We start from the raw sequence: 249654 nt of genomic DNA, 5'->3' as shown, positions 1-249654 counted from the left end.
CGAAGACATTTGTAATATTAGGTGACATGGTCACTATCAGTAGAAAAATGTCTCTATTGAATCTGAATAAATTTTATGAGTTGTGCCGCTTCAATAATTCATATCGTTCTCGGTGGAATATATCATGAGGAAACTTGCGTGACATGACATGAATAAACGTGTGTATGTAGTAGAGGGAGTTCTTTGCCCAACAATGAGTCTTTCGCGAGTTTTTAGTTTCCGATTTATCTTAGTCCTTATGGATCTGCTCTATGGTAACAAAAATAATTTCAGTCTAGATATTTGTCCTTAGTCGATTAGTGATTAATTTAAATATGATCAAAATATACACAAATTTTAGAAACAAATTTAAATATGGAATACGAATAAAGTGGCGAAACTATAACACAAAGCCACAATAGATAACTCAAAATCAGTAATAGATATATATTTTTATATATTTACTAAATAAGACGTCAACGTATGTATCTATTTATAAAGATTCACTATGTTTGTCACCAAATTATTACTGTGCACGTGCAACTGTTTCATTGCAAACGTTTTCCATTTACCATCAGTTAACTAACTTCAGTAAGAGTTGCGTATATCTTCTTAAATCATATTATGATCAAGTCAAGAGTGAACGGGTATCTTCTGGAATAAAATCGAATGTTTAAAAATGGAACGAGTTCTATATGTATCTAAAATAGATGAACTCGTTCCATTTTTAAACATCATCAGTACCACCAACAGATTAAAAATATTGTTTAAAAAAAAACCGCTTCGCTCGAGCAGTTGAAACGACATTTCCCGAACATAGTGTCTATAGTAAATGAATTGTGATTGATATATAGTACTACTATATAATATTAAATTATTTAATAATACTACCTCGTTTTTTTTGTTTTAGAAGACGTTTAACGTTTTTAATTTATAAATTGTTACTTTAATCTTCACAATCAGTTTAGCTACATTTCGCCCACAAAATATTTATAAATAGAAAATTAAAATCTCTGAAAATATATAAGAGATGTATATAAATGTATGTTGGTACTATGTACAGTTACTGTTGATTAAGTATATTATGTTTTATTTTTCGATGTGTTTTATTTACCCGTTTTATTTGAACAGTATTATGTTCTATCGCCAGCAGTAATACTTTGTATTTTTGTGTTCAAGATTGAAGAGTCAGTGTAACTTTAAGCGCAAATGACATAACAAGATTGACTATGTACTGCTGATATTTCTTATTGGCACTTGGCAGAGCTTTGTGTCCGTCTGAGTAGGTACAACCCACTCATCAGATATTACCACCATTAATCTATACCAATAGTTTTATTGTCTTCTGGCTTGAAGGGTGAGTGAACAAATACAATAACTCGAGGCACATTGGACATAACATCTTAGGTTGTGTGTTCGTACATTGGTAATGTATGGAATGGTTATTATTTCTTAGAGCGTCAATGTCTGGGTGGTGGTGACTACTTAATATCACGTGGCCTACTTACTGTTCCACCAACCAAGAGCATAAAAAATATTATTTTATGAAACGCTTTGCTATATGCAATTTTCTTTACTCAAGCGTTGCTAATATAGACTTGATATTTATTATGATATTGTTCGTGGGCACGATATTATAATACAGATATCGGACGTAAGTATATGCTTGTTTAAGGTCATAGCTCATTAGAGCGACCCGGCACCCGACCCTCACCGCCTAAACTAGTGCGGTTGATATTGTTTGTATGGATTTCTATGGGTATACGCTCATTACATCAACTCCGGATCGCCTCGCTCGCAAGTCGCACTCGGTGACAACTCGCAACTCGCATGCTTGCCGCACGTAGACCGCGCGCTGCCTGCGAGTGATTCAAGTGAAGCACACGTGTAGACGTAGTGCCAATTGTTAACAGACTAAGCGAAAATTCGTGGACTAACCGGTCTCCAGTAGGAGACCACGCGGGGTCCACCAGCGGCCAGCGCGGGGTCCACTGGGTGACGATGCGAGGTCCAATGGTTGACCGCGCGACGTTTATTGGTGATAACACGGTGTCCACCCATGGACCACCTGTCGACAACGAGTGGACGCCGTGCGCCGAGGCGGTGCGGAGTGGGTGCCGGGTGACTCTAATGACCTATGACCTTTACTTGTGGAGGTACAGGTTCTAAATTGCTATATTTGTATTAAAAAGTAAAAATTTAGTCTGAAGTTTTTGAATTTAGTATGAAAGCAACGTATTTAATTAAATTTTGCATCATTTGCAAACCTACGAATGAAAAGCTCACTTTATCACCTACTCTGTGTTGCAAGCCTTTAATATTTTTCTTAATCGAATTACCATTCACCAAATTATAAAAAAATTGACATAAATTTTTAAAATAAAAAATATGTTTATGCTCGCATTTCTTTTTTTAAAGGAAAAAATAAGCAAAAAGTATATATAACACTATCATGGTATCGATTACGACTCGGTTGCCATGGTAACAGTCCACAACAAATCGTAGAAATATTTATAACAATTTTGAGATCTTCTATTTTCTTTTAGAAAATGGATTTATTTTTTTAATATAAATAATGTCAGTGTTGAGTCTCGTGCCGGAAGAAAAACGTAGGGACCAAAGGTTTGTACACTGATATTTAAAAAAAAATTACTTACTAAATAGTAAATGTGATTTATAATTTCACGTACCATTTCAGATAATATAAATATTGATAAGCCTTATGTTGTTCATATAGTTGTGTCTTTCATTACATTATATAAGTAGGTACAAGTCAAGTTATGCCTCAAAAACAAACTTTTTTGCGAATTACCTAAGTATATTTTTTGCAATCACATTAATAATTTATAAGTCTTTAATGGTCATTTGGTTCTGTGATAAGTCAGAAATAAGCTGTATATTATACTAAAAATACTATATGTATCTACTAAATACTAGAAATAAAAAACATAACCATTGGATTATGACGATATGATTTTATTTTTATTCGAAACAATTATTTTTTCTTATCGTCGTACTACCGGGTCTAATTAAGCAGTTGCATTGAAATGGGTATTGGTAGAGTCCGTGATAATAAAGATACTCCTTGCGCTACCTAAAAATTTCTTACACTTTAAATTGTGGTGAGGTTAAGCTAAGGTCACTAAACTCATATCTACTTTACTACGACTATGAATTACGATACGAATACAAGTATAATATCTCTAATAACTATTATTAGGTGAGAATATGTATTGTAGACGAAACTACATAGACGATAAATAAATTTATACACTAACACTCCAGGCCTGTACGATTTTTATTGGCCTATTTGCCGTGACCTAAAAATGAGTTATCGAACGATAACAAAATATTTTTAATTACAGAAATTCCCTAGAGAGCGTATACAGCAGCAACTCTCGACTCAATTTGCTTAACAAACGCAAGCGTTTGAACCCAATACTGGATATGTCGAATCAATCTCTTAACAAGGGAGATAAATATGTTACCCAACGTGTTTTATCTGCAAAGACCCACAGAGTCAAACAATTACAAAACCAGCTCGCTGACGCCCATTATCACTTACAAGTAAGGATTTGTTAATATTAATAGGTATAAGGTAACGTATTATAATTTACTAGCTACCCGCCTCGGCTTTGCACAGGTGCAATACTGCGACTTTGTTTTGTACTATGTAATGATATTTTTGTACTTAGTAAGATTTTTTTTAATTGTATGTTATATTTTATTAAAAAAGAAAAGATATACACAGCTTTATTTTAAAAGACGCGTATTTTTCAATGAATAAATGTTTATCGAGCACTCATGCTTAAGCCTCAGGACTTAAGATGCTTGTGTTCTGGAAATTATACTACCACACTCACTATCTAAACACGGCCGATGTACATATGTTTATATATTTTGTTTCACAATAACATATTTAGCTAGAATATGTTATAATTTTGATTAAATTAACACTAAACGGATTAATTAATGCAAATAGTCTAAATTACTTTGTGGTTTTATTGTGAATTATGATAATTATTTTCAATAAAACAATAATTCAGGACGGATTTTTTTTCGAAGATAATTAACGAAAATACACTAGTTTATAATTGATTACGTTTAGTAGTAAGTATTATATACTATTAAAGTTTCATAATCCTCTAAGATTTTCCATGTCAGTGGTAATCGAATAATGTGTTACATTTGTTGTTATTACTATGTTACATTATGTTACTACTTCAACAAATAATACAATAGTAATTAATTAATAAATTAATGTTTTGTTACAGGAGCTAAGTAATGAGAACAAAGTGCTTCGAGCTTTACAAAAGAAACAAGACATAGCCTTACAGAGGTATTATTGTTTACCTTTCAGATAAGTTATTTGTAGTTGCCATATGTAATATAATATATTTTGTAAATGAACGTTTTGGATGAGAAAGTAGAACGGTATTCGCAAGTTGGAATTTTTGTTAATTAGCATGAGAAAATTAAACAACATTTACAGACTCGAATTTTTAAAGAAGCAACGATGTTTCTTTTGTATATTCTCGGGATAACGCTCTTAAACAACTTCTTGCATTCCATTCGAACCTCATTAGGGGCAAGCTGAGGTAAAAATACCAGATTTCAAAAATATTACCTTCATTTTGAACATTAATTAGAACTAAATCGAATCATCTTATTTATCTAAAGGGAAATTAACAATGCTTTTATAAAACAAGTACATTATGATATTAATCGTTGTTTCATGAACATTACCATTCAATTGTTTTGCAGATTGTACTATTTTGTAAAAAATGAATGCCTATTGAATCAAAATGAATCGTTTCCTTGATATAACTCTCCGTTTTATATAACAATTCGTAAAGCTGAATAAGAATAAGCCAACACAAAAAAGTATTAATAAATGTAGCGTTCCATTTTGACTGTAATACAACGCTACATTTAAAACTTCTGCAAACCATAACATAGTAACAATTTTTCTTTCAATTTAGATACTTAAGATGTAAACTTTATCAGATACGAAAACTCCAACGCAGAACTGCCTCAGGTGCTAAACTCTCACAATGAAGAGATGAGAATTCAGCAAAGCAGATATAAGCAGCTGAAGCAGCAGTTCAAGGAGGCGACTATGAAGTTAAAAGAGAAAGACATACAGCTGCAACAGCTGAGAGATGAACATCAGCATCTATTAGATTTGAGTAAGGACAGGTAAGGATGAATATATTATGAGTTACTATAATGACTGTATTGTATTTTTGGGAATGCAAGTTGTAATAAATGTACTATATCGATAGATTTATTAGTAAATGAAGTAAAAGCAGCTTAGTGAAAATATTCAGAACTTTTTACAACTACAATAACAGCTTGTAAATTTCCCACTACTGGTCTCCTCTCCCTTCGAGGTTTGGCACCACGCTGTTCCAATGCGGGTTGGTGGAATACACATGTGGCAGAATTTCTACGAAATTAGACACATGCAGGTTTCTTCACGATGTTTTCCTTCAACGCCAAGCACGAGATGAATTATAAACACAAATTAAGCACATGAATGCTCAGTGGTGTTTGTCTGAGTTGGAAACCGTAGTCATGGGTTAAGATGCACGCGTTCTATCCGCTGGGCTATCACGGCTCTTGAATTTTATACCACTGCAAAATCGGCACAGCAATGTGCCATATCGTATTATAATAAGGGATATTAGCAGTGGAAGCGATCGATGTGTGCAAATAAATGGATAGAAACAACAGCAATTTGAATGGGTTATTTTATCAGCATTAGTAGTGACCATAATAGTGCCTTAGCGTTATTGATAGGCAATAAAATAGTATAGGCAATAATAGTTAATTTAACATCGCTCTAATATCATTGGTTAATTAATGCGAAAAATCTTTTTTTTTCTAGAAATCTTCTCGATCGTGAAAAACTTCAAAGTCAAGTAGCAGATTTAACAGCGAAAGTTCAACAACAGAACGAAACTATAAGCATGCTGCAAAGAAGAATTGCGTTAGAGGCTAAGAACTTCAAACATCAGTTACAAGCCGAGATAAACAAACATAAAGACACGAGACATGATTTAGACCTAGCTATCACCAACGCTGATAAATTGTCCACTATTATAGAGGTAGGGAGCCGATAATGTAACGTTAATCTACCTAATATACGATGAAAGTACTTCAGATTATTAATTATATACAGATATATAAATAGGAGGATGTAAGTTTTAATGAAAACTATCAAGCATTTTAAAATTACGTGAAACGGCTACATATGGATAACATATTTGATCTTAGACTTAAAATCTATTGTTAATTCTTCTCTTTAAACCTAAATTTATATAAGGTGTATATAGAATACATTTTTAAATTAGGTTTTGGCAAAAATGATAATATGTTTTCAGATGAAAGAAAAAATGCTCAGCACTGCCGCCAGCCGAGGCGGTAAATCACCTACTAAAGTACCGTCTGTTATGAACTTGGCTCGACCCGTTAGTAAGACAGGAAAAGAAGCGACAAATAGAAATGATGAAAGAGCTAATGTATGATTCTTTTAAATTTGTGTTTTTGCAATTTTATTATTTTGCGAAGGTGGTCACCCCTGTTTTACAAAATGATGTAGGCAAAAAGGCAAAGCAAGGCGAGTAAGCCTGAATGTACTAATGTCCGCTTTGCAGTGATCGCGATTTAAGCGCTTTAAGTATTTTTTACTTTTGAATAAATATCGACGAACATATAATCCATTATTTACCTAGCTTAAAGTTTAATAAATTTAAATTTTGCTTATTACTTTTCAGATTATTCAAACGGAACAAAATATACTTGCAAAGTTATGTGAAAATTCACGTAACGTCAGTAGTTCGTTGTCTCACGAGGAAGATACTAGCTCTTCAACTGAACCACGCTCAAGATACATTTCTAGTCGATCTTCAACAAGTACTCGCACCACACCCAATCCAGCGAGAAAAGGTTCTAAAGGTTCAGATGGAATTATTGAACTTGCAAAAACTGTACAAGACGGCATGGCAGATTTAACAATCATTGACGATACGTTAAAAAATTCTACACCAGAAGATATGCAAAAAAGAATGGAAGCTATGAAGCTTGAACTTATGAATAAAATAAAGAATAACGAGGAACCATGTTCAAGAAAATCAAGCGCTTTAAGGAGAATGTCAACTGAGGAATCGAGTGAGGAACAAATCGTTGAAGAACTTCCAACAGAGAGACCAAAATCTAGAGGAAGAAGGAATTCTACGGTTTCCTTCTATGATAATTCATATTCAGACACAGGGAACAATTATAGTACTGGCGATGAAGGCGATAAAATACACTTAAAACGTGAGATAAGTATCGTCGATAAGAAGACAGTCTCAAAACCTATCGAAAAATATTGCAAAGATATTATACAAGACATTGAGAAAAGCAGCAAAGTTATTGATGTTCATATGAAGCAATTTAGTCAGTCTAAATACGCAGGCGACAAAATAGTTGAACAGCTTCAAGCTGTGGACAAACTGAATCAGATCGTAAACGGAAGCGGAGACATACCAACAGAAACATTGACAGAGTTGAATAATAGTTTTAAAATGTTATCCGAACAAGTTTTTACTGAAAGTGTGCCAGTAGCTAGAAAACGTTCTCTGTCCAGTAGGAAAAATTCTCGTATTGAATCCAAAACAAACTTGCTTGGAGACGCTAATATGAGCAATCAAGATTTACTAGACGATTTGTTGGGAAAGAAATGATATACGGCACTACCCTGAGGGATTAAATGCCGTTATCATAGACTATTATATATTATACCATTAGGATTAGAACATAGAATTTATTACTGTTAATTCAAACCGCATGGCAATAATTCCGAATTTTTATAGATATTTTTATACAAGGATAAATCAGAGTCAAAGTTCGTTGCCCATTCGATAATTTATCACTCGAGTTCTTAAACAAAGAAATCGTTGAAGTAATTTATATGCAAATAAATATTAGTCTTATATCCATGAACGATTACGATTTTAACGTGAGAATGTTTTATGGGGACTTTAATTACGTTCGTTGCTATTATTGTATTGTTTTAAATAGCGCCGCGATACTCTTCGGATTTGCTTCATCATCAATACTGATGTTAAAACATTTAAAAGTATCTCTAACATCATATATTCTCTAAAAAGTTTTCTTCGCTCCTATTATTATTGACACACTTTATAAATATATCTTTAAACGTCTTTCTCGCATTTCTTAAATACACGAGTATGTAATTTAATTCAAGTATGTAATTAACTGGATTATTACCAATCAACCAACAAAAAAGAACAAAATTATCAGAAAATATTTACCTTTTCATCATTCTCTTCATTGAATTCTCTAAATTTTTTTCAGGGACTAATTCGCATGTGTCTGTATTTAATATATAAACTTGAGTTTATACTATTTACTATTTAGTCAAAAGTATAAATAATAAAACGTAACGAGCTATAAAGCGCCGATTACACATCGTTTCAAGTGGATGAGTTTTCGGCACGAGTTATTTTCGTTTTAATTGTTTTTCCTTGACTGAACGATTTTTCACTCATTTATTTACTTTACTCTACTAATTATTTGTCGATTTAAACTATTTGTGTTCGGTATTTGTTCGTATTTCGAGTGATTTGTATCGAATTACTTTATATTTATTATTTATTAATGTTTTCATTGTTGGGATCGATAATAATTAAAATATATTTTGGCTTTTTCTTCTATCGCTTTGGTACGCTGATTTTTATATAACTTAGCTTTAGTAATTAAATACGAAAGTAGATAGTGCAAAAATATATTATATATTTTGGGAAAGTGTTTTTATTTTAAACATTTAACCATAGACCATACTTATAGGGTATGATAACATATTTTTTCCTGTAAATTTAAAAAAATATGTTGTGCTAACCGTGATATGACTAACTCACATAATTATTCTTGTTATTACTTCAATAACTGTCTTTAGATAAATCAGTTCACTTTTGGAAACCTTCAATAGTAATGACGCAAAATATTTTGCATCTCTTTTAAGAAATTGGATTTTAGACCTCGTCATTTGTTTCGTAGTATCAATTTTAATTAAATTATAGGTTAAAATAGGTAACAGATCCACTAGTTGCATGGGCTTTTTTTATAGATTTATTGAGGCGGGCGGTCAAATGGGTCGCCTGAAAGTAAGTAGTTGTGACCACCCCATAGATGTCGGAGCTGTAAGAAATATTAACGAGTAACTTTGAGGGATAAGATATGTCACATGTGCCTGAACAGATAGGCTTCCACAAAGAGCTACCACTAAGTAAACTGACACCGGATTATTGCATCTAGAGGTTAGATATAACAAGTCTGTAAAATATAAGTGGGGCCTTTCCTTGCTACGATACTTTAAAAATGTTTTTAGAATCAATAAAAGTTGTTTTATGTCCTTAACTAAACTATAGAACAAATCGTATATATGAGCCAAAATGAGTCATGGTCATGCTGAGTGGGTCAGTATGGTTGGAGGGCATTCTATATTCCCGATTTCCCCTCATGCTGTTTCTTAATCATCTGCTGTGTGCCAGCTATTACAATAACTTGTTTTCCTTCCTAAATAGCTCTCCTGATTTAATTCTTAAACCATTATCGAAAGAGCATCCCCGTAGCAGGCGTAGCTACATATGTTGAATTTGTCAATAGTATTTCGTTTTAGGTTTGAAGGGAGTCTGAACGCGTTAGAATGAATTAAATAAAAATAAAAACTACTAACCATGTTATAAATAAATCAACACAATTAAAAGTCTTACGATACGTTACGAAAGAAAAATTTATTTGTTCTTTACGTCGGATTGATTCATTAAATTGGTACGTTGAAAGTACTACTGCTTCGACCAAAATATATACATACATTCGTGTGTAATTTACGACTGTATATTAAATCTACGCCATTTAAAACGGTTATCTTGTGTTTCATAAGGCATTATACCTACTAATATAACAAAATATAGTATTTATATGTAAAAGAAAAATATTTAAAAAATTTCCTTTATATATTTATATTTCAAAAATATTGGATTATACAAACGGCTTAAATCCGAGCAAGAATATCTGAATATTCATGATTAGTGATTATATATACATATAATAAAATTGGTGTGTCTGTTTGTAATATTAGAAGGACCCTTATTTTATTTATTTATTTATTTATGTACCAACAGAGTATACAGAGAATTATGTAAATGAAAAATGTGTACATAGGGATAACTTATCTCTAACAAGAGATCTCTTCCAGAAACCCTGAATTATTAATTTAATTAGAAACCCTGATTTTACTCAGTGAATATGTATTTATACACGAAACATAATACCAAAATAACATTTTTTGTCGGTCTGTCTGTTTGTCTTTTTGTTCCGGCTAATCAATTGACGGCATTTTCACTGCCAGATATTTGATATAATAGGGAGTAACTTAGGCTACAATTTTTTTTTTGTTAAATTCAAACGCATGCAATGTCTCGGGCACAGCTAGAAAGTGTTTATAATTGATCTCGTACTTGTCAAAGAAGGAACTCCTTAGACCTGCGTGATAAAAATAACCTAGTAATGTTTGGTTTTAGTTTAAAGAACGCGTAAGCCAGTGTGCATGTTACAGGCACAAGGTTTTTTTATGGTATAGGTTGGCGGACGAACATATGGGCCACCTGATGGTAAGTGGTCACCATCAACCATAGACAATGACGCTGTAAGAAATAGTAACTATTCCTTACATCGTCATTGTGCCACCAACCCTGGGAACTAAAATGTTATATCCCTTGTGCCTGTAGTTACACTGGCTCTCTCACCCTTCAAACCGGAACACAACAATACTGAGTACTGTTATTTGGTGGTAGAATAAATGATGAGCGGGTAGTATCTACCCAGACGCCCTACCACCAAGTGGTGAAATATAAATTATGAAAGTTGATAAAACTTAAAGATTATATAGAAATATACTTAAAAATTCTGATTTTGAGTCATTATTACTTTATTATACTGAATGAAAAAGTCGTAATTTTTAATCCACATGTGACTACGTGACTTAAAACACGAGTCGCCATGATGTGACGTAAGTGCGGCAAATACGGTCAGTTTAGCGGTAAATTATTAACAGATAATCTATATTTATCAAATTTAACTTCGTAGATTTACTTTAACATTAAATTAAAAAAAAAAGTGAATTTTATTTGTACGTATTAATTTATTAAAATGCAAATCGGATTTGTTAAAGGAGAACGCCGGTCGTATTTATGAATATGGACTGTTATTTATATACATAGTTGTGATGACACCAAAAAGAGTGGCAGCGTTTTTTTGCGGTAAAAAGGTTTAAATTTTAATTTTCAGGCAATAAAAGGTGTTTATTTTGCCAAAATATATTTTTTGGTGCTTTTTATGAGGATATAAAACATTCTGAAGAAATATTTTAAACACCGTAGAATACCCTTTGTTTTTGTAAGGAATTTATGACACTGGTTACAATCAGGTGGCTTATTTTTCCGTCTATCTACTACATATCAAATCAAAAAAATATAAAACATAAAGTGAACTCGTTTCGTATCGCATATTTTTTTCTGAGATACAACTAGTAATCAGGCCTTAACCCTTCCTAATGGTAGAATAGGAGAATGGTGGAAAAAGAGGTAAGACTTCTCTCCTAAATCGTAATACATATTTTTTTCTGAGATAGTAATCTGGCTGTAACCTTTCCTAATCGCAGTCGAAATTGGAGCGTTATGGAAAAAGCGCCGAAACTTTTCAAAAACCTTTGGCCCAGTCTGGGACATTTACAATCAGTTTTTTTTTAATTTATATAATATATTTAACTTTAAAACATTAAGCAATTATTGTTTAAAATATATTTGCTTTCAATGCTCGATATCAGCCATAAAATATCTCGTTAAAATAGGACAGCTTCGTTAATAAAAAGAGCATTTTACGAGGGCCTTGCCCGAATAATTCGGTACATTTTTAAAGGCGTTGTGCAGAGACTTGGAATGGAATCAAATCATCTGCAATTTGATTTATTGAAATTACGTATCAGCTGAATCTTCTTGCTGTCCCTTTGTGAATAAAATCCTTGCTGCTTATAAATAAGAGTTTTACAAACGTAACAATTTTTTTTAAATATAATAAGCGATGTATACGACAATTATTATTATTTAGGGCTGTCGTTGTCGCTGTCGGGGAGCTGAGATGGCCCAGTGGTTAGAACGCGTGCATCATAACCGATGAATGTGGGTTCAAACCAAGGCAAGCACCACTATATATATGTGCTTAATTTGTGTTTATAATTCATTTCGTGCTCAGCGCGAGGAAACCTGCATGTGTCTAATTTCATCGAAATTCTGCCACATGTGCATTTCACCAACCCGCATTGGAACAGCGTGGTGGAATATTTTCCAAGCCCTCTCCTTAATGGAAGCGGAGGCCTTATCTCAGCAGTGGGAAATGTACAGGCTGTTACTTTACTTTACTAGGGCTGCCGTTGAAGATGCAGAATGAAACCGAACTAATGTAACTTATACGTTTAATTAAGTAATGGAATGTAACAATTAATTATTCCTAATTTCTAATACGTGACAGTCTGTTCGATGTCAGAACAGAATGTGAAGATCTTTAGCAAAAATTACAACTGAATTAAATTGAACGGTATAACGCAATCGGCGAATCACTGGGTGGTCTCCAGGGTAATTCTTGGTAGCGCTAGATGTCTTGCGAAACAATGCCGAGACAGTTGCAACAGATGGTAGCTACAAATCATGCATGGTGATATTATTTACGAGATTATCATTTTATAAACGATGTAAGAAAAATTAACTATGCCTTTCATGAGATAACAACGTTGGGGGCTAACTGGCTTATCTGTCACTAATATGAAGTATTGTTGTTTGGTGGAAAAACCGGAGATGGAGTAATGGCGAATACTTACGTGGTGCTACTCAATGGCCACGCACACCGCTTTACTATTAGTTAAATTTCGTTTTATTTATTAATTGGAGTATCAAATTACACGCGAAAGAGTCTGTTTTGTAATAAATGTCATCTATAAGTCTTTTTTTACTTATTTCATGAAATCACTACATATATATTTTTTTTCCTTTAAAACGGTGAGTATTGATTTGATACAAGTATTATTTTCGAATTTTACTCAGACAAAATAATATATGAACGATATTTAATTTATTTCTGATCATATTTTTTAAGAATCTTTCCGTTACAGGAAGAAAATTGATAGAAAATTTGACAGGAAAAAATAATATAAAAGGCATAATTACCTCTCGTAAAGATTTCTTCGAGCACAACCAGGAAGGAATGAATTCCTGGTTGAATACGATTTCCTGGTTGAATTATAAAAATGAGGTAGGCATGTAAAACACGATAATTGTACAACATTTCGTATAATAATAATATAGATTGAAAAATATTATCTTTTTTATGTGATAGATGACAAACAAGCAGGAGGCTCACCTGTTGGAAAGTGGCTACCACCGTTAGACATCTGCACCACCAGGGGGCTTGCAGGTAGGTTGCCGGCATTTAAGGAAGGTGTGAGCTTTTTTCTTGAAAGTTCTGAAGTCGTATCGGTTCAATCTTTTATTGGATTTTCGATAAGTATATAAGGAATTATTTATATTCCTATTTACTCGTCTATTTAAGATTAAAGTTTGTGCGAGGAATAACACAAGTGATCAGGATCTGGAACATCAGAATCGAAGCTGTGACTTTATTCGCTAACTTTATGCTATTGACGCTTGGATCAAAAGTAATTATAGTTTTGATTGAAAATGGATTTGATTTTCGAACGATGATTAATTTAAATTTGTTCAATTCATTGTCATTAAGTTTATTTTAAATGCACGTCTGTAGCCTAATATGCGTGACGTGATAATTAAATCCTGTCTTCTATCATTTCACGTGCAAAACACATTTTCCCTCGAAAATACGACATTGAAATCTATCATCAGAGCAACAAATTACACACACAGACATTTTATCTCATCAGTCTAATGAATGTACAAATTGAGCAAAGAAAGCAGCAATTAGTTCCTTAAATTATATTTGAAATGTTATTTTAAATAGCCATTGAGTTCTTATCTGTTTGGATGTCATTTTCATTCAAAGTTTTCTACAAGCAATAGGTCGAAGGTAAAAAGTCTCAAAATTAATAAATTTGGTTGTGATAATTTAAATATATTTACTATTGCAGCACTATATTAAGAATTATATTTTTTTGACTTTGATAGGAAACGATTTTAAATAACATAGTATAATATAATGTAGTTCACATTCTTTGTATCTAATGTGACAATTATAAATAACTCATAAAATTATGCATTGTTTAGATTTCCACTCAATGGAGAAATTATTTAGAATTTAACATTCCGGTAGCAGTCTAAAATTTATTTACTTATTAATTTAGTGGATGTTAATAATAAAATATAAACGATATTTTTTTCATTAAATATTAAAAACGTTTCTGAATCACGCTTACAAAGTTTTCACATTGGGTTCTATAAATACAACCCTTTGTAGATTGAAATTGGGTGGACCGTTTCTACATAGTAAGCCGGTTTGAGTTTGAGCCGGTTTTATACGATTTATCTGTAATGCCCTTAGTTGATTTTCAAGAAAAAAGTGAAATATAAATATTGTCGAACTCCTATAACTACATCTATGTTACATGTGTGAAACTGAACAGATTATATAAATATACGCAGAAAATACACAGAATAAATAAATTAGAACTGGGATTATTGAATCACTTAATAAGCAATATAGATACTAATGTAGAAAATTTGCCTTCCTCTTTTATAGTATAGTGTTAGTAAAATTAAATTTATGATGGTATTAAATCCTATGATGTCCTGCCAAATATAATATACATGGAATTGATGTAATTTTGACGGTATTGCGAAAAATATAACAATTACAAATGTTTACCGCGAAAAAGTAATTAATGCATTTAATTTCCCAAGCCGCAGTAATTTATTAAGAAAGCTTAGTCAATTTTAATCTTCAGCCTGGAATGTAAATGGGTTTCTTTTTAACAAGTTACAATGGTAAATTGTTGTCAGCCGTTTTCTAAAAGAGATTTCCCATGAAATATTCTTTGTTTTGAACAAAATAGCATTATATAATTTATTCCCTTATTAATTTCGCTAGAAACCTTCAGGTCATGAATTAACTAAAGGAAAGGTGTCGTGGGACACCCGCTTCGAACAAAGCTACTTTCTATGTGTATATAATGTACGAAATGATAGGCTTAATTATATACATTAATGATATCTGACGGTAATGAAAATTATGAAAAAATAAAAGAGATAGAGTAAGGATTTGGAGACCCGTCCAATTATTACTTATTTTTATTATTTTACTATCAAATAGTTACTTATTTATATATAATGTTTATGAGTACACAAACAAAATATAAACGAAACATGCATTACAATTACGGACAAAATTTTGATTAACGTTGCATTCTTAAGGTCGTGTACGGTCAGGAGTTTTTATATAATAACCAAAAAATAACGAGTTATTTATTTGTGTTTCGGCTCCAAGGGTTAGAGTTAGAGTTACTACAGGGCCTTGATATAATGTCTTATTTTTCAAGTTTGGTTGGAGGTTATACGTGGAATGATTAAAATTTTTTTACCGTACCAACAGCTTCCACTTAAAAAAAACACTCGACTAATCTATCAATTTAAACGTTAACACTATTTCCTAAAGCCAACAGAACCGTTTTATTAATTAGAACAATTATTACGAATTACCAAACTCGTATAATTTGAATGACAAAATGAAAAGGACCGCGAAAATTACAAAAGCAACATCTAACCATCGCTTGCAAATGCCCACGCAAAAGTGTATCTGAAGATTAAATCCCGCTAATGTAGCTTCTTTCGTCTACCCGATACTGTCAAACCTTGAGATATAATTGGAGGGTAGGAAATGCTGGCTAAGACTAATTTCCTTAACTAATTTTCTACAATACGATAAATAAATCTGATATAATCAAATTTAAGTAACAATACGACAGTTTACAATCTCAAGAGATGTATAATAATCTTAAGGTATTAATAATTTCACGGAAACAGCTTAAACGAAACGTCTAATGTAATATTTGGCTAAGAAGAAAACCATATTTTTCATTGAATCATTTATCGCCTTATAGACATAGGATGGTTTCCATTTTTTTTAACGAATGTAGAATTAAATGAATACTATTTAAATATTAAATAACATTTCTAATCAAATTTTCCATGAAATGAAAAGTTTTATTATAATTTTCACAAATATCCCATGACACCAGAAAACTCAATTTGATTTTATATTTTCAGTTTTATGTGATAATGAGCTCATTGTGAAACATTACGGAGAGCGATTTGGAAATTGTAGTCGAAATCAGTGCCTAAACACCATCCTGACATAATGACATTAGGACTCTATATAAAGTCGTTATCTCGTTATTCTAGTGATTTGTTTTTATATAAAACACCAGGTCCAGGGGTTCTACGTTCAAATCCAATTTGGGAAACTAAAAAGTTATTTTGATATTTTGACTCTTGAGCACACATTTGTCGACTATAATATATAGTTAATAGTTGGGCGTCGTTTAATATTGGCCGTGTCTGAAAATTAGTCAGGAAAACATCATAATAATTATTCGAATTTTTAATAGGGAATGTTTTTGGGGTGACGAACGAGCACGACAATCTCTATTTTTTCACTTCCATAAAAATTGAATTAGGAGACATCTTTCCTGGCATGGTTGGCAATCTCACGTTTCTCAAGAGAATTCAAGAGACAACCATGTCACTGTACACTTTTAAAATGTAACCATCAATTCCGGGATTCGAACTCCGATTTTTGAGTTCAGCAGCGTAAGTTAATCTTAACGGTAATCCCATTGTTATACATATTTTGTATGATCAAAATAAAATAAGAATTGTTAAAATTACGTCCTTATATATATACAAGTATGAATTGAAAATAGTTACTGTAACCTTGACCGCGTGGAATGGTGGCAAGAATGTTCGCAGCATTTTCCCGTTGAATCGCAATTCCGAGCGTCTGGGCAAAAACTGTCTCCTATCAAATTACTTTTTTGTCCCATTTACTGTCGATACACTTGGCCCTTGGAGTAGTGGTGCAAAAAGCTTCATTTAAAATATTTTGTTGCTAAATAATATACCATAATATATCTCATATGTGTTGATACAATCTGAACACGGCCGTTTCTTCCGTGATAAATACAGGTTACGATAACAGAACGTACTATTATTATATAACAACAAATCATTTCAAGGGGAATGTACAACGTTCTTTGAATTCAAACAAACATCGAGTGAGCATGATTCTAAAATCTTCGGTACATTTCTACGAAATTCCAAAGAGAAAACAGCCAAGACCAGTATTTACTCTTAGAGTTTTACGAAAACATTTATCGTTATGCATTCAACATTTTAATGAAAGGGTGCAATTTTCTTCTTAACATTTCTTAGATAAAATGAGAAAACAAATTACAAAAAAATATTCAGTGTAATTAAAAATTGTCGACGTTTCTATACAGAATGTTTTCTGCAGTGCTAGTCTTTGAAACTTATTGCTTATATAACTTACAAAATTTTAAACCGACATAGAGTGACTTACTACTACTAACACAGGAGATTGATCTGTACGCTCGAGGTTACAGGCTAAATTGAATAAAAAGAATAAACGAAAAACAAATATACTTCCAACTAGGTTTGCAAGTACCCTTCCTTAATTTTTTTACGAGCTATTGAATGAAATATACTACAATAAAATCCAAATTAACTTTATTCAAGTAGGCTTTTACAGGCACTTTTGAAACGTCATTTTACAATTAAGTGAAGCTTGCACCGGTTCGGAAAGTAGATTCTACTGAGCAGAACCGGCAAGAAACTCAGTAGTCACTCTTTTTCAACATTTAAAAAATACAAAGTCATGTTACTTATTCAGAATGTACAGGCGAGATGGCCCAGTGTTTAGAACGCGTGAAACTTAACCGATGATTGCGGGTTTAAACCCAGGCAAGCAACATTGTGCATGTGCTTAATTTGTGTTTATAATCCATCTCGTGCTCGTCGGTGTAAGAAAACATTGTGATGAAACCTGCATGTGTCTAATTCAATAGAAATTCTGTCACATGTGTATTCCAGCAACCCGCATTGGAAAAGCGTGGTAGAATATGTTCTAAAGCTTCTCCTTCAAGGGAGAGGTGGCCTTAGCCCAGTAGTGGGAAATTAACAGACTGTGGTTATTGTTGTTGTCCTATAGAATAACTCTACTTATATATAAACTAATCCGGTCTCCTCAACCGTTTTGTTCTACGTATATATACATATATGTACGGAGCACAAAACAGTTTATAACATATGATGGAGAGAAAGCTCAATCGTCGCGAAGTATTCCGATGCACTAGTGAAGCCAATTAGTACATAGGCAGGACAATTTTACTTGTATTGTATACTAGCAAACCGCCCTAGCATAGCAAGGGCAATTTATCAATTAAGAAAATGAAAAAGATTCCTTAATAATTTATACACTCGGGAAAAATGAAGCTTTCTATCAATGAAATATTTTTAAATTGGATCATTAGTTGATGACCATGTTATACAAACAAACATCTACATTACATCTTAGTAAATATGTCAGATATTACATAGACTAAAATAATAGTTCCATATCAATCGGATTAGCACTACTAAATAAAACCGAAAAAATGTACAAACTAAAATAATAAATTAGGTGAATTTGATATCATGTACACTATCCTTAACAAGAATTCGACCATAACAGAGATCAAGTCGTCCATTTTAAACCGCATACGAACGAATCCATGTAATAATAATAACAATATCTTCTGCTTTTATTTATGGCAATTGATCTGGATACTACGAGATCAAAATCGTTTGATAAGGTTTTGAATGAAGTAAATATTATAACTCTTTATTAATATGACATGATCTCATTTTGTCGGTGAAACAAAATAGCACGATATAGTTTTGAGATATGATCTGCAATTCTATACACTTAGAACTCTGTGCAACTCATCAATGATGTTGCAGACAAAAAAATAAATATTAAATTTTTATTATTTGATAGCAGATTATGTGTGTCCGTTATTTTCGATATTGGTTGAATTTTTTTCGTTAGATCTCATTTTTCAAAAGTGTCGGTTAATTGGACTTTAACATTTCTTTCTGTCCCCGGTACTGAACTACATGGTCAGTTATTATAAGATTTCCCATGACATATCAATAAAGATATTAATTAAACATATTTATTTTTGTAATAAATCTATTATAATCCTCATTTCCACATTAGCGTATATGTTCAATTGAAATAACGTTGTTACCAATAAAAATTACAAAATTGACATTATTTATTTTTCTTCCTGTGGCAGTCGAGTAATAAAACTTTTTATGACCCGTTTCTTGTTATCGATCATAAACGCGAGATCCTTTGTTGATGTTTATCTTTCGCTATTAATAATGATTCATTAAATGTATGCAAGGTTGAGTTTGTTAATATGTAGATAGGTAGTCGACGAGCCTATAAACGTTCCAACTGTGAGATATGGCAAACATTTTTAACTTTGCCGTTTCGTAAATTCAAATCGTTTATAAAATACATTGGTATAAAAGGCATATTATTCAATACACGATTTTGTAGATGATAAAAAAAAGCTTGGAATTAATACCTGTTGATTTCCACGCAGGATATATTACATACATATATAATTGTACTTAACTAATATGATTGTATTTTTTATATGTTGACAAAGTGTAACTACTGAGTCTCGCCGGTTCTTCACGGTAGAATCTACTTTCCGAACAGGTGGTAGCTTCACTTAATTGTTGAATGACGATTCAAAAGTGCTTGTAAAAGCCTACTTGAATAAAGTTTATTTTGATTTTATATAATAACCAATCTATCTATATTGTGATACATCACCAATGCGCCACCAACCTTGGGAGTTAACCCTAAAAAAATAATGACCCTTGTGCATATTACACTGGCTCGCCCTTTAAACCGGAATATATATAATACTATAACTTACAAATGAGATTTACCGGCCTATTTATAATCTTGGAGCCCGAGGCTCCCTTAGGGATGATATTAACTAAGCAGGAATTATTACATTTGCGTCGCAATATATTCACTACAATATAATGCGTAGTAAAATTCCACAGATATTTTTAGCTTGTTCAATTCATAAATTTAAATTGTACTTAATACAAGGTTATGTATACAGATTACGAGTTAACAAAGCGTGGAATTAGTACTTGTTAATTTTCAGAACTTAACATTTTTGAAAACGAGGAAGCATGGAAACTTTAGCCGGTTTTTCTCAGTAGAATAAAAATTTAGAATCTCTGGTAAATTAATATTTCATACAACTCTGTATATTGACGATGGATACACATGAAAACAAAAAGAAAAAGTTACACTATATAACTAACAATATGACAATATCATACTTATAAATTTTAAATTTTAAAATTAGAACAAAATTGTTATACAAATGTATACGGTATATATATGGTGTAGTGTTTACGTACATATGTGTGTAGTATATATCATATTTTCTGTGTCTATTTTTACAAGCAAAGCTTTGATATCATTGTTTTTATTCCAAGGAGATTCCAGCTTTTCTTTTGGCTCTATTTATCATATTTATCACAATCAAAAATGAACGAAAGAATTACCATCGTTAACTTTACTTGCAAAATAATGACTATAAAACAATGAAAAAGGCTTCGGGAGTATATCCTACATATATCTAGTGCAACACGATTGTGTAAGTGATTATCATTATTGTAGCACTTTTTACTTAGTGCTGGATAATTCACACATACAGACATATATTGTGTAACAATCTAAAAGGGAATACAATTTCCGAGTAGGAAGTATCAAGTCTACCAGTCAAATTTATGTCGTCGTTAAATTGAACAGAAATATTATTTACATCGTTAACGCCATTGTTAACGATTTGTATTTATATTTACGTGTTTGCTGTAAAGTAAAGTAACAGCCTGTAAATTTCCCACTGCTGGGATAAGGCCTCCTCTTCCATTAAGGAGAGGGTTTGGAACATATTCCAACACGCTGTTCCAATGCTGGTTGGTGGAATGCACATGTGGCAGAATTTCGATGAAATTAGACACATGTAGGTTTCCTCACGATGTTTTTAATTTTAATTAAGCATATATATATATAGTATATATATAGTGGTGCTTGCCTAGATTTGAAACCGCAATCATCGGTTAAGATGCACGAGTTCTAACCACTGGGCCATCGCAGCTCAGTGTTTGCTGACATCGATGAAAATCAAAATAAATTTTACTAGCTACGTGACCCGACTTCGTATAATCCGACGTCGCGTCGTCCCGGTTAAAATAGTATTGCTCCACATATTAAACATTAACCAACAGACCTATTCGTCCGAACTATAAAAGTACTGTAAACAGCATAAACTTGGTCATAAGAAAAAATTGAATACTTTATTATTTATTGAATGTATTCTCTAATACCACTTATGAAAAGTATAAATATTATGGGACCGAGATAAGAACCTTGTGGTACTCCAGAATGAGCGTTTTGAATAAAACCCAATTATATTATACATGCCATTTATTAGAAACATAAAGATGGTTATATTATAAGTAATATTAAAGTTAGGTTAGGTAAGGCACAAAACTAATATAACAAGGACATATTCCTATTCCAATTAAGTAAATAAATAACAGTAGCTACTTGAAATTGCCTTTTTTTCTCTACTAATAAAGATTAAAACACACAAATAGGTTTTAATATTTCTAATCGCATAATTCATGGTGGCATTGACCATAATAATAGTAATGAGGAAACGACAACGACAACGACAGAAGAAGAAGAATCGAACAATACACATATATCTTATGTAGCCTATTGTTTTAGGATATTATATTTATTCGCTTTGAAGTACGGTCTCTCATCGACCCTGAAACTTTTTTATTGTTAGTTGATTTAAAAAAAAAGATCCAAGATGACAACTGAGTATCGCAACTGGGAAATATAATATGAACATGAATCCAAAATTGATGGGTCAAATACGGACAATAACCAATTCCTTTTAATTTGTTTATTATTAATTTTTAGCTTTTATCCTTGCTAATTAATTATACGAAACGATTTAAAGGCGTTCGACAGAGCCTTCTTAAATGAAGCATATTTTGTTTGATTTGATTTAATCACGTGATTAACGGAATAGGAAAACATTTTAAGAAAACTGGCACGTGTTTGATAATATTAAACCACGTGTATGTTCACATATGTGTATTGGCTTAGGGTGGCATAGAGGAAACTAGGCGGTATTCGACCTATATACGTTTCTTTTTTGAATATTCAGTCTGTTACAGTTTTTCATCAAAGAAATTTCATTTTCACGTTTTCATTCTATATTTACGTTGGCCTTTTTCATTATACATGAAAATAACATCGAATATTGGGAGTAAAGTATTCTTTATTATGAAATCATGTATGTGTAATTTTTTCGCCTTTCGTATTTTCAAGTCCATGACCTACTTCGCGGGAAAACTTTTGGTAGCGCTGTATGTAGCGCGAACAAGACTTTAAATAAGCATTTGTAATTTTCGGACGATTATGCGTATGGTTGTGTTTATAATTCATTTCGTGCTTGGCGGTGAAGGAAAACATCGTGAGGATACCTGCATGTGTCTAATTTCATAGAAATGATGTAACATGTGTATTCCACCAACCCGCATTGGTACAGTGTGGTGAAATATGTTCTGAACCTTCTCCTCAAAAGGGAGGTGAGGCCTTAGCTCAGCTGTCAGAAATTTACAGACTTTTGATGTTGGTGTTGTTGTTGTATGCGTATGGTGTATTTCAACTTCAAATAGAAGATGTGTTTTTATTAATATGTTCATGAAGGATAAAGTATCAAGTCTTTTTAATGCACTGATTCAAAATCTAATATTTAAATTGTTTGAATTTTTCGATCTTAAAAGTTTACAGTTGCAAGAGTATCGGATGTTAACTTTATTATAAGCCAAGCAATGAAATCAGTATTAAAATATAATTTATGATCATTATATCATATGTCATCATATTCTATCAAAAATAACCGACTAAAATCAGTATTTATCTTGAAATTTCGTTATATATGTACATCCAGCGATTCGCTTTTTATATTTCTATTTAAATATCCGCGGAGATAATCATGGAAAAACTTTATGGTAAATTAAACTCAATATACTTTTAATATAGAGATTATTTTAGCGTGTTTAGAAAGAAAAAAGGATATAAAGAGAAGATATATTTGAGTAGAATTTATATAACCTTGATATTAGGTAGCATTGTTCTTCATACAAAAGAAGCAAACATTTAAGAGTATGGAACAAATTTAATGAAATAAAGTATAGTACGACACAACATAGATGTAGCATCGGCAAAATTCATAAACCGATCACATCCGAATTAAGTACGCTATCCCAAACTATCAATATTTATTTTTTATGTGAATATGATCTTTACACAAACCTAATAACTTGTAATATCATATGGCCTAATATATTCGTCAATTTGACACGTTGATTTCACGAGAATCTATGGCAACGAATCGCGTCGAATGGCGCCATAGGGAGCTATTTCTATTGGTTGTATTTTTAGTTTTATTTTATTTATTTGTAATCTATAACATTTAAAATTGCATGTTCACATTAAGGATTGACAATTTTAATGTTTTCATAGACTACACGATTTTGATAAAAGAAAAATATCTATATATAATAACACGTAGAAAAAAGTATGTATGTATCGGCAGTAAACGGTTTTATTGACTTTGCCGATGCTACATCTAAGTTGTGTCGTACTCTACGCGTCGGATGAAATTAGTTAAACGTCAATATCTTAATTAGTTATCAAGATGGAGAATTTGAACATAAACATACCTACGTCACACCAGCCCACATCTTGAATGGTACAAATTCGAACTATTAAAATACTTGTAAGATTTGAATTATCAATGACGAGATTTATATTTCCTTTTTTTAAGCAATATGAATCATATTATATGTTTAATTTGAATTTTAGTTCAATGACTATAAAAATGTGTTTAATGTCAAGTCAACTCATTTTGTCTGGTTAATATGTAACACACGTAAAAAAGTAGTCTAAGTCTGAGCTATTAATTTTATTGGTACGGCTCATTCAAAGTACAACCACAGCGGTCAATCTCAAGGGGGATAGCTAATATATGCAGGATAAATTATAGTGGACAAGCTTCTACCCGCAGCTTTGCTAATTGATTATAAATAATATTAACAGACTAATAATACATTACGTTAATTTGAGACCTCTTTGTAAATCACATTTGTTGGTCGACTTTACTGAGCTAGATCCACTCTAGAGGCTGTTTGGAACTGTCTGTCCGAAAAATTGTCTTTTCTTAGGTATAATCCGGCTTTTTTAAAGATTTAACCTAGTGCTTTATCAATGGTCATGACAAAGAAGACTTTAAGCGGGAACTGTACACTCTTAAACTTGGAGGGATATTGAGTTGGTATCGGACTTCACACTGATGTTATCAAATTACACACCCTTATAATTCCAACACGAAGGAAACAATTTGAAGCGCAGGACTAACAGTTTTACTTACCTTTTGAGGGACGAAAGATACACTTCCGCCTTCCAAACTCAAGACTGTTACTGAAAGTATCTTTAGAAGAAACCCAATAACTTTTATAGTTCTGACCTGGGGTTTTAAACTAAGCACTCAGAAGCTACATTCTTACATCTAGTTACTAGACCAAAGAGGCCATCATGATGACGAAATTAGCTGTCGTTTAAATCACGTTATTTTTATCCCGCTGAATGTATCTTCCTATTATATTATTTGTCTTATTACTGATAGCTTCTTTGTTTAATGAGTTATGAGTGAGGCAACAAAGAGGTACGTACCCCTTTGTTTACGGTCCCAGTCTTGCCCTGTACTAATTTTACATGAATATTTACAAAAAAATAATCTTTATACTTTATTTAAGTCGGCTTTTATGAGCAATTTTGAATCCTACGTTTACGTAATTGTATTAAACGTAATATTAAAGGTCCCAGTTTGGAATATCGATTCTACTTAAAATAATCAGCAAAAAGCTCATTTACTTTCATCCAAGACTAGAAATACAAACATTTATTTCAGTTAAATACCTTTAAGTATAATTATATCGTAAAAAACTGTAGTAAGCCTTATTCGTTAATGTTTTTAAAAACAATTGGAATTAATTAATCGGCAAACTTAAAAAATCTGCAGAATTTAAACTTGGCATTATAAGCTTATTACTTCTCGTGTTCATACAATGATTGCCACTATATACACATAGTATTGTTGCAAATATATTGTAAGTATTCCTTTGTTAACACATTCTGAAGTATTGCTGTTAAGATACGCGGCCGTCCTCGAAGTCGGCTTAAATGAATCCTTATAAAATATGTTTCTGTATTTTTATTAACTATATTTTTTATTTTGTTGAAACAAATATATATCATCAATTAGATTCACAAATAAATTGTCCGCTTTAATATTATAATTTACTATCTAACTGATATTTGAGTTCTTGTATCAAATAGCCATAAATACATTCAGCTTAGTAATGATAAATATTTGAAATAACATTCAATGTTTAGTTAAATTATAGCGGAAGCAATCTTGATACTTGATTATTTTTGTGTTATTTAAAAAAAACGTTTTAAAATGGATCATTGAATGGCTATAAATCGGTCTCTCAATGGTTCAATGAATCATGCATACGAAATATTTGTTTGGAATCGACACAAATCACGACTCACGAAATCGTTACACGCCTACAACTAACGCTGAATTATAGAAATAAACCGCGATCTGTGTAAACACATCGTCTAGCAAATACTCCGAACCACCTTGTTTCGATCAATGAATACGTGGAGTATTTATTTCTATCAATGAAAATAAATGTCTTATTAATCTGAAAACAACGGATGTGAATAAAATTTAATCTTTTATTAACTATTATTGGGTGTGGAGTTATTTGTATTTTATTCAGCTCGTTAATTTTGTTTGATTATTTTTATATATTAAATTCCAGAAACACAGATGCAAAACTTGTGTATCTCAACTACCTAGTAGTAGCCACTACTTACACCATCTCAAATTATCATAATGAATTCTTTAAACTTTTTTATTTGTTATTATAAATGTCACTTCTAAATTTATGACATCTGTATTTATCTTAGTGTGTATGTGTGTGTAAATACAACTGCTTTAGTCTTGCCACTCAAAAAATATCCAGATCATATACTTTTTATTCCGTGTGTGATTTCTTATCTATTCTTATGTAGTATTTTTTTATACCTTCCAGGTACGAGTCATATGACTCCAATTCCTGATGGTAAGTGGAAGTGAATTGTTCCAGTACAGTCAGTCAGTAAGAATGAGCACTATTTTCAATTGTGCCTTGTACACAAAATTAAATATTATTCAATTCAGCGTCAAAATAAAAAAATTGGAAAGAATAAGCTATAACATATGAGATAGTACATTACAAAAATAATAGTGGTAAAATAAAGTATCAGATTTATTAATCATATTATTCAATATTTATATTTCATTGCGTTCATACGTATTTGGCGGAAACAACCGACTAAATTCCCGGATAGCTTGTTATTTAAGTCTGGGCGAATGAAATTAGACATTGCTATTATATACGTATACAACTTTATATGAACATCGGTGTGGCTCATACCAATGGTGGATATATGTAAACAGTTATTGCCTTGATATATAATTTAATTTGAGAGTTTTTTCGATTAAAAATTTGTGTTATATTAATTTATTTTCAGTCACAAAAATTATTCTGGTAGTAATCGTGGGTTTTAAGTATCTAAAGGTATGTCCTTTCTAAAAGTTCAAGCTTCTGCAACATAAGAGGTTTGAACGCCGTTCATTGTCACCTTGAAATGGCAAAGCTGTTCTAGCTCTCTCTTATCAAGATTCGGATAGTCCCTTTCTCTCTCCATTTTTCTTTCCTACTCTTTCTTCAACTCTAGATAACCGAGAATAGTAGCCAACAATTAGTTATCAGCAATCCCCCGCAATTGTAACCACTCGTACCCGTCCTATTACAGGCCTATTGCCATTCTTTCTTTTTTCTCCATGATAATAGAGTCTATTATAAACAGCAAGCTCCTGTGCTACCTAGGTGAGCTGACACACTAACGATGTTCATGAAACAAAAACTATCTCGATCTTGGGCAGCCTACATTCATCCCGAATACTAATTGAAGTACAATTTTAAATTTAATTACTATTAAATATGGTTATAGGTATTGGTAAGGTAAGTTCGAGAGCCGAGATGGCCCAGTGGTTAGAACACGTGCATCTTAACCGATGATTGCGGGTTCAAACCCAGGCAAGCACCGCTGATTCATGTGCTTAATTTGTCTTTATAATTCATCTCGTGCTTTGTGGTAAAGGAAAACATCGTGAGGAAACCTGCATGTGACAAATTTCATAGAAATTCTGCCACATGTGTATTCCACCAACCCGCATTGGAACAGCGTGGTGGAATATGTTCCAAGCCCTCTCCTCAAAAAGGGAGAGGAGGCCTTTAGCCCAGCAGTGGGAAATTTACAGGCTGTTACTTTACTTTTTTTTTTTATAGGTATTGAGAGGTTTTTCACCGTTACCTTTGTATCCCATTCGATGTATCGACCTTTTACATTTTGGGCTTGGATTTTATGAGATGAGAAATTTTTACCAGAAAACGTATTGGGTGGTTTCGATTCTACTTAATAAACAATATAATTAAACTAAATCGTAATTAGTTTAAGTAAAATCGATTAAAATTGAATCGATCTATTTTAACGTCAATCGTTTCTAAACTTAATACATGACATATCATTACGTATATCAAAGGGTGTCATTGTGTAGACGAGATAACTAATGAACTTAGAGCTACCCTCATTTACACTTTCAAAACTACTGTCATTGTCACATGGCTGTAGTACAACTATATACAATAATGTTGCTACATAGTTATTAACGAATTATTTTGTCCATATTTGTCGCAGAACTGATAACCGTTGGGTAAAACGTGTTGTAGAGTGGAGAAAGCGTCTCAGCAAACGTAGTGTAGGACGTCCTCGGGCACGGTGGAGTGACGATTTACGCATGGCCGTTGGCAAAAGTTGAATGTGAGGAGCCGAAGAACGATCACAGTGGCTTGCTATTGGTGAGGCCTATGTCCAGCAGTGGACGAAAAAAGGCTGTTGATGATGATATATTTTTACTTTGTATCTAAATGCTGAATATTTTTTGAATCCGTTGTATTGTAAAATCAAACCAAACTAAGCCACGAAAGTTAGAATCACATCTTGTAAAAAAATTTAAACATCACTTAATATCGTCTTGGCCACCGACCTTGGGAATTAAGATGTTATGTACCTTTCTTTCACTCCAAATTGCAGTTTGTTGGTACATTAGAGTACATTGTAATCAAACACACCCAGACAGAGCTGTACAAATACACTAAAAAAACTTAATTTTGCTAAACTCAAAATATTTCCATTAAATATAAATAAGAAATTTGAAATACTAATCAATAATACATTATTAATCAAATACAATTAAATTTAGTTTGTACGATATGCATTTTAAAGATTACTCCGGATATCTAGAAAAATAGGCAGATTAAACAGTGATGACTTGTTTGTTTCTTTAAGCTAATAATATTTATTTCCACAGATATTTTGACTAGAAGAATAATGTATTGATTAATGACATTCCATCGTTATTTTAATATTTAAAAATCTTACTCTACGGATCGCCAAAAAAGTCAGACAAATAAACTTCTACACATGCATATATTTAATTTATTATCAGATAAGTACTAATAAGTTTCAGAAGTAATTTGTATGAGGCAGTAGAGCTTTAGATTTCGTAAAAATAAAATCAGTTAGTGAAAAACACGATCGTGAAAAATCAGGAAAGTTTATGTGATATTGACTTTAATAACTATTACGTATCTAAAGGATATTCGCGTCAATAAAGCGTTTCACTGTAAGTCTGTATCAAAATTCCATTAGTGAATTCCGAAACGAGTTCTTAAAGAACAGCACAGCAGATTTAGTAGTCAAATTAGTCATATGTACTGCTTACAGCTTATGTTGCTTCAAGTTTAGTACATATGCATAAAGATAGCATTAAGCGCACATTGCTCTAAGCAAATTGTTGACAGTCTCAAATCTTTACGACAGACTTCTAATCTTAAATATTCATTTATATTAAATCTTCGTATCGTCTCTCTGCAGTAAAAGACAATTTGTTAAGCACAAATAAATTATTTTCATCAGCGTATCTTGAATCTCCTTTAAATAGGTTTTATATGTTTTACTTGATGTTAATTGATTACAGTGTAAACTGATTTATAACGAAGAGATTATTCTGTTCGTAATATTGAGAGCCTTTGGAAACGTGAGCGTCGGGCGCTATGATTTGTTAGTCTGTTACGAGCCGGCCACTAACACTTGCTGTATAATGGCCCATACATCTAGTCGGTTCACGCTTTACTCCTATTTCTTATTCACTTTATTGTGTTTTATTTTGATTTACAATTAAATTTACCATACAGGTAATTATATTTTTTCTCTACAATGAATTAAGAGGTACATGTAATAATTAGTTCTATATTTTTTTCAAAAGGCGAGAGTGTGACTACGTGCTAATCTATTTCGAGTAATATTCCAATTAGTCCACACTTAAATACTAGAGTGACAAATTTTGCGTGTAATTAAATCATTTTATATTTCAAGAGTCAGCTGACCCAGTTTAAAGAACACGTGGGTTTTTTCATTCTCGGGATTAATCCGTGTTGAAACCACTGACTTTTTATGTACTTAATTAGTGTTAATCATATATCTCATGCCTACAGCGAAATAGTAACAAACTTGACGTCGAATGGATGAGCTTTGCATATTTACAACTTTAACTAAAATTTGAAAAATGTTTAAAATATAGAACTCCAGACTTATGGAGAGAAATATTTCCTGAAAATCTGTAATCGTTGGATTGCCATTCTTAAATCCATTCAGATTATTGTTCCTTTTGTTTTGGCACAGATGTTACCTTACAGCTTGTTCCAATATGTAGTTCTGGCTCCGATGCAACTGAGCATTTTACGATGTTTAATCTGCAGTTGGGCAGTACTCCCATTTTTTCTTTAGCATTAATTGAGGGCATTCATATTCCACAAGCATGTCATGTACATGATAACATTGTATAAAAGTACTATTGCGAATGCTTATGGTTTCGTTTCGTATAGTGCAGTAACAACCTGTAAATGTCCTATTGGTGGGCTAAGGTCTCCCCCCCATTTTGAGGCTTATTCCCCCAAGTTGTAACTAGTCTGGCTGAGTTGAGTAAATTCAGTTAAATTTCTAACTCTAGTTGTTGTTGATTTTTTTTAATACTGTAAAAAATTATATTGAATGAAATAAATCAAATTTATACTGCGTACGTAAATCAGCTTCAAATACAAACGTAGCTTCAAATTAAGTTGTATTATGTAGATTTCCGTTAATGCGGGGGTGGATTAGAACTATGAACAGAAAACATAATTAGAAATGTCATTGAGGATGGGAAAAAGATTAGGTTTATCCACTAATGAGTTCTGTTCCTAAAGAACTTTGTATGGAACCTTCTGGATGGACCAACTGGCAATATTATTGTAATACTTCAATACAAAGTACTAGATATAAAGATGATGAGTCAATTGATTTACGGGCTTATAGGACAACATAACGTCACTGTGCTATATACATATGTAAGCATCGCAGTCATTGTAAGTCTAAGGGCATGGCCGTAGGCAGGCGGGGGTTTTGGGGGTTCAAACCCCCCCCCGAAATTTTTATCGCGATTGTATTATCAAAAAAATATTTTGCGCCAATTAAACAAACAAAACGTAAGTATTTATTGATTTCCTCAGAAAATTAAGCCGTTTTGTCTAGATACGACAATAAATCTAAACAATCATTATACGCAACTAACTAACTAACTAATCAATTTACGCAAAAACTAGAGGCAATAATAATCATATCAGTATTCACATTTTATTAAGATATTAATTTTTGATGTCATAATGTCACGTTAGTAATTTTAGATACTAGAGAAGATAAACCTTTGACAGAGTGCCATTACATTTTGAAATGTGTAAGAAAGATTGTAAAATTTCTGATACATTCTATGTACAGGGTTATTGGTAACTCGACGTATATCCGTTAGGAGGTGATAGGGGTCACTATTTGAAATAATTTTAACCCCCATATGCATAATCTAAAAGTGAACCATTTTTTGAGTTATCACATTTTTTAGCTTTTTTCAATTTATTTAAAAAAAGTATTAATTAAAATCTATTTTTTTCTTTCGTTTTATAAAAACGATTAAACACTGGATATTTGTCAATGATTAAACGATAATTATTGGTCCAAATTTAAAAATGCGAGACAGAAAACGAAATTATTTCAATATTTTTTTGATTTTTTTTTCCCAAAAATGCCTTAAAAACTAAAAAAATCACTATAATAAATCTTGGCCTGCTGATTATTTTAAAAACATAAACGTTTACTTAGCTTTCCAAAAATTTATAAAAAAAAGGAAATTATTTGAAATCAATCGAAATAAAATGATCAGAAAGGACGCTGGTGGAAATTCGTAGTCGAACATGACCGAATTCGTACTAAAGGTCGCTCTTTAAAATTTCTTCAAAATTAACTAAAAATAACAACCAATGAAAAAAAAGTTATTTACTTAATACAAATTTAAATTTAGGAATAGAAACAGTTCAATAGATAAGTTATAAATGAGACTTTTTCTAATATAGCTTAAACAAAGTATTAATAATCGAATCCGAGAAACTCTCTATAAAAGAGCACAGCACACACAGCATGTTCTACAGTGTATAATGCAGAATTCTATCCTTACTATTCTCACGAAGAAGTCCCTGAAAGCTATTTTTTTTTATAAATTTGAGCTTAACGCGCATTCAGGAGTCAGCATCAAAAAAGCTCATTGCCCATTTTTGTCGGTCTTGCGCTATAGAGCACCAGTTTTTGCCAGCTGATCTTATCAGATCATCTTCCCAGCGGGCTAAGGGTCTTCCCTTTCTCCTCTTACCTGGTGGTCCTTTCCACTGGGTGACTCATATGGTCCACCTTCTGTCAGGTATTCTCGCTACATGGCCAGCCCATTGACATTTTAGTTTTTGAGCAAAAGTCAAAGCCTTTGTAACTTTAGTGATGTCTCTTATTTTTGTGTGTCTTATTTTGTCCATTTTCTTCATGTTTAACATGCTTCGCTCTAAACCTCTTTGACATGTATTGATTTTATTCATGGCTTGTGTAGAGAATTTCCATGTTTGACTTCCATAAGTTAAGCTTTCATCAGACAAGAGTTCATAACTGTAGCTTTGAGAGTTATTGCTAAGTTACTTTTAAATATTTCTTTAAGGCTCCAGTACTTATTCCAGGTTTGTTGGACCCTTCTCTCTATTTCTTTAATGTTGCTATTTTTCTCGAAACTTATTCTTTTTCCCAGGTAGATATAATTATCTACGTATTCTAAAGGGATACCATTGATACTTATAGGTCTAATGTGTGTGTTAGTCAATATCTTGGTCTTCATTAGATTCATTTCCAATCCAACTTTCATACTCACTTGTTGTAGAGATTCTATCATGGATTACATCTCGTTGGCTGTTTCTGACAGGAGTATCAGGTCAACAGCGAACCCCAAGCCTAAAACTATACAAGACGCAAATTGAACCCCACATGGAATATTGCTCACAACTCTGGGCGGGTGCTCCCCAATACCAGCTTCTTTCATTTGTCCGTATCCAACGCAGAGCGGCTCGAATTATTGACGATCAAGCCCTTTCGACCTGATTGATCCTTTAGCTTTGCGTAGAGATGTTAGATCACTCTGCATCTTCTACTTTCGAATATTTCAAGGAAAATATTCGGACGCATTGCTTGGATTAATCACGGCTGCGGAATTTCACCCTCGGACAAATCGTCAAAATTCTAAGCTTCTCCCGCACCACCTTAATGTTCAACAACCCACAACAACACATTTTTAAGACAGTTTCTATCTTGCATAACCACTCTGTTGCACCAGCATTCGCCGATGCTCTTTCCGAACCGACACGACTTTGGAACCTTAAAAAAAAGAGCGTACTCCTTCCTTAAAGGCCGGTAACGCACCTACAAGCCCCACAGATGGGCCCCACAGATGGCCCCTCCATGGGCGACGGTAATCACTTTCCATCAGGTGAGCCTCATGCTCGTTTGCCCCCTATAACATAAAATAAGCCATCGGTTGCCTTTTAAATAAATGTGTATAAATTATGTCTAATTTTAATATACCTAATTATGCTTATTTAAAAAAAAACCTGTTGCTTTTTTCCCGGAGCACGAAGCCCCCCCGAAATGAAATCCTGGCTACGGCCCTGTCTAAGGGAGTGATAAAACTAAGGCCATGGGACACGGTGACCTCCCACCATCTAGATAAAAACAATGCAAATGTGTGTATGTTTTTTGTGCCCACCGGGCGAACTAAGTTGCTTAAGGAAGCACCACTGACGCGCACGTTACTCGTACTCTCAATGCGATAGCAGACAGAGTTGATTTGATTTGTTGCAGTATGAGTGAACTCACAATAATTGCTGCTTGGAATATATCATATACAATTTAGTATTATATATATTATTATAACATAGATAGATGTTTTAAATTTGTTTTTTTAAGTGCTGTAATATCGAATTGGGGCAATCCTGTAATGATATGTATACAGTGTGGCATTAAATAAATAAATAAATCTTTCAAAGTTAATACAATAATTCTAAGTGATTTTAAGTCAACCAATTTACGCGTACCATATCCAATGGGTTTTGTATTCTTAGGTTGAATACGACGAAGTACGACCGGTTTGATTAAGGATTAACGTCACATGACACCTGTATATATGACTAATTGCGTTTCATTCGACGTCAATTAATTAATTACTTAAGATTATTCTTATATTACCTTAGATTGAAGCACACAAAAATCATGATATTTGAATTGTTAATTGGTTCAAGAATAGACTTTGTAAGTTACAGCTCACAGAGGAGTCTAGACTATACATAATTTGACGACAGTGATACGAAATACTACATTTAATTAAATACACAAAATAGTAATCCAGCTGACTGGCTGTGTATCCCTTACTCTTGAGTACCAAAATGGATATATTGCAGTTGCAAATATCCTAATGGTCTTCTCAATTAGAAAATATGCTCATTTAAATACTCTTGTATGCTTTGAGTTTCCGTGAACGCCACCACGCTTGCCGCGGAGCTACTTTTAATTATTCTTTAAAAGAGCACTAAGATTTTTAAACGTACTATATACCGAACGTAACACATAATCGTACAAATGTTTAATGGTAACTTTGACAAGCAATTTTGATTATTTATTTATTATTTTGTTCTTGTTCAGAGTTTTTTATTTAAAAACCACATAAAAACGTAATTATACAGGACAACATAGGTATTTCTTGGAGAAAGAAACTCAACACAAACTACAGACGGCAAACTTTTCGCAATATGGTGTAAGTTATTGCTTATATCTTATATAAATAAATAGGAATAATTTAATTATTTTTAATAGCACTAGTTAATTTATAAGAATAAACTTAAGAATCGACTTCTAACTCAACCGTGTAAAGTCAAAAAACGCCTTTATTATGCAACATTGAATTAAGTTGTAATAATTAAATTAAAGGATGTAAATTTCAAAATAGTATAATAAAATCGTATAAGTATAATACGACTAAATTAAGTTGGTTTTCGAATTCGTTTCCTATTTCCTTTGCTCTTTCTTATCGATCGGGTTCATCATATTTCGAGCGTATATCTGCTATGAGGCATTGAACTCACAAAACGTATCAGTATCATAATTTTCTCATACATTTATGCTTTGATGTTCCAACTCAAGAAATTTCGTCAACCGTTTAATACGTACGTCTTCTATGAACTGTACACTCGAAACTAATGTAAGTTACATTTTAATTAAAAATTAAATAATTTGTACATTAATGTCAATGATTTATTTAAAATGGTAAGTTAATTTTTTTACCAAATATATTTCAGTATTCGAGTAATATTTATTGGGATTAGAAAAGAAAAAAAAATCATCAAATTAAACTCTATAACCTGTTATATTAAGGACTTCAAGAGGCGATCGTTTCATACCTAAGGTTTTCTCGCGTCTATGAATTCACAAATTATATTAAAACCTACCGAAACTATTAACGCCGAGATGGCCCAGCGGTTAGAACGCGTGCACATTAACCGATGATTGCAAGCCCAGGCAAGCACCTCTGAATATTCATGTGCTTAACTTGTGCTTATAATTCATCACATGCTTGGCGGTGAAGGAAAACATCGTGAGGAAACCTGCATGTGTCAAATTTCTTAGAAATTTTGCCACACGTGTATTCCAGCAACCCGTATTAGAATATATTCCAAACCATCTCCTCAAAGGAAGAGGAAGCCTAAGTCCAGCGGTGGGAACTTTACAGGCTGTTGTTGTTGTAATCTATTAGAGTTTTGAATTTATAAAATGTTAACACAGTTTTATTATTTTCGAGTCAAGCCGAATTCACAGCCGAATTGTATTCAATTTAAAACAATGTATGTCAAGTGCGAGATGGCGACGGACAAAAAATTTGCTTCCGTTCCATCGACGGGAAAAATATCTTAAGTGTAAGTCGAGTTCTGAACGAGGATTCATCGAGGTTGTACAAAAATATATGGTTTAATAAAAATGGGGAATATTCTCCTAAAGTTGCTTAACTTTGTACATTTTATTATCATTATGAATTCCGAATGTATAGCAAGTTGAAGACTTATTAATAATATTGATTTTTAATTAGTTTAAAATACAAATACAGTATAAAAGGCATATTTAAACGATACTTTAAGATCAGTTTTATTTTTTAGGCATATCTATCACGAGCGTACATAACTTGTTTTAATATGGTTTTAATATGATTTATTTTAAGAGATACTTACTATACTTTCACTAAAATTGTATGTAAGTATGACAATTTGGGAGTTTCTTGGTCAGGAGGTTTGGTGACCTGATGAAGCTGACAGGTCAGAGATGGCGAACGATCGCGAACATGAATCTTGGATATGAACTCATTCAGAATATACTGATGATTTATTGTACTGAATATATCAACAATAACTACAACAGCCTGTAAATTTCCCACAGCTGGGCTAAGGCGAAAAAGAGGAGGAGGAGAGGTTAGGAGGCGAAGGAGAGGAGTCTCCTTTTGAGGAGAAGATTTGGAACATATGGAAAATTTTACGTCTTGCCTTGATAGAAAAGTTTCGCCCTGCAGAGTAAAATGAAATACTATGTTACACACTTATTGTGGCTTCGGATGCAGGTCGTTAAAATCAATTTGCTGCGGTCAATGAAGAGACAGATTTTGTATTATTTTTCTAATTAATATTATATTTCGTCAGAAGCAAACGTGCCGCGGTTTAACTTCAAAGCGATATTTTTAATGTGAAATATCTATAATATATTTAGTGACGCACCTCTGATGGTCGATTCACATACCGGAAAATAGCATGAAGTCCCTTATTTGGCAGGATAGAATGCCCCCAAGGGAGTAGCCACTTAAACCCAAGAACATGGCCTTGGATTTATGTGGAATAATCATAAACACTGTCAAAACTGTCAAATATAATGTTACTCAATTACATTCAATATATAACAATAATTTACATATATGGGTATTTAAATAAATAAATAAGTATTGAACAACATCACATGCATTACACTGATTCCAATGTAAGTAGCTAAAGCACTTGTGCTATGGAAAATCAAAAGTAATGACGGCACCACAAACACCTAGATCCAAGACAACGTAGAAATTAATGAACATTTTCTTCATCGTCTCGGCCGGGAATCGAACACGGGGCTTCGAAGTGGCGTACCCATGAATACCGGTGTACACATTACTCGACCACGGAGGTCGTCAAATGTAAATACACTGTATTTATATGCTGTCAATTTTGTGTGAAAGAACGTTTCCTCTTTATCAACTTTCAATGATTTTCGGTAAAGATGCATTATCAGGTACTTGGAGAGCTTCATCGTTCAAATCAATGTGTATCGGAACATTTAAGGTTCTACACCTATCACGGTCTAGACTTAGTCATTTCGCAGTTATCTCTAAACTTATACATTACACTTTATATAAAAAGCAAAACGTCGTATATACCTTTGATATGTAGACAATAATGTATAAAAGGTTTTTGTATTAATTACAGCTGTTACATACCGCCGGATATTAAACGAAAAATAGAGAAACATCAACAGAATTCAATAAAATAATATCCAGGAATCGTCAACCGACTATTCCGCGTAGATTTGTCTTTACACACATCGATATGTCAGTACTTTTTATATAATTGGCGCACGAAGAAGAATATAATTTACAAATGATTTTTGTCGCAGAGCTTTTCCCCAAAAAGAGTCACGTCTTTTACATTATCAATACACGATGGCTTCCGATGCGAACATTTTACCAAAAATGTATATGAAAAAAAAAGTATATTTAATGTAATGTTATTCCCTTCTTTGTCTCTTTTATTCCATATGCACATATGTGTGTGCATGAATACATATATTCATTTTATATGTTTGTAGCTAAATTGTTCAATTTGGTTTATTTTTTAAAATTCTCTTAATTGGGTCCCCAGGCGGTCTTTATTGAACATGGTTTGGGGCGTTGCATCAGGATTAGAGAAAAAAACAAATTTTACGATTGTAATAACTATAGTACTAATTTGTTAAAAGTGATATGTACATGTATATAATTAGTTTGCACATTCAGTTAGTTGTACTTACCTTATTATACATTATTAGTATATGTGATAATATAGGTGCCCGAGTTATTCATCATCATAAATATGTAGTTTCGTTCTATTTACGCGTTACGCTGTAGAATATTAACAGCTAAGTAAAGTAACAATAAAACAATTATTGCATTGAAAATGAGATACTTTTACTTGGTTATAGTGTTTCGTGCCAGCCCGCCGTCATAGCTACCACCTACACACAGCATAACATATTCTACCGCTAGGCAGTAATACTCAGTATAGTTGTGTCGCGGTTTGAAGGATGAGTGAGTTTGTGTAAATACCGGCACAAGGGACATAACATCTTAGTTCCAAAGGTTGGTGACGCATTTGTGATGTAAGGAATGGCTAAATACGTATAATGTAAATGGAGAGCGATAATCTTTTAGCATCGGGTGGCTCTTTAGCCAGTCAGCAAATGTCTGAAAAATAATCACGAGGCTTACAGGGTCATAACATATAGCAAATTATATCAGCTTCTTTCGCGTAGATTGGTGGCTTTATTAAAGCAAATTAATCCTCCAGGTCCATACAAGATTTAAATAGATACGTCTGCATTTAGAAATATCTATTTCCATCAAGTCCCAGAGCAATTTGAAGTAGTTACGAGATCTTCTGATCTAGCCACTTAGGTACTAAAAGATCCGAGTGCTTGAATGCAATTATCAGCCTCCAGTTCAAGGGGGTTCATCTCGAAGAGGATTACGTATTCGAACCACATCGTATCTGCTGACGGTGAATCTAACGCAAGATACGAGTATTCTATGAATATTTTTCAATACATTGTAAAAGTTTCGATGATTGTAAATTTATTTTATGCACTCGTTCACTTTTAGAACCCGTTTTCAATTTTTGTTATGTTGTTCGTTCTGCGCTGTAGCAAAATATTAACTTTGTATCATAAATAATTCGGCTAAGTGCGAGACGCTTGGTAAGGGTTTCGTAGTATTATTTATTACAATAAAATGTAAGCAATAAAGCAATCATTTATTCCATTGATTAAATTGAACAAATTAATTTATTTTATTAAGTGGAAATAACTATTTTCATTTTTAACTCAAGATTCTATAGCAAGGTTGATTCTTATAAACTAACATTATAAATATATAAGTAAGTTAATAATTTAAGTTAATACATTCATTTAGATAAATCAAAAATGTTTAATATTTATTAAATTTTATGTTTTGTGAAAGTCGATTACCAATTTTGCTGTTGATTTTTATATACTTTTGTTATAAATCAAACAATTATAAAAATAAAAAAAAAGATTTATTTGGCCTTCGGCCTCAAGTACATACACAATTTATGACTAAACAAAAATAAACAAACATAAAAAAAGTTAACGAATGAATGAGCTCTTATCGCCAATATCTTCGTCCTATATAGGCAGGTGTGGTGTTGCTAAATTAAAATATTAGTCTTCCTCCAACACTTTGTTAAAAGTTTGATTATTTATTATTTCGCCATACCTATTCAAACCTGCGGATGCCCAATTAGAGAGGCTTCAAGGCCATTCCAGTATGAGCGACTCCACTGCCATATTAGATATTCGCCAGCACTGGCAGTACCTGAAAGAATGCCCCAGAGTCATGTACAGCGCGTCGAGTCACCTGCACCCAAAGACACTATGGGTCAACGTATTTTAAACTGCTTGTGTATGTGAAATAAGAAATTGAAATTATTATTCACTATCGGCGGTATTTGTACCGAGCGAGCGTATAGTAAACGACTTACAATTGCATTTTATAGAAATCTTATTTGAATTTAAGTTTGATATAAAATATGCTACTCAGCGGTTTTGCAACCAATGGGATCGTATTGGCTGACCTTCTCGTATTCGTGCTTGAGTTTTGGCTTTTTCGATACAATATAATTGTCTCGCTTTAATAATCACTAGCGACCCGCCCCGGCTTCACTCCGATGCAAATCAGATACTACATGTATTAAAGAATTTATTTATTTACAACATCACATTAGAAACTTTTAAAATTATCAGTGTTTCTTTACTATATTGATCATTTACAAAAGCCTTTCTCTCGAATTACTCTATGTATTAAAAAAACCGCATCAAAATCCGTTGCGTAGTTTTAAAGATTTAAGCATACATAGGGACATAGGGACTGAGAAAGCGATTTTGTTTTATACTATGTAGTGATGCCGCTACTTGTTGTATTATGATATAACACACTTATATTTTTAAAGCTGTTAAAATATACTCTTTTAAATTAGTTAATATTACATTATTTGGATACCGCCTCTAAACGTTTAAAACATTTTTCAGCGTTTTCATCATTTAGATTAGAGTTTAGTACTTTCGTATTTATGTTTCATTTAACTGAAAATTGAGATTTTAAATCCGGGCAAGCGGTAAGTTTTCATCATGATAATTTGTGTTTATATTAAATTTCGTGCTTGGTGGTAAAATAAAACATCGCGAGGAATCTTGCATGTACCAGATGATGGATTATACATATGTAATATTATTAACTTAAATAAAGATGTATAAAATATATTCCAAAGTTAATATTATATATTTGAAAGTAAGTCTGTTTGTCTGCTGTTCTTTCATAAAGCAACCTCGAAAGAAAAAGGATATATTCTGTATGCAAAATACCTGACAACCAACTATCCATATAACCAGCCAAACTGCGGGCCAAAACAAGTGTTATATTATGTCTATAATACAATCTGGCGAACAATTTGAATTTAGCTAAGATACATGTTTAAAGTTTACTATAATGTAGAATTATAAATCTTAATGATAGTGTTACATATTGTAATATGTATAAATATTGAGAGATTACAAGATATATAACATAATAAACAAAGCAGCACAAACACAGTTGTTTTGTAATTTGAATATATAGTATAATTGATTTAATTTTCGCAAATATTATTTAATTGCATAAAGATCATGCACCTATATTAGTTAATTATTAACATGTTTACTGTGACAAATAATACACAAATTACATACATATATATTTGGCGATTTATGATGATTCGAACTGGTTCATGATCCAAGGGCGCAATTGATTTGTTCCGAACACGTTTGAACAAGAATATCGATTGACACAGACGGTCGTAAAACGTAGCACGAACGCAAATAAGTGATCGAGGGACGTAATCGGTCCTCATCATAATAAACAGGGTAAGGCAAACTAATATTGCTTATTAAATGTTTTGTTTTATTAATATTATTAACTCTTACTCACGCGGTCGAGGACGCGGTCAAAGAGGTTTTATATGAAAATGTCAAAATCAGATCTAACATATATATCCAACCGATTTATATAAATCTGATGTTGTAAGGCTTTATACAAACCCAGCTGGGTAGGTTCTACGATTGGTTATGCTCTGATTTGAAAGGTGAGTATTGAGTAAGCCAGTATAACTACAGGATATAAAATCTCAGTTCTCGTGGTGAATAGTTTCCTAGTTGTTGTCTGACGATGATCTTCATTTTTCACGATGAGTGAAATTTTGTTATGGAATTCTGATGCAATGGAATAGGAAAGCTAATTGGCAAATATCAATTGGTCACTGTTTAACGATAAAGAGAGCTACATGTTTCTTGAAAAGTTGATAGTAATGCTAAATACTGCACAACTAATTGATGCAGTATTTAGCATTACTTTTTGGCAAAAGGCAATATACAATTACAGAGCCGATAAGAAAAAGAGCCTTCAAAATACATAAATATATCTATGATTTAGTGAAATTCCATGCTCCAAAGGTTATTGTTGTTGATGTTTCGATGTTATTAACAGCTAATATTTCTTACAGCACCAATCTTAACCCATAATAAATACCAGAATAAGCAATAGTAACTATCACACCATTACGCTCGTAAGTCATAATAAGTCTGTAGACGATAGTAACAGTTATGACACAAAATCTAGACATGTTCAAACTGAAAGATAAGAACAGCTCCAAGCCAAAATAAATATCAAGAAAATGAGTTCATTTGCCTAATTAGTGATGTTTTCCTACAGATTCATGCTACGTCATATCACCGCAGTTCCGTTTTGTAATTAAAGTTTTGTTTCAATTCACGTCAACGTTCTTGCTCGAAATTAGACAATTCTGCTTAAGTAATGAGTTTATGACTAAGCTATTTTTATGAAAGAACGGTCCACGAGCCAGGCTTATAATTAGGACAAAGAACTTTTACAACGTATACATAGTCAAAAAACGTCATTCTCTTTGTTAAAATTTTAATAAATTCGAAACTGTTGGTGACAAAATGTTAAAAGATAAAGCACGCTTTTCAATAGATGATAGATGATACCAGATACATGATTAAAATGAAAGAGTTAAATTTACATTTTCAACCATAAAATAGTTCGATGATTGAAGAATCTGGACAGCATTAAGTACTGAACCAGTGGCATTTTATCAGACTAAATCTTGATAATGCACTTTTCAAAAGTATGTAAGAGCCTCTTTAAATCTGATTTTAAATAAAAATTTAATTTTTAATCATCGATCAATCTTGTACGTCGTCGCATATGTGTAAGTCGCGTGTGTCGTGGTGTCGTATATAGAAAATACTTTTATAGTCGATTTAGTTTATAACACTGAGAAATTATGATACTTAAACAAGATTTAATTTAATAATTAATAATAAGATTTAATTTTTCATGTTTAATTTAATTATTGTAAATTGTAAATAACATTATGGGTTTTCTTTATTCTACATTAAAAAAATTAAAAATTCTTCTTTCAAAACACCATAAACAGATAATTTTCAAATCATCTACAGAAACTAAAACTTAAAAAATGTGACAAGAGGAAAATATGCAACGAAATTTAGCACAACTATGAAAAAAGTATTCCTAACAATTATGCTGTGCGTTTGTAATCATTTAAATGTAAACATGAAAGGAATGTGTAAGTAAGTTTTTGCCGATTTAGGTTCTTTAATATTTCTCGACACAAATGTTAGTACAACTGTTATTATTACAACTGATTAGTTTTGTAATATTGATTGAGAGTTACTACTGAGTTTATTGCCGGTTATCCGCCTTAGGATCCCCTTAATTCAACACTGTCAAACGATTCAAAAGTGCTTTTAAGTGCCTACTTTTAAAGACTAATTTGTTTCTGATTTGATTATATTTAATTACAAGTAAACTATGTTTTGTGAAGAATAAATTAACGATATTTACCCCAACCATATATCATTTCCATTTTTTTATTTATAAATAAATACGACCACCTATCAATATCTGCTTTTCTAAGTTTGATTGTGAAAAAGAAAAACTAATTTGAAATTCAAAACAATATGTGTGTAAGGGAAAGAGTGCTACCTAAGTGCAAAATATAATGCGTGCAAGTGAGATGCACAATATAAATCCATTGTGTTCTATCGCGCCATATATAAGCAGTTTAACTCCATGGTTCATCCATTTGATATAATTAATAGTTGAATGTGTATTGTTCGCAAATCAACGAAGGCTTTGTTCCATTTAGAAGCCGCGTTTAGTATCTTGTAGACATTTAAGTGTATCAAACGCATGAAATAAATACCTATAATATAACAATTTACAAAACTAAAAGAACATATCTTCTTATTTGATAATTTGTTTAAATAAATAAATATTGGACAACATTACATTCATTACTGAGATCCCAATGGAAGTAGCTAAAGCACTTGTATTATGAAAAATCATAAGTATCGTTACTTCTCAAAAACCCAGACCCAATACAATATAGAAAACTAATGAATTTTTTCTTTAATACACCGACTTGGCCGAGAATCGAACCCGGGATCTTAGAGTGGTGGACCCATTAAACCGGTGTACACACTACTCGATCACGGAGGTCGTCAAAGATCGTCGCATTAAAAGTAGTTTATTGCTATGACATCTTAAAAGGAAAAGCAAATGCTTCTTTGATTAGGAACACTGCCGCTATCACAGAACACAATATTTCCATTCAAAATTATCAACGACTCGTTGAAACTTGAATCTCTGATTGAAATTGATTCCTCATTGAAAACCGATAAATCCGTAGATAGACTTTCTTTGCTGTATTTTATTCGGTATTTGGCGTTGTTTTAATAATACCTTGATATATATAAATAAATAATAAATAAATAAATATGAGACAACATCACATACATTACTCTGATCCCAATGTAAGTAGCTGAAGCACTTGTGTTATGGAAATCAGAAGTAACGACGGTACCACAAACACCCAGACCCAAGACAACATAGAAAACTAATGGTAATCTATATCGACTCGGCCGGGAATCGAACCCGGGACCTCAGAGTGGCGTACCCATGAAAACCGGTGTACACACCACTGGACCATGGAGGTCGTCAAAATCTATATAGTTTTTTTAAGGTAACTCATATATCTTTGATCAGGTTTTTAGTCTCCAGTTATTATTTTATTACAATGGGTAGTAGGGAAACCCCCACCAAGTATACGGGAACAGAACTATCTACAAAGAGTTAGCCAGTGTAACTACTACTAACTAGGTAAAAGGTACATAACATCTAAGCACCTAAGATTGGTGTATCATTAATGATATAAATGGTTAATATTTCTTACAACTCCAATGAGCGATGGTGACCACGTAGCTTCAGGTATGTGTAATTTGCCTACTGATTACAAAAAAGGAAATCTTTTCCTGTATCATTTATACAGCAATTTATCGGAAGCTACATAAAACATTCGGCTCTTGTTCACTTGTGCGATACAATCATGCGTTGTCGGTTGTTTCCCTCGAGAATAGTCAAAATCGTCGTCAAATCGAGGAATATCACATTACATATTGTGAGACATATATTATTATATCAACGTAGTGAGAGAGAAAATCGGACCGGGCTCTCTTCAATTAGATACTGCCCATCCTACAACAGATATACTAAAAATTTGTATGGAAGATTTATACATCTCATAAATGTCTCCAAAAAAAAAAAACAGCAAAAATTGTATTGTATAATGCGATGTTTTAATCATAATAAACATTTTATTTGTTTTTAAATAAAGAACATTTCTATTATGTCTGATACAATATTAATGAAAAAAATCAATCGGTTTATTTTACTTAATTTAATAATATCCTTTACAAATTGGCCCAATACTTCCGTCAATCACTAAATAGCTGGAATAGCTTCATATATAATACATATCTCTATATGTCGTGCTAATTACGTTGATATAATATAATGTAGATTCCTCGAATGATATTAATCCGTCGCGTAATTGTTTAATATGCACGAAATTATACTATCTAATTTGTTAGTTTTACCTGGAAAGTTTTCTGGGTGTTTTAATTAAGCTTAGCAGTATTAAGATTATTAAAAACATAAAAAAAAACTATTAAGCAGAAAATTAAACCGTTATTAAGCGTTTAAGAATTCCGAAATTGTGAAATATTACTTGACAATAGTATAACTTTAATTTAACAGCTATAAATTGTATAGGCAGATAGTTTTACTTGGTATATACATACATGTCATATAATGATAATTGATTTAGTGAGTCAGTTTAAACAGCTTAACCAATATTGGCAATGCATTGAAGATCTAAGGGATACGTACAATTTATTGTAGTGTGAGTATTTATGGGTACTTGTACTAAATACTTACCATAATGTGATCAATTTGGGTATATAAAACCCTACTAATATATAATATATTATATAAAACAGGTATACAGAACCACGGACCGAGGTAAGATAGCAGAACGAAAACGGTAACTTTAAATATATAACATGGGATTTTTGAGTATATTTTAAAAATATAATACATTATGATAAATATTAAAACTATCCACAACTATCAAGCCTGCCAGCTATTGTAGATTAATAACGGTTATTGCTTGACGATACAAAATAACGGCCTCACGTGATAACGCAATATACGTTGCAGGATGGCGTTAAAATGGCTGGACAAATAATCTGGTCTCGGATATTTTATTGCTTATTTAATATTTATGCAATAAAGCAAATGTTTTATTTATATAATACTCTTATAGCATAAGACTTAGTAGCTAATTATAGTCTAGTGGCCGAGATATAAGGCCGCAGATTTCGTGGTCCTTGCATCAAACTCTGGTCTGGCTGATAAAAGATAATGATTTTTATATCCATAAATTCCCAATAACAGTCAAGAGTTTGGAATTTGGATATGATTAAAACTAGATGCCTGAAAGAGCTAGTAAACCGTCCTGCACTTGAACTCTTAATGAACGTAATGGATTTAATTGGTCGGATTATCAGAAGATCAAAGTTCAACGGGCGAATGAAAATATCGTATGGATATCTTGCTGTGTGGGATGAAATTCTTCCAAATGTGTACAAAGCTTCTTCTGCTTCTTGGTGAACACACGTCGCAGATTTAAATGACATGTGTTTTTAATTATTTTATTTATTTTAACTTTACGATAATCTGGCTTCTTGTCTTTGTTATATAATTATTAATACTTACTATATCAAATTATGATAGTTTTAATTTTAATGTGGCAGCATCACAATAAATTGGATTGCAAATTGACGTGAGAGTTTGCATTGAACTGTAAAACGATGACTTTATTGACTCTGAGTTTATCTTTCTTGGCAGATCTACAAAACTTTTTAGATTTACGATGTTTTCCGGTATCGCTGGGAACGATATGAATTACAAATACAAATGACGTTACGTTAAAACTCAGCGGTGCTTGTCATTGTGGTTGAATCCCAGTCTTCTGTAAATATTGTTATAGTAGGTTGGCTTTTATTAAGCTTTAGGTTTTTTTTAGTAGACTCAACAATTACTCAATTTCTTAATTATACAAACTCATTTTCTATGTTATAATACGTTCTTCTATAAATCATATATAGACAGTTATTATCTAGTTCGAAATTGCAGTGTAACTTTATTTGAATTTGATGTACAGCTTAAGTTACTCTTTATAAAAACGGCTTTCTACTATGAGTTCCTTCAAAATCGGTCGTTTGGTCGTTTTCAAAACCGTTCCAGAGATTAGCCGGAACAAACGAAGTATAAATGTACCATGTATACATACACACATATTTAGTAAAAAATGGTTATATTAATATTATAAATAGACACCTCCATTTTATTATATGTATGCATTGCCTTTTGAGGATAGAATATTTAATGAATACCTACCAGGCAAGCATAAAGCCGCATAAAATTATATACATATAATACAAGCACAAGTCTGTAATTAACGTACTTAGTTAAATAACCATGTTAAGAGTTTTTCGGTCAAAGTATGCAAATAACGAGAGATTTACACCAAAGAAAAAATAAATGAGTGGTCTCTGTCGTGTACCCTTGTTTTATTTCGAAAGTAAACTTGTAACAGCTGGATGGCACAATATTGGCAAAGTTACGCCTTACAATATTAATGTTAATGGTAGTGGTGACCAATTACCACTAAGTGGCACTCTTGTTACCCATAAAAACAAATTGGACTTATATACAAAACCCGGCGATACGGTGCTTCGAAAAACTAATGTTTCAGTTGATTATTTCAAGTACAGTCGGGGTAAGAAAATGTTCGTCTTAAGATCTATTTTCGTGTGTTTAGTATGAGCAATAATCTGCTTTACCGATCGAGAATGACATATTGCGTCGCAATGATTCGATGTTTACATTCAAAAGGTACTAAGAGCTTAAGACTTGATAAAGGAATGCATTTGAAAACTGACAAAGATTTACATAATGTTATCTTAAATTTTCGCGATTACACATTGAACTAGCTATAACGGATTTGAATCGCGTATATTAATTATTTTTAACATCCATCATCATTTATCTTACATAGGCCAAACAAAGAGAAGTATCGGTACTAGGGTCAAGGAACATATAGGAGATGTCAAAAATAGACGTTCTTCAAAGTCTGCAGTCTGTGAACATGCTCTGGATAAACCTAACCATTTTATTCGATTTGATAAACCACAGATCCTCGCTAGAGAACACAGATTCATTCCTAGAATGATACGCAAGGCTATTGTAATTCAAAAACATCCAAAATTCGATAGGGAAGATGGTTGGAGACTTTCTAACACCTGGGATCCACTTATTAAAAATTTAAAATCCCAAATCCAACAGACTGCAAGACCTAAAGATACAGTCAGTGCCTTCTACGTGCAACCGGAACGTTACTCAAGATACCAATTGAGAAATCGTTGGCGGTAGTTGCAAATAATATTTTCTTTTGTTCTTCAAATATACATGTATGCCACCTTAGTCTACCCGTGACCACGAACGCTGTAAAGTGCTCGAAACGTCGGGATGTTCAAAATAATTAATATACACGATTCAAATCCGTTATAGCTAGTTTTATTTTAATTTTTATGACAAAGGTTTTCTTATTCTGATTGTACATTAAAACTAGAAACTATTCCTTATTAAACGTTTTGAAAAGCAGTGACTCTTTTCCACGACTTTTATTTGCAGAACTTACTTGATATTTTCTCCTTGGAAAATATTTTTATGAGGAGATTTATAATTTATATTTACATTACATGCTAAAGAATCTCATAAGCCAGAACGGTCCGATTAAAAATTAAAACATTTTTTGCTCGTATAACCCATATTTTTATAGCGGTTAATGTAAGGTCATTACTGGCAAGGACTTATTTAGTGAATTAACTATTTGCATGTATAAACATATGTAGTATCTAAATTGATATGAGTGTACTCTTTCATAACACATCTCGTGTATAATAATAAAATATTAATTAAATTTTATCTTACACAGACATTTAAGCAGCAAAATTAGAGTACATAAATGCATATGTAAATCTAGGTCGTAAATTACCTTACTCTTAGAAATTGGTAGGGCAGAAGGTTTTTGACGAACAAATCTTCGTATTTTTGTTGGCCACAACTTGGCTGTAAATCCACGGAATCAGATTGAGCGATCTTATAATATGTACTGAAACAATGAGGTAATCGTTATGTATGTAGAACAATATGTCGACTAAGTACTGATTAATTATTATCATAGGTATTAAAATAATGCCACTGAGAAAAACATTTTAATCAGTTAATAAAATAAATGTTGAATTTACTTAATTGTTTTGTTACCAGTACTAAGTATGTTTAAAACTCCGTATCGAACTGGTTGGAACTGGTTTAAAATACAGTTTCAAGATTTGAGCCACAAATACCAACAAGTGAAGTTAACGGAAGCTTGTTCGACAGTTTTCGAGGTAAGTTATTGGTAACATTCTTAAACATATTGGAAACGTTCTTTAAAGTTGTCCAATGGAAAATCTGTTTGAGGGATATACAATTTTATACATACTTTTTATATCAGTAATCTATAGATTTTTGGATTATAAAAAGTGAAGTACTTTTAGCCTTGAAGAGAAGTTTTAGAAAGAGAGACAGGCAGACAAGTATGTCGAAGAACGAACGGCACGGACGAAACGGACGAAGAAGTGATACGATAAGGGTTCCTTTTTTTAGTACGGAATTCTAATAAATGCCCAAAATGTACTTCGGCAGTTTCTCATTTTCAAATAGATATTTTGCACCTCTAGGATTCCGAATGGTCTAAGACAGCCCTGGGCTTATGGCTTATTTCATCCAGTTGCTCAAACATGGGTTGATAGGAATCTGGATAGCGATTTGCTCAATCAAGATATTTCCAATATAAAGCTGACAAGACATTTAACAGAACATTATAAAATCGTTAGCTTGTACCAGGCCTAATGAGTTTTCCGTTTAATCGAAGGATTTGTGTTTGCAATTAATCGCGTCCTCTGTGAGGTCAACACTGAATGATGTTCTACGCACGCTAGCTGATAACCCCCAAAGGAGAAAGGTTAAATTTGTTAATCCCAGACGGAGGATTATACATAAGTATACTTAATATAAAGAAGTAAAGTAAAGTAACAGACTGTAAATTTTCCACTGCTGGCCTAAGACCTCCTCTCCCATTAAGGAAAGGAAAGGGATATATTCCACCACGCTGTTTCAATGCGTGTTGGTGGAATGCATATATGGCAGAATTTCGATGAAATTAGACACATGCAGATTTGCTCACGATGTTTTCCTTTCATCGCCGAGCACGAGATGAATTATATACACCAATTAACTACATATATACAGTGGTGCTTGCCTGAGTTTGAACCCGATATCATCGGTTAAGATGCACGCGTTCTAAAAATTGGGCCATCTCAGCTAACTGGACTATAAACTAGACTATACTAATTATAATCTCTATTTTTACATAGAACATTATTCTATTAGCATATGCTTGCATTGTATTGTTCTAAAAATAATAAATTACCGCAAAGAAATAATCTTCCTATTTAGGTCATATTTCTTATTTTGTTACACATACATTTAGAATTCTATTATATAGTACATAATCTATATTCCTATGCTAATCTCCATTATTAATATAAATGTGATAGTAACTTTCGTCTGTCTGTCGTTCTTTTACGACCAGAACACTGAACGGAATTTCATGCACTTTGGTATGAAGCAAATTTGAACTCCAAGAAAGGATATATAGGCTAGGCTACTAGCAACAGACTAGAAAAGTCAAGCGAAGCCGCGGGTAACTACTAGTATTATATTGGAAAAGTAGCTCTGTCTAATACTTCTTCACGCTTAAACTCTGGTATGATTTTGTTTATTTTTTCAAATCACCCCTAGAGAGGGTAAAATGTTGAACGGCGAATTTTGTGCTATCAAATCAAATCAAATCAAAATAAACTTTATTCAAGTAGGCTTTTACAAGCACTTTTGAATCGTCATTTTACAGTTAAGTGAAGCTATCACCAGTTCGGAAAGTAGATTCTACCGAGAAGAACCAGCAAGAAACTCAGTAGTTACTCTTTTTTAAAATTTAAAAATACAAATTCATGTTAGTTAAATACAATTATTTAAATGAATATATCCTGTCAGCAGGAATAACTTATATATGTAGGTTTTATAAATGTCGGGTAAAGCCGCAGGATCAGCTTGTTTCTGTATCATTACGTACATAGTTACTCCAAGTATCTACATTTTTCATTTTTATCCTATAAAATAAATATGGGTTGGTATTTTAATATCAATTTTTGTAAAACATATTGGTTATTTACATTCAATATTTTCAGTTATGTAGAAATATGGATTGAATTAATTTTATTACGAGAAGCTTTTTAATTAATATTTTTTATGTATCACGAAAAATCACAATTGCAAAACGTACGAGTTTATAAATACTAAGTGTTTGTCACGAGAATCTCTCTGTGGTTTTGTGATTGCATTTCTTGGACAATGATGATGAACGAATAAAGATTGCAGCTGTGTTCGCGTACATAATTCGCATTATAACATCTGCACGGATAGTATTTTATAAGACATAGGTAGGTGGAGGAACAAATATGCCACTTGATAGTAAGTCACCAACACACTTCGACAAAGTGAGAAATATGAACCATTCTTACAGCACCGATATGCACCATAGAAACTAAAATGTTATGTGACTTGTTCCTGTAAACACTTGCTCACTCACCCCTTAAAAGGGAAATCAACGATACTGCTGTTTGACTTTAGAATATCTGATGGTTGTGTGGTCCTATCGAGGTGGACTAACACAAAGGCCTGCACTTGCCAATTACAACCTTGTAATACCAAGGAAAATTGTACGCGAATATTAATTTAAAGCAAGCAAGTTTATATCGAGTATTCATTTAAAATAGTATTGTTTCAATTAATTAAATAGTTATCTAATTAAATTAATACTTGAATTTGCATTCCCATTAATTACATCCCAGTGATACTTCATGTGAATTTAAATTAATTGAAGTGCATCGAGGCTGACTCAGATTTCGCAAACTATCGCAAATTACAATGGATTTAACCTACGTCTAGTTTGGAACTATGATTGAACTAGTACGATAGTCATTTCCATCTTGTACACGAGAACTCTGTGACCTGGTGTCAATATTGCAAATATCCATAACCCTTACTTTTGATAATCGTAATAGAAATAATGAAGACATATTTATTTATGCATATTACACGTATGCACTGATGTCACTAAGTCAAAGCCTCCTATACCTTGGAGGACAGTAGGAGCATATTCTACCACGCTGCTCCAATGCGGGTTGGTAGATTTGCATGTGGCACAATTACGTTGAAATTAGACACATGCCGGTTTTACGATGTTTTCTTTCACAGCTGAGAACGAGGTGAATTATAAAGAAACATTAGGCACATGATAATTCAGAGGTGCCTGGATTTGAATCCGCAATAATCGGATACGTGTTCTAACCACTGGGCTACGAGTCGAGAGTCGAGAGGCTCAGGGCCGAGATGTTGTTGTCCTCTGACCGATTTCGGCCACAGCGGTCAATCTCAAGGGAGACAGTCTAATTACGTAGGATATATCATAGTGTGTAGTAGTGCATAAATATAGGTAAACTATTCCTTCACTCTTGAAATCAACGACCGGAAAGAGTTTAGGTGCAGGACCAACGAATTAAAGATTTTTCCGACGTTCAGGATACACAATTTCAAATTTCAAACTCCGGTTTCACTCTTCTAGACTACGTGCTGTTTTAGAATTATTTATCCCAAAAAACCCAACATTTTTTGCCAATTGGGATTAAAATCCAGTTCTTCGGGGATCCGCGGTTATATATCTCGACTAGACTAACAAGACAATTAGAGATACGTAACAAGTTCGTGTCAAGCTTAGACGGTACATAAGAAAGCGTGTAAATTTAGTTGAATTTAGCATCATTGCTAAATGGTGTCTTACTTAATACTCAAAACAAAAATATAAACAATTATTTTATGTGTTGTACAACGGAGGGACTTGTGACTAATTAGTGGTCTCTTCTAGACTACCTAATCTGAGAGAGACTTTTCAAAAACTGAAAGTATAAATTTAGGTAACAGTAACAGCCGTAAATGACCTAAAAATATAGCAAATTCCACCACACTGCGCCGATAGATATTGTGGGGTAATAATAGAATAAAATTTTATATGACTCATGTATGCAAACTAACACCGCTTACTATGAAGTATTAAGATAGTACATATTGATTCAGATGGTAAGTAAAATCATTTTTCCCTAGCCTCGGTCTGACCGTTTAAAGTTGACGGTATTGATACTCCTTTTACCCCTTTCACTCGTAAGACCGTTTGTAAAAATCTTACTTTGGTCTGATTGAGGTCCCAACGGATTATGTGAGACGCAGGTGTGTCTTCGCGTACTCTCGTACTATAATATCCCATTCGTAGTTGGATATTCGTATTTTAACAAAATTACTCCTTCCATCTCGAAGTAAAAATTTATAAAAATCCTTTTAGTGAGTCTACATCGCAATAGCAGCAACAATTCTAAATGTCAAGTCAATAGGACGTACGGTTTCGGAGACATTTCGCTGAATTATTTTCAGAACATTTTCAATTTCCTCCGCATTTTTCTTACCGTAAGATATACTAGATATACGTAAGGTAAAGTCGTTCTCGAGCTATAGCGTGACCAAGGGATATAGGGGTTCATTTTTATGCAATAAAATAGATTACTATTTATAATAAATAATTCAGCTTATCTTATTCGCTGACTGGAAGAAATCGCTATTTAGCGATAAGGCATTGCACAATCGTAGCTATTATGATAAGTGTTTATTTTATGTGTTGTGTAGACTACAAACTTACCTATACTTTTATCTATTTAAATAACTAACTTCCAAACCAATGTATATGTATTGTTTACAAGTAGATATAAATTCTACCAAAAAATACAAGGCATTTCAAGAAAGGTTTGAGTATACACCTATGTATGGTCGTCTGCTGACGGTATTGTTTGTGAAATATATTCGTACACGAATTTTGAGAGCGTTTCGCCACCGCTCTTTTAGACAAACAGCGTCAGTGCTGTCAAAATAAACGTAAAATATATGTAGCAGCCATTTGGTCGGCGTACTATCAACTTGGCTTGGCTTATAGCTCAACTGGCCGCTTACAGAGTTATACGTTATTTCCAATCTTAAGAAGTTTTACGCTTAGATTATTAAAGGCTTTGTTTTAAATTGACGTATCTTAACCACGATATGTGCTAGATACACTTCAAGACATGAACTTTAATAAGAACTACATTACTCTTAATCTTAAAACAGACAACAATTAGGTATACTAACTTGACTTTGTATTTTTTAATGTTAAAAAAGAGTAACTACTGAGTTTCTTGCTGGTTCTTCTTGGTAGAATCTACTTTTCGAACCGGTGGTAGCTTCACTTAATTGTCAAATGACGATTCAAAAGAGCTTGTAAAAGCCTACTTGAATATAGTTTATTTTGATTTTATTTGATTTGATTTTGATTTCAACAACAAAGTTGTGGCTAACATTTCAGCTCAATGGGTATCAACATTTTTAACAGAGTCTCAAAACTAAACGTAAAATAAAATGAAAAGCTTATAAATAAAAAAGTAATTTCTATTTCTATAATATAAATTTATTTCACTTAATTGCCTATTACATATTACAAGCCTGTGGCTCTGGTCAAAGAACGTCGTTGGTATTCAATCTATGGAAAAACGCTTTTCCCGTCGTTTCAGTGACGCGTTTTCAGTTGCTTCTCAATTCTCAGACCGCGACCACGTGTATCGATAACATGGAAAAGTTTACGCCTCACGGAAAATACTGTATTAAGTTTTTGTGCATGTAGTGGAGACTTTGTGTCTTGTGATGTGCTTGAAAAGAGTTTTTAAGTAAAGTGTTGCGTTACTTTTTAATTAAAAGGGTTTGTTTGAAAATTATCATCATTACTATTTTTTTTTGAGACAAATACGAGTGATACTCAGTACTTGTTTCAATATATTTTAAAATATTTTTATTTCCTAATATCGTCGTCGTCGTAAATAGTATTATCGTTAGTAGTATATAATAAAAATTTCACCGACTACGACAGATTTATTGCATTACGTAAACACATAATAACTTTTTACAAGTTTTTATTTGAATATATTTAAAAAGAACTTCCGTTATAATTTTATATTTTATTATTTTAATATATCACCTCGATTGGTCTGCTGTTCTTTTGAAAATTTTAAATGTAGGTAGATTGGAAAATGGGCCGCCGGAATATAAATGGTTAATACCATATGCCATGTATGGTGACCTTTGTTCTGTAAGAAATATTTATTATCCCTTTCATTGTTAATCCATCATCAATGTTAGGAACATAAATGTCCCTTGTGCCGGTTGCCCTGGCCGACTCATCCTTAAAATCGAAACACTGAGTACTGGATATTGCTATTTTGCAGCACAATATGTGATAATACTACTAATTAAAAAAAACACTTCATTATTATAAAATTTTTTTTGACGAACATATGACAATCAAGTCCCTAAAACGCGAATGAAGCCGCGGGCTAAAATTAGTACTTATTTATAACAAGGTAAAGTCGAAATTAAAATCAAAAGTTCGATTATTTTATCGTTACTAAGTACAAGATTAGCTATAATCGAATAGTCTAGAGAACTGTGTCGTTATTTGAAACTAATTCTAAAGTTAATATTGTGAATGCCATATAATGAATGTAGCTTGCTTAACTTTAGATTAGTTAAGTCTGATAATATCTTAGAAAAACTAGAATTACATTGATGATAAATATATTATTGGCTATATATATGTATAATATGATTACATGGATGATAACTATTCATTTTCAAGTTATTGTCGAAACGCTTTGCCCTTGGAGTAGTGGTGCAAAAAGCTTCATCAAAATTATAACATCTCGCCTCGTTGCCTCCACTGGTGACAGGAGGGCTGGTTCGTTTTTTGCCCAGAGGATCGGAATTGCGATTCGACGGGGAAATGCTGCTAGCATTCTTGCCACCATTCCACGCGGTCAAGATTATATAGATAGATACAGTAACTAGTTTTAGTTCATATTTGAATATATTTAAGCATTTAATGTTATTAATTTTTATGTTAATAAATGTTTATCATAGTTTCATTTAGATGTACTCCTTACTCTCAGAATATTCAATTTAACAATTTAGTTTCATAATCATTTTTTGATGATGATGGTTACTAGTGCGAAAAAGCTCTTATTTAAAAACAAAAAGAATTGCTTGTGATCCAAAACTGATATTGATATTGTGGTTACCACAGTTTACATATGCACACATACACTAGCACATACACACATACACCAGCACTGTATGAATATTGACATTTCTTACATCGCCAATAGGCCCTATTTTCTGTGCACACTCACCCTATTTTGTGTTAAGTAGATGACGCGCGGTATCACCTACCCAGACTAACAAAGTCCTACCTCTGAGTAACTTTCACATAAAATTAAAGTACAAGCGGGCTAGTACTTGCAACAGTATTTAAAAATTTCTTCAATCGATGAAATGTGTATTTGTGTGAAACTCTATTTTTTTATTAACTGCAGAATTAAAGCTTCGTGTCAAAAAGTTTTAAAAACTAATCTATTTTTAGAGGTGACAGTAATTCGAATTTACGCTGACATAAATACACACTATTCTGTACAATTTCGTTATTCTAGTGATCCCAAAATAGAAGCCTGGGTCTTACTGCTAATGCTTTTACTTTTTGACTATGTCAACAGAAGCCATATAGTGCCTTTATGATATCGACAGTGGAAAGGAAGCTTAAGCGCCAAAATGTTACTTTTGAAAATGTGGCTTATATGCTTTTTGTTTGAATTTTATTTTCCGGAGTATATGGATAAGCGCTTCTTTCTTTCCATTGACACTAACTGACCGATATGAAACATATTTAAATCATCACTACATAGTCTAAAACAAAGTCGCTTTCTCTGTCCACATATCCCTATGTACGCCTGAATCTTCAAAACTACGCAACGAATTTTGATGCGGTTTTTTAAATTGATAGAGTGCTTCGAGAGTAAGGTTTTTGTCTATAAAACACGGACAACATATTAAAGAAATACTGATTATTTTAGAAGTTTCCACTGTAATATCGTAAATAAACAAATTCTGTAGTATATTTAGTATCAATATTGACCCGTGCGAAGCCGGGGCGCTAGTAATATATTTTAAGATAATAAAAAATAGACTATTAACGGAATTAACAAATTAAATCAACTCACTTATTTACGATGTATGGGTTTAATCAAGATAATTGTAACACACATATAATTTTTATAAGAAAAAATTACGCACTTATTATTGCGTCGAATGCATAGAATCAAAAAATATTTTGTTTAACAAATAAAACCTTAAATTTCAGCCTAAAATACTTTAAGAATTGTTTAATAAATTATGTAATTCTTTTCTGTTCGATAAAATTTGATTTCTGATTAATTTGAATTTTCCTCGTATCGTAAGGAAACCTACACGTGGCTAAAGAAATTCTCCCAAATCTATATTCATCAACCCTCAGTCCTTTAATTATTTATCGTTTCTTATTATGGCGATATCTTCGCCAATTATTATCCGATATTGATTATTATTTTAATGATGGTTCTAATTATATTTCGACTTTATAAATAAGATTTAAAGAATTATTTAATACTAAGGAATTTGAGAGCGGAGATGGCCCAGTGGTTTGAACACGAGCATCTTAACCGATAATTTTGGGTTCAAATCCAGGGAAGCACTACTATATATACATATATAGGTGCTTAACTTGTGTTTATAATTCATCTCGTGCTCGGCGGTGAAGGAAAACATCGTGAGGAAACCTGCATGTGTCTAATTTCGTTGAATTTCTGCCACATGTGCATTCCACCAACCCACATTGGAACGGCGTGGTGGAATATGTTCCAAACACTCTCTTAATGGGAGAGGAGGCCTTAGCCCAGCAGTGGGAAATTTAGAAGAGTAATTACTTCTCTTCTTTAACCGTTATAACGATAACTATTATTTTTTTCAGTAAATAAATATATATTTGACATCACCTACATTACTCTTATTCCACTGTAAGTAACTAAAGCACTTGCATTATGGAAATCAGAAGTAAAGACGGTACCACAAACACCCAGACCCAAGGCAACATAGAAAACTAATGAACTTTTTCTGCCGGGAATCGAACCCGGGACACGACTCGGCCACGGAGGTCTTCGTTTATTATAATATAACTAAAGGATATCACGGTCTAAATGATTATATCTAGATCTTGAAACATTTCGACCAAATTCCTTATTGTACGCGAGATCGGTCGCTAAAGCCGTAAAGAAGTATAAAAAGTAGGTCTTGGGTGCATAAAATACTACATTAGGCTTTATGCCGAGGGTTTGGTCGAGTACAATCAATTCTAAATTTTATAGCACTGAATTTAATGGTCATATTACCATAAAGCTTACAATTGTTTCAGTGAAATTTGAACTGTATATCCATCACATTAAAAGCTACATTCATTTGGTATACTTTAAGGCTAAGGCGATGTTTTTTGAGTAATCATTTTATTTGTGCAGTTCCTTAGAAACGGTATCATTAAAGAAGGTTATGTTAATAGAAGTTCACGTTGGTTTCACTGGTTTGTGGTGCATCAAGATCAATGTTGACAAAACATTGTAACGTTTCTCGTGAGTCGAGATGGCCCAGTGGTTAGAATGGCCCGGGGCGGGTCGCTAGTTAATTACGAATGAACACACGAGAAACAACAGCCCGTAAATTCCCACTGCTGGACTAAAGGCCTCCTCTCCCTTTGACGAGAAGGTTTGGAACATATTCCACCACGGTGTTCCAATGCGGGTTGGTGGAATACACATGAGGCAGAATTTCTATGAAATTTGTCACATGCAGGTTTCCTCACGATGTTTTCCTTCACTGCGGAGCACGAGATGAATTATAAAGTCAAATTAAGCACATGAATCAGCGGTGCTTGCCTGGGTTTGAACCCGCAATCATCGGTTAAGATGCAGGCGTTCTAACCACTGGGCCATCTCGACTCACTTGGTATAGTATTTTTTGCAAATTACGCTATAGTAACGTCAAGATGTCCCTCTTATTATTGTGCTTATATCAAAATGTAAAAGCTGATAGATATATCATATATAAACTCCTTGTATCGTTATTTGTTATTGTAATGAAAGTTAACGTCACGTTCGCTTCAACGTATCACGTTAAAGTATCCTTAAAGTATCCTTAAAGTATCCTTAAAGTATCTTTAATTATGTTAAGTGAAACGGTGGAGATATGGTCATGTATGTAAGTTAAGTTATACCAGGCAACCTTTGCTTTTAGTTCGCTTCAGTTTTCAATGAAATAAAAAAAAAAGCGGTTATTAAATGTTGAAGCTCGATATTTATACATTATCTACGAATGTCTTATTCATGAGACTGAAGTATGCGATGTTTTAATACCTATACTAATATTATAAAGAGGAAAGCTTTGTTTGTTTGTAGTGAAAAGGCTCAAAAACTACTGAACCGATTTAAAGAAGTCTTTCATTATTTGAAAGCTACATTATTCACGAGTAACAGGTAAATTTTATTTTGGAAACAATAGGGTCCGAAATCGACGCGGACGAAGTCGCGGGCAGAAGCTAGTCGTTTATAAAAAAACGTTTCGAAATTCTTAAAAATCTGTTTAATAATGAAGAAGATTCGACCGATCCACTACTCCACATTAAATCCCTTATTTCAATTCTTCGTAGGTGTCGAGCCTTGCCGATGTCGCTTTTCCATTACCGAAATATAATCGTAAGCCAACAGTGTTTTGTTTTACGCGAAACAATTTGATATCGGGGACGAGAATTATTTCTTCTATTATATTCAGATTTTCAATAAAGCCTGGACTCTAAAGAGCTGTGTACAAAAACATTGATTATATACATTTACATAATATTTGTTTATTAAATTGAATTTTAGTAAATTTAACATAAAATTTACTTTTTTTTGTTTCGAATGCATCAGCTGTTAATACTGTAACACAAAAAACTCATAACCTGTTAATTCCTTTATTCAATTATAGTTCGAATTTAATTAACTGTCATTTATAGTTCAGTTAAATATGTAACGTATATCAATTGAAATTAAAGTTCAAATAGCAGAAGCAAAGAGCAAAAGCATACATAGGGACAGACAGCGGTAAGCGACTTTGCTTTATATTATGTAATGATAATAATTAATATGATTTTATATCTACAAGTGAGTTCGATGATAACGTCATCGTTAGAATGAGTGTGTCCAAATACAGATGCACTTTTCATCTCGTTTTTAGAATAGCCTAAAAAAAGAAACTTAATTTCGAACTCCATTCTGATATTGAAAATTACTTTCTATAATAAAATTCCACAGACATTTCAAGTTTGACGTTTTATTAATTTAAATCATCTGTAAAAATACATTGGTTAAGAATGCATATTATTCAAGAATGCATATATTTGTTGACTTCCAGGCACGGCTATATAATTGTTATTAACTAACATTATTGTATTTTTAAATGTTGAAAAAGAGTTTAGATAACTACTGAGTTTCTTGCATGTTCTTCTCGGTAGAATCTACTCTCCGAACCGATGGTAGCTTCGCTTAAAATAGCCTACTTGAATAAAGTATATTTTAATTTTGGTTTGATTTGACATGACATTAAAAGGATTGGAACATCTAGTCACATAAGTAAGACTAGCAAGGCATTAGTGAGTATAGAAATTATAAATCCAGTATTAAATTGTCTGTCACTCATTTACGTCGAGGATTTGCGTGTTTCGCGTGCTTAGACACGCTGGAAGGCTGGCGGCTTGATTGGCAAACGCTTACAAATCAGTTTTTGTTGCATGGAAGCTATGTTGTAACACACTACACTTAGATGTATGTGTGAGTGTACTAGCGATACCTTTGAGCTTGATTGATCACAGACATAAGAATTAATTCATATGAATGAGATTGTACGAGGGCTTACTTAATATTTTTATACACGAATTAAGACGATTCTTTTCACGTTCTCTTAATGGAGTAATTTGGTGGAAAGTACAGTCGGGGTAACAAAAGGTTCGTCACCTTAAGATCTATTTTCATGTGAGCGATAATCTGCTTTACCGATTGACTATGACATATTACGTCGCAATGTTTTGATGTTTAGATTCAAAAGGTACTAAGAGTTTAAGACTTGATAAAGGAATGAATTTGAAAACTGACGAAGGTTTTCTTACTCTGATTGTTCATACATTACCGTTTCTGGTGTGCATTGATTTTACTTGGCGTTTGTGTGCTTTGTGCACGTCTGGGTAGATGCCCAACTATTAAATTAGTTTACTGCAATGTACAATGTTTTAAAAATTAATTAATCTTTTAACTTTTTTATTAATAAACCTTTTAATAGTCAATTAAATTTGTTATTTCACTTTACGTTCTTTACGTAGTAATAAAGCCGAGACGGTTAAATTTGACTGTGGTAATAAGATTGCTTTATAATTAACTCTCGGTTTAAAGGCGGGATGAAATATATTCGGAATATATTTTGATTTTAATAATACTTCGAATTTCTACACAAAGGGAGAGGATGCCTAAGCCCAGCAGTGGGAAAATTACAGGCTGTTGTTGTTGTTGCTGTAATGCTTTCTACATTGTTGTAACTCATAAGATAGTACCACAAAATCTCCACCAATCTTGAAATTCGTATATATGCATACTTGTTTGTGGTCTAGAACAACAGTAATATATTACTTGACAATAGTACGACTGTAACTTTACAAAGGTATAGTATAACACAACTTAGATGCAGCATCAGCAAAATTCGTGAAACCGATCATATCCGAATTAAGTACGCCATCCCAAACTCTCAATATTTATTTCTTATGATGATATGTATGTATGTATGATCTTTACAACGTGTAATATTATATGATATAATATTGAATATATTTCATCAATTTGACATGTCGATTTGCTGTCTCGGGTTGAACTGACGTGAGAATCTATAGCAATGAATGGCGTCGAATGGCGCGATAGGGAGCTATTTCTCTTGGTTGTGTTATTCGCATGTGATCGGTTTTACGTATTTGCCGATGCTACATCTAAGTTGTGTCGTACTATACGCGTCACATTTGCTTCTTTACATTTGGATCGATCTCTAACTGTTTCTGACAGCAACACTATTTCTTTGAAGCCAAAACTATTATACGTCAAAGTTAGGAAGGTTATTTTTATGATCGGTGTGACAAATTAATTTTTAAATTGTTAGAGTTAAATGGACTTCGAAATTGAAGAGAATTTTGCGTGAATAATATTTTAAAGTTTTTTTTTTTTATAATATATATAAAAATATATATTTTTATGTTATATAAGATTTGTTTTTAATATATAAAAACAATATACGTAATAAATAATGGTTTTTTTTCTTTTATAGAGTGTAAATGAATACAACAACAACTACAACTATAAAAAAATTATAATCTTACTCTTCGGAATTATCATTAGTCGTTGCGAATACTAAAACAAACAAACGATTTTTTTCTTTATTGCATTAGATAAGGCTATTCATACTCGTCAATTAATTAAGACCAATACATTAAACCAATTTACAATTAAGGAAGGAACGATGAATATATAAGAAAAACACAGTGTAATATGTATTAATAAGTTTTTGTACCTAAAATGGAAACAAAATGTATAGTTAGAGAGTTTACACTTACAAATTAGGAAGATTATTCCTATGAGTATAGTATAACGAAACTAAGGGCCATACTATAGGCTACGCAAAATGCAAGGGAAGCCGCTGGAGATCACTTCATTACACAGTATAAAGCAAAATCTTTTACCGCTGTCTGACCCTATGTATGTATCTCTAAATATACTACATATTATTTAGTGTCCGTATTTCACCCGTGGAAGCCGAGGTGGGTGGCTAGTATTTTTTTTATGGCATAAGTGGCAAACGAGCAGGAGGCTCACTGATGGAAAGTGACTACCACCGCCCATGGACATCTGCAACACCAGGGGGCTTGCAGGTGCGTTGCCGGCCTTTAAGTTAGGAGAACGCTCTTTTTTTGAAGGTTCCCATGTCGTATCGGTTCGGAAAAACCGCCGGCGAAAGCTGGTTCCATAAAAGTGGTTGTGCGATGCAGAAAATGTCTAAGAAATATATGTTATATAAATAATACAAATGTTTTAGATTATCACAGACTCGTTCGTCAGCTTTCATTTCGTACTCTGTTTCATAGAACATTACTTTACAACACTTATATTGAATTACACAAAAGCTGGCAAGAACTCAAACAGTGACTTTTGAAGGACGAGGTGTTTTCTCCGTGGTTCCGTTTCAACTCTTAACAAGCACTTGAGTCTGATTAATTTGTGTTAACATTGGATCTTTTACTCTGAGTTTTATAAAGTCGCAGCCTGTAATTATCCCAGCGCTTCGCTAACGATTCCCCTCTCTAGGAGGTTTGGAGCTTATTCCGCATGTGACAGACATTTGAAATTAGACACATGCAAGTTTCTTCGCTATGTTTTCTTTCAGCGAGTGTGAGATGAATTAAATTACACAATTAACTGCTTGAAAGTCAGCGTTGCTTGCCTGTTTTTGAACCTGCAAAAGTTAAGGTGCAAGCTGTTGCAATAACTTGGACCTACATACAAGTATATATTAAAAGTTTACGAATAAAGTCTGAGGAAATGAGAAGGATGATACTGTATAAATCGCGAGTAAAAGAGATCATGAAAAAAAGATGAATTAAACATAAAAAACATAATCAAGTTTTTGAGACAAGTTTAATTTAGTAGTAGTAGTTAGATAAACACGGAATACAAAATATAGTTTCATTCATTGATTCATCACGAGCGACACGCCCCGGCTTTGACAATGCTGATACTAAATATTCTACAGAACGTCTAACAATGTTCACAGTTTTTCAGTTATTATCTACTTTATTGTCCATGTACTTTATACAAAAACCTTGCTGTTGAGTCACTATCTATTAAAAAAAAAACCGCTTTAAAATCCGTTTTATAACTTTAAAGATCTAAGCATACACAGGGGCAAGCATTGGTAAACGACTTTGTTTTATACTATGTAATGATAATATATAACATATAATATTATTTTGTTTTTGCGTAAATTATAAATATCCTTATTAGCCCTTTAAGTAGAGTAATGTTGCACTTAAGTCGTTCTTAAATATTTAGTCCCATCTCGCTCCGAGAAGTTTAGCAATGAGATAAAAACTCCAAACATTCCCGTCCACATTACGGCGCTAACTCGTAAAAGCGCGTTACGCTTTGAAGTGAATTGAATCAAAGAACATATTACATCGTTAACTAGCAATAAACTATTTTGGACAGATATTTTAATGAACATTAAATTATTATAAAAACATCACGTGATTTAAGGCGGTTTGCTAGCAGTCGTTTGGAGCTATAGCGATCGTGTGCTAAAAAAATGGAAAAGTTTCCAATGCAGTTGGTATGCATGAATTGTACAGCAAATTGATACAAAGTTTGTGTATCTCCTTAATCCAGATCTACAAAAATGCAGTCGTGTCTTAGATAATCCGCCTCTCCGATGATAGGCAAGTTTGAGACCACTGCTAAGGTATACCAGAAGGTTTCTTAAAAACCTTTCTTAGGAGATCTTTAAATTACTGTTTGCAGCTATTTGTGCTAGATTTTACGTCAAACGTAAAATACGAAGGCGGAGTTACGGTATAGTACTAGTTGTCCTGCAGTTTAATTTAAGTTTACATGATACCAGAGTATTCAAATAATTCGAGATACCTTACTAATACTATTCGAAACTTTGATATATTTTGTGCGTAGTACAAAACATCTCACACATTTAAACTAATTTATATTAAAAAGGTCAACGACTTAAGCCCATGTGTCTTCATTATTAACTTCTAGACAACTTTCAATTATGTATTTTGTCATTAGTGATTATATATACAGTAAATGACTTGAGTATTAAGAAGTTATTGTGATACTTTAAGGGTAAAGAAAATTTATAATTTGTTAAGTGTTTCATATCTCAAAGGGATTATATCTTAATAGGATTTTTACTAATTTAATTATTATTTTAAAGGTTGAAATAAATTGAGCTTAAAACTATCCTAAAAAAATGTGGTAGTGACTTTTTAAATTAATTAAATAGTATATTCATTTGTTACCAAAACGTATAATAAAATCGTAAATGATTGAAATTTTTGCTTCTCATACGCAAAGATACACCAATATGTCGCACATATGTACAACCCTATATACCGATATATCGGAGTCATAGACACCAGCTATTTAAAAATACGAAACTATATATATAGTTTATTAGGTATAACATAAAATAGTACCTGTCCGAATAAAAATACACAGAATAAAAAAATACTATGTACTCATAATTACATTATGCAGTATGAGAGTTATTAAATGATGGTTGTCTGGAGCTTCATGAAAATATGAATTGCCATTCGTAAATATAAAATATCCCGCTCCAGATGGTCATCACATACATACAATGACCTTAGGTAGAAATTTATCTTATCGCGCAATCAGATTATAGTCTTATCTTAAATAGCAAAGTTTGCAAGTATAAGTTAAACATAAATATTTTGTCCGTCATGTCGTAGCATTATTTCTCGTTGCTTCTGAAAGGTATAAAGTATAATTTCATTTAGGAATCATATATATATATGTATACAGAATAATACGAGTAATTAAAGTTATTTCTTAAATGTTTTTTTTAATTTATAAAACAAATAGAAGTATATTTAAATACACCAAATATAAGCAAAATACCACTGATTCATCATAAGATCTCAAAAACTAAAGGTCTGGTAAACTTGAAGTATGACAAAATGTTAAAGAAACTTATATATTCTTTTTTTGACGTAGACGATCACTAAGAAACATTTTATATAAATCTAGCTTTTATAATAGGAGGGTTGACCTTGGAAGAATTTTATTCTTACGAATTTAGGACGGTTAGCTGGAATACGAAAATAATTGGCTCATTTATTTAATCTTTAACTTTTGTGACAAATATCATTTACTCGAAAGCAATACTTGACTACGATTGTAAATGTATAAAAACATATAGGAGCAGAAAATTTTATAGCCCACAAATCCCTCCATAGGCACATGTGCATTTGTCACGCTCATATTCCCACAGGACGGTAATCCATCATGATCAGGGAGGGATCTGGCGTGGAACAACTTGACCTTATTTTTAGGCACGAAAATATTCAATTCCGACCAGCTACTGAAAATTGCTATCCAGAAAAACTCAATAAATTTTAATGACTCGTCTGGGGACTTAAACTCCTGGCCTTGACGTAACGGATCATGGTGGATTGGCAAATCAGCCCGGCACTCGGTGACGATGCGTTTAATACATAATTACCACAGTGAATGGTAATTAATTGTTTATGCAATATTTTGAAGGTTATTTTTTAGGAAGCACGCCATATTTTATTTTACATAATTATTTTGTTATGTATATACATACATTATTGATTTATCAGAGTTGAGATTGAGATTATCAAGGCTGGACAACTTTAAGTAGTTCTGTTACTTAGATTAAATGAATGGATTTAGCTCTGGCAGCGTCAATGTCCATCTATCTAAATCCAAAAATATAATAGTAAATAGTACAAAATAAAAAAAGTTTACGATAATTGACCAGCTGTATAATAATAATATGATTATTTAATTTTAACAGTTAAACTTTTCAAGGACGTACGTATCATAATAGCGCTTCAACTTGATAGGATGACCTGCTTTCAAAGAGAAAACGCTTCGACCCGAGAACTATTCGAAAAGTATCCCAGCAAACGGTCAGCGTTGAGTTGTCAACAATCGGTATGTCATTTTCAAGGACACGGTTATAACAAATAGTCGTGACCATCTTAGCACGACCCTTTATGCTAAGTTACTTGTCGGATGTTTCAAGTTTTCAAGCCAATGGGTTGTATAAGTTTTTATGATCAGTTAGTGAGTGAAACTTATTATGCAAATACGTTTTGCAGGCGCACTAGGTCAAGCCGTTTCTGAGAAAGAGCTGTCGCTTTTTCGCTTGGCATTTTACATTTTAAGACTGACCATTCGTCATATTATTATTAATTTTAGTTTTATTTTATATCAGCTATATAAAACTATTTTAAATAAAATCGAGAATATTAATACAGTTTATGACTTTTGTTAAAATTTGCTTGCACAATTTGAATGTCCCCAGCATTCATATTTAAACATATTTCAGAGTTGTGTTGCTACTTTTATTTAACGATCCATCCAAAGTTACATGTTTCCTCACAATATTTTATATCACCGCCGACCACGAAATGATCAAACACAAAAGTACATCAAATCACAGTGATTATTTCAACAGACTTAAACGTAATCTTAGACAAGGTTATCTTATTCGAAAATTTATAGTTTAAATGTATTATTAATTCGTTTTCTGTTTTGTTATTATTAATTTTATTTCCTCATGAATAAGATTGTTTGTCTTCTGAAGCGATGTTAGTAACTTTACTAAGGTTTACCTGTAGTCCTTAAATAAAGTATAACATGTACATTAATAAATAAACGTAGATGGGAACGTAGAAAAGATATATATTTTATACATTTGATATATGCTCAATTTTGTATTCAGAATAAAGTATATTTTGATTTTGAATTATAAAATCAAATAAATAAATTTGTAATTATTAATTTATTTAATATTATTTGCCATATATTTATTATTTTATTATATTTATATCTTAGCTGGATAACATTGTCATTATTTAATTAATCGCAATTGTCAAATTCAATTATTTATTAATCGTTATTAAATTGAAGTTTTAGGAATTCGCTAACTTTAGTTGAGTGGTTGTCATCGTTTGCTGATTAATAATAATTTTGTCAAGAAGTTAGATTGGCATGGTTGCGAAATGCGACTTTCTTGAACTTTAGAATTATTCCAATTTAATCATAATATATTAACCAATGTATCCTTTTGTATGTATATTCTTCTTGATCATACAATTCGTGATATAAAGCTTGTGCCTTTTGCATTTGTATATTGAATAATATCACTGTATGTATTTGAAAATATCAGATATTCGATTTTCTGAATAAAATCTGTGGGATAACAGGTGTATAAGAATCAGACAGAGTATTTTTCGACTAAGCCCCCACATGAAGGAAAGAGGAGAAAGATTGAACACGTCAAATTCCAAATATAAAACGTTATTTAACTGATAAGTTTCTGATACATTATGTTTCAAATAATAGTATTTTGGCATGTCCAAGCCACAGTCATCTCTGTGGAGCCTTGTGACGCTGTAGAAGTCCATCGCCAACAGCTAGAGTTATTTAAAAAAAATGTAAATTAAAGAAATAGTTGAGAGGAGTGTTATGATAGTTGAGGAAAGCACTTCCCCAATTTCTTTTACTATTTGATCCCCCTATAATATATCAGCGTCAACACTTGGTCTTTGTATTAGTTTTTTATGCTATAGATTTGCGGACGAGCATATGGGCCACCTGATGGTAGGCGGTCACTATCGCCCATAGATATAGGCGTTGTTAGAAATATTAACCATTCCTTTCATAGCCAGTACACCACTAACCTTGAGAACTGAGATGGTATGTCCACTGCAACTGTAGTTACACTGGCTCACTCAACCTTCAAACCGAAACACAACAATACCAAGTACAGTTGTGGTGTTGTTTGACTGTATGATGAGTGGGTAGTACTTACCTAGCCAGGCTTGCACGAAGCTCTAATACCAAGTGGCATATAGTATTTCTCTTTATTATTTCATTTAATGTTGTAATTTTACTGTTTGTTTTGTATAATGAAATATTATTATAAGAAAATAAATATTCATTCTTTGACAAACGTATTGAAACGGGAACAGAATTGCAGACATTTCCGATACACGAAATTTCATAAAGTATCAAATGCACTTGAGTATACGAGCTTAGCGTAAGCGATGCGAAGTTAAATCATATTTTATAAAGCTGCCTACGGTATTGCGATCAAAGTCGCTTTGATGTTCCTATGTAATATTGACATATATTACAATATGATGTATATATATACTTTGTTACATAATTCTGTAGTTACAGTTTTCGTATTTGTGATTGTGATAAATAGGAAAATTCAAGGTCAACATGGGTACTAGATTTGTTTTTACAATTAATTTCTTACTCAACGGTGAAGGAAAACATCGTGAGGAAATCTGCATGTGTCTAATTTCATAAGAAATTCTGCCACATGTATATTCCACCAGCAGCCCAGCTGTGGGAAATTTACAGGCTGTTGTTGTTGTTATTGTGGATACTAAGAATCAGGAATAATGTCTGTGAAATGACTGAAATTATTTCGTATGTCCTTTAGGACATGGACCATGTTTTTTGGACTTTTGATGATTGATGATTACGACTTTTTATCGTATTTAAGTTTTCTAATTAGACGATGTTCGGCGTTAAAACGAATGTACGGTACAGCGTCATTTTAATTTAGGCTATTTATATATAATGAGTGGGGGGGAAGTTTGGTCACAAACAAACTTACTTTTATTTACTTTATTAATAATATTATTACTTTACTTTTTTTCTCGTAAAATGTTCAATTTTTATTAAGCAGATTTCGTCATTGATAACACCACTAAAACAATTGAAAAGCGTTTCAAATCATGTCAATGTACATATTATCTAATTATAAAGATGTTAGATCCTCTCATTGCTGAACAAATCTTTGTCTTTATAAAAGAGATATTTGCTTTTGACTACGGTATTATCCTTCACCGTTGAAAAGGAGATTGGATTCATCTTGCTGAGATTTTAACTCACGACCGACAATCCAAACCGTGTTAATTTTCATCTCAGTTATTATACAATAACTTATTTTTATAATTTCTATATATTTTGTTATTTTTCTAATATTACATGTTATATACTAGTTTAGCCAGCATCTTCTTGCGTCTTGTAGCCTAAGTTACTCGTTAAAATATCAGGTTTCTGTCAGTGACGGTTCCATCAAAATCAATCCAGTGATTACAGAGACTCGTCGGAAAAACAGACAGACAGACAGGTAGGCAAAAATTGTAAAAAGCGATTATTTTAATGTTACAAACAGGCACTCCAATATTATTATATGTATAGATTATGTCAAAGCTTCACTAAACTAGTTAATATTTAGGTTTAATTTGTAATAATAATTGTTTGATTTAAATCCATTCACGTAATGATCAAACAAGCCCTTTTTGTTTTAATTACAGAAACAAAACCAGAATAACATAACCAGTTCTGGAACTTTCTAAATACATTCATTAAAAATATGACTAATTTGAAATCGAGATAGACAATATGTGTGAAAATAACAGTGTTGACAATACCAGACAGTAATCACTTAAATATATGACGTTATGCCTCTAAAAACTTTGAATTCGTCTTTGGGGGATGGGGGCAGAAACGAGACTGAACTGTGGGGGGTTACGTCGATGGACCTAGATGTGTTCTACAACCCCGATGTGGTGATAATAGTGTTGTATGTGGTGGTGCTGACCGCCTCGCTGTCTGCCAACACGCTGCTCATATTCATCGTGATCAAGTTCCAATACATGAGAAGGTAAGATTTTTATCAACATTTGTTTCCGTATTATATATAATGGTTTTTGGAACAACACAACAACTGTTTTCTGTTCCTTATTGTTTCTGCGATAAGAAATATAAAAGTTACTTAATAATATGTATGTACGTATAATATTAAAATTTCTCACGAAAATTTTGGTGCGTAAACTTCGTGCTCAATTCTGTGTTCCTCTAGTAGTTATAGGTCAAAGGTAAAGGTCAAGCATCATCTTACATTGTCAATAACAGCAGCACTTTGTATCGCTTTGTTTTGAGTTGAAGGCTGGTTGAGCAATCCACATGCTCAATGGTCCTTCGAAAAGTGCTGCTATTCAGCGGGAAATAAATATTGGGTGCATATACCTCAAAGGGACCCAGCCCTGCTCAAAGTATGAGTAATAATAATAAAAATGAGAATATAAAAGCATACGAGTCTATAATACTAGTTTATATCCGTTTGTTTCTAAAGAAAGCAGAATAATATTGAGCTTTCCTGTTTTTTTTTATATACTATAGTTGATTGGTAATGCCGTATAGGCTTGATGATCAACCCCTTAAACGCAGGCTAAGCGCGGCAGACGTTAAATAATTTTACATATAAAATGTTTTACGTAAAAAAACTGTGTCAGTTTATTGGATATTAATCCAGTTTACATTTTTATTTCATTTATTTAATTTGTTGATAGTAAATTTTACCTCGTTTTCTGTTATATTGAACTAGTAACAAATAGTTGCAGCGGTTTTAAAGTGTTTCTCCCACTGGATTATTTTATCAATACTATAATTTATAGTTGAAAGTTATTACTGAAATGAAATATACTTCTAGATAAAGTAACTTTCTAATGGTGTAAGAATTATTAACATCAGTTCAGTAGTTATTTTCTCCGTAAATCTACGTGTCTTTTTAATATCATACACAAAACATGGCAATAAAATATTCGATGAACTAATTCTATCCAATCTTTATAATTAGTTATACCTGTACATTTATTGCTTGAGATTTAATGTGTATAATACATATCAATGCAATTTTAAAGTCTACATTAATCTTAGGAGCGTATAAATTTTTTAAGTATCTTTAATTTAAAAGAATCGTTATTTAACAGTAAATTATTACGTTTGAATTCTAGGTCGAGAATTACTTTGAATATTGTTGCATTACTTTTTAAATCTTCTGTTTTAAATCGACTACGGTACAAAAAAATTCTATCTTGTATTTGTGTAACACCTTTTGAAAAATTTATTCTTTAGCCCAAAAGTGTTGCTGATAAGCTTTTGTGACAGCCTCTCGAAAACCATTTCATGTTAGGGTGTCCTTTTATATAATAGATTTTGACAAGCAAGGTATTTGAGCAAGAACAAAGATTCATACATCACACATTCCAACCCCTTACGTTAGAACTGACACGGTGACAATATTCATTATTTTCAAAATATCAAGATTGATATTCAAAGAAATTTTCCAAATACATTTCAGTAAATAATAATAAAAATTTAGTTATTACTGTAATGATAAAAAATATATTCTTCAGCTGTGGTTCGGCATCAAAATATGAGATAAAGTCTTTAGTCTCTGTACATACAAGTAGTTGATGAGTTGATGAAGTACGATCTATGATAGTTGAAGAGCTGGTTTCGGCTGTAGTGAAACATTCAACTTGCAGACTAATATGCGATTGATAGACCTACTAAGAAGCAGGATACTTATTTCAATATAATTTTTCAGTAAAAAAAGTAGAGTAAAATAATAGCCTGTAAATTTCCCATTCCAATGAACCCGCATTGGAACAACTTGGTGGAATGAAGAATTTTTCCTGCACTGCCGAGCACAAGACGAATTATAAACACAGATTAAGCACATATATATACATATATAGAGGTGCATGCCTAGGTTAGAATCCGCAATCATCGGTTAAGATGCACGCGTTCTAATCACTGGGCCATCTCAACTCAGAATAATTCAGCGCGGACTTAATAAAAAAATCATGGTCACGGCCAAGAGCCGAGTATATTTATCGTGATAATCTCAGGAACTCAGTCCTGTCGGGTTCATTTGAATTTATTGAAAAAGTTTATAGGCTGTATAACTTCGCGATACTCGAGAGGAAACAACGGTCAACAAAGTTAAACAATCCAACAATATTGAGTAAGATTTAGGAAGGATATAAATTTAACGCAGGTGCAATAAATTAGTTAAATTTTTTTTGCAGGCGATAAAGGAGTTTATATCGGTAATATATTATGTATATTATTTTAAGTAGCTAAGATTAGATGATTAATTTCTATATACCGAAGATTAATTGAAGAACAATGTCATAAAATCTACTTGACAGATGTCTTTGTTTTACTTTTCTATTAATAATAATAATAATTGACGACCTCCGTGGTCGAGTAGTGTGTACACCGGTTTTCATGGGTACGCCACTCCGAGGTCCTGGGTTCGATTCCCATTATGTCGTCTTGGGTCAGAGTGTTTGTGGTACCGTCGTTATTTCTGATTTTCCATAACACAAGTGCTTTAGCTACTTACATTGGGATCAGAGTAATGTAAGTGATGTTGTCTAATATTTATTTATTTAATATTGATACTTATTTAATTAATAACATGATTTAGTCACGACAATAACTTCTGGTAATAAGTTTAGCAGACAAAACGATTACTTCCGAAATGAACCGCTCCGAGTGAATTTCCTGATTTAATCTGCGTGGTTTCATCACTATAAATCTCCGTAAAACTATTCATTACCCTGAGCTCATTACCGTCCCAATATATTACAACTGCTCAAACAAGTGAGATTAACTGGGATTATGTGGACTTATTCATAATTCAGATGAAAATAATCGCAAAATTGTTACTGAGATTGTAAATAAAGACTAATGAGATTGGGAAATGTTCAGATTATTGGCTGTTCGTGGGTTCTCTTCTCTCCTCTTTATCTCTTTTGGGCGAGACTTATGTTCCACTGCGTTAGAGAATGTGGAAGGAATTTATTCATCACATTCACTTTACATTATAGTTTTGACGATCTTTGTGGTCGAGTAGTGTGTAAACTGGTCCTCAAAGGTACGCTACTCCAAGGTCCTGGGTTGGATTCTCGGCCGAGTTGATGTAGAAAAAGTTCATTAGTTTTCTATGTTGTCTTGTGAAGTTCCATAACACAAGTGCTTTAGCTACTTAGGTCATGTAATGTTATCCAATATTTATTTATTGTATTTATTGTCTTCACCTCCTTGATATATTTGTAGCTGGAACTAGGCCTACCGGGCGCCCCAGGAAGCAATGGCTGGATGTCCTGAAGCAAGACATGAGAGCCAATGGATTCACACAGAACGATAGTAAAGACCGTGCAAAGTGGAATAGACTTAGTCGGAAGGCAAACCCTAGATATAGCCGGGATTAATAAATGCCAGGCAGAAGAAGATTGTCTTCACCTAAAATTACGCGACGTTTTAAAACACAAATTAAATAAGTGAGAATTAATTTCTGCAAGCTGTATTAAAACTCGAATTATAAATGCAGTACAATGTCGTATAATCATAATTTGTCATTTATCATTTAGTTGACCATCACTTTTAGCAATTCTTTGAGAACTTCTATTTTATTCTTCGGATATTTTTTACATTTTCCACACGAACCACAATTGTTTAGCGCTATGTGCACCTTCTCCTCCTGCTGTAAACGTCGCCGGGAGTAGAGCGGTTCTCTGTATCCCGGGAACTCCTCTAGCTTGGAAGCCCATGATGGGCCAACCGTCGGGGTATCACGGTAGAATCCGCAAACGATCCCGTGATGCCCCCCACGTAAAGACGGAGTGGGTAAATATTTATTGGACTTCTAATAAGCACTAACACTAAGCACTACAAGAATATTGTGTATTCTACGTTACCCAACAAACCTTGTTTGCCTGTATAAAAAAATAATAATGGAAAGGTTTAAAGGTGCATCAAGAAAATACGTCCAGTACTGTTTACAATCTTAAGAGGATCGTCGCGCCATCGCAACGACTATATAACGCCGTACATATTGGTGATAGATTATTTAGTGCATTTTACTTTCGGTTGTTCTTTACACATTATAACTTTTAAAAAATACTTCAACTGTTGTTTAAATTTAGTTCAGAGCTGGTAATTTGTAAATTTACGTAAAAAAATAAATCTTCTCGGTTTTGATCTCCGCGATTGTTTTTACAAAGAAGTGATGAAAAGCATTACGTTTCCGACGGCAGAAGTCTTAAAAGATTTTAAGGTCAAGATGTTGCTTAGAAAATCTTATTAATATATGTTAAACTCTAGTATTTATTCAAGAAATTCCGCAACGAAATTACTTTTTAATAGAACGTAAAGATCGCTATATTGAAATTAGCTCTTATATGGTCTGATCTCGATGTTGTTAATAAATTACTAAATTCAAGGAAATATGTATTCGTACAGAAATTCCACTTAAATTGATATTATGATTTGTTAATGCTATGATAACATGCATTGTTTTTGTTTTGATAAATGAACGGTCTGTTATGAAAGGCGTCTTATATATTTTGATGTACTATGGTGTGATTAAGGGATTCCATCTCATATTAAAGTGACAATATTATAAGCAGAAACCGTAGCGGAAATGAACAGGTGAATGAAGGAAAATGAACAACAATGAACAATTCAAATATCTTGCAAGTGTCTTTAATTGCAAAACACAAATATATTGCAGTGAAGTTGAAACACTTAGCCTTTAGACATTTGAGTTATACGAGAAACATTTCGTGAAATTTATTTCAAGTAAATTATCTAATTAGGAATGTATTTAATTTTCTTATCATATCTATGTTCTATATTTATATTAATTAGAGTTATTAAAACTCCTCAAAATTTATTATTTACATCCAATAACACAATTTGTTATCCAAAATGTTATATTATATCTATTATCATTATTAATAATTTTGTTATAATTACAAAATGATTTTATGAAATGATGGTTATTCTTGTTATTTTGGTAGTTTATAGAGACTTTTTAATTTCTTAATTTTCTGTACGTTATATAAAATGATCAAACAATTAGACATATATACATACATATTTATATGACGATTCGAATCGTTTAAAAAGCACTTTCGCTACAAAATCTAAGACTTTAGTTAACTAGAAGCTTGCAGTAATTACTAGCGAACAGTGGCTTGGATAACCTCCAAATGTGGTGGGTTATGTCCTAGAGCTTAGGAGCTTATAGGTAGCAACATTTGCATTTAAAGTAATGTTGATAATATGTGCAGGTACATAGAATTCAAAATATAAAATAAATATAAATATATAAAGAAAGTTCTGTCAAATGTTTCTCCTATTTCATTATTTATTTATAGATGGAAAGTACATCAAAAGAAATATTATAAAATTTATATTTTAATAACTTATTTAAATCTCTATAATCTTATTTAATTCCCGTAGTTATTTTTTTTATACATATATAAATATTGATAAAATATCAAAAAAGATTTATATATAATCTCAATAATGATGCTGTCGTGGGTTCCGTGCCAACGACGCTAACGTTATGTTAAGGATGTGCCATTATAGTCACAACATTAGGTTTTAGTCCGATCTCCAAACACCGCTGAAACATTGTATCTGTTTTTTATCGCCACTTTCAAGATATCATCTTTTATTGGGTCGTTTAGAACAGTTTACATAGACTATTATAGTAAATGTATGTTTCTATATTGAGTAAAACGCTATCATTAAAACTTACATTCCTGTTTGTTAGTGAAAGTATATGTGATCCCATATTTTTGCCTTCATTGGCAAAATATGTCTCGAACAAATAGCTTGTTTTGTAATTTGCACATATATATGTGTTTGTTATATTAAGGGCAGAATAGAGCTGGGGTGATTAAAAAGTAAAGTAACAGCCTTTACACTTCCCACTGCTGAGATAAGGCCTCCTCTTCCATCAAGGAGAGGGTTTGGAACATATTCCACCACGCTGTTTCAATGCGGGTTGGTGGAATGCACATGTGGTAGAATTTCGATGAAATTAGACACATGCAGGTTTCCTCGCGATGATTCCTTCACTGCCGAGCACGAGATGGATCATAAACTCAAATTAAGCACATATGTGTAGTGGTACTTGTCTGGGATTGAACCCGCAATCATCGGTTAAGATGCATGTGTTCTAATCACTGGGCCATTTCAGTTCTCAGCTGGGATGATTACTACATTACTTATTATCTTCATAGTGCTTTAATTTGAGCTCATATGACAACGACGACCTCTGTGGTCGAGTTGTGTGTACACTGGTTTTCATGGGTACTTCGAGGCGAAACTCCAGAATTCGATTCCCGCCGACTCGATGTAGAAAAAGTTCATTAGTTTTCTATGTTGTCTTGGGTCTGGATTTTGTGGTGCCGTCTTTACTTCTGATTTAACACAAGTGCTTTAACAACTTACATTGGGATCAGAGTAATGTATGTGATGGTGTCATAAAAAATAAAACTAGTTGTATTTTTTGAAGAGCGCCTAAATAGTATCATAATTTCATAATAATTATTAATTATGTAAATTCTATAAAGATATAACTTATCTAACTTTCCAATCAAGCTCCAAATAGAAGCCTTGCTTAAGGACCTTAGTTGTGATGCTACTGTTATGTTGTATGATATTACATTATTATAATAATTACATGTTCTTGCATGCATAATTCTTATTCATGAGTAACTACAATATAACTCGCAATCTTACATACAAACGCACATATACAGATACACACACACACACACACATGTAAAGTCACTTACAAACCTATAAAGATTTTTTTATTAATTTACCTTATAGGTATATAAATGTTTCTTTATTTTTTTTATTCTTTGTTGTTTAAACTACGTTGATTAAGAAGAAATAACTAAGTTTGTAATCAAGGAACTGACTCCCGCAACGAACAGCTAACTCTATGTTGAAATATAATGCTATTTCATTTACCGTTAGTGACCAGTTTTATTTTCACAAAACCCAATTTCAAAACTAAAATCAGTTCAGTGACAATAATATTTGTTTCGCAGATTCGTATTAAATTCGAGGGAAATCGAAACTCACTTCTTAATTTTAATGGATAATCTTGAAGTATATTCTAAATTGAGAATTAAACATGGTATTTGTGTAAACATAAACACAACAACAACAACAGCCTATAAATTCCCACTGCTGGGCTAAAGGCGTCCTCTCCCTTTGAGGAGAAGGCTTGGAACATATTCCACCACGCTGTTCCAATGCGGGTTGGTGGAATAAACATGTGGCAGAATTTCTATGAAATTTGCCACATGCAGTTTTCCTCACGATGTTTTCCTTCACCGCTGAGCACGAGATGAATTAGAAAGACAAATTAAGCAAATGAATCAGCGGTGCTTGCCTGGGTTTGAACCCGCAATCATCGGTTAAGATGCACGCGTTCTAACCACTTGGCCATCTCGACTCTTACAATAAACACATTTATAATAATTTATCTCTGGAAATCATACTATACCTAATATACCTACCAATTGGAGAGGGCGTTAAGCTGTGATGTATATAGACTTTTCAGGCTTTGTATTGAATTAGTTAAGCGTTTCGAATTTGAACGTATAATAATTAGGTTTTTCGCATGGCTGTAAAAAGGGACGGAAGTGTAGTAACAGGAAGCGCGCGCTATTTGATTATTGAGCGCTCACGGTGATGGGGTTACCGTCATATGGTTGGTACCATTTGCGTGAGTTTATATTGTAAATTTGATTATTACTAACGAGATTTCACCTATACACATCATATGCGACCAAATCTCTTTATATATTTTATTCGCCAATGGATATATATTGTATAAATTATTCTTAGAGAGCCACGGAGAGTGGAATGGCCTTATCATTTGATATGAATGAAAACCAAATTTACAGACCCAGTTATTCCCTATAAGTTTTTTACCGAATCCTTCACGGGAATGTTTCTAGGAATTGATTGGATTAATCCCGGCTGTTGAATTTCACCTTCCGACGTCTCGTTTCACGTTTCACCTTGGATTCCGAAAATCTACAACAGCGCGATTTTTAAAACATTATCTACCTTGCATAACCACTCTATGGCACCAGCTTTCGCCAGTGGTTTCTTCGAACCGATACGCCTAGCCCCTCGATGGTGCAAATGTCCATGATCCAGTGAGCCTCCTCTTCGTTTGCCATCTATACCATAAAAAAGTATTAACTTGATTTTTATTAATATTGTATTACTACTGGCAACATTGAGACAACAGTATGATTATAAAAGTATTGACTGCCATCTTATTCGCGATTATTTTTATCGTCATTGTTCTAACAAAATGCTATATAGCTTGCTCGTGATAATATTTTATTTGAATGTATGAATTCCCGTTACATATTTATATTGAACCTCTGTATTATGCTTCGCAATGAACTTTACTCTGATTTATTTCTGATTATGTATATACCGTTAACACAAAAATATACTGAGGTTGTTTTTGTTGAACTTTAAAAAAGTTTCAACGTGAATTTAAGTACAAATTTTATATGTAACATTTTGTTAGGAAACGTTCTAGAACTGACTAAAATCGATTTAATATTGCAAGCGCTCTTTCGCATTTAGTTTGTTTTCTCAACTTGTATGCCAAGTTGGTTCGATCTACATGAACAGTATTTTGTTAAACTTCGCTGCTAGTTTTCAATACGGTGTGACAGTTAAAAGATTTATGCAAATATCTTTGGCATAGCATACGCCTGTATGACTTTAACATAAGTTATCATGTAAGCGGAGTTTCAGACATCTTACTATGTAAGAAAAAACAGGCCAAGAGCGTGTCGGACATGCACATGAAAGGGTTCCGTAGCCATAAGATGGGCCATAATATGGAAATTTAGCAATCTCTATTTCTACCCTGACCCACCTCTGTATGTTGGTATGTAACATTCCTACTTATTTTCATAGTTTGTAGGTACTTATTTCCATTAAAAATAATTATTTTTCGATAATTAAAAAAGAAAAATTTGGATTATCAGTATACATCTCTCCAACAATTTTCGTGGCAGTCGGTGCAAAAACGGCGGAGCAAAAGCCAGGACAGACAGACGGACAGGCATGACGAAACTATAAGGGTCCCTATAAGGAAACTATATAGTAGACTACGGTACCTTAACAATGTTACGTATCTTTTTGTTAATCTTTCCTGACAGATAATTGTGCTTATATCCGCCATACAACTTCACATTCCATAGTTGATCAGTGTGGCTTCGGTTTAATCTTTGTCTATATTAATTATAATATAAGTATGAAAGTATGTCTTTATGTTTACTCGGTCACTCCACTGAACTAAATTTGCTAGTCTCGTGAACAAGACATTCGTAGATATGAAATATCGAGCTCTACCAAATAAGAAACATGGTAAATATCCCGTTTTAAACACCTGTAGTAATTAAAATAACCACGTTAATTTAAAACCCTCAATTTGTTAATTATTAAGTATGAACCCTTTGGGCTACTAATATAGTCTAGATCATAGACTACTTTTTATGGCTAATACCCCTCCGTAAAACACAAGCGAGGTAGCGGTTGATCACTAGTGACCATAATAAATTTTTATAAATAAAAAAAACCGCCTTCAAAAATGAACTAAAAAGAAAAAAATAATCAGTTAAATCCATATCCCATTTACGATTTTTTAATCACCTCTCAAAGTCGGTGCCAACATTGCTAATATAGGTACATAATACATAATACATACGTACAAAAACTAAATCTATTTATTGTATAGATGACACCATTAGACAAACCTTACTATCGATACAAATTAAATGATTTCAATATAGGAATTTATTTACTTTGTTGGCACCGCCTTCAAAAGGTGATTAAAAAATCGTAAATTGGATATGGATTTAACTGATTATTTTTTTCTTTTTAGTTCATTTTTGAAGGCGGTTTTTTTTTTATTTATAAAAATTTATTTAATGCTTTTCAGTGTCGTTTTGTTATTTATAATTACAATTGGTAGTGTTTGTCATTCACTTTATTATACTCAGTACATTTCGGCTTTCGACTCTAAACATAACTCAACGCCGTTTCAATACTATGTGGACTGCAACTCAAATTAAGCGTTACCTAAGTTACAATAGTCTAATGTTAACTGCTCATCGCCAATTAGACAATACCGTTTTTCCCGATGCAATGCCGTTAATCATTGAGGAATTCTCCTGGTAATCCACCATCAGCTAGACTTTATCATAGGCATGTTTACTAACATCAATTGCTTGACGACTATCTTAAAGAAATAGAACTAAACCCGTAAAATAGTTACTTACTAATAGGTTCTGATTACCAGTTGTGGTCTTCATCATCAGTTCCACTTCATCAAATGTCACTTTTCGTGAGCATATGACCAAGGCACTTTGAATAAAACCGAAATCACTATAGGTGTGCCTATAAAATTTGAGGAGTTCCCTCGATTTCTCCAGGATCCCATCATCAGATCCTGATCTCCTGACAATGGGACCACCTGTAAAATATGCCCTTTCAAACAAAAAAAGAATTGTCAAAATCGGCCCAGCCATCTTCGAGTAATTCGGTAATATACATAAAAAATAAAAAAAAATAAAAAAAAAGGCCCCGACGAATTGAGAACCTCCTCCTTTTTTTGAAGTCGGTTAAAAATAAAAAGCGTTTATTCTTATTCAACACGTGTATCAAAATAAAAAGGCTTTTTCATTATCTTTCTATCTATCTATCTATCATCATCATCATCATCATCACCCACTGCTTTCCCTTGCTGGACAACTGGGGGAGGCCCCAGAGCGTGCCACTCTGCTCGGTCCTCTGTATCCCTCATCCAGCTTCTGCCAGCGATCCTGCGAATGTCGTCGGACCAGCGGGTCGGAGGTCTTCCTACATTACGCTGTCTCGTCAAATATGTCCATATAACAAATCAGATAACGAAAGATCACTGTGAATAAGATTAAATATGTACAATAATAAAAAATAACTTCCTTCCTGTATTCTTCATGGCGGAAAATGGTAAAAGGTTTTCTTACAAATATAATTCGTTTGAAAGAAATTGTCTTTTCGAACACGATACGTAATCCATTATAGATTATTCCGTCTCCTGGGCCTGAATATAATTAAATGAAACCTTTTCCTTTACATTTGTGAAAACAATTCACACGTACATAATTTATCATGCGAAATCGGATAAATTTTACATATGCGAGGAAGTATACAAACACTTAAAACAAAAACGGTATTTTTCGAAAGTTGTAAATAAAGAAAAAATATATATCAAAAATATAAGGACAAAAGCTACCCTGTACTTCCTATAAATCACGAATAACTTTATTGCTGAAAGCCGGAAGAATTTCCGAACCAATACGAATTGGAAATATTTAAAAAAAAGAATGCGCTTGTTGGATATTTTTTTAATAATTTAATTAATTAATCTGTCGCACTTATTTCTTGAAAGTGAAATCACCTACACATTTATTTTCTATTGATAATAATAGCCAGTAATCAAAGTATACTGCAGATCATACGTCTTACAACAACAACAACAACAACAGCCTGTAAACTCCCACTGCTGGGCTAAAGGCCTCCCCTCCCTTAGAGGAGAAAGTTTGGAACATATTCCACCACGCTGTTCCAATGCGGGCTGGTGGAATAGACATGTGGCAGAATTTCTATGAAATTTGTCACATGCAGGTTTCCTCACGATGTTTTCCTTCACCGCCGAGTACGAGATGAATTATAAAGACAAATTAAATTCATGAATCAGCGGTGCTTGCCTGGGTTTGACCCGCAATCATCGGTTAAGATGCACGCGTTCTAACCACTGGGCCTACGTCTTAATTTCTGTAAAAGATTAGAATATTGTGATAATACACTAACGTCATTTCGAGTCCCTTGTGTGTGAGTAGGGAACAATTTCCTCTTGAGCGGCGTAGACATTGTTAATTACTTATCAAGCGAAACTTAGCAAGTTCATACTCTACACATTAAATAATAATTTCGAGCGTTTTGCTAATATCGTAAAATTATTTCCTATCGAAATTTAGTCGAATAGTTCTCAAATTACCAATATTTTGTATGAGGAAGTTGTAGACTTGCTAATAATGTTTTGTAAGGAATATATCAGTTGAATATGGTCATATATGCTCCAAATAAACAATTTACACGTGCTATGACCATACTTGTTTCCAGTTTTCGACATAAATATTAAGCAAGCTAAATATTTTCTCTCATTTTAACGTTTGAAAAACGTTTAAACACCTGAAATGTTTCTATAAAAATGTATAATACGCGTTAAAAAGAACTCATAAGAAAACGCTTATTCAAGACAAACAGACAGAAAATTATAAGTACAAAATTATACATAAAATACAAATACAAAACATACATACATAAATGTAGTTCTAAAATTATATGCGCTTAGATTAATTAGTTTACAGTTATAAAGTCAATGTACGAAATATTAACAGCGATTTAGGAGACATTTATTTCGTCATGAATTATTAATAATCTGTTATATCTCTGTTAGCGGCGGTTTTATAGTTCAATCGTTAATAATTTATCTTATTAATAATATAAACGCGAAGTTTCGGATGGATGGGGAGTTGTTACTCAATCACGCCAAAACGGCTGAACGAATCGGCATGAAATTTGGCACAGAGATTGATGATGAATATCGAATACGATTATCACAACATCAGCCTGTAAATTGCCCACTGCTGGGCATCTTTCCTCATCTCCCTTTGAGGAGAAGACTTCGAACATTTTCCACCATGCTTTTACAATTCTAAGAAAATAGACACATGTATGTTTCCTCGCGATGTTTTCCTTGACCGCCGAGCACGAGATGAATTATAAACATAAATTAAGCACTTTAAGCACTTGAATATTCAGTAATGTTTAATTGGTTTTGGTTGAACCTACAATGAACGGGTAAGATGCGTGCGTTCTAACCACTGAGCCACTTAAAACTTTTGTCACTTAAAAAGTAGAACTTTAATAAAATTTAATAAAATTTTTAAAACTTTTGTGTGTCTGTCTGTCTGTTTGTTCCGTCTAATCTCTGGAACGGCTGGACCGATTGTGACGGGACTTTCACTGGCAGATAACTGATACAATAAGGAGTAGCTTAGACTACAATCATTTTTTTTGTTAATTTCAAACGAGTACAAGTTCGCGGGCCCAGCTAGTCTTATATATCTGTAGTATGTAGCTTCTATTGTAGATTACCTTGTATAATTGGATACTAAATTGAAAAGTCACTGGACTAGCAAGCGTAGTCGCTTCTGTTTATCATAATAAAAATGAAGTACTATTTCATATCTTTTTCTTTCTTTTTTATTTTTTTTTTCTCGCTGGAAAAACGCCTTACGCGCTTCCCCCACTCAAACTCAAACTCAAATAACTTTATTCAATATAGAAGCATTACACTTTCTTATTGATGGTCAATTGAAACACTACCACCGGTTCGGAAAAGAAAATACCCTGACCTGAGAAGAACCGGCGAAAGAAACTCAGCGGGTTTTTTTTTTTAGTTGTCTCATATATTATTTAAACAATTTAATATGAGATGAAATAGCCAGGAGGCGATCGTTTCATTCCCAAGGTGTGCTATCGATCATAAACTCATTAATTGTATAGTAACCTTTTGCACACAAGCGTTCCTTAATAATTTTCTTAAATTTGGCGACAGAGGCATTTTGAACGCTTTCTGGGATCCTGTTGTAAAACCGTATACATTGCCCCACGTGATGGAAAGTGGGGGGGGGGGGGTGGGACTCCCCGGAGCCCTGAACGCCGAGTGCGAACAAGCAGACCGGGTTTACCCACTAAAAAAACCAGCGGTACCCTCTCCGTCTTTCGGCGGACGCCACGGGATCGCTTACGCATGCTACCGTGACGCCCTGACGGTCGGCCCGTCTATACGGACCTCCAACAGCTAGGGGGGATTCCCAGGGTACTGGGACCCCTGGTCCCTACGGCGCCTATTGAGGCGGAGGGAGAAGGTGCGCGTAGCGCCTTTTCCTTCTCCCTGGTCGTCTTCTGCGGAGCGAGTCAGCGGCGGCATTCTTTTCCCGCTCCCGCTCCGCTGCTTCCTTCTGCGACATGACACTTTCGCAGAAGGAGCGCATCTCCGTCCAGCACATTTCGCTACCGAGCATGGCGTTGATAACGCTCGGGAGCGAGAGGTCTCCGCCCATACTCGCCGTAAGGATGTGCCTCTGGGGCCCCCACGCAGCACACTCGTACAGAGTGTGGTACGCCGTGTCCACTGGCGCACCACACTCGTGGCAGGAGGGTGACTCCTCCCGCCGCGCTATCCCGTGCAGGTACTTACCGAAGCACCCGTGTCCGGTAAGTACCTGCGTCATTCTGTACGACAGTGTGCCGTGCTTCCTCTCGACCCAGCGACTCAAGTGGGGACGGATCGCCTCCACTGTCGCTAGGCCCGCCGTGGGAGACCCCAGATCCTCCTGCCATCGGGCGATCAGATCTATCTCACTACGCCGGAATAAAGACGCCGGCATAGCGACCCCGGCCCCCCCACATTCGGAAGGAGGCGACCAAGAGCGGCGGCGGCGTTGATGAGCCTCGGGCCGAGATGAACAAAATGCTGCCCGAAGCTCCATCGTCCGTCCAGGATCAGGCCCAGATACTTCATCTGGGCCTGCACTTTGATCACCGTCCCCTGGACGGTCCAAACGTTCCAAAGATTTGGGCCACGGACCGACCCTTGTGGAACGCCGCAACCCACTCGATGCCGAACGATCCTCCCATCGACCCCCGCCCAGCGGACCTCCCTGTCCTGGAGGTACGCCTCCAGCAGTCTCCTCAGATAGGTCGGCACCCCATGGTATCGGAGTGCCTCCCGTATCGTCTCGAAAGGGAGACTATTGAAGGCGTTCGCCACGTCAAGCGTCACAGCCACGACGACCTGCCCCCGGGCCACCGCTTCCGTCGTCCGAGTCTTCAGGGCGTTCAGGGCGTCGACCGGCCCGCCCTGAATCCGTACTGCGCCTCCAAGAGACCCGTACCGACCTCCTCGAGGTGCTGAACGAGACGGGCTGCGAGGACCTTCTCGAAGAGTTTTCCCGTCTCGTTCAGCAGCACAATTGGCCTGTATGCCAAAGGGGAATCCAACGGCCGACCTTCCTTCGGCAACAGGACCAACTTCCCTTCTTTCCAAGGCTTTGGAAACTGCCCGCTGCACAGACACTCGTCGACCAGCTCCCGAAGCCTTGCACCTAGGTATTCCAGGGCGTCGCACAGAATTCGCCCTGGAACCCCGTCCGGACCCGGCGCCGTCTTCCTGGCCCTCAAGCGGCCGAGAGCCATCTCTATCTCCCGCTCCGTAATCAGTGGTGGAACCACTGCGTCTTCGGTCACGGAGCGGGGGTCCATCTGCGGAGGGACGTGCTCGCCTGGATGGGGGAAGAGTTCCCCAACCAGGCGAAGGAAGAGTTCCGGCGGCATCGAACCCCTTTCGATGAGTGAGAGGGGGGGGGGGCCCGTACCGCTCCTCGTGAGGACCGCCACGGTGTCGTCCAAGTCCCCCAGCCAGTGAGGTAGGGGAGGGACGAAATAGGGTTCACAGGCCACCGCCAGGTCTACCTGCCACTCCGCCATGGACTGCAGTAGAAGATCCTGAGCCCCGGCGCAGTGGTTGACATTCGTCTGAAGGAAGCTGAAGTCTGCACTCATGTCGACATTGCAGCTTCCTCCTCAGCCTGGCGTCGTCCGACGTTATTGGTAGTCTGGGTAGCGAGGACCACCTTACCTTTCGTGATGGGGGGGCTACATTCTTTCGACCCCATCACGTGCCCGGAGGGCTTGCCGGCGTCTGCGCACACTACGCAGCGCAGCTTCCCGGTAAATGCAGACGATTTGTGTCCAACAACGCCGCACCGGTAGCAAAGGCTTCCTCGTTCCGCACTGAATGGGCAGAGCATCCTTGTATGGCCTAGACCCATGCACTTGTAGCAGCGCAGAGGGCGCTGCTCCAGCACATACACTCTGGCCGAGCTCCACCCAACTAAAAGACGGCCGATGTCAGCCAGCTTTTTTGCCGCAGTTATTGGACAGGACACGAATACCACACCCATATGGGTAATATAACCGGGTCCTCGAGAAATTTCCCCACACCTTACCGTTTCAGCGGGGCAACTCCCCTCGCGAACGACTGCGGCAATAATTTTATCTTTAGTGACGGAGTCGTCTAACCCTGTCACCTTGATGTCCACCTTTCGTATGGGGCGAGCAACGTTGGCCACTCCATCCAGCACCGTACGGAGCCTGTCGGCTAGTTTCTCTGCCTGTTTCGTCTGTGCTTTCGGCAGCTCCAACACTCTGGCCCCCGTCGCTGAGCGTCGAACTTTGAGCCCACCATTGATCCCAAGGTCTTGGAGTTTCACGCTCTGCTCAGCGCGCTCCAAGACCTGAGCATACGTGATGCCTTTCTTCTCCGCTTCCGGCTGCAGCGTTAATACCACTGCAGCTGTACGAGGCGCGGACAGCTTAGGCTTAGTTGCTTGTCCTGCCTTAGGCACCATAAGCGCAACTATGGTGGTTGCAACAGTCGGAAGGGAAGCCTGCTTTCCCTTCTTTCCCTTTTTAACCACAGTGTCCCAGGACACCTCCTGGACCATCTGTGGCGGAATTATCTCCGACGTAGGCTGGACGCCTGAGGGACCAGCAATAATTGTATATGCACTAGAAGTAAGGATAAACTTATAACGCCAAGTTTCCGACTCCGCAAAGTCAATGGATCCTTCTTGGGGCAAGGTATCCGTTTCTATAATAAAATTCCGCAGAAATTTTTAACTTTGCCGTTTAGTAAATTCAAATCGTTTGTTAAAAATACATTGGTAGAAAAAGAATACTATTCGATACAAGATTTTGTAGATGATAAAAAAGCGTGGAGTTAATACCTGTTGACTTCCAAGCAGGATACATTAATTGAAATAATTGTATTTAATTAACATGACGCTGTATTTTTTGAATGTTGAAAAAGAGTAACTACTGAGTTTCTTGCCGGTTCTTCTCGGTAGAATCTACTTTCCGAACCGGTGGTAGCTTCACTTAATTGTAAAATGACGATTCAAAAGTGCTTGTAGAGGCCTACTTGAATAAAGTTTATTTTGATTTTGATTTTGATTTTTGATGCCGTCGGAACAGCAGGTGGCGCCCGCTTTGGCGCGGGTGCAGCTTTCGGCGGTGGGGCAGGCTGGACAGCCTGCGCGTAGGGCGTAGCAATCTGCTGCGCCACCTCCCGCCTCTTATTCGCAGCTAACGGAGGCTAACTGATATATGAGACTCGTTCGAGTCGTCAAAATCTTTCTCCTCTCTCGGTTTCATATTTCACATACATACGTACGATTCAATATGAAACGAGCGCCTCACCGTATAGTCGATCGCGTTAGACGCGATCGATTTAAACGGTTGACAACTATTTCATATCCTGGGTAAGTCGAAGTGACAAATTTATTTTTACTGATTATTGATTACTAATTATTAAATAAATATTTGTTGCTGTGTATAATTAAACAACAACATAAAAGACATAAATAAAATTTTTAACAAAAAGAAAAACCGACTGCAAACAAAGCACTATTTTAAGACAAATAAATATGCACTAAAAAGTAATAAAAATAATTGCATATTCAACATATTCAGATTTCTCCTAAGTAAAATGAAAAATATTAGACTACTTAAAAGTCGATTTAAGATTACATAACGTAGTTATAGTTATTGTTATATTTGGAGCCAGTGTAAAAATTATCGAAATTGGGCCACCCAGTAAAAAGTTATGAGGTAACAAACATAAAAAAAATACAGACGAATTGATAACCTCCTCCTTTTTGAAGTCGGTTGAAAACAGCATAAAATATGTTACGTTTGGCATCCATGACGTCACTTATTTTATCACAGTCAAATTGTCTATTTAATTTTTGTCATTAGATTTTCAAGTACAGACAGCGTCTTTGTTAATTTGAATTTCAGAAATATATATCATGTTTTATGAACTTTATTTACAATGAAAACCATTCAGAGACATTCTGAAAAGCCCGCAAATACGTCCCGTCATTTAGATGAATTCAGTAACACACGTGTTAAAATTAATTATAAGAATATAAAATACAAAAATATAAGAAGAATATTTGAGAGATGGCCCAGTGGTTAGACCGCGCGCAAAGGCAAGCACCACTATATGTATGTGCTTAATTTGTGTTTATAATTCATCCCGTGCTCGGCGGTGAAGGAAAACATCGTGAGGAAATCTGTATGTGTCTAATTTCATCGAAATTCTGCCACATGTGCATTCCACCAACCCGCATTGGAACAGTGTGGTGGAATATGCTCCAATCCTTATTCTCAAAGGTAGAGGAGGTCTTAGCCCAGCAGTGGGAAATTCACAGGCTGTTACTATTTAAAAACAAAACATTATATAAAATTAAAATCACAAACAAATTATATTATAATTTTAAAAATATTACAATATTCAAAAACTTAATTGCTAATGCTGTTATCTGCAATATAAAAAGGTTTCTTTAAAGAGTTTTCAACTTGGACGTCCGCCAAAATCGTTGTTTTCTAATTTGGCGAGTTTCGCAATAATTATATTTAAGCTTTCAAGTTTATTTTAACATAACTTATTAGTGTGAAGACAAATACATTAACACTGATATATGTATAGGTGAATTGTTATTACTGTTATTAAACACAATTTGTAGTTCGCAAAAATGATCAGAGATTTTATAATGCAGAAATTGAATTTTGGACGTGCATATTTTAAATAAGTTAATAAATGTAATTTTTAATGACTACATTAAAATATATGTTTTTTATTACAAAGTCTTTTATAAATTTGTATGGGAAGACTTATCAGTAAACGGATTACCTGATTATTTATCAATTGTACCTTTCCTCATAGCTCCTCCGACAATAGTTTCATAGATAATAATAGATAGTAGAACATCTTGAGATTTTAACAAACATCTCCTAAAATTAACTGGCTGAAAAGTCTTCTGCTTGGCTAAAGCCTGCACTTCACACTGTTTTTATTCGCCTATTGAGGGAGTGAAATGAGGGCGAGATGAATACCAAATACTTACATTATCAATTAGTAATTGTAAGTGAACTCTACTTGCCTGTTGATCGAGTGAGGCTATGTAAGCGTCATGTGGCTTCACCCTAACGAGCAGAGCGCTAACTATAGACATAAACTAATCTGTCAAATCATAGGCTGTTACGTGAACGTAGAGCATCAAATCAAGACAAAGGTGCAAATGGTTAGGAGCGACATAACCGATCATTACCAGGAATGACTGAACTGTGAATGTTCAGGTTATCAGGGTACTACAGAATATTGGTGTAATGATCAGCAACATCATCATAATCAAAAGGTACATTGGTATATGTCACTAAATTTTTATTCATATTTTTTGTTCAAGTTTCTTTATCATCGACAACCAATCAACAAGCATCATCTAGAGGTATTGAACTGTAAAAGTTTAGGTCATCAAGGTATTACAGTGTGTTGGTACACTGATCAGCAAAATGATCGTGGTCATAAGGTACATTTGCACGTGTCAGGAGATTTTTATCCTTCATCTTTTTTGTCAATGTGGTCTGATAGTAAATATTTATCAATCAGGTTAGGTTGCTTTATCAACGCCAACCAATCAACAGCAATCTGCCAGAGGTATGACAAAGCTCCTGTTAATCCACTTACCGCATCCAATTTGGCCCTATAACCTTTTCCAAGACTTAATAATCGGTCAAGATACTAGTCACTTATGTGTTTATAATATATTTATATGAAATACTAATAGGAAACTATTCATTTATTTTATTACAATAAGAAGTTGTGCAGCCGGTAATATTGACGGTACGAAAACTCCACGAAGTAAGGCTTGACAACCTTATTTAGGAAAAACCTCGAGCTACATACGTTAGTCCGTTGCGGTCTGATGTTTATGCTATACGAGAATTTACATAAATTTTATTAACGCTTCGGTCCCCTCTAGTTTCACTCACAAAGGACTTAAACATTATTTAAGTACTAGAAACTTTCCCGACTTTGCATGGGTGCAATTAATTAACAAAATGTTATCACACGAGCCAATTATTTGATGATAAAGATTCTATGTTAATTAACTTGTTACACAATAATTTATAAAAAATTAAACCGACTTCAAAATTAATAAAAAGAGCTAGTGAACCAAAAAAAAAATCTATGAAACTACTAGACCGATTTTAATGAAGCTTACACTATTCCCTAAGGTGATGTGTACCTAACATACTTTAAAAATGATCATCTCAAAACGACATTTAATTTTTGAGAAATTCATTGACAAACGTACACTTACAAAATCAAGCACATATGCTTGGTAGTCTATATGGATCATCATAGTCAAATATAATTAAAATCCAACAATGTAACATACACACATGTCGATCTGATTACCTCATTTTTAGAAGTCGGTTAAAATAGCTATCACACGGGTAATATCAATAATATAAATATATTTTATACCATATGACAATGTTGCTATTTTCCAGTAACTTTATTTTCGAATTTGATCATTAGCCCCAGATATTATCCCTCCTACACACAAACGACCAAATTTCTCTTGTTTATAATATTTTTTGTTTTAATAAATATCGCTGTTAAATATTTTTAATTTATTTAGATTACTTTGAAATGCTCAATAGACAGTTACCTACCTAATACCGTTTACCATATGAAATTACCTTCTTTACAATTAAAGAAAAAAAAATATTTTTGTATTTAAAGTAACAAATAAAACCTGAAAATAAATAATTTTGTTCCATTTCTAATCATCGACAACCAATCAAGATTTTTATATTACGATTGTTATTTACGTATGAAATTGAAGAGTTTGAAATGCTTTTGCTCGGATTTCTGGATTTTTGACACGCTATGTGATGATACTTAATAGGCAGTTACCTACCCAATATCATTTACCACATGGAATTACCTTCCTTACACTCAATAAAAAAAAAATGAAACAAATAAAACCTGAAAATAAATAATTTTGTTCCATTTCTAACCAACAGTATATTACGAGGGTTATTTACGTATGAAATTGAAGAGTTTTTCGCAGTTGTTTGTAATGAAATAGGAAAAATAAACGAACAGAAACAATTATAAAAAAATATCAACGTTGAAACAAACTTTGAAATAAGCACTCGAGGCGAGAGAATGAAACAAATACTTCTCTTACATGCTTGAAGTTTTCAATACTACTTCATATTTCAGTAAGAGCTGGTGCATAATATGCTGCTATTTATAATATTATACTGCCTACATTTTCGTTAGTTCAAAGAATGTGAAACACTTTGTATACGGACGAAAACTATGAATAAAACTTCTATATTTTTTAAAACTCAAAAACTATTTAATATGAAACGAGGCCTTACTCTATTCGTTTGTCTGAACTATAGTCGATCCTTTGAACCTTAACAGTGTGAAACAAAGGAAGAAAGAAAGAAATAAATGTTTAATATAATATTGCTGTATGCTTGTAAGATGATGGGAAAAGTACATACAAGGCTATTAATAGGCATACAGATACAGATCTGAATTACTATTTTCAACTAGCAAGTGTGCAGTTCAACTTTATTTTAAAACCGGCAACGCACCTGCAAGACCCTGGTGTTGCAGATGTCCATGGGCGGTGGCAGTCACTTTCTGTCAGGTGAGCTTCCTGCTCGTTTGCCACCTCTCATATAAAAAAACTCCTTTTTCCCTTATTCTTGTTCTTTTCAGTATCCCTGAAAATGTGTGTGCATAATTCCAAGATAATAGGTTGCGTGGTTAAGCGTAGTAAACATTTACTTTTCGGTACAGCTTTATGCAAGTCTGTATTCATAAGTAAAAACTATTCATCGGATTTTCTATCGCCAAACAGTAATCAATATTGTTGTGTTCCAGTTTGAAGAATAAGTTTCCAATTTTAAGTAATATTTCTTACAGCGCTATTGTCTATGTTCTGTGGTAAACATATAAGGTAACATTAGACACCAATTGCCCATCCGCTTAGTACTAGCATAAAAAAAAATCATATGAGCAAGCATTCTCTCGCGCTTATACTACAACAACGAGTTAGGATTTTCAAACTTCTGCGTTGTAGTTTGTTAAGCTTTAAAGAACAATAAAATTGATCAATACCTACAGTTTTCACCCATTATATTTTCCGCCCGCCCACAAATGTCTATTTTAGAAACGTTCAATGTGTGCTATGACATGGTGACTAACGGCCGCATCTAGTCTAGAACGGGTTGATTGTTTATGTTAGTATCAAAATAGCGCGCGAGATTGAAACTGCCATTATTTTTTATTCGATAAAAACTTTAACAATGTTCCTTTTTCAAATTTACATTTTTAACAGTACTAAGTATTAAAATTCGTTGACGTTTGGAGCGCGAACAAGTGACGAATGCCCCAGTTGATATTTCACTCTCAAATGTAAATTTACCTTTTTATATTTAAATTGAACTCTTAAAGGATTGACAATTTGATGAAAAATGATTAATTAAAATCATTTCACAATCAAAGTTCACGAAGATATCGAGTACATAATATAGCATGATAAGTGACAATTCTTCTGTTTCCATCCTTATCCTACTAATATTACAAATGCGAAAGTTTGTGAGGATGGATGTATGTATGGTAATGGGTATCGAAGGAAAAAAATGGCTTTGCAAATTTGGCCGAGTCGTACGGCCTCATCTTCTTTTAAAAAGGTTTTGTAACATATTCTAGAACGCAATTTCTATGCGGGTCCGTCGTTAACCTCGTATGAGATCTTTGTACGAAATTCGTACTCCCGATATTTTCACGCAACCTCGAGGGAACTGTTCATTACGAATATGACCAAATAAGCTCATGAAACTGAACGGCTTGCTCTGGTAAACCCAATGTTTTACAAGATTATATTTTTCTAAATACTCGACCATTTCGAATCTCTTGCAAGTGTATTGTTCATTTTATAAAACATCGTAGTTTGAATTCAACATTTCATCTTCTATTCATATAATAAAAGTGTCTGTTTGTAATATTAAAATGACCGTTTTTTTACTAAATGCATTTGTACGTAAACTCTGTACATATACCAAAATAATTTTTGAAGTGTAAACTTCTATAGCCGCGTTAGGCAAATTTTGGTAGAGGAAAATCTTATAGGTTCGCGTCACCGACATGCTCATGACAGGCGCATGTGCGGCGGGCCGGCTGCTATGCTTATTAGAACTAGCGCGCACGGGTGATTTTTGTCACGGTGACTGTTTCGTCACTCTTGTCGAGTCCAAGAATATGTATGGAGTTGCGCGCACGTTACGACGTGACAATTGGGTGACATTTGTGTCCGCTAGCGACAAATTTGTCACTCTCGTCGTCAATCTTGCGCTATCTGCACTTTGAATGCTGACTTTGGCGCGCGCAAATGGCTACACCACTTATTCAAAACGTACCAAAACATTCGTGAAGACGATACTAATAACGATGTTCTAATAGAAGAAGTGGAAAAGAGACCAGCTCTTTATGATAAAAAATTGAAAGAGTATTCAGATATTCACGTGAAAATTAAAGTCTTTTTCTGTCGAGTCTCACTAGTTCACAGAGAACCACCGCCTCTTCGAAATCCATAGTGGCAAATGACACTTCGATTTCGAAAATGTTTCGTCACCGTCTCTATTAATGAGTGCACTCCGCTTTGGAAACGTGACGTGACAGTGACAAACACTTTAAAGTCACCGTGACAAAAGTTACCAGTACGCGCTAGTTCTTAGGCGCGTTTTTGGAAGGGTGAAATTTCGTGTGCTCGCGTCACCGACATGCTTAATAACAGTATTTCTGAAGCTATAGATACATCTGACGTATTGTGAAACATTAGGTATTTCATTTTTGATGATTATTTGAATTTTTTAAATGTACAATCACGTGAAGAACAATAATAAATGCACAATAAATAGTCTCAATTTTAAAAATAAATAACAGAAAATTATTTTAAGACTCCGTATTTTGTTTGCGAGGCTTTCACTTGCAGATAGCTGATGTAATAAGGAGAAAATTAGGCAACTTCTATTCAGTCACGGGCACAGCTAGTAAACGATATACGAAGCGATACACGCACTAAATATATAGACGGATCTTTGAGGCCTTTATAAATATTTGTTTTGGGGAGTCACTACGATTGACCTCGCTACCATATATGTATTCTATTATATAATCGACCATTCAATAAACATTGAAAATCGATATTGACGTACACTAATAAATCAAGTTTCAGCGATTATCAACCAAATATTATAATACATATATACATTTGTCACTACCATGACAACCCAAGATCCCTTCCTTTTACTACGTCTGAAAGGTGACGTCACTTCTTTGAACGCGTCACTCAGTTTTCGTTCCACAATAATATCTATATGGATACAAATTTAGTTATATATTTTATAGAATGATGAATAAATAAATCTCCAAATATATTCCTGTTCACTTATTTTTATTGAATCCTTAAACCTAACTACTTCTTATCTAACTCTTTCTCAAAGACATATGACCGCCAACCGTAATTTAATACAGTTTCAAGTTGGACGTGAAAAACCTCTTTTAGTGTGAATAATTTTGAAAGTTCGGAATATTATTCAATAGACACAGAAATCCTCGTATTTATTTTGTAATACTCCGCACTTATTATTAGGCTTTTCTTGTCTTTCGCTATTTTCGGTAAGGTTTTAGTGATATTAATATACGTTTAATATTAATTTCATATAAATAGTTAAACAATATCAAAATGCCTCTGTTGCCAAATTAAAAAAAAATATTAAGGAACGTTTGTGTGCAAAAGGTTATTATACAATTAATGAGTTTATGATCGATAGCACACCTTGGGAATGAAACGATCGCCTCCTGACTATTGCATCTCATATTAAATTGTTTATATAATATATATATATAAAAAAACCCGCTGAGTTTCTTTCGCCGGTTCTTCTCAGGTCAGGGTATTCTCTTATCCGAACCGGTAATAGTGTTTCAATTGACCATCAATAAGAAAGTGTAATGCTTCTATATTGAATAATGTTATTTGAGTTTTTGAGTTTTTTGAGTTTGAATAGCAAAATTGGTTAATAGTGCAAAATATAAAGTATTTATAGTGTCCCGTGCCGGGAGGATTAGTTAATTTTTCATCCAGATTCGGAATTACGATTAATTGAAAAGATTGCTAGCATGCTTGCCATCTTTTCCATTCCACGTGGATTTTGTACTTCTGTTTTTTAAAGATTAGCATTCATGTATTTAGGCATATATTTAAGTTTTCGATTTATAATTGCATTGTGAGAAATTAAAACTGTTTATTAGGTTTCGGAAATTTCATAAATCTTTAAAAAACGATAAAAAATAAAACCCTTAGATTATTTACTTGTTTTTTTTTTAATTAAAAATAAAATATTTATAACAATGTTTTAAGTAAAAACTTATAAAGTTATTTTTAACCATATTTCACGCGAGCAAAGCTGCGGGCAACAGCTAGTGTCATATAAATATCTTCATTAAAATTGCATGTGTAAAGCCGTTCGGTTTGCTAGTAAAATATGTATTATCCAAACACTTAAAATGAAGTAGAGTCGGTTTTTAAAAGTACGGATCATGCTTTATTCTCACATTATTAACGACCAAGTATAATATTTAATTTTAATTAGAAATACTTTAAAAGTGAAATCTTGTGGCAATAAAGTTACAGCGAAATAGAGTTCATTTTTGCCTATGAATTATTATTTTTATTAATTATAGGAAGATATGCTTCATCTGCATTGAACTTTTTGCAATTTTTTCAAATTTATTCTAGTACGAGTTTCCGATCGCTTGCACCCTCGCATTAGTAGGGGCAAAATTTCACAATCATCAGTTTAATAGTTAAGACGTGAAAACGTAACAAACAATAATTTTCTCATTTATGATATTAGTTAAGAATTAATGCATTATTATTTTCTATTCTAATAACCGTGTTTGAATTTAATCCTTACTTACGATCTTTAAAATACGAAATTTCGATTCCAAATCATATTTGGCTGTAATTGTGTCAGTGGACTAAATGATTCGAAATGAGATTTAAAATACTGGGCTCGGAAATAATGGGAAGTAGAACAATTACGACTCACTATATAATTATATATTAGGTTAATGGTTTTAAGATTCGGCTGATATGGTAGGTATACTAATCTGTCAACCACCTACTGTCAACCTTCATCAACTAGTTTCAGAATTTGAGGTAGATATTAATGATTGATGACGTGCAATATTAAGTAACTAAATATTTTGATAAATTAATCATAATATTAACGAAGTTTATAAATAATAAATGCATCAGATAAAACGGTACAGTTAAATAAATATAATTTTAATTTTTTTTATGGAATAGGTTGTCGGACGAGCGTATGGGCCACCTGATGGTAAGTGGTCACCATCACCCATAGACAATGACGCTGTAAGAAATATTACCTTGGGAACTAAGATGTTATGTCCCCCGTGCCTGTAGTTACACTGGCTCACTCACCCTTTAAACCGGAATACAACAATACTGAGTACTGTTTTCCACCAACCCGCATTGGAACAGCTTGGTGGAATATGTTCCAAACCTTCTCCTCAAAGGCAGAGGAGGCCTTTAGCCCAGCAGTGGGAATTTAAAGGCTGTTATTGAGTACTGTTATTTGGCGGTAGAATATCTGATGAGTGGGTGGTACCTATCCAGACGGGCTTTCACAAAGCCCTACCACCAAGTAATCATTTAATGAAAAATAATTAATCTTAATTAAATCTATACTAATAAATGTGAAAGTAACTCTGTTTGTCGCTCTTTTACGAATAAACCAATGAAGCGAATTTGATGAAATTTGGTGTGAAGCAAACTCGAACTCCAAGAAATGGCATAGGCTACTTTTCTGCCTAAAACGTGATAAACAACCCCTATAACGAGAACGAAACCCTGGGCGACAACTATTATCAAAAAAGCAACATTTAAGATACGGATAAATTATTATATAGACATATAAATAAAACATTCTCAAAAGTACGGTTTTGATCTCTTAAATGGTACATACCATTGTAACACAACATCAAATAAACCATTTCGATGCTGAAGGATTTCAGTTATTGTCACAAGAGTATGATGTGTGAGTAAAAGCGTTTCATACCTTAGGTCAGAATGTAATCTTGATGAGTGGTTTTAGCAGTGTTTGTTTTTTGTTAGCAATATCTTCGTCATATTATCGTCATAGTACGAATTAATAGCTGGATTATCGTGTATTGATTTTTACAATATTTCACAGGCCGCGACACCATCTGTCATATGCTTCTTGACAGCAAAGAGATTGACTTCAACGGCCTTCCAGAATCAAATATCAAAACTAAGTGATTACAATCAAAGTATTTAATTATCTGATGCTATACGCATATATGTATTTTATTATGGTTTATAATCGATTGTATTAATTATTATTAATAAAGGCACTGCGGGTCGATTCGATCAATCTTTATTAAGGCACTGCGTGATTTATCTGATTAAAATACAATACATTAGTAAACTCGTTAAATTATAGAAATGTGTAGGAACTTCGGACGGCTAATTGGACGGTTTAAAACTTTGAATTACAAATATTTAATAGGGGAAACCTAATATTGCTTTCTCGGATTTGCAAGCGACAATCAACAGTGTTCCCAAAATTCTTACGCTTTGATTCTTAATACAAAAATGTTGCATTCATTTTTTGACATGTCCAATATCTGGCGTGAAATTGAAAAAGTATTAACGTCAAAAAGCAATCAATTGAACAAGGAGGCTATAGGGTTTATTTATCAGGTCTTTTCAGCCGTGATGGCGCTAGACGCTTGTTTACGCGTCCGTAAACGCGATAGCTGTCAACGCTTTACATTAAAGCGTGAAGTATATAAATTACATAATTTATTTACTTTCGATTCATTCGAATTTTTATATGACATGGTTTATTTCAATGAATGTGGGTTAAGCTCGCTTTTGCGCTATTTAATTGCATTTTAATTAGGTTTTAATGTGAAAATCGCTGAAAAAGCCATATTACATGAGTCTACTTAATGATTCATTGAATTCAAAAACGCATAACGTGTTTCCTCCACGTGTGGGTGGGTATGTGGAACTTTTTGGTGCCCAGAATGGCGGGTGCATCCCAGCACATCGTAATACCCGATACGGAATACATCGGAATACTACAAAAAAAACCAGCGGTACCCGCTCCGAATTCGATCGCTTTCGAATACTACTATGGCGCCCTGACGATCATACCTATGCGGGCCTCCACTTCCTAGAGAGGTTTCCCGGGACACTGAGAACTTAGTCCCTATTTTTGAATAAATACAGTATTCACAATACAGAATTCACGCTATGGACATGGAAAAGGTGCATGCAAATTGGTAAGGACAGTATTCGTTAGTGAAAGTAGTTAGCAAACTATTTCCTTTTTGCTTAGCGTTTTCGTAAGATTTTGTCAAACTAACAATAAGAAGTTGGCGCCCAAACCTGTACTGAAAATTCATCAAAAATATATTTTCTTGTTGTGACCGAGTAAGATGGGCGGGCAATCCAAATCCAAATCAATAAAATCGGTGACTTCCTAAATAGTTTCGCCGATGGGATATGCTATTGAATATACCTGTAGTAATAATATGAATTCTAATTAGCTTGAAATAAGAACTATTTTTAATCATACCAGTTTCATCTTAAATTGTTTTGTTTCTATTGCCATGCCATTATATAATTCTCTATAATTCTATATTCAAATAATTTGAAATCAAGATTTGAGTTTCGAGAACTTAAATTACAAATTCCTTATAAATAATTCATACTATATTAACTAATTCAATATTTTCTATAATATTAAGTAATATTCCTTCACAAAGAAATACGAAATAGGACAATTATTTTAAATTAGGTTTAAATTTGGATCCAGATGTAGTCTTGAACGATGTCTAGTAATAAATAATTAATATTACTATTACAATAAAAGTAAGTTTGTGTGTACTTATTTATTATGTTTATATCTGCTCTGTACACCCCTACCTTTTTCTATATCTGTTTTCCTCTACCTTAAGGTTGCCTGGAAGAGATCGCTGTGTTAGCGATAAGGCCGCCTCTTGTACATCTTTCATCTAACCGTGTATATGTGATTTATTTACTGGTGTACAATAAAGAGTATTTTGATTTTTGATTTGGTTTAAGGTAGGATTAAAGTCTTATTTACTAATCGGAACGCTCATGATTGGTCACCTATTTTGTTCGGCTATTGTCGACCAATGAGCATTTAGATTTATTTTTATTTAACGAATCGAAAACGAATTATATATTACACTGGCCAATCATGTTTAATAATTTCTTTAATAACATTGATATAGCAAATTATTTATTAACAAAAAATAAAAATATATATTCATTTATCACAGATTATGCGTGATAATGATTTAAAAAAAATAGGAAATAATACAATTTTAAAAAGTGCGTGTACATGCTACACAAGTTCTTATTTCTAAGTGACAAAAATAGTTTTGAATTGAATGCAAATAAGTAACTTAGTGAGTCGAGATGGCCGAGTGGTTAGAACGCGTGCATGAGTGTGGGTTCAACCACAGGCAAGCACCACTGAATATTCCTGTGTTATTTTAGTATTTATAATTCATCTCGTGAGGAAACCCGCATTTATCTAATTTCACAGAAATTGGAACAGCGTGGTGGAATATGTTCCGAATATGTTTCTTCTGCCAAAAGGAGGAGGCCTTATCCCAGCTGTGGGAAATTTACAGGCTGTTGTTGTACAACTTACAATGCCACATTGTTGAAACGATATGATTGATGCCTTTTTGACGAATACATTTAACAAAGATCACACTTGTACAAATTGCCTTATAATCTGACCTCTACATATACGGGTCAAACTATTAATACATCGGGTCAGAATGTTCTCAAGACCGCTTATATACATTGTTGGTTATTAAACATAATATGTATCGAGGGTTTAAGTGTTCAGTCGAGGGATATAATCATTCTATAACGCTTAAATAATCCATACATATAATAAAATTAGAGTGTCTGTTTGTAATATTAAAATAACTGTTTTTTACTGAATACATCGGTACATATAAATAATTTGTTTTACTATTTTTGTCTATACTTGTTTGTTTTTTTCGGTTAATCTTTAGAACTTCTGACCTGAATGGGAGAGGAGGCCTTAGCCCAGCAGTGGGAAATTTACAGGCTGTTACTTTACTTCTTTTTACTCTAGGACTTCGTCATCCCAATAACGTTGGGCACCTCGTACCAACGACTTAATATCACAAAAGCTAGTAATAATGAAGTCGCGGTCATAGACAGTTAAAAATATATCTACACCACCGATTTCAGATTATATTCGACAGATCATTAGCGCATTTGTTATTGCAATTAGTTACCGCAATAGTACAATTAATTGTTTGTAATGAAGTTGTTGTATGGGATTTTGTATTTGTTTTTTTTATTAACTATATTTTTATCTGCTTAGAATATTTAAAAAGGTTACACTCTTATTTAATTATTTGGAATGGCGATAAAGATGTCTGATCTGTTTTTTATTTCACAAAAATATAAATTCAATTTTAAAGGTCAAGGGTTCAGGAAGTTTTGTCTAGCTGGCATAATTTTTTATAATAAACCGTGTAACAAAATAGGGTTTCAATACAAGTATTTGGTTAAGTGTAAATTCACTTTATGAAATATTTAGTTTTTTTTTTTTATATTAAGAAATTGTGTAACCAAATAGATTTTTTTTCATTATACCCATCACAGTACAAAGCTAACAATAATAATTATTATTGTTATAAATATAATTATTATATAATTATTATATGAGCTGAGATGGCCCAGTGGTTAGAACGCGTGCATCTTAACCGATGATTGCGGGTTCAAACCCAGGCAAGCACCACTATATATATGTGCTTAATTGTGTTTATAATTCATCTCGTGCTCGGCGGTGAAGGAAAACATCGTGAGGAAACCTGCATGTGTCTAATTTCATCGAAATTCTGTCACATGTGCATTCCACCAACCCGCATTGGAACAGCGTGGTGGAATATGTTCCAATCTCTCTCCTTAATGGAAGAGGAGGCCTTATCTCAGCAGTGGGAAATTTACAGGCTGTTACTATATTATATTATACTATAATATTATATTATACTATGTTCACTTTGTAGTGAACCCGATGACGTTGTGCGCGTATGAATTTAAAAAAAAACAAAAATTTTTGTTCAGTTCGCAGATTTACTATCACTCATTAATTCAGTATTAGACAGCTTTTGTGATATTAAGTTATTGGTAGGATGTGACCGACGCGATGGCGGAGTGGTGGTATTCGTGACGGGTGCGCGTTATTGGACAGTATTTTGATATTTCTTCGTGACGTTATTATTATTTTATTACGGTCCAACCGTTCCAGGGATTAGCCGTAAATAAACAGATAGAGAAACAAACAAATACGTAAAAAATATTATTTTAGTACCTTAAATAAATGTTATTAAGCTAAAATAATGTATACATACATATGAATCTTGTAAAAAGTTGTTATTTTAATATTAAAATCAGACTCTCCAATTTTATTATAGTGTGGTGGCTTTTAAGCTATGTTAAGTTGTTTTAAAATAATAAATCTACTTAATTAAAATAAGTCGTATTAGTTTTAAGTGGGGTCGATTTAAATTTGAACGCGATAGATCTATTTCAATGTCAGGCGTTTTCAAACAATGGTATGCCATTACGTATACCGGGCTGACGGTTTTATATGGGATGAGTGAGGTGGTATCCAGACGGTCTCGCGCAAAGCCTTGCCAGAATTGAATTTAATGGTACAAATTCATTGGTGTTGTTCTCATTGAGCCAAGATGGCTCATTGGTTGGAATGCAATGGATCAAATTTAAGCAAATTTCACTGAATTTTCATCAGTTTCGTAATGTGTGGTGAAATAAACTTCAAACCTTCTCTTGAAAAGGGAAAGGAGCCCAGCTGTGGGATATAAATAGAAGGTTACTTTGCCTTTTTATTGTGGGTTGGTGTGATATTTCCTTCGCCCAACAGTGGAAAATCTACCTTGATGATTTCCTCAGATGATTTATGGGTTGGAGATTTACAAAACGGTGCTTGTGTATAAATAATATTCACAGTCGCGGATGGAAACTAATATTGAGCAAATGTTTTCATAATATCTACCAAAAGCTATATTTGTTTTATTCAAAATTTTTCATAAATATTTATTTATTTCTCATTTTCTCCAGCTTGAGCTTGTTTTGGTACTCGAGCGTCTTACGTTCTCTTGCTTTGATCTTGAAGCCAAAGTAAGTCATTCTGTACTCGAGTGTTTTATTCATCATCTTTAAATTCGTTTATTATTTTATGAAATACGTTAATATAAAAATTATTACGATTTTTATTAATCCTTAATGTTTATTGTATATTTTTGGAGTTTCGTCAAATTGCTTTTTCACGAGTAACTTTGTTATTAAGCTAAAAATAAGAGTTAATTTTATTTAAGTATAATAAGAGTTTATTTTATTTAATAATTTTAGGGCGATTACTGAATCAAAGACGGATATACTTATGACGATTTGATTGCCTCCTAAAAATAATTGAAATTATTGAACTCGAAAATAAATATTGAAATCAAAAATTTTCCCAATAACGTAGGCTAAATGTTAACAGTCATAAAATTAAAAGAATTTCATTTAGTGTAAATAGAAAAGTTCCTAATTATTTTTAATTTACTTATTTTTAGTCATCTTACTGCTTACTTAGTATTTTATTTTCGCTTCCTTTTAGTTCGGAAATGATGATGTCTACGAAGCTTATCAACTGCAGATGAAACAGCTTTTAAATTTACTTCGAAATCCTTCCGCGGATAAAATAAAAATACTCGTCCATTACTACAAATGTACACGCAAATAACAAATAAATAGAAAACATTTTAAGAAGAAAAATGCACCATTATTTTTCCCATTACAATGACAATTTCTAGCGACATCTTTCTCGTCGTTTTTATCAGTTTTGGTATCGAAAAGGTGAGTTGAGAGTTATGACGTCATTTGGAATTTGCATATTAGGTCATGCTTATGAAGTATTATCCGCCTAGAGACATTCATAGAACCCTCAATGGCGCTACGGTTGAGGTGCCACCTGACTGCTTCTCTGACTTCGACTATTATCTTGAATTCTAGTTCAAATAGAAATATTCTCAGACAATTAAAGAAAATGCTTTTAGTTTACCGATTAAAGTGAATACAAAATCAATCAGATTCTTAGAAGTACGGTGCCGTTTTGTAATTATAACGTCAAAAGCCGCGTTTCGCACTAACGGACATTGTGTTCGTTTCTATGCTTTTATCAAAGGAATTTTAAGAAAGAATATTATCAAAAAAAAAACGATTTGATAAATTGCTAATTCTAACGAAGTTCAATTGTGCACGTGATATAGTACTGCCAATAGACAAAATCAAAATCAAAATAAACTTTATTCAAGTAGGCTTTTACAAGCACTTTTGAATCGTAATTTTCAATTAAGTGAAGCTACCACCGGTTCTGAAAGTAGATTCTACCGAGAAGAACCGGCAGAATCTCAGTAGTTACTTTTTTCAACATTTAAAAAATACAAAGTCATTTAGTTAATCTACACACACACACATAATACACCCAAGTGAAAAATATACACTGCAACTACAAATTATAGTCCATATAAAATAGTCGATTCTCAAATACGAAAACTGTCATCTATTTTGAACAAGTCTGGCAACTTCTGAAAGCTATTAATTTGATGTTGAAGTAACACCACATAACGATTCTTAAATGAATCTGTCAGCATTTACGCGTCAAACGCCCGCATATTTCCATTATTGAAAGATCATTTCGTGAACGTTTTTGCGGCTGAGTAAAATGACAATGTAAAATGTAAATGTAAGCTGTGAACTTTACATCACTTGCGATTTGTCTCGAGTTTAATCCGTCGAATTATATTTTGAGTGACGTATAAACATACGTCATTCACTGACAGCTCTAAACGGGCTTTGACTGAAGCTACATAAGGATAAGAACAGTTTTATAAATAAAGGTTCCGGAAAAAATATTTACAATATCTCTTTTCTTCACTTTCTACAAAAGTAACTCTATCTATTTCGCCGTATTTTATTAACCGTTTGAACCGTTTTTTATTAAATTTGGTATGAAGCAAGCTTCAACTCTAAGGATAAAGATAGGCTGCATGTTTACCCCTAACACGGAACCATCAACCCCGACGCAAACGAACGCGAATCAAACGCGAGAGAAGCTGCGGGCGTCGACTAATTTACTCGTCTTATTCTACTCGTATTTTATCTTAGTCGTCGTTGGGATTAAAAAAATCATGTGCAAAATCAATGTAACAAAAATATTTTATTACAATTTATACCTCAATTAAGAACACTTTTTTTAGACATCAACTGTTATATACCTTACTATATACATACATATATAGTACTCTTATTACAAAGAGACTTGTTATTCCAAACAGAATATATCAGTATAAAGTAAATAGTAAATGCATGATTGAATACATTTATAATTTGACAATAGTCAAAGTAAATAAAGCCCAAACTACGATAGATTTTATTTTATACAACGATAACATATCCATTACATAAAGAGGTATAAAATATTCAAATACAAAATGTAGTTGAATAAAATACATCAGGATTTTGTCCCGAGAGGAAATTGAAATTCACAGCAAACTTATGGGTAAAGGAAATTGATATCTAATAATAATCTCTATGATCTCTGGTGTGATAACTGCTCTGAAACGCCTAAAAGAATTCCTCGCAAATATACGTATTTTTGTGGCGTGTATTGAAGGAAAATGTGGGAAAGTTTCTAAAAAATATCTGTTTTTAACTGCCACCTTCATTTTTTTGTCTTATCATTTTTACATAGTATAAAACAAAATCACTTACCGCTATCTGTTCCTATGTATACTTAAACGGTTTTTTTTAATAGATAGAGTGATTCAAGAGGATGGTTTTTGTATATAATGCACAGATATTATAGTAAAAAAAAAACACACAATTTTAGGTGTTTCTAATGTGATGTCGTAAATAAATTCTGTTGAATATTTAGTATCAGTATTGCACCCGTGCGAAGCTGGGGCAGGTCGCTAGTAATCATAATAATGTTAATCATAAATATAAAGTTCCTCTTAATATTAACTAGCTAAGGTAGTGTTTGCCTCATTCATCATTCAGCTGTTCGCTTGCAGACAAGGAACAGAAAAAGGAGCTGCAATCGCCCACTTAATATTATAAATATTTATTTGTACAGTACATTTAATCTTAATTTAATACATTGAATATAATTATTTGTATTTTTGGTGGCAGATGTTGTAACTCAGCAACAACTTTAAATCTAAATTAATTTTATAAATGCGAAAGTATTTGTATATCTGTTGTCTTTCACGGCCAAAACACTAAACTGACTTAGATGAAATTTGATACAAAGCGAGAATTAAATTTGAGAGTCGATATAGAACAGTGGTTAGAACGCTTGCATCTGAACTGCTATTAGCGGATTCAAATATAGAAGAGCAGTTTATAATTCATCTCGTGTACAGTATTGAAGGAAAATATCGTGCATGTGTCCAATTTAAAGGAAATTCTGACACATTTCTATTCTCGCAATCTATAACTATTGGAGCTAAAGAATCGTTAAGGAATAAATTTAAAGAAATCAAGGTATTGACTGTTGCTTCTCAATATATATTCTGCAATGTTATCTATGTACGAAAAAATAATAATAATTTTATGAGAAAATGTGATACTCATAGCATTGGTACAAGGAACAAACACAAACTTGTTACTCCTGATACTAGACTGCGTAGAGTCAGTAACTCCTTTGTGGGGCAATGTATACGATTTTACAACAGGATCCCAGAAAGCGTTCAAAATGCCTCTGTTGCCAAATTAAAAAAGAATATTAAGGAACGGTTGAGTGCAAAAGGTTATTTACAATTAATGAGTTTATGATCGATAGCACACCGTAGGAATGAAACGATCGCCTCCTGGCTATTTCTTTGTTGTTTATATAATATATGAGACAAAAAATAAACCCGCTGTGTTTCTTACGGTTTCAATTGACCATCAATAAGAAGTTTTGAGTTTGATTTGTATCCACTAACTTTCAAAACAGTTTAGAGGCATATGCTCCAATCGTTCTCCCCAAAAGAGGCCATAGACTGCTAACTTTTTTATGACTTAACAGCTGTCGATCAAAACCTAAAATGCGAGCAAACTAGCGGATAGCAACTATAAGCAACCATGTGAACATTTGATAAGCGAATAAAATCTAAATCTACGAACTAGTAGACTTTATAATTTTGTATATGTCATAGGACTAAAACGAGAATCTCAATGTAGATTAAGCCGAGAATAATCTGTGAAAAAGGCAGAAGCGACTCTTTTTATCAAGTTAAATAACATAGCTAGCTGTATTTGATTCTAAAAATAGAAAGGGAAGATTACTTCCGCTGAGTATTAGCTTAATTAGTTGAGATAAAAACGAGGCATATTTATTTGTAATGAGATCAATATTATAATTGGTGAGCCTATTGTGTATCTGATATCGTCAGAATTAGCTTGTTTTCAAATAAATTTAATTAGTAGTAATGTAAATATACATAGTTATATATCAATAAGTCTTATCTTTACATGTATAAATAAGAAAAATCGATAAATCCTTAATTTGCCACGCCACAAGAGAATAATCTTACTTAAAAGACACAACATTTCATAATAAAATTTAAAACAATAAAAAAATGAGCCAATAAGTTATTTTTAAAAGATTGGAGTGCCTTAAGCAATGATTTCAGTACAGAATGTATAAAAAAGTATATGACGTAATTAGCTGTTTCAATTCCACTGAATCTATCCTTTGGGACTTAATTGCAAGAACACCGCATGCACTAGAATACTTAAGTAGTAATTTCGTTTTGGTAAACGTCTGTTTGCTTGGCTTTCGTAGTTTACTGCCAATATAATTGAAAAATAAAGCATTGTAATCCTTCTGTGTTCCAATTTTGATCCAAGTGGCCTCAAGGAAGACCAAACAACAACGTAAGTCTCACTATAAGTCATCGTACTCATCCATCTCATACCTCTATCCCAATTTTACTTGGGATCAACGGAGCATATCTTCTTCTTCCATACTTCTCTGTCTCAGGTAGAATTTAGATGCAGGACCAACCGCTTCCATACTCCGGGTATAATAACTATGTGTGGTACATTTTAATACGTTACATTAAGTAACAGTACCAAAGAAGCAAAATTAAATGTAACTGCACTCATGCTAAGTGAGCTTGCTCCTTAAACATAAAATATGCATATTTCAATTAGACTTTACTCCACGGTATTACATAGAAGTTCATACAACTTGAATACCCCGATTCTCTGAAGATTGATTTTTACATTGAAATCAACTTTTATATGGTAATTTAATTTTGCATTGAAATTTTAAACTTAACGGGTTTCGTTAAGAGCCTAGATTCGAATTTCATACTTCATCATAATAAAGGAGCATTTTTAGAAGGTTATTACTTTGCCTATTATAATATATGTGTGGGATTTTTAAACCATGTTTTATCTGGCGAGATATTAAGTGATTATCCTGCTAAATTGAGAAGGTATTAAATGTTTCCTAATTAGGCGAAACTTTGTAACTTTTTTTCCTCAAAAAAGAACATCTGGAAAATATGAGATCTACCCGTAGCGCATTCAAGGTGTATTAAGGTAAATCTCATAACATTAAAATTTATTTATTTTGAATAAATCGTAAGCTTATGATAAATTCAATTGTTTGAAATTATTTATACGGAAGGTACAAACAAAATATTATCCAAACTTAGATGAGATTAATCAGGTGGGTTAATAAATGTACACTAAAATAATCAGTCCATTCGTATGTTCTTTTAGTTTGAGATTTAAAATTTAGATTGTAAGTTCTCCCGCGATTCAAAATTAAGTCTGTCTGTCTGGATTGTCATTGGAGACAAAATGTTATGATTCTGAGAGATCCTAATTTTCGTTCGTTTCATCAGAAGATTGACTGCAGGACGCCAGATCTGACTTGAATGATAAGTTGAGTCATTTTCGATCGTTAGACGTGAAATCACCGTCCAAAGGTCCGTTTTAGATAACATCGCAAAAATAACCTTAAAAAAATTATTTATTACATTAATTGACATCAAAATGTAAATTGCAGGAAAATTGGCGTCAAAAATAACGGTTACTTACATTCATTTAGAAACAAAAGACTGGATAGCCTTGAAAACAAATGATGTATGATAAAAATATCAACTTTGTCCCGACCTCAAAATCTTTCGTTGTTAATCCACATCTTGACAAAAGTGCCAAAGGTGAACTGTCAACAACTTTTTTCGTAAAAGACGTGTTCATAAACTTTCTATTCAGAAATAAAACTAAATAATGCTTTATTTTCACAAAACCTTTTCGACGTCGTATTCTATGTGAGGCTTCAATTTTGAAGACTTGGCATTAGTAATAATGAAAACAAAAAAGTTTTACTAGATGTAAAACTGTTGATTGCAGTCGTTCGTATATTCATGCTACATGGTCGATCCCAAAGTTCTGGGTTAAAATTACAATTCGATTCGTTAAAAATATTTGGTTTTTATGTCGAAATATTCTCAGTTCTAGCTTGGAGACTAGAATTTTAAACTATATACTCCTAGAAAATGTAAAATTCCACGAAGCTGTTCTGCTCCTGAAATCTTTTTGGATTCTCTTCGGGGCTGATCTCCATCAGATGTCAAAAAAAAAACGACGATCAAAATTGCTCGTAATGACATATATTTATAATATTCATAAATCTTGATTAAACTTACATAAATAGATATCATGCACTTATTTCCTTATAAAGGTTTTTTTATTAAGTTTGAAGGAAAGAAACTAATAGCTTGAAATATTTTTAAAACGATGACGTATTTCAGTTACGCGACCATGAAATATAGAATTGGTTTGAGTGAAATTTGTCCTGCCTACATTAACAACTTACTATTTAACGACCTAACGCTGCGGCTCCATCTGCGTCCTAACGCGTTTATAATTGCAGTAATGCAAAGACGATGTAATACACTTCTAATGCGTTGCTTTAAACATGAGCCTTGATTATACAAAACAAAATATCAGACAAATATGTAAATAAGTGTGAGTTTATGTGTGTATGTATTCTATGTCGTCGTTAAAATTGTTTATGTTTGATTTGCTATTAAGGAAGTGCTTTATTTATGACAATGAGTTTCGGCAAAGGTTCTTCTTTGTAGAATCGACATTCTGAAGTAATTGTAGCTTTACGTTCAGTTATTTCATTAGAGAAAGTTCATCAGTTTTCTATGTTTTCTTAAGTCTGTGCGTTGTGGTACTGTTGTTACTTCTGATTTTCCATAACACAAGTGCTGTAGTTACTTACATTTTGATTAGAGTAATGTATGTGATGTTGTCCGATATTTAATTGGCATTGTTAGAAATATTAACCATTCCTTTCCATCACTAACCTTGGAAACTAAGAAGTTATGTCCCTTGTTAGGTAGAATATACGACGAGTAGGGACTCGTCTTAGTAGGGGCTTAGGCTTAGGTACATACCTAAGCCTAAGTCGTTCTGGGCTTCCATAGAGCACTACCACTTTTATTATTATTATTTACATGCTGTTTGACAAACGGGCATGCTTAGGCTTACTTTATAGAGAGTGACTAACACCGCCTATGGACATTTGCAACAACGGTGGGCTTGCAAATACGTCACCGGCCTTTAAGTAACGTGTTGGCTCTTTTCTTTAGGTACTCAAGTTCAGATTCAGGAAAACTACGGAAGCTGATTCCACAGAGTAGTTATACAAGGCAGAAAATGCCTTAGAAATCGCGCTGTTGTAGATTTTCAATTTTAGCTTTTATATAACACAAGTAGTGAACTGATTAATGTATTCGCCATTTATAACTGTGTACAGTGGTATGAATAAATATAATGACATACTTGAGTGTGAACGTCATAGCTGGATTATGACGTCATATCTATTTTAAAACGGCCAGTGTGATATCATTCTGAGATAAATAAAATTTTAACAAAAAGAAAAACCGACTTCAAACAAAACACTATTTTAAAACAAATGAATATGTACGAAAAAGTAATAAAAATAATTGCGTATTCAACATATTTTTTAGAGTCTTCCTAAGTTAAATGAAATGAAAAATATTAGACTACTTAAAAGTCGATTAACGATTATATCATGTAGTTATAGTTATTGGTATATTTGGAGCCGGTGTCAGCCACGGTGCCCTTGCCCCAACAATCAAAAGAAATAAGCGATACGAGCCCCTTGATTGATCCAGTATATTATTGTGTAAAAGGTAATTTGTAAAAAACATATTTGTTAAAGTATTCTCGTATTGTTTTTTGATAGATATACTGTAGGGTTTTATTGGCTGACACCGACTCCAAATATAACAATAATTATAACTACATGATATAATCGTTAATCGACTTTTAAGTAGTCTAATATTTTTCATTTCATTTAACTTATGAAGACTCTAAAAAATATGTTGAATACGCAATTATTTTTATTACTTTTTCGTGCATATTCATTTGTTTTAAAATAGTGTTTTGTTTGAAGTCGGTTTTTGTTTTTGTTAAAATTTTATTTATTTTTTGATTTTAAGTGAAGCTGATGTTGACTAACTAATTTTTTTTAATATGGATAGATTAAGCGTTCCGTTTATATGAGTCAGAAACTACTTCGAGGACAATTTCAAAGGAAACTTGCGAATAAAGCAAAAATAGACTTTCGAAAATGCGGATTTAATACGTCACGCGGCGTAAACTACAAGGATCCCTCGAAAGAGCTGTAATCGAAATCAGCAAAAAAACTTTGAAGAAGACCAACTATATTTCGTACATCATATGACATCACATCACATACACAAAATTTGATTAAAGATAGTAAGAAATTCTGCCCAAATCGCACCCTAACTACGAGCCGTATAGGAGTTCCATCACTACATAGTATAAAACAAAGTCGCTTTCTCTGTCCCTATATCGTTAAATCTACGCAACGGATTTTGATGCAGTTTTTTTTAAAAGATAGTGTGATTCAAGGGGAAGGTTTGTGTATATAATACATGAACAATATAGTAAAGAAACACTGATAATTTTAGAAGTTTGCGATGTGATGTCGTATATAAACAAATTCTGTAGTATATTTAGTTTCAGTATTGCACCCGTGCGAAGCCGGGGTGGGTAGCTAGTTGATTATAATATTCGACTATGATAATTACATAAACATAACCATATTACGGAAGGTGACTCAAATATCCAAATAACCTATAAATAAAAGATTCGACCGAGTATCGCTAACGTGCTCCTCGGAATTGTTCCGTTCCCTTCCGTTCCGTTACTTTGTCATGGATCCTGTGCTCAGAATCTTACCAAACTTTCACCAAATTACCCTTGAAGTATATATTTTATAATAAAAAAAGAATTATCAAAATTGGTTAACGTGATTTTCAGTTATTCACCTATTTGTTGCGCATATACGTAATGCAAATTTAAGACTTATGTCGTTTTCACATGGATACCATCATCGGAAAAAAAATAAAAAAATGGGACCCCACGGGAAGCACTACCTTTCAAACAAAAAAAAATTATCAAAATCGGTCCACCCAGTGAAAAGTTATGAGGTAACAAACATAAAAAAAAAAAAAAAAAAAATACAGACGAATTGATAACCTCCTCCTTTTGGAAGTCGGTTGAAAAACTATATTACATGCCACGGCTTTAAAAAATATTTGTATCTATTATTATGTTATTAATTCCTATAGGCTGTAATATTTCGTGAAAATTCTTGTCCTTCTGAAAGGCTATATTAAAATAGTTTCTATTTTCGTTGTTATGTGTAAAACAAGTGCGAAACAAATTCGTGCACGAAGGGTTCTGTACCATTATATAAAACGACAAAGCTTGAAATAGTTGTTTTATTCTGCTTTAGGATGTCTTATTATAGCGGCAGCCGAGATATACATCATCTGGAAATAATTCAAGTGTTTGACTATTACGATACATGAGATATTGTCTGATGACAGATAGACAGACGGACAAACGAAATAAGGGATAGAAGAGTCTTAGTAATAGGGTCCCACTTTGACATTTGAAAATGTAAATAGTATGAGTGTGAACAATTAACATATGTCGTGAACAGCGAACAGTTGATGTAACCACGAAAGTTTCTGGTATCTAACAATGAATGTATTGTTCTAAATAATAAAACCACACAGTCCCTTATCCCGTCCAGCGTTAGATGGAATCCAGGGCCATGAAAAAATAATTAGTAAAACCTTTTTGGAGTCACCCTTTTTAAAGTAATTGCTTGTAACATTACTTTACATCACAGTACAATCGTTCAGATTATTTATTCGGGCATATTTTAAATCTAATTTAAATACACTAAGGGTTAGATCCCGAAACAAAAACAGTTAATTAGAACTGTGTCCTATTAATGTCATGACAATTTCAAAGTACCAATAAAAGTTTAAGGGTGAAATAACTATTCCCACTAATGTTAAATTGCCAACGAAACAATTATAAAAACATTTGTAAGACTAAGCCACGTGTACATAAGCCTATCGAATTGTTATTTTATTTATTTACTAGCGACCCGATCTAGCTCAACACGGCTGTAATAGAACACACATCATATTAGAAACGTCTAGAATTATCAGTGTTTCTTTACTAAGTTATCCATGTCATCATCATCATTTGAGCCATGAGACGATCACTGCTGGACATAGGCCTCCCCCAAAGATCGCTACAACGACCGGTCTTGTGCAGCCCGCAACCAGCGTCTTCCCGCGACCTTCACCAGGTCGTCGGACCACTTCGTGGGGGCCTACCCACGCTGCGTCTTCCATTATCCATGTATCATATACAAAAACCTTCCCCTCGAGAGAGTAACTCTTAAAAAACCGCAACAAAATCTGTTGCGCAATTTTAAAGATCTTAGTATGCATGTCTGTCCCTAATAGTCAACGTAAAACCTAAAAGTCAACTTTGTTTCCCAATACTTTTAGTAATATTATTTAAATATATTCAAATGAATCTGTTTCAGTTTTAAGAGGGAGTGACATTATATCTATAGACATTATATCTTTTCAGGGTTAACCCACAATATATATATAACCTATACCTACCTATACAAAAATACAAAGTTTTACTAACTCTGATCTCTTGAAAACTAGGTATACGTTCACTGTTTAATATTTTGATTTCTAATTAGTCTCAGAGAATGACATTACTGAAATCTTATTAAGAACAACCCAGTGGGAAATTTTACTGGAAAATTCAACCTCCGTTTAACGATATTTTGTAATCAATTTTCGGAATAGCTTTAGAAACTGTCCCTAACTCTAGAATAAACTGAAGCTTAAACTACTAACGTTCATTCTATTTATGGGTGATGAATTTTAAAAACTGACATCTTATTTGGCTCACTTACATTATCTTAAATATTCATGCAGGTTTCCTCACGAAGTCTTCCTTTACCATCAATTACGTGATGAAACATAAACACAAATTAAGCACATGAGTATTCAGCGGTGCTTGTCTGGATTTGAACCCACGACCATCCGTTAAGATGTACGCGTTCTAACCACTGGGCCATCTAGGCTTCAAATAGCTTTGATGGTATATTATTTGCGTATCCATTTCAACTCTATAATTAAATTTTATTTTTACATAATTATCCTTATATTAACATAGAATATGTTTAAATATAATATAAATTATAAAAGCCTCATTACTGTGGAACAACAATGGATTTATTTTGTAACTTTACACCGCCTAAAAGTTTTAATTAGCGTTTTTGTGTCATATGCTGAATGTCTGACGTCTTGTTCAAATACAACCTTTTAAAGTATTAAATTATAAAAAGTTCTAAATGTTGTTTATAAAGGCCTACTTGTAACAAACATCTATAGTCCATGTTATACTTTGGCTAACTTTAAGACTTGATGATATAAGAGATGGAAAGAAAATTATTGGAAACACAGACGACCGTATTTTAAATAATAAATATAATATACTGTCTGTATGTCTTTTACTTACTAATCTAAAAACAATAGAAAATAAATAATCTTTGTTGTACGTTATATTGTTAGGTTACTATGGATTTCACACAGAGTAACAAAAATCAAACAATAAAAATCAAAATATACTTTATTCATGTAGGCTTTTACAAGCACTTTTGAATGGTCATTTAACAACTATATGTACCATCACCCTTCAAAAATTTTTAACAACATCACATACATCAATCTGATCACAAAGTATGTAGCTAAAGCACTCGTCATATGGAAAATCCAAAGTAACGTCGGTACCATAAACACCCATAGCCAAGACAACCTAAAAAGCTATTGAACTTTTTCTCCATCGACTCGGCCGGGAATTGAACCCGGGACCTCGGAGTAACGTATCCGTTATGTCCCCTGTATCTGAAGTTATTTTAACTCAGTCACAATGCAAACTGGCACACGATAAGAATTGCATTTTCTGTAGAAAATGTAGTTATAATCTTTTATCCAAGTCTTTGTTCAGCTCCTCACATAGTAAACATAACCCGCACGATATTTTATCCTTTCTATTTATAAAACGTTATCCATGGGTTGTTTTCTTTTTATTCTTGTTTGTTTTGCATTACTAAGATGTTATTTATTTAGATATTTGTATATACTAAGACGTAAGAGCTGAGATGGCACAGTGGTTAGAACGCGTGCATCTTAACTGATGATTGCGGGTTCAAACCGAGGCAAGCACCGCTGAATATTCATGTGCTTAATTTGTGTTTATAATTCATCTCGTGCTTGGCAGTGAAAGAAAACATCGTGAGGAAACCTGTGTGTGTCTAATTTCATAGAAATTCTGCTTCATGTGTATTCTACCAAACCGCGTTGCAATAGCTTGGTGGAATATATTCCAAACCCTTTCCTCAAAGCGAGAGGAGGCCTTAACCCTGCAGTGGGAAATTTACACGCTATTGTTGTATATGCTAAGTTTCTGTTTGGCTGTTTGTTTCAATATGATAACAAGCTTAAATGTTTGAAGAAGAAGATTTTAAGCTTGTATCACAAGCACTGCTGCAGTGCGAGTTGGTTGATTACATAGAATAATTAAAAAGTAAACTGAAAAAAATTGATCGGAATTTCAAACACATTTACGCGGAAAATTACTACATATTCCTAGTTTAAAACTGAAACAGGGAAAAATCAAACTCTTAAAATGACAAAACATAAAAATTCTTATCACCTCTTTAATTAAATATTAGTTATGTTAATTCAGTAACTTTCATGTTTCCTGTAACCACAGGTGGTCTTCTTCATCTTGCAAATAAAATAGATTAATTGGTCCAAAAAGGTTGGTTATAACATCTTCAAACTTATTAGTATTTAAAATAAAAATAAAAATAAGAACACACTTAATTAATATATTCCCAAAACAAAATTACCACATAATAAAGTCCCAATTAATTTGATCTGAACTTCTTGAAGAATAGATAAACCTCTAGATTATATCCCAGGGCTGATTAATCAATGTCTAAATTAATTTGGGCGTTCATTAATTGTCTGCAGCTTAGAGCTTCGAAAACGTAATTCTCCTTCGATATAAATAAGCCTGTAATTATTTTAACCTGTATCAAATTCTAACTTACTTATCTAAAATTGTTTCTTAGGTGATATATTTTTACGTTTGATAATATAATTGGATTAATAACTACTTTATACTGGTATAGATTTTGAGATCTTGGATTTTTTTCGTTATGTGACACTGCTGAATTAAATTTGAAGCTACTACCATCGGAATTGGATTATAACGAAAGAAACTGGTTAGAAAGTACGTAGTTAATCTTTGCCACAATTTTAATTACAGAGTATGTCAGTACACATTTTATTTTATATGTCCTGTCTAGAAGCCAATAAGAGTAATATGCCTTATTTACCAATGCTTTTGTTAAGAAAATCAAGGTAGATATGTAACATTTTTCAAAAGTATTATTTCAAGTAGAATAATACGTTTCGTTGTTCTGTTGTAGATTTTATGTCTGCTGTCAAAAGCTTAACCTCGGAAACACAACGTTCAGTACACATTATGTTGCTGTTTAATATCTTACTTTTATGGGTGGATGCTCACTTTGGGAGATATATCTGTTCATCTTGTGTTACCGTAGACTCACATGTAATAACATGGCTTAATGTTATAGCAAGACTGGTATCAATACATTAAGATAAGAATATTTGATCAATGCACGCATACCTTGCGAGGCGATATTAGGTACTAACCTATAACATCTTTGGGTAGACTTTGTTGTAAGTTAAACAACTTTTGCAAACGCAAAACATTACTTTTTTATGACAAATACATCACTAGACAGCGATGAATCTCTTTCAATTGCCACCATTGAATATAAAGCCACATTACTGTGCTCTGCAATACAAACGTCTTGTCTATAGGTGGACAACACTCGTGGATGATAGGTTAATAAATCAACTCAGGACTTCGAAGAAAGTATCGTCTTCGTTGCGTTCAGAAATCAGCATTGGTATTCAAATACAAAAAAAACAGATTTCGATTAAATATTTTGTGAGTAATTACTTTCTTCACTATAATTATAATATAAAGAAAACAATTGATACAATTACTAAATATTGATTTATAACTACATAATAAATTGAATAGGACTTGGCTTCTATGAGATATCAAAACTTTGTACGATGGAAAGACTACAGCGAGAGGCTTGGCATTTTTTTACATTTAATGTTTTTGGTGGGATAATATGAGTTAGCATTTAAGGATGCAGTTCCCAGATTTGAATCTAAATCTGGCCAAGTCTACTTCATCCAATAACTTAGTGATTGAGTTTATATATTAAGAAATTCTTAACAGACTCAAGATTCAAAATTTTATAAAGTATTTTATAAGAAAAAAAATAAACTTCTTTTCGAAGTCTTTCAGGTGCCTTAATAACAAATTCCACGTTTTTAATTTTAAAAATGACGAAGTTCAATAAAAAATTTCATCACTTCCGGCGATGAATTTTAAAAACGCTTACAACAGTCTTTCGCCTATACATACAAGTCAACAGATTTACATATTTCAACCTTAGGAAATTATTTTTTGTTAATTATTTCATATGATAAAATAAAGTAACACTAATATTAGTCTACCTTCATAATAATAAGTATTATGAAGCCACGTGGCTCTTCCTACAACCAATATAAGGCTGGGAGTTATAATGATTAGATTATCTCGTGTAATTGAGCACGTATCGTAGATGTTACGTTGTTTTTATACCGTGCAATACAATTTTTGGTGAGGTTGCTTACATTAATATACCTCGAATTTATCAGTTGCTGAGTTTCTTTTCAGGTAACCATACCCATATGTTTAGTTATGATGATCAATAAGTGAAATTTTGGAATCTAAATAGAGGATTTTCAATTTGTATTTAAATGTCAGTGGTATTAATTTGGCTCGATCTTATAAATCTATTTGAGATCTCGAATTTGAATCTCAGATTTAGGAAGTTTCCCGTGTTCTACTACCGTGCCTCGGAAAATTGTATGAAACTGGTATAATCCAGATTTAAAGCAGTTGTTACCGCTTTTGTGAAATAAGCAGACGTAAGTTTCCAACGAGATAATCCTTTTGAGCGATTAGTTAAATTAATAAACTATTTTGTATGTCTTATTTAGGATACTGCACTTGTATCTATTTCATTCGTGTTTTTAAATTTTCTTACAATTTTTCTTTAAACATTAAATATATTTTTATACCATAATTAAATGGACGTATATTCGACCTCTTATCGGTAAATATTCACCACAGATTTTAAGCATTGCTTATTCCAACTTTGCTTCGATCCACCGTGTCCTTCTGAACCATTATGATCTCACAGAAGGAGGTCTGTGTACCATCTTAATCCAAATGTCTGAAGCGTACTCACCGTGCAAGTAGTCACCGACGATCGTCTGCAGGGAGGCATACGATGGTGTACAAGCGCCACCATAATACCGTCCAATTGTAATGCATTAACGATATAGAGACTTCCCCGATAAAGACATGATATGCAAGATCGCAATAGTCAAACAGCCCTGTTGGATATAATAGGCCTATGCCCTTAAAAATGTAATGAAAGGTAGTGCCGAATTTGTTTGAGAGTGCTATATCGTTACACGTTTATAACTGTTTATATAAATTAGTCATGGAAAGCCAATCATTTTGTTTAAAAGTCGCTTATTGGATTATAATAGCGTAAACGTTTACCGTTTACCGGTTACGTCATTAGATGGTAAAGTCACGTCGACAGAGTCGTGTTGGAGAGTATGGGGACTGTATGACGTCACTTGCGTTTAAGTAACCGATCAGCCCACACCTCCAAGGCGAAACTGACGGACCACCTATTTAATACTAATTTATAAGTCATAATAAACTATTGTCACTGAAGTACGAGTTTTTTCATCGTGATGGACCCCGTTCCACCGAACACAAAAAAGGGTAATTGTAGCGCTCAGCTCTCTGCCACTGTCAAATTCATAAGTTCTTTTACATTTCTGTTGTATAAACAATCTGTTGCTGAATATTTTCAAACAAAAGTTTTTCATATGAAAGTATTCTTCGTAATAAATCTTTCTAAAGGTTCGACTACACTCGATAGAACGAGTGAAGCGAACACTACCGTAATATAAAATCAAATTGTGTTATGTTAAAGAATAAATGCGACTATTGTACGAAAAGCCTTTTATTACAGATATACTAATACTTTAATACATTCGCACAATTTTCTGGTATAAAATAATTTGATTTTTTACATTAAACGTTTTTAAAAATTAAGTTAAAACGCTATTTAAAGAATTGTATTGGTATGCTTTTTGTTTTAGGGAGCGGAGGCATTTGCCCAGCTGTGGGGAATTGACAGGCTGTTGTTGTTGTTGTTATTGTTGGTTTATTAACATGATAATTATGATAAAATTTAGAAAACAGTTCACGACTTTTATTGACCATGACCTTTTATTGATTTCCTAGATGTCGATCAAATATTCCTTATCTTTTTATTTGTTTCTATCCACTACTTTAAGGTTGCCTGCAAGAAAACGCTGTTTCAGCGATCTCGAAAGCCGCGTCTTGTGAATATCTTTGAACGTAAGTTCTATGTGTTTATTGCTGTACATAGTAAAGAGTATTTTGACTTGATTTTCAGCAATCAACCAACGGGACTAATGTTTTGTGTATGACTATAATCTGTGGCTAAAATTAGTTTATTTTTAACTCTTCTCTTGTCTGATGGTGAGAGAAAAGTCTTAATAACCCTATATGAGTCAAATGAAAACTTGTATAGTACAGACATTTCAAATGATACTGGAATTTTGCAAAAATATATATACATGAAATTCATGAAATTGTTTTGGTAGCACGAAAAGACCCTTTTTATTCCGTCCTATAAACCCTAAATATGATGCTGATTGACAACAGTTGTATTTATGTGCGATTCAAATTATATATTTTTTTAGTTTGAATTCGTACTCTTTAGTTTTAAATATATAAGACTATTGATTAATTGTGTGTAAACAAAGTAATACTTATCGCAGTATTATAATCACAAATTTCTTAAATTAATATACTATATTGACTACAGTAATTATGGCATGTAAAGGATCGGATGGGCTAAAATAGGGCAAATTGATTAAGCGGCTTATTACATTTATAATAATTAATAAATAAAAATAATTAACAATATTATCGGCTATAAATATTGAAAAATAACTTTAATAAACAATTTTGAATATTCTAGTCAGTGTCACACATTTCTTACTTTCAATTAACGATATAATTTCCAATTTTGCTTGATGGTTAGGCACAAAGCCCAACCCTTATGGGTCGGTATAGCCCGTTCATCATACATTTTACCGCTAAACAGTAATGCTATGTATTGTTGTGTTCCGGTTTGAAGGGTAGGCAAGCCAGTGTAACAGGCACAAGAGACGTCTTAGTTCCGAAGATTGGTGGCGCATAAGCGATGTAAGGAATGATTTATATTTCTTATGCCGTTATTGTTATCATAAAGGTTCGCGTAACAATATCTAAAAAAAAATACATCGAGTATCGAGTTGTAGATGATATAAAAGCATGGAGTTAAAACCTCTACCAGCTCTAAATATAGCAATAACTACGTTATATAATCGTAAATCGACTTTTAAGTAGTCTAATATTTTTCATTTCATTTTACTTAGGAGGACTCTAAAAAATATGTTGAATACGCAATTATTTTTTATTTCTTTTTAGTGCATATTCATTTGTTTTAAAATAGTGTTTTGTTTGAAGTCGGTTTTTCTTTTTGTTAAAATTTTTATTTATTAAATGTTATATAAATAAGTACTTTGACAAAAAACGATATTTATAACCGATTTCTAGGTACAATATATATTTATGTAACATTATTAGAATTTAATTTTTTATATTTGAGTATGATTATCCATTAAGCCTTCCGAGCACGTGAGCTTATGTATCGTGTATGTTTGTCCACAAATTTCTCGATAACTAAATGTTTAAATGACCATTTTTTTATCTAAGTTAGGTACAATATAATTTAGTCGAACAGTTTAGGTTTAATTAAATTTAGTACTTTCATAGATATGTTTTATTATTTATAGTACACTAGCTGTTTCTAATTTTATTCGGTTTATTTTTTTATAAGTTATTGAGTTGAAATGTCATCAGAAGCTGCCTCAATTTATAAAAGCGATTGGTTACAAAGATTCACGTGTTCCATAAGTATCACGTGCATGAACAATGCTGGAGTTTACATTTTACAAGCTTGTATGTAACTTGTATTGTTTTCAAGTATGTTGTAAAGTAAACATATGTATAGTTCAAACCTTGTAAGTGTAATGCATCTTTGTAACGTACGTAGAAAGTTATAATTTTCCACGATATGTAACTGATGCTGCTAAGACGAAACTTTACGAGGTAACTTTCTTGATGGTTTCATTAGCTTGAAATTTGTTTGTTACAAGGGTTTTTGGTCTGCACTAATATTATGAATGCGAAAGTATCTGTGTGTCGGTCTGTTGCATTTTCACTAAACCACTGGATCTAATTTGATGTAATTTATACGAAGTGAGATTGGGCCAGCATGGAAGAACAAAGGCTTCTTTTTATGTTTATCATCTAATGACCACTTAAAACGAGAATAAAGCCGCGTGTGGAAACTAGTATTTTACAAAATATTTCATTGGAACTAAAGAAGTATCGGACTATTGGCTATCTTATGAGACTGTAGACTGTAGATTTCAAGAGTTTAGATCGAGATTACAGTCAATAAATAATGTTTTTCATTTCTGCACCAATCTCTGATAGCAGTGGTCTCCGCGATCGCTTAAGGCCATTATCATTACTCATATATACTTTCTGTATAGCTGGCAACACTTAGCTTTGGCCAAAACGACATTGCCACCTGACAGATAAGCCATAACTCATCGCCTGTACTTTTTTTATCGGGTCATTTAATAAAAGACTCCAGACATTTGGTTCTTTTTTATCAATCTGTGATTTTGTAATATTAAAGCTGGATACAATGCAAGTAATTTTACTATTAATAAGAAGACAAAAAAATTAATACATAACATGTAGGTTTTACTCGATGACCAGTTTTCGCTTGCGACTTTGCTCGCGTTTTAGGGTGAGTTGATTGTTAAGTATCAGGCAAAAAATACTTCTTTTCAAGTTTGCTTCTATAAATTCAAATCTAACACATGAAAATTAAAAGGTGCCTGGGTTTGAACCCGCAATATTAAGTTCAAATCCAAGTAACAACGATGCTGTATATCGTATCTTTATTAATAATGACCTCGTAAAATTTATGTCAACATAAAATTTAATGTTTTCATTACGCCTTATTTCCGGAGCATTTGAAACATAACGACCGATTATTTCCTGTGTCTATATTGTGATCGCGTCTCTATTTATTGCATATTTAAAGTAATGACTTTATTTTGACATCGAATCAAATCAAAATATACTTCATTCAAGTAGCTTCTTACAAGCTTAGTTTTAAATCGTCATTTTACGGGAAGAACCGACACAAAACTTAATAATTATTCTTTTTCCACAATCAAAATTACTATATCACGAGATTTTACGAACTGTAACTCGTCGCTTGTTTATCTATATATTTACTAATATTATAAACGTGAAAGTAACTCTGTCTGCCTGTCAATCGCTCTGTCGAATTTGATGAAATTTAATAAGAAGCAAATTTGAACTCCAACGGAGGACAAAGGCTACCCACTAAACCACTAAATCGCGAGCGAAGCTGAGGGCAACAACTGAAATGAACATGAAGTAATACCATCCTCTCCAGGCGCTTTTCCATTTATAAGCTACGCCTATTCTTGATGGTTGTACCTACCGCCATCGGTCGGTCGCCAGAGCCTCGTTTGCTGGTTGGCAGGATGCACCACGGGCAGGTGAGGTTGGTTGAGGCGCTAAGGTTTAGCGTGCACCCTCTTACATCCAAATGTAACGTATTTAAATAATTTTCGAGTGCATTTGAAATAATATAAAATCTTGAGCTATGATAATAAATAAGCTTCTTTTTTGAAAATATAATTCTACTTTATATCTATGAATACAAATAGCATAATTTTGCATTTCAATGTGTACTTTATCGTATTCGTATTTAGCTATAAATATTTTATATTCCTGTAAAATAAAATGCATATTCCCGCTGATCGCTACTCTACTTTTTACTCCGTTAAATGTAGCCCGGTCGCGTTAACGTTGTTTTAAAAATAGGGATTTTGAGCGTTTAGCGCGCGTGAAAATAGCGAGCAAAAAATTCTAAAATCGTAATTGGAAACTGGTGGGAGATGACACATTTTAAAGTGTACAGAATATTTAAGTTACCTGTATTTCATTTTAGGTATTTTATTCAAAACACTATGATTCAGCCGAAATAGCCTAATGGTAACAACTCTTGATTCTTGATGAATTGATGATTGCGGATTAAACCCAGAGTTTCATGTGCTTTTCGTGGTGATAAAAAAATTGGTAGGAAGCCAACCAACTGGATGTTGCTCTACTTGTTATACTTTTGTTCAGCGATAATTTAATCTTATATATTACTTAAAATCCGCTTAAATAAGAGACAATTTTGATCCAGTGTTATTCTAATATGTATCTTATTATTATTAGCAGTTAAATAATATTTTCTATAAACGTCATTTTATCATCACAAGTCATTGTAATTGGGTTCAAGAATCCCAAGACTCAGGCCGTCTGCATCGTAAAGATCGTAAGAAATTCCATTGAATTTAAATATAAGTTTACTTAGACACCCCTTTTATTGCCGGTTCTAAGATAGATTTTATGTTCCATTTTTAAAAGTTACGCCATTAAAATTTTAAACATTATACTAAATATTACAACGATAATGATAGTCTTAATGATAACGTCTACATTAATGATTCCATTTTTAAAATCTAGTCATTTTCTATCTAAAATTTAAAGAGAAAGATATCTTCGATTCAAGTAAATTCTTACAAACACAGTATATAATATGCTTGAATCGAATACATCTTATCGTATTTGGATTTTATCGTGATATTCAGGAGATAAAATAGAGCACTATTGAAAATCGAATTTTGGACTCATCTCTTCTTGATCGTGTCGTATTACCGTACCATCGGATTGTACCATCGCAGATATATCTTCAGAGTATGCCTCTGAAGTAAATATTATATATATTGAATAATTGAAGTGCAAGCATACCAGTAGTTCGTTTTAATTGTTTAATTTTTTACTGCAAAAAAATATGATAATTTGAATGTATTTGTTAAAATGTATTTTTAATTACCTCTTAAGGATTGTATTATAAATATAATGTAATTAATTAAAAATATATTTCAAAATTCAGGTGAAGTAAATGTTCTAGATTACTTAAAAATACCGTTTTATCAATCGATTGATTTATTAAAATATATTACTGCAAATCTAAACAAAATTTACAATAATTTCGTTAAAAAGTTTGTTCAAGACAATAAATTTATGTATTTAAATACTTGTATATTCAAAGTTCAATATTCGAATACAAAGCAATTGTCATTCTTAGTTTAAAATAAAGCGTCTCTTTGTAGTCTGTTTTAATAAACGACTTTGGTTCACAGAACACACACAATAAAGGTGACATGAATATATTGTATACAGTTTATTTAATTACCTTTTCGAATGAGAGGATGAACGATAAATCATTTAAAATAATATGAATTAAAATGTTTGATTGGTCTTATTTTATCTAAGAAACAAAGAGTAGGCAAATGAGCAGTCTCAATCGCTGGAAAGTGAGTACCACCACCGATGTACATCTGCAATACTGAGGGGCTTGCAGGTGCCGGCCTTTTTGTTGTGTTCCGGATTGAAGGGTGAGTGAGCCAGTGTAACAGGCACAGGGGGCAGAGCATCTTAGTTCCTAAGGTTGGTGGCGCATTGTCGATGTACGGAATGGTTAATTTTTCTTACAGCGTCATTGTCTGTGGGTGATGGTGACCACTTACCATCAGGTGGCTCGTCCGCCAACCTATTCCATAATTTTTTTTTTATTCCATAAGATTTTATTTTTAGATAAAACTTTCAACATACACCATCCAATACTTTGAAAATACACAACAACCCGTAGGTATGACCTGCTAGGGGTAGGACTCCTTCCTGTAGAAAAGAAAATGCACGATTCGCATTTTTTAATTACTAAGCTACCTCGTAGCTAGGTAACATTGATAATAACGTTTCTGCAAAATTTTATAAGGATAAGTCGTTTAAATGTGGCGTGTAAGCGTAAAGAATAAGTTGTTGAGATACCATTTCCAATTCTCTGTATTCCTTGATCGGCCAATTTCAGGTTCAAGCTAGTATGTTTACGACATGTGTTTTATTGTTTCATTTTATCGCAGATTTGCTGAATAAAGTACATTTTTATTATAGTTTATTTTAAATGTTCTATAACAGTTTAAATGTATCGCATCTAGCGCATAGTATCCGTTGTTCTTTTTTGTGTTATTAATAATTCATTTTCTCTGAATTTAAACATTTCATGCATAAAGGGATTTTCATTTGTCTTTTAACTTTGATACTTAAGTAATTTCATATGTTAAAAAAGCATATCAAAATGTGTTTATACAATGTAATAAAAGGTTCTTTTTATAAATATATATAAATTAAAGTTCATCATTCTGTTTTATTACAAGCTATGCAGTTTGTTAGTTCTGAAGAAGAAATTCTGCCAAAAACAGCAATCCAAACTTTTTGAATATTAAAATACAAATGCATCATATGAACACCAAAACTTTGTCTTTCCCACATATTAACATAGTTCTACCATTTAACTTCAAGTTAACAGTAATAAATAAAGAACAAGAAGTTTCAACATGGCCAGAGCACTATTTCCTTTAGCTCTTTAAATTTCTTCATCATTTGTATTCTATGAGAGAATAGCTTATAGTGTTGAAATAAAATTAGTTTTAACGGATTTAAATCGCGTATATTAATTATTTTTATTTTTATCATCCCGACGTTTCGAACACTTTACATCGTTCGTGGTCACGGGTAGACTGAGGTGACATTTGTCTATTTGAAGTACATTTATTATATATTTTGTAATAAACTAGTTTTATTTCAATATGTAATAATCGCGAAAATCTAAGACAACATTATGTGAACCAGTACGGACTGGAAACATCAAATAAAATTAGCTTATAGTGTGTTAAGAACTATAGAGGTATGATCTCGTTCATTTAAATATTATCATAAACTTCTTCACTGGCAAGTGTTCATCATTGAAATTTAAAATAATATTTTATATGAGCATTTAGTATGTTATTAATTTTTTTTTAATATTGGATTCACATACATTACTCTGTTCCCACCGTAAGTAACTGAGCACTTGTGTTATGGAAAATCAGAAGTAACGACGGTACCACAAACACCCAGGCCCAAGACAACATAGAAAACAAATGAACTTTTCTACATCGACTCGGCTGGGAATCGAACTCGGGACCTCGGTTTGGCGTACCGTTACGTACCGCTGCGTACCCATGAATACCGGTATGCACACTACTTGACCACGGAGATCGTCAGTAAAACAAAACATTGTCTTAAAATAAATAAACATTTTCTAGGTTTTTGTGATTTCGACTTGTTAGCTTTATAATGACAGGAAAGTTTCTGGAAACATTTCTAACAGTAATTATTATCATCTATAATAAGCAAGGAACATACTTCACCACAGTGAGTGGACACCGCCCACAGATATTGGCACTCGAAGACATATTAACCAAATCTTACATGGTATTGGAACTGAAATATTATCTCCCTTGGTTTATTTACATTGAAACACGATTGAAACCGAAACCCAAGAACCATTTAAGTCAAATTAAAGTAAACACGATAATTTTCATAGGAAAGTTATATGAAACAACACTTGTTTCGTTCGTTGTAATTACTTCCCTGTTTCAGAGTATTCTTAGTACTCGTGACGTACAGTGTGGGCTCATTAGCTCATACTTCAATATTCAAGTATAATAAAGGTATATTTTACTATTTCTCATTGAAAACTTTGATCATTAAATAAATGAAAGGTCGTTGAACTCATTATTTGTATTTCATTTCATAATTTAGGTTTGTTAAACTTTCATATTTTAACTACTCTTAACAAGCAAAGGACACCTATTACCTGCTATCTTTAAACACTTGCAAAGTAGCGTCACAATACTAGTTAATACTGTAGCAGTGCTTATTTTAAAAATGAATATTTTATATATTACTTTTAAAATTTCGAATTAACATTTGAAATTGGAATTGTTAAACAGAAATAATCTTTCAATCTGGGATATGCTTTAGAAAAATTATGTTTTAATTATAAATAAGATTGTTTTATCACTATGAATGAAAAAAACACTGATAATCCTTAATATTTAATATTTTATGAGTACCACAAGTAAAATATAATAAGAGAAGGATCTTATAAATCGGATTAGTAGGTTTTGCATGGTTTGCGATAATTGGAAGTCGCTACCAAAATCGAGTATTTACTGCCAAATTCAATATAGTAATTTTTTTTTTTAAATGTATAAATTAAATAAAAACCAACAAAAGTACTCTATTCATATTAGTATTATAATACAGACTTGTTTCTCTTTCTACTAAATAGATTATGACAAAGACGGCCTGTGTATCCTAACAAGGTATTTTCGATAGATGTCACAGTACACATAAATACTTACTGGAATTAGTATCAAAACGTATCTGAGTGGCATTGTTTCGAGAAATAATCATTGTGATTTGATTCGGGCTAAACCGAATAATAAGCCTATTTACCGCAACGATTTAGGATGTATTGTCTATGTGTTAGGCCTACAAAAATTTGAGTTGCTAAATTTTCAGGACTAAAGTAAATTTTGCAAAAAATTTGGACCAAATTTGGCTAAATCGATTATACTAGAACTGGTTTGAAATTGGTTTGATATCTAATTGCGAGTTTTGACCCACAGATACTAATGAGCGATATTAAATAAAAGCCCAATAAAAAACAATTTAATTAATTCAAGGAAAAGTAATTTCTAATTAGTCGTCAAAGTTCATTGCTTTGTAAATACATTTAGACCAAATATTGAAAGCCTTTTACCCTTAGTTACAGTTATTCGGTGTTTTCTGTTTAACCGGATTAAACGGTATCAACTCGTTAATTGGAGAAAATGGAATCCCTTCTAGATGAATGGTAAAGCCAAGATGGCTCAGTGACAAAAAATCATAAATGGAACATCCCTACGTTTAAAGAAATACGGAAACATAAGCATTTGTAAAAAGTCATATTTACTTTTTATTACGTTGTTTTTTATGATATAGTTTGGCGGACGATCGTATGGGCCACCTAATGGGAAGTGGTCACCATCACCCATAGACAATGACGCTGTAAAAAATATTACATACAATTCCTTACATCGTCAATGTGCCACCAACCTTAGGAACTAAGATGTCATGTCCCTTGTGCCTGTAGTTAGTTGTGTTGTTTATCCACTAATTCACATTGAATCGGAATGATGCATTAAGCTTTATCCTCAAGAGGAGATCTTTATACAGTAAAGTTGTTAATGATATTACTTTAATATTTAAAAATGTATATTTCGTGATGTAGTAGTGGTCGCAAGAATTAGTTGAGTACTACGAAATGTCTCTTTCAAATTAATATCATAAAGTTTAAATGGAGGATGAAAGATCTGTAGTTCTTCCTGAGGTTATTATTTACATAAATGTGGCAATACTTTATCATGTAATACATGATTTATAAAATTATTTCCTTCATCGCCTTGCACGAAATCAATTATAAATTCAAATGAAAAACTTGAAGTCAGTAAAGTTTGCCTTGATGGAGACACGCTATCTTGCGTCAAGTCACGTGTTATCGACTGGACTAACTCAGTTCCTTGCAAAAGTGCAATTATACTTTGTTGTTTATCATGATACTCTAATTGGGAGTTCGGATATCGAACGATCTTTTTCAACGTTTGGTAGTTTGTAGTGTTAACACTTCAATGATTAGAAATTCTCGTAAAACTTTTGCTGCTTCAGCCAATTTTGTAAGTGAATAGAGAGGATTTGTAAACCATTCGTGTAATTTGCAACTGGCTAGTCACATATGGAAATGGTTATCGTGGCTGAAACTATCCAATATTATTCATATTTTTAGGAACCTTTAATATTTAGAATACGTCTATTACTTTTATTAATACAATCATGTATTAATCAAAGGACAACAATTATTGTAAATAATTATTTTATATATCTGCTAACGACTACTTCTGTACTTTTCTCATATTTAAAGGTAGTAAAGGATCTCGATGTTATTTGTAATTAATCATATCTAATTAAATTATTTAGTGAATATATATAAAATAAATATTCTGATACACTTGGGTGTATACTTATGTTAAATATTTTCAAAGCAAATTTAAACGGAGTTATTACACCTAATTGCAAATTTGCCTTAATAATAAATATGAAACTATTAATTTATTAATTAATTAATCTACCATGATCACAATTTTCAAATACTAGATATAAATGTTAGCATACAAAATCTGAGCGACTCATCTAGTCCAATGCCAATTCTGTCCAGGATTATATTATAGAAAATAATAAACTCTAATCGTTTATAAAAATAAATCTATAATATTAACATTAAATTCATAGCTAGGTAGGTCAGTTTCACAGTAGGTTCCAAGCAATAGATACATCCAATCCAATATAAGTTACAAGAAATAATTTTAATAAGGAAACTGGGTGAAACCGTTTTTAAATTTGTTAGCAGTTCTGAGCACAAATCCAAGTAAACGAAGTGGTCTCACTGTGGTCGGATTAGTGTCGGATTTAGGGATAGTTTTTGATCACACTCCATTCTTAAATCTTTCACCTCGGTCACACGTTTTTGTTCCTAACACACACACACGTTTGTCACACGTTTTGGTTTAGTGAAGATAATTAAGATTATACAGTCATGTTGTCAAGGCATGGAGCCGAGTTGCCCCAGTGGTTAGAACGCGTGTATCTCAACCCGTGATTGCGGATTCAAACCCAGGCAAACACCATTGATTATTCATGTGCTTAATTTGTGTTTATACTTCATCTCGTGCTCGGCGATGAAAAGGAAAACTTCATAGAAATTCTGCCACATGTGTATTCCACCAACCCGCATTGGAGCAGTGTGGTGAAATATGGTCCAACCCTTCCTCTCAAAGGGAGAGGAGGCCCTTAGCCCTTAGCAATTTATAGGCTGTGGATGATGTTGATGAGTCATGTTGCAGGACTAACCAAGTCGAAGAGAAAGTAATCTTTTTACACAAATTAATATCACAATCTATTAAAATTAATAAAACTATGAAACAGCAACTTAAAGAAAGAAGAGACGTCAACTACCTAACGTTTGCGCAAACACACTTTGTAATATTTACGTTAATATATCACTGAAAGGTCAGCTTAAAGCATGAGTTATTATGTAAAACAGAACATGTTTACGTAATGTGTTTGCTTATGAATCTTTTTCTAACATTCAATGCATAGTAATAGTTTTATTATGGATTTTTCATGAATTGATTTTCACCATTTTGTCATGATTATCTTCGAGAAGTGTTCCTATCGATATTGAGATTCAATTAATTTACAAGCCCTTTTTTCCGCAAACAAGCAAACTGTGTATGCTTATCGGTCTTTGTGTTTATTGATCAGTATAAATGAGTGTAATTTTCAAATAGGTTTTCTAGGTAACGTTTAATCCTAAATGATGTCATAATACAAAAAGATGTTTAATCTTGTTATAATATCAGTTTATAATTTGATTGAAAAGTAAATAAAGATTAATATTGTTAAATAAAATAAGTTTGATTTAGAGGATATTACCTGGTTTTTTATATGTCAATATCTATTTTTATTATATAATATAAAACAAAGTCGCGTACCGCTGTCTGTCCCAATGTATGTAATATATTTTTCAAATTACGCAAAGGATTTTGATGCGGTTAGTTTTAGTACATAGAATGACTTAAAAGGAAATTTTTTGAATATAATACATAGAAAATAGAGGTATGAAACACTGAAAATAAATTTGGCAATCTCTACTATATTTAGGATAAACATTGCGCCCGTGAAAAGGCGGGTCAGGTGGCTAGCGTATAATAAAATACATCAGTCTGAAATTACTTAAATGATGATTTAAAAAGAAAATTAGCAAATGGGCGAGCTGATAGTAAATCTAATGATTACATTTTTTTATGGTATAGGTTGGCGGACGAGCATTTGAGCCACCTGATGGAAAGAGGTCACCATCAAGACATCAGACAATGACGCTGTAAGAAATATTAACTATTCCTTACATTGTCAATGTGCCACCAACCTTGGGAACTAAGATGTTATGTCATTTGTGCCTGTAGTTACATTGGCTCACTCACCCTTCAAACCGGAACACAACAGTACTGAGTACTATTATTTGGCGGTAGAATAACTGATGATACCTACCCAGACGGGCTTGCAAAAAGCTTTACCATCAAGTTTAAGACATGGACAGTGCGTCCTCAACCTTTACAATTAAGATGCTTTACCCCTTGTGTCTGTAGTTACACTAACTCTCATCCAACTTTCCGTTACAGACAGGCTTACAAAGTTCAACCTCCATGTTGATAAGGTGAAGATATGCTATATATGCGTACATGAAAAATTCATATGAATGAAATCATCGATTCAATAGCAGCCGGTCTTTTAGAGTTTATTCAATAACAAATTCTGAATTTATCGCCAAAGCGATTGCATCGGCTGCGAGGCGTTGATTGAGTTATATCGAGGCGAGTAATTTAAAAAAAATGGAAGATGTTGGTACACAACGTGTTGCAAGGGTTCTGTATTCATATTTATGTACTTTGGTTTTTATTTTAGGGTATATTGTACATAAAATAGTTTTTGCAAGTTACAGAATAAGATCTTAGTTTTTAATGGCAAATGACTTGTAATAAAATATATCAGTGAATTATTTGTATGAAAAACAGAAAAGCTACAGAAACTAGAAATTTGTTATAATCGCAATATGGCGCAGTCAGGGTCAGGCGTAAATGTGTTTCTTGACAAATTTGTTTAACGTCGATTAAATCGATGTAAAAGCAAAGGCAAAGAGAGTTTATATTCATTATTTTAGGTCAAGGCTATGTATGCTTGTTCACACTATCATATAATCATTATATAAAAAAACACACATACATACGCGTTCTTCTTTACACGTCATGAAGAAGAAGTGATGAGTATATCTTTATATGTTATTTACTTCTATATGTTTTATGAAATATAGCGTGTAACGATCGTGGGATACTTCATTAGATCGTACATCTATGGCGTGGAATAGCGTATAGGTGTTTTTGTACCCTAATGTTTGTGCCATTTACTCCTTTAAAGTTTTTGTTTTTTTAAAGATTTCCTTTAAAGTCAGTATATTTAAATGTCACAATCTAAGAATTTATATTTAATTTGATTGTGCTTAAACAACATAAAATTCAAGATATTATACAATTTTGCAGAAAACAAATTTTCAAATCGAAAAAATCGGACGCAATATTATAGAGCTTCCTTTATTAAAATTCATATACAAAGAAGTAATATCAACTGTAGGGTGAATGACATTGCTAAGCGTGATACTGATTGTAGTATCAATATTTGTTTAAACCCCCAAAGCTTTTCGAAATGTAAAAGGATATAAATCGAATAATTTAAATAAGCAACCTTAATGCCTAGAAGTTAACGGCTTGTTTATTTTATTGACATCGTTATAAAATCGTTTTACAGTGCAATAGATATATTGCATTTACATTCTATACGATCAAGTCGTTTAAACGATTCCTCAGGCATTACTTTGTAGGTTGTATTTCACACACTTTTAAACATAATACCCTCTGTGCAATAAATGCTCCTAGGATTTCTTTGTTCGTTCAAAACATAAAAATTCCTTATCGTATATCAACATTAGTATTCGACGAACATACTATTGCTGTAGATCTAAATTTGAATTGATTGTTAAAAGTTTGATATAGTATATGACCCGTTAGTAGATGATTCATTTTTAATACATTTTAAATAGGTAGTTCGATAATTATTTCCCCCCAGTTTGTATGCGGTTATCGACCACCATATCTAAGATGTTATGTCCCTTGTGACTGTCTCTTGGAAATATCTTCAAGTAGGTAGAAGATATGGTAAGTGGATCTGTATAGGACACCTGGGAGAATCGAAGTCCAAAATGTTTATCCAGCAAAGACGAATCATGATTGGTTTAAATATAGGAATAGAGTTGGTGTTTTATGCTAAGAGTGCAGAGCGGCGCTGGCCCATTGGGAGCCGAAATGTCCCAGTGGCAAGAAAGCATGTATGTATTAATTGATGATTGCGGGTTCAAACTCAGGCAAGCGCCATTGAACTATCATGATGGCGGTGATGGAAAACATCGTGAGTAAACCTGCAATGTATCTGATTTCAACGAAATTCTGTCACATGTAAATCCACCTACCCACATTAGAGCAGAGGTGAAAAATGCTCCTTCTTCTCAAAGAGAGAGGAGGTCTTAGCCCGGCAATGGGAAAATAGAGTATTTGTGAATAGGTCTCATCTGTTTGGATAAAATCAAATTACCTGTTAATTGTTAAGTGTTTGTGTTTGGTTGTGTGTAGTTTAAATGTGTTCTAGTCAACTAATGCAGTTTTTAAGACATTGTTATTGAATTGACAGTTATGATATTTTCATGTAAAATTATAGTTATAATGTTTTATCCAACTCTTAGTTAGGTTCACATTGTTAAGATTCCTGAAGTCTAATCTCTATTCATAAAACCTAATTTAAAGTTTTTATTTTATTATTTTCTTCTTTTGAATTATTGCAATTATATTTACCTGGATATATCCAGACGAGGAAATTGGAATACATTCAGAACATTGCAATTTAATATAATATACGATAAGCTATACGAATATGTGCTATGATCGATTATCGAAGGTAACATTGATAACCCATTCAGCTAAGAAGCTATGTGCATATTGTGGCGTTGCTATGTGATGTACTGTTTAATCCAATCGCTCCGTCCTATCTGAGAGAGCTTTTCTATTACTTATCACCGAGGTCAGCGGTGTTCGACTAAGATGTACACGCAGTATTAAGCTCGGACTACTTTTTGCGTACATATTCTCTCTACATATTATCTACTCTGTGTCTATTGGTTTGTATATCTGTGACTTCTATTTTCTTTTTTTACACAATTAAATATTTTGAATCGTTTGTAAAAAATTTGAAGGACTTTGTATATTTAGGATGATGTATAAAATATTTTATTTATGTATTAGTTAGTTTAATTGTTATTTATAAATTTAATTTTAAACAATTTTTACTAAATATGTATATAGTGGTTAAAGTTAAATAAGTTTATAAATGTTTCTTATAGAGTAATATAATCAATGTTTACGTGACATTATATCATACCTTCCTGATCAATTCTACTCTTAGTTACTCAAACGTTGGCTGTAAGAGATTCGTAATTGATATGAATCTATCTTTGTACGATTCCGTTTTCTCATAGTTAATTTCATAAAGTTATTCTTCAATGTTGAATAGTTAAGCTGTTTAGAGATTCTGGGATCAATCAACAACATAAATATTTTACTAAAACAATCTCAATTTTATGCTAAACCGCCTTATATACTAGCGAAAATTCAGACACCATGTGTTTTTACCGTTTTGATTAAGATACAAGAAAGTACGTCAAAATTGGGGCTCTTGTTTATTTTCCTTTGTATTTTTATGAAAATGGTTAATGTTACTTTTCAACCAGCTTCGAAAAGGAGGAAGTTAGTTATCAATTCGTCTGTATTTTTTTATTAAGAAAACCCTATAGTATATCTATCAAAAAACAGTACGAGAATACCTTAAGATATATGTAATTTTTTACAAATTACCTTTTATACGATAATATACTGGGTCAATCAAGGGGCTCCAAATATAACAATAACTATAACTACGTTATATAATCGTAAATCGACTTTTAAGTAGTCTAATATTTTTCTTTTCATATTACTTTAAGGACTCTAAAAATATGTTGAATACGCAATTATTTTTATTGATTTTTAGTGCGTATTTATTTGTTTTAAAATAGTGTTTAGTTTGAAGTCGGTTTTTGTTTTTGTTAAAATTTTTATTTATCTATTATTATATTTTAATTATATGTATATCTAGTGATTTTGAAAATCTTTTCAAGATCTACTTGTTACTCTTTACTACTCAGTATTAGTAATTGTATACTAATTTTATTATTATCATATAAGCGAACTAAAATGATCCATTTCGTGAGTTGATGCATGACATAAAAATTCTCGCATGTATGGAAAAAGAATCACCTGAATATAATTTATTTTTACAAAAGTAGCGTACATTCCAACAATAAGTTATAGCTGACCAAACAATGTCTTATATAAAATATAAAACCGTAAAATCAACATTGATATTGATAAGAAGAAAAACCTACAATGACATTACGTAAATCATCCATAACAAACGCACCCATAATATTTCAAGATATGAAATGTCCTTTTAAATTTGAATACAGTCTGAAGGAAACTATTCAAACGATAAACCATTAACGGTAATGTCTTTCATATTCCACGTTTTCATCTTCAAATACTAGAATCTATTTCAAAAGTAGTTTAAAATCACTGCGATTGTAATATATTTACATAATATTTACTTGGTGATGGAGCTTTGAGCAAAAATGTATAGGTATTCCATACTATCACCGTATAATACAATACTACAATACTTAGCATTGTTGTGTTCCAGTTTGAAGCAAGTGTCCAGTATAACCGCAGGGATGTAACATTTTAGATTTCAAGTTGAAGGCACATTGAAAATATACGGAATTTTTACAGCATCAGTATTTGTAGACGGTGGTGATTTGGATCCATCTGAAACTAAAAAAAATGTAATTCAAGTCGTTCATTCTAAATATTTGTTTTATATTTACAAGGTGAAGGACAATAGGCTTTCGAATGGGTATATTGTTAGCGACGATATAAATATTGATATAAAACCTTTCCATTAAAGACATTTTTTTATTAACCTTTGAAATTATCATTTTTCGGGTGAGCATTGAGCTAAGATGGCCCAGTGGTTAGAACGCGTGCATCTTAACCAATGACTTCGGATCGAAATTGGGCCACGTATGCATTCCACCAACCCGCATTGGGACATCATGGTGGAATATGTTCCAAACCCTCTCCTTTACTGAGAAATTTACAGGCTTTTACTTTACATTACTTTAATTTACTATGTTTCGGGTAAAATTTCGAAAATATTATTCCTTATAAATTGTATATTTACTTAAAGTTCTTTGTTGTTTGTCAGGATGATTATAATTAGATCTACTGTTTGTATTTATTTTCTTGTCTAATTCGAAGTCAAGTTTGGCAATACGATTTTTTTAATTTACTAAAAAACAGAAAAAAAATATTTAGCCGAATCGTAGTAATTTCGTGTAGTGTTAACATTTAACGTTTAACATTTTACGAGTATATCGTCTACTTTATTTGTAAAAATGAATTAATGTTCGTGTAAGACGATACAGACCATTTGAATTTATGGCATACATGCAATACAATAATACACTTATAGCGTATTCCAACACTATCGAACGATCAAAGACAATACAATGTTTTATATCGAATTATATAACTTGAATCTATGCCATTGAATATATTGATGAAGCTGACATCGAAAATTTGAAAAAAGAATAAGAAAAGCAAGGATATAAACAAAAATAAAAGATTTATTAACCACGACTTCTTTGTAGAGCAATTATCAAATCGCAAGGATTCTCAGAGATCAGTCCGAATACGTTGTAAAGTTATTTTCAAGATAATATATTCTCATTGAATTCATTTTATTTGTCATTGTTCAGTGTTCATATCTAAATAGATTTGTCCGTCGTAACATCGACTGAATACAAAAATAAATGATCACATCGAAATACCCGATCGTATGTGTGTCACATACTTCGTGAAACCAAATTGACATATGTTTTTTGATGCTTGCTAATAGCTATGAAACCTACTATTGGAGTGTAGTTTCTCTATTAAATTAAAAGTCAATACAAATTTAATTAAAAAAGGGTACAATTGAAAACCAACATTAGTTGTCCACACCTATGAATTGCTGAATGGTATACCTATTTGGAAAAAGTCATATACCTATATTGTAGTTGTTCTTTTTCTTTATTTTTTTTGTATTGTTACTTCTTTTTATTGTTTAATTTATTTCTTTTTTTTGTGTAAATGATAAGTTATTAGTACTTAGTTACTTAGTTATTTTTTATTATAATTATTTTTAAAATTATAATAAAAATAAAGTAAATATAAAAGTGTTCTTTCTTTCTTTAATTATGCGAGAATAAGTACTAATCTTTAACGAACAAATTTCTTGTTTTTATAATATTTATCGTCTTGGTTCGAGCCCATCTTAGTAGGTTTCAGTATCAGTATGTATATATAAAGGTATCTACCACTCTTAATGTATTCTAAAGCCAAACAGTATTATTCTGTTCAGTTTAAATGATGTGTTGTAATTGTGGATTGTGGATTGGTCAGCATATCTTATAATGTCAGCCTTTGAATTATGATTACCACTTATTAAATAATAAAAACAATTTAAGTTCTATATTCAAATCTAAAATAAGCTGCGGGATTTTTTACCAAATCAACACCACTACCCACAAAGATTGTAAAGTCGATAATTAACTTTCGTGTTTTAATAAAGGTTTGTTATAATTTACGTCGCATATAATTTAATTTAATTCAGTTATATTATGATTCGCCATTTTTGTAAATTATACCGATAATAAAATACTGTTATTAATGCCTCGATATTCGAATTGGTACCGTGTCCCGATATTAAACCGTTTCCGTAGTACGAGATCAATTACGCGGGACAGAAAGTATGGAATTTTGGCTTAAAAATTTGTTAAATTAAACTGGTTCAATTGAGTGACAGTCTTTTAATTTTTTTAGACCAGGCAGCAGTTTTTCTTCTTAGTAAGGATGTATTTGAAAAACAATATAATTAATATTTCTTGAAGTTATAAGGAACTAAGTATACTTCAATACTTTAAGTTCAAGAGTTAGTTCTTTTGCTTTTAATTTTTTAGGGTGTTGGTTGACATGTGTTAGACAAAAAAATAGTGTATGTTCTTTCTTGGAATTCATGTTTGCATCGTATCAAATTTCACTGAATTTGGATCATCGGTTTGGTCGTGAAAGAACGACAGACAGACTGACAGAGTTACTTTCACATTTATAATATTATAAGGAGTGTCATCCCTACCACAACACCCTACCTGCTACAGGCTATATAAGGTGTGCGATTTTGGAATCTTAAAAAACTAGGACGCACTTATCATCTCGCGCAAGACGGTCGTCATGCTGTAGGTACGTTAGATAATAGATTTATATTATTAGATTAGATAGTATTTCGCTAATTGTTATTATTGTTAGCCACTTCATGTAATTGTTGAATTCTTTATTTTGATAAAACATAAAATGAGCGTGTTTTGTCGGTAGATTGATTTTTTTTAAATAAATTACCACTGCTGATTCTTAAAATATAAATATAGATGACATTTTTTTACAGTCAGAGTAGTATTGTTTAACGTGATTGAACCCACGTATTGCCTTTAATATATTATGTCTTAATCACTGAATCAGTTTGGAATTCAGTTGTACAGCTACAACTGAATCTGCAAAGGACGCATTACAGCGTACAAATGTATGCGCTAACTTTGCTGAACTATCTGATCTCACACAGTATTATAATACGACAGGTTTGGAGAGACACCTGGACTAGAACCACGGAGTTTATACCGCTAACTGTCCAACTTCGGACAGTTTTATACAGCGTTTCGTGACAGAAGAAACTAAAACATTGCCTGACTTGTTTCAAATATTATGCGGTAGTTTCTTCTAAAATATATTTTTATGACATGTTTAGTCTTATAGACTTGATGAATACTTTTTCAAGAGATAAACATGATATTACATTTAATAGCTTTTCAATGTCTGAGTCTGCCTTATGCAAATCTAATTGAATAATTTGAAGTGAGAAGAAAGTGTCATAGTAACTTATATTTTATTCAAATATACGTGTTTATGAATTTGTATTGACATTTTTATTTTTACAATTTTTATATAAGCGTGGAATCTGTAATCTTAGATTTCCATGTCGAACATATGAATACATGAAATTATTTACCTAATAATATTGACTGAAACAAAATTATTAAAATTAGCTACTAAATACTTCAGTACCGCGTGGATAGAGATAGAAAATTCTCATTTCCTGGTCGAAAAACAAGCTTCCTGGCACGAGGTAATAAGAGCAGATATTATGTTATTGTTACTTAAAAGGTGGACGAATACCCTTGATAGTTCCCCGGATTTTGATTGCTTTTTATAATATACAATTTATTTTTGTTCCGCTCTACTAAATCTATTTAAATAAAGCTGTAGGCATAAATCGTTTTGAATAAAACCGTTTTGGTCTAAATTTTCTAGTGGCCTTTGAAATCAGTTTTAGAATATAAAACTGAAAAAAATATACTAAACGCTTGTTACAGAATATTTTTGAGATTGTAAAAGCTTTCGTTAAATTGTTAATTTAATCTCATATCAAAATATTATATAGAAATGATTACATTTCCGATTACAAATAAAATTAAAACTTTAATTTAGTACTTAGGACAACTTATATTTTTTGACATCGATATTGTTTTAGTAAGATACTATAATATTCCAAACTCGGCAACTCATACTACATAATATGTGCCGACGCACTTAAACTGTCAGCGGCGGCTCCAGCCGTTATGACGTAGCTGAAGTACCCTCCTCCACGAGTAGGAGACAGTGCATAATATCATACTAAATTTTATTTAAACAAATTACACAAACACTTAATTCTAACACATACGTATTTATATTATATTTTATTTCATGTTACATATCCTCTACCATGAGTTGCCTGCTTATTCAACTCTTGAATATATTTATTGTTTTGTATTTTATGCCAAAGGTCATTCGTGTAAAATATATACATACATGCACTATAACAATTTACGTGGGATTGTCAATTTTAAACATTCTCAACATGTGATTTTTTTCATATAAAACTATGAAATCGAAATTATATTATTAATAAATGAGAAATTTAAAAAGCTTACTTCATAATGGAATATTTAAGTCCTAAATTAACATAGTATAATTTAAAATTCTACCAACCTCTTTCATTCATACAGTGGTCAGTGAAAACACAAGCCATGAAAACCATTTCAATTCATGCTTTAAAAACGGATTTTAATTAAAATTGATGTTAAGTTTACAAGAATTGCTTCAGAACAAAGGATTTTTTGAAGCGAACTTCTTTGGATTCTATGGGATTATTACTTCTCGGTTGAATTACACGGTGAATGTGTAACTTTTCATATTTGAATTTTTTTTGGTAAAAACTTATACTCTTGTATCGTTAAATTTCACGACATTAAATATAAAGTAATGTTTTTGAATGATATGATTGTTTTTTCAAATGTTAGTAAACTTATATCTATTTTTGTATTCCTGTATTTGAGTGTTTTTTTTTAATTATATTTTGTTGAGCAATTAAGTTGTGATAGCGATACAAGCGAATAAATTAATTCACTTTCAAATTTATATTATAACCTAAGGCAGGATGTATAATTGATATAAGAAAACTCTAAGGCTTTAATTATGTACAAATAAAATTAATAGTAGTAATAAAATTAATAGAGAGCTGAGATCACTCCGTGGTGAGCTGAGATGGCCCAGTGGTTAGAACGTTTGCGATTTGCGAACGTTTAGCGATTTCAGGTTCAAGCCCATGCAAGCAGCACTATATAGATATGATTAATTTGAGTTTATGTTTCATCTCGTGCTCGGCGGTGAAGGAAATCATCGCGAGGAAACCTGCATGTGTCTAATTTCATCGAAAATATGCCACATGTGCATTCCACCAACCCTCATTGGAACAGCGTGTTTGGAACACCAAACCCTCTCCTGAATGGGAGAGGTGGCCTTAGCCCAGCAGTGGGAAATTTACAGGCTGTTATTTTACTTTTTTTTTTACTAAAATTAATAGTTACTGTGCAAATCATAATCGCGTGGATCTGTGACGAGACATCTGCATTTCCCATTTAAATGGCAATTCCTATTTTTTGGGAAAAAAATAACCATTTATATTATATTGAATAATATGTTTTACTAATAATTACTGTTTAATACGAGATTCATTATCTATCTTTTATAATATTTGGTATAATCCACTTTTCGAATCGAAAGCTTTACCTTTGATTCAGTAATGTATTATAATGATTGAAAGAACTTTTATGAGCCTGATTTTTGAAGTTTTTTAATACATAGATTGAAAATAATGTTAGGGGAGATAATCAAAGGGAGTCGTAAAAAGTTTAGTTAAACGATTATATTAACTTGTATAGTGTGTAACATACTAATGAAATTGAATGAAATATAATTTCCAATTCAGTTTTCATTCAATATCAGAATTCAGATCAATATTGAATGTTTCATACGTATTGAATACAAAGTGAAAATGCAGTGAACTTACAAACAAAAAAAGAATCAATACGATATTGATTCGTGACGCGAATCCCACTTTGATTTTCTTTTCAATTTCCGATACATTGTTTCATTCGTCATTGTTATACCACAGGATAGAAATACGCGCGCAATGTACAGTCAGAGTAAGAAAACATTCGTCAGTTTTCAAATTCATTCCTTTATTAAGTCTTAAACTCTTAGTACCTTTTGAATCTAAGCGTCAAATCATTTCGACGCAATATGTCATTCTCGATCGGTAAAGTAGATTATCGCTCATACTGAGCACAAGATAATAGATCTTAAGGTGACGAACCTTTTCTTACCCCAAACGTTGTCATTGGACTTTGACTATTTTGAATCAAAATAGATAATTTCTCCAATTTTGTTTTAAATAACACATTCGATTTTATTAAATATTTAAAATTAGAATAGATAAGTAATCTGAGCCTAGGTTCCATTTCCTAGGAGACTCTTAGAAAGAATGTCACTTGGAACCCGAGAGGGCTCAAACTTCATGGTTGAGTGAGAGTGAGTTGAGACTCGCCCCAATACCCGATGACATTGTAAAAACCTGTAGGGCTAAAAGCAAAATAACACAGACACATAAACCACAATCTGTGTATTATTTAAGTATTCATTACAAAAGTCACACTCATACTCCTGCTTTGGGCTTTGTGTAAGACTGTCTGTCTGGGTAGGTGCCACTAATTATACAGATTACGACACTGGAAACGGCATCTTATTGTTGTTGCGTTCCGGTTTAGAATAACAAACAAGTCTCGATAAATCTTGATAAGCGAGAGTTTTGTATAAAATCAGGCGGCTACGGTACGTAATTAGCCTTTAAGTACTGAGGTGGTTTAGTCAGATCATAAATTATGACGTGACGTCTATCAGACGGTTATTTAAAAAACGGTTGAGGGTTATTTAAATGGGTTCTTAATATTTATTATCCGTTTATTATTCATTTACAAAGAAAATCGTATGAGATCAACATTTATTAGGTACTAATCAAAAAACTAATATTTCGCTCTTTTTAAGAAAGCGTTCCTTTCTTCATGACCTTTTTAATTTGGTTTTAGTTTAACTTTATTTGGATTTTTATACCTTGTGCAAATTTGTAACAGTTTTTGATTTAACGATTGCTTTAATCATCGTCGTGTTAAATAGTTCAGGCCATAAAGATTCCGAGTCGTTGAATGTTTTGGATTGACGTCGAGGATTTTCAACAATGTTGTGACTTCGCTCGACTCATAGATATGAGACAATATGAGACAACATCACATACATTACTCTGATCCCAATGTAAGTAGCTGAAGCACTTGTGTTATGGAAATCAGAAGTAACGACGGTACCACAAACACCCAGACCCAAGACAACATAGAAAACTAATGGTAATCTACATCGACTCGGCCGGGAATCGAACCCGGGACCTCGGAGTGGCGTACCCATGAAAACCGGTGTACACACCACTCGACCATGGAGGTCGTCAAAATAGATAATAATTATACATTTATGCTGTAATCTGGCTCGACTGATCAATCGCTACGTTCGATCCCGAAGCTACTGGAAAGGGCGCGGGTAACTTTAAAGGCGCCGAAATAAGGCTTATATTTGTCTTTTCACCGTCTGTGAGACACTCATGTCATACTTAAAGGTTAGGAAAACTATGCGTTCAAATGCAAACATAGTTATTTATGTTAAGTTCAACTGCATGAACACAAACCAAATACCGTTCAACCTGAGCAAGGATGTTGTATGCTTTATGTATTCTCGACTTGTTAAAACATCTCTTTACTCTTATTTGAATTTATTTATTTGAATACTTTATTGTACACCACAAATTAAACAGATTAGCCTTATAGTAAGAATACATAAAAAAGATGGTACAACCGGCGGTTTCTTAGTGTAATAAATCAAGAGGAAAGTGTCAAGTTTATAAGAACGTTAAATAAAATGGATTTTTATGAACTGTCGTCAGCTGTTTGCTTAAAAAAATATTTTGGACCTTATTAAAATCTGACAAATATGAAGTTTGTCAGCGGAATTTTTGGCAAGGCAATTGAGACGTGGTTCTTTTATTGTAAATTATTTAAACTCCGGACTCCTGTCTTAAATTGTGGCAACGCACCTGTGAGCCCCTCTAGGGTGCATCTGTTCAAGGGCGGTGGTAGTCTTTCCATTAGATCTGTTATAGCCTATTTTAATTCAAGGTCAGAAGATCGCGACTTTAAGCCCAAACAAGTATTTTAATCATGTCTATGACGCTTTTCTAAAGCATTGTCTTCAAATGGAGGAAAGGAAACATTTCATGAAGATATATCACTAGTAAATCTATTATGTTTAAAAAAATATGTTGATAAATTAATCCGTTGACATGCGTAATACCTGCATTACAAACATACGAATAAATTCTGATAGCAAAAAACCATTTTGAAAGTCCATTTAAAATGCTCTCTACGAAATCATTTAACAGATATTTTAAGCTACCTTTTAGTGGATTTAAACACAGAATGCTAACCATTGAAATTAAAATTCTTTTGCAATAATATTTTAAGTCTGGTTAAGGCTATTATGGAAACACGAGATATGATGATTCTGAAAGGTTTTAAAATTTAATAGAACAAACATTAATGTCGTGGAACTTTCTAGAAAGCTTAATATGTCATGCATATTAAGCCAAACAGCAAAATACAGTATCGTTTTGTGCCAATATGAAGGATGTGTGACTCGGTCTACACACACATTGGTGGCGCTAGTGGTCTGGCCTGGGATGATGTATGTTTTTATTGTTTAATTTACAGTTGTCTGTGCCTTTTTTTTTACATTTTACATTCATACAAAAACTAAGGTGTTATGTCACTCGTATAGTTACACTAGCTTCACTCACGGTTCAGACTACAACAGAAAATAAAGAGTACTGCAGTCTGGCGGTACGAAGACGGTAGTGGCTAGCAAAGTCCTATCACCCTTAAAAAAACCTCTAAATATATTCTTCTCATCAACATTAAGCTAATAATAATGAACATACAAACACTTCGACCAAAATTGTCAGCCTTCTATATATCAGGATAATATTTTTATATCAGATTATATTATATAATCGTTCTTTAGGTTTGGAATATTAAATCCAGTATAAGAATTACGAGTATATCTACTTATGATATTTGTGACTCTCACATTTTTAAAACGATTCACTGACTTACAAGTCATGGTCTAACATAAATTACCCTGAGAACCTAAACGAATCTAGAAGTTAATTTCATTTGCAAGACTGCTGAATAATTACTTTGAAATAGAAAACAAATAACGACCGGCTTTGGTGTCTTCCTTCATTGGTTGGTTGTTTAAGCTTTGATAGTGAATTGGTTTATTGGTTTATTCATAATGTTGATGCCTTGGTTTTAATAATGGATACATTTCGACAACAATTCGTTTCTTACTCTTCTGTAATGAAATATTCTCCTTTTACTTATTGGGAGACTAAAATTTTGAGAAATTAATTAAAACTGTACAAATTCCTTAAGTATTCGAGCCACAACAATACAGGGCTATTATTTACAAATAATGTTGGCGTTTTGGTGTAAAATTCATAAGCTCTTTTATATGAAATGGCCGTGAACTTAAGACATAGAAAAATATATCTTATGATATAAGTTACAAGTCGGAAAATACTGAATCAAGCCTGCGGATACTTATTCATTTCTTATCTTTATTTGTGTGTTTGTTTACTATATATAGTTGCAGTTATTATATAAGAGAATATTATTAAGTGTTGCCCTCAAGTTTTGCGTAAACGTTTGTTTTAAGTTAAGACGAAAGAGCCAAAGTCAGCATTATAGATATATTTGGGGTCACATTAGTCATGACCCATATTCAATTGGTCATGTGTAATGTAACTGTTACAAAGCATTCATTTAATTGCTTCGATATTGATTCATCTCGATTCACAGGGTTAGAAATTCTTTTGAGGGACAATCCCTTACAAAAGGATCACAGAAAACATTTAAAATGTTTTGTTCTTATGTATATTTTTTTCAGCGATCCGTTCTGCCTTCGCAAAGCTGTAATGCTGATTGTGAATATCCTACAGAATGTCTTTATATGAAACATGCACAGATTTTTCAGTTAGTTCAGGATCTTATTAATCTAGATTAGTATATTTAAGATTGCTTCTTAAATTCTTTCTTCTATTATTTCTCATTATTCCTCGTAAAAATTGAAGGATAAAAAATAGTTAGTGCGTGTAGATAAAATTATAGATATTTACTATCGCGGACTATTTTATAGGCATTTTTAAAGTGTTTATATGTAAAACACGATTTTGATCTATCTGGCAGTTGAATATAAGCGTAAAAAAAATGTTTATTTGTGACATCACATTAGAAATCTCTCAAATTATTCATCTTTTTCTTCAAAACTGTTATGTATTATACATTCATCATTGTATCTATTAAAAAAACTGCATCAAAATCTGTTTCGTAGTTTTAAAGACCGACTTGGTTAACCGTAGTAAAAAATTGTAGAAATTTTGGCCATAAGGAATTTCTAATAATTACTCCTCCAAATATGCCGAAGCTTGTGTTAGGAGTTCAGACGGTAACATCCTAATGGGACTAGATCGATCGTGAAACCATTTCACTGCTAGACGGTTCTTCAGTTGATACACTATAGGCGCTTAATTTTTTTTTAAATCTATAATTATTACATTTTATAGTATGTATCAATCAAACGACTTTTTAGATAATAACAAACATTGAGAATAAACAACTTACTCCAGACCCTTTTAAATGTTATAATGTTTATAAAAAAAATGACTGTTATGTATTTTTTGTCGGTTCCTACTAAGATATTTCTTTTCCAACCAGTGGTGGTAACTCTACAGTCATTAGACAAGGGTAACGCTTTTCAGAAATACCGACTTTTAGATTGAAAAAAAAAAGTTTCAAGGTCAGTTCTTAATCTTACCGCTTCAACTGCTAATAGGGCCAGAATTTTTGCCGACAAATAACTTTACAAACCATTTGAAGGCAAATTGGATTGAATTGGATTTAACGAAAAAAAAAAAAATCTCCGCAAGCATTTTCTCATTATTACTCTTAAATCGTATACTTTGAATTTTATTTTGAAAACACATATTTTATTTTATATGAAAATTATTATTTTTTTGTTACTTGTAAACTATGGAATTGGTTATTTTTATAATGTAATGTTTTGAAGATGAAATGTTTACACGCGGGATGAATTAATCATTTTTTGCTGACAGATCGTTACTATTATTTTTATTCGGTGAAATATTTTATTATCTTTTCGTTGTTATTGTTTCTTGTGTCTCTTATTCACTAAACTAAGTTTAAAAATATGGGTTAAATGTTGTAGCTCAAAAATATTCGTAAAATCTGAAAACGTCTTAAAATTAATGACTCTGAATTAATGCTCAGTATATGAGAGAAATGTTATGAGGTTCTATATATTTCCCAACTACGAGTACGGATACTAGTGTTGAAAATGATAAGACGATTTCAAAATTTCCTTACAATATTTTTCTCCAACCTGCAGTTCAATGGAAGTTCTGCATTCGACGTTCTCCCCAACATCAGCTTAAGGATAAGGAAATATATTACAAATGTATATCATTGCGGTATGTTTATTTACAAATAAGAACTCTCTTTCAAATTAATGCATACCTGATATCAATTCTCAAGTATGTGTTCTATAAAAAATAATGTTCAATAAAACTTTACTTGGTGGTAGGGCTTTGTGCAAGCCCGTCTAGGTAGGTACCACCCACTCAACAGATATTCTAATACCAAACAACAGTACTTGGTATTGCTGTGTTCCGGTTTGAAGTGTGACTGAGCCAGTGTAACTTAAACATTGTGCCTGTGCACAAGGGACGAAAAATCTTAGTTCCCAAAGTTGGTTGGAGACTAAAATTTTGAGAAATTAATTAAAACTGTAGTATCTTAGTTCCCAAGTTTGGTGGCGCATTGGCGATGAAAGAAATGGTTAACGTTTCTTTGCCATTATCTTATGGGCTGTGGAGACCACTTACCATCAGGTGGCCATAGCCCATATGCCCGTCTGACAACAAATAGCATAAAAAAATGTTCTTCGAATATGAAATTCGATATTATAAATAATTCCAAAACGGAAATCAAACTTTGTTACCTTCATGAATAGTTGGAGTTTTGTTATAGTGGCAGGAGGGATAGTCATCACATATTCTATTTCGTCATTTGAGTTTCCGAACGAGATAATTGAAATGTAGCCCTTTACAATTACAAACGGAATTTCTAAGAGAATTTAATCGATTTCGGAAAATTAAACGGTAATTTCAGACCAAATTATTATTATATGTAGCTGCATCAATTGATAATATAACTTCATATCAAAGACTTAAGTCTTAATTTACAATGACTGTAATGACAAAGATTTTAAGAAGCAAACAAGCATAAATGGAATTGTGTTTTAGTGACTGTTTGTGATTGCCTTTTTATTTTATTTTTTTCCTATATTAATTAGTATTAGCAGGCTGCAAAGCAAAAACAAGAAGCAGAGCAAATACCTTATTTACTTAATATACTATTTACTTAATATAAATGAGTCGAGATGGCCCAGTGGTAAGAACGCGCGCATCTTAACCGATGATTGCGGGTTCAAACCCAGGCAAGCACCGCTGATTCATGTGCTTAATTTGTCTTTATAATTCATCTCGTGCTCAGCGGTGAAGGAAAACATCGTGAGGAAACCTGCATGTGACAAATTTCATAGAAATTCTGCCACATGTGTATTCCACCAACCCGCATTGGAACAGCGTGGTGGAATATGTTCCAAACCTTCTCCTCAAAGGGAGAGGAGGCCTTTAGCCCAGCAGTGGGAATTTACAGGCTGTTGTTGTAATCAACAAGTTATACCAATATCTTCTTTTTTAAATACTGTAAAGCATTGAAATTAAATTTAATAAAATTTGTGTCATAAAAATAGTGTCAGGGCCACAAAAAATTGCAATTGATGGTTATTAAAATTAATTAAATTATTATTTATATAGCTGGTACACATCTACTTCACTAACCATTTCATAATTGAATATGGACTAAGAATCAACTAACATAAGAATACTAATAACAATTTTCACATGGTTGACAAACCAATCGATTACAGATTAAAATAAATAATGAAATAGACTTTCTTTGCGAAGTTACATAAATATTCGAAAACCTACAACAGCTCAAATTTTTTAAGGCGTTCTCTTTTTCACGGAACCACTCTGTATGACCAGCTTTCACCGGTAGTTCTTTCAAAGCGATACGACTTGAGATATTTAAAAAAAAATAACGTACACATTTTGTGAAGGACGAATGAAGTCCATAGTGGTAGTCACTTTCCATCAAGTGATTCGAGCAGGGGTTCGTTTGCAACATATATCTTTTTTTAAATTATAATATATAATTTATTTTTGACTATAATTATGTCTATTTGTTTTTTTTTTAATTTATTTATTTTAGGTCTCTTTTTAACATCTAAGGTCATTAGCGACCTCAGTTACATAACAATCTTATATCATATTATGAACATTAGTTAATTTCAAAAATTTCAGGGTTTCGGAATAAACTACTTGATTTAAACATTCTTTTAACGTTTGAGGCACATTGCATATTCTTTTTTTACATTATTATAAGTATGTCCATTTTGTTAGTAACAATAACCACCAAAGTATGTATCAATAAAAGTGTAATGGATATTTCAAACAATAATAATAGTTTAATTTAAATTATAATTAATGACGTACATATTACCACCAATGAATTAAGTGAGATATCATGACCAATTATTTTAGAAAAAACTTTATAATATGTTTTCCATGCGTCCAATGGGTAAAAAAGTTAATTAAAAAATAAAAAGTTACTACTTTAAAAAATCTTAATTAAGGTTGGAATAATTATTCGGGTCGAACTTATTCGCGTATCACTATAAATTAATGAGATGTCACGAATCGAACAAAACAAACGTATCATTGTTATTCCCTTTTGTATGGCTGTTGACTTCCAGGCAGAATATATTACATACATATATGTATAATTGAATTTAACTAACATGACTATATTTGAAATAAAACTAGCTATAACGGATTTGAATCGCGTATAATAATTATTTTTAACATCCCGACGTTTCGAGCACTTTACAACGTTCGTGGTCACGGGTAGACTAAGGTAACATTTGTCTATTTGAAGAACAATAAAGGAAATATTATTTTCAACTACCGCCAACGATTTCTTACATAGGCCAAACAAAGTGAAACAAACACTATATTTTTTAAATGTTGAAAAAGAGTAACTACTGAATTTCTTGTCGGTTCTTCTCGTTAGAATCTACTTTCCGAACCGGTGGTCGCTTCACTTAGATGTTAATAACTACACATTCTGAATTGTGACTGAGTTAGAATAACTACAGGTACAGGGGATATAATGGGTAGGCCACTCCGAGGTCCCAGATTCAATTCCCGGCCGAGTCGATGTAGAAAAAGTTCAATAGCTTTCTAGGTTGTTTTGGGTCTAGGTGTTTATGGTACCGTCGTTACTTCGGAATTTCCATATGACCAGTGTTTTAGCTACTCACTTTGTGATCAGATTGATTTATGTGATGTTGTTAAAATTTTTTGAAGGGTGATGGTACATACAGTTATTAAATGACGATTTAAAAGTGCTCGTAAAAGCTTACTTGAATAAAGTTTATTTTAATTTTGATTTTAAATAAAATGTAACTTTTGATATATTTTGTTGTTATTAAGATTATATTAAAATCGTTCAATATATCACAAGATTCATTAATTCTTTTTACAAAGTAAAAATTTCATTGTATTTTAAAGTGGCCTCTTAATGAAAAATATAAGGAACACGTCTTAGGTTTAAGATTGAGTCTAAGTAGAAGATCAAAAAGCGGTATCGAGTGAATCAAAGGTACTCGACAAGATATTGTCGTGCAGCGACATCGTCACCGTCAGATTCGTTATCAAGAGTGATAATTAATTTTTGTATAGATACTTTTAATTTCCTTTTTTGGGTTTGTGTACAATGTCAATGTAAGAGATATTCCTTACTATTATGGTGTGAGGTATATTTGTTATTAAGAGACATCGCCAATGCCTTACCAACGATGGGAACCAAGATGTTATTTACACTGGCTCACTTACCATTTAAATAGGAACACAACAATACTGGTTACTGCTGTTTAGCGGTAGAATATCTGACGAGTGGTTGGACCTGCTCAGATGGCTTACAAAAAGTGCAGTCGCCCAGAAAAAAATAAATACTTTTTGACTAGTATTTTAGTATTTTCATTTAGTATTTCGAATAAGTTTTTGTAAGACGTTTTTGTTGTGTTAGATATAATTGCACAATCATTATATTTGTAACAAATAGATCCCATATGAGAATTCTGTATTATTTGATACAATGGATCCTTTTTCCATCGCATTAGATATCTAAATGAAATAGTTTATTATTTTTCCTGTTTTTAAGTGGCGGATAAGCTATAAGAGAGATTACCAAATAGTAATTTCTGACAACGCCAAAAACAGACAACAATAACAAATAGATAATAGGTTTATTTTTACTAGATAGGCCCGTGACTTTATGCACGATTAAATAAAAAATATATATATATTATCTTAGTCTAAGTTACTCCTACTGCTGCTGCTACCTGCCAGTGCAAGTTCCATCAAAATCGGTCCATCCGTTCCAGAGATTGGCCGGAACAAACAGGCCGAGAGATAAAAATTGAAAAATACGTTATTTCAGGTATATGTATCTTGTATACACTCAAAGAACCTTGTTATTTTATTTGACTATCAAGCTTGAATTGTATGTGAATTCTACGTTTGAGAAAATCATTGACATCGTACGAGCAGTCTACATCTATTAATATATATACGTTTGTGTATATTTACCAAATGTCGTCAGGCAATCAGGGCGCGTAAACAAATTGATTAGGCAAAGGTAGGGTTAACGAAGATATACGTGACTTCGATACAAAAAAAATACAAAACATTTAAATGCAGCCTCAGCTTAACAAACGAAACTTATGGAATTTTACCGACCAATAAGTTTAAATCTGTAAGGGAAGACTTTGTGAGATTTACGAGATTTCATACAAATTATTATTATTAACGCACACACTTTTTACTTGGTGGTAGGGCTTTGTACAAGCCCATCTGGGTAGATATCACCCACTTGTCAGTTATTCTACCGCCAAATAACAGTACTCAGAATTATTGTGTTCCGGTTTGAAGGGTGAGCGAGCCAGTGTAACTACGGGCACAAGGGACATAACATCTTAGTTCCCAAGGTTAGTAGCACATTGACGATGTAAGGAATAGTTAATATTTCTTACAGCGTCATTGTCTATGGGTGATGGTGACCACTTACCATCAGGTGGCCTATATGCTTTTTCGCCAACCTATACCATAAAAAAACACACTCATTACATTAGTTACCACTCGTAAGAGCTGAGATGGGCTAGAACGCGTGCAACTTCACCGATGATTGCCGGTAACCCAAGCAAGCACCACTGAATATTCCTGTGCTTAATTTGTGTTTATAATTCAACTCGTGCTCGGTGGTTAAGGAAAACATCTTGAGGGAAATCTGCATGTGTTTAATTTTATTGAAATCCTGCCACATGTACTCCGAACCCGCATTGGAACAGCGTGGTGGAATATGTTCCAAACCTTCTCCTCAAAGGGAGAGGAGGTCTTAGCTCAGTAGTGAGAAATTTACAGGTCGTTGTGGTTGTTTGTTGTACTCGTACCTATAACAAATTACAAACTAAAAGTGACTAAAATGAGGCTATGGTATGTCGTAGGTTTTGGTGAAAAGATAAATGAGGGTTTGCGAGTGGGCGTCTGTGTTTATATGGGTATTGTAAGTCGTAAAACACTATTATTTCTTTTTAAATATATATATTTTTAACTTTTACGAAGTGCTAACGACTAGGTCCCTTTAATCTTTCAAGAGTGAAATCTTTTAAATGATATTATTGAAAAAGAGGTTCAAATATACGTTATTCAACTAGGCTTTTACAAGCACTTTTGAATCGTCATTTAAAAAAACGTCGGTGCGGAAAGTAGATTGTACTCAGTAGTTACTTTTTTCAACATTTGAAAAAACAATTATGTTAGTTAATTACAATTATATATGCATGTAATAAAATTTATTTATGTATAATTAAACACCAACTTCTCAAGAAATTCATGTTCAAGTTACATGCAAATGCAATCATTGTTCACAAAAAAATTTCAAATGCATAAATGGAAGACTACTCTTAAAATCATTTGGTGCTAGTGTTGTGACAAATGAGAATGGTATACTTTATTAAGTGTTAAAAATGACTTCCACGTTGTGATTAATTTCATTTGTTTATATTTATTGTAACTTATAGATTTTTTGGAATGTTTTGTAATTTCGTTATTATTTAAAACTCTTTAACGTTATATTAATTAAATTAGTTTTTAATAATAACGAAATTACAAAACATTTCTAAAAATCTATATCATATTTATACTATTTACAGTTGTTTATTAATTGGACGAAAGGGTACACTTCCGCGCTGTTCTTTTGCTCTTTTCAAGCTTAAGTTAAATAAAAAATGACGATGATATCATTCCCTAGCTCCCTTGTACTGTAATGAATAATAAATAGAAGGATTATGTTGGGAAAATTCGTAACGTAAAAAAAATTAATCATGCAAAAGTTTCACGCGAAAATAAGTTGAGGACGTAGAATTATGCATAATAATATTATCATTCTTTACCTAACACACTGTGATATATTAATTAGAATACAAGTAGTCGCTCCCAGCTTCGCATGCGTTTGACAGTGTTGGTTGTCATGTGTCAGGCCAAAAAAGTAGCCTAAATCTTTTCTTGGAGTTCAAGTTTGCTTCATAGCAAATTTCATCAAACTCGGTTCAGTGGTTTAGACGTGAAAGACGGACAGACAGCCATAGATACTTTCACATTTGTAATATTAATATAGATGAATACAGATAGTAAATGTTCAAGGTCATTATTTAGAGATCGTTAAATTATTTATTAGTTTTTAATACCCGTTGAACACTGTTATTATACAGTAAAGTAACATTATTTTGTAAACTTGGTACCTGCATAAATTGACCCTTATGCTCATTCAGGTTATTAATAATTAAAGGTGATAGTTTGATAGGATGACAGTCTTGTATAAATCTTAGAAATATTATTAAAAGAAATATATAGTAATCTTTACATTATTTTGTTACTTATTCTAAGCTTAAAAACTTCTACAATTAATCACTCGATTTCAGAGTAGATTAATTTCCTTTAATTAAAGTAAAATTTAATTTAGTCAGGTCTAAATAATTAATACTAATTCAAAGTGTTATTATTATTGTTTTTTTTATACGTATCCTCACGAATGTGGCTGTGATGATCACCCATAGATATTGTCTAATTAAGTATTGCCAATTCACCACTAACTTGGCAAAATTTGATGTATTTATATCCTCGGTAATTTTATGTGAATATATCTCTTATTGTAGATTTTATTGACGTGAATGTGACAGCCCTGAACGCAGGTACGAGTCAGATGACAACTAAGGTGTACAAACTTTTCCCGATAATTAACCCGAGCATAGAGGTTGAAGGAAATTATTATAATAGTAATTAAGATGTTGATTGAAATAACTTGATGAGTTCTGGTATGCTGCTTCATCGAATTATTTCACTTTGACATAAATTAAACATGAATGTCCCTGTAAACCTGTCTCAATATCAAACTTCTAAAGTGCAATTTTGCCTAAAGTAACAGCCTGTAAATTTCCCACTGCTGGGAAAAGGCCTCCTCTTCCATTAAGGAGAGGGTTTGGAACATATTCCACCAAGCTGTTCCAATGCACATGTGGCAGAATTTCGATGAAATTAGACACATGCAGGTTTCCTAGCGATATTTTCCTTCACCGCCGAGCACGAGATGAATCATAAACACAAATTAAGAACATATATATAGTGGTGCTTGCCTGGGTTTGAACCCGCAATCATCGGTTTAGATGCACGCGTTCTAACCACTGGGCCATCTCAGATCAATCTTACCTATGACGTATATATTTTAAATCTATACTGATATTATAAATGTGACAGTAATTCTGTCTGTCTCTTGCTCTTTCACGACCAAACCGAAGAACCAAATTTGATAATTTTTTTGTGAAGTAAGCGTGAACTCCAAAGAAAAATAATGGTTCATTTTTTAACCCAACTCGTGACAACCAATCCCGAATGCGACTGAGGCCGTGGGCGACAACTAGTAAGAATATTTTTTTATGGTATAGGTTGGCGGACGAGCATATGGGCCACCTGATAGTAAGTGGTCACTATCACCCATAGACAATGACGCTGTAAGAAATATTAACTATTCCTTACATCGTCAATGTGCCACCAACCTTGGGAACTAAGATGTTATGTCCCTTGTGCCTGTAGTTACACTGTCTCACTCACCCTTCAAACTTGATCACAACAATACTGAGTACTGTTATTTGGCGGAAGAATAACTATATATATAAAAACAAATATTTCATTATTACCTTCGAGGAAAATTATGAATCCACCCGTCGTCGTGTCAAAACGTCGTCTCACTCATGCGTCTTGACTCGAGTAGCTGGAGTAAGCATATTACTATTGTTATTGTGCGTCTTTTGATGTACTCTATTGTCTTAAATATATACATATAATAAAATTAAAGCGTCTGTTTACAATATTAAAATATACGCTTTTTATACACGGTACATAGTATACTAAAATAACTTTTTTTTTGTAATTTTTTCGTTTGCCTTTTTGTTCCGGTTAACCTCTGGAACTGCTGGACCGATTTGACTGGGCTATTACTGGCAGAAAGCTGATGTAATGAGTTTAACTTGGTGAAAATAATAACTATTTTGTTAAACTCAAATGCGTAACATAAATATAAATTCAAGAGGTGGATAAGCAGGTAACTTATGGTATGGAACATGAAATAAAATATAAAATAAATACGTGTGTCAACGTCAACAACAGCCTGTAAATTTCCACTGCTGGGCAAAAGGCTTCCTCTCCCTTTGAGGAGAAGGTTTGGAACATATTCCACCACGCTGTTCCAATGCGGGTTGGTGGAATACACATGTGGCAGAATTTCTATGAAATTTGTCACATGCAGGTTTCCTCGCGATGTTTTCCTTCACCGCTGAGCACGAGATGAATTATAAAGACAAATTAAGCACATGAATCAGCGGTGCTTGCCTGGGTTTGAACCCAGGAACCCAAAATCATCGGTTAAGATGCACGCGCTCTAACCATTGGGCCATCTCGATTCAACCAACTCAAATGCGCACAAAATTAATAAATGAATTCAGGTTTAGCAGTTATTTAATTAAAGATATAGTATCTAAAATTAGTATTATTTGTTCGTTAAGACCAAGAGTGTATCACAAATAAATTACTCATTAAATTTTCCTATTCTGTAGACATATAATATGATTCTTGATTGGGTATTGTTGGTGTTTGAATTGGTTTAAATTTGTTGCAGTAAAATGGATAACTAATCATATAGTATCAGATAGGCTTTTATAAAACTAGCGGCCAGTCCCGGCTTCGCACGGGCACTTTAATTTATATAGTTTTGTTGTTTTATTAAAAATATTGGAATATCTTTATTATTAAAATAAAAAAACAAAGAAATGAAAAATAAAAGTTAAACAATTATCGTTTCTTACGAATCATTCTGTCCATTAGTAAAAACCACACCAAAATCCGTTTAGCAGTTTTGGAGTTTATCGCGAACATACAGATAGACAGACGCAGCTCGGGGAATTTGATTTATAATACTGTAGTGATTAAAAGGCAACAAAGCAATCTTTATCGCTTACTAAGAGCACCCTAAATACATATTCTGGAACATAAATTCATAAAATTTACATTTTATTAAAAGATTAGAACTGTGTCAAAATAAATCAAAACCCACGAATAAAATATTGAGTTGAAAACTTTACGTATAATCTGAAAACACAGCCACATGATAAATTTCGACACTGACCCAAAAACAAACTGACCCAGAAAGTAAAAGCTTTAAAATTGTCTGTTAGTATGTCGATTGCTTTTCATGTGTAAGTGAAGTTTACTCGCTTCACGGCTGTTTTGCTGACGGCAGCATGACAAGTAAATATATATCTAACTAGCTGATCTTGTACGCCTTTGAATATATCAAAAAAAAATATAATATGATTGTAGCCTAAGTTACTCCCTATTATATCAGTTATCTACTAGTGAAAGTCCCATCAAAATCGGTCCAGCCGTACCAGAGATTAGCTGGAATAAACACACAGATAGAAATACCGACAAAAATTTTAAAAATTATTGTTAAGTTATATGTATCGTGTATAAATACAAATGCATTGAGTAAAAAAGGGCTATTTTAATATTACAAACAGACACTCCAATTTTATTATATGTATAGATACATGAAGGTATTCGTACCTTTCTTAGTATTATTTATTATAATATCGATAAGCGGTGTTTTATGCTCACCGCTGTTCGTATATTGGAGTTGTAAGAAATATTGACCATTCTTCAGATTATCAGTAGCAACAACCTTAGAAGCAAAGATGTTATGTCCCTTGTGTCTGTATTAAGGCTCATTCATACTTAAAACTGGAACAACAATACTATGAAATGCTTTTGTAAAGTAAAGTAAAGTAACAGCCTGTAAATTTCCCACTGCTGAGATAAGGCCTCCTCTTCCATTGAGGAGAGGGTTTCGAACATTTTTCACCACGATGTTACAATGCGAAATAGAATTACCGACACGTGCTTTTATGAGGTCAACATGCAAAATTTTTTTCACCTAAATATGTATAATACCCAATCCTTTATTTTAGCAGCCTAACAATTATGTGAATAGATTGGCTTTGTCTTGCTTTGTCATATATCTTAATATATTCTATCTGTGGTGTTATCGATAGACAAGATATGTATTCAGGAAATAACCGAATTTATGAACTATATCTATTTTGGTCAAACGTGCTCGGAAAATTGATATCTCAGCAGCTCAAATTATAATAAGACCAGCGAGGAAGTAAATTAATAAGCTGAGGAAACACTAATTAGTTCGTCTCAATCGCCCCAAGACTCGATTGAGCACAAAAACTAAGAACTCTCTGAGTTGGATAAATTGTAATGATCCAAGAACACTAATTAAAAATGAAAAGTTTGTTTTCTATTCATTTAAGACTTGGAACTAAATCGATATTGTCGTTAATTTGTTGCCGAACTGTTAATTCACCCTTAGAATTAATTTGTTCTCGACAATTATTTGTGTAGGCTATTGTTACAATATTTTCAATAGACGTTCATTATGTTTTTAACGAAGATAAGTCGAGATGGCCTAGTGGTTAGAAAGTCGAGATGGCCCAGTGGTTAGAACGCGTGCATCTTAACCGATGATTGCGGGTTCAAACCCAGGCAAGCACCGCTGATTCATGTGTTTAATTTGTCTTTATAATTCATCTCCTGCTCAGCAGTGAAAGAAAGCATCGTGAGGAAACCTGCATATGACAAATTTCATGGAAATTCTGCCACATGTGTATTCCACCAACCCGCATTGGAACAGCGTAATATGTTCCAAACCTTCTCCTCAAAGGGAGAGGAGGCCTTTAGCTCAGCAGTGGGAATTTACAGGCCGTTGTTGTTATGTTTTTAACTGTATATTTTCATTACTCTTTTCGTTTAAAATAAAGCATATTTTATTTTACTACTCTTAATAACCTCCTACTCGTACATAACATTTCCTCTATTTCTCCAGCAAAAGTAATATAAATAAATATGCAAAGTAACCTCTGAATTATGAGCATTTTTTCCTCAGTTCTCTGTAATAAGACTTTGTTTTTTTTATTATAGTTGTTTATTAAATAAGGCGAAGGTTACCCTACCTTCGGTTCATATTAGCGAACAATCTTTTTTAATAATTTTCTTTTCTTTTTGGGTGAAACATAAGGAACCAGTTGTAACTTCAATCCAGAAGATCTTATAAAACATATTTCTTGACTTAATTTAACTAAGTAAATTGTACTAAGTGTAAGTGTAGTCATAGTACTTAGATGTGTACAGGCCTGTCTGGGAGGTAAGTTCATACGTACATAGTCACGTGATACTGGTACTGGTACAAATTAATATCTCAGTTATTACGGTTTTTTTATTGTAAAGAATAGTTTATCTCTGACACTGGTATGGTACTTGTTACCCTTATATATTTATATGTTATTTCTTTCATCACTGACGCCAACATATACATAAATATACGTCTGTTTATAGTACAAGAGAAACAACAATCTTTAAAGAAACATTTTATGTTTATAAGTGCAGAAATACGCTTAGTCCCTTAAGTGAAGTCTGTACTGAGATTAGTTCACTCAGCATATTATTGAATTTATATTATGTATAGAAAATAACTTTTCATCAAAGTGTATATACTATAAAGTTTATTTTTCTAATTTAATATATTATTTTCCTGACTGGAAATAAAAACATACAGGTACATCAATAAACATCGAATAAAAAACAAAAATAGGTAATTCTACTCGATGTTTAATTCAAATCAAATACAATTTGACATGTACAGTAAGTTATAACGCAATCGGATATATTTTTTGCCTCGTTACTGATTATCATATTTTCGGTGTGTTCTGCAATCTGTGAAAATTCATTCGTGAAAAGGGACAAAAGTATGTAACGAAAAACTCATGAAAGTTCGCGCTTCCTGACTTTAATAACGCACGTGGCGCTAGAGTCGACCGTCAGATCGTACCAACTCATTTTCCGAATGGATATACTTGTAAAATACTAAAGTAACAGGCCAATGCCTCCTCTCCTATTGAGGAGAGAGTTTGGAACATATTCCACCACGCTGTTCCATTGAGAGGTGGTGGAATGCACATGTGGCAGAATTTCGAAGAAATTAGACACATGCAGGTTTCCTCACGATGTTTTCATTCCGCTAAGCACGAGATGAATTATAAACACAAATTAAGCACATATATATTGATGCTTGCCTAGATTTGAACCCGCAATCATTAGATGTACGCGTTCTAATCACTGGGTCATCTCAGCTCTCATGATATACTTGTAATGTTGTTTATTAATGAGGTGTAATGTTGAAAAATTAAAAGAGCGTTGCTTCTTCTTCGCTTCGGGTATTTATTATATAATCGTAGAGATATTTATAAGTAATGTAAAATTATCCGTGTGATTAATGTGCTTAATTAAAACCTTACTGAATTTAAGAACAATTGGTTGACTATACGCCCATTTATAATTAATGATCCTTATATTGGCAATAAAATGTCTATATACATATACCTACCATATGTAAATAAAAATATTTTTTTAAATACAATATGAACTAATCTATTATTTGTTTTATAATAATCTTTTTAGAAATCCTCAAGCAATTAGAACGAAGTGTTAAGTCTAATGGCTGAAAAAAAATATTATTCAAAACTTTTTAATGAATTTTAGTTGTTCGATTAATTTCCTATTATTTATTTTTAATCAACGACTAGGGTGGTCAATGGACTGTCAAACTCACGAACATTTCTTTGACGTTTGGATCAAACGGATTGGACAGTTTGCCTGTGTAATAAAGCTATTCTAATTAATAAAATTTAAATCGTGAACAATTATTGGAATTATAAAATGTCATATTATTTTTTATTTGTTATATCTATTTATAGATACCGGCACGTCTTAAGAGAACGTGATAGGGGGGGGGAGGGCTTGTCTGTCAGTAGAAAGGCTATGGCGTCATGCCTTTATTTCAACGCGCTTCGTCTACCACCTTATGTATGCGTGGTACTTTCTTGCTATATATTGATAATATATAAGGACAAAATATACATATTTTGATAATGACATTCGATATTTTCATTTATATTATTTCAATTACATTTATTGGTTTTCTTTAGTTATAAATTAATTCAATACATTCTTATTCAATTGATGATCACATTTGCCGAACACGAACACAATATTATTACTTTTGTCGTTTTACAAAATTGGTCATCGTACTTGTAGTTTCAATGTACTTGAGAGTTTGAGAGCTACGGTGGATAATTTCATAAAATTGTAATGTCTCAGTTGGCACAATCCAATTCTGTTGTTCGTAGCATTAGACGATAAAAATGTAATGAAGGTAGTAGTATAAAATTTGTTCAAGCCGCTTGGTCGAAGCGATTTCGAAATGCTGGGGATTATAATGAAATAGGTACGATTGTTGCTAAAAACAAAATGTATAGTATACAAAACGAGTACATATTTAAAAGCAATATTTTTGACTTATTTTCTCGTCACATCAATTTCACTTTCAAATATTTATGAATTCCTGATAGTGTATTTAAAAATACCCAATTGTTGCACTTGGAATAATCGGTTAAGATTATGGTTATCTAAGCACTGGGCTATTATGATTTTTTATTGCATTGTCTTACTAATACAACTTACTGAAAGTGAATTATGATTGAAGAAACTACATCTATCATTTTAATTGTTTATTCCGTCATCATAAAATTCAACAATAACAACAACAACAGCCTTTCGCACTGCTGGGCTAAAGGCCTCCTCTCCCTTAGAGGAGAAGGTTTGGAACATATTCCACCACGCTGTTCCAATGCGGGTTGGTGGAATACACATGTGGCAGAATTTCTATGAAATTTGTCACATGCATATTCATTCGTAGCCATTAAATTTATAGTCTAGCCTTTTCAACAAGCATTCATAGCTAGGGTATTATATGAATGGCCAATTAAGTTAGTCATCTCTGCCATATATACCTGAAAACATTTAATAGTAAGCTTGCAATGCAGTACACTGATCTTTACTTACACTTAATACAAAGAAACTTTGCACTTAACATACTCATATCGTTCAACGAAGTTTTGATCAAATTAATAACTTATTGAGTTATAATTCCTGGAGTGTGTTAATTATATATGAAACTAATTGTTGCCTGTTGTTTCGTTTGCGTATTATCGGTTGGTCATTTATAGTATAAAATTCTTTAGAGTTCGTCTCGAACGGAACGGGAGAAGGTAACAGGTAACAGACTGACAAACAGATTTATTTTCGTATTTATAATATAAGTATAAAATTATAGATTATTACTAGTCACCCATTTTCACTTTCATTATTCACGTATTTAATAGTGGTATTACCACGCTGTATACCTTCGGGTTACAGCCGAATGGGCCGGCACGCCCGGGGAAGTACCACTCTCTCACTTAAAATCGGCGTGAAGTGGTAGCTATGCTACCGCGTTTCGTCCGGTAAGTGAGAGTTCCGGAGGCCCGATCCCCCCTCCCCCCAAATTTGATGGTTGTGCAGAATTTGGTTCAATTACCCCAGGAGGGTACCATCAACGACAGCGGTGGAGAATCCCTCTCTGGGCATCCATGATCAGGACATACACCACCTGAGCAGGGATGCCCAGGCTGCCCTCCGAATTCTGAGGGGGGGGCAATTTTGCGCTCGCCACTGTTCGAGACAAGCGGAGCAAGCACCATAAGGCAACCCCTACCACCCTCGCTGTGGACTTCTGCAACATAAGGGGACTCAACTCTAACCTCAACGCCGTTCACTACCATCTGGAAACGGCAAAGCTGGCCTTGCTCTTTCTAACCGAGACCCAGATATCTTCTCCTGCCGATACGACTTTTCTTTCGTACCCTGGGTACAAATTGGAACATTCCTTTGTACCACGAGCTGGGGTATGCGTTTACGTCAGAGATGATATCTGTTCTGGACGCCTCGGCAGCCTTGAAGTACAGGACCTTATGGCTGGCGATGAGTTTGACATTCGGCGCGGTCTAACGTTAAAATCAATACATGAAACATATTATTTATTACACGAACGTTATCCACAAAAATGTATGAAAAAAATGTAAATGTATTCAATTACTATGCAATGTAATGAACTAATCTCTATGTATGTTTTTATGTTTTCATATATGTATTTATGTATGTATGTATGTATGTATGCATGTTTTTAACATCTCCAAAACAAAGCGACCAATTTTGATTACATTTTAATACGTGCTTTATATGGTTCACCGACAACTTATATTGAACCCGGATAGTTGCTCTACAACATACTATTTAAAAAAAAATGTATTAAATCAACCATATTCATTCTCATGTATATAGTATAGTCTGTTACAACCTATCGATTATCTGGCTGCGTGTAGACTGCGATGACCATCCTCGAATCTATGCGTGCCTTTATAGGTCCCATAGCGGTAATGCCGAAACCGACCGACTGGTTGAGCACGTCCAATTGGCTACAGATTCCGTGCTGCAGCAGATTCCATCCGCAGAGATCATTATTCTGGGCGATTTTAATGCCCACCAAGCTAAATGGCTCGGCTCACGCACCACCGATCATGCGGGTAGATCTGTTCTGGACTTTGCTCTAGCATATGCTCTGACACAACTGGTCAACTCGCCAACGCGAATACTGGATGTGGAGGATCATACACCTTCCCTGTTGGACCTTCCGCATCCGAATGGCTATCAGACTACCGTCGATCCCCCTCTGGGCTCTTCGGACCACTGTCTCGTCCGGAGTACTGTGCCGGTTGTGCGGTACTCACGGCCTCGCTTTGTTGGGTGCCGCCGAGTATGGCACTACAAGTCAGCAGATTGGGATGGGATGCGGTCTTTTTTTGCATCTTACCCATAGGGGCAGATTTGTTTCTCGCTGGATGATCCGAACGCTACTGCTGACTCTGTTGCCGATGTGGTGCTTCAGGGTATGGAACTATTCATTCCTTACTCTGCAGTACCTATCGGTGGCAAGTCCCAGCCTTGGTTTGGTCGCTTCTGCAAAACGGCATCACGCCGAAAGGGGGAACGCTATCAAACCTGGGCTAATGCGTCTGCGTCTCGTGATGTAAATACCAGCGCATTCAAAAAGGAATATAACTCTGCCTCTAGATCAAAAACGTGATTGCTAGGGCGAAGACGGAGTACATTGGCAGAATTGGCGAAAGACTGGTGCGCCTCCCTTCAGGAACATGCGCGTTCTGGTCTCTCGCTAAGGCTGTCTTAGGGAATTTCTGTCAGCCTTCGTTTCCATCTCTGCACAGGGACGGTGAGTCATTGGCCCATACCGCGAAAGAGAAAGCTGCGCTTTTAGACTCTCTCTTAGCTTCGAACTCGACCCTGAATGGACGAAGGAAAGTCTCCACCAACAATTCCACGATGCCGGAGGTTAAATTCCGGCAAAGTGCAGTTCGCAAAGCACTTCTTTCCTTGGATATTCATAAGTCGAGTGGACCTGATGGCGTCCCTCCAATCGTGCTACGGACATGTGCTCCCGAGTTGGCACCGGTCTTAACGCGTCTTTTCCCGCAATCCTACACATTAGGCATCGTCCCGAACTCCTGGAAGACAGTTTTGGTGCACCCGATCCCTAAAAAAGGTAACCGCTCAGATCCATCCAATTATAGGCCTATAGCCATCACCTCCTTGCTCTCCGAGGTAATGGAATCCCTTATTAACTGCCAGCTCCTGCGGTATCTAGAGGAGAACCAGCTGATTAGCGACCGCCAGTACGGTTTCCGTCGGGGTCGGTCGGCCGGTGATCTTCTAGTTTACCTTAATCATAGATGTTAAAATAACTACTATGGGCCTTCATAACAACCATATTTTAAAAAACAAAAATAAAATAGCCAATTACTTTCATATAGCAAGCCTAAATGTTAGAACTATGCTTCAAAACGAAAGGATTACGGAACTTATAATTTCTCTTAAGGATATTAAATGGGATATTGTTGAGCTAAGCGAAGTAAGAAGAAAAACAGAATTAATAGAAGAATATGAAACATTTATCTTATACCACTCCTATAGTGACAAAGGAAGGAACGGCGTTGGTTTTTTAATTAAAAAATCTTTGAAAAATAACATTCAAAGTTTGAAAACCTACTCAGAACGAGTGATAGCCCTCGAAATAAAATTAAATAAGGGCAGTACTTGGGTCATCATTCAAGTATATGCCCCTACAGAGAGTTGCAGTGAAGAAGAACTAGATTCTTTTTATTATTCAATGGATGAAGCCATCAATTCAGCAAGCACAAAAAATATAATTTAAATGGGCGATTTTAATGCCAAAATTGGGAAAAGACAACAAGGCGAAGAAGGAATCTTAGGAAACTACTCGTTAGGAAAAAGAAATGATCGAGGCCAAAAATTAGCAGAGTATACACTGGAAAAAAACTTCAAAATAGTAAACAGCATGTTTAATAGAAAACCTCACAAAAAATGGACATGGCGATCACCAAATAGTCTTTTTATAATGAAATAGATTACATACTAACAAACAGGCCAAAACGAATGCAAAACTTTGATATAATAAGTAAATTAAATAGTATGATAAGATGTGTTTTAAATGTAAACATTAAAAATTACAGGAAATTTATTAAAACCAACAACCACCTTACAAATAAATTACAAATTTGTTCCAGTGAAACTGCTGAATATTGCAATTAATTAATACTGCAAAAGCAATTAATGAAAGCCATAAGTGAATCATCAGAAGTCCAACACCAATACAATAACTTTATGTTGAATGTAAAGAAATTGATGCAAGAATTGCCAAAAACAGAAAAAATACCTAAACATAAGATCAGCAGAACAACCTTCAATTTATTAAGAGAACGTAAAGAACTATACAGTTTGAAAAGAACGCAACTCATACGTACGAAAATCACACAAATAAGTAAGGAAATAAACAGAAGCCTTCGAAGAGATGACAAGTTATTTAGACAGCACATTTTCGAAACTTACATACAGAAAACAGGGGCAATCAAGAATGCTTACAAAGACATAAGAAATAAATCAGAATGGACAACAAACTTAAAATATGAAAATGGGAAACAAGTAACAAAAAGACCCGACATACTAAAAGTAGCGACAGATTTCTTTAGGGCCCTGTACACATCTAATGAATCAGTATCAACGACTCTGGAAACTAGTAATAACACTTCGACGTCATATCTAGAGGTGCTACAATCCGAGATTAGATATGCTACAGAGTCTCAGAAAATCAATAAAACACCAGGCGAAGATGGTATTACAAATGAAATTCTAAAATATTTGTGTGAACCTTTACAGTCCGTCCTGACAACACTTTTTGACAGTATATTAAAGACTGAATCAACACCAGAACAGTGGTCTGATTCAATAACAATACTTCTGCACAAAAAGGGTGACCGTAACGATCTTAACAATTACCGACCTATCAGTCTGATGACTAACGTCTACAAGGTATTTTCCAAAGTGATATTAAATAGAATAACGAAAACATTAGATGAGAATCAACCTTGCGAACAAGCGGGATTTCGGAAAAACTACTCGACCATAGATCACATACAGGTAGTAACACAAGTAATAGAAAAGGCTAAGGAGTATAATAAAATCATTTTTATGTGTTTTGTGGACTACAAAAAAGCTTTCGATTCATTAAATCATAGCTCAATATGGCTAACTCTACAGCAACAAGGAGTCGATAAGAAATATATAACGATTTTACAACAAATATATAGAAAAAGCTACGCAAAGATTAGACTAGAATGTGATGGTGAGAAGTTTCCCATTCGAAAAGGCGTTCGGCAGGGCGACCCAGTATCTCCAAAAATATTTACAGCAGTTCTAGAAAATATTTTTAGGAAACTCCACTGAGAAAATAAAGGATTGAAGGTCAACGGTGAATATCTAAGCCACCTCCGTTTCGCTGACAATGTAGTTATTTTCGCAGAATATTCAACAGACCTGGCGACAATGCTAAATGACTTATCAGAAGAGAGTAAAAAATAGGCCTATTTATCAACATCACAAAAACTAAAATATTAACGAACAGTGAAGAAAACATCCCCATAACTATTGAAGATCAAAACGTAGAATATGTAATATATTTATTTAGGTCAAATGGTCTCTTTCGAAAATCAAACTATAAATGACATAAATAGAAGAATTGCTATAGTGTGGAAGAGATACTGGGGTCTAAAAGAAATTATGAAAAACAATTCTATTCACATCAATATCAAGAAAAAACTTTTCGATATAGCAATATTACCTTGTTTAACCTACGGTTGTCAGAGCTGTTCATTGAGGAAAAAGGAAGAGAATAAACTGGCGGTATGTCAACGTAAAATGGAAAGGAGTATGTTAGGAATAAAACTATTACATAAAATAACAAATCAGGCTATCAGAAAGAAGACACAAGTTACAGACGCTGTAGAAAGAGTGAAAACTCTAAAATGGAACTGGGCAGGACACATATGTCGGATGCCAAACGACAGATGGACTAAGAAAATTATAGAATGAATCCCAAGGGAAAATAAAAGGTCACGTGGACGTCAAAGAAAAAGGTGGGCAGACATTTTCATACAAAGGGTAGGACCGGACTGGATGGCAAAACTCGTGACAGGAAGTACTGGAAGGAGATGGGGGAGGCCTACGCCAAAGAGGCGACTACTACTTAAATCAAATAACAAAGTAACTAGTAAAGTAATATGTACACGAAATTAAAATTTAAAGAAAACAGTGATAAAATATTGTATCATATATGTATATAAATTGTTGATAAAAGGAAACGAACTCTTTTTCAACCGACTTCCAAAAGGAGGAGGTTATCAATTCGTCTGTATTTTTTTTTTTTTTTTTTTATGTTTGTTACCTCATAACTTTTCACTGGGTGGACCGATTTTGATAATTTTTTTTTGTTTGAAAGGTAGTGCTTCCCGTGGGGTCCCATTTTTTTTTTATTTTTTTCTGATGATGGTATCCATGTGAAAACGACATAAGTCTTAAATTTGCATTATGTATATGCGCGACAAATAGGTGAATAACTGAAAATCACGTTAACCAATTTTGATAATTCTTTTTTTATTATAAAATATATACTTCATGGGTAATTTGGTGAAAGTTTGGTAAGGCTCTGAGCACAGGATCCATGACAAAGTAACGGAACGGAAGGGAACGGAACAATTTTGAGGAGCACGTTAGCGATACTCAGTCGAATCTTTTATTTATAGGTTATTTGGATATTTGAGTCACCTTCCGTAATGTGGTTATGTTTATATTATTATCATAGTCGAATATTATAATCAACTAGCTACCAACCCCGGCTTCGCACGGGTGCAATACTGATACTAAATATACTACAGAATTTGTTTATTTACGACATCACATCGCAAACTTCTAAAATTATCAGTGTTTCTTTACTATATTGTTCATGTATTATATACACAAACCTTCCCCTTGAATCACACTATCTTTTAAAAAAAACCGCATCAAAATCCGTTGCGTAGATTTAAAGATATAGGGACAGAGAAAGCGACTTTTATTCTATACAATGTAGTGATGGAACTCCTAAACGACTTACAATTAGGGTGCGATATGGGGCAGTATCATTTACTGTCTTTAATCAAATTTTGTGTATATGATTTGATGCCATATGATGAACGACATATATTAGCTCTTTTGCAAAGATTTTTTGCTGAGTTCGATTACAGCTCTTTCGAGGGATCCTTGTAGTTTACGCCGCGTGACGTATTAAATCCGCATTTTCGAAAGTCTATTTTTGCTTTATTCGCAAGTTTCCTTTGAAATTGTCCTCGAAGTAGTTTCTGACTCATATAAACGGAACGCTTAATCTATCCATATTAAAAAAAAAATTAGTTAGTCAACATCAGCTTCACTTAAAATAAAAAAATAGATAAAAATTTTAACAAAAAGAAAAACCGACTTCAAACAAAACACTATTTTAAAACAACTGAATATGCACGAAAAAGTAATAAAAATAATTGCGTATTCAACATATTTTTAGAGTCTTCCTAAGTTAAATGAAATGAAAAATATTAGACTACTTAAAAGTCGATTAACGATTATATCATGTAGTTATAATTATTGTTATATTTGGTGTCGGTGTCAGCCACGGTGCCCTTGCCCAAACAATCAAAAGAAGTAGTATAAAGTAAAGTAGTATAAAAAACATGGTAAATATCCCGAAATTAATAACTTTTTTATTTAGCTTTACTGAGCTATTTAGCTGCTAGTTTATTCGTGTATTTTTGCTTAAAAAGGGTCTCAAAAGTGCAAATAATAAGTGTACCACATTTAATTTTTAATATATTACACAATATTTTAGTATTTTTTATGTGAAGTTATAAATTTAATACCACAAATTAGATTATTGATAAATGAAAGTGTATTGTATTGTATTGTATATATAAGTGTATTGTATTGTAACTGCAAAAATGAGTAGTAGAATAAATGTTTTTTTTTTATTTATTAGATATTTATTTTATTTATAATCATAGATGGGCTGAAGCAGTTGAGAGCAAGGGGGAGGCATTAGCAGTCAGCTTGGACATAGCGAAGGCCTTCGATCGCGTATGGCACAAAGCGCTTCTTTCGAAGCTTTCTTCCTATGGGCTTCCCGGGAAATTATGCAATTGGATTACTAGCTTTTTGGCAGATCGGAGCATCAAGGTCGTTGTCGACGGTGCATGCTCCGACCTAAAATTCATCAATGCTGGTGTTCCACAAGGCTGTGTTCTATCACCCAATCTGTTTCTTCTGCATATCAATGATTTGCAATTATCTTCATTAATTCAATTACTCATGTCATCTCTTCTCTCTACCATATGTATGCAGATGATATTCAAATTTACCGACACTCAACCCTTGATAGATTAACTGATGCTGTCGCTGCCATTAACAATGATTTGTTGGCTATCCATAAATGGAGTCAACGGTATGGGCTCAACATCAATCCCGCAAAGTCACAGGTCATTGTTATTGGTAGTCCGGCCATGATGGCAAGGGTTGATTGGGCGGAGATGCCACGTGTTGTGTACAATGGCACTAACTTGTCCTACTGCTCCACTGTTAGAGACCTTGGCATACAGCTTGATAGTACTCTCTCCTGGTCGGAGCATTTAAAGCAGATTGGAAAAAAAACATACGCCTCCTTAAGTTCTTTGCGACGACTTCAAAATGTACTGCCAATTCCTACCAAAACTATGCTTGCAAACTCTCTCCTTCTTTCAATACTCGATTACGCGGACGCAAGCTATCTTAATCTAACCGAGGATCAACTTAATTATCTTGAGCGATTACAAAATCTAGCTATTCGGTTTATTTTCGGCCTCCGAAAGTATGACCACGTTTCAGAGTTTCGTTCAAAGCTCAAGTGGCTTCCTATACGCCGTCGCCGGAACCTGCATACTCTTTCTCTTCTGTACTGTGTGTTATTTAATCCAAATGCTCCTCATTATCTGAAGGAGAAATTTGAATTTTTAGGAGACCAGCCTAGAATTCGACCAACACGTAGGCTCGTACTGAAAATGCCCGCTCATAACAGTAAATTTTACAGCCAGTCGTTCACTGTTCAGGCTGTAACTCTTTGGAACGACTTGCCATTGAGTATTCGACAGTCAAAAACATTACATGCATTCAAAAACGCTGTTAAGAACTACTATCTCTCATCATAGTAACGATGACGACATGATTTTAATACGTCATATATGTATGTATTATGTATATATATGTATTTATTTATATGTATACTTGTATGTATGTATGTATGTATGTATGTATGTATGTATGTAAGTATGTATGTAGGTATTTATTGATATATGTACGTATGCACATTATTGAATATTTATTACTGTTATTTATTTATGTATGTGTTTAGCTTGTATTCATTTTAAGAGTAGTTATAATTGCACCACCCTATACTGTCTTCCACAGACAACTTTCTAACCCAAGGTAGTCTGGAAGAAATGGCTAGTAAGCCATAAGGCCGCCTTTGTTTCACCATTAGTTTTTAGTTTGTGTATTCTGTAATCGTTTGTAATTGTAATTGTGGTGTACAAAAAGTGTTAAATAAATAAATAAATTTGTTGCAAATCGGGAACATTCATTGCTACGCAGACGACAGTACCGTTGACACCTTATACACCGGCTGCGCTGATATTTCGCTATATATCGCCTAAAACTTTACAAGGCGCAAATTCGGCCTCACATGTAGTACTGCTCTCACCTCTGGGCGGGTGCTCCCCAGTACCAGCTCCTTCCATTTGGCCGCATCCAACGTAGAGCGGCTCGAGCTATCGACGATCGAGCCCTTACCGATCTCCTTTGGCTTTGCGTAGAGATGTTGGATCACTCTGCATCTTCTACCGAATTTTTCACGGGGAATGTTCCGAGGAATTGTTCGGATTAATCCCGGCTGCTGAATTTCACCTTCGGACATCTCGCCAAAATTCTAAGTTTCACCCGCACCACCTTGATGTCCGAAAATCCACAACAGCGCGATTTCTCAGACATTTTCTGCCTCGCGCAACTACTTTGTGGGACCAGCTTTCGCCGGCGGTTTTTCCGAACCGATACGACATGGGAACCTTCAAGAAAAGAGCGTACTCCTTTCTTAAAGGCCGGCAACGCACCTGCAAGCCTCCTGGTATTGCAGATGTCCATGGGCGGTGGTAGTCACTTTCCATCAGGTGAGCCTCCTGCTCGTTTGCCACCTATGCCAAAAAAAAATCCCCGCGGTACTTCCATCGGAATATATTCATGCCTAGAACTTAATCCATAAATTTTGCCATATTTATTCATGTTTATCGTTCAGGGTTGCTCACAGGCGCTATTACTATTTCCTCATTCTCAATGGGATGGAAGATGGTGAATTTGACTCGACCAGAATAGCTGTAGGAACCAGAACTCCCAGACTCCAGGCAGCTACGGAGGGTTTTCACATGAAAGTAAAATATAAACTTAGAGGGTGATCATTATAACTTTTCATCAGGTGACATTGTTTGTACATAAAAAAAAACTTTTTTGTCAATTCGAACTGGGCTTGGTCATCGCTTTGATAAGCTATTTATAGACTTGGTAGTTAACTACCAAACGCAAAAGTAATTATTGAAATCGAAGGAGACGCTTTTGTTAGAATTCATTCGATCATGAAGCTTTTAAGCTCTATGTATGTTCAAATACCCTGTAGATAGGAATATAAATGGTATCAGAAAGCTAATTAACTGTACATAGAAACTTCTAACGACCTCGGAGCACGTGTCTATCTACCTGCACTACGAGTTATGTTTGCAATGCAATCAACGGATGTGCACACAGTAATTTTAGTAAAAGCTTAGTCTGTAGAATTAATAACTGTTAGCTAACTGTTATTCGTTGTAAGTTGACGGATGAATATCTATTTTATTCAATTTGTGTAATAGGTTACGTTTTTTGTGGATAATATTGTTTTAACGAATTCCCAACGATTTTATTTACTCTTAATTTAATAAAAAATATGCTTTTGCGTTCTCGTGGACGAAAGATTTAATTTCAGCTCACATCAACAATTAATGTTCGAAATCAATTTATCTGATTAGAAAAAAAAATTAAAATTCAGTTATTTTTACGGTTTTAAAATGTATCAAAAGTAATTTTCGTGTACTACCAGATGTTACTTTTATGACCTTTTATTTTTGTTTAATAAGAATGTAAATAATTTAGGAATTACTTTCTATAGTGACTTTGCTTGCATGTTATTGTTATCGCCATCCGATTTCCTGTCAAATTTCATATCGGATGGCAGCACTGTTCAAAGTGAAGTTCGTAGGAGGCAACTTCAGGAATACGCTAGCTGAATCTGTTACTTCGGAATAATGCTTTGAATAGTGTACACGTGTTTTGTTACCCCAGTTATTACGATATATATGTTAAGTTATAAGTATATATAGTGCAGTATTGTATTAAATAATAAATTAGTCAATATTATAGTAAGTAATATGTAAAAAAACGTTTTCATACTTTCATTGGGGTACATTACTGTACTAGTGCTGACTCCTTTCGCCTTAGATAAGAGTTATTAGATAATCTTGAGTGTATTTATTAACAGTTTATTTTTTAATTTGAGCAACGAAAATATAAGTATATTTATGATTTATGTTTAATAGTAATTTGGTAATATACATTTTGATTTCATAAAAGCGTTGTTACATACGAGTAAAGAAGATTTTTAAGCGCACTCACTTTTAAAATGTCTTACTTTTATGTAGAATTTATGTTGCAAATTTTGAGAACTGGGGAGAAATCTACTATGTGACTTACGTTCGATTATAAGTTTATACTAGAGAGTATGTATAATATAAATACCTATATATTGCAGTAGTGTAGACTGCATACGTATGTAACAATTAATAAACATTACTATACAAATATGAGCTTAGATGGCCCAGTGGTTAGAACGCGTGCATCTTAACCGATGATTGTAGGTTCAAACCCAGGCAAGCACCACTATATACGTTTACTTTATATGTGCTTAATTTGTGTTTATAATTCATCTCGAGATCGGCGGTGAAGGAAAACATAGTGAGGAAACCTGCATGTGTCTAATTTCATCGAAATTCTGCCACATGTGCATTCCACCAACACGCATTGGAACAGCGTGGTGGAATATGTTCCAAACCTTCTCCTCAAAAAGGAGAGGAGGCCTATAGCCCACCAGTGGGAATTTACAGGCTATTGTTCACGTTGACACACGTATTTATATTATATTTTATTTCCAAACCTTCTCCTTAATGGAAGAGGAAGCCTTATCCCAGCAGTGGGAAATTGACAGGCATTACTTTACTACATAAACATAATTTTATGTAAGTTTTTCTCAAAGGAAAGAATTTTGTATCTTTGATAGATTAAATGATTCTATTACCTGGCGGGTGTAAAATGACTAGTAAGAATTTGAGTGATTGTCGGGTTCAATGAACTGTTAAATGATTCTGCGAAAAGATTTTAGTGTCACTGCGTCCTTTTAAAATAATGATTTCTTAACAATTGACTGAATCAATTGAATGATTTTCATTTTAAGATAATGATAGATTTTCTTTAGTAAATAATAATAAAAGTATTAATTTATGAAATTTGTGCTATATATACTTCTATATGAGTATGAGTGTAATATTAAAAATGCTAAAATAACTTTGTATGTAGCTCTTTCCACACCACTTAGCAGAACTTGATGAAATTTGCCTTGAAAAATAAAGTTCAATCCCTAGGAAAGGCTTGTTTATGCCAGCAGTGTATTAATAATAAAAGTCAATACAATAGAGCATTTGAGCTTCCACAAGATTTGAAAGAAATATATAGATACAACAAACAAATAGTCGAAAATATACTAAAATACATAACAGTTAATTAAACCAAACTACATCGCGCTTAATGAAGATTCTCTTAAATGAACATTTCATGTGGTTTTTTATTTTTTACAAATTATCTCGACTTTAAATAACAATAAGGAAGTTTCAATATAACAAATTACTTACAATAGGTTATTTAACAATGCGAAAAATAAATCGTGAATTATTGTAATCAGTGTATATTATGAGTTCAGAAAAAGTTATTTACTAACGAAAGTTGAAAATAATACCTAATTTATTCAAAAATCTATGAATAAAAATGCCTTTTGTTCAAACGTTTGTCACTTGACACAAAACGCTCCTAATTGGCCGGGCTTATAATGAAGTCACTTTTTTGTTAACCTTGCTTTTCTACTATATGTACCACAGATTAAAATACAAGAAAGTGACGTCACCGACCCCATTGCAGCGCCATATTATCCAAGTAGCGTTTTTGCGCGCTATTTAAATATGGAATTTTTAATATGATATTTTTCGGCAAATATGTACTAGAAATAAAAAATCAACTGTTACTGGGTTCCTTAACTTCTACTAAATAATATAAAATGGATTTTAAAAACTAGTCAAATAGCCTATTACATCTTATCTTTAAAGATAAACAAACAACGAATTAGTCGTCGAGCGGTCTCGCCAGCTAGACGGCTAATTTATAGCGAAAATCTTAAACTCCATAAAGATATATTATAGTATCATTTGATAAGTTATATAAAAACAAATAACTATGTAAAAGAGTGTTCCGTCATCATTAGACGAACATTTTGTAGTAGGGTGTGACACTATGAAGGTTTTTTATTTACGCAAATGACATAAAGAAATATTATTGTTTCCGAATCAGCTAATAAATAAGCGAATATAAAATACAGTCCAGTACGACCGTTGAGAGACTGTCTAAAATTTTATTAAATTTTAAATTATGATTTGAATATTATTTTATACAATGATTTATTAAATAATTTTAATTTTATTTAGAATAAACTTCTAAGCCAATTTATATAATTGGGATATAAAATTAATTGAAAATTATATTAAGATAATTAAAAAATTAACAGCTATTGAAGATAAAAATATCTTCTTAATTTATGTTCTTGAACTCTTTAACTAATAAAATTAAAATGTAAGCACATTATTTGCGTGTTTGTCTTAAAACAGATACCGTTCCACAAAGTTGAACAAGACATAAATTACTTCCTTTCAAATAAAGATAATAAAGGTACCTTTTCTATACATATAATAAAATCCAAGTGTCTGGGTGCAATATTAAAATAACCGCTTTTTACTAAATGCATACGTAAACATGGTACATAAGCCAAAAAATTACATTTTTTACAATTTTAGTGCGTCTGCCTGTTTTTTGTGGCTTATCCCTGGAACGGCTAGACCTATTTTGACGGAACATTCACTAGCCGATAGCTTATGTAATAAGGAGTTACGTGGGCTAGACCTGCTGACCACTTCTCTTTCACGTCGGATGCTTCTTACCAACGACTTAATATCACATAAGCTGCCTTATACAGAATTGATAAGTTATAATCAAATCTGCGATCTGAACAATCCCTTTTTTGGTAAATTCAAACTAGTAGAAGTTGCAAGAACGGGTTTTAAAATATAATTTAACATATATATTTGTATTTGTAATTTAGTTATGAAAAATGTACAAAGATTTTTCCTTTCAGGTTATTTCATATGGAGCTAGCTGCTCGCTTAAGCTCACTGGAGCCAATACTCCTTGCTGTCACTTTCATGTCGTAACGTAATCGTTTGCGTTTCGACGCCTTCCTTATATTTGACGAGATATCTGTCCCCGTTTTTCACGTGTAGTCAGGGTCTACATGACTGGTTTCTATCGAAGAATAAATATGGAAAGAAGCGTTGATCGAAAAATATTTATAGATGGTCCCGTTTGCATTGTATGCAAACCTTTCGTTCATTCAATTCAATTGAAACTCTGTACAATTTGAATTTATGTAAACATTTCTTTCAATAATACCTAACGTTGCAGCATATCCGAGCCCATTCTTAAAAAAACATGACGTCAGCGTAGCTGACGTCACGAGTGTCAAGGTTTCAATCTTTAACCATATTCAGTGGTATGAAATAAAATTCAGGAAATAATCCTCTCTGATTTATTCCAATATGAGGCTCGCTTAAATATATCGGATAATATCAACAATAGGGGGAAAAATTTGATATAAAAAGGATGGAAAATTTTGTTCTCTACAAAAAAGATTTCATCAGTTTTTAACGTAAAACTTACCGTTTCCGAGATATATGCAAAAAAACGTTTTCCAAGATGGCGGCTAACGCTCGCAGTTTCGGGCGACAGAAACTCGGTTTTATACTTAGGTGGCACCCTCTGATAAAATCCAATCGAAAAATCACGTAGAAGGATTTTATGCAGAGCGGATATCTAAAAATCTTGATTATGGCCCTTGATAATAATTTAAAAAACAATATAAAAGGACGGTAAAGACTATATAGTTTAATAAATACAATAATGCTTTTGTAAATAATATAATCGACAAAATAATTTTAAAGATACACTAAATGGACGGACGTCATATCTGTGCAGATGTAATTATAGCAATAAGTTACTGATACTTGGAACATTTATAACGCAATTGCAAAATAATGCGGTATTGTTTTCCACTAATCGATTCGTGATTGATATAAGATAAATTGTTGAATAATCTAAATGAAAATAGATGGCGATAATATATCGTTAATTAGATCAGAATTGACGCTTCTAATTAATTTGTTATTCTAAGCCAAAAATCATCAATTTTGTTTAATATTATGGTCAGACAATTTTAGGGCGTGAGGTAGCATGAGTAAGCGATCCCGTGGCACCCGCCGAAAGACGGAGAGGGTACCGCTGGGTTTTTAGTGGGTTAACCCGGTGGACCTGGGCGCACTCGGCGTCCAGGGAACCGGGGAATACCACCCACCCCACCTTCCATCACGTGGGGGAAACTCGTAACGCGTTTTTTAAGTGAGAAAAAAAGATGGTCAGACTAAGGCTACTTGTTGGTGGGCGGTCACCATCAATCTTTTTGTGTTATATTTTATGCCCACAATGCCTGTTCTTAAATGAGCTCACTCAACTGCTAACTTGAGTCCAAACATAATACACATTTAAGATGTTAATTGAAAACAAAAAACCCCTACGATAATGTCACTCATGCTTCGAAGATTTACTTTTTACCTTGGGGACTTAGATATTATGTCCCTTGTGCCTGTAGTTACACTGGCTCACTCACCCTTCAAACCGGAACACAACAATACTGAGTTCTGTTGTTTGGCGGTAGAATAACTGATGATTGGGTGGTACCTACCCAGACGGGCTTGCACAAAGACCTACCACCAAGTATATATAAATCCTTTGATGTTCATCATGCGTTTAATTTCAGTGCAATTCTGACACATGTGAATCTACGAGTGTGTAGTGTGGGTAGTTAATAGCATTGAATCATCGTGAAGGTATAAGTTTAAAAGCTTCTCTTCAATTTGGAGAGAAGGCTTTTAACTCAGCCGTTTATAGGCCTTCAAATGCTTACAGTAACCAACTTAAACACAGTGATTTTTTAATTTTTAGTCAGATATATATTTTCATTATTTACATATTTAAACTAAGATAAGGGTAAAGTTATCTGTCTTCAACATATATTAAATTTCACATTTTTGGATAATCCTAAAACAAATTGAATAGTTGATCGATTCTAGCAAAGCTGTTTATTTCATCATAAACTCTTTTGTTTTAACTTGAAATGTACTTGACAGTTTTTGTTACAAAAAAATATAAAATCTTTTTGTTCTTCAAATTTGTTTAACTTACGATTTACATATAAAATCATGTTAAATAATTTTTTTTTTCCTTTATTTAAAGAGTTTATTCATTAATACGAATATATCACGCTGTAGAATTAAAATTATAAATAGAATTACAACAGCACCCTGTAAATTTTCCTTTGAGGAGAAGGTTTGTAACATATTCCACCACGCTGTTCAAATAGGAGTTGGATGTATTCTATACACATGTGGCAGAATTTCTATGAAATTAGACACATGCAGGTTTCCCACCGATGTTTTCCTTCACCACCGAGTTCTAGATGAATTATAAACACACATTAAGCACATGAATATTCAGTGGTGCTTGCCTGGGTTTGAACCCGCAGTCATCGGTTAAGATTCACGCCTTCTAACCGCTGGGCCATCTCGGCTCCCACTGTAGAATTAACAATAGAGTAATTAAAGTTAAGTTAGTTAGTACTAGTTATAATATTACATTATCCTTTGTATTCATTACTAAGGCCGACCTCAACTAATTTTTTAATTAAGAAGTTTTTCTGTATTGGGTTCAGCTAAAATGATATTTAAGTATCCCAACGAAATTTTAATAAACACATAAATGACATATTTAGTCTATAGTCCTCGTCAAAGTCAAAAATGACGACCTCCGTGGTCGAGTGGTGTGTACACTGGTTTTCATGGGTACGCCCCTCCTAGGTCCCGGGTTCGATTCCCGGCCGAATCAATGTAGACTATCATTAGTTTTCTATGTTGTCTTGGGTCCGGGTGTTTGTAGTACCGTCGTTACTTCTGATTTTCGACAACACAAGTGATTTAGCTACTTACATTGGGATTAGAGTAATGTATGTGATGTTGTCTTATATATATTATTGGAATAAGCCCGCTTTTATGAATTAATTAGAGGAATAAACTATAAATAATATATAATATAATATGGATGGCAATTTATTTTGTTTTATTCTTTGTTACAGTGTGACAAATATATTCCTGGTCAACTTATCAGTGGCTGATCTGCTGGTGACGCTGTTTTGTATGCCAGTGCAGATCGCTAAGTCTGTTACCCTGCTATGGTACTTCGGGGAGGTCATGTGCAAGACTGTCAACTTTCTACAAGGTAACTATTAAGATTGTGGTACCACTTCGCGATAATAGACAGATAGTATAACTATGCTTTATGGTAAGGCTTTTTGACAACCCTTTCGGGGGTAGTTAACTGGTAATATATAGTCGCCAAACACAAATTGTGTTTATAATTCATCTCGAGCTCAGCGGTGAAGGAAAACATAGTAAGGAACCTGCATGTGTCTAATTTCATCAAAATTGCCATGCCAAACTGCCACATGTGCAGTGCACAACCCGCATTGGAACAGCGTGGTGGAATATGTTCCAAACCCTCTCCTTAATGGAAGAGGAGGCCTTATCCCAGCAGTGGGAAATTTACAGGCTGTTACTTTACTTTTTTTATGTAGTCGACAAACAACAATACGAATTATTATTGTCTTTCGGGCTAAAGGAAAAGTAAGCCAGTGTAACTACAGTCACAAAGGACATAACACGTTTGATCCCAATAAGTAATGCATTGGTGATGTAAGGGATGGTTAATACCTCCTACGCTGCGCATATACTGCGACCATTTAACATCTGGAGGCCCATTTGCCATTTCACCAACCTATTAACCTATAACTTTAAAACAATAATAAATTTATAATAATAATGACAGTAATTTATTTATGCCATACAAAAATAATCCTTATAAACAGTTACATGGTTGAACTACGATAAAAGTCTCAATGTATTATAACACGGTCATCAAAAAAAACACAGATCAAGTACTGGCTATCCTCTCCCCGAAAGTTAAGATATTTAAAATACATTAGAAATATCACCTAGGTAGTTACAAAATAAATCTTATAAAAAGTCTTTATAGGTAAATAGTATATTATAATAATAAATATATTACATATATACAATAAACAATTCACAGAACGCAAAAAGCATTAATGACATTTTATTTATTATTATAGCACCACCCATATTTTATGAGCTGTCCGAACCTATCGGTGCTCATAGTGTGAGGTGGTTCCATTGGTTGCCTGGAAGAGGTCGCTATGTAGCGATAAGGTCGCCAAAATGGTACTCCTATTTAATTTAGGCTAGATGAACAAATTTCTTTTGTTTTTTTTCAAAATTTTGATGTTGTAACCCTCTAAAATACTCTTGAGAAGTAAAGTATAGGTACATTCTTGATAATACAATATTTAGAACTACTTTTTTAAATAGATTCGTAACATTTTAATAAACATAGTGACATGCAATTTACCTTAGACCATAGCTTACAATACAACCTAGGTCTATCTTATGCAACGATTTCCATATTCTGAGTTGAGTTTGCATTGTAAATACAATTTACAGTCAGACAATATGAAGTCAAAACAAAATATACGTCTTTTTAAAGAGACAATGCACCACAATAGCATTAATTAACTAGTGAGCAATTTGTCTGACGAGCATGTGTACCAAAAACCTCATGGTAAGCGGTCACCATCGTTCATAGACACTAGAAATATTTACGGATCCTTACATTGTCATATGCCACTAACCTTGGGAACCAAGATATCCCTTGTGCCTGTAATTACACTGGCTCACTCATCCTTCAAACTACTACTACTAATACTAAGTATTGCTGTTTGGCGGTAGAATATCCAATGAGTGGGTACTTTCCTCGACGGGTTTGCTCTAAGCCCTACCAACAAGTAAAAAACAAACTCTTGTTAAATATTAAACAAGGTATAATCAGGGGTAAAAAAGCAGACGCAAATTATACACAAGATATACAAATACAAAGAGCAATTGATTAATTTAATTATAATTTATCGGTGGCAATTATTGTAATTTTGGCAAAGCGATTGGACCGTCAATTATGTTTCGTAGCGCCTCAAGTCGGCGACAGAATAATTGTACGATATTGTTGTGTTCTAATTAGAAGAGTAACTATCGACATAAGGGTCAAAATATTTCAGTTCTCAAGGTCAGTGGCGCACTGAGATAAGATAATCGCTCATAATTCTCAAAATACCAAAATCTATGAGTAGGGTTTTATCTCAGCAATAGATGGTTCACTTGTAACGCAACTTTACATTTTTTTTATAATAAATACTCATAGTTATATATAGTCGTTGTATCTATACATATAATAAAATTGAAGTGTATGTTTCTAATATTAAAATAGCCCTTTTTTACTGAATGCATATGCATGTATACACGGTACATATACCAAAATATATTTTTTACAATTTTTGTCTGTCTGTTTGTTCAGGCTAATCTCTGGAACAGCTGGACCGATTTTGACGGGACTTTCACTGGCAGACAACTCATATAATGAGGAGTAACTTAGGCTACAACAATATTTTTTTTTGTTAAATTCAAACGTACAAGGTCACGGGCACAGCTAGTTGAAAATGTAATAACAATTCCTAAACAATATTTTTATTAATTACATTATTTTTTATATGGAAAGCTTTACTAATGATAAATTTTGGGTCATCATAATTAATCAAGTCTTCTGAATATCACAATTAAATGATTCATATCCGTCGTAAATTAATGAGAGGCCTACCTTATCTGATGGCATAGACGTGATTTAATCTTATTTTATAAAATGTATTTGAGGCTGTTTGATATGTCAGAGCTTGGTCAATGTCCAGCATTCGATCTAAATGTTATGATGAAACGTCTTCTATTAATGCAAATATTGATATACCGACCCGTTTCAAGATTCCTATGTCAATATATAATAGACAAACTAATCGCTGAGTTTTCGTTGTGTTCTAGAAGTGGCACAGAGGTAAAATATACAGGCTGTTTTCTACTTGATTTTTCATTCTATTAAGTTAAAATTTGGTTATTTGTCACAGTTTAATAAACTTCTCATAATGTCACGTTTAAAATAAAATACAATGTAATTATTACTTAATTAATATTTATAAATATGTTTAAGAAATATATACCTACCTAAATGTACTAGAATGAAAAAATATATCATATAAATTGGTTTGTTGACTGAACTTGTTCGTACAATAATTACGTATATTAAAATATATGTTATTGATCCTATATAATGATATTCTTCACTCATTTAATTATTATAAAAAAATATCTATTATGCGATTGGAGAAACAAATTATGCCATAATACAATTACAATTTACTTGGGAATTGTATTGTGGCATATATTCTACGCCGAGCAACAGTACTCAGTATTGTTGTGTTTTGAAGGGTGAGTAGCCTTACTTATCCTTCAAACCGGAATTGTAACGTCAGAAACAAGGAAATTGACACCTTAGTTCCTAAGGCTGGGGGCGCATTGAAATTGGATGGTGGAAGGTGAAAGGTGGAAATGAGGACTTACCATCAGGTGGCCTATTTGTTCGTCCGCCTATCTATATTTTTAAAAAACCTGTCTTTTGAATAATTATACAATTGTAACTCAAGACTTAATAAAACATCGGAATTAAGTTTATATCACAAATATATTATTAAGTTATTACTTATGTATTACGTATAATATTTTTTTAAGTCGATGACATTTATAAATCAATTAATTCAGTTTCAAGAACCTACGTCTATGTTGTAGCCTTACACGTAGATGCTGGGTTATGGGCTTTTTTAAAAAATAATAATGTTTTATATTAAGTCAATATTTATTTACGCATTCAGTACAAAAAGTTTATTTATTCAGAATTACTAGTCAATTTCAATTCATAAGTACAAGTGCAAAATAATAATAATCCATATACAGGTTCTTTTTCTTTTTTTATTAAATAGGCCTTTTTTCTAACAAGGTAATATGAATCAATGATAAATTAAATTAAAATGAATCGTTTATTAGCCACACTAACAAATAATAAAGGCATATCATTTTATTTTCAACATAAACGGGTTAAATTTTTAGCTCGGATTAATAATATTCAGAAATCTTATGATCTAGTTTTCATTAAAATCTTTTGAGTATGACCAAATACTCGTAGTTTATTATTATTAGATATGAAATAGAAGAGTTTTCGAATTGATCATTCAAATTCAGTTATTAAATTCACCTGTAAATAATAGCATATATTTTTGTAACATATTTTTGAATACAAATTGTTTTCAATTTTATATTTACATAAATCCTTACAGGTGTTATAGATTTTTTTTGGAATTCTATTAATATGAATTAAATTTCGTTAAAACGCCTGAATATTTTTGAATATGTATTTAAAAATGGTTTTCCGTCAGCTGATGAATTCGTAAAATTTAAAATGCGGGATGACCGGAATTTTTATATTATTCTAACCTTACTAGTAATCCTGATTTTAAGCGATATCATCTTTAGCAATATCGCTGTCTGTTCGAAAGTAACTGCGAAAAACTATATGCCCGTGAAATTAAAATCAAATAGAAACCCGAGAACCGACTTGAATCTTATGTAAACTTTTTTGACTTTGACTTAAATAAATATTTTTCGTAATATACCGTCGAAAAGCATTCATATTTTCAAACAAAAATGCCTTAAAAATTTGAACTCATATTTAATTAGTTTCTTCGTAAATATTTACTTAACTTTTTAAGTTTCTTCGTTGTATATTTAAATACTTTGTCATAATTGCATTCTTATCAACTCAATTATTAACATACTAGCCGAACCTGCAGCTTTACTCTCACGATATATATAAAACTTTACCTACAGTACAAAGCTATCACTCTCGTCGTACTAACCCTGTTATTCGAACTATCTCCATATCAAACTTTATCGAAATCGGTTCAGCGGTTTAAGCGGTGAGAGGTAATAGACACTGTTACTTTTTTATTTTTTGGTCTATAATATCATTTAGCATGGATGTGGATGGATATAGAGGTAGAGGATGACCAAGGAAACGATGGTGTGAAAAATGATATGGTTAGAAAGAATGTTACTTGTGAGATGACGTCCGACAGAGAAGTATGGAAGGAGATGACATGCTGCGCCGACCCCAAATAAAATTGGGATAAGGGCAGGAGGATGATGGTCTGTATAAATTAAGTTACTTTATAAATGTTAATGTTATCTTAGTAAGTGACACACGTAGTACGTAGGTCGGTGTTGGAAGTCACATGCGTTTAGATATTGTTAATTCCACCACCGACGCTGACGATTATAATAATGATTAAAATCCCTTTTGTTATTGGTTTTCACTTAATACAAACAGTTAATTCGTGACAACTTACTGCCAATCAAAAGATTTAAATTGCTACATAGGAAAGGCATTGATTAACCAAACTATCTATATATACATATATACTAAAAATATCAATCAACGAAATCATGATCACGATTTGAGCGCGATTAATATATCCATAGTAAATTGTTGTCAATTTCATAATGATAACATAAAGGATGAAATAATGAGAAGAATCCATTGAGACTGAAAACAAAGCGAGTGTATGTGCAGATAAAATATAAACGTTCAAAAAGATTCAGGGCTAGTGATCTGAAATTCTGGTGAAGGGTAAAAATGCAATATCACTAAATATTATTAAGAAGTTCCACAGCCGCGGCTGTCTGTCTATATGTTCGTGATAAACTCAAAAACAACTGAGCAGATTTTCATGCTGTTTTCACTAATATACTAAGGATTCGACGATTGTTAAACATGTCGGAAAAAAGCAACACAAAAATATAAATAAAGGGTGAAAATATTGAAAAGAAACACTTATGTCCAACCGTGCGAAGCTGGGATGGGCGGTTAGTTTTATTATATATTTAAAAGTAAAACTAAATTAGTATCAGACTCCCTTTCCACAAAAAGCCTCTCCTATTTATAAATATACTATGAGCCTTATTTCTCCACACTACTCCAATAATATCAGATATTTATCAACTAATATCATCCTATAAATGTGTTCTTCAGCGACGCTTACTTGGATTTGAAAGCGATTTTCCGATTATAATCCTTAGGTGTATTCTGGTATCATACGATTTTCCTTTGTTTCGTATCTCTTACACAGTGATAATATTTTTACACAACGCCGCAGTAACAATTCTCATTTCTCTTTTCAAGCTCTATAAGCAGTAGTATAAAATGCATAGATTTAAAAGTTGTTTAGTTTTTCAGTGAAAATATTATATTTATTCGACACTAAGAGAGAAAGTTGTAGATATCATATTAAATTAACCAATAAGTCTCATAAGGCGCAACCGATTCCCATAAAATTGGTGAAATTGGACGAGGAATAGTTAGAAATATTCAAAAATAAAGATTTTTTTATGGAATTGGTTGGCGGACGAGCATATAGGCCACCTGATAGTAAGTGGTCACCATCACCCATTGACAATGACGCTATAAGAAATATTAACTATTTCTTACATAGTCAATGCGCCACCAACCTTGGGAACTAAGATGCTATGTCCATTGTGCCTGTAGTTACATTTGCTCAGTCACCCTTCAAACCGAAACACAACAATACTGCGTACTGTTGTTTAGCGGTAGAATATCTGATGAGTGGGTGGTACCTAATCACGCGGGCTTGCACAAACTATGCTTGCTCTACCACCAAGTACAAGACTACTAGAATTTAATTTATACCAAATAAAAAGTAAGTATTTCTGTTTCATCAATCATCATCATCAACAGCCTATTTTTGTCCACTGTTGGACATAGGCCTCTCCCAGTGCACGCCACTGTGGTCTTTCTCCGGCTACTCGCATCCAGCTCCTGCCTGCCGCCTTGCGTATATCGTCACTCCACCGTGCCTGAGGACGTCCTACACTACGTTTGCCGAGACGCGGTCTCCACTCTAGAACACGTTTTCCCCAACGGTTGTCGGTTCTACGACAAATATGACCAGCCCACTGCCACTTCAGCTTACTAATCCGGTGGGCTATGTCGATGACTTTGGTTCTTTGACGGATAACCTCATTTCTGATGCGATCCCTCAAAGAAACGCCGAGCATAGCCCTTTCCATAGCACGCTGAGCGACTTTAAGTTGGTGGACCAGCCTTGTCGTGAGTGTCCACGTTTCGGCTCCGTATGTCATGACGGGTAGGACGCACTGATTGAAGACTTTCGTCTTAAGGCACTGTGGGATCGACGATGTTAGGATTCGACGTAACTTCCCAAACGCTGCCCAACCCAGCTGAATTCTTCTATTCACCTCGTCCTCAAGGTTGTTTCTACCTAATCGCAGAGTCTGCCCGAGGTAGACATATTTTTGAACAACTTCGAGAACGGTACCGTGTATCGTAGTCGGTTCCGGTAGAACATGTTCATTGAACATGACCTTGGTTTTATCCAAGTTCATCCGTAGGCCGATACGCATAGAAGAATCAGCCAGCTCGTTCAGCATTTGTTGTAGGTCCTGCAGCGTTTCTGCCACGATGACGATGTCGTCTGCGAATCTCAAGTGAGAGATGTATTCGCCATTGATGTTAATGCCACGTCCTTTCCAGTTCAGCGTCTTGAACATATCCTCCATTGCATTAGTGAACAATTTGGGGGAAATAACGTCCCCTTGTCTCACTCCTCGATGCAATGGTATGGGATTTGTTTGCTGATTTTGTACTCGGACGGACATGGTGGCAGCTTCGTAGAGACATCTCATCACTTGGATGTATCGCCAATCAACTTGGCAACGCTGCAGGGACTCCAGAACAGCCCAGATTTCAACCGAGTCAAAGGCCTTCTCATAGTCCACGAATGCAAGACACAGGGGCCGATTATACTCATGGGACTTCTGTATAATCTGCCGCACTGTATGGATGTGGTCTATGGTGCCGTATCCGGTCCGAAACCCGGCCTGCTCCGGGGGTTGGAATTCGTCGAATCTTCGCGCAAGACGGTTCGTGATCACTCTTGAAAACAGCTTATAGACATGGCTCAGTAGGGATATGGGACGATAGTTCTTCAGCAGGGTTTTGTCTCCCTTTTTGAAGAACAGGACGACCACACTCCTACTCCACGCCTCCGGAGTTCTCCCTTCGAAGAGGACAGAGTTAAAAAGCGTCTGAAGTTCCCTAAGTACCGGTTTACCTCCCGCTTTTAATAGCTCTGTGGTAACGCCGTCCTCTCCAGGGGCTTTTCCATTTTTAAGCTGTCCAAGAGCAGTCTCGATTTCGCCAATACTGACTTCAGGCAGGTCTTCGGAGAAATGGCGTGTTAATGTAGCTCTAGGATCCTCATTTTCGGGATCAGGTCGAGATGCATGCGATGCGTATAACCGGCCGTAGAAGTCCTCTACTTCCGAAAGTACTGCCGGCTTAGAAGAAACGACTTCTCCACTTGCTGTGGTCAACTTCGTCAGGTGGCTCCTTCCAAGAGATTGTACGAACACCTTAGACCCCCGATTCTGCTCAATAGCTCTTTTTATTGCAAGAGTATTGGAGCACCGGAGGTCGTGTCGTACGCGCCTGCTGATCTCTTGGTTTAATTGCCGTTTCTCTGACGAAGTGACAGGTGGGTTTTCACGTCGTTTCTTCATGAGCCCCAAAGTCTCTTCCGAAAGGTTCGACTTCCTGCCCTTACGCTGCATGCCACAATATCTCGTGCCTTCTTCCCTGAGAATTCGAACTACATTTTCGAGGTTCTGGTTTACGTCCGTTGTGGTTTCCACGGCAGCGAATCGGTTCTCCAGGATTGACTGGAATGTTTCAGATCCCGCAATGGTTTGGAGCAGCTTTGGTCGGAGCGTGGACTTCATCAGACGGGCGCGCTCGGCCTTAAAATTGATATTCAGAGAGCCTCGGAGGAGTCGGTGATCACTACCGGTATTGAACCTGTTAATCACTGAGACGTCTCTGAATATATGCCTCTTGTCCGTCATTATGAAGTCGATCTCGTTTTTCGTCATAGTGTCGGGGCTTTGCCACGTCCACTTCCTTTGCGGCTGCTTCTTGAAGAAGGAGTTCATCAAGAAGAGCCCCTCCCGTTCGAGGAAGTTGACAAGCATTTGCCCCCTATGATTCCTGCTTCCAAGTCCATGGGTTCCTACTACCGATTCGCTGCAGTTCTGTACTCCCACTTTAGCGTTGAAGTCCCCCATGACAACGTTGTAGTGGGTTTTCGTGGTGAAGTGGAGGGCCCTCGATATGTCATCGAATAATTCTTCCACTTCATCGTCCGAGTGTGTCGAGGTCGGTGCGTACGCTTGCACCACCTTGAGGCTGTACCTCTCGGTGAGCTTTATAATGAGGTACGCTACCCTGTTCGACACACTGGAGATTTCCACCACGTTGTCAACTAGGGACTTATTTACCAGAAACCCAACGCCACCTTGGGATTGTTGGTCACCCTCTCGGAAGTACATTAGGTGGCCTGATTCGAGGGTTACGGTGTCCTCTCCCTCTCTACGGACTTCACATAGCCCTAATATGTGCCACCTAATTTTCCCAAGTTCTACCTCAAGTTGCGCTAGATGCGAGTCAAGCCGTAGCGTGCGTCCGTTGTACGTCGCAAGGGTCAGTCGGTTGTGGTGGCCTCCCGTAGCCCGGTGATTCTTAGCACCCCCCGTCCCGCCGTTACCATCGTCGCCATCATGACGAGGAATAGCGGGGCTGCCGGGAACTGGGGGCCGTGGCTTGCGTGTGTGCTGTATGTGGAGGTTGTGCCCATAATCGCCACGCTGGGCAGGCGGGTTGGCGATCGCAGGGCGTAGCTTCTCGCACCGGTGACGCTGCTGCCCGTCACCGGCCTGTGGTATTTAGCTACGCCTATTATGTTTATGGTTATACCGCCATCAGTCGGTCGCCAGAGCCTCGTTTGCTGGTCGGCAGGATGCACCACGGGCAGGTGAGGTTGGCTTGGGGCACTAAGGTGTAGTTTGCGCCCCCTTACATCCCATATATATCATATTTCTGTTTGGTACGTATTAAATTATTCAAAAAAAATTGACAAAAGTTTGACTGAGTTTCTACATTGAATTTATATGTAATGTATATTGGTTTTAAGTACTTAATAACTAAGTTAAGCTAATGACAATTTTACGTCTAACTTTATTATTAATTAAAGCTTTCAACTTAAAATCTTATAGAGTTTCATCATACGTGAATTTAAAGTTATGGCGACACATAAAATTAACATTCTCGAAGTTTCGGCAGCTTACAAAGATCGTATTAAGATAGCTTGTTTGAAATTCACACTAAACTGAACAATATTATTCTGTCTAAAATTTAAGATAAACTTTAAATTATTATTCAAATTTAATTCTTCAAAAAGGAGGAGGTTATCAATTTTTAGTCGGTGTCACCCCAGACAAACCCTACAATATACCTAGCATAAAATAATAAGAGAATACTTTAAGAAACATGTTTTTTAGAAATCCACTTTTATTCGACAATATACTTTATCAATCAAGGGGCTAGTATCGCTTCTTTCTTTTGATTGCTGAGGTGCGTGTCAATGGCTGACACCGGCTCCAAATATAACAATAATTGTAACTGCATTATATAATCGTAAATCGACTTTTCAGTAGTTTTATATTCTTCATTTCATTTTACTTCGGCGAATTCTAAAAAATATTTTGAATATGTAATAATTATTTTTATTTTTTAGTGCATATTAATTTGTTTTGAAATAGTAGTAATTTTGTTTGAAGTCGGTTTTTCTTTTTGTTAAAATTTTTATTTAATAAAAAATTGAATCCAATCTTCTGTTAGTTAGAGGGGTTAGACACATTTAGTTTTTTCATTCTTTTGTGCTTTTATTTGTGCCAAAATTGCACAGATACCATCTTTTTCGCTGTCGTTAAAAACTCGTCAAAATCAATTCCTTATCAACCTTGGCATTTCCGTTTCGGTTAGATCAATGCAAAAATTAGGTATACTAACATCCCTAAGCTGTACCTTAATAATATTAGTGATAGTAAATCTATAATAATCTTTAATATACAATAAGTTTTTAAAACAATATTTTTCTAAAAATTATAAGACTTTGTTCATTTTTTTAAAAATATTAAATCTTATTTAAAAATATTTGTTAAAATATTAAAACCAAGAATCCAATTAGTCTAATTGCATTGGGTCCAGCCATTTCAAATAGAAAATTTCGATTTTAATATAAATAACAACTTGCTGCTTAAAAGTTTGCCTTTTTCCAATTAAAAATGTTAATACTTCAAAGAGGTGTTTCAATTGGACCCAGAATGACGTAATTGATCTCCTTTTAATGAACAGTCTGAGAAAGAAAACCATCATCAATTTTCAAATCCATTCCTTTATCAAGTCTTAAACTCTTAGTACCTTTTGAAACTAAACATCAAATCATTGTGACGCAATATGTCATTCTCGATCGGCAAAACAGATTATCGCTCATACTGAGCACACGAAAATAGATCTTAAGTTGAGGAAACTTTTCTTACCCCGCCTGTATATATTTTTTCTAAGGATATTTATCTTTTTTCCCAGGTGTCGCAGTAGCATCGAGCGTGTTCACAATCACGGCGATGTCAGTGGATCGTTATTTAGCCATCACCCAGTCACTCAGGCAGCCATGGATGCCGTCACGCCGTGGCGCTTGCAGTTTGCTGGCCGCACTGTGGCTGGTGTCATTGGCTATATTTGCACCACTGCTGGCTGTAGCGGCAGTTGAGACAGTCATGGTACCTATGCTGTCTAGGACCAAGAACGGATCGGTAAGTGGTTGATAAATAATACAATTAAACATTTCAAAAACTATTCAGGTGACAAACATTTTATAAAAGATCATTTGACAATATGAGGATGTCAAAAAAAATGGTCTGCGGACGACTGATAGTAAGTGGTCACCATCGCCCATAGACATTGGCAATGAAATCTGGTGCTTTTAGAAATATTAACCATTCCTTAAATCGTCAATGCGCCACCAACCTTGTGAACTAAGATGGTATGCCCTTTGTGCCTGTATAAGTACACGTGAGCCTTCAAACCGAAACACAACAGTGGCAAGTACCATTTTTTGGTGGAAGAATATCTGATGAGTGGGTGTCACCTACCCAGATAAACTTGTACAAAGCCCTACCACCAAGTTTATGATTTTTTTATTTTCTACCCTAATTCTAAAAATAATACACCAAAAGTTTGTCAAACAATTCACTCAAAGAACCAATAAATTAAATGAAAATAAATAAATGTTATTCATTATTAATCAAATGAAATATTTAATAAATAAAATTTTAACAAAAAGAAAAACCGACTTCAAACAAAACAGTATTTTAAAACAAATTAAAATGCACTAAAAAGTAATAAAAATAATTGCATATTTAAGATATTTTTGAGAATCCTCCTAGGTAAAATGAAATGAAAAATATTAGACTACTTAAAAGTCGATTTACGATTATATAACGTAGTTATAGTTATTGTTATATTTGGAGCCGGTGTCAGCCACAGGCACACGCATCAACAATCAAAAGAAAGAAGCGATACGAGCCTCTTGATTGACCCAGTATAATATCGTATAAAATGTAATTTGTAAGAAACATTTCTTAAAGTATTCTCGTATTGTTTTTTGATAGGTATAGTATAGGGTTGGCTGACACCGACTCCAAGTATAGCAATAATTATAACTACATTATATAATCGTAAATCGACTTTTAAGTAGTCTAATATTTTTCATTTTATTTTACCTAGGAGGATTCTCAAAAATATCTTAAATATGCAATTATTTTTATTACTTTTTAGTGCATTTTAATTTGTTTTAAAATACTGTTTTGTTTGAAGTCGGTTTTTCTTTTTGTTAAAATTTTATTTATTTTTTGATTTTAAGTGAGGCTGATGTAGACTAACATTTTTTTTCTTAATATGGATATATTTAGCGTGCCGTTTATATGAATCAGAAACTACTTCAGGAACAATTTCAAAAGAAACTTTCGAATAAAGCAAAAATAGACTTTCGAAAATGCGGCTTGAATACGTCATGCGGCATAAACTACAAGGTACCACCCTTCAATGAGCTGTAATCGACCTCAGTAAAATAACTTTGCAAAAGAGCTATTCGTATGCTATGTCATACATCATATGACATCACATCATATAAACAAAATTTAATGAAAGACAGAAAGAAATTCTGCCCCAAATCGCACCCTAACTGTAAGCCGTTTAGGAGTTCCGTCAATACATAGTATAAAACAAAGTCGCTTTCTCTGTCCCTATATCTTTAAAACTACGCAACGGATTTTGATGCGTTTTTTTTTAATAGATAGTGTAATTCAAGGGAAAGGTTTGTGTATATAATAAATGAACAATATAGTAAAGAAACACTGACAATTTTAGAAGTTTGCAATGTGATGTCGTAAATAAACAAATTCTTTAGTACATTTAGTATCAGTATTGCACCCGTGAGAAGTCGGGGCGGGTCGCTAGTTGATTATAATATTCGATTATGACAATTACATGAACATAACCACGTTCCGGAAGGTGATTCAAATATCCAAGTAACCCATAAATAAAAGATTCGACCGAGTATTGCTAACGTGCTCCTCAGAATTGTTCCGTTCCCTCCCGTTCCCTTAATTTGTCATGGATCCTGTGCTCAGAACCTTACCAAACTTTCACCAAACTACTCTTAAAGTATATCCTTTATAATAAAAAAAGAATCATCGAAATTGGTTAACGTGATTTTGAGTTATTCACCTATTTGTCGCGCAGATACATAATGCAAATTTAAGACTTATGTCGTTTTCATACGGATACCATCATCGGAAAAAAATTTAAAAGCACTACCTTTCAAACAAAAAAAAAATTATCAAAATCGGTTCACCCAGTAAAAAGTTATGAGGTAACAAACATAAAAAAAAAAAAAAAAAAAAAAAAAAAAATACAGACGAATTGATAACCTCCTCCTTTTTGAAGTCGGTTGATTATCAAAGTCGAAGTAAATTCTATATTTAGAAGTTATATTCATACAATCTGCCCTCGATACTATTGAATAGAATGTAGAATACCTAATGTTTACCACTGCCAAGCGTTCCTTATTAATTTAATTACTTTCACGTAATACAACGTGAGTTATTAATATTTTACGACTCAGGCAGTCGAAACCATATAAGCAATGTAAAAGCGCTCAGCGGGGAAAATAAACATTTCATTGGAAATAACTATTAATTAGGTTTTAGTCACAGATTTATGTATTAATGTAAGAAAGTATAGCAGTCTAAATCAAACACTACAATTAATTAATAATAAAAAAATATTATTATTTCACTTGTACACAATTTTATTACTTAACACTATTTTAGATCTAAGGATAACAATTATTAATTATATATATTAGGTATTCGTATGGCGCGGAAGAGAGTTAAAATAAATACACACACCGGTCGGGTGACAAGGTCGGACTACTTAACTAGTAATTACGCAGGGGCGGGGTCCGGGGAGTACCGAACACCGACTCCTGCGCGGAGTCGCTCGGACCGACGCGGGGTGTGAGAACGCGGGGAAGCGCTAGTCGCTGGTTTGCGATTATTATTACGTGCTATAAAAGCTTTATTTTAGTTATAGTTATAGATAGAGATGAGATAGAGATCTCGAAAACATTTCCGCAATAAAATATCTTAAATTTCATTTTTTAGTTGTTCTTTTAAATAAATTCGATATCTTAATATAAATTGCAAAATGATTTAGCATTTTATTGAAAATTAGTATTTTGTTTTTCAATGTTAATTTCTTTTAAATAATAAGGTTTACGTGTGTGAGTGTGCTGTGTTTATTTTTGTATAATAATTATACCGTTTTATTAAATTTATAATTTATCTGAAGTTGACTACGGATTTCTAAATTCATTCATTTGGTAAATAAATTTTAAATAAAACAAAATAATACCTATTTCATCAGCGTTCATATATTATTCAATTTTGACGAGAATACAATGATACTAGACGAAAACTCAGTTTCACTTGGGTAAAATAAAAATAACTAAATAAATATAAACATACCATACCCCAGCATGAGATTATTATACATAAGATTATTAGTATATTTTTCCATTACATTTAGGGAGCTATCTAATGATATGTATATGTATAAATATTTTTTTCGTCAATTGTTTTCAAACTTATAAACTCAATTAATATAAGAAATTTCATGACATTGATAAGCATGGTTGACGCTGTATAAATTGAAGATTTATGAATTATTTTTTTATTACATTTAGAACTAGTACTTAGATATTTATTGTCGAATGACATAAATCTTCATTCGTATTGTATAGCTACATAGTTCCATTCCTTTTTGATGCATCATGCATAGGGTTTAAGATGCGTCATTGGTGCCAGTTATTTCATTAACACAGCAACTGTAAACCAGTAATACAAGGCTCTGATGTTGTGGTAGCTACATGATGGGATCCACCCAGAAGAGCTAGAATCAAGAAATAATTTACATAAATATCATTTTTATATAAATTAAAACATAAAAAGTTTCGTAATTATTCCACAAATGAATTATTTTAATGATGATGGTTTCATGATTGTATTCGTAAACAACGATTCTGTTTGTACAATCGTATAAATAATATTACGTTCGATTAAAATATGTCATTCGATACTATCAGATAATATATATAATTCATGGAATTATAGTATCATATACGTAATGAGTAAATTTTAATATTGATTATATGGAATATGGATATTCTTATTATTACATTAAATTCGTTTTGGAAACTGTTCTTAATGTCAGGGATTTTGTGCTAGGAGTAGTTCAAAGTCCCAGCAACGGTCTAGGACTATACTGAACTATTTAATAAACCTGGACAGCCGAACGTCATCGTATTCACTGTTCATTGAAACAAATACTAGTTTGCATGCAGTTGTATGGCTTCTTCGATTCCAATAATAATAGACGAAAATGTTTGCATTTGAGGTCTTGAAAGATTTGATTTCATTGGAAGGATTTATATTGTAGAAGGAGAACTGAATTATTTTCATTTTAATTTTATTGGTAAGCCTCTGTACTGTCTACTGATTGAGTTTCTTTGAGTAGTTATCATTCACTTTTCTCTAAGTTTCTTAGAAAAAAAAAAACATATGAACACGTGTAATTTATTACTGTAGAAGGAGAGCTGAATTATTTTATTTTAATTTTATTGGTAAGCTGTACTGTCTACTGACTGTGTTTCTTTGGGTAGTTATCATTCACTTTTCTCTGAGTTACGTAGAAAAAAAAACATATGGACACGTGTAATTTATTACTGTAACTATTATGAATAATAATGACATCTTACATAATGATGAGTAATTAATACCGTTAAGTTTTATAAATGGTTGAATATTAAAGTAAATTTCTTATGCATTTAAAATAAAGAAAATATTAAAATTTAGTAGTTGAGTTAGAAAAATAGTTTTTATTTTCAGCTAAAAAAATGCTGATGAGGATTAAAAGCCAATTTCGTTCTATTATATGACAAAGAATTAGACGCGCTTGTTGAATTAATAATTCGAATAGAAAATAAATTGTATTTACTATCAAGATAAAGCCTCATAAAAATTTCATTTTATTTCAGTGTAAAGAATATTTGTTCTTTTACGTTATAATTAAATAGTGCTAGTTTTAGTTTCATAAAAAATATAATATTAAATGCTTATTATATTGTAGCTTCACTGAGTCCCTTGAATAGACACTTACAAGTAATAACAAAACAAAAACAACAGCCTGTAAATTTCTTATTACTGATCTAAGGCCTCCCCCTCCTTTAAAGAAAATGTTTGGAAGATATTCCACCACGCTTTTCCAATGCGGGTTTTCGGATCACACACGTGGTAGATTTTCTATGAAATTAAACACATACAGGTTTCCTCACGATGTTTTCCTTCACCGCCAAGCACGAGATGATATGAGATTATAAACACAAATTAAGCACATGAATATTTAGTGGTGTTTGGGTTTGAACCCGCAATCATCGGTTAAGATGCACTCATTCTAACCACTGGGCCATCTCGGCTCGTACTAATAGTACATACACTGTACATACCCTTTGTATCTTTTGTTCGTTATCGTGTACAAACGGCTTTCGTGTCGTTAAGTCTTATTAATGAAAAGACTTGAGAACTACACTAAGTGGACATGGAACATTTCTCTCTTTGTCTTTCTTTATTTTTATTGCCCATTTTCAATGTTACATGTATATGTGTGACGTCAGAGTTTATATAATAGCCCTGTTACATTTCTCTATAAAGGCTATGGATTAGAATCAATTAATCCAAATACATTATAGTCAAGATGTCACTTGAAAGTACGTTTGAATTATTTTACAAATTCATAAAATCATCGAATTGAAAACCACCACTGGCTTTTAGAAATTTATTTAAGTTATAAATTAAAAAGTCATTAAAATTATCAGTATTCCCTAAAATATTTAAACGGCATATCACGTTATTTTTTGTTTATATGATAGGTGGTCTTTTAGTGGGTATTCTGGTATGCCGGAGCACACAAGGCGTCGTGTACACCGCCAAATCCCACATATTATCCTTTTTACTCATGGGGGAAACGCGTAACGCGTTTTTCTAACGAAAAAAAAGTATACTGGCAAATAGGTCTGTGTTATTAGGCCCACATAGACATTGACACTAAAAATATTAAACGTCACATAAATATTAAAGGTTCGTCACACTGACTTACTTACTCTCCAAACTAGTTAACGACAATAATAAATATTGCTGTATGATTTAGTATTTCATGAAACGCCAAGCTAATATTATAAATCAATAATCGCTTCGTATAATTGTGTCAATAATATTTATAATAATAGTATAAATGTGAAAGTATCTTTGTCTGTCTGTTGGTCGCTCTTTCTCGATCAAACCGCTGTACCGAATTTGATGAAATTTGGTATGAAGCAAATTTGAATTCAAGGAAGGACATAGGCTAGTTTTTTCACAACACATGACAACCAACATCCTAAAACGCGAGCCAAGTCGCGGGCAACTACTAATCTGTTTATATAAACAAGCCAATTCGAGCTACACCTTCTTAATTCTTTCAGGCTGTTTCAGTATTTGTTATAAAGTAAAATAAAGAAACAAACATCATCATTACTCGCCAGCCTTACTGGAGCAGACCAATCCATCTTCTCATTAGAGGCGTGGGATGATTTTCACTTCAGCTACTGAACCCTTTGTAACCCCAGGAGAAATATGCTTTGTGTTAAAAATATTTTAAAGAAAAACAAGCTCTATTCTCATTCATTTCGCTGATGTGACGTAAAATATTGTCTTTACCTTTTAATATAATTCCGTTTGAACTGCTAATTAATATTCTCATATCAAATTTAAATAATCAGCTCATTTATTTAGAAATATATTAAAGTAACTTTTAATGAATATTTGTAAAGTCCTCTGTAAATATAGGATTATTATAAGCATTTGTTTACTGTATAAGGTTTAATGTAATTGTAAATTTGAGGTATTTCAAACAAGAATTCGGGTGAATGCCCTTTATTTTGAAACCATTGTGATTCAACTGATCATTCTAAATGTACACGGCAAGTAACACGGAGATTAAGACACTTAAAATTTTAGATCTTTAGTCACATTTTTTTTCTAAATGAAAATGCTATACATATATTTATTTTTTTTAATTTAATAATACCTCTTGTTTCAGGATCCATGGTCCATATTTTCACTTGATTACTTTCAAGCTATTGTTTTGTGAGTAGCTTCATTACGATGAGACGCCCAACAATTTCTTGATTGTGGTAGCTGATAGAGTTATCAGGGATAAAATATGTCGATTTGATGATCAAATATTTACTACTATATACAAAAATGGAGCATGGATCCTGGTCTATTTGATTTATTACTGTTGACGATGTTATTTGCAGATTTAAATTGAATGTCAAGCCATTGTTAATGTTTTATCTATTTCGATTGTTGTCACACCCAACAATTTATATATAACGGCAGAGATGGTTGATTTGAGTGGTGGTTCTCACCATCAGACATTATGTGTGGGCGTTATGCGGGTTCGGTTAATTAATAAAAGTTCCGTAACCACTCAAACGGTTTACTTTTAAACACTTCTAAATCACAATGATAACGACGAGTCGTAAGACAGTTTCTAGATGAGTTGTCTGTACGGTGGCTAGCACTGAAGTGGTGTGTCGCCGACTCGCACCGACCCATCTAGACTCCGTCGAAGCGTTATGCAATACTAACAACGCTTGCGATTCGTCAAATCACCTTCCGTATTATTGTCATCTCCGACATATATGAGATCATTTTTGTATCATACAATTGCGACAAAAATGCATATAAAAAACAATGAAAATATACATAAAATATGAGCAAATAGAATAAATTAGGACATTTATTCGGCTGACACAACTTGACAAAGTTAAAAATCAAAGATGTGTTTTTTTTGCAGTCATGACAAGGTAATCCTACTGAGCCTTATATTACTCCAAATAATCTAATATATATAAAGTAACAGCCTGTAAATTTCCCACTGCTGGAATAAGGCCTCCTCTTCCATTAAGGAGAGGGTTTGGAACATATTCCACCACGCTGTTCCAATGCGGGTTAGTGGAATGCACATGTGGCAGAATTTCGATGAAATTAGACACATGCAGGTTTCCTCGCGGTGTTTTCCTTCACTGCCGAGCACGAGATGAATTATAAATACAAATTAAGCACATATATATATAGTGGTGCTTGCCTGGGTTTGAACCCGCAATCATCGGTTAAGATGCACGCGTTCTAACCACTGGGCCATCTCAGCTCAGAGAAAACTTGCATGTGTCTAATTTCATAGAAATTCTGACACATGTTTATTCCCCCTACCCGCATTGGAACAGCGTGGTGGAATATGTTCCAAACCTTCTCCTCAAAGGGAGAGGTGGCCTTAGATGATGGAAATACAGGCTGTTCCAATGCGGGTTTGTGGCAGAATTTCGATGAAATTAGACACATGCAGGTTTTCTCACGTTTTTTTCTTTCACCGCCGAGCACGAGATTAATTATAAACACGAATTAATTTGTAAACATATATATAGACGTACTTGCCTGGGTTTGAACCCACAATCATCGGTTAAGATGCACGTGTTCTAACCACTGGGTCATCTCAGCTCTGTTATATATGTCTTTGACATTTTTGTTAACAATGAATTATTATCTCATTACAGACAATAGGCAACCGATAGTATTAGTAATACCTCGTATATGTTGCTTGTGTTATCTTAATATACCCGGAAACAAATAAGATTATCTTCCTTTTGTACAAATGTGGTATCTATTGCTGATTACTCTAATGGAGAATGTTACAATCCCCAAAGGTTATAAGAGTATTGAATTCTTGTATTGTTTGTTGAGCCGATATGGCCCAGTGGAGAGCCGATATGACCAAGATCGTGTGAAAAGATTACGTGTTCAAACCCAGGCAAGCACCACTGAATATTCATGTGCTTAATTTATGTTTATAATTCATCTCATGCTCGGCGGTGAATCAAACATCGTGAAGAAACCTGCATGTGTCTAATTTTCTAGAAGTTATGCCACATGTGTATTCCACCAACCTGGATTGGCACAATTTAATTTAATATGTTCCAAATATTTTATCTTTTCTTTTATTTGACGACTTCTAGGGTCCAGTAATGTGTACACCGGTGGAGATACGCCACTCCGAGATTATGGGATCAATTCCCGGCCGAGGCGATGTAGAAAAAGATTATTAGTTTTCTATGTTGTCTTGGGTCTGGTTGTTTGTGGTACTGTCGTTACTTCAGATTTTTAGTACGCCGCGAGACAGCCACGTTTTTTTTTCTGTTAGTCGAAGAGTAAAACAAACCCCTTAGTTTTCATGACCGCTTGTGTTATTTACCTCTATTTGTGAATTTTCATCAGGGTATACTTTAGCATTTCTAGGTTTTCAAACCTTATTTTGTTAATTTATAACACTATGAAACTTTACTACCTACGTTGTGATAAACATCCATCGGTTCTCGCAGCACAATTCCCGACTCAGTAATTTTATGACAATGCCAACATAAAATGAAATTGACCACTTTAGACATCATATTTCCACCAACAGTAAGGTAAAACTTTCATTTATAACTTGCTACAGTCGTCACTTTATATTATACTAGCTGTTCTTCCCGAATTTACTCCGTTATTATACACTATTTGTTGCCCGCTGCTTCGCAGTATATATTTCATCAAATAGACTTTAGTGTTTTGGTAATGAAAGAGCAACAGACAGACAGGCAGATAAAGTTACTTTTACTCACTTTTTACTACTCACATTTATAATAGAAGTATAGATAGCAGATTCTATCATACATGATTTGGCTTCTCATGCATCGATAAATGGACTTAGGGCAATGATTCTGGAGATTAGCGCGTTTGTTAAATTGATTTATGGTGATTTAATACATTATGTCAGAATATTTTAAATGTAACTTCTATTACTTTATTGTATTTGAAGGCTATAAGACAATAAAAGATTAAATGAATTATAATCAACATTTATTTAATAATTATAATAGCTCTAGTAATATTAATATTGTATTTTGTATTAATTATTATTTGTATTAATACTAATCACCTTTGTACTAACTTTATATCTTGATAATAGCAAAATAACCACTTAATGTATTATTAATAATTTAACAAGCAATAACAAGTATATTTTATCACAAAATTATATCATATCATAAGTAACACCTTGTTGTTCCACGAAAATGACCTCTATATGGAGCTTCTATCTCTTATATAAACCTCAGTACACATCACGTGATTTGCAATAAGAATAGAAAAGTCAAAGTACAGTCTTACTGTAATTTTATCAATACAATTATAAAAAAGTGTTATTATTATTACAGAATTAGTTATTCAATTTAGACAACCTCCGTCAAAGGTCGAGTGGTGTGTACACCGGTTTTCATGCGTACGCCACTCTGAGGTCCCGGGTTCTATTCCCGGCCGAGTCGATGTAGATTATCCTTAGTTTTTATATTGTCTTACGTCTGGATGTTTGTGGTACCGTCTGATTTTCCATAGCACAAGTGCTTTAGCTACTTACATTGGGATCAGAGTAATGTATGTGATGTTGTCTCATATTTATTTATTTAAATAAAACTTACAATAAATAATGTAAACGTTTTTAAAATTAACTAATTATTTAATAAAATCTTACTTAATTTGTCACGTTCCTGCAAACATACAAACAAACTTTATAACATTAATCTTTTACTCTATAAGATAAGTGAAGTTTATTTCTGTTTTTTATTCTTCGATTTAGGTTATTAATGTTTAAACAATGTAATAAATATATTTATATTTGAATTCTCGGTATTATTTTGGGAGTAAACATTCAATGAAATCATGACCCAATAAATAATGAAATAATTTTGTTTATACAAAGCTTTTATTAAATACTATACGAGCTTTATATATTAAGACAAAAGCCGGGGACGTTATAATTACAATCCTGACCTTATTCATCGTTACAAATTAAAAATATAGAGACAAAATAGAGTCAAATATTTGACAACCTCGGTGGTCGGTTTTCATGCGTACGCCACACCGAGGTTCGATTCCCGGCCGAGTCGTCGTAGAAAAACTTAATTTCTATGTTGTCTTAAGTCTGAGCGATTGTGGTAGCATCCTTACTTTTGATTTTCGATAACACAAGTGCTTTAGCTACTTATGTTGGGATCAATATAATGTATGTGATGTTGTCCAATACTTATATTTATTTATTTAAATGATCCAAGTTAAATAGATTTATTAAGTACTAAATGTATTTCAATTGTAGTTCGATTCAACGCTTGGGTATTAAATATACAAAGAGGAAGCAGAAACACACTCATGCACTATACATCTCGTAAACAGCTGTACAGAAAAATACTCTTCTATAATGGAACTAACGCGTGTCGGAACCTTGGAAATGTATATTATGTGTTTATATAAGGTCGCATTACATTATAGAGGGTAAAACTTTATCGCTAACCAATGGTGGATAACTTTAGGTATGGTAAAATAACTTCTTGCTATTATTTTTTTTAAATATTTTGTCTCAGTAATACGTCATATGATTATGTAGAACCTCTTTTGACTTTTAATTTTATTACTGACGCATGCTGGATTCTTTGATATAATTTTATTTGTTTAATATTTGTAATGAAAGATTGTCGTGACTGGATTGATAAATAAGACCTTTATTACACATTAAGTTTAAGCCGATCTATGTAATGCTAGATTTTCGCGAACGGCGTTGCCTGCCTGTTAGGGGTTGTAAGTTTTGGGTACAAGAAATAGCTTAGGTCCTTAAGGGTTTAAGTTTTCGTCTTACTAAAGTTCATCAAACACAGTAAGATGGTTTAGCCGTAAGCAATAGACAAACAGACATTAATTTTTGCATTAATAATATTAAGTATATGTAGATTTTTGTGTAAAACTCGTATATATTTTATTCTATTCAAAATATTCAAATTTGTATTCTTTAATTCAAGGCGTGGACATTTAATACTTAAAATTCCGAACTTGGGTTTAAAAAAATGCCCTCCAGATTGAAATAAAAAAGACGAAATATATTTATTATAATCTGTAATCCCAGATTTGATCGAGACGTGTTTAAAATACGAGAAGCCATTTCCAGATAAAACTCTTGAAAGTCAAAATGAAAAAGTCAGATGTAATTTTATAGGTTTTTATTAAGCTTGACCTTTCCTGGTATGTTGTAATTGAATCTTGCAAATTAAATATAAACCATCTCTCCTTATCCTATGGATCTTAAATTTAACACGGTAGCTCAATTTTGATAAAAATTGAGCATGAATTGATAAGGATTGGCTCTAGATGAAGAAACTCCTCAACATGGAACAGTATAGATACATCATTTAGCATGTATTATTAATAATGTAGGTAGATCTAAGTTTTAAATAACATGTCTATTGCGTATTGAGTAGACAGCCACTAAGAAAGGAATATTGGAAATTCTATCTCCTAAGGGGGTGAAATAGGGGTTAAACGTTTGAATGCAAATTCGACATTTTTAAAGTTGGAAACATGAAATGGGTGAATTAAAGGTTGACAGTTTATATGGTAGTCCGTAATTTTTTTAAGTTAGGGACATGAAATTTTATTTTTGGGATACTGATTGAAAATAAGTCGATACCTATTTCAACGTTTTCGGATATTCTATCCCTAAATGGGTGAAATAAGGGCTGAAAGTTATACTAACTTATGGGCGTCCGCCATTTTTGAAGTTAGGTCCATGAAACTTTATTTTAAGATTAATAATTAGAAATCTGTAAAGACTAATTTAAGCGATTATGCATATTCTACTCCTAAGGAGGAGAAATAAGGAAAGAAAGTTAGAATGTAAGTCTGTTATTTTTTAAGGTAGAAACATGAAAACTTATTTTTGGGATACTGATTAGAAATGAGAAGATATGATTGATACGTTTCTGGATATTCTACCCTGATGGGGTGAAATAAGGGTTGAATGTTACTATAGAAGTCAGTATTTTTTATTGCGTAGGAATATGAAACTTTACTTTTGGAATACTGATTAAAAATTAGTCTGGACTTATTTAAGTGTTTCTGGATATTCTACTCTTAAGAGGGTCCAATAAAGATTGAACGTTAGTATGGCAGCCAGTAATTTGAAACAGAAACATAAAACATTGTTTTTTATGACACTGATTAAAAATGAGTAGATATGTTTTTATACATTTCTAGCTATTCTACCCTTACAGTACAGGGTTGAAATAGAGGTTAAAATTTCGTTTAAGTTAGAAGATTGTTGTGTCAATAATTTTACTGAGGGATTTAAGATCAAAATTATGCAGCAATACCATAATAATAGTTACGTCACTCTATTGTGCCACAGAGGCTACAGTTATCACGGGATAATAGTTGGATGGATGAGAAATAGTGTAAATCCAACGAATATCTTTAATACTTTCAGAATATCTTTTAAGTTTAAAAGAGTGCAGTTTACGCCTAAAATGATTAATAAAGCACAAAACCAAATCTTTAAAATGGCCAGAGTAGTATAGTATATTAGTTTTCTGAATATTTTAGCCCAAAGGGGTAAAATAAGAGTTTCGTATAAAGGTTAATTTAGAAGTTCGTCATCTTTGAAGTTAGAAACATGAAACTATATCTTCGGGAAACTGCTTAGAAATGAGTAGATACTTATTTAACCGTTTTTGGATATTTAACCCCTAAAGGTTGAAATAGAGGTTGAAATTTCGTACATTAGTATGCTTGAGGTCCGTCATTTTTAAGTTAGCGTAGTAACGTTACTGAAGAATTTAACACCTCCAAAATTATGCAACAACACCAGACTAATAATTACGGCACTCCATCGGAATGTCCTAGGGGCTACAGTTATCACTTGACGATGGATGGATAGATGAGAAATAATAAATAATAGAAATTTAAGTTCAAAAGAGTACAGTTTGCGCTTAAAGTCAATTAACAAAGCTAAGGTCAAATCTTTAAAATGGAAATGACTGAACCACCAGCTTTCTTTACAAATACACAATACATACAAGTCTTTATGTTATATTTTGAATTCGCCTTTTAAGTATTTATAAACGTATTTTACGCGAGCAAAGCTGAGGGCAACAGCTAGTAATTATACATTCGGGTTGCTTGGAATGAGTTATATTTCTTAGATAATTAAGCAGTGGCCTATTTGTCTATCCACCTAAAATAAAAACTTGCTTTAATTTTTGAAGAAATAGAGTACATCTCAATTGATATCAGATTAATCCACAATAATAATCTCATTTTAAATATACAAGTAAAATAAATAATATTTGCTTTTTCGAAGTAGTAATAATTTTCGTAGAACCAGAATGCTACGCCGTAGCTCATCAATGTTCAAACAAGAGAACATAATTAATCTTGTAATATTGTGATTATTATTTTAATTATGATTATTTGTTGATATTATTTTTAATATCTATAAATTTAGCATTTATTAAGTTAATTATAAGTCACATCCTAGGAAAAAATATAAAGCATAAGGAATATTGATACTAAGGGTTCATTAGTCATTATATACTCTAGACAATTTGGTTTAGGAGAGTTATATTGTGTTGGAATAAAACAAAAACTTTCCTTGCAATCAATCATCTATTTAGCCTGAAGGAAACAAAAATAGTTCTTTGCTGGATCCATTCTCACGAATAAAATAAGAATACCATTTTATATGCTCACTTCTAGTTTTAAACGTGTAGTCAAAACCGGATGTAAAAATATTATAATAAATAAATGAATTCTGCAAATCATATTTATTATACGCAAAAATATTGAAACATTCAAATATATACCATCACTTGAAACTGTTATTTATACATACATTTTTATTACTTAGCTACGGTTTATAAACACGTATAAGTAACAGCCTGTAAATTCCCACTGCTGGGCTAAAGGCCTCCTCTCCCTTTGAGGAGAAGGTTTTGGAACATATTCCACCACACTGTTCCAATGCGGGTTGGTAGAATACACATGTGGCAGAATTTTTTATGAAATCTGTCACATGCAGGTTTCCTCACGATGTTTTCCTTCACCGCGGAGCACGAGATGAATTATAAAGACAAATTAAGCACATGAATCAGCGGTGCTTGCCTGGGTTTGAACCCGCAATTATCGGTTAAGATGCACGTGTTCTAACCACTGGGCCATCTCGGCTCTTTTTTTTTTTGTATAAACACGTATAACTGTAATAAATACTCAAATAATAATTTCTCTAAAAAAAATTATTATTAACACTATTCAAATTTTATTTTATAAATAAATAAGATTTCCACACCTAATAGAAATCTTAGTGTCTCAACTCTAAAGATAAAACTAATTGCACCCGAAAACCTTTACTATTGCACTCATTCATATAAAGTAGAACGATTTAATGTAATAAAATGTTCGCTCAACAAGATTTCTTGAAACCTTTTCACTGTGAAATAACTATTGTTGAGTGAAGCAGCTCCCATTGTATGCGCAACAAGTAAAATAACTCTGCCAGTTGTCATCTAAACGAGTTTTAGTTATTTTATTTTATTCTACTATTACACATCTTATGAAAATGCACTTGAATATTAATGCACTTATATAACTTTGGTCTTTGAAAATCAATGTTGTCGTTGAATGTGTGTGTTGCTTATTAAATATGTGTGTGGGTGTGCGCACTCGCGCGCGCGTGTGTGTGTACGTGTAAAGAATGGTAATGTGTGAGGTTTTTAAAAAAATATACATAAAAATACTAGCTTGTCTCTTCGTCAGTACATAAGCAGTCCCAAAATTCATACCCTATTCTCATTTGAATACAATACAACTTATAATATCAATTATGATATTTCTCTCTTTTGTTTTTCTAAAGCCACTGTTTGTATCGTTTAAAAGATCAAATATATTTTCATAATCATTAAAACTCATCTCCCCCACTTCACCTTACCGCAAAATCCCACTCCGCTTACTTTTAGCTAACTTGAAAACAACACAATTAAAACAGTATGGTAGACCCACATTCTTAATATATTGTTAATATAATAGTATAAATAATTTTGCTACTCATACTGTTTCAACGACATTCAATAATGTAATTAAATAGTATAATTTGGAAATTTTAAAGTATCATATTATTTTTTATTTGACGCAATATATGTATGTGTTATGTAGTTTTCTGGTTGGTTTATAAAAAATGTAACATTTATATTTAATCAAGGATAGCTTTAAAGTCTTAGGTTACTTATGTATAAAATAGTGTATATAATATTACATTTTGTGTTCAATATGAAAACATTAAAATTGTGTGCACATGTATTGCACAGTATTAAATATTACATTCGCTATAGTAACTAAAATACAAAATAAAATAAAAAGTCTGCACGTCCTCAGTTCAACGAACTGAGAACGGTAAACGAAGCGAGATGACCACACATGACAACTACAGGAATCGTACTTAATTTTATCGTTTAGTTACTGTCCCCGCCCCGTTTCAGGGGTGCAATACTGATACTAAATATACCCCAGAGTATGTTTATTTACGACATCACATTATAAACTTCTAAAATTGTCAGTGATTCGTACATATTGAATTGAGATAAAGAAAGGAATTTCTGTATAATACATACATATATAATATTGATACTATATTGTATATGTATTATACAGAAATTCCTTTCTCTTGAATCGCTGTATATATTAAAAAGAAGCACATCAAAATCCGTTGTGTAATTTTAAAGATACATACAAGACAGCGGTATGCGACTATGTTTTATACTACGTACTAATATTTATAGATGTGTCAACTCATATGGTATATAGTAGCTTATATTCTTATTATAGTTTTAAGTATAATTCAAGTACAATGAACCGCGAAGGCACAGTGGTGAGAACACGTGAATCTTAACCGATGTTATACTCCCATGTTACTAAAAAGTAGTTTATAAATATATAGATTGATCAGATTTAAAGAAACTATCATAATACTTTCAAGCACGAGATTTGATCAACGCAATTTGTAACTCATAAAAGTTTAAGATAAAGTGATAATTATTATTCCAGTACAAACATTAATTTAATAATATAATTATCATTGCTGACGTGATATTGCAATCAATGTATGGTGGTCGAGAGTCTATGTCAAGAGAAATTACTAGGCTGTTTAAAAAATAATCTATATTTAATGCTTACTGAATCTAAGGTGCGAAATATTTACTAGAGTCAAGTTCAAAGTTAAAACCTTCATTCTTCGTAGAAGCATTATACTTATTGATTGTGAACTTAAACTCTATCACCGTTTTGGAAATGAAGCCCCTGACATGAGAAAAACCAGTGAAAGAAACTCAGCGGGTATATTTTCTGTCAATTCTTTATTATTTACATATATTCAATATGAAAAACATATTCAGAAGGCGTTCGTTTCATTTCCACATCAAGTTGAATGTACAACGTATATTGATGACTAAATGCTGCTGAGATTCTTGTTCCGATTCTTGATCCAAAATGAATGAGAATGAATGAAAATGTAGTTAAATAATTTTTTTAACCAATAAGTAAATGTAATGGATATTGAAGAAACGATTATGAATTTGTATATGAAACAGGTATTTGTAAAATCGACGCAGTTAAGCCGTGAGCCACACACAAGAATTATAAAAGAGAATAAAATCTCGAAAGACAACATATTACTTTTTATAAGTAGTAACAAAAATAAACAAGAAAAGTATATAAAAAAGTGAAGGATTGAAAACTAGTACCTACGGGGTAAATACATTGTTAGGGTGATGTCATACTGATTTTTAAAAAGCTATAGATATATTTCAGCTATGTGTCTAAATTCATCGTCCATTTTTTGACTGCATTTTGAATAAAACATGAAGAATGTTTTTAAGTAAACATTTTCAGAAGATAATCCGGCTTGAAGGACTGACTTTTTTATGTACAATTTAATTGTCAAGCAAAGAAAATAAATTAAAGAGAACCGCAGTCGTTCTAAAACACAAAATATTAGTATTTTTTTTTAATTTTTACAAATACTCAAAATAACATGTCTGGACAATATTTCAGACAAATGCATACATTATAATAAATTAATAATCATAATACTTCGCTTAAAAACTTTAATGTCTGATATGATTTATTCAATCATCAGTATAACATGACCTTAAGTTGTCGGGGTTACACGTGGTTAAGTGATGGATATGAATAAAGTCTCCTCAACACACGCTGTATTTCAAAAGTATTAGATTTATCGAGCTTTATCTAAAAGTAACTATAATATATACTATAATGTGTTCTATTACATCTTTATGTACTTTATATGCATTAGAACTAGCAGCTGCCGCGGTTTCGCTCGCTTGGAAGTTGAATATATTTACGGATAGCTTTAAATAATTATTAATTTAGGAATTTATTACCACATTGTTGTGTATTTTATGGTTTAGAGTGTATATGTATCGACTCATTATTAATCAATATTCCATTTTTTTCGCTGGAAAAACGCATTACGTGTTCCTCCATGTGATAGAAAATAAATGGGGTGACTTCCCGGAGCCCTGGACGCCTAGTGCGCCCAAGCACACTGGGTTTACCCACTAAAAAACCAGCGGTACCCTCTCCGTCTTTCGGCGGACGCCACGGGATCGCTTACGCATGCTACCGTGACGCCCTGACGGTCAGCCCATCTAAACGGGCCTCCAACACCTAGGGGGGATTCCCAGGGTTCTGGGAATAATGTAAGGTTTTACTGATATTAAACAATAAATGTTCATCAAATATAGCAACTAATAAATTAATTTATTGTATTAAACATTTACATTTAAAAATATAATCATGTTCGTTAACATGTTAGTTATGTTGTAAGTTTAAATTTTGAAAAAGAGTCACTACTGATTTTCTTATCGATTCTTCTCGGTAGAATCTACTTTTCGAAACATTGGTAGCTTCACTTAATATAGTTGTTAAATGACGATTCAAAAGTGCTTGTAGAAGCCTACTTGAATAAAGTATATTTTGATTTTGAATACTTCAATTGATTAATAATTAAATCTTATCTTATTATATTGAAAAATCTTTCATCAGCATGCAGCGTAAAGAGAACTGAATAGATGTTTATATTATTGTTTTCGATACAAAATGTTTACAATTAGATATTCTATTGATAAGTTTATTTTATTGTTCAAAAATATGTATTTTGTGATAGAATCAACGTCCTATTATTCGCTACAATTCGTTACACATAACTTTATAATTAAAGTCAATTCATTATTTTACTTAAATAATAATATGTTGTAAATGAATAAATAAATATATTGTGGCATATAATATTCTACAGAAGTTATAAGCTTCTATAATAAGTGGTCACTACCATCCATAGACATACACGCTGTGAGAAATATTTCAGAATCATTAAAGCACCAAAACACCACCAATGACGTCACTTGTGCTTTTAATAGGACTGGTTTACTCAGCCTTCAAGTTATAATACAATATTAGGTACTATTTATTGTCGGTGGAATACCTGACCAAAATCACCAATAAAGAAATTTGAGTATCGTATTTAATATTCTACGCATTTTCATTATGAGCTTTATTCTTTTCAACCATCACTCATACATTTTGGTATATGTATGTATATATGCACATATGCACTAGGTGCTTCCCGCTGCTATGCTTGAGAAGAAAATGATATATTTACACATTAACATGAAGCATTACATACATAAGACATTTTTGTTTACAACACTTTTTTACGATCTAAAAGTAGCATACGTCCTTGCTCTTAGACTATTTGTGTACCAAATTTCGGGTAAATCGGCCCAGTAGTTTGGGCGTGAAAGCAAGACAGACAGACAGAATTACTTTCGCATTTATAATATTAGTATGGATAATGTACTAGTGAAAGGAGAGATCTGCTCTTGGTATTAGTTTGTTAGGTTTTGTTACGTTACACAGAGTAGAAAATATAATAAGCATTTTGAGGTTATGTATCCGGTTAGTAAGTCTGGTTTACAAGGAATCTACTTTAACGCCTTCGAAATTAAATTGAGTCTGTAATCTTGACCGTACCGATCAATCTCCATCGTGTCTTCTCCATGGCACGTGACATTGGCGAAATAATCTTTGCCTTTTTGCCACAAATCCACAAAAGAGATAAATCCAAATTTTTCCTTACACTTGATTAGTAAATTATACAAGAATGTAATGAAAGACGATTAAATCTAAAATGTATGTTTAAATATTTGTCTATTAAATTATGTTTGTGGGTTGTGGGTAGGCTTACAGCCAAATGGGCCACGTAATGGTAAGTGGAATAGATATTGGCACTGTTAAAAATTATACTAATTCCTTACATCGAGCGTTACCCATTTTTTGAACTAAAATGTTACTTTCCTTGTATTTATGGTGTTACACTGGCTGACTCAACGCAGCAACATGGGGATACCTGTCACTGTTACTTTTGTCATTTGGGTATATAGTCCAAGATTTTTAGATATCCACTCTGCATAAAATCCTTCTACGCGATTTTTCGATTGGATTATGTCGGAGGGTGCCCCCCCAAGTATAAAACCGACTTTCTATCGTCCGAAATCGCGAGCGTTAGCCGCCATCTTGGAAAACGTTTTTTTTGCATATATCTCGGAAACGGTAAGTTTTACGTTAAAAACCGAAGAGATCTTTTTTGTAGAAAACAAAATTTCCCACCGTTTTCATACCAAACTTTTCCACCTGTTGTTGATATTTTCCGAGATATTTAAGTAAATAAAAACCAAATTATTTGTTTTTGTAAAGTAAATCAATAATTTTTGCATTAAATTAGTAAAAAAAGTTTGTACAAAAAATTTTTTATAAAATTTGTAGAAAATTTCATGCTCTCCAACTTTAATTGAAACATTTTTTTTCGTATCTCCAAAAATGATTGAGTTTCTTTACAAAAACCAAAAAATCGTTCTTTTTTTACTTAAATATATCGGAAAAATACCAACAATACGGGGTTTGGTATAAAAAAGGTGGGAAATTTTGTTCTCTACAAAAAAGATTTCTTCGGTTTTTTACGTAAAACTTACCGTTTCCGAGATATATGCGAAAAAACGTTTTCCAAGATGGCGGCTAACGCTCGCGGTTTCGGACGACAGAAACTCGGTTTTATACTTGGGGGGCACCCTCCGACATAATCCAATCGAAAAATCACGTAGAAGGATTTTATGTAGAGCGGACCGATTTTTGGTGCTAAAATTCCTGGACTAATAAGGCATTTTATTTTTTACTATTTGTATTTAAAACCCGCAACTTATTGCGATGAATCAGCAAGTGTCCATTGTAGATTGAAGACGTAAACAAATGATTAATATTTCTTAGTGCCATTGTCTATGGTTGATGGTGATCACTTACCATCAGACCCATTTGCGCCTATCTATATCATAAAAAAGTCAAAACTGTAAACACTAAAAAGTAATAAGAAAACATGAATAATAGGGCAACATAGCTCGTATTTCAACTCTCGACTTTATACGATCCAAGTGAATTTATTAGCTCTATTGACATTTACCACCAGTAAATATAAAGCTGAAATGTATCTTTTGCTTCTAGATGTGGGTTGAGAGCAGTATCGAATTCTGCACGGAGAAGTGGCCAGATTCGATTAGAAAAGAACTTTTCGGTGCGTTCAGTTTCATACTTGTCTACGCGGTGCCTGGTGAGTATTATTTTTCATTTCAAGAATATAACATTAGTGTTACGACGTTGACGACCGTGGTCGAGTAGTGTGTATACCGATTTTCATGGGTACGCCACTCCCGGGTTCGATTACCGGTCGTGTTGATGTAGACCCTGGTCGAGTAGTGTATACACCGGTTTTCCTGTGTACACCACTCCGAGGTCCCGGGTTCGATTCCCGGTCGCGTTGATGTAGAAAAAGTTCATTTGTTTTCTATGTTGTTTTGGGTCTGGGTATTTGTAGTATCGTCGTTACTTCTGATTTTCCATACCACAAGTGCCTTACTTACATTGGGATCATAGTAATGTATGTGATTTTGTCAAATATAAATAAAAGTATTTTATTGTAGAAGGAGTTACATAACCTTATAATATATTATGACCTAGTTTAAGATAAGATAAACACCAAACGAAGACGTATCCTCAGATGATCTTTCTATCAATTCTTAAGTGTTGTTTCAAGTTTAAGGTTTGTTTAGGACACTGGTAAAAAACTTCACAGTGGTTTCGATCACGACTCTTCTATATAGAAGTATAAATTTGATACATATGTGGTTGGTATTGTTTGACCTATTTAGGTTTCTTCACGATGTTTATCTTCACAAATTAGCCAAATACTTGAAATTTATAATATTAAATGTGATAGTACAAAAAGCTTTTGAAATTCACACAAGTAGGTATGGAAATAATAAATGACAAAAAATATATTGTTGGTCGAAAATTGATTTATTATATTTTAGCTGTCTTGAGCTATCTCTAGATAACACGCTGGTTATCAATCAACTTTTTAGATGCCCTAACTTGACGTCGCAACCTATTTTTATTTACTTATTTAGACAATTTAGGTTTCTAGACAAGTTAGCTAAAAAAATATAAAATTTGGATGCTGTCTATTTATAAAAGGGTTTAATATTTATTTTATTTAATAATGCCATAATGCAAAGAGTACATTATCATATTAATTAACTGTCACCTTGTAAAAAGGTTTCCATAAAAGAACGCGTTCATATTATCGGATGCGATATTGATTTCGTTAATAAATAACCGTTAACGATAACGTCGGGTGACAGTTACACACTCTCGTTATGGCTTACTTTGTGAAAATGTAAAACTCTTCCGAGTTAATGATTTTGAGTTTAAGTGTTCACCTACAACATCAGATTGTAAATTTCCAATATCTAAGGCGACCTCTCCCTTCGAGGAGAAGGTTTGGAACATATTCCACCATGCTTTTCCAATGCGGGTCGGGGGAATAAACATGTGTCAGAATTTCTATGAAATTAGACACATGCAGGTTTTCTCACGATGTTTTCCTTGATTTTTCGATGAGCTCGATATAAATTTATCACCTTAGTGTTCCTCAAATTTGGTAATATGTGTTTATGATAATCGTAGTAGTTTCATTCAATTATATCTTATTTTTAATTTACCTATCAAAATTTGCGGAAAAGAATAACGACTGTCTTCCTTGTCGGTACTTTTCGGCAGAATTTTCCGAACCAGATGTAAATTTAGGTACTTTAAATTAATTACATTACTTTTTAAAAGTGCTTATAATATCTGGAATAAATGAAATTTTATTTTATCCGATTATGACGCTTAAGCTTCTAATCGTGGGGCCTATAATGCGAAAAGTTGAGTCAGACAGGTGAAATTTCATCTTATTTAAGACTGGAATTATGAAATATCATGTACGGTAAATGATCCTTGCATTGATATTCAAATTTCAATATCCGTTTTTCCGATATGCTAAAATAGATCGGTATAAAACTATTAATAATAGATAAAATACAAATGCTAAGAATGTATGAACCGTATTAGGCTTAAAACTTTGACCATATAATATTCTACAACCTGAAAATAACTTTCAATATGGCCTCTTGCACTTTTGTAAAATTACAATTAAATATCTACGCTTAGATAAAAAAAATACCTTAGCGTTCTCCGGTATATAATATATATATTGCCGTTAAATTGTATATAACGTTAGATTATAATCTATCTCGCGCAATCGTAAACAGTCAAAAGATCATAAAAGTTTATTCAAACAAAATACATATTTCCAATTTCGATACATTATAGATATTTTATTATAGATAGATATTTTGCTTACAGTTTTTATAATTTAACTGCAATTTATTTGTCCCAGTTCACAATCTGTCGGCAGTTCACAATCTCACGAGATATAGTTTATAATCTAACGATGCTTACAATTTTAGGGTGATATATATATAAAGTTTATGTAAAGTCATCAAGATGTAGATTTCATTATTACAAGTTTAGTTAGCATAAATAATTAAATTGTTATTAATGTTATTCTTTTCAGGTTGCATAGTAGTGGTCTCGTATTCTCTGATGGGCAGACGTTTATGCTCCGTGCTGCCTCCCTTCGACCAGACTGAGGGCAGCGCAAACAGTCAACAGGTAAAGTAATAAATAAATAATAAACCTAGCTATTTATATTTATTTAAACGCTATTGGTTTAATACCCAAACGGCTGGTGGATTTTGTATCTGGGCTTGATGAAATATTTATTATTGTTGTGTTCCGGTTTCAAAGGTTAGCGAGGAAATGTGTCTATAGGTATAATTTTAATAACATCCCATGTCTAAAGGCGTGTAGGTGGTATATATGGAATGTTTATGGCCCGGCTTCGCAAGTCTTAGTCTTCTAATTAGCATAATTTAATATAGTTTTTGCAAAATTAAAAAGTGCGGTATTTGTATTTCTTAAGATTAAAAGTGTATAATATATATTAAGAATTTGTTTTGTGTTTTTTTAAGATAGTCATATAATAGAAAGTGCAGCTATGTCGAGAACCGTAAAGGAACTAAGTAATTCTTTTTTTAATTTTTGTTACAAAATATGCAAAATACTATTTTTTATATATTCAGCCTAGAAATCAATGAAACAAGTCCACGCGTTTTTATTTTTAATATCATTTTGTATAGAATAATCTTTATCAATGTGTTTTTGACATGAGCTCTAAAGTTAGAAATAATACAATATGTTGTTTTCTAAATTCAGTGAAATTTGTATGTACCTACAGTTTATAAGCATTCAGATTAAAAGCAAATCATTAATTTGTCTTTGAGAAGTGTTTCAGAAACTGGAGATCAAACCTTGTTGATTTGATTAATGCTTTTAGTTTTTATTTCAATTCATAATATTTTTAATAAAATTTTATGTAAAATAAAATTGATCAAGATTTTATTAATTTGATAAAGGATTATTCAGATTACAAAAAAATCCTTTAATCAAGTAGCTCCCGAATTAGCAATGATGTATTAATTTTATAAAAATATTGCTCTGTTATTAATTCTATGAAATTGAAAAAAAATACGAATTAATTATTTTATTTTCACTTTGGAGAGAACAGCGAGGCTGTCCCCTGGTATCGGTGAATGTCATTAAGATGCAAATTTGTGAATATTTTTCTACAAAATCACCCTTTTGTACTGATTTATTTGAAAAGGCGAAAAGATCGCAACATTTCAGCGGTAAGCCGCGAGATACACACTGAGGCTGTAGATTTAGGTAAACACTAACTCTTTGTTTCGTAATCTTATTGATCCGATATAGGTATATTATTATTTGTGTTATTGAGATGTACAAATAAGTATGTTTTATTGTTATTGATACTTCTTTTGGCACAATATTAGATAAACATGAAAGCTAGCGGTGCTTCGCTGTAAGCTCCCAGAAATAATTCCTAATTATGTATAAAAAGTGAAATTAGTGGTTTTAATTATTGTGAATAATAACAATAAAATACGTTCAGTTCTAGTTTTAATTTTAACAGTGTTATAAAGTGTAATTATCATTGAAACTTGAAAAAAGAAAACAATTGAAACAAAAAACGGTTACAAATTTTGTGCAATTCTAGTGTTTTTGATAGAAACGCGTAAGCGACGTATTTTGCATGGCGCTTACGTCCTTTCTTTCGCTAAGATAGCGACAGGAAGCTATTCTCAGTATTTTATTGACCCGTGCTGCGTATTCGCCGCATATTTATTTCGGAACATTTTAACGCGTTATGCTTTATTGCGTGCTGTAAGCGCTTAAAGTACTCTAACTGATATTCAAATAATAGCGTCTATTTTCTATTTTTTAACGGTTTCAAACGTGCACAATGTCAACAAAAAATTGCAAAAACTGTCTCAATGCTATTAAGGCTAAGGAATACCTAGAATGTTCTAAATGCCACCAGTCCTACGATTATTTATGTGCAAACGTAACGGATAAGCGAATTAAATATATGAACTCAACGCAAAAGATGAATTGGAAATGTTCCGATTGTATTAATAAACATCCCAAAGGCAATACACCCGTAACCCCGTTGCAACCTGCACTCTTAAATAATGTCTCTAAAAAAGACAACGATGATGCGAACGACCCAATCTCGTTGAACGATCCTAATGTTACACTGCGAAATAAAATTTCCGTAAACCAAAGTCATGCTTTAATTAATAATGCTGACAACGATACGCAAATTTCAATTAACACCGTGAGAGACATAATTAAACAAGAAATAAAAAATGCCCTTAAAGAAGTAGTTACGGAACAGTTTGCTAAGATGAACGACGTTTTGTCAAGCTTTCAACAATCCCTTAACTTCTTTAATGATCAATACGAGTTAATGAAAGTATCTCTAGAGGAAAAATCTTCAAAAATTGAAAAACTTGAAAAAAATAATAGCATCCTGCAAACCTCTCTTACAGACTTAACAATACGTATGAATCTCCTAGAACAACATTCAAGGTCTTGTAATATCGAACTACAAAATGTTCCCGAAAGTAAATCGGAAAACCTAATAAACACAGTATTGCAACTAAGTAAAATAGTAAACTATGATGTAAAAGATGCTGACATTATTCATTGCACCAGAATCGCTAAGAAAGATACTGAGAGCAATCGACCGCGATCGATTGTTGTAAAATTTTCTAGTTCTCGTCTTCGTGATGGATACCTCGCAGCGGCTACAAAATTTAATAGAATAAACGCTAAGAATAAACTTAATACCAGTCACATCGGCATGGCAGCAGACAAAAAACAACCTATATATCTAATGGAACACCTTTCTGCTCATAACAAGGCTATACATGCAGCTGCTAGAATCAGGGCAAAAGAAATCGGCTACAGATTTGTTTGGGTACGCAACGGAAGAGTCTTCATGAGGAAAAGCGAGACAACCCGTAGTTTTTTTATAAATAGTAAAGAAATGTTAAATTCAGTTTTCTAATTTATTTAATTTTATATTTTCTAGCATGTTATTATGGCTCATTAGTTCTTAAATTCGATAATCTTAATTTTTATTACCAAAATGTACGTGGACTAAAAACTAAAACTAAAAATTTTTATATCAATCTATCTACCCATAACTATGATGTAATTGTACTTACGGAGACTTGGCTTAACAGCAGCGTTTATGATTCAGAACTCTTCGACGATAGATATATCGTGTATAGGAGGGATCGTGAAACCAGTTCCTATAATATTCGTCAAGATGGTGGAGGAGTCCTAATTGCAGTTTCAAAACACCTTAAATCGGTAAGACGTTCCGAATATGAAAGCACGTGCGAGGATCTTTGGGTAAGCATTGAATTTAAAACTTCACGTAAAACAATCGACTATTTAAACATATGCGCTATCTATCTACCCCCACCATTAAAAAATGAAACTCTTATGACTTTCACTATACAGTCTCAAAAGGCAATTGACTTAAATAAACACACAATAATTTTAGGAGACTTTAATTTGAGTAATATAAAATGGTCGGAGTCAGGTGCCAATTCAAATCTCTCCGAAACTTGTGCAACTTTACTTGAATTCACTTCAATTAATGATTTAACACAGTATAATAATATTTTAAACAGCAAAGATAAAGTTCTTGATTTGTTACTCAGCAATACTTATTTTAGCAAAACAATTCGTTGCACCAGACCTTTAATAAACGAAGATCCATTACATCCGGCTTTGGAATTTTGTGCTCCTCTTAAGGCATTTAGTCACTTACAAGTTAAGTGTATTAGTAGACCCAATTTTTTTAAAGCATATTACGACATGATATTGGAGCATATTTTCTCAATTGATTGGAAGCATGAACTTCAGAAGTGCTTTTCAGTTAATCAAATGTTAGATTACTTTTACAAAACTTTAAGAGAAATAATCAAAAATTTCGTACCTATGAAAAGACCACGTAACTCAAAATATCCCACGTGGTATTCTCCACACCTGATTCGTCTCTTTAAAGAAAAATATAAACTCCATTGTAAAATCAAAAAATTTAACAATCCTCTTGACTGCTTATATTTTGACAGACTTCGCGACAAGTGTCATAAATTATCAGTTGAATGTTATAATGAATATATAGCAATGCTTGAAAGATCTATTCAATCTAACCCCAGAGTTTTTTGGTCGTTTATCAAAGCTAAGAGAAGAGGTAGTAGTTCTTATCCAGCCAAAATGCAACTCGACAGTAAAGTTGCTTCTGATGGTAAAGAAATATGTAACTTATTTGCTGAAAAATTTGTACAAGTATTTTCAAAGTCCGATAACAATAAAAAAACATCTTACAGTGGTAATACCTCTTCAAATTTCCTTTGTCAACTTTCATTTAATACATCAGAAGTTTATAAATCACTTAAAACACTTGATGAACGCAAGGGGTCAGGTAGTGATAATCTTCCACCGGTATTTATAAAAAGATGTGCTAAAGCACTAGCTTTACCTGTTACTTTAATTTTTAATCGTTCATTAAAAGATGGAGTTTTTCCTGATCTATGGAAAGTAGCTTTGATACTTCCAATATTTAAATCTGGTGAAAAGCATCTGGTCAGTAATTACAGACCAATCTCGTTACTTTCAACTTTAGGCAAAGTTTTTGAAAAAATGATCACTGAAAGATTGTCATGGTATCTGAAACATCAAATCACCCCCCACCAACATGGTTTTTTAAAGTCAAGATCAACCACCACTAACTTATTGTGTTTTACTTCCGCTTTATCCGAGAATGCTGATAACCGAATACCTGTAGATGTAATATACACAGATTTTAGTAAAGCTTTCGATAAAGTTGATCATTTGCTTTTAATACACAAACTTTCACAATTTGGTGTAGGTGGAGCGCTCCTCAATTGGTTTACATCATATTTGCAGAATAGAAGTTTCAAGGTCGTCATCAATGGTCATTGTTCGGACAGTTTTGAAGTCGTGTCAGGCGTTCCGCAGGGTTCACATCTCGGACCTATTCTTTTTAACGTATTTATTAATGACATCACAACATGTTTTTACCACTCCAACTACTACTTATTTGCCGATGATCTTAAATTAATGAAACCAATATTTGCAAACGATGATGTAAATAAATTGCAAGAAGATATCAATAGATTGGAGATTTGGTGTAGGGATAACAATATGAGTCTTAATATAAAAAAATGTCACTGTATACAATTTACCCGAAATAAAAAAGCGGAGCCGAATAAATATTACATCAACAAACAACAAATCTCACTATTGCACTGTGTACGAGACCTTGGAGTTACTTTAGACTCAAAGCTGAGATACGACACACATATATTTAATATTGTATCTAAGGGATTTAAAATTCTTGGTTTTATACTCCGTAATATGAAGGACTTCAAGAACAATTCTACCAAAATCAAAATATTCATGACCCTGGTTCTTCCCATACTCGAATATAATAGCACTATATGGAATCCTCAATATAATATCCACATCAATAGATTAGAAAAAGTACAAAAACGCTTTCTACACCATCTATCTTTCAAAGATTTACAGGCTAAAAACATCAAAAGTTACAACGATAGACTTAAATTTTATCACATGACCTCTTTTACAACTCGAAGAATTATTATAGATCTTACAGCTCTACACAAAATTATACATGGGGTGATTGATTGTAGTAATCTTCTACATAAGCTCAATATCAATGTTCCTTCTCGCTTGCCTCGTTTAAAAGCTTATAACCTTTTAAATATTCCGACATTTAATTCAAACCTAGGACATAACGCTGCTGTTCCAAGGCTCTGTAGACAATATAACAAACTTTCTAGATCTAATATCGAACTCGATATTCATCGTTACAGCTTGTCCAAATTCAGAGTGTGTCTCAATAAAATTCTAACGTGATATTATTATTAATAAAAAGTTTAGTTTATAAGCTTTTTCCTAATTTTAAGATTTTAATTTGTATTTGTATTTTTACTTCCATTTATTACTTTTTCACTTTTATTTTCTTTATGTTAAAAATATTTTTTTTCCTGTGCATGCTGTGGTCTCCTATAATTGAAGGAGCACATAACTTGTGTAACCTTTATACCGTTTTATTTTGAATGTGTAATTAGTGTGTATCCTTTGTTGGGGACTCATAAATAAATAAATAAATAAATAAATAAATAAATATGAAAAAAATGATGAGAGTGTTTTTTTATGACACGCGCGCCGCAAGTGACGTGAAAACTATATAATAAATCTCGCAAAACGTAAAACTCATACTTTGTCGTATATATTATATAACAATATTTAAATGGTGCGTTTTTTGTAAGTCTTATAATCTTGGTGTTAGGACTTTGTGCAAGCCCGTCTGGGTAGGTACCACCCATTGATCAGTTATTCTACCACCAAATAATGGTACTCAGTATTATTGTGTTCCTGTGTTCCGGTCTGAAGGATGAGTGAGCCAGTGTAACTACAGGCACAAGGGACATAGCATCTTAGTTCCCAAGGTTGGTGGCACATTGACGATGTAAGGAATGGTTAATATTTCTTACAGCGTCATTGTCTATGGGTAATGGTGACCACTTTCTGTCAGGTTGCCCATATGCTCGTCCGTCAACCTATAATACCATAAAAAAATAGTGGTGGAAGAAAAGTAAAGGGTAACAATTCATATTTAAAATTATATTCATTATTATTCTATAATACACTAGCGGCCCGTCCCAGCTTCGCACTGGTAGACATAACTTTTTATCCACCTTGGGTTACGTCATTTAAGTTTTAGTAAGGATTCCTTATCTTTTTAGCAATAAATATAGTCTATAATACTCATGAGTAATGTAGCTTTTGAATGGTGAAAGATTTTTTAAATCGGTCCAGTAGTTTTTGAGCCTATTCATTACAAACAAACAACAAAGTTTTCATCTTTATAATACTAGTATAAATTATCAGTATAGATCTCACAAAAGTGCACCATTCGGCGTACTCTTGTAGCATCGACGCTCATGATTTCAACAATAAAAAATAACAGGGCGAGTCTACTTAAAAGAACTGATCTCCGTTGCATATTTAAATTATCTTATTACTGAGATACACATAGCTAATGTTAGTTATGAATAAAAAATGATTCGTAGTATCAAAGTATCGCTTATAAACAAACAATTTTTTCCTTTTTATAATATTACTTTTACAAATCACTACTGCTCAAAATATTATTATTAACTTGCCAACGCCTCACTGAATTGGGGAACTAAGATGTTATGTCCCTTGTGCCTGTTATACCAACTCACTATTGCTTCAAACTGGAACACAATAATACAAAGTATTGCTTGGCGGTTGAATAGGTGATGACTCATCAGTCATCACCTATTCAACCGTCATCTATTTAGGTTAGTTAGTCATCTAACGAACCTAAATAGATAGCTACCACAAAGCCCTATCACTAAGTTTATATTTCATAAAGTTATATGTTAAACAAAAATGTTAATGTTATGTTAATCTTTCTATTTTGAGTCGCTGCTCAATTTCTACTTGACATGAAAGTACATCCGGATGTTATACATCAATAGCACTATTACAATGGAGGGTATATTTTTTACTGAGGTAAATTTCCGTCCATAAATTTATTTAAAAGATAATTAAATGGATCAATTCATTGTTACATTGCAAGGCTTGATGCACCGAGCTTCATCTGTTCGTGACAATCAATTAGTTATTCAATACAAATAGGTATCCATTTAAAATATAAAACCAACTACAGACCACTGATGAACTATGTAATTACTAATGGTTTTATTATACAAAATGAATTTAAACTGAAAGCGCACACGGAATGAGATGTCCAAATCCCCCCTATTTTAAGCTCAACTCTTTATGTGTTTTCCAAGGCACCGGAGAGTAAAATCTGTTCAGACTCCGGGCCTCTATTATAAATTTCTCGACGCAAAATCCACTAACTTTTTCCAACAAGCAGACTTAGTTTTTGGTCCCAGCATCTTATTTCAAAGTGGAGACTTAGTGATTGTCCCAGTACCTATAGACCTACCTGCCTTATATCATGGCTACCAGAACAAAGAGGCATCTAGAGAAAATGAGAACCAGAATATGGATGCGTTACGCCGAAATATCTCACCTGTCATCTTAAATCAATAATATACGTGTTTCTGTATTATGCTGCTATTCGTAAATAAGATATATGGAGACATTCATATTTACTGAGTTTCAAAATGAATTTTATGGATGAGTATTACGTTGAATCGAGTCATAACCATTATGCGTGAGAACCGCCAAATTTATTCCCCTGGAAATGTTTCGGAGCAACCTGTTTGTTGCTACTTCAAATTTTACATATATTGTTGGGTATTACTCTGGTTCTCGAAATACGAAATAACCGACATCATTAAACTTTATGGAATAAAAACTTTTTGGTTGCTGCTGCTATTTTGTCGGATTTTTTCATTTCATTTCTCATTCAAAGGGTAAATACCAATCTTACCATTACGAACATTTTTTTATTTAAAGAAAATATCCTTATAGTATCTTCATTAATATAAGTACAAAAACTAATTTTAAATGTAACTACTTGTAAAATTTACGTCATTTTAAGCATTATGTTTTAAAGTACGTACATTTCAGGATTTAGTCTAATTAATTAACTTCATATAGATTGTTAATTGAGAAAATTGATGATTTATAATTTAATGCTACAAATCTAAAGAGCGGAACAGTAAACATCAAATTCAAACATCAAAATTGTTCGCTCGAAATATTCCGAATGGTTATTGGGTATATTTTTATTCATGAATAAACAAGAGGAGTATCAGCATAATCAGATTTAATAAATCTTTATATGTATATATTACTTGGTTTCGACATAACATTAGATGTTACTGTAGTTGTATCCTCATTTATTATCCCTAATGGGGAGTTTCAGGACCGCAGCAAACGTGGTTAGGAAAGTTAAACACCAACTGACTTAGATACTTCTTGATTAGTGTATTTTCGTTACTTTCACAGTAATATATCTAATGATGGTACTTTGGAGGAATTGTTTAGATATCAAAATATATTTGTCGTTCAATGTTCGGGCTATTAGTAATATATTTCTTTAGTAGAAATCTGGCTATCAATGTACCGTACGTACAATTTTGTTAACATTGAGTTTTTACTTATTATAATAAGTATAGCTCTGTACACTTGTGTTCACAATACTCTTTATGTATCTGGTAAGGGTAAGATTGTTTGTTTCAATGAGTTTGCGCTGGATAGAACAAATAGGTTTAATTTAACGCTAGTTTGTGTCTGGAAATGTGAACTTGTATTTTTAAATAGTATCTTAAACACACTGTGTGCAGTCGAATTTTAAAAGGAGTCGTTATGATAATCTCTCCTCAAACTGATGTAATGCCATTATAGGACAAATACCTAAGCTGGAGACATTTGTCATCTTAGGAAATTTAACCTTTCCACCAAGTACCAAGCTTGAGTATTAAAATGTTTAACCGGAATAGATCAAAACAAATTATTGCTGCTCGGTGGTTGAATGATGATTCATACCTAGACAATCTTGTACAAAGATCTACGAAGTAAACATATTCAGCTATTATATTTATCGTCTCACTCTTAGAATCAAATCGAGCGGCAAATCTAGATTGAAAGAGAAGCGAGAGAGTTCAAGTTTAATGGATTTATTTCATTTACTTTCTGAAGCACAGTTCTGCTAATACCTACAGCGACATTCCAAACATAGGACTGCTATGTAGAAAATGAGTTAAGCAGAGAGAGAGAGAGAGAGAGAGAGAGAGAGATACATAGAGAGAGAGAGAGAGAGAAATATAGCATGAGAGATTCGTTTTCATATTCATTTTGAAGACACCTTTTATATTAAGTCTTTCCAATAAATCTATCCCATCTGTAATTTAAATTTCTACATTTTGTACTATTGTAAGCTTATTCTATCATTATATATATTGTAACTGGAACTAGGCCTCCCGAGCGCCTAAGGAAGCGATGGCTGGAGGTCGTGAAGCAAGACATGAGAGCCAATGGACTCACACAGAATGATATTAAAGACCGTGCAAAGTGGAGTAGACTTAGTCGGAAGACTGACCCTGGATATAGCCGGGATTAATAAATGCCAGGCAGAAGAAGAAGTAAGCTTATTCTATCAGTACTTGAACGTTTTGGAAACCATTAGTACTATGACTCATTAGTACTAGTACTATGACTCATGGTGTCTGTAATAAGCTGCCAGAATAATGACTCAACAGTATCATTTAATATTTACGATCATTCCTTTGTATTTGACCGACACGTGGAATAGACAGTTATGGAGGCATAAACCTGGTAGCAGCTGGGCGCTCGTAGTTCCGTTTCGAATTTATAATTTGGTTTAATAAGAACGAAGAACTTTGGAATTTAATTAAACTCAAACGTTTAAGGTTTTGCTAATAATATCTATTTCAAAGGAGCTGACTGTTCAAATACACATGATTTGTTCATGTGTATGCTGAAACGTGAGTACTCTCTATTTCGTAATCACGTAATCAGATAAGAATACAAGAAACAATGGGTTTTCTTATTTACGAGTGAGAAATGTGTCAGTACTTCTTTTCATTTTGGGCCGCATCTAATGAACTCGTGTTGTAAAAAAAAGTAACGACGGTACCACAAACACCTTGACCCCAAGACAACAAAGAAAACTGATGAATTTTCTACATCAACTCGGCCGGGAATCGAACACGAGACCTCGTAGTGGCTTACCCATGAAAACCGGTGTACATACTACTCGACCACGGAGGTCGTCATCAGTACTTAAAACTATTAAGCTCCAGTCTTCAACAGAAATTGTCTTGACAAGAAAAGTCCAATAACTGTCAATCCAGTTAGTCAATTTCACATAATAGTCTGTGTGAGAATGAGACATAGTTACGGAAGCCATACTTTCCAAGTATTTGTTATCTTGATGTTTACTTCATGAGCTAAGGTGGCTGAGTGGTTAGAACGCGTGCATCTTAACCGATAATTTCGGGTTCAAAGCCAGGCAAGCACCACTATATATGTCCTTAATTTGTGTTTATAATTCATATCGTGCTCGGCGGTGAGGTAAAACATCGTGAGGAAACCTGCATGTGTCTAATTTCATCCAAATTCTGCCACATGTGCAATCCACTAACCCGCATTGGAACAGCGTGGTGGAATATGTTCCAAACCCTCTCATTAATGGAAGAGGAGGCCTTATCACAACAGTGGGAAATTTACATATAATGTTAATTTTCTATATTTTACTTACTTCATATTGCGTAAGTTCTTTATTAATGAGTTTCTAGTGTTTAATAATTAAAAAACTAGCTACCATTCGCAGCTCCGTCCGGCTATAGTGTTCTCTCATTGTCTTCCAAATGAAAATAAAAATGTGTATTATATATTTTTTACAGTAATAAAAAACTGTGTAATTGAAACTCAAATTCATTTACCCTTTGTAGTGTGAATATAATTTAATATAGAGGTTGGCTCAAATTCAATAACTTTCATCAAAGCACGAAATTCCATATAAAACATTATTTCTCGTTTCCTATCACTTAAGCCACTCTGTATTCGGAGATGTTTCTAGAGTAACCCTTGTTTATTTAATTATCTATCTCACTTTCACTGTAAGAATAAAATTAAAAGGTACAAACCTACTCGTTTTCCATAATTCCGTATAAAGCAAATATACTATTGGTAAAAGTAATATATTTCTCGATATTCAATATTTGTACCGATTACCATATTCATACGTTTGTGAATACGGGAAAATGTATATAATTTGTATGTTTTTTTTTTATTTCAAAAGGATATACAGGACTAACCGTTACTAAAATTTAATGTATATTTACTACGGTGTTTGTGCTACCTGTAGCATAATTATAAATCGTGATAATTTTTTTTTAAATAACATGAGACGTTTTTGTCTCTTTCCAGCGATTACGACTCGTCCGTGAGAGGAAGCGAGTGGCATGGATTCTTCTGTTGCTGGCCGTATTGTTCGCACTCTGCTGGCTGCCCTACAACATTCTACAGCTCCTAATTGATGTCAACGCCTTGCAAGCTGACTCCGTGGCGTTAGTGCTGCCGTACACCTTATTGTTAGGTATGATAATCCTCTGGCAACTTATTCGAAAGTAGAACACATTAACGGAAAATGTTGTCGATAGGATAGTAGTCAACTCAATAGTACCTAATAATTGGGGACAGAATATCGTGTATGTCTGTATTGTGTGTTTATTTTATTTTTTTGGTTTAGGCATTGGCGACCTGTGTAAGCTGTATAATAGATTTGGTTTTGATTAAAATGGTGCCCAATGATTCAGCCAGAGTATAATAAAACCATCCAATATCAAATTGTGGCTGTCATACGAGCTGACTAAAATTAGTACATTCTTATGTACATTAATCGAACATATAATCGCCTTAATAATATTAAATTATTAGAGGGCGCTGCACGCAGAGTCAAAAGGAAACGCTCCATATAATAATACAATTTTAAAATTATAAAAGTGCTAATTAAAGGTTGTTGTGGTGTTAAGAACATTGATATATATGAAACACATTCGAGATAACGTTATCCAAATATAAGACAAAAAGTGATAGGAAAAGAACGCTCAAATATACTACGCAACACGAAGAAGACTTCAAAAATCAAAAATAAGTGTACAGTGGAACTTGTGAATTTTCTAATAATAATAAACAAACAAACAATCAAACCACATGTGAAAAGGAAGCAAAGTGAGAATAATAAATAAGTGGTTATAACTGGAATTATTGAAAAATATTGATAAAAAGGTGAAGGTAGCCGAACAAAAATTTAAGCATACTACCCCACAAAGTAATTAGAGCTAGAAGATTTAGTTAATAAATTTCGTTTCGTCGTACAAAAGATAAGCTGGTGTATTGGTCTGAGAAACGACACTTCGCTTGACTAAACAGAGTTCGATCCCCTATGCTGAGATACATTGCAAAATTCTTCATATATTATTGAAATTTTGAAAGGTTTAATTTTAAATTTTTATTTTATTTTTATTATATTTTTTGTTATTCACATTTTTATTAGGTATATTTATTTATTGACATTTTAAAACTCACATTATTCACATTATTATATTTATTTATTGAAATCTTCAAATGAATTATTATTTTTGTTTGATAACATTCTAAATTATTTTACATTAATAATTAATATCGAATAGCTTAAAGTTTTTATAATCTTGATTTTCAATCAAATGAATATGATGGTTATGATATTTTTAGTAACCTGTTTTTCTTAAATATACATATATGGTTTTGACGTCTTAATTAATTAAATAGTCAACAAATTATTTTATTTTTTTAATATTACAATATACACATATTTTTACTGACATTCGGAATCACAATAATATGACATAGCTTAAATTTTTATTTAGATTGACATATGAAAATTAACCATATTTTTACTTACATTTTGAAATTAAAAATTAAATATACGTATTTTACTGCAATCTTAAAACCCTTAAAATATTTTATTATATTTAATTTGCCGACTTCAATTTTTTCTTATTTAATTTAAATTCATATAAGTAAATAAAAAATGGATGAAATCCTATTAACACTAAACCTAATTAAAGAAGAAATGACTAGCCAAAAGGCTGAAATGAAAGAAATGAAAGAAAGTATAATTAAAACTATTAATAGCAGCATGAACGAAAGGTTTTGTACAATAGAATCAAAATATCACGAACTAACTGAAAAAGTCGAAAAACAGGAGACAAAAATTTACAATTTAGAAAAAGAAGCAAGGAAAAGAAATATTATATTTTTTGGGGTTGAGGAAACCGAAAAAAGTTATAATGATTTAGAATTAACTATATTAGATATTATAAATAATAAAATGGAAATAAGCTGCATAAATAGAGATGTAGAATATTGTAGGAGGATAGGCAGAAAGGGTAAAAAAAAATACGACCCATAGCAGTAACTTTCTCATCAATGGGAAAAAAATCGAACTTTTAAAAAACAAACACATTCTTTCTAATTCCAATTTTTATATAAAACAAGACTATCCTCCTGATGTACTAATAAAACGTAAAGAACTGCAAGAACAATTGGAAGAAGAGAAAAGAAAAGGAAATAAAGCGTTTATAAAATATGATAAAATAATTATACTATCAGTAAATAACATAGAAGAAAAAATAAGAAACCCAACAAAATCGCCAGAAAATTCATCATCAGAAGACAAGACAACAGAAACACATTATACAAAACAATCAGAACAAATATCTCACCCGTAAAATAGCAAAAAAAGGTTCCTTTCAAATTCCCCACAAGAAAAGCAGACTAGTAAAATTAATCAATCGACAAGAACTCAAGTTAATAAGAAAAATAAAAAAAACTTCTAGTATTAACCGTTCAGGAGGAATAGTAAAACCAGGTCTTCTAAATTACTTAGTAAACAAAACACCCACAACTAACCAAGCACAGCACAACTAGCAATTAGGACACCCTCTCAAGAAAACTGTAATAGCTAAAAATAAAAGCAACATAACACATCTTCCAAGCCGGCCGGTCACCGTGGAAGATTACGACCAACACCCTCCAAGAAATAAAAAATCGAATAATCAACAACTACATAAAAAATCAAGTCAAAAGTTCTATGTGGCAACATACAATGTAAGGTCTTTATCCTCGCATGAGAGGATGATTTAACTCCAGGAAGCTTTAAAAGGAATTAAGTATGATATTATTGGTTTGTCAGAGGTCAGACGCCTGGGAAGTAAAATAGAGGAATATGAAAACTTTATTCTATGTAATATAGGTGAGACTCCTGGAAAATATGGTGTCGGTTTTCTGATAAATTCATCATCAAAACAATATATAGAAAGCTTCACTGGAATCACAGAAAGAGTGGCATTATTAAATCTTAATATACAAGGATACAGCATGAGTGTGATACAAGTATACGCACCTACAGAGGCAGCAAATGATGACGAGATCAATGAATTTTACAAATCCTTGGACAAAGCCATAGAGTCCGCCCACAAAAACCAAGTAATAATGGGTGACTTTAATGCAAAGATTGGTCAACTGCAAAAGGATGAATACTTAATAACAAAGAATAACGGGTATGGACAAAGAAAAGAAAGAGGACAGATGCTAATTAATTTTGCTCTTGAAAATAAACTAGCTATTATAAACACATTTTTCAAAAAGAAACGGCGTCATAGATGGACATGGAGATCTCCAAATGGAAAATATAAAAATGAAATAGACTACATAACAACGAACCAACCAAAAATATTCCAAAACATAGAAACTTTAAATTTGAATTATTCAACAGACCACAGACTAGTCAGAAGCACAATTACTTTAACAAAATTAAAGAAAAGCAGAGTGACTTACACAAGTAATCAAATGAATACTTTAAAAAATATTGAAGAAATAAACGAATATAAAGCTAACCTAAAAAATAAACTGTTGCACTGGAAAAGCTCTGAATATGTTCAAAGATGCTATGATTCACTGGTTTTAGCAATTAAACAAAGCCTAGAAGCTACAAACTCAAAAAACGTCAATCAACGCACTACAAAACAAAAGATACTATCTGAAAGAACTTTATCACTTATAAAAAGAAGGCAAATACTTCAAAAGACGAAAAACAAGTCCCATTCCCAAAAAAACGAACTTAGCGCATTATACAAGCTAACGAGCAAATACTTCAAACTTGACTACAAAAACTACAGGACAAATACTATAGAAAAAATTGTCGAAAGTCATGGGAGCCTAAAAAAGGCTAACAGGCAATTACGAACAAATAGAACCTGGATCGAGGGATTGAAACGGCAGGGAAAAACACAACACAATCGCAAAGATATTATTAGTATTGCCACAAACTTCTACCAAGACTTATATAGCGAAAAACCAGATACACATACTTTACCAAATTCAAATAAACAGGAGAATGTAGAGATCCAGAGGAATAGTGCCGAAGAAAAAATAAAACCGATCGATGAATTAGAAATTATTCAAGCAATAAAGAGTTTATAAAATTTTAACAAAAAGAAAAACCGACTTCAAACAAAACACTATTTTAAAACAAATGAATATGCACGAAAAAGTAATAAAAATAATTGCGTTTCAACATATTTTTTAGAGTCTTCCTAAGTTAAATGAAATGAAAAATATTAGACTACTTAAAAGTCGATTAACGATTATATCATGTAGTTATAGTTATTGGTATATTTGGAGCCGGTGTCAGCCACGGTGCCCTTGCCCCAACAATCAAAAGAAAGAAGCGATACGAGCCCCTTGATTGATCCAGTATATTATTGTGTAAAAGGTAATTTGTAAAAAACATATTTGTTAAAGTATTCTCGTATTGTTTTTTGATAGATATACTGTAGGGTTTTATTGGCTGACACCGACTCCAAATATAACAATAATTATAACTACATGATATAATCGTTAATCGACTTTTAAGTAGTCTAATATTTTTCATTTCATTTAACTTAGGAAGACTCTAAAAAATATGTTGAAACGCAATTATTTTTATTACTTTTTCGTGCATATTCATTTGTTTTAAAATAGTGTTTTGTTTGAAGTCGGTTTTTCTTTTTGTTAAAATTTTATTTATTTTTTGATTTTAAGTGAAGCTGATGTTGACTAACTAATTCTTTTTAAATTTGGATAGATTAAACGTTCCGTTTATATGAGTCAGAAACTACTTCGAGGACAATTTCAAAGGAAACTGGCGAATAAAGCAAAAATAGACTTTCGAAAATGCGGATTTAATACGTCACACGGCGTAAACTACAAGGATCCCTCGAAAGAGCTGTAATCGAACTCAGCAAAAAAACTTTGAAAAAGACCAACTATATTTCGTACATCATATGACATCACATCACATACACAAAATTTGATTAAAGATAGTAAGAAATTCTGCCCCATATCGCACCCTAACTGCGAGCCGTATAGGAGTTCCATCACTACATAGTATAAAACAAAGTCGCTTTCTCTGTCCCTATATCTTTAAATCTACGCAACGGATTTTGATGCGGTTTTTTTTAAAAAGATAGTGTGATTCAAGGGGAAGGTTTGTGTATATAAAACATGAACAATATAGTAAAGAAACACTGATAATTTTGAGAAGTTTGCGATGTGATGTCGTATATAAACAAATTCTGTAGTATATTTAGTATCACTATTGCACCCGTGCGAAGCCGGGGTGGGTAGCTAGTTGATTATAATATTCGACTATGATAATTACATAAACATAACCACATTACGGAAGGTGACTCAAATATCCAAATAACCTATAAATAAAAGATTCGACTGAGTATCGCTAACGTGCTTCTCTGAATTGTTCCGTTTCCTTCCGTTCCGTTACTTTGTCATGTATCCTGTGCTCAGAACCTTACCAAACTTTCACCAAATTACCCTTGAAGTATAAATTTTATAATAAAAAAAGAATTATCAAAATTGGTTAACGTGATTTTCAGTTATTCACCTATTTGTCGCGCATATACATAATGCAAATTTAAGACTTATGTCGTTTTCACATGGATACCATCATCGGAAAAAAAAAAATAAAAAAAATGGGACCCCACGGGAAGCACTACCTTTCAAACAAAAAAAAAATTATCAAAATCGGTCCACCCAGTGAAAAGTTATGAGGTAACAAACATAAAAAAAAAAAAAAAAAAAAAAAAAAAAAAAAAAAAAAAAAAAAAAAAAATACAGACGACTTGATAACCTCCTCCTTTTGGAAGTCGGTTGAAAATCAGATAAAAGCCCAGGTCCAGACAAAGTTACAAACGAGGCTATTAGGTATGGTGGAACTCTGCTAGTCAAGCCATTGGTTCAACTTTTTAATCTCATCTTAGATACAGCAATTATACCAAAGCAATGGCTTGAATCAAATATAATCTTGCTCTATAAAAAAGGTAACCCACAAGAGATATGTAACTACCGACCCATTAGTCTCTTACCGACGCTATATAAACTTTTTTCCTCAATCATAAATAAGAGAATAAGCGGCACGCTAGACAAATGGCAACCTGTGGAACAAGCAGGTTTTCGAAAGAATTTCTCCACAATGGATCACATACATACTCTAGATTTAGTGATTGAGAAGTACCAGGAAAAACAGAGACCGCTTTACATCGCTTTTGTCGACTACCAAAAAGCATTTGATACGATATCTCATAAAAGTATTTGGGAGGCCCTAGAAGCTCAAAAAATAGAAACTCAAGCTCAATACGTACATAACAATTATAAAAGGCATATATAGAAACAGCACGAGCAAAGTTAAGCTAGAAAAAATTGGTCAAAGCTTTCCTATAAAGAGAGGAGTAAGACAGGGTGATCCACTCTCGCCGAAACTTTTTATAGCTGTACTAGAAAGCATCATAAACAAACTGGACTGGAAAACATGCGGCTTGAACATCAATGGCAAGTACCTAAGCCACTTAAGATTCGCAGATGACATCGTATTATTATCAGAGACCAGCCGTGGTTTGCAGTATATGCTAGAGACACTTCAAGCTAATAGCAAACAGGTGGGACTAGAGATGAATCTTTCAAAGACGAAAGCTATGACAAACAGCATTAAGGCGAGTATTAAAATAAAAATGAACCACTAGAGTACGTGAACCAATACATCTATCTTGGTAAACAAATAAGCTGCATAAAAGATGGTAATGAAATGGAAATAGAGCGTAGAATCAAAAACGCCTGGAATAAATATTGGAGGTTAAAATATGTTTTCAAAAGTAACATGTCAATTAAAGTTAAGAAGAAAATCTTAGACTCATGCATCCTACCTTCTTTAACATATGGCTGTCAAACGTGGAAATTCACGAAAAAAAATTAAAAATAAAATTAGTTCATACCAGAAGGGTATGGAACGAAGCATGCTCAATATAAAAAAGATACACAAGATTCGACACACAAAGATAAGACATCACACAAAAGCGATAGATGCGCTGTCGTATGCCCAATCACAGAAACTGAGATGGGCTGGCCATGTAGCCCGCTATGTTGATGAGAGATGGACAATAAATGTCACTAAATGGATGGGCCCAGCAGGCAAACGAAGAGGGGTCCATGCAAAAACAAGTTTTTCAAGAAGAAACACTTTATCTATAAATTCAAAAATTTTTAAAAAAAGAAAAAAAACTTAAATATTCAAAACCTTATTTTTATATAACTTTAAAAAAATTAATAAAACTGTATAACGTAATATGTAAATTTATGCATGGAATAAAAGGCTTTTTTATTTTTTTATTTATTATTTTATTATAATCGCCTGAACATGTACATCAACGGATATCAATGTATTGGCAAAATATTAACTTCATTAGCATGCAATTTGGCTCAATATCAGCAAAATCGTTTGAGTCAAGGTCATTTTTTTTTCATGACATTTCTAACAACTCTTAGGTCTATGGTTACTTGAAAGTGTTTGTTATTAAGTCGCTCATTTGTTAACCGAGTTTTAATTAATCTATTTCCAGGACACACGAACTCAGCTATCAACCCGATAGTCTACTGTCTGATGACGCGCAACTTCAGACGGTCACTTCGCAAGCTACTCTGTCACGACCCTGGTAACATTAACTCTAGTACCCATTTCCATGTAAGTTATACGGTCCTGATATAGACGTAATGCTAACAATACTTACTATATGATATGACACTTGAGAGCACCTCGGAGGTATGAATCGGAAAGATATATATTGGAAATCATACTTTCTATATTTTCCTGTTCAGTGCTATATATTATTGTGTATCACGATTCATTATTTATTCTTAGGAATTTTGTAATAAACAGTAAATTATTCAGTAATAACAATTCAATTCAATTTAACTCATTGCTTCTACGTTTCTAAAAGCGCATTCATTTTAAATTGCATTTTTAAGTAATTACTAGGAATATCATAAATATAATTATTTACTTCTGTCATTATTTTTACATTTAATCATTGTATGATAGAGCAGAGCAGAGCATATTGGAATCCAGTTGCAGTAGCTAGAACCTAAGACTTATTTACTTTACAAATTATGCTTATCTGTAGTAAATATTTTTATGTTACTTGTCAGTAAAAACTGACATAAAAATATACCCCAAGGAATAGACGTAAAAAAGGTATACATATCTATGACATAATTAAGTAATATCTATACACACAAAACATACAATTTCTTAAATGTATCTAAGACGATCTCAAATCTTTCCAGATGCAAGGCTTACGTCAAAAATCCAACACGTCTAGTTTACGAACGTGCACGACTGTGACCTTCAGGAGCAGTAACCAGAGTCGACCATCTTGCACGCAGAGTATTCAATACGGAAGGGTGAATAGAAGCTCATTGCGAGACGCAGCTTGGAAAGACAGGGGGAAAGCGCAGTTTTTGTAAATACAACCTACCGAAAAGAATTAATTGTACGCTTGAATTCAGATAAAAAATAGCTTGTATTGAAAATATATTTTAGATAATTAAAATATAAGCCATTTATAAATGTTATAAAGTATTGTCAACCACCGGAGTAGTAAAGACAAATGCATAAACAAAAGATATTGAATCGACGCATTATCTTTGGTCGAGCTCTTGAATAATCTATGGATGAACAAAAAAGTGTTATGAACTTCAGACGTTGCTATCGTAAATTTAGAAGTAAAAGATGATATACGTATTTAAGTGGTATAATATTGTATTATAAATAAATAAGAAGCTGTAATTTGAATAAAAATATTACATGTAATCGGTTTCTAGTCATACTAGATGTAATATTGAGTAAATTGAAATTATTTCAAGTTTAATATGAATTAACATTCTATAAGAATATGTTACGTGGAATTTACAGGTAGTAGGGCTTGTAGGATGCAGAGATAAAATAACAAAACAGCCACTCAGTAAACCTATAGGTGTTATTAATTTGCTGTTCCAAATATATATAATTTATCATCGATTGCCTTTTTATAAGGAATGCAAAAACGCATTTATTTGACGATATCCGTAGTCGAGTAGTGCGTACACCGGTTTTCTATGTTGTCTTGGGTCTGGGTATTTATGGTGCCATCGTTACTTCTTATTTTCCATAACACAAGGGCTTTAGCTTCTTACATTGGGTAGTAAGTAGTATTCTTACATATACATTTTCATTCATACATACAAATAATGTATGTGATGTTGTCCAATATTTATTTATTATACATTTATTTATATGTTCCCACAATAAGAGTGGGTGGGTGAGCTTAGTGAGACTAAACGTAGACGAGCGTATTCCCTATACTTCACTAAAATAATACTCAAACAAATTCCACTCTGAACTATAACTCAAACACAACGAAATAAAAAATAAAAAAACGAATGTGATTAAGCGTTCTTTAACCTTACCTTTTACCCTTGACAAACTTACTTAAATAACGGAATATAAGATAATTTTGATGTCATTTTGTTTGATCGTCTTGCGCTATTGTGAATCAGATTGCATCAGTTGCGTTGCACTAAACAATCTTGAGTTATTATACGTTCTCATCTGTATAAAATGAACCTCCATCTAAAAGCATATGAAACGAGTTAATTTTTAAGTAATTATAAGTAAATTATATATTAAATTAAGGAGAAATAAGATTATATTTTTGTTTATGCATTTATATGAGAAAAGTATTTAAAATTGATTGATATAACGTAGTTATTAAGATTATAATAAGAATATATATAAGCAAATACCGATAAGTTATATTCTTATATAATTTATTTATTATTAATAAATTAAATTAAATTCATTAAAGTTTATTGTTTTACGTTGGATGTAAATTTTCTCATATATTTTTTAAGATATGTAATATAATATATGAATATGAAATTATAAAATGTTAAACATTCTAGTCAATATTTAAAATTAATTTTAATTTTATATCGATATACTTATTCGAGCTTCGCAATTAAATTTGATGGTCTCTGCTACTTGCAATTTTATTACATAATGTAACAAAATCATTTGTCACACTGTTTATTATAAAGGAGAACGTTTTGATATTTATAATTATAATTTATTTTAATGTACCGCGTTCGTGAAAGACCAATCATATTGCAGCGTTGCTGCTGTTTACAGCAAAGTTTTCCTGTAATCTCACTTCGCGTATTATAATTTATTTCGTAAGACTATATACAAAGACTATATATAGTATAGTAAAGTATAAGACGATACTGTTTACAAACATCAATAACAATAACAACGATACTATTTAAAGTTTTTTTGTGTTTATTCTTTAATGAACCATTAATAAACATTCTTTAGTTTTTCATTTATAAGTAGTTCTTTTTTTTTTCTTTTTTTTTCTAAATTAATTTTTATTATTTGTTGTAGGAATAGCTCTTGTTTTCTCATATCTTAGATCAGACGCACTCATTCCAAAAATGTAAAATCATAAAAGAGTGACTAAATACAACTAAGCGAAGCGGAGTGGGTATCATACTAAGTAATATTATTCTAGAACTGTACAAATGGAAAATATTAAGAAGTACAACGATAGAGCCTACGAATCGATACTCTATTTGACTCTTTATGATGTATGTGTTGTTCTTGCTTGAGTGAGCCGGTATAACTTCAGAAATATAACATAACGTCTTAGTTACCAAGGTTGGTGGAGCATTGGAAGCAAGGAATTATAAATATTTCTTGCAGCGCTATTATCTATGGGTGATAGAGATCACTTAGCATCAGGTGGATCAGTTACCCACCCGCGTATCTCATATATAAAACAAAAATTGTTAACAAAACTCGTTCACAAGTATCGAGTATCGAGAAAATCGCTGCTGTAGCGATACAATCTGTTGAGAAACAAGTGAAAGAACATATATAAATCACGTGTGACTTAAAGAACCATCAACGACTTTGTAAATAAGGAATACATAATATGTATGTAAGTTACTGTAAGCCTCCGTTTTGTAGCTATTATGGTTGGTGGTCTTTCAAATTTTATTGAAAAAACTGGAACGCATTAATTAACCACCAATAATTCCATGCGTATATGCTTAAAGTATAATTATGTTTTATTTAAAATTGAATAAATAAGCTTATGTAATATAACTTATTGTAATAAACGCTATGTAAATAAACAGTTGATATCATGAAAATGAGTTTTATTAAATTGTTACAGATTTTGTTGCTTTTCTTTTGATGTGCTATGACAAAATATGAGTGTGTTTTTATGGTGACATAACATGGAAACTACATGATACCGTCGCTTGTTAAACTACCAATTAAGTCAAGTCAATCGAAATATCTAACTTATCTTAATCTACAATTTTTGTTTTATTAAAAATTGATACCGATAATGTTAAAATTTGTGAGTGTTAAAGCATTTTTCCAAATAGTATTATTAATGAATAATAAGATCCTTAATTTAGTCTTAAAAACTCTGCTAAGGCATCAAATCCTTAACAGATATCGTCACTACAAAATTAAATTATCATAGTTCTAGAAAACTATCATGTTACGTTATTCACTTTAAATTATAATAAGAATAAAAGTGAATAATAAATAATATTCTTACAGCGCCATCTATATTCTGTTGTGTACAACTTTAGGAACAATTTTGGTAATTTATGGCCAATATCTGTGTATGGAAATATTTGATTCATATTCCAGAAGATGACTCTATCACTTTTAAAAGCATGTTCTTAAATTATGATGTTTAATTCTTACACTTTTTTTCTCTAATTCCTAACTTTGAAGATCGAAGTTCGTGCTGACGATCTCCGGGATTTACGGTAAGCTCTTATCACTACTTTAACATTAATTTGTTCCTTGGTCGCTGTAAAGAGCGTTTATGCCTGATAAGTCGTTTTTGAGCTAAACATTTATTATTTACTTAAACAAAAAATCAACATAATATAAATCAAAGTCGCTTACCGCTGTCTGTCCCTATGTATACTTAGATATTTAAAATTATGCAACGGATTTTGATGCGGTTTTCTTTAGGACACACGAGTGTATTATAGGAAATAATCAAGATTTTTTTTTTAGTATATTTTTTAGTGTATAAGTATTGCACCCGTACAAAGTCGGAGCGGATCGCTAGTTACGTATAATATTTATATGTAACATTTTACAATTCAGTGTGATATGAATTAAGTTTTATGAATAAAATGCATATTCTTTTTGGGAAATAAAGTAATGAAAAACAAACTGCAATGCACAATAGGCAGCTTCAAACTTCATATTATTTCTACAGAACTACATCGTTAACCGAACAAATACTTGCAATTATAAATTTTATGTCTTTGTGAAAAAATATTATTTTCATTTAAATTACACTTTTGTTTTTAAACGAACTGTCAGCATTAAAACAACGCTCAAAATGGCATTCCGCGTCGAGCGCTCACAAAGGTAGGACGTATCGTTCGACGTCGTGTGCCAAACTCGCACATACCCGTATCTATTTCTTACGTTAACTATCTTTCACTATAGATATAGACATAAAAATACTTTATTTTTATTTATTATTGTTAGTTTAAAAACCAGCAGTTGACATTAACTACTAAATGACCTTGAATTAAAAACCTTTAAAAGTCTTTAATTTAGTGTATTTATTTATTAACTCATAATTTAGTTTTTATTTATAATTAGATAACCAGACTTAAAGGTTTAGTTTTTTATTTTGCAGACGTTGCGTATCATAAAAATATCCGACTGCAAGTTTCAATGGTTTTTTTTTACACTAACTCTGTGTAAACCCCATTATCATCATCATCATCAGTCTGTCCTCCTCTCCCTTTGAGAGGATGGTTTGGTGATTATTACACCACCATTCACACACGCTGCTTCAATGCAGGTTGTTGGATACACGAGTGGCAAAATTCATTTATTTATTTATAACCATTTACAAAATATACACCATTACAATTTCATTGAAATTAGTCATATGCAGATTTTCTCACGATTTTTTTCACCGCTGAGCATGAGATGAATTAAAAATGCAAATTAAGCACATGAATATTCGCTTGCCTGGGTTTGAACCCGTAATCATCGGTTATGATGCACGCGTTCTAACCACTGGGCCATCCCATTACAAAGTAATTTATTATAATTTGTTTATCATTTTACTTTCTATGCCATTGAAATTATATTTCATCTATAATACATACGAATCAAACAATGTTTTAGCATTACGATGTATCGATTGGCTTTACTATAGTAGTCCATACAAATAAATAAAATCGGAGTGTCTGTTTGTAATATTAAAATAACCGCTTTCTGCTACATGCATTTGTCTTTATATACGGTACACATACCAAAACACACATTTTTAGAATTTTTGTCTGTCTGTCTGTCTGTCTGTCTGTCTGTCTGTTTGTTCCGGGTAATCTCTGGAACGGTTGGGCCGATTTGAACAGGACTTTCATTGGCGGGTAGGTAATGAACAAAGGCGTAACTTAGGCTACTTTTTATATGCAAATAATACAAAGTTTTGGAAATATAAACGCCCAACTTAAGTTGAGCTCTTTCTGATATGGTTGTCGGTATGAATTGGGGGTCAGCTTTTACTGGTACTTGATCGGGTGTATGTTGCGTTGCGTTTTGCAAATTTCCCACGCCACGCGGACGTCGTCGTCTGTTTGTAATTTTTCTACTACGTGAACATGAATATACATATACGGTACACATGCTAAAACGTATTTTCTTTGATTATCAAAACGTAGATAATATGTAGGTTTTGTCCAATGTTCAATGAGTGATGTAGTTTACCATTTTGCAACTAGATGGCGTTAATAAAAAAACTCTTAAAAGCTGCAACTCGCTATCAAGATTTTTTTCCATCTTTACTTAGTGTGCTTGATATTTCCTGTCATATCTTTCTTAACTAAATAAATACTATTGAGATCTCTAGGTGGTTTTGCTGGTAATTGTCTGTCTTACTCGAGTTCTGGATTTGAATTACTTTTCTTATTCACTTTGATAGCCAATTAGTCATGCCTAAAAGAAAGTCAAATCTTTCTAAAAATACGAGAAAGGCCAAAAGCCAAAGATTGCATCGTGAAAATGAATCTGAAGAAGATAGAGAAAGTCGTCTTACAAATTGTAGATTACGTATGTCTTTGTCTAGGTCGAATGAGAGTAGTTCTGAGAGGAATGAACGATTACAGTTAGATAGAATGCGTCATTCATTATTAAGGACTCAAGAATCTTCGGAATCTCGGATTACCGTCTAGAAAACGATCGTATTCAACACACTATCTCACGAAGTCTAGAATCAGATAATTCTAGAGAGGAAAGACTCGAGAATGATCGTAATCGACATGCCGTCTCGCGAAGTCTAGAGTCAGATGATTCTAGAGAGGAAAGACTAGAGAATGATCGTTTTCGACACGCTGTCTCGCGAAGTCTAGAATCAGATGATTCTAGAGGGGAAAGACTAGAGAATGATCGTATTCGACACGCTATTTCGCGAAGTCTAGAATCATCCGATTCTAGAGACGAAAGATTGGAGAACGATCGTATTCGACACGCTGTCTCGCGTAGTCTAGAATCATCTGACTCTAGAGAGGAAAGACTAGACAATGATCGTATTCGACACGCTATATCGCGAAATCTAGAATCATCTGGCTCTAGAGAGGAAAGATTTAAGAGTGATCGTATTCGACACGCTATCTCACGAAGTCTAGAATCATCTGATTCAAGAGAGCAAAGGTTAGAGAACGATCGTCGTCATCACCAAAATCAACGTGAATCGGAAAGTCAAGAACAGCATGACATCCGCGTTTCAGAACAATGTAATCGCTATCATGAGTCACAAAGACAAAGAATCGAGCGTTTATCTCAGCTACGTGAAAGTGTGAATATCATTCGTCAATCAGAAACGAATTTTTATCAAGAAAGGCGTCTGGATAGTGCTAGACAAACGACACGTGCTCTGCGGGATATTGAAACTGAAGAAACCCGACGGCAACGACTAAATAGTGACCAAATAAGAAGAACGAATAGACGTAATATTGCATGGCGAGAAAAGCATAACAGTGGGTTCAATTATGATGTCGAAATAAATTATTCTGCTACGTCCGAAATAGGCCCAATGAATGTATGTTGCAACTACTGTAAAGCATTAAGGTGGAGAAATGAATCAAATGGCATTTGTTGTTCATCTGGAAAAGTACACTTGAATTCCATTCAGCAGCCACCCGAGCCGCTTAAGTCTTTGTTATGTGGGGAACGTGACCAATCTCAACATTTCTTAAATAATATTAGATATTATAACTCGGCTTTTCAAATGACTTCTTTTGGGGCGAAAGAAATACACGAAGGCAATTATATGCCTACATTTAAAATACAGGGACAGGTATACCATTTAATTGGTTCCCTTTTACCAGTAGATAATGCAAGAGAAGCATTTTTACAAATATATTTCATTAGCAATTATGTACAACAAAGAGATGCAAGGTTACAATGTTTTCCAAATCTAAATCCTATGTTAGTTGAAAGCTTGCAAAGTATGCTTATTGAAAATAATAATTACATTAACGATTTCAAAACTGCTCTTCAAGTTTTCCCACCAAATTCAAACGAAAATGACTATAAAATTGTTATAAATGCTGATCGACGACCATCAGCCGAGCATCCAGGTCGCCATAATGAACCAACAACAAATGAAGTATCTGTGCTACTGGCAAATCAAGAGTGTGATAAACGCGATATAATACTTCGCAGACGTGATAATCATTTACTGAGAATCTCGGAAACTCATAGATCGTATGATGCTTTGCAGTATCCTCTAATGTTTGTTTATGGGGAAGATGGATATAATTTTGCGGTCCACCAAATAGAGCCTAGCACAGGCCAACCAAATTTCCAAAAAAAGGTATCTGCTCTACAATATTATTGTTACCGATTAATGGTAAGAGAAAATGAGTACAATCATCTACATAATTACAAACAATTATTTAATCAATACTTAGTTGACGTTTATGCTAAAATCGAAACAGAACGGCTTATTTTTATACGAACAAATCAAAAAAAGCTTCGAGTTGAAAATTATATTCACCTTCAAGACGCAATCCATCAGAATGAGAATGTCCAGGACTTAGGCCAGTTAGTTATTCTACCTTCATCGTTTACGGGAGGACCTAGATACATGCACCAACGGACACAAGATGCCTTTTGCTATGTCAGGAAATATGGGCGTCCCGACCTTTTTATAACGTTCACGACCAACCCTAAATGGGATGAAATTGCCAATGAACTTTTTACGGGGCAGTTAGCTTCTGATCGGCATGATGTCATAGCGAGAGTTTTTAAACAAAAATTAAAAAAAATGATGGACCTCCTGGTGAAAGGTAAAATTTTCGGTTGCGTTCGCTGTTTTATGTACAGTGTAGAGTGGCAAAAGCGTGGTTTGCCCCATGCCCACATTTTGATATGGTTGGAAACTAAAATAAGAGCCGAGCAAATCGATGATGTGATTCGAGCAGAATTGCCAGATCAAGAAGTTGATCCAGAGCTATTTGATATTGTGAAAACCCACATGGTGCACGGTCCATGTGGTTCTTACAATCCTCGATCTCCGTGCATGAAGAACGGTATCTGTAGCAAGAAATTCCCTAAATCTTTTACTACAGATACTATTACAGGTGAGAATGGTTATCCATTTTACAGACGTCGTTCACCTGAAAATGGTGGAAAAAAAACGACAATCCAATCAAGAACTAACTCTTTCGATGTTGACAATCGCTGGATTGTTCCATTTTCACCGGTTCTATCGCGCACTTTTAAAGCACATATCAACGTTGAACTCTGTAGCAGTATTCAGTCCATAAAATACATATGTAAATATGTCAATAAAGGTTCCGACTTGGCGGTATTTGGTATTCAAAATGCTAACGATGAAGTGACATCATATCAAAATGGAAGATATATTAGCACTTCCGAGGCAGTTTGGCGCATGTTATCATTTTCGATTCACGAACGTTTTCCCGCAGTAATACATCTGGATATCCACTTAGAAAGTGGGCAGAGAGTTTATTTTGATCCAAGCAATGCCCGTAGAGCGGTGGAAAATCCGAGAAATACGACATTGATGGCATTTTTCGAACTATGCATTAACGACGAATTCGCAGCTTCTTTGTTGTACGAAGAAATACCAGGTTATTACACATTTAATAAACAAAATGGAACATTTCAACGGCGACGTCGTGGTACTCCTGTGGAAGGTCATCCCGGAATATATTATGAGCACACACTTGGGAGAATCTATACAATTCACCCCAATAATCGGGAATGTTATTATCTGAGGTTGTTATTGACATTTGTCAAGGGACCAACTTCTTTTGAAAGTCTCAAAAGGGTGAATGGAATATTATATCCCACATATCAAGCGGCATGCCTTGCTTTTGGATTACTAGAAGGCGATAATCACTGGTGCGACACTTTAACAGATGCCAGTATAAGTAGCAACGCCTCTAAATTACGAGAATTATTCGCCGTTATTTTAGTTTTCTGCAATGTTTCTAATCCCACAGAGTTATGGGACAAGTTCAAGAATCATTTTACTGAAGATTATGTTAGAGACTTCCAACGGCGCTACCCGAATGCAGACATAAATACTCATTTAGATATATTTACAAATAAAGCTCTGTTTGCATTACAAGACGTTCTTCTTTCGATAGGCGGCAATCCTCTCTCTCATTATGGTTTACCATCTCCACAAGTAACTGATGAAATTGATGAAAATTTTAACAGAGAATATAATGAACATACAAATTTTGACCTACTTGAACTCCAAAATGTTATTAATAACAATGAACCACGTCTTAATGAAGAACAGAATCAAATTTACAGACTCCTCATTAATAAAATAAATACAAACGCTGGTGGAGTATATTTTTTAGATGCTCCGGGTGGCACCGGCAAAACTTTTTTGATTAATCTTTTGTTGGCCAAAATACGTTCAGAAAGAAAGATAGCCATAGCAGTCGCATCGTCTGGCATAGCGGCAACCTTACTTCCTGGCGGAAAAACGGCACACTCGATGTTTAAAATTCCACTAGATTTAGACCGTACGGAAAATCCAGTTTGCAATATACCCAAAAATAGTGACAGAGCCAAAGTACTACAAGAGTGTGTATTTGTTGTATGGGATGAATGCACTATGGCAAACAAAATTTCAATTGAAGCCGTGAATAGAACAATGCAGGATTTAAGAAGTAATAATCTATTATTTGGAGGAGTCGTAATATTATTTGCTGGAGATTTTAGACAAATATTACCGGTTATAAGTAAGGGTACGCGAGCTGATGAAATTAACGCCTGTTTAAAACGTTCAGTACTTTGGAAACAGTGTAAAAAACTTCATTTAAAACAAAACATGAGAGCACACTCAGCCGATTCAGAATTTAGTAAAATTCTTCTTGATGTTGGAGAGGGAAAGTGTCAAGAACTAAATAGTAATCATGATATCGAACTGCCTACCAGTCTTTGTCAGGTTGTGGCGGACACTGAAACTTTAATAAATAGTATATATGACGATATTGACAATCTCAATATCAAAGAAGATTCTTGGTTGTGTGACCGATCAATTTTAGCACCTACAAACGACCAGGTTACTTCACTTAATCAGCGCATTTTAGATAAGCTATCAGGTGAATCACAAACATATCTTTCTATTAATACAGTTTGCAATCCGGATGAAGTGGTCAATTACCCGACAGAATTTTTAAACAGTTTGGTTGTGCCTGGTCTACCCCCCCACAAACTAGAACTTAAGGTTGGCGTGCCCATCATGTTATTGCGTAATATGAACCCACCGAAACTATAATATATAATGGTACTAGGTTGCGAATAGTATCGTTGCAAAGAAACATTATAGAAGGTCGTATAATATCCGGGTGTGGAAAAGGTGAAATTGTATTTATACCACGTATTCCAATTATACCATCAAATTTTCCATTTGAGTTTAAAAGATTACAGTTCCCGATCAATGTCAGTTTTGCCATGACAATTAACAAGTCACAAGGACAAACGTTGAGCAAAGCTGGCATTGATTTAACTAAAGGTTGCTTTACCCATGGGCAACTATACGTGGCATGTTCACGAGCGAGGAATGCCAGTAGTGTTGTTGTTTTAGCCCAAGAAAAGCTAACACCAAATATTGTATATAAAGAAATTTTTCAATAAAACGAATAAAAAAAAACAATAAAAAAAAAATAAAAAAAATGAAAATAAAAATCCATAAATAATAAAAACGCAAAAAATAAACCTTAACTATGTATACAACTTTTTTCTAAATGCCACGCGGACGAAGTCGCGGGCACAGCATGTGTTGTATATAATTTTTTTTTTCAATAAAACCAAAAAAAAATAAAGAGTTTAAAAAAAATGATAAAAACGCAAAAAAATAAACCTTAACTATGTATTCAACTTTTTTCTAAATACCACGCGGACGAAGTCGCGGGTACAGCTAGTATTGACATATGTATACATGTATATATGTATACAAGTACACAAGCTTAATAAATTGGCAAGCCGCAATTGGGAAAGCTTTAAAACTTTGTGTTACATTCATTTGTTTCATAGTTTGCATTAATTATCATCAGCATGGATACAAGTAGATTAGAGTATACTGTTATACGGAATTAAATGATTCATTTATATAATTCCTGCAAATGGATATGACCGCACACGCGTAGTAAGAGATTAACCATCTGACGTGAAACAACAAACACAAAGAGACAAGTGTATACAGGCTTTTCACCTTTAAAATTGTAGTTATATATTCCGCATGAAAATCATACTTCATTACTGTTTTTCATCATTTTTGCTCTTTAATTTCCGAGAAACTGCTTTGGAACAAATATATATATAATAAGATTGGATTGTGTTTTTATAATTACAAAAATAGCCGCTTTTTGCTTCATACATATGTACGCATACACGAAATATACCAGAATAACATTTTTTATAGTTTTTCTGTCTGTCTGTTTATTCCGGCTAATCTCTGAAACGGCTGGACTAATTTTGAGGGTAACTAAGGCTACTTTTACTTTTGTATTACATATAAAATAATAATAAAGTCACTCTGCAATGTCCACTAAAATTCCAGTACCTAGCGCGCTCTCGTACACGTCACCATTCCATCAGCAGGGGGCTTACCTGATTGAAAGTGATTACCACCGCCCATGGATATTTGCGACACCGGGGTGGCTTGCAGGTGAGTTGCTGGCCTTTAAGGAAGGAGTACGCTCTTTTATTAAAGGTCTCCAAGTCGTACGGAATCAGTCAGCGAAAGCTGGTCCCACAAAGTGATTGTGTGAAGCAGAAAATTACTTAAAAATCGCACTGTTGTTGATTTTCGGACATCAAGTGAAACTTCGAATTTCATATGTAAATTATTTTACACAACAACGTATAAGTGTCGTGTAACGGGAATTTAATACACAGTTAAATTAAAAACGTGTACCGTTGTACGGAATTCTGAAATCGTACGGTGCAAAAAAAGTCTCTGAATTTTCAAACATTTCACTTTATGTCATAAACGTACAATTTTGTTTCGCTTTTCTAACACATGTGTTTGTTCGTTATATTCGAAAAGTTGGACAGATTTTTTTTTTAATATTTAACATATGTTTTCATGTCGTTTGACAGACCTCACATGAATGCAATCGTTTCACAATAAATAGGAAATAGTATGTTTTTGCTTTCATTTGAGTAAAAGTAAAGTTTTCTTTTTTTCATACACTATAAAAGCACTAGCTATACACGCGACCTTGTACGCGTTTGAATTTAATAAAAAAAAATATTTTAACCTAAGTTACTCCTTATTTTATCAGTCACAGACAGAAAGACAGATGTAAATTGTAAATATGTTATTTTGGTATATGTACTATGTATACTATGCATATGCATTGAGTGAATTTTAATATTAAAAACAGACACTCCAATTTTATTATACGTGTAGATAATAAATAAGTAATGATTTATTTGGTTAAATTATTAAACTGATAGCAGAGATGGCCCAGTGGTTAGAACGTGTGCATCTTAACCGATGATTGCGGGTTCAAACCCAGGCAAGCATGGCTGATTCATGTGCTTAATTTGTCTTTACAGTTCATTTCGTACTCCGCGGTGAAGGAAAACATCGTGAGGAAACCTGCATGTGACAAATTTCATAGAAATTCTGCCACAAGTGCATTCCACCAACCCGCATTGGAACAGCGTGGTGGAATATGTTTCAAACCTTCTCCTCAAAGGGAGAGGAGACCTTTAGCCCAGCAGTGGGAATTTACAGGCTGTTGTTGTTGTTGTTGTTGTTGTATGAAACTGATTAAACAATTAAAATGACAGCTACATCGACTTTACGTACAAATTTTAGATGTGCATTTTTCGGTGCTCGTGGAATGTTCGTTTTTACTTTAACAAAACAAAATAATTATTACTGAATATCGGACTTTGCTACTTTTTGAGCTACAAGAGGCCAATACTTGTTGGTACTAGGAAGCTTCAATTCTTCGCTGCCAATATATAATATGAGTCTTTTGTAGCAGTTATACATATTCGGAACTGATAACATCAACTTTAATGCAAACATTTATTTGCAAATAATAAACTCCTTTTTGCGTATAATTGATTTCGAATCCTATACCATACTAATGCATCCCGTTTGTATTCTGCGAAATTATCACAGCTAACATAGAGCTATCATCGGCTTTTGCGCAGCTTACATCAATAATTTTGATCGCCACGTTAAGAGCTGTTTAAACTGCTGGATAATTTTCGTATATTAATAATCTGCTTTTAAAATATATGATATAACGTTTTTTATAACAAATTTATCTGTAACCTCGCCTAAAAACATGTTTTTTACTCAAACAAATGCCTTACTTCGAGTCTAACTATGACGACTTTGACCTTCTATTATAAATAATATCTGGGTGAAATGATTAATTCATCACACAGTCTAGACTTGTTAGTAATTACACGTAATGACCATTAATTATATAGCTATTTAATTACAATCACTAACATAATGGAATTATCTCGTTCACTGATGCAAAATAACCTCAACAGGTTTCGTGAAGGCAATATATGTAATTCTACGATATATATACATATCTTCGAGCAAGCAGTGAAACAATGTGATGTCATATACAGGATGTTACATGTTATTAGCATTCGATATATCCAGTCTAGATCTAGTTATGTAGGCGAGGAGATTCACGATGCAATCTATCTAGAATATATTAGTTGTTATGTAAATTGTTATTCAAAATGTTATACGTGTTACATATAATACCTTATTTCAATATTCAATTAAAAATAAGTTATATATTAAATTATATGACACTCCGTGGTCGAGTAGTATGTACACTTGGTGGTAGGGCTTTGTGCAAGCCCATCTGGGTAGGTACCACACTCATCAGTTATTCTACCGCCAAAAACCAGTACCTACTCAGTATTGTTGTATTCCGGTTTAAAGTGTAAGTGAGCCAGTGTAACTACAGGCACAAGGGACATATCATCTTAGTTTCAGGCGGCCCATACCGTCCACCAACCTATACAAAAAAAAAACACTGGTTTTCATGGGTGCGCTACTCCGAGGTCGCGGGTTCAATGCCCGGCCGAGATGATGTAGAAAAAGTTTGTTAGTTATCTAAGTTGTCTTAGGTTCGGGTGTTTGTGGTACTGTGGTACTTCTGATTATCCATAACTGGAGCTGAGCTGCTGAGAAGCTGGAGCTGGAGAAAGACCACAAGGCCTATGTCCAGCAGTGGACAAACACGGGCTGATAATGGTGATGAATGATAAATAAATATAAATATAAATATGAGACAACATCACATACATTACTTTGATCCCAATTTAAGTAGCTAAAGCACTTGTGTTATGGAAATTAGAAGTAACGTCGGTACCACAAACACCCAGATCCAAGACAACATAGAAAACTAATGGTAATCTACATCGACTCGGCCGGGAATTGAACCCGGGACCTCAAAGTGGCGTACCCATGAAAACCGGTGTACACATCACTCGACCATGGAGGTCGTCGAATAATGATCATGATATATTTATTTATTAACCCCTCCTAGAAAATATAGCTCAATGTGCGGGAACAAGTTCTTTAACAAAATATTCTACCACTAAGAGTAGATTTATCTGTCGCAGCAATGGTGGATTATATTTATTAAGCCAAATT

The 249654-nt window shown here is 33.2% G+C and overlaps 2 protein-coding genes across 3 annotated transcripts; both read left to right on the top strand.

Annotated features, from left to right (window-relative positions):
* Nucleotides 1-2474: 2474 nt before the first annotated feature.
* Nucleotides 2475-8206, top strand: LOC124530524 (lebercilin-like protein). Its single transcript, XM_047104708.1, has 7 exons — nt 2475-2601; nt 3345-3546; nt 4254-4318; nt 4987-5178; nt 5870-6089; nt 6366-6503; nt 6759-8206. The coding sequence occupies exons 1-7, from the start codon at nt 2555-2557 to the stop codon at nt 7707-7709; spliced, it is 1815 nt and encodes a 604-aa protein (XP_046960664.1). The 5' UTR covers nt 2475-2554; the 3' UTR covers nt 7710-8206.
* A 61974-nt stretch (nt 8207-70180) lies between these two features.
* LOC124530577 (neuropeptide FF receptor 1-like) lies at nt 70181-235098 on the top strand. Of its 2 annotated transcripts, none has more exons than XM_047104797.1 (8): nt 70181-70501; nt 179032-179174; nt 190476-190702; nt 212087-212192; nt 214539-214636; nt 226412-226580; nt 233977-234098; nt 234701-235098. In XM_047104797.1, the coding sequence occupies exons 1-8, from the start codon at nt 70299-70301 to the stop codon at nt 234878-234880; spliced, it is 1248 nt and encodes a 415-aa protein (XP_046960753.1). In that variant the 5' UTR covers nt 70181-70298; the 3' UTR covers nt 234881-235098. The 2 variants fall into 2 exon arrangements, with proteins under 2 accessions (XP_046960753.1, XP_046960754.1); XM_047104798.1 differs by having other exon boundaries at nt 233977-234069; nt 234701-234810.
* Nucleotides 235099-249654: the final 14556 nt, after the last annotated feature.

Source organism: Vanessa cardui, chromosome 6 (genome assembly GCF_905220365.1).
Source record: "Vanessa cardui chromosome 6, ilVanCard2.1, whole genome shotgun sequence".
Taxonomy (NCBI): Eukaryota; Metazoa; Arthropoda; class Insecta; order Lepidoptera; family Nymphalidae; genus Vanessa; species Vanessa cardui.
Note: the sequence above shows the minus strand (reverse complement) of the source record. Positions and strands in the feature narration are given on the sequence as shown.

Bases quoted from the DNA above. Each gene is read 5' to 3' on its own strand.
- LOC124530577 (XM_047104797.1), top strand. From the start codon at position 70,299: ATGCCTCTAAAAACTTTGAATTCGTCTTTGGGGGATGGGGGCAGAAAC. The intron at 214,637-226,411 runs GTAAAGTAATAA...GTCTCTTTCCAG, and splicing joins GCAGCGCAAACAGTCAACAG to CGATTACGACTCGTCCGTGA. The intron at 226,581-233,976 runs GTATGATAATCC...ATCTATTTCCAG, and splicing joins GCCGTACACCTTATTGTTAG to GACACACGAACTCAGCTATC.
- LOC124530524 (XM_047104708.1), top strand. From the start codon at position 2,555: ATGTCAGTGTTGAGTCTCGTGCCGGAAGAAAAACGTAGGGACCAAAG. The intron at 3,547-4,253 runs GTAAGGATTTGT...GTTTTGTTACAG, and splicing joins ACGCCCATTATCACTTACAA to GAGCTAAGTAATGAGAACAA. The intron at 6,090-6,365 runs GTAGGGAGCCGA...ATATGTTTTCAG, and splicing joins AATTGTCCACTATTATAGAG to ATGAAAGAAAAAATGCTCAG.